The 288,358-nt window shown below is 38.4% G+C and overlaps 3 protein-coding genes and 2 long non-coding RNA genes across 11 annotated transcripts in view; 2 read left to right on the forward strand and 3 right to left on the reverse strand.

Annotated features, from left to right (window-relative positions):
- Positions 1–512: 512 nt before the first annotated feature.
- Positions 513–142,116, reverse strand: LIMS1 (LIM zinc finger domain containing 1). 6 transcript variants are annotated; one of them, XM_032351647.1, is made up of 10 exons: positions 141,921–142,116; positions 24,805–24,964; positions 12,144–12,210; positions 11,257–11,377; positions 10,676–10,825; positions 8,758–8,908; positions 8,183–8,275; positions 7,095–7,143; positions 5,682–5,757; positions 513–3,267 (listed from the first exon to the last, which is right to left on the reverse strand). In XM_032351647.1, the coding sequence occupies exons 1-10, from the start codon at positions 141,950–141,952 to the stop codon at positions 3,153–3,155; spliced, it is 1,014 nt and encodes a 337-aa protein (XP_032207538.1). In that variant the 5' UTR covers positions 141,953–142,116; the 3' UTR covers positions 513–3,152. The 6 variants fall into 6 exon arrangements, with proteins under 6 accessions (XP_032207538.1, XP_032207540.1, XP_032207539.1 ...); XM_032351649.1 differs by lacking the exon at positions 141,921–142,116 and adding an exon at positions 92,636–92,795; XM_032351648.1 differs by lacking the exon at positions 141,921–142,116 and adding an exon at positions 90,344–90,662.
- Positions 34,339–55,801, forward strand: LOC116595389. The gene is made up of 3 exons (XR_004287652.1): positions 34,339–34,464; positions 35,291–35,340; positions 55,427–55,801. It is a non-coding gene; the product is annotated as an uncharacterized LOC116595389 (long non-coding RNA).
- Positions 142,117–174,642: 32,526 nt separating the features above from the next.
- Positions 174,643–231,774, reverse strand: GCC2 (GRIP and coiled-coil domain containing 2). Of its 2 annotated transcripts, none has more exons than XM_032351644.1 (23): positions 231,649–231,774; positions 231,219–231,275; positions 230,107–230,191; positions 228,962–229,029; positions 224,456–224,560; positions 221,240–223,705; positions 220,258–220,327; positions 217,367–217,467; positions 217,174–217,272; positions 209,102–209,221; positions 204,656–204,820; positions 204,002–204,106; positions 203,201–203,363; positions 194,862–194,962; positions 194,697–194,774; positions 193,209–193,346; positions 192,005–192,126; positions 190,484–190,660; positions 187,485–187,702; positions 185,033–185,227; positions 183,918–184,057; positions 182,053–182,264; positions 174,643–177,009 (listed from the first exon to the last, which is right to left on the reverse strand). In XM_032351644.1, the coding sequence occupies exons 1-22, from the start codon at positions 231,652–231,654 to the stop codon at positions 182,055–182,057; spliced, it is 4,989 nt and encodes a 1,662-aa protein (XP_032207535.1). In that variant the 5' UTR covers positions 231,655–231,774; the 3' UTR covers positions 174,643–177,009; positions 182,053–182,054. The 2 variants fall into 2 exon arrangements, with proteins under 2 accessions (XP_032207535.1, XP_032207534.1); XM_032351643.1 differs by having other exon boundaries at positions 182,063–182,264; positions 231,649–231,773.
- On the forward strand, positions 186,792–197,231 carry LOC116595390. The gene is made up of 3 exons (XR_004287653.1): positions 186,792–186,878; positions 189,805–189,920; positions 197,101–197,231. It is a non-coding gene; the product is annotated as an uncharacterized LOC116595390 (long non-coding RNA).
- Positions 231,775–283,571: 51,797 nt separating the features above from the next.
- Positions 283,572–288,358, reverse strand: part of LOC116595391 (sulfotransferase 1C4-like) — an 11,549-nt gene continuing 6,762 nt past the window's right edge. The window contains exons 6-7 of the mRNA XM_032351652.1: positions 285,986–286,166; positions 283,572–285,055 (exon numbers count right to left, since the gene is read on the reverse strand). Of these exons, the coding sequence (XP_032207543.1) occupies positions 284,940–285,055; positions 285,986–286,166 (297 nt within the window). The 3' untranslated portion in view covers positions 283,572–284,939. The remainder of the gene's footprint in view (positions 285,056–285,985; positions 286,167–288,358) is intronic.

Below are 288,358 nucleotides of genomic sequence, written 5' to 3' on the forward strand. Positions count from 1 at the left end.
CCCACTGGGTGCAGAGCCTGATGCAGGGCTTGATCCCATGAGCCATAACATCATGACCTGAGCTAAAATCAAGAGTTCGATGTTTAACCAACTGAGCAACCCAGGTGCCCCTTAAAGACTTTATTTTTTTGGGTGCCTGGGTAGCTCGGATGGTTGAGTGTTTGCCTTTGGCTCAGGTCATGATCTCCAGGTCCTGGGATCTAGCCCCGCATTGGGCTCCCCGCTCAGCAGGGAGTCTGCTTCTCCCTCTCCCTCTGCTTCTCCCCGTTTGTACTCTGTCTCTCTCTCAAATGAATAAATTTTAAAAATCTTTAAAAAAAAAAGATTTTATTTTTAAGAGTAATCTCTACACCCAACATGGGGCTTAAACTCACAACTCTGAGATTAAAGTTGCACACTCCACTGACTGAGCTAGCCAGGCACCCCACCAAAACAGTTTTCTTAAGCATTAGTCCTATCTTCTCATAGTTCCATGTCTCAGAGTTACTCAAATGAAACAATGCACAATAGGATTATTCTTAACAATTATGAACATTTATTAAGCACCAAGAGTATACTGCAATGGTTGCTATGTAAAAACATAATTAACAACATAGTGTCATTGCCATCAAGCTTACAATCTAAAATGAAATACAAGAATGCTACAAGCCTACCTCAAAATTTCCTTAACTTAGAAATGGTTATTTTGGCAAGTAAATGAGGCAAAATGGCCTATCACTTTAGGTATAATGTTAATAAGGCTTTGAACATGATCCAAAGAATGTTTTGCTTGTACCTACCAGACATTTCCTCAATTATATTAGGCTTGGTAAGAAAAAGAACATGTAGAAATTGGGTAAGAACAATAAATTATTTCAAATTGCCTTCTAGGGCTTACACAGAGAAAGGCTTACTAGCCTGAGTTTTTCCACTGCCAGGGAAAACCCCATGAACAATATTATGAACTCAACCAAGCCTGTTTTCTATTCCACTTGCAACTTTTCAACTTCTTCCTTTCCCACAGGTAAAGGCTCCAATGATGGCCCTATTAGGGAAGAAATCTAAACAAAATATCCTAAAGTTGTAGAGGGTTACCAAATCAAACTTTCAGAAAATACGAATTCCTATTTTAAAAGAGGAGTGAGCAGGGACAGCACTGGGACATCTGGCTGCAGAAGAGGCCGGGCTATGAAGGCTGTGTAAAGAAAAGCAGCTGAGCTCAGTTTATGCATCTTTGAAGTGATTTAAGAATATGGGTAAATGGTTGCTTTTCTGTCCCTTACTTCTGGTGTAGGGGGATTTGACAATTTAGGATCAAGATCCCAAATTACAAAGCCTGTATTATTTTGCCTATGTCCATAGGATAATATTTAATAAACACTTCCAAAGTTCTCCTTGCTGGTCATGTATTAGCTGACAAAGGCACTCTGAAGGGATTTTGATTCTTATTGTCAAATGCAAAGACTCTTTTAAATGTCTGAGTACATACAGACTTTAACTACATATTGATTTTTTCAATCACTGATAATTCTTTGAACTCTAAAAGAACACTAAAAAGTAACTGGTTATAAGTTACCTGAAAACTGAAATAGAATTTACTCTGTAAAGTGCATGCACAAACTTTAAAAAAAAATACATGCATACAAATATTTTAATGGCAGAGTGGTAGCATCCTGAGTTTTTTGTTTTGTTTTGTTTTTTAATGGCAAAACAACATTTCAGCAATTTTTTTTTAAAACAATAATTTCCTCCTTAAAAGGACATCTTGGGAACTTTCTTTTAAATGGTAACATAGCAGCAGCAACATTTAAAAAATGTTCACAAAATGTGCTTTGCATGCAAGTTTATCGAGAAAGAATGGTCCAGAAATTTCAGGATAAACTTTCTAAGAAGACTTTCTATAAAGTAGAATAATCCACTACTTTTGACCTACAATTGACATTTAAACACCCTCTTTCCAATTTAAAAGTGTCATTTTTACCTCCTTCTTATAGTAAATAAAATCCAATCACAACATTTGAAATGAAAAACAAACACCTACCAATATCATCCTTTTAGCAAGATGAGAAAAACTAATTTCAACGTGTTTCCCCCAAAAAAGGAGAGAAAAATAGAAAATCATGTATCACCATAGCTGTGGCAGAGGAATTTGGGTTTACAAATCTCAATCAATGCACTTATTTTTGGTATTGCATGAAACAGCTAGAATTCCTGAAGAATGTATTTTCTAAGGCAAGTTTGATTATGTATAAAGCATAAACATTAGCATGGTTATAAAGGCAGTAAGACCAATACATATACATTCACTTGTTTTAAGTCATACATTCCAAGCTACATAAAATTTAATTTCGGGTCCTATTCTAAAACTACATCTTTGACCTTAAGCTTAGAAGCAGAATTGTTGTAATATGTTAAAAAATACTTCATTTTTTCCAATATTGCAAAGTATACTGAATTTTCAAATACCTAGTATAAATTTTTTTGCACAAAATTTAAAAAGGCATACTATTAGCGAGCTAAAACTACTGGGTTAAGTAATTGTACTAAGGAAGAAGTTCACAAGGAGAACAAAATACAAAACTAAGCATAATTATTGCATTTAACAAAAAAATGAAATCAAGTAGTTCTAAATGTACTTGTTTTTTTGTCTTAGTAATATGTATATTTCATTTTATAGCTACTAGCTATTAGTCTGATAAACATACTCAGATTCTTTAAGATTTGTTTTTCTTGGCTGGTTATTTTTCTTCCTTCTATCCTCCCCAACAGCAGTTGGAATTATTTTTCTTTCAAATACAAAGTAAATTTTTATCTGAGTCATGTGAAAGCTGATTCCTCACTTTCATTTTTAAAAGTTAAATTAATTTTTTTGGACCTTAATTAAAATCTAACATCTAAACCTTGTGTGTTTTTTTGCAGTTAAGTACAATCTACATTTTGACAAGTTGATAAGGGTTATTAACAAAAGCAAATCTTGATTTTATGTGTGTTTTAAATTGATTACACAAGCTTTTTTTCTTTTTTAATAAGAAGGAGATGAAGAAAACCATTTGTACAGGCCCTCTTCACTCTCAACAATTTTAAGATACAGCTTTAAATAGTATGGATCAAGTCAAGTAATGTTGGTAATCTCTTTTCTTTGCATAGAAGAGAATACACAAAAATAAAGGAAGTTATTTCCTTCCTAAGGTCTCAGCTAGTTTCTTAAGTCTTTTCTTCAGCTCCAATGGAAATTTCTCATAGCACTTCTTACAGACTGGCTTCATGTCAAACTCCACAAATTTATTCCTAAAGACAGTAACAATAATAAAAGAAATTAGGAGAAATGTATTTGACACAGATATATAAATAATGTGAGGTAATTTTACTGAAGTAAATGAAGACACTATATGATGACATTGAAATTCACAGCAAAAAACTGTTATTTCTAATCTCAACTTCTGTCGTTGTGGTAGATGTAAAAAATTGTCCTTATAAATATATCTTATACATCTATCTGGGTAATACAGAATGTACATTACATTTTAGTCTGTGCTACAAATACAGGAAATCTAATGTCAATGTTATTTAGGTAAGTAAAGTCAATCACACATTAAAGTACCATGAAAACACTTTAAAGAACAGTTATTTAAAGCCCAGAGTTGTATTTCTTTTTTTTTTTTTCCAGAGTTGTATTTCTGATTTGAATGACCTTCTCTTTGTTGAAAGCAAATTAATCTTTATTAATATTTTAAATTAGGTAGTTATGAGGTTTCATCTTTCCTTATATAAAATGGTTTGATTTCTATCTCCAACAATGACAAAAAATCATTTTCAAAGAAAACTTAAGTTGTAATGGGTTATTTTGGTTAGCTGTCTGACAGAAAGGTTGGCAGGGGAGATATGAGAAAGTTTTAAACACCCTTAAGAAACAGAAATAAAACTGGTTGCCTGTGGTTCTATTTTGTGAATGGTCAGCTGTATGGAGAACTCAACTCTTTTTTTCTAAACCTAGAGCAATTCACATTATCAATCTATTTGTGAAACAATTCTGGAGAAGCCAGGTTTTTAGATAGCTTTCTAACTGTCTGTTACGCATTTCCAATTGGTAATTACAAATAGCTTCTTCCTGATGGAATCTAGGGTGTTAAACTGTGAACTGAGGAGATACACAATCTTGTAACTTGTACATTTTCCTAACTTGTTTTCAGGTGGCATTTCTGGAACAAGGCTAGTGGCACATTGTTACCTATGGCAAATGATTAAATCAGATGATACAATTTTAAAGAACAAAGTTAATACCAAAGTTAATTCCTAATCATATAGTTAATAAAATGAAACTTTTATTCTCAAACATTACATGTCAGTTATTCCCTAGCTGTTTTTCACAGAGATCTTAATGCTGACAGAAATTCAAATGATGTTATTTTTCCACTGACAGTTTGATTTAAATGGTACTCCTGAGTTACAATTTTCTCCCAAAAACTGCTAGCATGAAAGCTACTAAAACTGCCATTTTTTGGATGAAGGAAATATTATCACTGCTTCCAGAGATACTGTTAAGCAAACTTCAATGGTTTTAGTTTTGTATTTGAATTTTAATTCCTCTTTATGGAAGGAAACATTGAAAACTGGAATAATAAAAAACTTTTGGAGCTCAGAACACAATGGTAAGCATGAAGAAACAATGGGACAATCATGCCAGTAATTCAAAAGAATTTCAAAGATTGAAATATTTCCCATAAAGATCAGGAATAAAGTAGGGCTTGAAAACATCAAGATAATGAATTCATAAACAGCAGCAATGAGCACTCCATGAAAGTGCATACAGACACCAAAGACAGTAGATCTCTTATTATAGAGTAGAGGGTCTTTGCTTAGATACAAAACATGCAGAAAGGATTTAATACAGAGCTTAGAACACATGACACTCAGAATTCATCAAATAAATCATTTTAGGCAAAGAAACCAAAACCAGGATTTTAGAAGACTGTAGTCAGCAGAGAAAAATACTTAAAAAAATTTTCTCAGTATCTACTAAATAGAGATTGGAATTCCTCCCTTTGTATCCATTTTTGGAAAAAATAAATCTATACCACATTGTGATATGAACAAAGAGATGAGGGATGAGGGAGTCAGCAGATTAAAGGAAATAAGTGAAGTACAAGCTGGTTTTAGGTGAGGATTTTAGTAATGTAAGTTTTAATAATTTTAATAATTAGGCAAAAGAACCGGCTCGACACGGGTCAAGTACTTGTATTTCAAGCTCTGACAGCTACAAATATATGCCAAAAGAAACAAAAAAGTGAAAGACCAAAATAGAATAAAACATATTCTAAAGGACTAACCAAAGAAGAAAGCAGTGAAAATGATGACAGAAGGGACAGAAAAGTTTACAAACAGACTGGCTTTTTCTTTTTCTGCTTGTCCTTATCCTTTGCTTCTCTCTCCCGTTTGGCAAGCCGCCTCTTAAATTCTTCTGGCATTTTTTCATAACAGTGTTTGCAGACTGGTTTTAGATCAATTTCAACAAACTTATCCCTTTGAACAGGACAAAGAAGGAATAGAAGAAAGAACATAAAACAATTAAAGGAAGAACCTTTACTTTTGGAAGGGACACAAAGAATAAGGAATCAATTCTTTTTTAAAACTCCATATTTTATAGAAAGTTACCCCATTGTTTTCAGTCTTAGGATTCACACTGGACTAAACTGTAGACTTACTTCAGTGTTAATTTAGTGTTGCAGGTAGAACAGGCAAAACAGTTCACACACCAGGCCTTATTAAGAGCAGAGACCACTAGAGAAAGAAGAAAGAGATCGGGTCACACACATTGGTATGGAAAGTGGAGCTGACATTTTCAACTCTGACAGAGCTAAGGTGGCTTCCATAACAGTTGAAAGAGGTTCTCAAGAGGTTTTATTGCAAAAGTATCACATGACTAAAAATCTCAGTGCCATTAATGTTTACCAAACCAACCAAATTAATTAATTAATTAAAAGCTATTTTTTCACATTACTAGAAAAACTGAGCCCTTATGTCTTCCAGGACTATAGACTGGTTCACATTAGGGAAGATTAACAGTGGCTTTTTCAATCTTTATTTATAGTTAAAATTTTTCTTCTTTGAGTATCCTGTGAGACATATGAACAGTATGTACCATGTCTTCCCACTAAAGCTTGTCCTCTCACTCCCGTGGATGCTGGGGTGTACATTTAACATGTACTACATCACTCAGATGCGCTTTTCTGGCACAGGGCCTGCCTATGAGCACATTTGCTGCTACCTTTCCGTGCCTACTGCCACTGGCCCAACAAAGAAATAGGGACTAGATAAGTACTTTTTAAAAATCCAGACATTAACTTATTTGCCTATAGAAACTGACAAAAAGCAGCATGCTTCCCTTCCCAGCTTCTCTCACCTGACAAATACCTCACATAGGAGGGAGTTAAGTTTTACTTTCTATTGCGCTGAAGACTGCTCCTCTGAGCTACTCCTTCTGCAAACTGCATCATGGGCAGTGTATTGCAAAGTATTTCCCGAGTTGGGTTCTCTGACGAGAACCACAAAGCATGCTGAAAACAGGAATGTTTAAACTTTGCCAGGAAGTTTCTAGCAGAATTGTGCTAGTGACTATTAGCAAACACAGCTGCTTCCTTTCAGTCCCAGTTAATCAGCCCTGCCTAATTACTGCAATACAAGGCTGGTAAGCCGAGAAATGTCTACAGAAAACTGCCAGGTTTTAGCATCTGCAGGGTTAAATTGACTCTCGCTGACTACCATGGCAGATTGAGTTGTTCCTAATAAATACTGCTCTACAGCTTCCAAGTTACGTAATTCCAGGGGATGGAAATAGAAACAGATCTCAAGGTTGGCTGTGAATGTCCCCGCAATATCTACCACAACAACCCTGTGGCAATGCCCTAAAGTATTATTATAAAGGAGTAACAAATCCATCTCTTAGGATATTAGCATTTCTGCTATGGATTACTTGCAAAATACGCCAAAGGAAAAAAAAAGTAACTGATAATGATCATATTCCAAGCAATATAAGTCATTGAACTCTTTCAATTTTCATATTACCTAAGTGTTCTTGTGTTAAAATGATGGCATATAAAATTCCTACAGATACCTACCATCACCTTCTATAACACGGTTGCAATGGAAACAAACATCACCAAATAGCTGAAAGTGAAAAAAAAAAAAAGTGGTAAAAATTCAAGATGTTAGAACTAAGTTTTAGAACACCAAATATTTAATATAATTTCAGTTCTTTCTACCACTTAAAACAGACAGCTGACTACCTAGATCCAGAATTTACCATTCATTACTAGCAAAAATTAGTAAAGTACATGGACTATTTTTCCTTTTTACAATGAAAATAAATTAATTCACTTTTCATTATTATCAAAAACAAAGAAAGGCTTTAGAAATGTTCCAGATTATGGGGCACCTGGGTGGCTCAGTGATTTAAAGCCTTTGCCTTCGGCTTAGGTCATGATCTCAGGGTCCTGGGATCGAGCCCTGCATCAGGTCTCTGCTCAGCGGGGAGCCTGCTTCCTTCCCTCTCTCTCTGCCTACTTGTGATCTTTGTCTCTCAAATAAATAAATAAAATATTAAAAAAAAAAAAAAAAAAAAAAAAGAAATGTTCCAGATTTAAGGAGGCTAAAGGAAAATGACAACCCTAGATAGGGTCTAATACTGGAGTGGCAAAAAATGATACAAGGATATTACTAGTACAAGTGACAAAATTGGAATACATACACTAAAGTATTAAAGTATTATATCAATACTGATTAACTATGATTATGCAAAAGAACTCCATAATCTTGGGAAATATAAAGTGAAGTACTTAGGGGCAAAGGACCATGATGAACTAATGTATCATCAAATGCTTCAGAAAAAATAGGTGCATATATACAAATACACACATTTGCATATAAAGATATGGAAATTTATTAAGTGTATGCTTTCACAGAAAGAAACACATGTAAATGATGAAAAGGTACATATATTTTTTCAAACCCTTTTTTTAAAATTTCAAAACCTTTTAAAAAAATTTTTACTTCAGAACCTTTCTGTGAGCCTGAAATTATTTCCCAAATAAGTTAAAAAGAGATCTCTATAGTCCAATGTACATTTTCCAAGAGATTTCCTCGTAGCTAAAATGTTAAGCTCAAATTCATCTAAGTATCTGTAGTATCCAATGAGGACAATAAATACCTGGTTATAGTGGGTTTCACAATACGCCAGGCCCTTCCTTTCATAGTGGCGATGTCCAAGAAATGGCTTTTCACACTTGGCACAAACAAAATGCTGAAAAAAATTGCTAGAGGTCATTTTTGAATTGGGATATTTTATTTATTTAATGAAGTAAAACTCCCAAAATTAAACTAGATACATGAAGTTTGAGGTAGCTATTTCATTTGGCCAGGGCTAACCCTGTGACACTTTCCGTCTTACTTAATTCAGGTGTCTTGAGGTTCTGAAAGGTTACCTTATGACACAGCCTATTTAAACAACACAGAATGAGAACAGAGGTCAACATGTGAGTAGCATTTTTAGGGAGGGGCTGCTGCTGCATATGGACCATTACACTTCCAGCTTCAAGAAGGATTTAAGAACAAAAGAGCACATCCTGTATCATTACCAAGAGATCACAAAAGCAGTGTATATTCTATATTCTTAATTTTCTACAGAGTCATTTGTCTTGAAAATGTCTATATTTAATCTTTAGAATCTCCTTCTCCCAGCACATCTGAATGAAAAGTACTGGTTACCCTTCACAACTGACTCACCTCCACATGCCACTGCTTGCCCATGGCATTCACCACGCGCCCTTCGATGGGCCGCCGACAAGCTCCACAGATGGGGACCCCCATCTTATCATGGCATGGCAGGCAGTACAGCTCCCCTTTCAGCTCGCGGGCATCAGCAGTCAGCTCCTTCCTGTCCACAAGAAAGACATGGCACTGAACACTATTGCCGAGAGAGAACAATCAGGCAACCAATGCGGCTAACACACTTTTCAGCAGGTTTTTGGAGATTTCACTGTAACAATCCCTGTAACCCTTTCCCCCCTCTTACTGTTGCTCACAGTATCCTAAATTAATAGGCTTGAAGGAGTTTCAGATTCCTATCAAAACATCAATATCATATCATAATGATAAAATATACAAATAAGTTAGATCACACTGATCATATTTACCATGTCTTTTTCTATTATCACATTACAATCCCTTTGTCTTCCTTAAAAAGCTAGAAGAGATTCATCACAATGCCTAGGACAGTGATGTTATCTTTCCAAAATAACTGAGGTCTAGATTTAAAGACTAGTTCCATTTACTAATTGTCACAAGCTATTAAGAGTTAGAGGCTAATAGAAAATAAACAGATGAAATGCCCAGAACTTTCCTCCCCCAAATGCTTTAGTTCAGTATTATTTCCAGTCTCCTGCATCAATAAATATTTAGCCAGAGGTGGCCCCAATTAGCCAAATGGACTTGTTTACATTTCATCTGTTTTAAGTAAATCTTCAGAAGTGCTAATGACAAATGAACAGAGAAAAATTCCACAAAGTGAAACAGGCAAGAAAATGAGATAAGATACAAACTGATAATCACAAAAAAAGATGAGGTGGCTGTACTTATAGCACAAAGCTGTTTTATTGATCCTTAGCTTCTCTCATCTCTCCCACCCCACAATAATTTAGCATGTACATTCATATTGATTAAAGTACCTTTTTCCATTAAATTTTTTTTAAAGATTTTATTTATTTATTTGAGAGACAGAGATCACAAGTAGGCAGAGAGGCAGGCAGAGAGAGAGGGGGAGGCAGGCTCCCTGCTGAGCAGAGAGCCTGATGCGGGGCTCAATCCCAGGACCCTGGGATCATGACCTGGCCAAAGGCAGAGGCTTTAACCCACTGAGCCACCCAGGCGCCCCATCCATTAAATTTTTATATAGCAAATTTAGAAAACCACAGTCTAATTATCTATCATGAGTTTCTGAAAAAAAAATTCCCTTTAGAAGTAAATAAAGCAAAATTAAATATAGTTCAAGATATTTTAAGATAACACCCTAACTATTACAACTGTAAAAGTTTAATATGTACAAACAGAAGACTTTTTAAAGGTTTTTTTTTCCTTTTTTCTTTTGAACCTGTATTGAAAAATCAGTGATCAGAAACACTTTTGGGGACAACTGAGGACATTTTACTATTGACTGAATATTTAGAGGTATGTGTAAATGTACGTATGTACACACATACACACAAATGGGGTGAATGTGCGCTGTACACACTCAAAAGTGGCAAAATGTCAAGTGATGAAATTCTACGATGGGTATTTTTTTTATTATTTTCTTGACTTCTTACAGGGTTTTTTTTTTTTTTAAAGATTTTATTTATTTATTTGACAAACAGAGATCACAGGTAGGCAGAGAGGCAGGCAGAGAGAGAGAAGGAAGCAGGCTCCCCGCTGAGCAGAGAGCCCGATGCGGGACTCGATCCCAGGACCCTGGGATCATGACCTGAGCCGAAGGCAGAGGCTTTAACCCACTGAGCCACTCAGGCACCCCGACTTCTTACACGTTTTAAATTTTCTAGGTTACATGTTGGAGAATAGCAATCTGGTATGCTGGAGTGACAGAAATACAGAAAAACGTGATCTTTTATTTCCACCATCTGTGCAGTCAAAAGGCAGGGGATGGCAATACCCGCAGTTGGCACAGTTGAAATGGTCTGGATGATACGGGTCATTCTTGAATATCAGCGGCTGCTCATCGATGATGGCATGGCACTTCTGGCAGATGTATTTTCCGAGGCCTCTGGCTTTCTCACGATTATGACAGGGACGACACAGATGTCTAAATAGAGCCGAAAACTTTTTTAGAAACTTCAATTGAAAATCTGAGGTTCTTTCTAATAATTAGAAATATGCTCCTCATATCTCTGAAAAGAAGTTAAAGAAATCATTTTTTAAAAAATCACTCCTGGCTTGCAAGAGCAGAATCAAGCCACTACTTTTTACATGAAAACTAATTTATTCCAACCCAGGGAACCCAACTGATCTTTAAGAAACTCCAGCTGAAGTACTGATTTCCCTTCTTTTGGCCCAGGGCCACATGCAGTCTAAGATCCTCTTCTAACAGATACCAGATGAACCAATACACTGCAGTCTTGAGTCCCCTGTACCTTCAGCTCAGTGCCCTAAAGAACCGCCTCATCAGGGAAAACAGGCATGACCTTATAGCAGTTCCTTCTCCACCCACACCTGACAAGGATGGAACACTCCTACCTCCCAGCATTCTTGACAAAGCCAATATCTGCCAGAACTTCCTCGCAGAGGTCACAGCGGAAGCACTCAGGATGCCAGCTGTTATTCATGGCTTTGATCACTCGGCCAATGATGAATTCACCTATGGCAAAGTAACACACAAAGGATGTCCAGTTTGCATCCTATTGCGGAAAGTAGTAAGGCAAAAGACACCAAGAAAGAAATGTTTAAATCGCTCTCTACGACTAGGGACTTTCTATACATGTGTTGACCACAGTAAGCACTGCATGAGGAAGAAACTCTTGTTTCATCTGAGTCCTTGGTTTTGATTCTGTCATATTTTTAGGTTGTCTTATCACATCTCTGATCGTGGTTTTCCTTTTCCCAATGATATACTGGGCTCTCCTGAAGGCCTTTTGTTTATTTCTGGTCATCGCTGACATAGAAAACCTAAATCCACAGCACATTTTCTTGAAACCTATATTCAATTTCTTCTTTCACTAAACTTTAGAACATTCTACTCAGTTTTTCCAATCTCTGGAGACCTTCCAGTAGAAGCATTAGCAACCAGTGAGGTGGTTAAAATGCAAGCAAAGCACCAATGTCTTCCCTGTCTCTCTCCTGGCAACCCCCAAAGTGAGCAGGTAAAGGATGAATTAACAGGGAACAAGAACATCCAAAAGATCATCCGATAAAAGTCTCAATCGGTCCTCAAATAACTTTACAGTGGATCTCCTTAAAAATCATTTCTCTCTGGGTTTTGATACTCTTCCAGCTTATTATGTTAATAAGGGAAAGGACTAATAAGTTACCTGGATGCTATTTTTATTGAGCACCAAACACCATTTTCACCACTGGCATAATTTTGCGACTCACTTTTTACTTTGCCATTCAGCAGTAAGACTTACCGCACTGATGACAGCAAGGAGCAAAGAGCATCTGAAAGTCATGTTCACAGTACTTCCTTCCTTCAAACTGAAATAGAAAGTACCATCAACTTGTACAGACGAAACAATCACAGGATGAATATAATTATTCCATGGAGACATATAGGAAAGATGTCTTTGAGCTAAGAGCTCTGCCCTAAGAATTAATAATTCTACTGAGATTTTTAAAAGCAGAAGTAGTTTTTTACCCTCCCTAAAGATCCAAACAACTGAGGTGAGACCTGGTACAATGGCTCCAGAGTACAATGCTAAGTCTTCTCTGGCTTGCAGACTCATCTTAAAGAGTCTAATGAGAGCTGCAGATCTCTCTCTCCAGAACACAGGCATATACACACAAACCCTGTCCCACTTTTTTTCAGGGTTAATACCTGAAATGTTGTACTATAAGCTTTAATATTTCCAAAGAGTAGATACTCTAGTATATTTCAGATTGACACATTTCAAAATGAGGCCAAAACTAATTTAAAAAAAAAATTCTATTTTAACAGTTGGAAAAATTTGTATCCTCCACTTTTCTCCTTGAACTATTTCCACTTCATCCCCCAAAGTTTCATTCTGGTGTGGTATTTTTTTTCCTAAACTCTGTACTAAGGTCTTTGACATCACCCTACCATACTTCTCGGCAACTAAAATGTGTATAAGGAAACTTTTAAAATTTGTTTTATTTTCTGAACCTATAAGGCTCTAAAACATTCTTTTTCTTCTGGATTAAATTATCATTACAGTGATTACTAATACATAAATGGTCAAAACATGAGTATGTCAAAATGTTAAATTTTACTTTCCACTATTTGTTTACTTGAAAAGCCTATCTTAATGAGATGAGCAGGGCTCCTCTTCCCCTCACAATTATTGCATGTATCCAAGGATAAATATGATTTACATTGGAAGAGTCAGGGTTCAACACTAATTTCTGTTTTGGGGGCTGCTTTTACCCTCTTCATATAAGTCATGAGAATTATGTCTCCCTTTGAATCTTTGAGCTCCTTGCAAGTTATATATTAAATGTATTACATGCTGTTTGACTATCAAAATCCATTTTTATTTATTTTTAAAGATTTATTTATTTGTCAGGGGTCGGGGGGGGGATAGCACAAGCAGCAGGAGTGGTAGGCAGAGGGAGAAGCAGGATCTGTAAGGAAGTAGCCTGACTCAGGACGGATCCCAGCACCCTGGGATCATGACCTGAGCCAAAGGTAGACGCTTAGTAACTGAGCCACCCAAGCATACCTCAACATCCATTTTTTTTTTTTTAAGATTTTATTTATTTATTTGACAGAGAGAGAGAGATCATAAGAAGGAAGAGAGAGTGGGAAGCAGGCTCCCTGCTGAGCAGAGACCCGGATTGGGGCTTGATCCCAGGACTCGGAGACCATGACCTGAGCGGAAGGCAGAGGCTTAACCCACTGAGCCACCCAGGTGCCCCTCAACATCCATTTTTAATGATATATTAGTAGTCAACTCAATTTGCTCAATCGTAGAAATCAGCTGCAACTTTGCTCAATTTATTGAACATTATCGACTATGCCTTAATTGGCAGACCAGCCAAAGCAGATTTATTCTGTGCCAGAAAAAGGCTTACTTCATTTTGAAATTCAAATGAGTTGTAATATATTTAATGAATCTGTTTTTAAAAGCTGCAGATGATAATATATTGATATGCTACATTAACCCAGTCTTATCATAATGCACTGTACAGCCCCAAGCATTAGTTATTTATGAAGTAGATATGTTCCCTTATTGGATATATACTACGTGTATATATGAAATCTGAGTTTAAATTCTAGCAGTAATTAAAAAAATTAAATATAAACATTCAGAACCAACTCCACTGATTTAGTTGGACATGCTAAATTGTTTACCACCCACCCAAGTCTTAGTCAGTGGTGAAAGACCAGGCTCAGAAATGTGTGTGTCAACTGGTCACTAACATTTAAAAGACTGATTACGGATATCAATGCATCATTAATGAATAGTTGAACACTACATCAAAACTCATGATGTATATATGCCAGCTAACTGAGCATAATAAAAAAACGCATCACAACATCTTCAGAAGGAAAGGATAATGTTTTGTGCATTATTTGTACGTGTGTGTGTGCGTGCGCTTAGTACTTTTTAATGGAAACAACTTGACCAAAAAAAATCTGTCACAGAATTTAGTGATCCATTAAAACACAGTTTAATTAAAAAAGAAAAACTACCCCTGGGAATAAAAATACATTATATGTTTATAAAAAAATAAAAAAATTAAATTAAAAAAAACCCTCTAAACTTTTAGTTTGTATTTAATGAAAGAGAAAGATGTATATTGTTTAAAACAAAAACAAAATGAGTCCAGCCGTTAGCATATATACTGTATTTGCTAGCAGAAGATAGAAAAAATTAGGATTGGTTGTAATTTGAAATTTTTTAAAGATCTATTTACTTACTTAGAGAGAGAGTGCATGCAGGGGAGGGTCCAAGGGAAAGGAAGAGAATTCTAAGCAGACTCCCCACTGAGCATGGAGCCTGAAACAAAACGGGGCTCAAACCCACAACTCTGAGATCACGACCTGAGTGGAAAAAGAGTCGGGTGCTTAACCGACCAAGCCATCCAGGTGCCCCTAGAATAAATTTTTTAAGATATAATTCAAACAGGGGCGCCTGGGTGACTCAGTGAGTTAAGCCTCTGCCTTTGGCTCAGGTCACGGTCTCGGGGTCCTGGGATGGACCCCCACATTGGGCTCTCTGCTCGGCGGGGAACCTACTTCTCCCTCTCTCTGCCTGCCTCTCTGTCTACTTGTGACCTCTCTCTCTGTCAAATAAATAAATAAAATATTTTAAAAAAAGATATACTTCAAAAAGGTAGCATAACACTGACTGTGGATCCAAAAGGCCTGAAGTGTAAATTCTGGCTGAACCACTGACTGCCTGTATGACTTTGGTCAAGCTGTTTAACGTCTCAGTCCCTCGTGAGAGTCACAAGCCTCTTCTCTTCTGGCTGCTGTGTTCTGGCTCTTTAACACATACTCATCATGTTCCCAATTTCTTAGCACTGCTCTCTTTACTTTGCTCTCACAGGACTCTCCCTTTGAAAGGATGAGTCCTGTGGTATAAATACACAGTGGAATACCATTCAGCTATAAAAAAGAAGGAAATCCTGCTATTTGCAACAACATGGACAGACCTGCACGGTACTGTGCAAAAGAAATAAGTTAGGCAGAGAAAGACAGATACTGTGTGACCTCGTTTATGTGTGGAATCTAAAAACCCTAAACTCACAGAAATAGAGAGTAGTTACTGGGGCCTGGAGGGATGGGGGGAAATGGGGAGATGTTAGTCAAGGGGTACAAACTTCCAGTTATAAAATGAATAACTGGGGATCTAATATATAGTTATAGTTAAAAATACTGTACGGTAGACTTAAGAGTAGATCTTAAATGTTCTCACCACACACACATTCAAAAGATAATTACATGAGGTGCTGATGTGTTGACTGACCTTACTATGGTCATCATTTCATAATATACACATGTATTAAATCATCATGTTGTACACCTTAAACTTACACAATGTTGTCTGTTGATCATGTTTCAACAAAACTGGAGGGAAAGGATGAGTCCTTTTGAAATCAGGGATGAAAAGGGCAAAGTCTTAAAAGGAAGCTGTTATGATTACATTTCCAAATCTGCCACAAATCTCAATATAGAACATCCAACACAGTTCCCTACTATGTGGACCCAAAACTGGTTTAAAATACCATCAGCCTGTAGGAAGTATTAATGCTTCAGACAGTGTTAAAACAGAATGTCTAAGAATCCCAGTTGTTGCCACCTGCAAGGAACAGGGATTGTTCAGTATGAGGGAGGATGAACTCTAACCAAAAATAGCTCTGTTTTGAACTGTTCTAAGTTTTGAGTTCTGTGAAGATTCTCTTTGCGTGGGGGGTAAGAGGAAGTAGGAAGAAATTCTGCTTCTTTAAAGAGAGCTCAGAATTAGAAACTGGGCTGACAGTCTCATTTCAAGGCAAGTGCAAATGTTAATGATCTTCACTTGGTGATTTGCACTGGTTCATCATAAATTGCTTTGAAGTGAATGGGTCAGCAGATAAACACCTCCTCTAGTTGGACAGTTTCCTTCCAAACAGACCTCCCTTCTCAGAGTTCAGCCTTCCTGAGTAATCATGATTCTGTATAAAAGGAAATGAGTGAAGAAATCTCTTTGTAAACTCTCTTTCCACTAAATCACTCATCATAAATTGGTCTTTCCTGTTATGCATTCTGTGATAGGGAGAAAAGGACACATTCAGAAATTTCAAACTAAAGAGAAAGAAAGAAACCTGAAATATTAACAAAGAACCTATCCCCTAAACGTGTACTATGCCAAAATGCACACCATGTTCATAGCCTTGGTTCAATGTGACTCGTCATGTTTCTGGAATTATAGCTCTCTTTAACTGTTAGTTCTATTTTACTTTCAAAAGTATCTTCTTAGGGGAATATTAAGATCATCCTTTTACTGAAGATTTCCCAAGATATCACAAACTTAGATTTAGGAACCATTACAGTGGCTATATATAGTTGGTAATGTTTGGGCTTCTGGTTTGAATAGGTATCCCCCCCAGCCCCAAATGATATTTAAACAGCCTTCTCATGCCGCCAATGACTTGGTCACTTTACAACTATTTCTTCATATGTACTGGAAGATGACAGGAGATCCTAGTAACTCATGAAAACCAGCACTGATGGAAGCAGCTTTCCCTTCGAAGCTAACTACAATACCAAATTCAAAGATCACTAATCATATATTCATACATTTATCTAACCTCTCTAAATTTTCCTGATCTGAAAATGAAGGAAAGTACCATGGAAGCCATCTCCAAATTCTACCCAAATCACTGTAAAAACTATATTCACTCCTAGGACTAGGGCACAGTGTGGCCTACACAGTCTGCCACACATTGCATCTGTAAGCTTTCCATAAATATTTCCTGAATGACTGAAAAAGCAGTGATGGCCATATACAAGAGAGCATTATCTCTCCGAATGATAAAACATTAGTCCTAGGAATCCATTTCAGTTTTGGTGAGACTCAGGGCATCCTTGTGCAGACGAGCAGGTGTGAGATAAAATCCTGATCTGACCACATCCCCACTAGTTAACTGTGGGCAAGGCCTCTGAGCCTCATCATGGCGACATGTAAGTTAGGAATGAAAATACCTAATTTGTAGGGCTCATGTGAGAATCAAAGGTATGAAAAACAACAAGAACAATTTGTAAAACATCTAGTACAGTGCCTGGCTCATAACAGAGGTTTAGTTATTTCGGAAATAAAAATACTAATGTAACTCAAAATTAGCAATTACAGGGCATTCACACATGAAGTACCACATTCCAGGCAAAGTGAAGGACTGTGAAGAAGTAAGACGAACTAGGTGACCTTACCCTCGAGAGACTCACGTGAAACCAGAAACAGCACCTCAACGTTTGGTGGTGCCGGTGGTGGAGAGCAACACCACCATGACTGTTTTAATGTGTTCCCTTTTATTAATACCCTGATCACTACCTTCTAAGACAGACAAAATTAAAAGATAAATCATTGTTAGAATCATTCATATTTAAAAAGTGTTTTTTAAGGGGCGCCTGGGTGGCTCAGTGGGTTAGGCCGCTGCCTTCGGCTCGGGTCATGATCTCAGGGTCCTGGGATCAAGTCCCGCATCGGGCTCTCTGCTCAGCAGGGAGCCTGCTTCCTTCTCTCTCTCTCTGCCTGCCTCTCAGTGTACTTGTAATTTCTCTCTGTCAAATAAATAAATAAATCTTTAAAAAAAAAAAAAAAGTGTTTTTTAAAATTAAAATGCAGAAGTAGGATATCAGTTCTAAGTAGGAAGCAGTTCTAATCACCATACAGATAGGGCCATCTTGCCTTTTGCTAAACGAGGATGACACTTTCATTATGAATGATGACTACCCAAGAATGGTATACTTATATTTCCTTATGCCAACTTAAGCCAGAAAACAGAGGCTTTCTTAAGGGCCTTTTTAAAGTTAAATCTGTCTGGAAATACTTTCTAATTAAATTCATCATCTAAGAATTAACTCTAAGTGCAGTCAAATTCTTAGAGACAGAAAAAGGGTTTTGTTTTATGAGGGTATCGCCTACACAACTTGGGGAACATGCCCACTTGGAATGGACTTGCTATTATCATAGTGAAGCTCATGACCTATTCAAAGGGATGCCCTCATTCAGTGTAGTGGTTCTCAATAGAGGGTGATTTATGTTGAAAGATTTTCTTTATTTGTCTGAGAGAGAGAGAGCATTGTGCACAAGCAGGGGGAGGAGCAGGCAGAGGGAGAAGCGGGATCCCCACTAAGGAGCCCAATGTGGGACACTATCCCAGGACCCTGGGATCATGACCTGAGCCAAAGGCAGATCCTTAACCTATGGGTCATCCAGGCATCCCTCAACTGGGGTGATCTAGCTCCCCAAGGGATATTTGGCAATGTATGGAGATACTTTTGGTTGTCACAAATGGGGATCTAGAGGGGCAGAGTGGCAGAAATATTACTGAACAGCCTACAATACACAGGGGAGCCCCCAAAACAAAGAATTACTGAGTTCAAAATGTCAACAGTGCTGGGGCGCCTGGGTGGCTCAGTGGGTTAAAGCCTCTGCCTTCAGCTCATGGTCCCATGGTCCTGGGATCAAGCCCCGCATCCAGCTCTCTGATCATCGAGGAGCCTGCTTCCACGTCTCTCTCTGCCTGCCTCTCTGCCTCCTTGTGATCTCTGCCTGTCAAATAAATAAATAAATCTTAAAAAAAAAAAAGTCAACAGTGCTGAGAATAAGGAACCCTGGTTTAGTGTGTGCAAACATTACCTATCTGAGCAGTATCCACTGGAAAGTGGTACTAGAGAGTGTACTAATTTACTTAGTACTGTACATGCTACCTTGGTTCAAACTGCCTATAAGACATGTGTGATCATCCCTTGTTAGAGAAAACTGAAATTCAAAAATATTAAATAACTCACACCGAAGTCAGTAGAACTGGGATTCAATCCAAGGCTGTCAGACTCTAAAATCTGTGCTGCTGCTGCTTCTGTATCTACCACCTCTCTTTGGCAGACTAACAGAGAATATAACCTAGAATTCTTTAATTATCTTGTGGGTTTCTTTAAGAACTTAAAAATCATGTTTGAAAGATTGCCTGGCTTCTCTGCCAACATACAATCTAACCTCACTTGAGAATTGGGCATCTGAACACAGATGGAGGTAATTCTACTGAATGTGGAACAATGACATTAAAGCCTTGAACTACTGGGTTCCCTTTTGACCATGTACCAATAAAGTGAATCCACCCTCTGTTTCCACTGTACAAATCTGAGAAAAATACTGAGGTCCTGAAACATCCTAATTATGGATACATGTTTCCTAATAAAGAATGAATAAACAACACTACTGGAAAATCTCAAGGAAGCCGGACCAAGTGAGGCTCTTTGGTCACCTCCAATCTTACATGACCCTGACATCTTTGAAGGGTACCAGTCAGCTGTTTTGAAGAGTGCTCCTCAATATGGGTTTGTCTCATGATTAGACTGAGGTCATAGATTTGGGGGAAGAACACTACAGAGGTAATAAGGTGCTCTATTTCTTGCATCATACTGGGAAGTACATGATCTCAACACAATTTCTTATCACTCAAGTTAACCTTGATCACTTGGTTAAGATGGTGGTACCTGTCAGGTTTTGCTGCTGCAAAGTTACTACTTTACCCATTTCTATATCCTTGTTAGAAGTGAGTCATTAAGTCCAGCCCACATCAAAGTAGAGAATTGTGCTCTTTTTTTTCCTTTTAACCTATGCTCTTGGAGAGCATAGGTCATTTGAATCATTTAAAGTCATTTGAATCATTTAAACAAACTGGGGGGAGGGCAGCTTTTAACTCAATAAGTAGTACTCCAAGTACCAGAAGTGATTATATTAAAAACCACCTAGATACAAGTCACCCAAAATGAGAACATTTTGTAAGGCCAGTATCCCTAAAATCATCTCTTAACTAAAACCCTTCCACTGTACTTCCCCTGTGTGTGTGTGGGGGGGGGATTAAAAGTAACTTCATTTAGTGTTATATGTCTGCAAATTACTTCCAAATAATTTGGCAGAAGATGGGTGTGGTGGGCATATGTGTGAGATGCATAAGGGTACATGATATTCATTGTACTATTCTTTCAACTTTTCTGTAGGTTTTAAATCAAAAGTAAGTTTATTCAGTGACACCACATTGACCTGAACTAACATCTCAAGTCAGCAGTCCACATATGGTACTGAAAATACATCATGGCTCTTAGTCATGGCACTTAGTCAGGGTCTACCCAAAACTGAAATCTCCTCTGTTTCTACTTAAGAATACATTTCTTGGGGCGCCTGATGGCTCAGTGGGTTAAAGCCTCTGCCTTCAGCTCAGGTCATGATCCCAGGGATGTGGGATCAAGCCCCGCGGGGAGCCTGCTTCCCTTTCTTTCTCTCTGCTTGCCTCTCTGCCTACTTGTGATTTCTGTCAAATAAATAAATAAATAAAATCTTAAAAAAAAAATACATTTCCTTCATCCACCACTCTCAAAATAAAGCTGGGACAATGTTCGTGAGATGAACAATAAGTAAATGAGTAAAGCGTACCAAGATTTTGAAGTATAGCCTGGAAATGTTTACATTAGAAAATGTTTTCCCTGGTTCCTAGTGGGTATATTAGCATTTTATCTTGCCATCTATACTATCCAAGTACTGTATACACATCATTGTATCTATTAAGCGCCTTGTAGTCATCAAATATTGTGTAACAAATGATAGATAGAGATACCGATTAATGAGGAAAGTCCTTACACCAAGGTATTTAAAGTTAGAGGGGAAGAAGATAAGCATATAAATAAACATGTGAAATGCTCTCCATACTAAAGGTATAAATAGGGCACCCAGGTGGTTCAGTGGGTTAAAGCCTCTGCCTTCGGCTCAGGTCATGATCTCAGGGTCCTGGGATCGAGTCCCGCATTGGGCTCTCTGCTCAGCAGGAAGCCTGCTTCCTCCTCTCTTTCTGCCTGCATCTTTGCCTACTTGTGATCTTTCTCTATCAAATAAATAAATAAAATCTTTAAAAAAATTAAAAAAAAGTAAAGGTATAAAAAAAGTGCTGTGGTACTAGAGAAGGTAACTGAAATGAGACAGATGGGAGTGGCCTGAAAACATGAGTCACGTGGCCCTGTAATAAAAACACCCTGAGTAAAGCAGTCATTGATGACAGAAGCTATGGAGCCCAAGATTCACGGAGCCCAATCTTTTATTCTTCACGGGGTGATGTATTACAGTCTAATGGCAAACTGTTAAGTTCACTAGCTGAACCACATGATCTGGTAGGACTGAAGTTCACCTTGAGTAAGGAGCCAAAGCAGGTAATAATCCTGGCTGCAGCTAACTCACTTTAAGAGGAGATGCAGATGAGCCAGAAATAGCAGAGCTCAATCAGCTTACCTCCAGACAAACATCCTCGAGTGGACAGGAAACAGCAGTGTAATGCTAAATTTGCCTCTGGGGCCAAAGGAAGGAGGAACATCCTGGCCATCTCATCCAAAATATCAGAAGTTCCACAGTAAAAATGAATCCCATTTGCAAGGGGAAGTGAGTGCAGAGAACCCACCTATAAGTCTTCAGAACTAATTCTATGGAGAAAGAGTAGAGGCTGTGCAAATAAGGGAAGAATGATGTTTTAATCAAGACAAAAGCAGTATCAAAGCTGTAGAGTGCAAAGGACACAGATGCTTTTTTTTTTTTTTTTTTAAAGATTTTATTTATTTGAGAGAGCGAGCGAGTGTGGGGAGGAGCAAAGGGAGGGACAAGCAGACTCCATGTTGGATGTGGAGCTGGACACAAGCCTGATCTCATGACGCTGAGATCATGACATAGGCCGAAATCAAGAGTCAGTCATTTAACCAACTGAGCCACCCAGGCACCCCACATCTGCTATTACTACATACAGCGAGACTGAAGTACATACATTGTGTCTCAATGGAAAGCAAGCCGAAGTAAATTTTTGGGCTTCCTTTTCAATAACTGAGAGTAGATTATTTCTTGGAAGCCTTGGACAGCTTCATCTCTAATATCATTCAACCAAAAGGAAAAGCCAGATTTTCCACATGCAGGTTTACAAATCCCGGCCTTGAGAAAGGGGTTTTAATTATCAGTGTAGCTAAAATAGCAATCTTCCTCAGGACCCAACAGACCTGAAGCTGGGTAACAGCCCATTAATAGACCAGTTCTGGGTATTTGTAACATTCTGGAATAATATCAGACAGACCCAGGGAGCATATTTATAGTCCAGAAGTAAAAGGGAGTGTGAGGTGGGCAGGGGGACAAGTGTGAGTCATGCCTTATTCTGTCCTACTGGAAGCTCTCACAGAGCCTTCTCTCTGACTAAAGCACAAGTGGCCTGGCAGCTGACAGTTTACAGATGCAGAACAAGCCCCTCAGGAGGTGACTGTGCTTGACAACATAATTAATTCCAAAGTGCCAGGCACACAGACCATATAATATGGAACTAATGTTTGGAAAAACTGACCCTGCCTTTCTCTTCTGGGTCCTTCTCTTGCTCCTTTGGACCCTCTCTTAAGGATTCTGCCATAACTACCCATTTCGATAAAAATGTCTTAGATTTGAAAAGAACATGCAAGGGAAAGAATACCATATTGGGCATTAGGAGACCAAATGAGGTTCTAATCCCATTCATGTCACAGATCTGCTGTGTTATAGGGACATTTCAATTTCTTTGGGCCATGATGCAGGAAAAAGGCAGGGGTAAGAATGGGACGACAGAATCTGAAGGCTCATGTTTCTTCAGGAGGCAGACTCCTGACTCTCTTAAGTGACCTCCTTCCTTGCCCTCCTGGCATGCCTCCACTGTGCTGACCTGAGAACCTGAATGTTTCATCCAGACCACAGAAGCAGGTCCTCATCCTTTTACTCCAATTGAGCCCCCATTTTGCCCCCACTCCCTTTCTCTCCTTGCTGCCCAGACCCCTAGCGATTTCCTTTTCTTCTTCAGGAATCTAGCTGCCACCCTCCTCATTACCACTGGCAGCTTCTCCCACAGCCTCCGGGAGGATCTGTTACCATGATGCCAAGCAGCACAGCTCCTACTCCACCCTGACTTCCCTCCTACTATGACTCTCCTATCGCTTGCTAGTCCTAGCCCAAAGCCATTACCTCTGACAGAAAAAGATTCCCACTGCCCAAGGAAAGAGTTAGGAAGAAATGAAAGAAAAGAGAACAATAGTTCCTGTACCTATTGCTAGGGTTTTTATTGTGAGGAATGCGGTTTCTAGGATATAGCAGGAGCTCAAAAATGTATTCTGGTGAATAAAACAGTGATCCCTAATCAAATCTCTTAAAGCTATTCCCAGAGTTACATTACTATATACAGGGCAGCTCTGTATGTCATGTGCATATGATGGACTAAATAGCTTTTCTACAGGCTGGCCTGGAAACCTCCCCTTACAGGAGGCATTGTTTCTATGGGAAACTGCAGTCTGAGTGGCAAACAATTGACTTACTAATGACCATTAGAAACTACCTTCCTTCCTTTTAAAATGGCTTTTAAAACCGGGAAATTAAAAAATGTGGTAGGCAAAAAGAAATCAAAGAGCACCCATGCACAATTCTATGTGCATACATTATCACAGAGAGACACACGTATGAGTAACACACATATAGATATGTAAGGAGTAAGTTGGTAAAAGTACACGATATAATTGGACACACACACACATCCCACTCTTACCTTCATTAACAGCATGGGTTCAGCCTCCACGGACTAGTCCCAAAAGCATACATACTCTGTGAGAAGGGGGTTTCAGTGATCATAAGAAATACAAAGGATATGTAGACACCACAGGGTAACACAAAAGAATCAAGAACAAGAATTTGGGGGATACCTGGCTGGCTCAGTTGGTGGAACACGTGACTCTTGATTTTGAGGCTATGAGTCTGAGCCCTACATTAGATATGGAGATTACTCAACAAAAATAAAATAAATTAAAAAAAAAAAGAGAGCAAGAATTTGAAAAAGAAGATACATATAAGAGCTTAATATGGACAGGATATCCCTCCAAAGCATCTGAACAAGATCCCCCTTAGGCAATAAATACATGGACATTCCCACTCACTGCATGAAAGGTCAGTAACAGATGCCCTGCTTTAGAGAGGGTATTTCATGGTGCTCTGAGTCAGGGAAAGAGAGAGAGGCAGGAATCAGTAAGGCATGTGTAGGCGGCAAGCAACTGGGGACCTGAGTGGAAAAGCCAGAGAGCCTGTGGCTGACATTTATGAAAGGGCTCTGTCTGCTGAGCTGAAGTGCACAAGTCTGATAGGTCAAGTCACAAGGTACCAAGGGTTCTGAAACAGGGAGGTGAGATGAACAATACAAGTGGCAAGGTGGGGTATGGGGGGCAGTGTCTGACAGGGCATTCTGCACAGAAGTCATCACTGACCTGATGGGTACCAAATACCAGGCATGTCAATATAATCTTCATACTGAAATTCAAAACAAAGAAGGATGCCTCAAAATGGCATCCCTGTGCTTCTGTCCGGGCTGACTCACCTCATAGAAGAGTCCCTCCGGGAACTGCTGGAAGCACTGAGCACACACGAAGCACTGCTCGTGGTACAGCTCCCCGTTACTGTTCACAATCTTCTCGGCAGGTGCAAACCCCCCCTTGCAGCGCTCACAGGTGGCGTTGGCCAGGGCATTGGCCATGTTGCTGTAACACACAAAGGACAGGAAGTCTTTAAGTCTTAGACTCTCAAGTCCTTAGACTTGAGACCAAATGACACGAAGAACTGCGAAGAAAGTTCTGTCTGATCACAAAACCATCCTGTAGCCCTAAAGCCCAATTTCTTGTGTCTTAAGAACTCAAATCGCTCCCATCTCTTTGCCCCTCCATCTAGGTGCTGAAAGGGCCTCCTGATTGGAATTTGTTTTTCTTTAACATTTCTGACATTCCTCTTGCTAAATATAAGTGAGTGCCTACTACCTGTCAGGAACAAGGGATAGAGACAGAAGTCAAGAGCTGCCCTCAAGGAGATTGAGGTTACAGCTTAATAAGTAGCCTAATTAAAATACCCACAGGTCACCATCTCAAAGCCAATTTCTCTTCCGTCTGAGAACAGAATCTCTAACCTGCATGTCAACTGAACACCATGTCCTGACACAGGTTATACCTTTGGTTAGACCCTGCTGAAAGCAACTGCTGCAAGTAGCTCTTAAAACCACCAGAATGCCTTAGTCTTGTAATCTCATTGGTAAGAACAAGTATTGAGCACTAACATTATAAGCTGTATCTTAGTCACAGTTGTACACTGTGAAAATCACTTTATAGACATGACACGGGGAGGTTCAGGGAATTGGAGTAATAACCCCAATGTCACAAAGCTCAGTAGTTAAAGGAAGACACGGGACCAGAATCCAGAGTCTCTGTTCATAAAATCACAACCAGATTATAGTATCCATTTCAAACACCTGAGAGGATCGATAAGGACACCATCACACTTTGCACATTGGGCAGTTAAATGACCCCGATGAACCCAGTGACCTGGTCTCTTCCTTGCAGTCTTTCCACTATTATCTTGAAACATAAAGGAGACAGTAAATGGACCGATACCCTAATTAACCACTGTGTAGTTTGGAAGAAGAAAAGCATGTACTCAGATAATTTCACATAAAGAACTGCTTTGTTCTAAAAGGCCTTGAAGTGGGGAAGGTCCTCTACCCATAGCAGTCATTGGCCAAGCTGTCCTTCACAAATTGGCAAGTTTATTTTCAGACGCGCACTCAGAGCACAAGCTCTACCTGTGTGTCTAGTTGCCTGGTGCGGTCTGTAACCACCCAGATACTGAGTCAATCCACCTCCTAAAGTTACTGCCAATATTCTCTAGAATCAACCACTCTGTGAGGCAGGTGAGGAGTCTTCATTTTACAGCCAGATTAACTGCCTTGTCCCCAGCCAGTTTCTAAGTTTCCCTGTTTCCTTAGCAAAAAGGGCTCACACATACCTTGTCTCAACTCCATCCCGCCCCAATGGAAGAATTTTGCCTTCTTGCCCTAAATGTTTCAAAGAACAGTATTCCTATTTTGTAGCCTTACCATAACTAACCTCATGTAGACATACCACGTTCATACCACATACCATAACTCTACTTACCAGGTTTAAATACGGAATTAAAACATCACAAAAAAAGGGGGGGAGGTAGGAAGAGAAGCAGCCTCACTGCTTGGCAAAACTGGCCTAAGTCTCATTAAATTTTCTACTTTGTCATTTCAAAATTACTGTGGGTTATGGAGAAAAATGCATCACATTCCCTTCTTCATTTGGGTTTGCCATAAGCCAAATGAACTGTAGCAGTTTTAGCAAAGCTCTTGGAAAGGTTTGGAAAGGTCTTTCTCCTGACCAAAATCCACAGATGTCTCTAGATAAAGTATAGTAAACCTGCCCCAGTAATTCCTAATATTGTTTTGAAGATAAAATAAGTATATAACTTTGGAAACCAGAAGATGCTACTCAAATATAAAGCATTATTATTAATTTTGAACCCTCTCAAAAGATTCAGCAGAACCTTATAATTTTAACAGAACTCCCAAAGAACAGGAAGAGAAGAATATTCTGGAATGTCTTGATCCATTATATAGATCAGTGGGTTCTCCAAGTATAAAGGCCACCATAACTCTTTTAGGGGTTCAAAAGGTCTTTCCTTTCATCTTTGTAGAGGCATATTTTCATTATACACATTATCTAAAGCAACATATTACATTAGGATAAATGCAAAAGCAGAAATGAGAAACTGTCTTATTTAGACAGACATAAATGAGATTTGCAAAAATGTAATTCAATGCCACTTTACCCACCAAGCTTTTGTCATTTTGGAAATAGTTATTTTTCATAAAAATCCATTAATATTAATACTTATTAACATGTAATAAGTTTATTGTTATTTTAAATTAATACACATTTAATTTTGCTCTCAGTTTTTGTTTTCTAAAACAGTAAATACTGATAATCAAAAGCTCTTTGAGGACCTCAGTAATTTTTAAGAGTGTAAAGTGGTCCTAAAATCAGAGCATTTATCACCTGTTTCCTACTCCTTATACTAAACACTGGTTATATTCAAATCTAAATATTCAAATAGTTAGAAAATAGTTAGACACATTATAAAAACAAACATGTAGTTTCCCACAAATAGGAAAAATAAACCAGCTTTAGAAATAATGCATTATGTATTTTTGAAGAAGTATTCCTTTTAATAACAAGCAGGATAAGAAAAGAAATTACATTAGGGAAAAGTTTCAGGAAAGAGCCCCTAATAATCTCACCAACCTACTGAGCTGTTTACATTTCCTTTTCCTCTCTTGTCTTTGACCCTCTGGCACTGTGAATTTTTTCAATGGACTATTTTTTAGAGTAGGTTCAGGTTCACAGTGAAACAGAGGAAGGCGCAGAGTTCCCCTTCACCCCTACATGCCAGTCTCCCCCTCCACCCCCGCTACCATCATCCTCCACCAGAGAGGTACTTGGTTACGACTTAAGAACCTACTGTGACCTGCGTTTTTTTTTTCAGTTGTTTTTTATATTTAACACTACCTATGATAGAAATTACATTTTAAAAGTCATATATGATAGTTATAACTGTCACCCAGCTAGTTAAAATTAGTTGGCTAATTTTTCAAAAAAGGATTTTTGCTAAGAAGTGGTGTTGATGACAAAGCATACATATGTTGGGAAATATGTATGTAAAAGCCTTTAGTACAGCATCTTCACATTTGGCTAGTTATAACTAATTTACCTGATCCTCTTCCACAAATCAACTGCACACAGAAAACTTGGTATCACTGAGCTTTTTGTTTTTCAAGTGCTTCATTGGTCAAAGTCTGTGAAACAAACTTTTTGGCATGAAATGAAAACATGTGTAAATCCAAAAAGCATCTTGAGAGTCCACAAAGCACTCTGGTTACAATATAATTTTAATTACCCAATTACACATAAACAGAACTTTTTATAAGTTGTGAAAACAAATGACATCTGTTATAATACCACACAGAGTGGATTAATGGAAATAGAGAATCAGGTCAGTTATATTCTCCTTAACTCTTAACTGACAAACTGAGCTCTAGAAAGCACTCCCCAAAGCAGTGACACAGTCTTTGCAGAAGCAACCTTCCCAGTAGACTGTCTGTAATAATTCCAAGCTTATAACTTTGCAGGAGGTCAACAATCTTACATGAGTTGGTCTAAACACTGCTCTGCACTACTTTTTTTAGTTGTTTGCTAAAACCCATTTAATAACATGAATTAGACATTTTAGAGTTAGTGGCATATATATGTATATATAAATACATGTATATTTGCTAGTTACACAGCATTCTTATTTCTTATTTATTCATTCAGTCCCCTCAAGACAGTATTAAGGAACCCAGTCAGCCTACGTCAAACTGCTGACTGTTAAACCTAACAGAAATGTTTATCTTTATCAACAGTCTGTAATTCAGTTTTTACTGCTCCTTCAACTGACCCCTCATCTGTGGGAAGTTTAGAGCATACAACTTTTCTATTATAAATCCTCACAGCAAAAACTCTAAACCTCCCTTTTGGACTATGTAATGAAAATATACTATTATCAAGAACTTACTGACACAAAGACATTACTACTATTACTTTAAAGGTAGCATTTTCTTTCACTTCTGCATTTCATCTTATATATTCCTGCCTGCTGGAATATGTCTCCCCACCCCAATCACCCTGGAATGCCCCTCCTTAAAGTTGAGAAAATAAAACCATCAATGGGCAATGAACTCAAAGCCCAAGAAGCCTAGATCTGGAAAACAGGAGCGCCTCTTCCAGAAGAGGAGACACTTACAATTTCGCATAAAAGTCACAAAACTCCTTGTAGACCTTTACGTCACTGTGCCTGCGCTGCAGTTTGGACACAGCCCTCTCGTCTTCATTGCCATTAGCCTGGTGGACACTGTTAAGGGCTGCCTGAGGGATTTCTTCATTTTCTGGGATAACATGGGGGCGCGCCCTACCCGGGAACGCCATCCGCGGGTACTTGATAGCTCTGAGCCCAGGGCAGAGAGTAGCAGGACAGGGGACGGAGAAACAATATCCAGGCCTCCCCCGCTTCCCTGCCAGGGTCACTCCCACTATTCCCACACACGTCAGCCCTGCGTTTGCCAGGGTGGCTCCTGGCCCTTCATGTTAAGAGCTCTAGCAGCAAAGCAGTCACTTCGTGTGCCAGTCCTGATTTATGGAGGCATTTCTGGGAGCTCTAGAAAACACTCCCCAAAGCAGTGACACAGTCTTTGCAGAAGCAACCTTCTCAGTCGACTGTCTGTAAACATTGCCACAGGACTAGGGGTCTGCTTGGCAGAGTCCAAGAGAAACAAACATCCACATGCCCTGGGGAATCTGTCACCAAGCATCATCCACAAGAGCCCTGTGCTTCTTGTAAAGCACCCCCAGATATTCTGTTTCTAACAAGCTCCCTGCTGAGGCCAATGCAGCCGGCACACTCTGGGGGATATCCTAATGCCCAGGGCATGCTTGCCAGCTATGCCCATAGCTGCCTTCCCCCAAGGGTCTGGGAGTCCCTGAGATCTGGAGCTACTTTTGACTTTTATTGATCCTAGCAGCTGGCACATAGCAAGAATTGGATGATGTGTTCAACAAATGGATACAAGAGGAAATAGGAAAGAGTTGGAGTCTAGTTAGAAACCCCCAGCTAATGGTGGTCTTTATTATGGCTAAGGATGCCACTGGCATTCCTGCTGTGGTCAGTCCACACTGTTGTCATCTTGTAGCAGTGCCACAGATGAAGACGGTAATGATGATGAAGGCCACAGGCAATACAGGTGCTGAGAATCTTTCTCCAAAAACAAGTCAGAGGGATATAAGGTGTAGCACAGGGAACACAGGCAATGGTATTATAATAGCATGGTATGGTGACAAATGGTAGCCATGTTTGTAGTGAGCATATAGCATAGATCATAGAGTTGTCAAATCACTACGTTGTATACCTGAAACTAATGTAACAGTGTCAACTACACTTTAATCAAACACACACACACACGAAACAAACCCGAAACACTTAAGAAGCAAACACTGTAGAACTTTGTGGATAAAATATAAGAGAGTAGTTTGAAGATTTATTCATTTTAAAGAGAGCAAGCGAGAGATTGGGCATGGATGTGCGCCTGGGGGTAGGGGCTGACGGGCAACCCACAGATTGCAACCTGTAATCATTTTTGATCTATGGAATTGTAATTTAGAGAATGTTACTGCTATGGACCGAATGTCTATGTCCCTCCAAAATTGCCATGTCTGAAAGCCTAATCCCAAATGTGATGGTATTAGGAGGTGGGACTTTGGGGAAGTAATTAAGGTTGGATTAGATCATGAGAGTGGGATTATAATCCCCTCACTATGGGATTAACATCCTTATAAGAAGAGGAAGACACACAGATCATTCTGTCAGTCAGTCATGTGAGGATATAGCCAAAGGGAGCTGTCTGCAAGTCAAAATGTGGATCCTTACCAGACACTTGATCTTGAACTGCCTAGCCTCCAGAGCCTTTAGAAATAACTATTTGTTGGGGCGCCTGGGTGGCTCAGTGGGTTAAGCCGCTGCCTTTGGCTTGGGTCATGATCTCAGGGTCCTGGGATCAAGTCCCGCATCTGGCTCTCTGCTCAGCAGGGAGCCTGCTTCCTCCTCTCTCTCTCTCTTGCCTGCCTCTCTGCCTACTTGTGATCTCTCTCTGTCAAATATATAAATAAAATCTTTAAAAATAAAAAAAAAAGGAAGAAATAACTATTTGTTTAAGCCATAGAGTCTATGGTATTTTTGTCACAGCAGTCCAAACTGACTAAGCCAGCTACATGGAATCTTATAGCATGTGATCTTTTTTTATTTTATTTATTTTTTATTACTTGGACAGAGAGTGAGTGAGGCAGAGAGCACAAGCGGAGGGAAAGGGACAAGCTTGCTCTGTACTGAGCAGGGAGCTTGATGTGGGGCTTAATCCTAGGCCCCTGGGATCATGACCTGAGCTGAAGGCAGACGCTTATACATCTGAGCCACCCAGGCACCCCATATGTGATCTTCTAAAGGCTGGCTTTTGGTATGCAGCATAATGCCCTCAAAATCCATCCAAATTGTTAATATATATCAACAGTGTATTCCTTTTTTATTGCTGAGTAATATTCCATGGTACGGACATACCATGGTTTGTTTGACCATTTACCCACTGAAAGTCATTTAAGTAGTTTCTAGTTTGGGGCCCTTGTGAATAAAGCTGTGTATCAGTTCCTATGTAAATGTAAGTTTTCTTATCTCTGAGATAAATGTCCAAGAGTGAAATATCTGAGTTATATGATAAATACATGTGTAGTTTATTTAAGAAACTGCCAAACGATATTCTTAGAGTGGTTATAGCATTTTACATTGCCACCAGCAATGTATGAGAGATAGTTTCTTCACATCTTCACCAGCATTTGGTGCTACCATTATCTTTAATTTTAGCTGTTCCAATAGGTGTGTAGTCACATCTTTTGTATATGTATATACATATTGTATGTATATGTATTAAATTTATGTTTATGTATATGTATTAAGCTTATGTATATGCAGATAAATACAAAAAATAAGTCAGAAACTTCAGTCTACCAGATAACTGTATTGACTAGAAGAGAAAAGGTAATACATGTATTTGGGAAAGAATTCAAACACTACAGAAAGATATATAAAATGAAAAATAAAGTCTCTTAATAATTTATCTGCACCTTCAACTAAGTCATTTCCATGGTATTCTTCTGCTAGATCAGATTAGTGCTGGAAATTTAGTAAAAATTCCCTTATCTCTTCAAATACGCTATTAAAAAAAATGCTGTGTTAAGGTGAAGCAGGGAGGAGACCTTCCATTTTTTCTGGTTTCCTCTACTTCCAGTTGGGACTATTTTAATGTGTGCTTGGCACACAGTAAGGCCAAATAGAATTCTTCAGTAGAAATCACATCAGTAGGAGTTAGTTTTATGATCGCAGTTACCATATATGATGCTAATATTTTTAAACTATTTAATCAATCAGCATGACTATATGGATGTTGAGACAGATTCATGGCTCTGTCTCTTTGTTTAGAGTTTTGCCAGATCTCATTCTTTTTTTCTTTCTCTTTTATAACCAAGGAACGTCATAATTGGCAGCTGAGAAGGAGAAGGGAGGCTAAGGTTCTAAAGAAAGAAAAGATGGGTGGGATAGAGCCCAAACTTCTATCCCACATCTCCTTCCTATGAGGTCCCCCCATTCCTCCCAGGAGCAATAGACCCTGGCCAGTTGACTCTTGCAGAGAAATTTCCTGAACCTTACATGCTCTGAACCCTATGCTGAATCAACAAAGGAACTCACACAGTGAGAGTTAGGGCCAACTAGGAAGGCTTAGCCCTTGCAATTGTGAATGAACACTGGTACTTAGGAGCTAGTAGCAACGGACTGCCTTTCCTTGAACAGCTTTTCCATTAAGGTCTGTAGCTTCTTCTTCTTCTTTTTTTTTTTTTTAAGATTTTATTTATTTGACACAGAGTGATTACAAGTAGAGAGAGAGAGAGGAAGGAGCAGGCTCCCTGCCTAGCAAAGAGCTCGATGCGGGACTCAATCCCAGGACCCCGAGATCATGACCTAAGCTGAAGGCAGAGGCTTAACCCACTGAGCCACCCAGGCAGCCCAGGTCTGTAGCTTCTTAAAAAGTAACTGCTCCCATTAGGGGCACGTGGGTGGCTCAGCAGGTTGTGTCTGACTCTGATCTCAGCTCAGGTCTTGATCTCAGCATTGTGAGTTCAAGCCCCACATTGGGCTCCACGCTGGGTATGGAGCCTGCTTGCTTGCTTGCTTGCTTGCTTTCTTTCTTAATGTGTCTTTCTCTGTAAGGTTTATTAGGATCATGCCCTCGAGGTCCATCCATGTTTTTTTAAAATTTTTATTTATTAATTCCTTTTCAGTGTTCCAGAATTCATTGTTTATGCACCATACCCAGTGCTCCATGCAGCAAGTGTCCTCCATAATACCACCAGGCTCACCCAACCTCCCACCCCTGCCCCTCCAAACCTGTCAGATTGTTTTTCAGAGTCCACAGTCTCTCATGGTTCACCTCCCCTTCCAATTTCCCCCAACTCCCTTCTCCTCTCCATCTCCCCATGTCTTCCATGTTATTTCTTATGCTCCATAAATAAGCGAAACCATATGGTAATTAACTTTCTCTGTTTGACTTATTTCACTCAGCATAACCTCTTCCAGTCCCATCCATTTTGATATAAAAGATGGGTATTCATCCTCTCTGATGGAGGCATAATACTCCATAGTGTATATGGACCACATCTTCCTTATCCATTCGTCCATTGAAGGGCATCTTGGTTCTTTCCACAGTTTGGCGACTGTGGCCATTGCTGCTATGAACACTGGGGTACAGATGGCCCTTCTTTTCACTACATCTGTATCTTCGGGGTAAATACCCAGTAGTGCAATTGCAATTCTTTTTTTTTTTTTTTAAAGATTTTATTTATTTGACAGATCGCAAGTAGGCAGAGAGGCAGGCAGAGAGAGAGAGAGAGAGAGAGAGAGAAGCAGGCCCCCTGCCAAGCAGAGAGCCTGATGTGGAACTCGATCCCAGGACCCTGGGATCATGACCTGAGCCACAGGCAGAGGCTTTTAACCCACTGAGCCACCCAGGCACCCCATATTTTTACATTCTTAAGGAATCTCCACACTGTTTTCCAAAGTGGCTGCACCAACTTGCACTTCCATCAACAGTGTAAGAGGGTTCCCCTTTCTCCATATCCCCTCCAACACATGTTGTTTACTGTCTTGTTAATTTTGGCCATTCTAACAGGTGTAAGGTGCTATCTCAATGTGGCTTTGATTGGAATCTCCCTGATGGGAGCCTACTTTTAAAAAAAGGAAAAAAGTTAACTACTCACATTATTCCTCTGTTTGCTTATTTGCATTATTTTACATCATTTCTGAACATATGGAACTTTTATTATGAGATCACAATGCAACAGGCCTAAGGGATACCTGAGAAGTGCTTGCGGAATGACTAAACAATACAAGTCACAGCCTGTTCTATGAGAATACAAGGGTCTTAGGGAAATAATATATGGATATATATGTTTTCTTCCATCATTCAAGCAAATAAGGATGAAGATTTCTACTTCAGTGCCAGGTACTGAGTGAAAAGGGCTGTCTGTGTGTGTCCTAGTACCTGAGTAAGAGCAGTAACCATGTGGCCATTGCAAGGTTAGGTGGCACTATTTACCCAAAAGGACTGCGTAAGGGAGTCGGTTGGTCAATCACTTCTTACCCAGGTTACCAAGAAGAGAGCTAAAATAAATGTGTGGTTATTTTTCCAAGAGACCATGGGGGGGGGGGTCATTTCAGTCCAAATCAACACTACTGCTTAAATTTAATATCCAAGCATTTTGCTACTTTCAAACCATTTTTGACACTTAATAATGTTGCTCTAAGAAATATAAACAATCCTTTTAGACTGTGACTGCAGCCATGAGAAAAATATTTATCTGAGCACCTCTGATGGAAATTACTACCACCACTATAGTGGCATCAAAATAGTCCTTGAAGTAGGGTAGGAAGCTGTTTTTAAAAAAATATTCCAAAAGCCAGTTTTGTCTGAATAGTGAGCCTGTTAAGTGGCTTTTGCTGAAGAACTAGGGTTTCCCAAGGCCCATGCATGGCTCCTTAAGGATTCTTCCCAAGAGGTTCTATAATCTAATCAGCCCTACTCATCATGGTTGATTAAAGTCTTTGAGAGGCTCCATAGAACAGGTCTGAATCCCAATCCACAGAAGACAGACTTATATTTCATAAACTCAACATTTTTTGAGTTTCAACATTTATATTTCATCTACTGTGGGCCAAACTCTACCACTCATTGAGCGACATGCTGTGCTGTGTCTTTGTCCATTTGGGCTGCTACAACACAATACCACAGACCATATGGCTTACAAACAGCAGAAATTTATTTCTTACAGTTACAGAGGCTCAAAGTCCAAGATTGAGGTGCCAACATGCTTGGGTTCTGGTAAGTGCCCCTCTCCCCTCTTCCTGGCTCATTCCCTCTCATTGTGTCCTCATGTGGTAGCCAGTGCTAGGAAGCTCTGAGTGACCTCTTTTCCAAGGGCACTAATCTCATTCATGAAAGCTCCACCCTCATGACCAAAGAACCTCCCAAAGGCCCCACCTCCCAATACCATCACCTTTGGGGGCTAAGATTTTGGTATATGAATTCTGGGAGGACACAAACATTCAGACAACAGCAGGCAGGACCTGGGATACTGGTGGACTGCATCTAATAGTCTGTTAGATCTAAACCACACACAGCAGATCTGATGTTAAGATGACCATTCCAGTTTCCTGTAAAGAATGCTGAAGGCCTTTAGATTCCACCCATCCAGCGAACGCCATTTCAGGCAAAAGAAATCCCACCCAACATACTACCTAGCCAAAGATAAATAACTTACTTAGAGATATCACACAAAAATATTGTAGCTATTTCCAGGAGCTCAAATAACTTAAAAAGCCCAGATATAATCATATGCATGGTTACCAAAATTAATACTCAACTTTTTAATAACTGGTATTTTAAATTCTCTCAAATAACAACAACTTAACTAGTGGTTTTTAAAATCCAAGCTGAACATATTGACCAACTGCTTCTAAAACACAGGACTCTAATACAGAAAAAAAGGTAGTACTATTACATATTTTATACCATTCCACAGACAGCTGTGCTTATGTGGATGGCTAGGCCAAGCACTTGTCAATAACAACTACTAGAATGTAGTTTCTCCAACTTCAATCAAAGGCTTCCATGAACACTGGGATATTCAAACTGTTGAGACAGCCTGGGTAAATTAACATATGGAAAAATGAATTATTTTCACTACGAGTCCCTATTCTACTCAAATGGAAAATTTAATCTGATTTTCCCTCTACTATACCAAAAACACAAGAATCATGACATGCAAGTAAAGATAATGGAGCTGGAAAGTTCTTTCTCATTTCCCAGTGACCAGGACAAATGCACTGTTTTCTTTCAACAGACAGTGAGGAAAGAGCCAAAGGTCAGCTGGTCAGAGAGGATAGAGTTGCAATTAACATGCCATTTTGCCTTGTCTGTTAAAATTGTTTCCTAATTCTGGATTGCACAAGCAAAAAAAAAAGTATTTATTACAACAGAGGCAAGAGAGTGAGAAAGAAATAAGATGCACATCTTAAACCAACTTCAAAGAAAGACACATTTGTTACCTGCCTGCATGGGTGCTGCTTATGGATCATGATCAAAGCAGGGAAGAACCACTTGATCTAACTTTGTTTCTGTACCTTGGAAATAACTGAGGAGAATAAGTAGAAAACATTATTGCCTAATAAGGAGGAAAGAACAGACTTAAAGGACCTCCCTATATACTAATTACTGCCTTCCCAGGGCCTCCCACTCATCCCAAACACTCAGATCAGCACAGCAGTGACCCAGAGGCTGGGACTCCAGAAGGTTATTTTTATCTGATTCTAGCACCTTCTTAAATGAAACTCACCTAAAAGTTAGAGAATCTTTGGTGTTGAAGATTTATAGCATCCCAAATTTTGTGCTGTTTTAAGAAGTATGTTCATATCTTTCATAAGGAAAATGAGTGAAACACAACTCAATCTCAAGTTGATAATTTTCAAGAAGTAAACTTCAGGCATGTTTTCCATACTAAAATCAACAATAAAAATATAATGTTTCTAGTGAAAGCCGGTGACATAAAAATTCCTCATCTGGTGTCTGGAACTGTCCTGGTTTTATTCTTGATGCCCACAGTAAGACAGTCCCTACTCAGGTGCCATTAGGTGAGAGCTGCCACATGCTCCCCTCAGTGCCCTGAGGGTTCTGTGACACAAGACAGGTCCTGAGGTAATCTGTAGCTCAGGAATACTCTGCCCACAACAGGCACAAATTATTGCAAATTTTAGTTCAGTTTTTCAATCTTAAATTAACAAGCACTGACAATCTACTTAGCTGCCTACTTCTTGGGAAGTACCTCTTTCTGGACAATCTCTGGAAGTTTTCCAACATTACCCAACCAACAAATGCCCATCCACTTTAGCACATAGAAGATACAGAGCCTAGGGAAGACTGAAACAAGGAACAGGACTGAAATAAAGCTCCTTACAGTGCTTTCCCCCTCCTCCGTGACACTCTGACACTGACAGGTCTACTTTATTAAGAGACATTCTGAGCCATGCGCAGAGAGAAACCAACAGAGTTCAATACTTGTGGTATCCTTCCCTGGCACAGGCACAAGAGCACTGACTTGCTGCCTACAACTAGCCACCCTATCTCTGCAATAATGATGACTTTCTCATCCCACAAGGCAACCCATTACAGAAAGAAAGATATACAAAATCAAGACTGGGAAAGTAGCAGAATGTGTGGCAACAAGGCAAAAATCAGTAATAACAGAAAACTAACAATTGACATAACAATGGAGCAGCCTTAGTTTTTGGAAGCCCCACATCTAGAGGAGCATGAGTACTCTGCGACAGGATCACTGGGTTGCACTGTGTTGTTTGGCAAGTTGAATTTCTTCACCCCCATCAGCTCCAAAGCAACACAGCTTGTTAAGGAGCATTTATAAAAGGCAGAGAAGATTCACTCATATTCTTGTCATCTAGAGATAAGCACTTCAACATGTTGATCTCTGTTCCTTATAAAATACATAACACACACATGACTGTAAATAAAGGCAAGACTGTTGCATGGTGATTGTTCAGAATTATCTTTATTCCTAGTACTGATCATGAAAGGACATAAAGTTCTTTAGATGAATACCACTGACCCCCTTTTCCCTGAACTCTCTATCTGAAACTTGTCCCATCCTCAAATTTCTATTCAAGGTCTTTTCTAAAAAGCCTCCTTTGAGCATTCTAGCCTGTACTAATCTGTTTAGCATCTACAGAGCTCACTGAGTATCCTGTTCAGTGAGTGGGTGAGATTTTAGTCGATTCCACATTGTGTTCTGCATTGCAGAGGTACTCCTCTCAAGAATACCATGAGCCCTTTGGTGTGAAAACTTCTAGAGTCTTTACATCAAACACTCTTAGTAGGCAATTAATCATACTGGCCCTTTTGTGAAAAGGTGCTGCACAACAGAGCTGGGGAGGTGCTGGTAAGCTACCACCGTCCCCAGAAATTCAAGACAACTCAGAGTAGCTTCAGTATGTACTTAAGCATGACATTCTCTTGTCAGTAAAGATAACTCTCTTAACATCACAGCAGTCTGAAATCTATATGCTTTCTAACAAACTCTCACTAGATCCCCATAGTTGCTCAAATAAGTAGAGTGTTTGGTCAACTAAAAAAACATTCTTAGAATTCATAACCTGGGCATTTTTTCTCTGATTTTTCAAACATCCTCACTGGAAAATATCTCTGTAGCAGATATTCCATTATCCAAATCATTTCTTCCTGTTATTCATACTGTGACCCACTAACATATATTCTCACCCCTAAACATCTTTTTAAAAAGATACCTTGTGTCCTAACCAAAACAGATGAATTTGAGAAAGCCCTGTATTTTAAATATAGAACAGTATTTTTAGCTAAGAATGTTGACTTACGAGAATGCCCGGCTTACCAGGGAAACCCTTCAGTGAATCCACAGGCTCCTTATATGGCAGGGGTAGCCATCAGCACTAAACTTTCTGGCTCTAAATGACATTCTTATTTTAGTTCTGACTCAGCCAAGGATATCTCCCTGACCACTGACCTTCAGCTAAGTTGGGAGAGGAAGTCAATGGGAGTTTTTATTTTGTGAATAAGCTTAACATGAGGTCTACTTTCCTCAATGGTAAGGTAAAACAAAACTGTAAGTTTCAGTACAGAGAGACAGAAAAAAACTTGTACTCAAGTCAAGTGAATACAACCCCTTCAAATTTCAATCTATGTATCTTTCATCTTCAGTTGTTTTATTCTTAACATAGAACATATTTTTCATGTATTTTATTGCATTCAACATTTGAAAATATTGGATAGGATTAAGTAGAAGAACTGAAAAAAATTTTTTTGCAAACTTTATAAAGGCTTCTTCTCTTTCACTAACTTCAAATTTTGTGAAGTGCGTATAGAAAGACAAGAAACTGTCTTAACTACTATGAGTGAGAGTTATCATTAATGTGAATAAAAGATGTGGAAATTATATAAGGTCATAGGAGGCCTGAGCACCTAGTGATGTCATTATAAGGCTATCTAGCACAAAGCTAGAGCTTCAGTTTCTCCCAGGTGTCTTTTGCATATTCCTCCCTTTCTTCTGGATCCTGTCTCCAGCTCTTCTCTCTCCCTATATAGCTCACTATTCTCTGTGACAGAATGAAGTCTGGGTTTTTGAAAGTAGTTTACAGGGTTAGGTATGAAGCTCTTTTTTCAGATCCTTTAGCTCTTTTCAAAGAGACATATTCTATGAATCCAGAAATAATATATAAGAGTATGATTATTATGACTACAAACAGACACTTCATTTCCTGATGGAAGATTACTGGCCTATCTTTGGTGTGCTGATGATGGAAGTGGTCTTTTTCCTCTACCAGCTGGCCCAGGGGCCTTTCAGCAGAGGGCGCTGGAGAGACCGACCAGAGGAAAGGGTTTTGCATACTAGTCCTTGCAGGCTCTCCTGGCAAGCTCCTGTGGGCAGAGCTTTCTTCGGTTTAGCCTCCAGCAGCACACACAGCTTCTTCAGCGTCCAGCTCGAGTGGGCATGGCAGCCAAAAGCAGCCAGTTGGCAAGCAGCTTGCCTGGTGGTTCTGCAGCAGGAGGCCTCTGGCTCCTGCAGTGAGTGGCAGCCCACAGCACACTGACCAGGCTGCCTGCCTCTCCAACCACCACACTGCCCACCTTCCCCACTCCCAGCAGTTCTGGAATGAAGCCCCTTGTTGCCACCTGTAGGGAGGTTTTCCTACAAGTTCAGACTTCTAGCATGTTTCACTGGTGCAGGACCATAGCAACTCCTCTGCTATCCCCAAGAGCAGTAAGTCCTGGCTGGGGAGGAGGGCTCCCCCTTGCTAGAATTTTTCAGCCCTGGAGTGGTAGCTACTGAATATAGCAGCTGTTCAATACTCTTTGCATTCTCTCTACTTCTTACTAGCCAATCCCTTACTACTGCAAACCCCTGCTGGAGTTAATAACTTAAAAAAAAAAAATCTTTTATTAAACATTCCTCCTTCAAATTACTGTGTGGTTTTTCTCTCCTGATTGGATCACAACTGAACCTCTGTCAATATGAGAGGCCAAAATTAGGATTCTTAATTGACTGTTCTTAGACCTCATTGGGTCCTTTATCCAGTATGAGGCATCTGTCTCACTTAAAACAACCAAATGTGCATTTGAAACTAGAAAGGGGGGCGCTTGGGTGGCTCAGTGGGTTAAAGCCTCTGCCTTCAGCTCAGGTCATGGTCTCAAGGTCCTGGGATTGGGCCCCACATTGGGCTCTCTGCTCAGCGGGGAGCCTGCTTCCCCTTCTCTCTCTGCCTACTTGTGATCTCTCTCTGTCAAAATAAATTAAAAAAAAAAAAAAAAGAAACTAGAAAGGGATGGGAGGAGTAGATTATAACATTAAAAAGTCTAGCATAATAGAATGGCCAGTTAGAGGGGAGCTCAAGTCAGCTGACCTCACTCTTTCTCCAAGAACAAACTTAACGTTCAATTTGGGGCAAGAGGATAAGGCAGCGCCCACTCTTCCTCACCTCCCAGTACAGAGCAGGCATCCCTTCCAATGAGCAATCTCTGCCTCAAGGGCCATGTTTGGGGACCAACCAGTCAATCTGAGTTCTGATAATATTTTCATACTAGGTATTGACCCAGGAAAGAGGCAAACAAGGGGACACACCTCCATTTCAGTGCTCAAGAAACAAAAGAAGAGAATAAAGGAACCTATGTTAATCTTCAGTAAGCTCTCTCTCATCTTCAAGGCTATAAGGAGGCTGGTGATAAGAACTGTAAGCTTCCTGATCATGTACTATGCACCCACTCACTTGGCTCTGGGGTATTCTGTGCTACTTGGTGTGAGTGCTGTATAGCTTTCCTTGGTCACAGCTATTCCTGTTTCCCTCCCTGTCCTAAGAGTCTTGCTGTGGAATACCTAAGCAGAAGCCTGTTTCCTAAATGGTCCCTCAATTTCAGTATATTGTGGTGAAAAGGACCATATGCACTGCTTAGCACTGACTCACATGTCATCTCTGCAGGGGATGGTCACACAAAGAGCCCATCTGTGGCTACAGCCAAGCACAGTTTCAGGAGGGCCTGAAAGCCAGACCTGAGAGGGCTTCAAGGCCTGTCCCATGTTTCTGAGTTTCCACATTTTCTGAGGGGATCAGGCAAAATCTAAAATGTAATACAATAATATCTCAAACAATTTCTGTCATAAAATGTGCTTTTGAGATGTTACATTACCTTATTTTTATCATCTCTTCTGTCTCATCATCTACCTTGCTTTCATTCCCCATATACATGAAAGTTGAACCTAATGGTGGGCCCCAAGAAGGAACGGGAGTCACTGTACTGCAAGTGCTCTGTGAAACATGGCAGCAGCCGCAACAGAGAGCAGACCAGCCCTGAGGTCCTTCTTTCCCTTCCCTTTACAGACATCTCGGTAGCTCCATCTGTAATCCTAAACAGGCTAGTGTTGGACCAACTTCACAAGAGCTGTCTGTGTTCAGCCTGCTTTCTTCCTCTCCATTCTTCCAGGACTTCTATAGGACACTGCTCCCTCCTCCTCCTCTATCTGCCACAAAGAGGCTAGAGACATAATCCAGTTTCCACCCAACCACAAACCTTCCAGAAATACTATCTCTAAAGAACAATGTACAAGAGAAAAATTGAGAAAAAGTCTTGGAGAGAGAAACAATACCATGGAGCTCACGAAGACTATTTCAGTTGTTTTCATAATTGGGGTTTACAAATGTGCACATGCACACACGTGTGTGTGTTGTCTTTTAATATTTAATTAGTTAAATCATATTAAATGAAACTTAAACCTTCTTGACCGAAGGGCATGAAGACTCCTGCTCTAATCGTTTTCCAAACAGAACTGATGCCAAGGGTTTCAGTTTAGGACAGCAAATGTGTATTTGGATGACACTGTCTATCTGAGCATAACGACACAAAACAATCTCTTTTCAAGGCATGTAAGGAAGCAAAATGTCATCAAAACTAACTTGGCATCAGGTCAAATTCTAAGCTGGCAAAATAAGGCAAAATAATTGAGTTCTCAAACAGCCTGGAATCTAGGTAGAAAAGCAAATCAAAAGATGAAATGCTGAGAATGGTTTGCATAAACTATTAAAACCATATGGCCTGAGTGAAAGAGCTGTCTAGTCCTCAAATGACTGAATCTATAACAGTTGTATCAAAAGTCAATGATCTTTCTAATGTAAGAAATACAAAGCAAAAATAAACAAAAACAAAAAAGTCAATGATCTGCCTTTATTAAAAGTGGTAGTAGCTTCTATTCTTCCACAGATAGCAATATTCCAAACTAGTAGAGACAAATGACCACGTGACTATTTTAAGCAAGTTTTATCCTTTCAGATAAAACTGCTCTGAAATAAAGGAAATAGTTCTGTGTTAAAAGGATAAATGAAAAACAATCACCATATTAATTACTAAGAGTTAAGATGTTGGCAAAAGTGAAGGTACAGAACAATTAGCATTTTAAAAGGGCAAAACTCGGGGCACCTGTGTGGCTCAGTGGGTTAAGGCCTCTGCCTTCGGCTCAGGTCATGATCCCAGGGTCCTGGGATCGAGCCCCGCATCGGGCACTCTGCTCAGCAGGGAGCCTGCTTCTTCCTCTCTCTCTGCCTACTTATGATTCTGTCTGTCAAATAAATAAATAAAATATTTAAAAAAAAAAAAAAATAAAAGGGCAAAACTCAAATTTTAACACAGCTGTCATGATAAACACTTAAGTCATAAGGGATGCACGAATGCTTTCAGGGACAGAGGGGGAAGGGATGAGGGGGAAATCTCATGGTACAGTTTATTACCCTGAGCACAAATGTAATCAGTGCTCAATATTATAATGGCTCATAAAGTAATGTCACTGTTTTCTCATCCAGATATCTATCTGTATCCTTGCTACACATGTACAGATTGCCTCCATGCAAACTGCTTAAATACATATGAACAAGCCAGTTTACCTTCCCTTTTATTTAATGTTTCCATGTAAATATAGACAGTCTGAGTCATTACAGAGCCCAGAGGCCATAATCCCTAGCTGTGTAGAAGCCGGTTCAGACAGACCATGATTAACATTTTGGTTCTTTAGTAACATTTGCATTCCCTCTTACATTTTTCAAGACTGAAGAGGCAGAGAAAGAAGCTGGAGGCTTTCCTGCAGCTCATTTACCATTCATTCCACTATAAACATCAATTTCTGCCACAAGGTCTGGCACTGGCTGGCAAGAAACAAATTGTCCCAAATTATGAGAATTATGAGTACATGCTTCCTTGGGTATTCTTTCTTGATTTCATCATACTTTGAGAATCTTGTACTTTTTTTTTTTTTAAAGATTTATTTATTTATTTGAGAGACAGAAAGGAAGGACAGAGGGAGAGGGAGAATCTCAAGGAGACTCCACTCTGAGCACAGGATCCCAGGACCCTGAGATCGCGACTTGAGGTGAAATCAAGAGTCAGATGCCCAAGTGACTAAGCCACCCAGGCACCCTGAGAATCTTGGACATGTTGAGTGGCTCCAGCACTTAACTTTTAACAAGGTGTCTTTCAAGAGAGAAAAGGTAGCTGAATTCCAACAGATTACTAACAGGTACTAACAGGTACTCAAGAAGCAAAGCATAACATCAAGAGAAACTAACATTCTGCTTTGCAAATAAATGTATCTTTCCAAGTATTAAAATGGATTTGATAGCCAAAATGAAATATAATAAATCCTCCTTGAATAACTCTAAATCTGTTAATATTATTCAGCTGGTAAATGGAGAAATTCAAGCTCCTAAAAATAAGTGACTTGTAATAGTCAATTACTAAGTGGTGATACCAAATATTGGACCTAGTCTCTGCTAACCTAGACTCGAAAAGCTATCTTAATGGCCCACATTCCACTGGCCAAGCTCTTATTCTCAAAATAAACATAAACTGTCCTACAAAATGAATGTCTTACAAATGAAACAAATCTATCTCTGCCAGGGAGATAAGAGCAGTAAATGAGAAGTTCAGTCCAATCTCTTTTGATACAAATTGTAAAAGGCTTAATAATTACCATAAGGGGTGTCTGGGTGGCTCAGTTGGTTAAGCAACTGCCTTTGGCTCATATCACGACCCTGGAGTCTCCAGATCAAGTCCCACAATGGGCTCCCTGCTCAACGGAGAGTCTGCTTCTCCCTCTGACCAATCCCATCATGCTCCCTCTCTCTCAAACAAATAAATAAATATCTTAAAAAAATAATAATAATTACCATAAGTAGACATCCTAGTTAAGGTAAGGAGCTTCTATCTCTTTCCATCCACCTCCTCCCATCAACCTCCAAATTACACATGCCAGAGCCACAGATGCTGAAATCTTGGTTGGGTTTATAGATTACTGACAGGCAAGTAGCTGACAGACTACTGTTATGAATGTTGATTAGGCACAACCACTGATAAGCCAAGTGATAAATTCTAATGTGATAGTTACATATGAGGAGGTTAAAGTTAAAATTGTATCATTTGGGGTGTCTGGGTGGCTCAGTCAACTAATCTTCTGCCTTTAGCTCAGGTCATGATGCCAGGGTTCTGGGACGGAGCCCCACATCGGGCTCCCTGCTTGGCAAGGGAATCAGCTTTTTCCTCTCTCTCTACCCCACCCCTATGCCTGCTCGTTCTCTCTCCCTCAAATAAATAGACAAAATCTTTTAAAATATGCTTAAAAAATAAAACTGTGCCACTTCTCATGATACATATGAAACAATTATATACTCTAATTACTGAAGCCTTGAAGCACATATTGAAATAGTACGAACAGTAAAATGAATCCCATCAAACCCAACTCAATGAAAAAAGTTATCAAACCATGACCAATTTATCTATTTTTCAACCATAAAATATTCTCAAGCAAATTCCATACATCACTTGATCCATAAATTCTACAGCATGTAACCATAATATATATTTAAGCTCTTAATTTCTTCCTACAGGAATGTAATAGCACAGTAAATTTTAAAGAAGGCTCAGTACAGAGATGCTTGACTTCTACTATTTCAAAATTACAGACTCTTAAGTGTGAGCAGGCTGTCCTCCACTAGTTTTCACTGAGATGCCTCAGCAGCTGCCACAGCACTGGGGGAAGGTTCAGGAAAAGAATCCGGTCCAGTCATTCCACCCCTTTCCTTCTCATCACTTCCACAGAGCATCACTGCTTTTGTTCTGTACACCACAGTGCCCAGGGAAATCCTGTCTGGAAAAGATTCTTTTGAAAGCTTCTGGCTGGACCTTCCATTCTTTTTCTGAGATTTTTCAGATTCCTATTTATTCTTTTGTTTCTTTTGTTGTTGTTGTTTGGTCTGTTCCTGTAAAAACCAGAAGCTCTAAAAACGTGGACTGGTTTTCTGAGATGGTCTGATACTTTTCCACTTCTATTATGATTGACAGTTAACTCACTGGTATACACCAGTTTTAACTGGTAATTGAGTTGATCAATCTCAGTTGCTCTTTCTCTCTATATATAGCTGAGAAGATCACCCTACACTCATTCACAGAGAAGCATCTTGCCAGGAAACAATCCTGTAAGTTCTTCTTCCCCACCTCAAACATGGCTGAAACATTAAAAATGAGTAGCCCACACGTAAGCTGCAGCCCATTTCTAGTTCCATGCATATTCATGCTCCTTCCCCAAATATTATCATTTTTTCATTCCCATTACACCTCTAAGCAATCAGGATTTTGACAATGAAACATACTATTTCATCATAGTACCGTTTAACAATACCTTCTCTTTAAGTCGTTGTAATAGCAGATGGAAATATAAAAATGTACAAAGGTGACAAACATCAGGGAAATCAAAATCACAATGTGGTATCACTTTACACCAATCTGAATGGCTGTTATCAAAAAGACAAGAAATAACAATTGTTTGTAAGGATGTGGAGAAAAGAGAACCCTCTGCACTGTTAGTGGGAGTGTAAACTGGTGCAGTCATTTTTGGCAACAGTATGGAGGTTCCTCAAAAAAAACCAAACAAACCCCTACAAATAGAAATACTATATGACCAGTAATTCCACTTCTGGGTATCTACCCAAAGAAAACAAAAACACTAGCTTAAAACACATATGAGGGGTGCTTGGGTGGCTCCTCATTAAGTGTCTGCCTTCCATCAGGTCATGATCCCAGGGTTCTGGGATTGAGCTCCATGTCAGAGACCCTGCTCAGCAGGGAGCCTGCTTCCCCCTCTCCCACTCCTCACCCCCATCAAATAAATAAATAAAAATCTTTAAAAAAAAATGAATGGATAAAGAAGATGTGTTATGTATATTTTATAATGGAATATTACGCAGCCATAAAAAGAATGAAATTTTGCTATTTGTGACAACACAGACAAACCTACAAGGTATTATGCCAAGTGAAGTTAAGCCAGACAGAAACAGACACACTATATAATTTCACTTATATGTGGAATCTAAAAAAAATAAATGAACAAATAAAAAACAAAGACAGACTACATAAATACAGAGAACAAAATAATGACTCCTGGGGGGTATGGGGATGGGCAAAAAAGAATGAAAGGGATTAAGATGTACAAATTTAACAGAGGTAAAAGAAATCATAGGGATGAAAAGTATAGCCTGGGGGATATAATCAGTAATACTGTAATAATATCCCCCATAACCTGTGATGTTTCTTCTCAGTAATTCTCTTTCTACTAACCCCTACTCAGTTCTCTACAAATCCTACCTTCCTTTGCTGTATTTGTAAATGAGCCCCAGCTCTCTCCCCCAGTGGTCCCTATACTTAATTTTGATCCTGAACAGTCTGCCTTACTGCTGAATATTGATTTTCTTTAGCAGTGTTAACACCTTTGTGGAATCTCCTCATCTGCAGTGTATTACGCTGGACTTACTGATTTGCTTCCAGCAAAGACTAATTATTGCAAAAGTGGTTAAGTTATTTCTGAGATTTGGATATAAAAAGACTGTGGCTCCATCTTAAACTCTCTCCCTCTCCTGGATTGCCCCCTCCCTTTGAGCCTTCTCCCTTTGAGAAGACTATAGTCCTTACTGAAAGCTCAAAAGGAGGATCACAAAAGACCCTAAGCCAAAGTCCTTGAATTAGATATACCTCGATTCCTCACTCACAGAAACTGTGAGATAACAAACGCTCATTGTTTTAAGCCTGCAATCAGTAAATCAGTACCCATAGACCAAATGTGGCTCACTGTCTGCTTCTGTAAATAGTTTTATTGGAACACACACAGCTATGTTCATTCACTTAATGCATTTTCTATGGCTGTGTTCATACTACAACAGCAGAGTTAAGTAGTTGTGACTCAGAATGTGTGGTGTGCAAAACCTAAAATATTTATTATCTGGCCCTTTACAAAAAAGTGTGCTACCTCCAGTTGCCCCTAAGTTTGGGGGTAATCTGTTATTCATTAATAGGTAACTAATGCACTCTGATCTGTGATCAGCATCACAGCTATTCCTCTAGATACACAATATCTTTTAATTACCTCCTTATGTCTATTTTTTCATCATACAAAAGGTTCCATATTAGTAGATAAAGAATATTTTAATTAAGTTCATAACCCCATTTCCCCAGCACACAGTAGTACCTTAATAAATGTACATACAGAACCAAGAATGCTTAGACAAATATATTTTACATATTAAGGTGCGAAACTCACAATTTAGCAATACATCCTTTAAATAAAGTACATCATATTGAGAAAAGCCAAAATTACAAATGATGCTGAATAGCTACTATTTCCAGTTGAAGCCATTTTAAAGGTATTTGTTGACTGCCACAGAAACTATACTTCTAGATCCAGTAAAACTGTTATCTTTTAAACTGGCTATAATTTTACTTTTTATTTATTTAAAGATTTTATTTGAGAGAGTGAGAGATAGAGAGAGAGAGAGAGAGAGAACATGAATTGGGGGGAAAGGCAGAGAAGAAGCAGACTCCCCGGAATAATGTGAGCCAGACACTTAACTGACTGAGCCACCCAGGCAATCCTAAACTAGCTATACTTTGATAAAACCTCATTGTTTAAAATACCTATGCATCAGTTTATATCAGATACTTCCAAGATTATTACCATTAGTTTTAACCATGAAACAAAAAATATATTTTCCAGCACCTGGAAAAATGTTACTGAAATTTTCCAAAACACTGCAGAATTTCAGTTTTGTTCCAACAAATTCTGCATGCCAGAATTAAAAACTAAAGTTGGCAGCAGCAACTGTCAAACATAAGTCAACATCCTACATGCAATGATTCATTTGCGGCTTTCTATCTCAGTCTGGTTCCCTTCACATTCTCTTTGCTAGGGGCAGGAGGACAATATTGTTGGGAAAGATACAAACTTGGATATTCTTGTAATGTTCAATTTTAAGGAATATATGCATTATGACATATAAATATAATATTCTTAGTTTTTTAAACCGGGATATTTTCTCTGGCAAATGTCTACGAAGAAGAGGGAGAAAAATTCCATTTTTGTTTCAATCTTATTACCTATAGGCAAGCACAGGAGGTTAACCTTTACTTTTATATTCAATGATAAATTTTTAACTTTTAAGAGATGATCAAGTATATTAAAAACTTCCACCTAAGAAAACTTATTCTAAAACCTATATGAAGCCCAAGTTTTGTGGTTAAGAGCTCACACTACGAACATAAGACACAAATGAGTATGGCCCTGGGTTAAAATCCCAACAGCCCAACTTACCAAGCATGAGTCTCTAACAATACTTTCCTGTCTCTGTGAAAAGGGAGAAATACATGGCACCTTCCAGGATTCCTGTGAGCATTCACTGAGCCTGTGAAGTACTTACCACATAGCCAGAAAAGCACTAAATGGTATGAAAGGCCAAGATGATTTTAAAAAATAATTAATGAGATTATATTTATATGAGTCATATGTTTTAATAATCTTATTGACTGTGGGTTTGGGAAAGGTTTTATTTTATTTTATTTCAAAGATTTTTTATTTATTTGACAGACAGAGATCACAAGTAGGCAGAGAGGCAGGCAGAGAGAGGAGGAAACAGGCTCCCTGCTGAGCAGAGAGTCATATGCGGGCTCGATCCCAGGACCCTGAGATCATGACCTGAGCTGAAGGCAGGGGCTTTACCCCATTGAGCCACCCAGGCGCCCTGAAAGGTTTTAAATAGGACACAAAAAGCACAAACTTTATAAACAGAAAAAAAAAAATCAACAGTATCAAAATAAATAAAAACTTTGCTTTTCAAAAGATACTGATAAAAATGAGAAGATAAGCCACAGACTGGGAAGAGACATTTGCAAAATATATATCTGATAAAAGACTTATATGTAGAATACAGCAAACACTGTTAAAACTTAATACTATTAAGGAACATCCCAATAAAAGGCAAAAGATGGGTTGCAAATAAGCAACTGATACTCAACTACATGAGTCATTAGGAAAACGCAAATTATAACCACAATGAGATACTACTACCCACCCTCAAAATGGCTAAAATTGAAAAAAAATTTACCAAAGCATTGGTGAGAATGTGGAGAAATGGATCCCTCAAAAACTGCTTGTGGGACTATAAATGGTACAATCTCTTTGTAACTCAGTTTAGACATTTTTTTTTTAAGATTTTATTTATTTATTTGACAGAAAGAGACACAGCAAGAAAGAGAATACAAGCAGTGGGAGTGGGAGACGCAGACTTCCTGCTGAGGAGGAAGCCCAGTGTGGGGCTCGATCCCAGGACTCTGGGATCATGACCTGAGCTGAAGGCAGACATTTAGTGACTGAGCCACCCAGGCACCCCTCTTTTTTCTTTTTTAACACTTAAAAAAAAAAATTATTTATTTATTTGGGAGAGAGAGAGTGCGTGCATGCGTGGAGGGATGGGAGGCTGGTTTGAGAATCCTGAGACAGGCTTCCTGCTGAGCATACAGCCAGAGGACCCTGAGATCATGACCTCAACTGAAATCAAAAGTCCATCATTTAACCTACTGAGCCATCCAGGTGCTTCTAGACATTTTTCAAAAAATTTAATACACACAAGCTACCTAACAACTAGTCATTCCAACTGAGAGAAATGAAAGCACATGTTCCCGCAAGGACTTATACAAGAATGTTCACAGCAGCTTTATTTTTAATAGCCAAAAACTGGAACGAACTCAAATGTCAACCAACAAGTGACTGGCTTAACAGATAATAATTATCTGTTATAATGGAACATCACTCAAGGATACAATCAAATGGACTGTTGATATAAGCAACGACATGGATGGATCTCAAAATAAGTATGCTGAGTTAAAAAGCCAGTTAAAGCAAAGAAAACATTATTGTATGATTCTATTTATATGAAAGTCTAAAAAATACAAAATAACCTGGAGTGACAAAAAGCAGATCAAAGTCCCTAGGGATGCAGGGAAGGACTATAAATGGGCCTGAGGAAACTTCCAGGATGATGAGCATGCTCATTATCTTGACTGTGGTGAGGGTATCACTGTGTTAACTTGTCGAAATTCATCAAACTGCCCGTTAAAATTATGCATTTCACTGAGATTCATTAGTTCAACCTCAATAAAGCTGTTTAAAATACTGCACACTGGAATGATTTTTAATCTTCATATACTACTGTATGAACAGATCACTGCTATGGGTTGGATTCTCTGCCCTAAAAAGGTATGTTGATGTCTTAACTCCTGGTACCTGTGAATAGGGTCTTATTTGGAAATAGAATCTTTGCAGATATAATTAAGATAAAGTTAAGATGACTGGTGTCCTATTACAAAGAGAGGAAGAGAGGAGACACAGAGATAAGATGCATCCATGGGGGGAGAATATTGTGTGAAGACAGGACACATTCGGAGAAGAGAGCCACGTCATAAAAAAGAGGCAGAGGCTGGAAAGATATACCTAAGAGACAAACAGTAAACAAGCATTGCCAGCAAAGGCCAGAGGCTAGAAGAGGCAAGGAAGGATTCTCTCCTTCAAGTTTCAGAGGCAGTATGGCCCGGCTGACACAATGATTTCTCACTTCTAGTTTTCAAACCTGAGACCGTAAATGTGCTGTGTGAAGCAACCCAGTTTGCGGTACTTTGTTTCAGTAGCTCTATGAAACTAACGTAACCATTAAAAAAGACTTAAGGAGTTGGGGCAGCACATGGCTGGCTCAGTCAGTAGAGCATGTGACTTCTGATCTCGGGGTTCTAAGTTCTAGCCCCATATTGGGTGTACAGATCACTTAAAAATAAAATCTTAAAAAAACCCGAGGGGCACAGGGGTTGCGCTGTTGGTTGAGTGTCTGACTCTTGGTTTCAGCTCAGGTCATAACCTCAAGGTAGTGGGACTGAGCCTTAACAGGCTTAGTGTGGAGTTGGCTGGAGATTATTTCCCTCTCCCTCGGCTCCTCCCCACGCTTGTTCCTTCTCTCTCTAATGAATAAACAAAATCTTAAAAAAAAAAACTTAAGAAGTTTATATTTATGTGAAAACATATTTAATATTTATTTCTAAAAGCAGATATTCCACAGGAGAATACTTGTATCCAAAGGTGGTTTTAATCACAGAATGGTCACTGGGTCTCACAGATACACAACAAACGGCTGTGTCTCCAAAATATGTATTTTTAAACATTAAACATATAAAAAATAAATAAGTTTCATTTTAATAGCATCTATCCAAATTATATAGGTAAAGTGCTAAGTTTTAGTCAACTGCTATATTTTTTAAATAAGTGATTTGTAACTGATACTTTACCTTTTTTATGTGTTTTAAACTAATAGGAAAGCAATTATAATGATTAAAATCTTGGTATTTAATTGTCATGGTAAATCATTTAGAAAATTTTATGTGTATTGACAACAAATTTACAAATTGATTCTGCTGAAGTTAAGGTTCGTTCCAAAATTCCAGTCTCTTAGCTATACGGAAAAATAGAAAAGGGATCCTTACCTAAAGACTCTTTCACTCCTCTTAACTATTCTTTTCATACACCTCATTTTAAAAAACTTTTTTTTTTTTTAAAGATTTTATTTATTTATTTGACAGAGAGAGATATCACAAGTAGGCGGAGAGGCAGGCAGAGAGAGAGAGAGAGATGGAAGCAGGCTTTCCACGGAGCAGAGAGCCCGATGTGGGGCTCGATCCCAGGACCCTGGGATCATGACCTGAGCCGAAGGCAGAGGCTTTAACCCACTGAGCCACCCAGGTGCCCTTAAAAAACTTTTAAAAAAGATTTTATTTATTCATTTAAAAGAGAGAGAAAGCACAAGCAAGGGAAATGGTAGGCAGAGGAAGAGTGGGAAGCAGGCTTGCCTGATGTGGGACTTGATCCCAAGACCCTGGGATCATGACCTGAGCTGATACTTAACAATCTCAGCCACCCAGTGCCCTTCACACACCTAAGTTTTAAGGATTAACATTGCTATTTTTAATTTCAACATATACTTTCTAATCTATAAAGAAATATTTTAGGTGACAAAGAAAACACATTACCCTTTAGAAAATACGTTTCTCAAAACTATTGAAAAAATAACCATGATCTTTTGACACGATACTTTGGTAGATATGAAAGAGGTACGGCTAAACCACTTTTGTTTCGCATAACTTCACTCATTCAATGAAGAATAGATACGGACAGTAATTACCAGGTTACTATGGTAGATGCTAGAGATATAAAAGAAGTAAGGCAAGGCCTCTCTGGGCTTAGAGAATCCTCTCTAGTAATGGGGAGGGGCATAGGAGAGGGACAGGTAAGTGAGAAGGTAAGAAGAGGTAGGCCTATAAAACCAATGATTACAATATAAATACTTGTGGATTTTACTCTTAAAAACATCTGTGTAGGGGCGCCCGGGTGGCTCAGTTGGTTAAGCGGCTGCCTTCGGCTCGGGTCATGATTCCAGGGTCCTGGGATCGAGCCCCGCATCAGGCTCTCAGCAGAGAGCCTGCTTCTCTCTCTCCCCATCTCCCTGCCACTCTGCTTACTTGTGCTCTCTCTCTAGCTGTCAAATAAACAAATAAAATATTTAAAAAACAACAACAACAACAAACATCTGTGTAATTGAAATACAACTGACACTGTGTAATTTGAGGTACCAACGCAACCTCTTGATTTGATACATTTATATATTGGGATATCATTGCTACGGTAACTTTAGCAAATATCTTTACCATGTCACATAATTACAACTTCCTTTTTGTGTTAAGAAGAGTTAAGATCTTCCAGGTGGTGGGTATTATAGAGGGCACGGATTGCATGGAGCACGGGGTGTGGTGCAAAAATAATGAATACTGTTATGCTGGAAATAAAAAAAATAATAATAAAATAAAAAAATTTAAAAAATAAATAAATAAATAAATAACTTAAAAAAAACAAAACAAAAACAAAACAAAAAAAAAACAACAAAAAAAAAAAGAAGAGTTAAGATCTAGTCTCTTAACAACTTTCAAGTGTTTAATACAGTAGTGTTGACTATAATCACTATGTTAGGCATTAGATCTCCAGAAGTTATTTATCTACTAGTTGCCAGTCTGTACCCTTAAAACAAGATCTCTTCAATTTACCTACCCCTTTTTTTTTTTTTTTTTTTAAAGATTTTATTTATTTATTTGACAGAGAGAAATTACAAGTACACTGAGAGGCAGGCAGAGAGAGAGAGAGAAGGAAGCAGGCTCCCTGCTGAGCAGAGAGCCCGACGTGGGACTCGATCCCAGGACGCTGAGATCATGACCTGAGCCGAAGGCAGCGGCTTAACCCACTGAGCCACCCAGGTGCCCCCAATTTACCTACCCCTTAAGTCCTGGTAACAGCCTACTCTGTTTTCGTAAAATGGGTTTTTTTAGAATCCACATATAAGAGAGAGCATACATTATTTGCCTTTCTCTGACTTATCTCATCATAATGCCTTCAAGGTCTACCCATGTTGTCACAACTGGGAGGATTTCCTCCTTTTTTCACAGGAGTGTGTTTATTCTAGTGAGTGTGTTTGTATTACACTCTTAAACACGTATAAGAAAGCACTACTTACTGCATTTTAAAAAGCAGCTCTGTCAAACTGATACCTCTGTGTACCACAGAGAAAAAAAAATTTGTTATTAACTGTGTGATGGAGGGAACCTGGGTGGCTCAGTTGGTTAAGCCTCTGCCTTCGGCTCAGGCCATGATCCCAGGGTCCCAGGATCGAGTCCCACATCAGGCACCCTGCTCGGCAGGAAGTCTGCTGCTGCTTCTGCCTGCTGTTCCCCCTTCTTGTGCACGCTCTCTCTCTCTCTCTCTCTGTCAAATAAATAGAATCTTAAACAAAACAAAACAAAACAAAAAAACACCCCAAACCTGTGTGATGTATTCATTGTTAGGAAGATTAAATGTGCTCTCAACTGAACCATTAAATAGTAAGAATAGACAAAAATGGCGAATCTGTAATTTTATCCCCCTGGCCGTCCACTATAGCTCTGAAACTAAAATATGAACCTAGTTTTTCATCCAAAAGACAAAGAAATGATAAAGCAAACTATAAAACAGGGATGCGAGGAAATGTACATCCTAAGTTGACCTACTCCAACCTCAACTGAACTCAGAGCACTAACTTATTTGAATCAAGGACAGGAACTGGTTAATAAGAATGATCAACTTTTCTAACTTTAGATTCTTCTTCCTCCTTATTGAATTGTGAATTAATAAACAAATAAAAACCACCAAAAACATGAGAATTCTTAATAGAGTGCCTGACCCATAACAAGGCTCAATCGATGGTAGCGTATTATTTAGGAACACATGGTTTCAATTTTCTGCTCTGAAACCAAGTCAAGGACATTCCCACTACTTAAAAATGATTACATCCTATATCTAGAAAGATATGAACTCAGACTGTTTACTTAATAACCAGAAAGTAAAGGTTACTTTTCTTTGCACTTCCTCCTATTCCTGGTTGTCCAGCTCCATCAGGAAAAGGGCAGGAAAGGATAGCACAAAGATGTTCCAACAAGTAACTTCTCACCGCTGCATCCAGTCAACTTCACGTAAAGATACAAACTTCAAAGTATTTTTTCTTTTCTTCACACTCATTTCAAGATTGACACAGCCCTGACTTTACCCAGGTATGATAAATCTAACTGGGATGTGGAAGAGTGGGGGAGGGTAGATGCACAACAACGATCAACGATGGAGTGCCACTGTAGCAAGAAACTACCAGAGGCAACAACACAGGCAAATAAGCCTGGCTGTGTTCCAATAATCTTCATTTATGGATGGTGAAATACAAATTTCATGTAATTTTTATTATGTCATGAAATATGCCTCTTTTAATTTTTTTCCAACCGCCAGAAAAATGTAAAATCCATCCTAAGCTCATGAGCCATACAAAAACAGGCAGTGGGCCAGAGCTGGCCAATGTTTCTATGTAAACTATGTTTTGGACCTAGCCAGCAAAGACTTGAATTTTGAGATATCCCCAATCAGGTATTTAGAGATCCTTTATATCTATGGCAGAACAAAAGTGACTGAGAATTTTAAAGGGTGTGTGTGTGTGTGTGTATTGTTTAGGTGTGTTTTTCATTCACATTTCCTAAAAAAAAAAAACAAAAAACAAAAAACAGGGTGCAACATAGTTTGAGAAATGGAATAAATAGCTAAGGATTAGGTATATATATATAAGGGTATATCTTCAATGAGATTTTTGGGCATCAAAAATTCCAAGGGAAAAAGGGTGAATGCTCTGTAGAGGTATAAGGCTCAGAACCTGTTCTGAGCCCACTTAGATAAAAGTGTAAGCTAAGGAGTCCACTGTTTAAATGTGAAAGTTAAACCAGTTCTAGCCAGGCCACGAGGGACGGCCCTAAAGACAATCTATACGGGTATTCACAGCCTTTATATAGAGTCTTTGGGTATAAATGAATATCCGTGCTTCATCCAAATCATAAGAGAAAATAATTTCCAATTATTTCTTAGTCATGTTAGAATCTAGCCAAAATTAAGGACATGTTATAGAACTGAAGACTAAGGCCCACAGGACACTTTTTCTACTAGTAGTGACAGCTACTATTTAAATAACATAAATTGCCGCAGCACAATCCTCAAATGTAGAGATTAATGTTCTATTGTACAAAGTATGCAAGTGTATAGTAAGTTTTGGATTCTACTTTGTACTTTAAAATAAAAATCTGTTAAAAAAAAAAATCAGTGTTTTTCATGCTTCCCAAGTTTGAAGCCAGGGCTGTTTTCATGTCTTTCACTGTGCTCCTTAAACATTGTGTTTTGTTTCAGAGCACAATCTTCTATTTTAACTTACAACAAAAATTTTTTTTTGGCAATGAGCATAGCTCTTTTTGTCTCTAATAATTCTGTTAGAGTCCATAAACATACCAAGAAAGTGAACATGAGCGTGAGAAGGAATGCAAGCAGGAATGGGTCTTGTGCAATAAGGAGACAGTGTGAGAGATGTTTGATATTACTTGCATTCAAAGTCAAACAACTGCTTGCATGAAGAGCACCTGCTGGTCTGGGTTCATGTGCCAAAACCTTGCTGTGCCTTGAGGGGAAGAAGTGTGTCTAATTCATCACTTGCATCTCTATTTAGCAGAGTAGGCACCCAATAAAAATTAACTGACTAATACACAAAAAAGCCATTAGCCCTACAGCATTACACACAAAATGATAATGCCCCTGCCTCAAAGGTCGGGGGTGAGGATTGTGAGAAAGTAAATGATGCTAAATAATGGCAATTATTTTTATCCTCATTTTAAGGAGGAACAAACTGAGGTTCAACAAGATTACATAACTTGTCCAAAAGAGTGGTGCTGAAATGGGTGTGCCTACCTTCTCTGATTCCTATTAGTTAAGAAACCTGATTTAATACTAAACATAGGCTTCCTATAAAATTAAAAAAACAAACAACCCAACTCATGAATTAACAAAAAGTCCACAGAAAAACAGATAATTGCCTACTTTTACTAGTGAAGCAGTGCACTCCTAAAATTAAGAATAACGGTCGTTCTCTCTGCATGAGAGACCAGAGAAATGGTGGAAACATGAGTCCCTTATTGTCACCAGGGAACTACATGACCAGAATGGGTGGCAAAATTTTCCCCCTTAACTCAGTGGAACAAGTAATACATTTTTTTTTTTAAGATTTTATTTATTTATTTGACAGAGAGATCACAAGTAGGCAGAGAGAGAGGGGGAAGCAGGCCCCTGCTGAGCAGAGGGCTCGATCCCAGGACCCTGAGATCATGACCTGAGCTGAAAGCAGAGGCTTTAACCCACTGAGCCACCTAGGCGCCCCAACAAGCAATACTTCTCAAGAATTATTCTTCCTCCTTTGATTTAAAGTCAAGACAAAAGGAAAGTATCCAGCTGTTTTGAAGGTCATTATAATTATATAAATAACTACGTCCTTGGGCATATAAGCAATTTTATTCATGGGTACTTTACTACTGTCTGAAAACAGTTAAAATATGGTTGGTTTCAAATATTAATTTTTTAAAAAAGGAAATTCCTTAGGACCCCAAATCTGAAATCAAAACTGCTTCTGGTGGGGTACTTGGGTGGCTCAGTGGGTTAAGCATCTGCCCTTGGCTCAGGTCATGATCTCAGGATCCTGGAATCAAGCCCAACTTGGGCTCTCTGCTCAGCGGGGAGCCTGCTTCCCCATCCCTCTGTCTGCCTCTCTGCGTACTTGTGATCTCTCTCTCTCTGTCAAATAAATAAATGAAACCTGGAAAAACAAACAAACAAAAATTTAAAAACTCCTTCTTGTAACTTTCACTCTTGGATCAAGAGTAGATTGGAGTCTATAAGCAAATGTTGACTTCAGAGGACCCTACCCATGGCCTACCTGGTTAACAAGTGAGAAATTAGTATTTTCACTAAACCTCATAAAATGTGTAACAATTCAAACTCTGAAGGCTTTAAACTCTATCTAATCCAATCAATTCAAAGTTAATACATCAAAAGTACCTAAGAGACACCTGATACAGTATGAAGTAAATTCTAATAATGTTAATATCACAGTCCTTTAATGCTATTATTCTCTTCAAAATGTAATGAAAAAGTTGATAGTTTTCAAGTAAATGCTTCCCTCCCAAACTACAGCTCTCGCAGTATATATGGTAGCTAAAAGACAAATACAAACTAACATAAGTTTTAAAAAGCTTCCTTGACACTTTCTTCCCTGTCAAATTTAAATACAGAATTAAAAAAAAACTCTAAAAAATGAAGTTATAGAAAGAAAAGAAATATTACACAGCAAATACTTAAATCAAGAGTCCATAAACAAATTTAAGTACTACACAGTAAATGTAATAAAAAGAAAAGGAAGTCTCTCTTTACTGCAGCCTCCTGTTAGCAGTAAAACAGGAACACTTATCTCAGAAACAGAAAATCTAAACCCTTCAGTTAGCATAGTATTTTAAATATGGGTTAATGGTTGCAGGGACTTTTTAAAACGTAAAAATCCCAAACCAATTTTCAACAGCTGTAACAAAAACTAAAATTGTGTTGTTAGAGGCAAATTAACTTTGGAAACAAACAAGACCCCCCCCCCAACCTTTTAGTTAAAATGTTTCCAGATTTTTGATGTCCTTCCTTCCTAGGTTACATTCAATAGCTTCTGCATTCCTTTGCTGAATACATTTCAATAACAAAGAATCCTCTATGAACACCCCCATCCCCCACCCAAAACACCACAAACTAATCTCACCACCAAAATCCAAAGAAAAATTCCACACAGAAACTATGTTCTAATAGGTCAAAGCAACCTATCTTTAAGGGGGAAAAGAAAATCAATTGTTTCCAATTTTAAATACTGCTTTGATGATTATATAATTTTTAAAGACATAATACTGCAGGGTTGGGGAACAGCTAAAACAACTTACAGGATTTGTGAAGAAATGGAAAAATGAGTTCTAGTTTGCACAGTTCCAATCCAGCAAAATCTTGGGATTGTGTTCAATCTTTAATTACAGACTGAGAGATTCCAGTGGAACCTCTTCAACGTGTATTCCCCACTGCTGCATCCACTTGGACATGAATCTCGCCGCAATCACTAGGTGCCTTGACCTCCAGCCAACCATGACTTTGCACTCACCTTAGCTCTTCCTCCCGTAACCCATTTAGTCTCACACTATCGGGACGATCTCGTCTTCTCCGGTAGAGACCTGAGTGTGACAGCTCTTTAAGCTGTAATGCAGTCATATTTCTCTCTACACATTAGTTAACTGACAATCTGAAGCACTTATACTGAGCAGCGTGGCTGCCAGGGTCCAGAGAGAGCGTCTCTTGCCGGGACCTCAGCACACCTGACCAGAGTTGGAAACCTCCAGGCAAGCCCGGCTAAGCACAGCTTCCTGTTTCTCTGTTGGTACACACCCTCTTCAGAAAGGCCTGGCCCGCCTTATCTCTGGGCCTTGCACCTTGGGGAGGAGGGGGAGAGGGAGAGTCAGTTGCTCACATGTTTAATAACAAGCAAAGTTTAATTGTTATGAATAATCACACCAATTCCTTTATAAATCTTTCCAGCATCATTCTGAATTAAAATTGGGCTAAAAAGCTCCAGTAAGGTAATGACTAAAGAAGGGTCCTGCCCTATTTTATTTGCCAGGAAATCCACTAATACTGCACAAGCAGCTGTCAGTTTAAAGAAGTGCCTGGTCATCATGAGCTCTTTGGGATACTTTCCTTATAAAGAAAAAAAAAGAAAAAAAAAAAAAGGCAGAATTGTGAGGGAAGCAGTGCAATTCCTCTCTCCCTACTCTACTTTAAATCCTCTGTAGAAAGGAAGGAAGTGTCTTTGCTTTTCCCCTAAATTATTATTCAAAAATTCCTAACTGAAAGGAACTGAAAGTGGTTTCTTCTATCAGTCTCCACTCAATGATTTTCTAAATGTAACTACCTATTCTAAAAATTCCCTATCAAATGTGCACCTCAATGTAATCAGCACTGTCTGCCTAAAGGTGTTTTCGGTGCCTAATGCTGCCCTCGTAGTTGGTGGCATATTTGATCCTAGATGGTAAAGTTAGAAAGGGGTCTTATTTTGGTGCGTATGGGGTGTAGGCTGATTGTCTGCAAGAGGAGTCTGCAGATAATGGAGTACAAATAACTGTAAAGCAAATCCTTTATTGTTACTGTTACAAACGATGTGTACAGCAACACACAAGATTCTAGCCTCCACTTCTGATTCAATCCCACTCAATACACATCACCATCTCACAGACGCAGGTTAGATCCTTGGCAAGTTCTTAGCTAATAATCTGACTTCATTGTTCTAATAATTTCTCTTTGAGTAATCTGTATTAACCTCTTTCCCTTCTAGAATCCCCTCAATAAGAGCACAGAGAGATGTCTCTGAAACTTCTTTTTGCACCAAGGGTTTTAGAATTAACATATTCCATGAGAGTGTCTATATTATAAATACACAGATTAAGGTAGCCACAAAGAAAGGGGAGCCTATATCTTACTCCTTCACTCAAGACATGCAGGTGCTAGCTTCCCTCAGGGCTACAATTCCACCATCATGGAAAACAGCTTCTTACTGGTTCCATCTCCTCAGTGAAAAACAGCTTCTTACTGCTGCCATCAAAATATGACATATGTTTTTGAAGATGCAAGAAGTTACGGATTTTGTTATAAGACTAGATTTTCTTCTTATTTTATTTAGTTGACAGAGACACAGCAAGAGAGGGAATATAAGCAGGGGGAATGGGAGACGGAGAAGCAGGCTCCCTGAAGAGCAGGGAGCCCTTTGCAGGGCTGGATCCCAGGATGCTGGGATCATGACTTGAGCCCCCCAGCAACCCCCATTATAACACTAGACTTAAATAGTCACGAAACACATAAAAAAATCAAGTGACAAATGTATCTGTTTCTCTTTCTAGAAGGAAACAAACATATAAAAGGGGTAATACTGCGGGCCTCTGGGGAACTTGGTGACAGGAGCAGAAGAAAACTTTTCTGTTACAAAGTTCTGCTCTGAACTTTGAATATTCTGCCTATTCAAAGATGAATTAAAAAATTTAGAAATTTATATGTCTTTTGTACAAAGCCCTAGTATCCTACTGAGACTTAAAATACAGAAAAACTTAAAGTTTACAGTAACAGAAACATATATAATTAGAATTCCTAAAGTGTCTAATTCTCACATTTTTCTCAAGATAGGTGTGAAAAATAAATGAAGAGAAACAACCACCAATGTTCAGTTTCTTTTTTACTCAAGGCATCTGGACAGAATAGATGCCTGCTGAATAAAACACAAATTAATTTGAATTTACTATAAACACAGAGACCTCAACATTATTTTTTTTCCTGTTTCAATTATTTATTTAAATTTCAGTTAACATACAGTGTAGTATTAGTTTCAAGAAACCTCAACATTAGATAATATTTGTTTCTACAAAAGATATAAATAAGAGCTTGATTTTTAAAAGAGCTTTAAAAGAAGTAATGCAGCATGCTGACAAGGAAAAAGTGCTTGGCAACTACTAAAGGTTAACGAGACAGGAAACATCTCTCTGTGTAGGACGAATCCTGTATTTGATGAGTCTAAGGTTAAAAGGATGTGACTAGAAAAAAAAAAAAAAAGTTCCAAGCTATATAACAAACAAACTGAAACAATTCTTGCCCTCTGACTTTTAAAATGGTCGTAATGACAAATGGGAATTTCAGTAAATCAATGCTTATGGTCTAAGGAAATCGTCACAACTGAGTAAAACTAAATTCGGGGGCTTAGGGCAAAGTGCTTCTCATAGTATCTTTTCACTGAGAGGCTTCCTCTGTCCCTAGCAATCCTTCTGATGTGCTCTGAGATTTTACTGAGCTGTAAGATGAACCAGGTGGAAGATACACTGGCACGGCTGGGCACGTGCAGAATTTCTGAAAGGGAAATTCACAAATGCCACAAAACACACAACTGACTGACCACTTCATGAAGCAGCCAGATTACCAAGTCCTCTCCTCTCCTCACAACAGTGTTCCTGAACTTCAGCACCAAGGGAGGGAGAGCACACCCCTGGAGCACGCAACAAGGCAGTAACTGCCAAAGGTGGTCTCATATATATATATATATTTTTAACTTACACGCTTTTCCAGAGAAACAGAGCTATCAATGGTGCCTTCTGCTGACAGTACAGAGGGAGACCTATGCAGGTGCACTTTGCTGTGGTCTCTATACAGGGAAACATTTCATTTTAGTCCTCTAAACATCTCTGAAGGCCAGTCTAGCCTCCCATTCATTGAAGAATTCTCTACTCTCTTTCTGCACATGGCCTCACTCCTACACAGTATCCTTTGCCTGAGGTTCTGGCTCTCCTTAGCGGCTTTCAGGGCTGAGGTGCTCACTACTACCCAGAACTCCTGGGGCTTTCCCTAACCCCCATGCCCAATGGTTGTTAAGGAACAACAGCTCACAAAAGTTACTAAGGTGTGTATCTTCTATCCCACTTCCACTATAGTGCAGCTGGTCTATGAACCTAATTACAACTTTTTGTTCACTTCTTCCAAACTGTTGGGTTCTCTTTGAACCTGCACTTTGACATAATTAGATACCTGGCAATTATAATTAGATACCTGTTCTAGCTTAACCTCATCAGAAGAGCTGATAATTTCTCTTTTAAGTTTAAGACCCTGGTGGAATGACTAATTACAAAGTTCTTTGGAGTATCAGACAGGTCCTATTTTGCCAGGCTCATATCTAACCCAGTTGTCTTTCGCCTTTCAGAGGGCCGGGGACATTTTATGAATCTGATGAAAGTAAGTAACTCCCAGAAAATGCATGTAAGCATAAAGTTTAATAATCATTTCAGGGAATTAATGGTTTCTTCAGAAGCTAACAGATGGACTTTACCTTGGATCTTCCAATGTGCACTGCTTTCCCCTCTTCTCTAAAAACCTGTAGCGCTTCAGAGTGCTATAGGTTTGGTTCTCATTTGTTCATTAATATGTATTTACTCAGTGCTGTACAGTGGGCCAGATAGTTTCAGTAGAGTTCCTTTGCTTCCCCTTCACTTCTCCTAACCAATCTTTCTGCCCCTGAGCTTACCCTCTTCCAATCTATCCTCCAAATTTCAAAGTGCTCTTTTAAAATAAACTGATCATGTATTGATGCTGCTAAAAAACTCTTCAGTGGCTCACTGCCATGAGTCACCAACAGAACCCTGCTGAGCCTGCACCCTCCTCACATCAGCACTTAAGTCTAGGTAGTTCCCACGACAGACTTCACTTCCTCTCCCCTCCTGCATGGCCTTTCCACACACAGCTTCATAGGACTAAAAGATGGACCAGGTCCTAACCATCCCACCGGGACTCATCTCTTACAAGAAGCATTTCTAGACACTAAGTACCCACAGTTCCCTTTCTGTTGCTCCCAGAATACCTTCCCCCCACAGCTATGCGTGCTTCCTTCTGTCATCATAATCATATCGCCTTGTGAGAGGTTCTCTACCTACCTATCCCCTTAGGATAACAGGTCTGCAAGGGCAGCAACATATCTAATTTACAACCATGTCTACAAGGCCACATACATACACGGTAGACATTAGTTAAGTAAGTTCCTTGGTTTAGTGGTTCAACCAACTGACTTTGAGAACCTGATCACTTTACAACACTACTTGTGAGATTCAAGCTCCACATTTCTGAAACTTTTTTTTTGTTTTTTTTGCATTTAACACTCAATAATAGCTAAATGAGATTTAAAAAAACCAACAACAACAAACCATTTTATTTATTTATTGGAGAGAGAGAGAGAGATTGAGAGTGCATGAGCAGTGTGGACAGGCAGAGGGAGAGGGAGAAGCTGGCTCCCAGCTGAGCAGTGAGCCCGAAACAAGGACCCCAGGATCACGACCTGAGCTGAAGGCAGGTGCTCAAACAACTGAGCCACCCAGTCATCCCCTAAATGAGACTGTTAAAAGGCACATCTATTCCATGGTTTTGCAAAAATTTACTTTTGTTGGTAAGACTGTAGAATCTCAGAAGTTTTTCATATTTGTAGAGTTGAATAGTACCTCCCACTGTATAAATACTTTGTTTGGGATAAAAATTTTAAAAAATTAGCCTAGATTTTTACATATACCTGACACAGTCCAGTTTTTTTTAAGTTGAAGTATAATTAGTTTTGAGTGTACAATATAATGACTCCACAATTCTATACATGACTCAGTGTTCATGATAAGTGTATGCTTATGACATAGTCCAGTTTTTAGTGAACTTGGTCCAAGTATTCCTTCAGGCATGAGAGGGCAAAGAAATCTAGTTAAACATCAAACCTCTAGGGGTGCCTGGGTGGCTCAGTGGGTTAAAGCCTGTCTTTGGCTTAGGTCATGTCCTCAGGGTCTGGGGATCGAGTTATGCATAGGGTTCTCTGCTCAGTGGGGAGCCTGCTTCCCCCTCTCTCCGCCTGCCTCTCTGCCTACTTATGTTCTGTCAAATAAATAAATAAAATCTTAAAAAAAAAAAATCAAACCTCTAAAATTGATCATTAGTGTTACTGAACTGTCAATCTTCCTCCAACAAAGAAATAAGACCATGGCAAACTGGCTTCTGTGGCAGAGTTAGAGTTAGTTGGGCCTCATTAGCAGTACCTTTTGTACTAGCTACTAAGAGAGCCTGTAAACTGGTTAAACAGCTGTACATTTCCAGGCCATTTACTTCCTTGTGTGACATACTATAGAAGAAGAATTTTATATTTTGCAATAACTTTGAACTTAATGGAAACGAATCCTTTTTTAGTTTTAATTTTATCTTATGAATAGTCATTTACAGGGGAAAGCAAACTTTCTCAAGTCAAGCAAGAATATCATCCTTTCTCACTATGTCTAACACCTTCCTCTCCCAAACAGTTGCTTATCAGCCATGTTATCTCCCTAAATGAGACCTTCCGAGAGTGTTCTGGGCTATCAACAGGAAGGACGGACCCAGGGTTGAAAACAAATCTGAGGCAGAAGAGTTCAAACTCTTATATGCCGAGTTCAGATTAACCAGAGCAAAGAATATGAGAAGGCAGAATCAACTTTTGCAAAAAAACCATCCCAGAATCTGAAAAAAAAAAAAAAATCACCCCAAAACGCGATCCCATTCATAAGTAGGTGCAACTGTCTACAAGTCCCTCTGAATTTTTTCTTTAATCAGCTTTTCTGTAACTCACTCAAGATGAACACACCAAGTGGACAGGCTAACCTAACACGAGAAGCTCGTGGGAAGCTCACTGAATCATTCTGAGTCAGAGACAGATTGAAGTTTCTCTCACAACTAGCAGCCTGAGGTCATCTGCAGTACTTTGTTAGACAATTAAAGAATGTTTTCAGTGCAGTGACGCAGTGTGTCTGCAGCATCTCCACAGCTGTGGAGGCCGAAGAGAAGGTAGAATTCCTTTAGGAGTTCCCTGGACATCATAAGATGATCCTGGGTATACTACATCAACAGGGGGAGCAGGACCAGTTTACCACATCATTATGATGGTCAATGGACACGATTTTAAGGCCCATCAGTCTGTTTGTGCTGCTTGGGTAATTTTTTGATTCAACTGTTCAACTGGATGCAGCAAAAAAAGGAGGCAATTAAGAGTCATCTGGGGGCGCCTGTATGGCTCCGCCGGTTAAGCAACTGCCTTTGGCTCAGGTCATGATCCTGAGGTCCAAGGACTGAGTCCCGGGATGGAGTCCCAGGATTAAGTCCTGCATAGAGCTCCCTGTTCAGCAGGGAGTCTGCTTCTTCCTCTGACCCTTCTCACTCGCATGCTCTCTCTCTCAAATAAATAAATTAAATCTGTAAAAAAATCATTTTTAGATGCTGCCGTCAAAATATGGCAAGTTTTCCTAGCAGATTTCAAAGGAATTTGGAATAAAATTTCAAGTAACCTATCCCAACCACATTTTTAAAGGACTAAGTACAGGGGAAGCTGGTATAAGAATACAAGAAGGAAACCAGAAGACATTCCACATTTGGTAGCTTGCTTGCTTTGGTTGGCATATAAGTACAGGAAGTCATTTAACTATCAAAGCCCTCAATTTTTCCATTTAGAGACAGAATCAACCGAATAGATATCAGTGATCTTTTCCCTAAATTAACATGACTTGATTTTAAGAGAGGACCCCAGTAACATGACGTGCCAATCTTGATGAAGCTCTGGCAACACACTTTACCCCTAAATCACTGTGTTAGTGAGAAATCCCATTCCTGAGTAAATCAGGAACACAAGACCAGGGTTTATATATCAGCTTTTCAACAAACATTGCCTGGAGCCTAACACATGCCAGGTCCTCAGAGTGTAGAGGCAGGAACAGAGAAGAAAGATACTAAGCATCTCTTAACTTCTCTTGATTGTTGCTCTCCTCTTCACTTTCTCTTTGGGTCAAAAGAGCTGCTCCAAAGATAAGATCTAACAAGGATATAAATACCACGTGTTTTAAAAAGAAATTCTACTGGTAATATTTCAATAAAAGAGAGCTTTCCTGATTATCCAGATTTTTACATAATTCAACTTACATGTATCTTGATATAAGTTTTTATAACATTGCTATTTTTTTCCTACTCTTTCTACCTGTCTACCTCATAGGGCATTGATATCTGTGGAGCACATCTCTAAACTAAACCCTCATTTGGAAAAACACAATAGGTGAAGCAATTGTGTGTAAGAGGACGAAAGAAACAGTCATTTCCACATTCTAAGGCAGGCAAAGTCACAAGCCAGCAACTGTGGTCTTCTGAAGATCCGGAAGAACAAACATGGTTCTGCTCCCTGCCCTGGAATTTCAGAGGTGTGTCTTAAAAACTAAACCACAATACCTGCGCTATAGGACTCATTACTACAGGTAGTCCACAGCAAAACTATTTTCACCAAGTTCTCAAAATATTTCCAGGTTCTGTATGAGGCCTCACCTTAAAAGCAACAACATAAAAAAAAAAAATTTTGTTAACTCATTTCTAATGTCAGCATCATCCCTTCACTTACTGTTATTTTTCTCTCCCTAACTCAGAAAACAGGATTTTTAAGAAAGCTCTAAAGATATAATTATTTTAATAAGGACAATATTTCCTGTATAGTTTTATATTCTAGAGTGATTGGTGGCAATTATTTGGCACAAAAAGGTATTCATGATATAGTGCTGTGTGAAACAAAGGTTACAGGACACTGTACACTGTTTCCATTTTATATGAAAAGATCATATATGTATACACCATGTATGTGTGCACATCCACACATCCACAAATACCACATCTGGAAGAGTATACACCAAAATATCTCTGGTGGGTAGGATTTAAGAAGATTCAAAATTATTTTTTCTTATGGATTATCTGTTATTTTCTAAGTTTTTCAAAATAGACAAATATAGTTCTGTAGTAAGGAATCAAAATTTAAAATGCTTAAAATAAGAAAACAAAAAATTAAATGAAGAATACTATTCCATATTCCAAGGGATTTGTAATCAAATCAGGAAAAAATGACACCTCATCAATGTCAGTATATGTAATCAAATACTGATGCATCCCCTAAAGCAGGCTGGATTTGAGTGGGCACTGTACAGGAAAGGATCTGGGGAGAGGGAAGTGGAGGGCACTCCAGGTGGAGGAAACATCCTCCCATGTGACTGACAGATATGTCAAAGGGACAATGAGATTGGCAGAGCAGTGGACCTTCTATGGCAGGACCACAGTTTTCAAGATGGTATGAGGAAAATGGAAAGTCGTGCAGAGGGTCTCCTTGCCCAAGTATGAGGGGCCAGATGAGGTTCTCAAGAGAAAGGGAAGGGGGACAGACAACATTACATAGGCCTGACAGGGTACAGAAGAGTGTGCTGTGACCTCCCCATGCCAATCATTACATTCATACGCGTTCAGCGAGCACCTAACATGTGGCAAGTTCTGCTCTAAGCACTAGGGACCCAGTGTCCTTGAGGAGCTTGCAGTCTACCGGTGGTACTAGTACTAACCATGTAATCACACAAATATATTTAAAAACATGTCAAATGATAGAACAGGCAGCCATGAGAATGCCTACAACAAGGAGCAGAGAAGGGATGGCAAGGAAAGTTTCCTGAAACAGAAACATTAGATCTGATACCCCAAAAACCCAAAAGATGAGAAGTCACTAAAGGCTAAAGGGTGCAAGGAGCATTTGTGGAAGCAGGGCCAGTTGGTACAAAGACCCAGGGGGCAGGAGGAAAGGAAATCCGACTGTGTGGCTAAAGGGAAGCACTGGCAGGTGAGATGAGAGACAGGCAGTGGCACGTTTCAAAGAGCCTCACATTTTTTAACCTTAGAACAACGGGAAACCACTGTACTGTTAAACAAGAGACTGACACGATCAAATTTGTTCCACAAAGATTCTTCTCACAGTGGCATCTGGGGAGGGTGGATTTTAAAGGGCAAGTGGGTATGAGCATGGAGGCAGTCCAGGAAACAAATAACAGCCAGAGCTACAGTGGTATGAGAGGAATTTTGGAGGTAATAGAGATGCAGGGGCTATAGACTAGCCACAGGAGAGGCAGTAAGCACTGAAGCTGTTAACATTTCCCCACATTCTGTTAGTGACGTAGCAACCACACCGACCTGGTGAAATACAGCATAAGCTGTACTTCATGTTCCTTCAAACTTGTCCACTGGCAGGCATTTTAAACCTACTCTGAATCTAATAAAATAGTTTTTAAAGAGTGTTTACAAAAGAAAAAGCTGGGACACAAAAATGTTCACCTCCCTGACTATAAAGTTCAAAGTCTCCTGACTCTCTAATACAGCTGGTCACTATTAACAACAGCAGGGTTCTGAGTGCCTACCAAGCATACTATGCATGCCATCTAATTCAATTTTTTTCTCCATCCTATGAGGTGTGTATCATTATTTTTCCCGTTTTGCAGGTGAAGTAACTAAGTGCTAAAACAGTTAAATGTCTTGACCAAACAGCATAAGCAGTAAGGGAGATAGTATGGATTCCAAGTCAGGTCTACCTGATTCAGATGTTCCTGTTTTAGCCATTGACTGCACTGTCTCTGGGACCCCAAACACTCCCCACACAGAAAAACAAAAGGTCTACTCTGAATTAGAACTGCCTCTCAACATTGACAAACCTAACCCAAGAAGCTTCTGGAACAATGACAGGCACAGAAGCCCTGAGGACAAGTCCCAGACTGTAAACACAGAGGAGAGACCGCCAAGCTCACCACAGCAAGCCCACACTTTCCGTCCCTGAAAATGAAAAGTTGTCTAGTTATGCTCTAGATGAATATCGTGAATGTGCAGTCTAAGGGTTTGGAAGGAGACCTGTGGTATACCCCTGTACAAACCCCACTAATACACATTTTCCTCCTTGGCTAATTTTCTCCTACCAGTCTGGAAGCAAAGGCCAATGAAAGAAAGGAGTCTTCTATTTAACTGAATTCTGGGATTTTTTACAGTTCTGCAGTTCAAAGTTACCAATGCTGCTTTATTTCCTTGCAGAGTTTATGTGATGACTCAATGTTTCCAAGAGTTCTGGAAAAAAAGGGCAAAGATTGTAATGAAAACAGGTTTCCTCTATCAGAACAACTCTGCCGAAACCATGCACACTGTTACGCAGCAACGCGGGAGGCTCTGGAAGCAACCGAGACAAAACAGAGATGTTAGGAGGGTGTGGGTGCAGGAAGAGGCACTGAGAATGTGACCAAACCCATTTCAATTCCTCTAAGAGCACTTTACACCACAAACAAATGTTACAGTTTAAGCCACATAAACAGCCACTTAATGAAGGAGGTGATTCTAAAACACAAACTAACCACTATGTGAGACTAATCGAGGGGAAAAAAAGTATGGTTTCATTCCCTGATCATGATCTTAAGAAATCCTTGTCAAGGTAAAAAAATTAACTCCTGAAGCCCATATTTGATTGATCTATACATACTAGAGAAATATGTTTTTTTTTTAAATTTATTTTTTTAAAGATTTTATTTATTCATTTGACACAGAGAGATCACAAGTAGGCAGAGAGGCAGGCAGAGAGGAGGAAGCAGGCTCCCCGCAGAGCAGAGAACCCGATGCGGGACTCGATCCCAGGACCCTGAGATCATGACCTGAGCCGAAGGCAGCGGCTTAAACCACTGAGCCACCCAGGCGCCCTAGAGAAATATGTTTTACTGAATAAAAATTCTTAAGATAGAGGTGAAATACTTAAAACTGAATGAGATCGCTGTCACAGAACCAAAGCAAAGGAACTCATTCTAAGCAAATGGTCCCCCACCCCTTGCCATGGGAGCCAGAGTCTTCGCTGACATTCACTATGATTTAGGAAATACTACTTTTGTCAAGAGCTATGTTTACTGAGTTCTTTCCATGTGCCAGGAACTCTTTGAGTGCTAGGAACTCTTTGAGCACTCTGCATGCATTTATCAAATTTACTTTCTGCAATGGTCAAATAAAGTAATATTATTATTTCCATTTTAAAGATGATGAAACTGACGTAGCAGTACAAGTAATCTAAGATCACACAGTTTTTATGTGATTAAGAATTTGAAACCTTATACTTGGTTTTAATCACGCTTTTAACCATTACAGGGTATTGCCTCCTAGCCAGAAAAGGGCTATTTTTCTCAACAGAAGACACCTTATGATCAGAAATTATTTTAAAATTCAACCAAGGCTAAATGCAATGTAGTATCCTAGTCTGGATGCTATTAAGGTAATGTAAGATGTTAACAAAAGAGGAAACAGGGTGAGGGGAATAGAAGGATGCTCTGAACTATCTTTGCAACTTTCTCATAAATCTAACATTATTCCAAAACAAAAGTTTATTTGAAAGATTCAAAACTATAATTCAACATGACAAGAGAGCTCGTACCTCCAAAAAGTAATTACAGGAGAGACAAATGGGGAAGGAGTTTTCCTCCAAATTGAAAGAGATTTAAGAGATGTAACAATCAAATGTATTATTAAAGTATGGCCTTTGTTTAGATCCTGGTTCATACAGGCCAAGTGCAAAGGAATATTCTTAGGATGGGCAAAAAATTGGGGCACCTGGGTGGCTCAGTGGGTTAAAGCCTCTGCCTTCGGCTCAGGTCATGATCCTGGGGTCCTGGGATCGAGCCCCGCATCGGGCTCTCTGCTCCGTGGGGAGCCTGCTTCCACTCCTCTCTCTCTCTCTCTGTCTCTGCCTGTCTCTCTGCCTACTTGTGATTTCTCTCTCTCTGTCAAATATATAAAATCTTTATTTTAAAAAAAAAAAGGCGAAAATTTTTATCAGGGACTGGGTATTGGATGATGCCAAGGAATTATCACTCATTTGGTTAGATGTGATAATAATGTGTTTATATAAGAAAATGTCCACATTATCAGAGAATAATTCTTAAGTACAATGGGATGAAATGACCTAATGTCTGGGATTTGCTTTTATATACTTCAGTAAATTAAGAGGGGAAAAAAAGGTCCCAATAGCCAAAACAATCTTGAGAAAGAATAAAGCTGATTTCAAACTATATTACAAAGCTACAGTAATCAAAATAGTATGGTATTGGCATAAAACACACACATAGTTCAATGGAACAGAAAAGAAAGCCTGGAAGTAAACCCGTGAATTTATGGTTAATTAATTAACTTTTTAAAAGATTTTATTTATTTATATGAGAGACAGCAAGACAGAGAGCATGAGTAGATAAAGGGGCAGAGAGGAAGGGAGAAGCTGACTCCCCGCTGAGCAGGAAGCCCAATGTGGGACTCAATCCCAAGATGCTGGGATCATGACCTGAGCTGAAGGCAGACGCTTAACTGACTGAGCCACCCAGGTGCCCCTATGGTCAGTTAATTTTTAACAAAGGAGCCAAGAACATACAATAGAGAAAGGAGAGTCTCCTTTAAAAATGGTGCTGGGAAAACTGAACAGTTACATGCAAAGAATGGCACTCGAACACTCTCTTAAACCATACACAAGCACTAACTAAGATGGATTAAAGACTTAGGGATGTCTGGGTGGCTCAATCATTAAGCATCTGCCTTCAGCTCAGGTCATGATCCCAGGGTCCTGGGATAGAGCCCCGCACTGGGCTCCCTGCTCAGCGGGAAGCCTGCTTCTCCCTCTCTTAGTCCCCCTTCTTGTATTCCCTCTCTCGCTGTGTCTGTCAAATAAATAAAAATCTTAAAAAAAAAAAAAAAAGACTTAAACATAGACCCAAGACCACGAAACTCTTAGAAGTATACATAGGCAGTAAGCTCTCTCACATCATCTTCACAATGAGGTTTTTTTTTTTTAATTTGAAACCAAAGGCAAAGGCATGGGAAGCAAAAATAAACACGTGGGACTACATCAAACTAAAAAGCTTCTGTACAGCAAAGAAAACCATCAACAAAATGAAAGGGCAACCTACCAAATGGGAGAAAATATTTGGAAACCATATATATGATGAAGTTAATATTCAAAATATACAAAGAACTCATACAACTAAATAGCAAACAAACAAACAAAAAACACAACCGATTAAAAAACAGGTGGAGGACCTAGACATTTTTGCAAAGAAGACATATGGTTGGTCCAAGAGTGCTTAATATCACTCATCATAAGGGAAATGAAAATCAAAACCACAGTGAAATATTACATCACACGACTTAGAATGGCTATTAACAAGACAAGCAGTAACAAGTGCTAGCGAGGATGCCGAGAAAAGGGAACCCTTGTGCGCTGTTGGTGGGGACGTAAGCTGGTGCACAGTCACTGTGGAAAAAAAATATGGAAATTCCTCAAAAAATTAAAGACAAATACCATATGATCTAGCATTTCCACTTCTGGGTACTTATCTGAAAGAAATACAAACACTAACTTGAGAATATATTGCACCCCTACGTTCACTGCACCATTATTTACAATAAGTGTTCACTGATGAAAGAATGGATAAAGAAAATGTGACATATAGGGTTGCCTAGGTGGCTCAGTCAGTTAAGCATCTGCCTTCAGCTTGGGTCGTGATTCCAGGGTCTTGAGATCGAGCCCCGCATCAGGCTCCCTGCTCAACAGCGAGTCTGCCTCTCTCTCTCCCTCTGCCCCTTCCTCTGCTCTCTCTCCCTCTCAAATCAATAGAAAAACTTTTTAAAAAATGTGATATATATGTATGTGTATATATAAACACACACACATACATGTACGTATGCATGCATCCACAAATGGAATATTACACAGTGGACTATTACTCAGGCACGAAAACGAATGAAATTTTGCCATTTGCAGCAACATGGAAGGACCTTGAGGGCATTATGCTAAGTGAAGTAAGTCAGAGAAAGACAACCACTGTGTGGTTATTATATCTCACTTTTATGTGGAGTCTAAAAAAAAAAAAAGACTCGGAGAGACAGAGAACAGATTGTGAGCTGTCAGAGGTAGGAGTTAGAGGGGTAGGCAATGTTAATGAAGGTGGTAAAAATGTAAACTTCCTGTCATAAGACAAGTCATGGAGATACACAGTGCAGTGACTATGGTTCAAAATACTGTACTGTGTATCTGAAAGTTGCTAAAAGTAAATCTTAAATGTCCTCATTACTAAAAAAAAATTTTGTAACTATCATAACAGATGTTTAGACTTACTGTGATAATCATTTCACAATACAGAAATATCAAATCAGGGCGCCTGGGTGGCTCAGTGGGTTAAGCCGCTGCCTTCGGCTCAGGTCATGATCTCAGGGTCCTGGGATCGAGTCCCACATAGGGCTCTCTGCTCAGCAGGGAGCCTGCTTCCCTCTCTCTCTCTCTGCCTGCCTCTCTGTCTGCTTGTGATCTCTCTCTGTCAAATAAATAAATAAAATCTTAAAAAAAAAAAAGAAATATCAAATCATTATGTTGTATACCTGTATGTCAATTATATCTCAATTTAAAGAGAGAGACAACAAGAATATAGGAAGCAAATATGGTAATACAGTAAGTAAATCAGGATAATGAGTATATGGAGAGTCATTTCCTCCAATTTTATATTAGAAAATTTTCATAATAGAATTAATCTAACTTAAAACAAAATTCAACCAATGAGAATGAAAGCAAGCATGACTACCTTGATGTCAGAACACAGTACCCTGACAGCAGTATGCAGTCCCCAAATGCAATGACTGGACAATAGAAAGTCTGGGGCAGGCTTCCTGGGTTTACTGGGTGCTTTCTGTAATGAGGCATCTGACGATTTTACATCTGAGGGATGTTTAAATAACTTCATCACACAAAATACAGTAAAGGACATGTTAAATTTCAAAAGAAGCACACAGGAAGAGAGGAAAAGATAATATTCTAGGTAGAGAAAAAAGAACTAGAACAAAGGCACAGAAAAATGGAGAGCTGACTCAGAGAAAAGTAGGTAACCTCATTCTGTGGAAACACAGAGGAGCAGAAGGATGTGGGAGATAAGGCATCAAGGCAGTCAGAGCCATATTTTAAAGATCTGTCAATGCCAGGCCAGGAAATTTATGTGAAATGTGATAAAAGGGAATAAATGGTTTGGATCCAGGGTGGAGAGGGTTACAGGCCTGGAGACATCCAGCTGTGGAATACAATCTAGGTAGCAAGATGTGCCACGGAAGGAGGGAAAGAGAAACTCCAGAGTGGTGGCTGAGCTTTCGGGATTTGTCAGGTGAAAAGTTGCTGAGAAAAAACAAAACAAACAAGAAAAGCATATACACCTAAACAGGAAATTCTTTTGCAAGCACAGCCAGATCATGGCCCAACAAGGCCACTTCAAACCCTCAGCACTCTCAAATCATCCACCCTCCCTCTTTTCCCATCACTCTTGTGGATAACCTCACTTACTTTAGAGAAAGCAGAAGTCATCTGACAGAAGCCACCTCAACCGTCTACAAGTCCACATTTTCACTATTCTCCCTCTTCTTTCAGATGACTTCCAGTTTCAACAGAATTTAATAAATGGCACAAAATAATGCTCGTTCTACATTACTGTTATCTTATTGTAGTGGTGATAATAATAATACTTGTGGTGTTAATGCTCTATATACTATTTCATTTAATGGTTACAACACCCTGTGAAACAAGTGCTACCCCTATTTTGCAGAAGTAGAAACCAAGCTCTGTACTTAATAAATGACAGCAATGGGATCCGAAAGGGTATACTAGGTCCCCAGCTCCCCAGTCTATAATCACTCTACTCCTACTGTCTCTCTAAATGTCTATCCTTAAGAAAAAAAGATGTAAAAAATTGTGATCTCTTCAATGGAACACTAGAAAAGAAGAAAAGTCATTCACTCACTAGAACTACATAAATCTACATGAATAAATCTAAAAAATGTTAAGTGAAAACCCAGAGTTTCATAGTAACACAAACAGTATACACTATATAAAATCTAAAATAAAAGAAACAATCTCATGACTGTTAAGAATACATAAATGTGTAATGAAAATAGAAAGATATATAGAGAAGTAATACAAATTTAGGAAAAGAGTTTCCTAACAGAGGGAAAGTAGATGTAGGGGATAACTGGAACAGGAAAGTGTACCAAGAAATTTTAACTCTATTTGTAATGTTTTCTTAAGATACGTGACAGATATTTGACTAAATTCTATACTTTCTTCTTTTTGTCCTTTTTTTTTTTTTTTAATAAAAAAGAAGGATAAAGACACAGAGCAGACACTCAGAGCATGTCTGTTAAGTCCACAAGTTTCAAAACACTGTTTCTGCCATCATGTGGCTCCTAAAGATATTACATGCTCACACTTTTCAGAAAATGAAAGGAGGTTTAAAAGGGGCATTGTTAATTCTCAGGTACAGTATCAAATGAATGTCATCCATATGTGAAAGCCTGAATAGCCACCACTTACTATATGATCACTAATATAATGATATTATATTACTAATATACTAATATAATAATATAATGATAACTTACCACTTCAAAGTAATATTTAATAAAACAGAAGACATAAAACATTATGCTGGTACAAAAGAGTAACACTGGACCCCTATCTTACACCACTTACTTGAAATGGATTAAGGACTTACATGTAAGACCTGAAACTATAAAACTCCTGGAGGAAAAGTAACTTGACATCAGTCTTCATAGTGATTTTTTGGATAACACAGCAATAGCACAAGTGACAAAAGCCAAAAATCAGTAAGCGGGACTACATCAAACTAAAACGCTTCTGCACAGTATAAGAAGCAATCAACAAAATGAAAAGGCAGGGTGCCTGGGTGGCTCAGTGGGTTAAGCCGCTGCCTTCGGCTCAGGTCATCATCTCAGGGTCCTGGGATCAAGTCCCACATAGGGCTCTCTGCTCAGCAGGGAGCCTGCTTCCCTCTCTCTCTCTCTGCCTCCCTCTCTGTCTACTTGTGATCTCTGTCAAATAAATAAATAAAATATTTTTAAAAAGAAAAAATGAAAAGGCAACCTAACACTGGAAAAAAATATTTTCAAACCATGTATCCAACAGGGATTAATATCTAAAATATATGAGGAATTCATACACCTCAATAGCCAAAACACAAACAACCTGACTAAAAAATGGGCAGAGGCCACGAAGAGATTGCCTAAAGACATATAAATGGCCAACAAGTTCATGAAAAAGTGCTCAGCATCACCAAGCATTATGGAAATGCAAATCAAAACCACAAGGAAATATCACCTCATACCTGCTGGAACAGTTATTATCAAAAAGGTAAGAGTTAAGTGTCAGCAAGAATGTGGAGAGAAAAGGAAACCCCCGTGCACTGTTGGTGGGAATGTAAACTGGTGCAGCCACTGTGCAAAACACTATGGAAATTCCTCAAAAAATTGAAAATAGAACTAGAGGCATTTATATCTCAATAAAGGTAGAAAAATAAAAATTAAAAAAAAAATTTGTGGGGTACCTGGATGGCTCAGTTGTTAAGTAGCTGCGCTTGGCTCAAGTCACGGGATTGAGCCTGGCATCTGTGCTCCCTGCTCAGAGGGAAGCCTGCTTCTTCCTCTCCCACTCCCCCTGCTTGTATTCCCTCTCTCACTATCTCCCCCTCTGTCAAATAAATAAATAAAATTTTTTTAAAAGTACTTTGCTAGGAAGCACGCTCAAAAAGAAGATGATAATGAGAGTTATTGGATATAAACTGTTTAAGAGAAAAGGATCAACATAAGACACATTAGAGACAGTAAGGTTAAATAGTCAAGACTAGCAAAAACAGATACAAAGGGCTAGCTTTCAGATGCAATTCCCTGAAGAGGTAAATGAAGACCTAGACACATACTTCAAAACCTAGAAGTAAATTAGCAAAAAAGAACACAGTAAAAAGAACTAGCCCTAGTATTAAGTTTCACTTAATTTTGTACTTTGGAATTTAGTACCTTTAGTAGCAAATTTTATGAGAAATGAAGGTCTGTCTTTTTTCTGAATATTTAGGTTAAGAGAAAGAAACCTAAAATTTCTATCACAGGGAATCTTAATTAGATAGAAACATGTCATTGCATAAAAATAATTGCATACATGCACTACTGATACGGTAAATTAGACAAATGGCACGATTTCATTATGTTCTATTTATCACCTGTGGGGGAGTAGGGAAACTGAATCTAGTACAGCAGCGCCCACTACGTCCTTTATCTTGATCAAAGGCATTCTTGGTCATCTGGCTGCCAAGCTAAAAATCTCAAAGTCTTTCTCAGCAACTTCCTTCTCACCAACAAAGTCACTAAAACCAGTACACTTAATATATGAAATGTCATCTCCATTCTTCTCTTCATTGACTTTTCTGAGCCCAACACCCTCCCCATACCATACTGCATACCCAACTGATGTTCCCCATCCTCACGCTTCCTTCTATAAGAGGCTGGGTTCAGAGTCAGCCAGCCTTGAATTCAGATCCCAGCTTTGGTTCTTACTAGCTTTTTTTTTTTTTCTTTCTAATAAGGGATGGTTATAACCATACCCTATACAGCTCCTATGAAAAGCAGATGGGTTAATGGAAGGAGTAAGGGAAACCTCACTGGAAATGGAGTTGGGAAGACCTGAAGGGGGAGCTCTCACCAACGTACCACTTGCAACTGTCTGCATAACTTGCTGCAAGAAGGAAAGTAGTGTTTTTTTTGTTGTTGTTTTGGTGGTTTTTGTTGTTGTTGTTGTTTTTTGACAGAAATCACAAGTAAGCAGAGCGGCAGGCAGAGAGAAAGGGGGAAGCAGGCTCCCCACCAAGCAGAGAGCCCAACTCGTGTCTTGATCCCAGGACTCTGGGATCACAACCCAAGCTGAAGGCAGAGGCTTTAAGCCACTGAGCCACCCACGCCCCCGCAGGAAGGTTAATTCTTATCTTGACCAAAAAAAGGGCACCTTTCTCACAGGAATCTTCTCTCTCTGGCTTTTAAGAAAAAGAGGGACAATCTCTCCCCACTCCAGAAACCTCCGGCCACAAACTCTTGTTCTTTTCCAGTGAACTTCTGTTCATAACAATCTTCCCCAATTTCCCCCAGCACCTAATAAAAGCAAACTTCCTTTGTCCCTTTGGACTTACCTGTGGTTTGCCATAATTTGCTTGTCCCAAATTGCAATTCCTCTGCTATTCCTGAATAAACTCATTTTGCTAGGAAAATAACTGCCTATTTTATTTTTAAGGTTGACAAGTGACACATAATAAATGTTAAATACAAAATACATATCACCATTATCATCAATATTTCTCCTTTCTCTCAATGCAAAGATTTTTTTTAAAATGCAACTCTGATCATACTATGGATCAGTTTAAAATATTTCTAGAGATGTCTATTTTATATGGGATACAGTTCAAAGACCTTGGCATAACACACGAGACATCTGTAGGAGTGCTGACAATACTGACCCCATCTTTGGCCCTCTATCATGTTCATGTTCAATCAATGACCTCTTTGGGGGCTGTGTTCCAGGTCCCTTGGGGATTAACATACATACCTCAGAAATGCCTGCCAAGGCCAGGATGGGGGGAGGCTTGTTTTGGCCTGTGTCAGAGATAACATTCCTAATGCACAGGTGGTGCTGTAAGATTTAATCAAAAGTTAGCTGTTGATTAGGTGCATGAAAGCCCTCTGGAGTGTGTACAGACCCTCTGATTTCACTATAGTGCCCTTCTGCATGTCCCGTTGCTCTATAAAATCTGTGGACTAAGGTCTGGACTTTATGGAAAATAACTGTGCAGCAGCCACCGGTCATCTTCTTATCTTCTGCAAGATTCCCCTCACCACTGCTGCCCCTGCCACCACCCCCACTGCCGGCAGCAAATTACCCTGAATAAAACTCTGTAAACTATGGAGTCACCTGCTTCCTCTTCAGGTCTCAAAAAAATGCCTTCTCAGTTTGGAAGACACTTCACTGTCCCTCCCTCACCTTCTAACAACATAACCCTTTACAATGTACTTACCTGCCTGTCTGGCCTCATTTCTAGCCATTTTCCCCCTTCCAACTATTAATCTCCTTCCCATCATAAATCCCTTTCCCCAACCACTGTTCCCCCAACTCAGCGCACTCTTTTGTGTGCCCATAAGGACAGGCAGGGAGAGTCAAAGAAGGCAGTGGGTTACACTAGATGGCTCCCATAAGGCCTCCACCACTATAAGGAGTGATCACATCCCCGCCCTGCCACCGTGGTGCCTAACTGTCCCACAGAAAGGCTGTCAGGCTCCTGAGGCCTCCCTCTGACTTTTCTGTCATTCTAGCTATTATATGGCCACCCACAAGTTTTCTGCAAAGTCTTTACTTTCTTTGCTTATAAATCAAAGCATATGCTTGTTTACCTCACAATCTTTCTGTATGAATTAAATAGGGTATTAATTAGAAACAAACTGGGAAAGGTAATAAAGTACTATAGCAACACTGGTCACTGAAAAGGCGTGACTTAGTATACTACTACTGGGTCACAGGGAAGTCAAAGAGTGATTAGCTCTTAATGTGTCTGCAGCAGAGAGCGATCCCCTACACGATTCTTTAAGCATGTTTTAAGGCATTATTACAAGCACATGCCAGGAAGTCATTTTTTGTTCCTAATCTTTGCTCCAAGGGAGCTATTCCAGCATTTGTCTCCTACCATCCGTAGGTGCCTAAGGCCATTTCCAAGCCTCCAGGCCTTATCTGACATTTCTACAGGCAGAAACTTTTGCCTTGAATTAAATCACTGGGTAAAAATATCACTCTTGCTTTACAGAATTAAAAAATGAGGTTTTAATCCTTATCAAAATCTCAATAAGGTTTTTGCAGAAATAGAAAAATCTATCCTTAAATTCATATGAAATTCTAAGACCCCAAAAAAGCCAAATCAATCTTGAAAGAAACCAAGTTGGAGGTCTCACAATTCTGATTTCAAAACTTACCACAAAATTCCAGTATCAAAACAGTGTGGTACTGCCATAAAGACAGAAACACTGACCAAGGGCACAGAACTGAGAGCCTAGAAATAAACCCTCACAAATACGGTTAAATGATTTTGGACAAGGGTGTCAAGCCAATTCAATGGGAAAAGGATTCTTTTCAACAAACGGGAAAATTTAATTTTTTATTTTCTTTTTTTAACAGCTTTTATTTATCTGAGAGAGAGAGAAAAAGAGACTGCGAGTCAGGGGAGGAGCAGTTGGGAGAGGGAAAGGTAAAGATTCTCAAGCCATGTGCAATCCTCAGGCCTTGATATCATGACTTAACAAGAGTCAGATGCTCAACAGACTGAGCCACCCACACCCCAAATGGGAAATATATCCACACACAAAAGAATGGAGCTTAACTCTTATCTCATACCATATACAGAAATTAACTCCAAATGGATCAAATAAAACTCCTAGAAGAAAACATATTGGAAAAGCTTCATGACATTGAATTTGGCAATGATTTCTTGGATAGGATACCAAAGGAAGAGGCAACAAAAGTCAAAATAGAGAATTGGGACTACCTCAACATTTAAAACTTCTGTGCATCAAAGAACATAATCAAAAGAGTTAAAAAAACAACTCATGGAATGGGAGAAAATATTTGCAATGATGTATTTTATAAGGAGTAAATACCCAGAATCTATAAAGAACTCATACAATTCAGCCACAACAAAAACCCAACCAGATTTTTTTTTTTAAATGGGCAAAAGACTTGAACAGACTTTTCTCCAAAGAAGGAACAGAAATGGCCAATAAGTACGTGAAAAGATGTTCAATATCATTAGTGATTAGAGAAATGCAAATCAAAATCAAAATGAGATACTACCTCACACAAGTTAGGATGGCTACTACTTAAAAACCAAAAAAGGGGGAAATAACAGATGTTGGGGATATGGAACAATTGGAAACCTTCTGCACTGTTGATGGGAATATAAAATGGTGCACTATGAAAAACAGTATAGCCATGCTCAAAAAATAAAAATCAGAGTTACCATGAGACCCACAATTCTATTTCTCAGTGTATCTAAAATAATTCAAAACAGGGGACTCCAAGAGATACCTGTACACCCATGTTCACAGCAGCATTGTTCACGATAGCCCAAAGGTAGAAGCAACACAAATGTCTATTGACAAATGAATAAGCAAAATGTGATAAATGTGATACATACACACAATAGAGTATTATTCAGTCTTAAAAGACTTCTGAGGCCTCCAACATGAATAAGCCTTAAGGACATTACACTAAGTGAAGAAAGCAAGTCACAGACCCAAATACTGTATGATTAAACTTCATATGAGGTATCTGAAATCTCCAAATCCATAGGGACAGAAAGGAAAATGGTGGGTGCCTGGGGCTTGGGGCGGAGGGAAATGTGAAGTTAAGAGGTTCAGTTTTACAAGACAAATAGAGTTCTGGAGATGGTAGCACAACAATGTTAATGTAAAAATGAGGCTCCAAGCTGCAAAGTGAGGGAACCTGAATGACTGCAAAGGATTTGAATTCATCCTTTTCATTTTTCGGGTGTAGGAATGGAATTAAAGTCCCACAGGTAACAGACCAGAGAGCAGGACCCTAGTACACAGCTTACTACCGAAACAAGACAAGAAAAAAAGAAAAAGTATAGTGAGTGCAAGTATAGTGAGAATAGACTGAAAGAAGTGACAGAAGTTAAGTGGAACATAGACATCAAAGTAGGTGGCACAATCACAGGAAGAGGATGAAGGGGAAATTCCAAGAACATTTTAAAATAATTCCTGTTTTGCTGCAATAGAAGTCTGCAACTATCATTTATCTTGCTCTGGGTAGAGCTGAAGGCTGTGAAAATTCCCATATAAGGTAGTTTGTTCATGGTTATTTCCTCAAGCAGACATTATAGCTCCCATCTTAAAAAAGCATTAGGCATGTGGAAGAACTGATTCTTTTGTCAACACCATGCATATATACATTAAAAGCTGTGGTTCCATTCTTAATGGTTAGTAGATTTGCCAAGACATGTCATTCCCCTGACTAAATATGGTTCAGTATCTAGCACCTAACGCCACAGTTTTCCTGTGGTTGTTACTAGTGATGGTGATAAAAACTGGTATGACTTTACCACTCTCCAAAAATGGCCCTTCAGTCAGTAATATGCCTTACATGATACGGTAATGACTTTCTTTCTTCTTCTTTTTTTTTAAGATATTATTTTTATGTAATCTCTATATCCATTGTAGGTCCTGAACTTACAACCCAGAGATCAAGAGTCACATGTTCCACTGACCGGTACCCTACATCTTTACTTTCTTAATTTTAATTTTTAATTTTTAAATTTTTTGATAAGACTTTGTTTATTTGAGAGAGAGAGCGAGCACAAGCAGGGGGAGTTGCAGAGGGCAAAGGAGAAGCAGACCCCAGGTTGAGCAGGGAGCCTGATGTGGAACTCGATCTCAGGACCCCAAGATGACCAGAGCCAAAGGCAGATGCTTAACTGACTGAGCCACCCAGGGGCCCCCTTTACTCTCTTAATTTTAAATTTTTATTTAAGTATAGTTGACATGCAATGTTTACATTAGTTTCAGGTATACAACAGAGTGACTCGACAACTCTGAACGTTCTGCTCTGTTTTTATTTGCTTTTAAAGAGCAGTCCTTCTTTTCGTGTATGGTACCTTTCTTCTATAGTTTTCCTAAGAGAAGCTGCTCTCTTGCCCCATCTTATTTCCTCCCAATGACTTCAAGGCAGAGCCTCTACCCTCAATTTTTTAGGATGAGTCCCAATACCTTTCTTGGACCCATGCTTATTTGATGCCACTATCTACACGCAGCAACTTGAAATGTGGCTAGCCCAAATCAAGATGTGCTATAAGTGTAAAATGGACTTGGATTTCAAAGATTTAGCTCACAAAATGTAAAATACCTCAATAGTTTCAATATGTTATATGATATGTACATAGTTTGGACATGAAACTGTTTGGTGTATGGAGATAAATATATTATGAAATTTAATTTTTCAGCTGGATGCCTGGGCGGCTCAGTCAGTTAATCATCTTCTGCCTTTCGCTCAGGTTATGATCCCAGGGTCCTGCTTTTCCCTCTCCCTCTGCCCCTCTCCCCTGCTCATTCATATTCTCTCTTTCAAATAAATAAGATCTTTTAAAAAAATTAATTTCACCTGTTTATTTTTGAACATGGCTACTAGAAAATTTTAAACTGTACATGTGATATGGCTCATGTTATGTGTTTACTGGATGGCACCAATCTAGATAATACAGTAAGCCTCGTTATGGAATAAAGAAATGTAGCCCAGAAAAAAAGGGGCAGTGGCAGCCTGGACTTTGTCTCCTATTAGCCAGGATAAATTTCTTCACCTGCAGGACAGATTCTTCATCTACAAATGTGGGCATAATAAAACCCCCTCACGGGCTGAAGAACTAACAGAAGGAAAGCCTTTAGCATTTACCAGCACAAAGTGTATTTCTCAGTAAATATTACTTTCCTTTTCTTTGAAGGTCTTAGAAAGCCCATGGACATGGTGAGTTGCTAATACAGTCATCTTGGGGTTCATGGAAAGTCTGGATCACAATTCTTTTTCCTTCCTTTCCACTCTAATTACTGTCATAGAATCACCCTTGCCAGGCAAGGCTGAGGGGTGTCTTCTAGGCAAAATCTATCCCCTTCCCCACACCTGCACTATTTATTCCCATTGTCCATTTACCTGCCATATTCTACCCTCCACCTCTCTACTGGTCCATGTGTTAATAAATCATTAAAATTAGGGTTAAAATTCTGGCTGTGGCTCATTTTCTTCTAAGGACCATTATCAATAGCTCATTGCTACTGACTAAATTTAAATGTAGCTTATTTCTAATTTTAGCTACTTCATGTGTGTACACTCCATTCTCCTAAGATGCATGGATACATCCTTTACTTCCCACTAGTGTCTCATCAGATACACAATGAATGAAGGACCCTATGATCGTCTGAGATATAAGCAAAATCAAGCTAAACACTGACTTTCAATGACTAACCAGGCCAATCAGGATTACAGGGAATGAAGAGCAGTTTCTTTGACTAAGAAATCACATCTGATTTGGCAGTCTGGGTTTATTTCTGGCTGATTCATCTGTGAAAAATTCTCTTATGGTTTCCTTCAAGCTTTTGCTAATAGTGTGCTGAGCTGGCAACCCTGAAAATATTCCTCTCTTGGATGATGCTATTTTCTTATTTTCTACCCAACTTTTCCCAAATACTTCCCATTATTTATTATAAATACCAATCCATCTGAAAGTCTGGCTTAAAGAAGTTTATTATGTATATGCATCAGTATGATCTAGCCTCTTGATCTTATCCCACCTGTAACAACTCCAGGTCCCAGTGAGGCTGGGGGATGGAGAAGAGGGACCAGCTCCTGACAGATTTCCTCCCTTTAGAAAAGATGGGGGGTGGTGACAGAATCAGAGGGGGAAAGGGAAACAACTGGTGAGGGAAAGAAAACATAAGAGAAGGGAACAAACTTTTGTAGCAACATGGACGGCACTGGAAGAGATTATGCTGAGTGAAATAAGTGAAGCAGAGAGAGTCAATTATCATATGGTTTCACTTATTTGTGGAGCACAGCAAATAGCATGGAGGACAAGGGGAGTTAGATAGGAGAAGAGAGTTGAGGGAAATTGGAAGGGGAGGTGAACCATGAGAGACTATGGACTCTGAAAAACAATCTGAGGGGTTTGAAGGGGCAGGGGGGTGGGAGGTTGAGGGAACCAGGTGGTGGTATTAGAGAGGGCACGGATTGCATGGAGCACTGGGTGTGGTGCAAAAACAATGAATACTGTTACGCTGAAAATAAATTTAAAAAATTAAAAAAAAAAAAGAAGGGTGACAGATTTAAGAAAGAAAAGAACAAAAGAGAGAGGAGAAAATCTCTGCAATCAATGGTATTCAGGCAATGGGAGAGTTTAAAGAGGTTCACACTTGATTAGAAAGAGAAAAATCATGAAGATCATCAAATACTCAACAAAATTTGGTTTCTTTCAACCTTGAGCTCTAGTAATTCTGGATCTTAAAGGAGACATGTCTGAATGATGCAGAGTCAAATAAAAAACAAAGGGAGGAAACAGTTTGGTGGTCCCTCAAAAAGTTAGACATAGGATTACCATATGGCTCAGCAATTCCAATTCTGGGCATATACCCCAAAGAACTGAAAATTGGGATTCAAACATATACGTGTACTCTTCTGTTCATAACAGCATAATTAATAATAAGAACAACCCAAATGTCCTTTCACAGATGAATGGATAAACAAAATGTGATATACCTATAGAATGCCATAATATTCATCTATAAAAAGGAAAGAAGTTCTGACACATGCTACAATATGGATGAACCTCAAAAACATTATACTAAGTGAAAGAAGCCAGACGCAGAAGGTCTTATGTTATATAAAACCACATATAAATATACAGGAGGCAAATTCATGAAAACAGAAAGTGTATTAAAAGTTATCATGGTCGAGGAAGAAAGAAGGGGAATTAATGCTTAATGGAATAGAGAGTATGTATTTGGGATGATTAAAAGTTTTTAAAACAGATCGTGGCGATAGTTGCACAGCATCATGAATGTAATTAACGTCACTGATTTTTATACTTAAAAAGGTTAAAATGGCATATTCTGTGGTATATGTATTTTATTACAATGAAAAAACAAGAGAGGAAGGAATGTTTCTTGACCACCTAAATCCCACCAAATATCTAGCCAGGATCCTTGTACATGTCAATTAATCATCACTAACTACTGATTAGGAATTATTGCCATTTACAGATGAGGAATCTTGTGACTGAGATATTTTATAATTTATTAAGAATCACACAAGTGGGGATCCCTGGGTGGTTGGATTGGTTAAGTGTCTGCCTTGGGCTCAGCTCATGATCCTGGAGTCCTGGGATCAAGTCTGCATGGGGAAAAATTCCTGCTCAGCGGGGAGTCTGCTTTTCCCTCTCTTTCTCCTCCCTGCTCCCCCAGCTTGTGCCCTCTCTGTCAAATAAATAAGTAAAATCTTAAAAAAAAAAAAAGAAGTCATACAGGGGTGCCTGGGTGGCTCAGTGGGTTAGGCCTCTGCCTTCAGTTCAGGTCATGATCTCAGGATCCTGGGATGGAGCCCCACGTCGGGCTCTCTGCCGGCAGGGAGTATGTCTCCCTACCCGCCGCACCTCCCACCCCCCGCTTACTTCTGATCTCTGTCAGATAAATAAATAAAATCTTTTTAAAAAAAATCTACGAGTGGTAGAAGGAAGATTTGAACCCACATCTGGTAGCTCTAAGACCCAGTCTTTCAACTATACCAAAGTGTTTGAAGGATAAACATACTCAGTGAATAAATACATGAATGAGAAAGGCAGCTTCTCCTTATAGGTCTGAAACTGTCAAATTAGTGACAAGAGAGATCATGAATGGTTGAATACAAAGAACTAGGTATCCAAATAGTTCCTTGGGCTGCAAAACTTCCTTCTGCATAGTTTTTAAGCCCCATAAATATATTGCTAAAAGAAGGGGCGCCTGGGTGGCTCAGTGGGTTAGGCCGCTGCCTTCGGCTCAGGTCATGATCTCAGGGTGCTGGGATCGAGTCCCGCATCGGGCTCTCTGCTCAGCGGGGAGCCTGCTTCCCTCTGTCTCTCTCTGCCTGCCTCTCCATCTACTTGTGATTTCTCTCTGTCAACTAAATAAATAAATAAAATCTTTAAAAAAATACATTGCTAAAAGAATATCTGCCTCTTCTCTCCCCTCCACCCAGAATATTTGGTAAAATTCATTATTCAATTTTTCAATTTTTCCATGTTCTATATATCCTATCCCAAACTCTCATCTGGGGTGGGAGAGTACCCATCCTCACCATCAACAATACCACCATATACCTGAAGCAATGTTTGGTATATAGTACTTTCCTATACATCACCTCATTTAATTCAATTAGCCACTCGGTAGGATATCATCTCCATTCTGTAGACTGGCAAACTATGCCCCCAAAGTGAAGCACTTACCTGGAGCTAAAATCTGACCGAGTATAGACACTGGGTAGAGGCTGTTAAAGAGGTGCTCTTAATATAATGCATCTTTCTTCTGAGAATGAATGGACCAATCAATGTGTTGGTAAGAACTTTAAGGTAAGATGTAATTAAAAATCATGGTAAGGTCTCTGCATTAAAAATATATACATAAGACTAAAAACACTTTTTGAAGTTCCCTTAACAGTTTCATTCTTTTCTCTGGGAACTCCTAGAGCTGCTGACATCAAGAAACAATCAAGGAGACGTAATATTCCTTGCTACCCACAGTAAAGCCCTGATTCAAGTGCCCATCACATCACTTGTTTCAGACCTCTAATGCAGGATGTTCACATATCTGTTCCTACCAACTGGAACTATTTCCCAGTCATCTTAGTATCCCCAGAACTGAACACAGTGCTTAGCATGGAGCAAATGAGTCAAATGTCAACTGTGTGAAGGAATTGCTGATACATTCCATTCAGTTTTAGCAATCTCCACTCTCTGATTCTCCAAGTCCATCCTCTACACTGCAATGTTACCATATCCCTTCCCTGCAAAATCACCCCAAAACTTTATATTGCATTCAGTACTCCAGGTGCACTCCCTATCACTTTTTAGAAAAACTTTTAATAGATTTTATTTATTTGAGAGAAAGAGAGAGTGAGAGAGAGAGCATGAGAGGGGAGTGGGTCAGAGGGAGAAGAAGAGTCCGCAGGGAGCCTGATCTGGCACTCAATCCCAGGACTCCAGGATCATGAGCTGAGCCGAAGGCAGTTGCTTAACCAACTGAGCCACCCAGGCGTCCCTCCCTGTACTTTTATCCCACAAACAACTCTTACATCCTAGCACATTAGGTGTCTTTGAATTTCTTGGATTCATTCTACACTCATTTACGAGCACTCTCATAGTCACTGGGGATACAAGAGAGAACATGAAAGACAAAGCCCCTGCTTCATGGATCTTATAGTCTAGTGGGAAAGGGCGAAAAAGACATGGTATCTGAAAGAAAGAGGAACCAAGGGCAGGGCACACATCAAGTATGCCCTTGCAAACCAGAATAAGGACTCCAGGTTCCATTCTAGATGAGGTGGAAAGGCACTGGAAGATTCTGAACGGAGAAGTAAACTGACCTGCAAACCTTTGCTCAAGATTTCACCAGCTGAGGGGGAGAAAAAAAAAAAAGATTTCTCCAGCTGTGGCTAGAAGAACACTCTTTTCCATCATTTTTAAATGTTGAAATTATTCATTCTTCGAGGCCCAATTTAATAATCAGCTGAATGGTGCTGTCCCTGAGAATTACAGGTCACTTCTTTTGGTTATCCCCCGAAACCTGACAGTACTCATGTTGGTCTGATTATTCCTGGTTAGTTGTATGTAATTTTTTTTTTTTTTACACAACTGTGCATATGTTTACCCAAAGTATCTTATTCATTTTTTTTTATTTTATAAGCCATGCACAGTGCCTTGTTGTTGCAAACTTAAGTATGTATCTTTTCTATTAATTTGCAAGATCAAAGCAAAGTGATCATCCTCTTTTTAACTTTTTCTTTGTCCTTGAAAAAAAATAATTGTTTTCCTAATGTTATAACTATTCCATATTTTACAACTATGTGTTTCCATATAAAAAACATATATCTAGGGCGCCTGGGTGGCTCAGTGGGTTAAGCCGCTGCCTTCGGCTCAGGTCATGATCTCAGGGTCCTGGGATCGAGTCCCGCATCGGGCTCTCTGCTCAGCAGGGAGCCTGCTTCCTCCTCTCTCTCTTTCTCTGCCTGCCTCTCTGCCTACTTGTGATCTCTCTCTGTCAAATAAATAAATAAAATCTTTAAAAAAAAAAAAAACCATATATCTACAAATATATAACCTATATAAAATAAGAAAGTCCCTTATACATCACCCCATTCTATATCACAGCTATCTTCCCCTCAAGATTACAATACTCCTGGAGATTGACTGAGAAATAAATGTTTTCATAAATACCTTTAAATCTCTAAGGAAGTTCATTGTGTAAGGCAGATCATGTGTAAGGCACAAGATCCTTTTAAGGGGTAATAATCACTTCTCAATAAATGTCTTACAAATGTAGATTTGGTGCATTAAGGTTGCTTTTTTTACACAGACTTATACAGGTTCATGAATAAGTCTCAAACAGTTATAGTTGCTCTTCCCACATCACGGCAAGACACATATTCACTAACCATAGTGTTAAACAGTATAGGATTGTTTATTTTAAGATCCTACACAGAATTTGGGTTAAAAGTATTTAATGTAATAAAATGACAAGAAGCATTACTATAAAAATACTCCATGTCTCTGCAGGGCCATAAAGTATATGGCACTAAACACTATCAAGGTTGTTAATGTTTTCTCTGCAAATATAAGGGTATAGCCTCCCTTCCTCACCCTCTTTGAAACCAATAAAACATAAAGTCGCTTTTACATATACTCAGTAATTAAATATGCACCCGCAGGAAGTTAAGAACCACAACCATTACACTTTGTAGCAGTGAAAAGAAAAATTTAATTAGTATGGCTAAAAGCTACTATAACTTACCCAAGATTGTTCCTGTTATTGGATATGCAAGTTTATACAAATATCTTTTCGATGAATATCTTCTCTCAAACTTCTACTCCCCTGCTTTAATAACTTTGTACACACAGCCCCAACTCTGCAAAAGCAAGTCGATATTCCAAGCACTTTAACTGATGTGCCTCCAGACTCTCTTACTCTCACCTCAAGAATAAAGCAACTCCTTTCTGATACTTCTGCTCTTGTTTTCACTCATTTATCAGGGCTTGGGCAACCAGTTCCAGATCAGTGAATTATCTTTAAAAGCTCCTGTTTCCTATACTGTATAGTACTTCCTCATCTTAACCTTGTGTCTGTTGCCTTGAGCTATATTTAAGCCAATGAAACTAAGTTGAGGGCTTTTTTTCCTGCATTCAGACAAATCATGTGACATGGTGTGTTACACGATAACCCCAAAGTTCTGAAGCAATAAGGCAACACCCCTAAATGTCATAAGTCATATCCTGTTAAGCTGTTTTATGTACCTTACTAAGTTAAGAAATTCATCCATAAACTTGTTGAAAGCATTTGTACTGTGCACAAAATATTTAGGAAAAAAACAACAACAACAACAATAACTGATCAGCACAGAAAGAGCCTCTACCCTTTTGGATCTTAAAAGTATCTACATGTTTGAATTATTAGAGCTTTTTCTTCTTCTCTAATGTTTTACCACTTCAGTGTTGAGTGGCTGGCTTTATTTTCTCTTCCTGGTGGCTCAGTCCAAGTTTAGAGACAGGCAGGCCAACTCCAGCAGACTGAGCCGGGGAAACAGCTCCTTCAGTCCCAGATATCCTTGACAAACAGTACAGGGAAGGAGTAGAGCCAATGCTAATGAGGCCTCACACACCCGACTGAGTCACCTCCCAGGACTCCTGGGTGCCAAGTTTCCACTGAGGAATAATAAAGGAATCTCTGGCTGAGAACGAGGAACTCAGGAACACTAATTACAGCCTTCCGCTTCCATAAATGATGACTTCCTTGCCCTGACTCACTGAGAATACTAAAAGGAAGTTCCTTAAGCAATTTCTTTATTATAAGGCAGTCAATTTTAGAATGATAACAGCATTTCTCAGTTATAGGTGAATCTTTAAAATCAAGAAGACAACGCCTCACCTTTGCTTGTTAAGCCAATACTAGAGACTGGGTACTGGCAGCATTGTGAGATGGTGACAGCAGAAGGGCAGAAGTGAAAGGCATCCTGAAAAGCCATCTACCCCACAGGGAAGCAGTTTGCTGTCTGGAGAGGTGAAAGAGCTCACCTAAGGCAACAGGCAGAGTGAACTCTAAACTTCAGGGTTCTGCACAGCACTCCCAGAGGGCATCTCACAGGCTCTACTTTCATGGCTCACTCTAATGCCCCACCATCAGAACTAGGTTTGGACTTCAAACACAATACTCAACACTGTACAGTTCCAGCCAGAGGACTCTTCTGGTCCTGATTTACTTACTTTCTTTTGGGGGTATGTGAGTGGGATGTAGAAGGAAGCTGGAAATACAAAAGTTGTTTGTGGGTAAGAAGCAGCCACCCCCAATTCCCACCGGAGACAGGACTATACCAGATAGAAACCCTGGAAAGCAGCCACCATCACTCTTGGGAGAAGGAAAATAGAACGGAAGTCTTCTGAGCAAGATTCCCAGCATATGGAATTCTCTTCAAGAAAGTAACTTATGTTACTGCAATTAAAATCTAAAAGAGGCAAACATCTGCCATTTCTTTGTGTCCCAGCTCTACTGATCACCATGCACCATGAAGGAAATAGGGCGGTGTGATGTACAAAGGGGCACACATGCTTAGATCAGCAGAAGTCTATCTTAAGTCCTTCTAGCTACCATCTCATCCCCTCCTCCTCTCTTTGGACAAATTTTTCTAGGCAAGAGCAAACCCAGAAAACATTTTTCAATCTTTATCTTACTTTTGACATTTATAAACAAGGCTTTCCTGTAAATTTTCAAATCAGTACCCTTGGGAGCGCCTGGGTGGCTCAGTCGTTAAGCATTTGTCTTCAACTGAGGTCATGATCCCAGGTCCTGAGATTGAGCCCCATGCCGGCAGGCTCCCTGCTCAGCAGGAAGCCTCTCACACTCCCCTTGCTTGTGTTCCCTCTCTTGCTGTGTCTCTGTCAAATAAATAAATAAAATCTAAAAAAAAAAAAAAAAAAAAAAAAAAGAAGCAAACAAACCCTACATTCCCTGGCCTGCCAGTCCTCGTCTCTGGATACTCCCTGCCACTCACTTTATACAACCCAGCAGTGATACCTGCCATGCAGGCCTCACCTCGATGCTGCTGCTTATGCTGGCTCCTCAGCCTGGAAGATCCTTCCATCTTCCCCTTGCTGATTCTAATATCCTTGTACGACAGAAGTGAAGCATCACATCTTCAAAAAACCCTGTTCCAATCCTTCTCTAGTCCCGTTCTCCGGTCTGCATCAGGGGCTCCTCGTCAGGGCTCCCATGAGGCTCTCTCACTTATAACAGCTTCTTTTTCTAACCCATGTAAGGGCAAGAACTGGACTCCTACTTATCTTATACCCTTCGAGGCTATGCCTTCCAAACACACAAGGAACTTAATGAAAGCTTAAACTGAGCATCCAAGAGAGGCAGTAGTTCTTATCTTACAGATAAGGAAAATGATGCTCAGAGAGGGTACATCTTAAAAGCCATCCATGGAGAAGACTAAGAAGGGAACTTAGAATGCAAAAATATACTAGCTAAATTGAAATCTTTTTCTTAAAAGCAGAAAGCCTCTCAAAGCTAAGCATGGTGAGAGCAGAGAATGTGTCTACATTTTTACTATTGTTACCCTAAAACCTGACAAGGTGTTATTTCACACACAGGGAATATTTAATAAATACTGGGTGGCTCGCTAAGACTGTACACAGACGGTCACTGTCACTTATATAATGTGCAGGAGTGGGTCTGCTTCTTTCCAGCAGATGGAGCTATAGTCCCATATGATCACCAGCTATAGTTTGGGTGACTGGTAAAAGAATCAGCCTCTTTCATGGATCCTTTTCCATGCTTCCTTTTTCCTTTATAAGTCTCACACAGATAAAAAGAAATCAGCAGGGGTGCCTGGGTGGCTCAGTGGGTTAAGCCACTGCCTTTGGCTCAGATCATGGTCTCAGGGTCCTGGGATCGAGCCCCATGTTGGGCTCTCCACTCGGCAGAGAGCCTGCTTCCCCCTGCCTACCTGTGATCTCTCTCTGTCAAATAAATAAATAAAATCTTTAATTTAAAAAAAAAAAAAAGAAATCAGCAGACATATATTCCATAGAATATTCTCTGAATGGACACAGATCCATTTTGTAACTTTTTCAATGCCTTTGCATATCTTTTTCTCTCTGGCCTTTTAAAAAATCTGGGATAATCTCACCCAATCTGATTCATCCAAACTATCAAGTACTACTGAATGTCTACACCTTTCTACATGTCTCTTAGGTCCTTCTTTATGAAACACATTTATAACCCAGCAAGTTCATCATGTTCATCCCTAGACACATGCCTTCCCTGGTATCTCTGACCTATTTCACTTAAGAAAACATTAGTTTACCAATCAACTCTCACTTAAAAACATAATACAAAACAAAAACCTTTTCAATATATATTTTTGTAAGATTTATTTTAGAGAGAGACACAGCGGAGAGGAAGTGGAAGGGAGCAAAAGTCTTAAGCAGACTGCACTGAACCCCTATGCAGGGCTCAATCTCATGATCCTGAGATCACAACCTGAGCCAAAACCAAGAGTCAGATGCTTAACTCTCCCATCCAGGCACCCCTCAATATATCCTAATTGCTATCTTAAAGGCTTTGAGTTTCTAAACAGGATAAAAAAGAAATTAATACTACCTATGAGAGTACAGCTTACAGTAAAATCCTGAGCAAACTTCATTTTTTACTCAACTTAAAAATTTCATGGCATTCCTGAAAAACTTAGTGTTGACTGAAACTGTGCAAAGGTACTCCATGATTATATCTAAAATAGAACTGGGGGGGGGGGGGGGCGCTTGCCTGGCTCAATTGGTTAAGTGTCTGTCTTCAGCTCAGGTCATGATCTCCAGGTCCTGGGATGGAGCCCTGAATCAAGCTCCCTGTTCAGCAGGGAGTCTGCTTCTCTCTCTCTAGCTCTGTCCCTCCCCACCACTTATTCACTCCCAAATAAATAAATGAAACCTTTTGAAAAAACAGAATTAGGTGCTTTGCTCAGATAATTATAAAAGATTTTCTTTTTCCTTTTTAACCTGCACCAAAGTCCTGTGGATGCAAAGCTGATGACATATAGCATCCCTGGCCCTAGCCAACTCAATGTCTATGTGCCCCGTGCCCAAACCTTCAAGGTAACAAAAAAATACCCCACAAGTTCCCAGTTGCTCCTTAGGAAACAGTTCTAGCCCTACTGAGAACTAATGACCCACAGGATTTCTGAGGCCAAAAGTGTTAATTGAAGTATCTGAAGGGGGGTGCCTGGGTGGCTCAGTGGGTTAAAGCCTCTGCCTTTGGCTCAGGTCATGATCCCAAGGTCCTGAGATCAAGCCCCAAATCAGTCTCTCTGCTCAGCAGGGAGCCTGCTTCCCCCTCTCTATCTGCCTGTCTCTCTACCTACTTGTGATCTCTGTCAAATAAATAAATAAATAAAATCTTAAAAAAAAAAAAAAGTATCTGAAGGAACCACCTGTCAGGATGTGACATGAACCATGACTGATTTAATACTGAATACTATTAAAACACTGTAACTAAAAAACTTCCAATTACAATTTAAACTTTTTAATCAAGTAAGCCCCCAATTTTCAAATATTTTCAAACTCAGATGAAATTATGTCCAAAAAATAGTGTCATAGAAAAGGCTTGTCTAATCAAAATAATATCTAAGAAAGATCCTAAACAGCAATACTTGGTCCTAAATGTTCCTAGCTCTGGGAGTCTTTTTGAGATTGAGCAAGGTACAATCCCCTATATCACTCAGACCTGAAAGTGTCCAAAGTATAAGAGCATGAGAGAGGGATGCAGCTTATAAATTTCCATGGCAATATTGTGGGAAGACTCTAGCTGTCCAAGGACATGACAGGAAAGGGATAATCCTAGGATCTGTCCCTATATCAGACTGAGAGGACCCTGATGGCGGAACTGGAATCCCAGAAATAACCAAGTGTGCTTAAGTTAAACATGGTCCTGCTTAGGTATGTCAACTGAACAAACACTTCAAAACTGAATGAAAGCCCTGTTCCCTGCCTGAAACGAACTCTTCTCCACACAAAGCACCACCATTTAGTCACTCATCCTCAGGACTATCCTCAACTCCTCAAACATCCCCACAAACCTCCCAATGTCCAACTGCAAAGTCCTTTCTCTTCTGCCTTTTGATTATCTTGGGTCTATTCACATCTTTATCTCCCTGTGGACAATATCTGCTTCTGGCACCATCAGTTCGCCCTTAGATTATTATAATATCATCTAACAGGTCTCTGGATTTCCACTCTTCCCTGATCACAGTATGCACCCCCTTTACATACAGTTGCAACACTGCCTCTGAGGCAGTGCACCTCCCTTCCTCTACTCTCTGTTTCAGATCTAGCGCTCCTGATCACGGAACAGGCAACTGACTAGACAGTGTTTCTTCTTATCCCTGGCCATGGGGACTGGTTCTGGTTTGGGCACTGGATCTGAACTAAGCTAATCAGATTCTATTTTTCAATAATTAGAAATCTGAGTAGAGACTAATTCTCAGAAGGCAGAATAAGTCAACTAATGGTATCACTCTAGAGAGAAGACCCGCAGGTTGTCTGCAGAGATGCCAAGAGTTGCTCTAGCCGTTTATCCTCTCAGAGACCTCAATGTTTAGCTCTTTCTACAGTCCCCTGAGACTCTTTCCAATAAATGCCTTTTAGCTCATGTTCGCCAGAGTCAATTCCTGTTATCCATAACCAGGGAACTTAAGTAACGATAAAAGCAGTCTCAACCTCACACAAGACCCTTCCTGATCTAAGATGTCTCTGCTCCCACTTCCATTGCCAAGGTCCACTTCCCACTTTACACACTCTGAACCAACTATGGGGATCTGCCGCAGCTCAGCATCATTTGTTCTCGTCCCTTCTGTTCTTCCTGCCTAGAATGGCATCTCTGGATGAATCTCATCATCAGGTGGGATGCAGCCCAGATGTCACTTCCTCTGGGAAAATTTCACTTAAGCCCCTCAGACTACTCATGCTCTCACAGGGCCTGGTACTAATACTCCTGAAAAAAAGCTTAAGGCCCCACAATTTGTTGCCCGATTCCTTATTAGTCTAAACCCAAATGGAAGTTTATTACAAGTGGTGATTCTTACACACAAATGTATCCCCACGCCTATGTGCACGCCTGCCAGAGAGCAGATTCTCAGCCTCGAAGAAATGAACAAATTAAGAAATTAGAAGTTTAAAAATAAATATTTTCGGGGCACCTGGGTGGTGTCCAAATCTCGGTTTCAACTCAGGTCATGATCTCGGGGTTGTGAGATCAAGCCCTACATCAGGTTCCACACTGAGCATAGAGTCTGCTTGAGGTTCTCTCTCCCTCTGCCCCTCCTACTCATGTTCTCCCTCTCCTCTCTAAAATAAAAAAATAAATCTTTAAAAATTAATGAATTAATTTCTTTAGAATCAAGAGGTCCTGCACATTCCATGTTAAATTCATTTTAATATTAATTCACATTCAAAATAATTTAATTATGTGTTCGCTTTGTGAAAATTCATCAACCTGTGTGCTTAAGATTTGTGTACTCTTTTGTATGTATATAAAACATTAACAAAAATTTTAAATGCATTTAACATACCTGAAAACCACAGCTTCAGACTAGGTAAAAAGTTCAATATGCATGGAAACACCAAATAATGGTGGAAGGTGCCCTGATTACAAGTAAAAGTCCCTGGGTTACAGTTTCTTAACTGCACCACTTATTAGCTGTGACATCTTGGTTCAGGCAAAATATCTGACATTCATGGGGCGCCTAGGTGGCTCAGTGGGTTAAAGCCTCTGCCTTCGGCTCAGGTCATGATCCCAGAGTCCTGGGATCATGCCCCAAACAAGGCTCTCTGCTCAGCAGGGAGCCTGCTTCCTCCTCTCTCTCTGCCTGCCTCTCTGCCTACTTGTGATCTCTGTCTGTCAAATAAATAAACAAAATCATTAAAAAAAAAAATTAAAAAATTTTGATATTCAGCTTTAGCAACTACAATAATAACCATTCTGTTTAAATCTCAGGCTACACAAAGATAAAATGAGATCATAAACATAAAAAGCCAAATAAGCTTTTTTTTTGGTCACAAAATTCTTTATAATTTCAAAGAGAGTTTTAGCTGAAAAATAAAAATCAGTTCTATAAAAATACTACATTTTGGCATGAAATTGCCTGCAAAATCCCATGAATGCATACCAAAAAAGGAGATATAGGATAATGAATCCAGGGTGCTAACCTGAAATTCAAGATTGAATTTATTCTTGAGGAATAAAGAAAGGACACCTCTACAGCATCATGTTTTTTGGGCACCGGATTAAAAAACTATTTATATTTCATGAACTAAAACAAACATTTCTCATACTTATGACAGCTGAGATGCTTTTGAGAGTTCAGCCAAAGCATTAAGCCTTCTGGTTAAAGGAACCTCTGTGAATGGGGGGCAGGAAAGCAGAGATATTTCATACTCCACATGGTAAAGATCTTATCATACCACCAAGTTATACTTTTAACTTTAATACTGCAAAACTATTTCAGAATAAAAGTGCTTCTATTTAAAGAGAGTATATAACAAAATAGGATTGAGTATATGGTTAGAAATACATGAAAAGTTTTACAAACTCAAGTGCAAAGGATGTGTTCTGTTAAAAACTGAAGATGGAAGATGAACTGAGTCATAATTAGAAATTATTGGTGACTAACTGGCAATTTATTATATACTTCCCTACAGTGTCAAAACATGTACAAGCTCATAAGTGCAATTCAACAGTCACTTGGTAAGAAAGAAAAATAGATATATTTTATTTCCCAGGAAAAAAGAGCTTTTCTTTAAGATTTTATTTATTTGACAGAGAGCGAGATCACAAGTATGCAGAGAGGCAGGCAGAGAGAGACGGGGAAGCAGGCTCTCTGCTGAGCAGAGAGCCCGATGCGGGGCTCAATTCCAGGACCCTGAGATCACGACCTGAGCCAAAGGCAGAGGCGTAACCCACTGAGCCACCCAGGTGGCCCAGCTTTTCATTTTTTAAGAGTTGCATTTTAAGTTCCCCAAAATGCTAAACAGTAGTTTAAAAACACATGAAGCACCATTTTCCTCGTACTTAAAAAGTGAAGCATTATAATACAGAGAAATTGTTATTTGTTTAGAATGTGAATGGGTAGGGGCACCTAGGTGTCTTGGTTGGTTAAGTGTCTGCGTTTGGCTCAGGTCATGATCCTGGGGTCCTCGGATAGAGTCCCATGTTGGGCTCCCTGCTCGGTGGGGAGCCTTGCTTCTCTGTCTCTCCACTCATTCTCTCTCTCTCTCTCAAAAATCTTTTTAAAAAAAATATAAATGGGTAAAAACAGTAAAAATTAACTTCTGAGCCAATGCAAGTGTTAACTTATTATTACTCACTTCGTACCACTAAAACAGAGGGGTGAGTGGTAAACAAATACCTGTAAATTGAAAACTTCCCTTCATTTCCATTTCAACAAATGTGTAGCCAGTGATTACCACGAAACTTACTGTTGAGGGCACAGAGCACTAAGGATGAGTAAGACAAAGCTCCTGGCCCAGAGTAACTTCCCAGACTATGAGATACATACAACACACATCACAGTATTCTAAGAAACAGCTGAGGTAGTGTTGGCAAGGAGCTGTAGCATAGAGCAGCAGAAAGAGATGCTTTAGAGAGTAACTGACTGAAATGAGTCTATGTTGGTTGTTCCCACAACGCAAAGGGAGGGAAAGAAAAATTCTCAGGGAAAGGAATAACAAAAAAGCACCACCTGCTAGTACCTGCTAGTATAGTGTGCTAAGACCCAGGATACAAAAAGGAGACAGTTTCACTGCTTTTAACGAGCTTACAGTTTAAGGGAGACAAGGAATGGTCACCGATTATATAACAATATGCTCGGTGTACTGACAGTTCTGAGAAATCATACTGTATTCTGAGAAGTTCAAAACCATTTTCAAGAAAATCTGGACATATGAGTCAAGATCAAACCACAGGGTCAGGAAGTGTGAGGCAGTAACAGAAATGAGTATCCTTACTCGGGGTGGTCAAAAAACTCCTGTTAGGAAGCACTTTTCTCCCTAAGCAAAGGAACGCTCCCTGTCCTTTGAGTACTGATCTCTCTCTCTCTCTGACATTTACCATATGCTGCCATGTATCAAAATAAATCCAGACACATGTTAACTAGATTTACTGCAGTGATCACTTTGCAATATATACAAATATTTAAATATTATGTTACACACCTGAAACTAATATAGTATGTCCATTATAACTCAATATAAATAATTAAATGAAGGGAGAAAGGGAAGGAGAGAGAGAGCAAGGAGGGAAGGAAAGAAAACAAAAAAGAACAAAAGAAGAGAGGAAAAGAGAAGAGAAAGCAAGTGAACCAGTTTATTTTACTTCTCCCTACTAGATTATAATCTAGACTAGGAGGTTTGTTCCTTACCTTAAATTGAATAATTGGGACTGACTTGCTATTGAAAGTTCTAATCCAATCTCCTCACAGGACAAATAAAACCTAGTACCCAGTAGAGCTCTTGTTCTCCTGCATAAATCCTAAAACCTTATTAAAAAACAGAGCTAGGTGTGCCTGGGTGACACAGCTGGTAGGTGTCCAACATGTGTTTCAGTTCAGGCCATGATCTTGAGCACAGAGTCTGCTAAATAGTCTCTCTGTGTCCCCCTCTGCCCCTCCTGCTCCTGCTCTCTCTCTCTCTCTCAAATAAATCTTAAAATAATAAAAAAAAAAGCTAAAATGATTAGGGAAAACCAATAATGGATAATTACCCTCTGTTACTGCTATAATTCTAACATTAACATCAAGACCAGGCCTCTCCCCCACATCCCATCCCTTATCTAGAATCCTGGCCTCAGCTGCCCTTGGTTCCTAATGCAGGTGTAGAGCATGTGTGCCTATTTGCATTGTCTTGTTTTTTTTCTGCACTGTTAGCAGTCTCTTTTGAGTTGGTTTTGGCTATAGAATCAAAACTGCTATATCCTATGCTTATCCAAATATCCAAAAGGAATACCACCGCACTGACACACACATGCACACAAAACGACAGACTAAATAACCCCGATGACTCAAGACTGACTTCTGGAATAGTCATTACAAATCAAACCATGAAATTCTTTAAAGAAAAAAATAATGCCTAAGGGAAGATGGAGAAAAGGAGAGCTGTAGCTAAAGCTAGACCTGTGAAAGTCAGTGTTCAGTCCAGTCCAGCAGCCTGATGACAACAAAACATTATCAAATGTAGGAATAAGAAGTCAGGGAAGAGACGGTATGGAGAACTGCATCAGACCAAAATGGCCCCCAGGAGATTTCAAGGAGAAATGTTTTCTGATGAAAAAGAAAGGAAAGAACCAAAAACATGTGGATGGCTAACATAGCTTTAAACAAAGAAGTAACTGTCAGTGCCTGCTATGTGTGGGTTCTCTGTGATCCTTAAGGGCAAGTAAAACAATTCAGTATTTTAAGCTAACTTTGGGAGGACTCAGGTTTTCCTGTCATCAAGGCCAAGCTTGTTGCCCTCTGTTTTTATTGTCTGAAGAATGGTTAGTTCACTAAAAGTATATGACTATGTTTGGGGGTGTGGAAATACACACACACACACACACACACACACACACACACACACTACTCCAGGTTTAAAAATCCCACCTCCATTCTCACAACCTTGGATGTGAGATGTTATAAACAATAAAGCAAGCTAACAGAGAAAAATGACAGGAGAAATTATTTCACATGATCAATAACTCCAAAGGTGTTAGGCTTATCACCAAGGGACTGTACAAGAGATATATATTCTAAGAAAGTAAGAGTATTCCTCACCAAATGTGGATGTACACTTACAAATTATTAAATTTTGCTATAAAAATCAGCAAGACATGGGAGGTGGGGAGAGCAGGATGAACAGGCAGAGCACAGAGGATATTTAGGGCAGTGAAAATAATCTGTGTAATACCATAATGATGGATACATGTCATTATAATATTTGTCACAACCCATAAGACATGAATGACAACATACCACTCCTCCTCCCCAACACAATCTGGGGTTGATAGAGGAAGTGACAAGGCAGAAAGGAGTCCAAGGTTCAGCAGCTATGACTGTAAGTAAGGTGCAAGGTGTACAAGAGCACCTGGTATGGGGCTGGGCGGGCGGGCGGGGGGGGGGGGGGTTCCCAAACAGACCAGGCTCGGCCACTCACTGCTGACAAAATTCAAAGGCAGAGAGAGGAGTGGTGTTGAAACAAGAAAGGAATTTATTTCAGTGAGGTCAACACCAGGAATACAGCTGATTAATGTCTTAAAGATTGTCTCCAAAGTGCTTAAAATATGTACAGGTCTGTGTAAGGAAAATGTGCGACAAAAGTTGGTGGGTACATGCAGGTGGGAAGTAAAGGTCAGTTTGATCACTGTTGTCGGTCAGTCTTAAGGATCTTGCTGGCTCAGGGCAATCCTTATTGCTTGAGGGGTAGTTTCAGTTCCCCACATAGGATTCTTTGCTTGCAGGATCTTTGGCCTGAGTTAAGAGGTAAGCTGGAAAGAACTCAGTCAATTGGGAAGTACAGACTGAGATCAGCAAGGAGGTAGCTGAAGTCTTTCAGAATCAAAGATAAAGAGTCTGGAGCAGAGCTGTTGGCAAGTGTAGAAGGGAAGCTGTGGGCACGAGAGAGCAACCAGATAAAAGAATCCCGACAAAGGCTCCTGTCAATGCCAAGGACAGCTGTCTGTTAAGCATCAGGTCATTCATAGTAAGGAAGGACTTACACAATGCTTAACTTCACAGTGCTTAAACAAAAGGAATGCCTTCTTTCCAAAGCTTTAATCATCTGTTCCCCTTTGAAAATTCTTTCCCTGATTTTGTCTGGCTTTCTATGCCCCTTAGAGAAATTTCATCCACTTAAAAAGGAAACTCAACTCTACAAAACTCATCTATTTTGTGCACTTAGGAATAAGATACTCAAAGCCTTGGAAAATATCCAGATCTAATCAAAAGCAAGATTCACATAGAGAGCAGACTTTCAGGCTAACTCCCTATTACATATAAATTACACTCCCACTCCCAAATGGATTTCCACTTTATCTGAACAAACCCAGGCATCTTTAAACCAGGAGCATGGATAGTGAATAAAAACTATAAAGCATAATGGAAAAGGCCAAATGTGAGTTTAAACCCAGATGAGCCATTTACTAGATGGGAGAAAGGTCTTCATGTCAGTGAGCATCTCAAAAAATTCCAGGACCTTTACTACTGCTATTAGCTCTGAGTGGTTCTCTCTCCATCAGTCCCTTCAGATCTCTGCACAAATGTCCTGGCAGTAAAGACTTCTCCAACCACCCTACTTAAAAGTGCAATCCCCACTTCCCATCCCTTATACTTTTCTTTAGTTTATTTCTCTCGACATCATTTATCACCAGCTAATAGGTTTCATTTGTTTGTTTATGATGTCTCCCCCCCAACAAAGATGTGAGCTCCATGGGACTCCTGTTGCCTCTCCAGAGCTCAGGACAAACCTGACCCATAGCAAGGATTCAGAAACATTTAACTGAATATGTAAATATAAATGAGTTAATTCAACCCTCCACTGGGCTGATATCACCTACACTTCAGGGTTATTTTTAAAAATAAAAAATAAAAATGTTTTGCCAAGACTGAATTATGAAGAAATAGGCAGTCTGAACAGACCAATTACTAATAAGAAGATGTAATCAGTCATCAAAAACCTCACAGCAAACAAAAGTCCCGGACAAATGGCTTCACTGGTAAAGTCTACATTTAAAGAAGAATTAATATCAACTCTTCTCAAACTCTTCCAAGAAACAGAAGAGGAAGGAACACTTCCAAAATGTAAGAGGCCACCATTACACTGACACCAAGATCAGACAATGTCACAAGAAAAGAAAACTACAGGCAATATCCCTGATGAGCACAGATGCAAAAACCCCCTAAATATTAGCAAACTGAGTTCAACAGTACATTAAAAGGACTATACAGTGTGACCAAAGCTGGATTTGTTCCAGTGATGCAAGGATGGGTCAATATCTACAATCAAGGTGATATACCACATTACCAATATGAAGAATAAAAATCTTATGAATCTCTCAATACAGAAAAAGCATTTGATAAAATTCAATATCCATTCAAGATAAAACAAACAAACAAAAACACCTCAACAAAGTGCGTAAAGAGGGAGTGTGTGCCAACACAGTAAACGCTAAAGATGACAAGCCCACAACTAACCTCATAAAAAAACGCTTTACACGTTGGCTGTCATATACTGAGTACTCAATAACTGTTAGTTTTCTTTCATTTCTTACGTCAAAGTAATTGCCAAAAGTTTCAGAACATTCCAAGTGGGCAACTCCAAAAGCATGCCTGCGAGATCTCTGTACCCAGTGAAACACACAGGGAAAAGCAGGGCTCCCTATCACGGGGTCACTCAGTGTAGCCTACGATCATGAGATTTTGCCCTCAATCTGCACTGAAATCAGTGCAGAAATTAAGAATAAGTACTTAGAAACTTAAAATCTGACGGAGAAATTTTATATCTGCTGAATCTAAAGAAAAAAAACAAGACTTGTATTTATAGGACTTTTAAAAAAAAGATTTTATTTCTTTATTTGACATAGAGAGGGCAAACAAGCACAGGGGGCAACAGGCAGAGGGAGAGGGAGAAGCAGGCCTCCTGCTGAGCAGAATGCCAGATGTGGATGTGGGGATCCATCCCAGGACCCTGGGATTATGGCCTGAGCTGAAGGCAGAGGCTTTAACCCACTGAGCCACCCAGGCGCCCCTCCTTTTTTTTTTTTAATGAAAACCTCACTATAGTTTGGAAAGTACTGGCCAGCAATGCTTGATGTGGCCCAGGAATGTGAAAAGCACCAACAAAGTAACTTGTACTACATGTTCAGAACTGTAATTTTATGCAGGGTTCCAGGCCAAGAGAGGCACAGATGAGCAGCAGGTGGAGAAACAGGTTCAAAGGCCAAGAGTTACCTCAGGGATCCAGGCCAGTTCTAAAATTTAAGAGAATTCTCTAAGACAGTGTTTCTCAGAACTTTTTCCTATATATACACTCCAAATGGCAAAAGAGTCCCAGAGACCCAGAGAGAAGAGATGGACAAAGGAGCATGATGCAAGCTGAGGATGATACTTTCTTGATTGCAGTGATGATGTCATTGAGTCAAAACTTACAGACTTAACTGCCCGGCTGGCTTAGTTGGTGGAGTATGAATAGACTCTTGATCTTGGGACTGTGAGTCTGAGTCCCAAGTTGGGTGTAGAGATTACCTCAAAATAAAATATTAAAAAAAGCTTACAGTGTTAAAGTCAAATATGAATGGCTTATTGCATGCTAATTATACCTCAATAAAGGGAAATTCATGGAAGGCAAAGAAGAACAATAAGATATGAAGGATGTGGGTATACAGTCAGAGTTAAGATATTAGGTCCCATGATAAAAAAAAAAGTTACTCAAATCCTCCTTCAGAGTAATTTTTCTAGTGTCTTTTAATAGGCCTTCCATAATGCAGTCAGTATTTAGACATAAGCTCAACATGCATTGTGCATATATGTTTTATTACGGTTTTGCATTGTGTATATATGGCTTATTATGGTTTTGCAACTGATGAACTAAACTGACATTTTTTGGTAGAACTTTACCCTTTACCCACCTGTTTTAAAATTTAAGGGTCAGTGGTGCTTAGCCTGGAGGCAGAATATTAATCAAATCTGGCTGAACTTTAGAAGAACAGATGATGTTGAATGAGATATTCTTCCTCAGCAAATTTCAAGAGTCTCTGTTGCCATCCACACATTGAACAGTTCACCTATGTCTTCTAGTCCACGGCTCTATAGCTACATTTTTTTTTTTTTTTTTTACCATATAGGATTATGTGCTAAATGCTCAAAAACTAAAAAGAGTCTTCAAAGAAAAGATTAAATGTTTAAGATTCACACTCTTTGTATAATATTACATTATATTACATGAGACTACTGTGTTCCTCTGTTCACCAGGAAATGCTATTCCAATGTAAGGTATTACATTTTTGTAACAGTATCTATTGTCCCACTTTAGTCAAAAGATGTGGATAACAAGTAATTATATACTTTCGTGTTTATTTTCAGAGGTATTTACACTGTGAATAGCTCAAAGAGAATATCTAGTACAGTGGGACAGCAGTAGAATCAAACATTCCACAATTACTATGTATACTAATATGACCTACAGAATCACTGTTTTGAAGTCTCTTGTCATTTCCATAAGATGTAATGTGCTCAAGGACCCAGACCTATAAACTTTACATAATATTCAGCTCAGTTTCTCCATCCTTAAAAAGATCTTTCTCTTCCTTTAGATAACTCAAAACGTTATCTACAATAACAGTCTTTTGTCCTATTACCATTATTACTGTTATTTATAAACGTTTTGTCTTCTCTATTGCATTGTAACTCTAATGGAAGGATGCGTAATATTAACATAGCTTACAATAAGTAATATATACAGATACGTAATACTTACTGAAAAAGGAAGGGAAAAAAAGATCCAAATAAGGTTTCTATAACCCTATTTATATATAATAAGCCCAGAGATTTTAACAAGAGAATCAGATATTTGAAATGTTTCAGCAACTCTGAGAAATGTTATCACATTAGTCAAAAAGCTATATATACACATATATTTCCTCCCCCAGTTAGTTATTCAGAGTTCCTATGGACCGAATTTTTCTGGAGAGCCCACTTTTTTTAGATAGTTGAAGGCTTACACTTCAGGTGAAGGGGGAACGGCTATGTGCTCCCCCCTTTCCCCTTCACCACCAGGCCACAGAGCTAGATGCCTTCAGTCTGGTCCCTCTTCCTCAAGGTCTGCCACTTATGGCAGTGCTGCAGACTTCCATGCCCCTCCCTTCTGGCTCTTCCATGCTAACTTTCCTTATTCGTCTCCATTGCCTCTGGGGATGGCCCCCCATTCCTTCTGAAATGTTGCTGCCCTCACTGTGAATCACGCCATCAGAGTATATAGAGTACAGCCTCTTTGAGTCCTTGGCTCTTTTTCTCCCCCATGTCTGTTTGCTTTTGGGAACTCAGGGCCTCATTAGTTTGCCATTAAAAAGGTTTCCTCCTCCACCACCAACCTGCCAGTAACTTCTCAATTCCAGACACCCTGTATTTCTGCAAAGCTGGCTCTTCAGAGCCAAAGAGAATATTGTATTACTGTAATGCCTTGATTTTCTTTTCTCTGCATGAATAAATAAAATACTCAACTCTGTCTAAATCAAGGAAAACAAATTATCCATAATTCTTGTAAACATATCATACAAAGATTTACAGATAACCTTATCCATCTATGCAACAGTAAACAAACAAACAAAAAAATCAGCATTATTTCTGCCCCAAATAATTACCTGTCCCTTGTGTTATCACTCTCTCCTCTCTCCTTAAACCAACTGCATGGTGGGAAAGAAGTCTTTTCAACAACTGATGCTGGGAAAATTCCATACTCATATGCGAAAGGATGAAACTGGGTCCTTAATTAAACTACACACAAATATAACTCAAAGTGGATTTCACACCTAAATGTTTAAGATCCCAAACTATAAACCTCCTTGAAGAAAACCTAAGGAAAAATCTGCATAACCTTGGACTGGGCAATGTTTTCATATATATGACACCCAAAGCACAAAACAAAACCAAAAATAGATAAATGGGGCTACATTAAAACTCAAAACTTTTGTGCATCAAAAGATATGATCAGAGAAGAATAAATGAAACAAGATGGGATTGGGAGGGAGACAAATGATAAGTGACTTTTTTTTTTTTTAAATTTTTATTTATTTGACAGAGAGAGAGATGACAAGCAGGCAGAGAGGCAGGCAGAGAGAGAGGAGGAAGCAGGCTCCTTGCTGAGCAGAGAGCCCGATGTGGGGCTCGATCCCAGGACCCTGAGATCATGACCCGAGCCGAAGGCAGCGGCTTAACCCACTGAGCCACCCAGGTGCCCCGATAAGTGACTCTTAATCTCACAAAACAAACTGGGGGCAGGGGGATTGGGAGAGGGAGGTGGGGTTATGGACACTGGGGAGGGTATGTGCTATGGTGAGTGCTGTGAAGTGTGTAAACCTGGCGATTCACAGACCTGTACCCCGAGGGATAAAAATATATGTTTATTAAAAAAAAACAACAACAACCTTTTTCACCATAAAAAAGTATGATCAGGGCGCCTAGGTGGCTTAGTGGGTTAAGACTCTGCCCTAAGCTCAGGTCATGATCTCAGGGTCCTGGGATCAAGGCCTGCATCAGGCTCTCTGCTCAGTGGGGACCTGCTTCCCCCACCCCACCCCCTGCCTGCCTCTCTGCCTACTTGTGATCTCTGTCAAATAAATAAAATCTTAAAAAAAAAAAAAAAGATATGATCAATAGGGTAAAAAAATCAACCTGCAGAATGGAAGAAAATATTTGCAAATCATACAGGTAAGAGGGGGTTAATATATAAAAAACTATAACTCTGAAACAAAAAATCAACCTGACTAAAAATGGCAAAGGACTTGGAACAGACATTTTCCCTAAGATGATATACCAGTGACCAACAAGCATATGAAAAGATAATCAACATGACTAACCATCAGAGAAATGTAAATCAAAACCATAATAAGGTATCACCTAAAAGCCATTACAATGATTATCATGAAATAAACAAAAAACCTAAAAAACTAGAAAATAGAAGAACAAGTGTTGGTGGAGATACGGAGAAGGTGGAACCTTGTACATTATTGGTGGGATTGAAAATGGTGCAACTGCTATTAAAAAAAAGTATGGCAGTTCCTCAAAAAATTAAAAATAGAACTATCATATAAAACAGCAATCCCACTTCTGGGTATATATCTGAGAAAATTGAAAACAAGGTCTCTAAGAGATATTACACACCCATGCTCCCATCACTATTTATAGTAGCCAAGAGGTAAAAGCAACCCAAATATCTATCAATGCATAAATAGAGAAATGAAATGTAGTGTATATTTATGAAGTGGAATACTATACAGCCTTAAAAAGATGGAAATTCTGTCACATGCTACAACATGAAGTTGGAGGACATTATGCCAGGTAAGAAATAAGCCAGTTACGACAGAACAAATACTGCATTATTTCACTTACATGAAGTATCTAATGAATTAATGACTAATGAAATTCATCATATAGAAAGAATGATGATTATCAGGGGCTGGGAAGAGCAGCAAATGGGGAGTTGTTTCATGGGTACAGAGTTTCAGTTCTACAGATGAAAGAGTTCTGGAGATCCGCTTCACAATATGTAAACATACTTAACACTACTTAACTACACTATACACTTGAAAATGGTTAAGATGGTAACTTGTATATGTTCCTTTTTTTTACCACAATAAAAACAAAACAAAATATTTGAAAGAGCCTGCGTGTGAGTCTTACAGACCCAAGTTTGAAAGGTGGTCAGCTCTGCCACTTAACTGTGTGGCCGTGGGCAAGTTACCCACTGAGAGTCCCTTTCCTCATCTATATAAATAATGGTATAAATAATACAGAACTTAAAAAGTTGACCTGCAGCTGAGAAGAGAACTGCTGACACAGAAGACACTCACAGTTGGGATTCCTTACTTCTACCCCCAGGGCTAGAATCAACGGATCACTATCATCGAAGCAGCTAAGGCAAATTAAAGGCCTATTGGGTCTTGTATGTCCCCTGATTCCCCAGGAATCCACACCTTAGAGGAAGGAAAGCAGGCAGGATTATAGTCCCCACTTTGCAGATGAACAAAGTGAAGCAGAGAAGTGGCCTGAATTGTGCAGGCTCTAGCATAAGTGATGGTGCCTGGTAAACCCTGAAACACTTCGTTTTATTGTACATAGACATGAGAAAGGGCTAGTAATGCAGAAAATAAAATCGACAGCATAAAAACAGAAGTGAGCACAACATATAAAAGAGGCCACAAAGATAGGATTAAGAAAACTAATTTTACCTTTCCAATTTACATTTCCAAGGATTGGTATAAAAGGTCATCTTACTTTCTCTGCTTATCTTTTCATCAAGTTTCATTCCCTCCCTAAGCATTCATTTTAATATTCAGCTATCTTCCAAGACAGAATTTCAACTCTACATCATGATGCAGGGCAAATCAATTTAGTTCCTACTTTTTTCTCCAGCTAAGACAGGATGGAGCTGGTTAACATCCTCTGATTACTAAATGACTCAATCATGTGCCAGCCATATTTTTTGGAGACCTCCGTTCCTACCAAATTTTAACTATCCACTCTAGCAACTCTGCCAGAAATCGTACCACCTTGGCTAAGCCCTAACCTAACAACATCACTGTGGCAACCTTACATGCATTCCACTTTGACCCTCCCCCACCTTCTGGAATGTAGACAGGGTATCTAGGAGAGGACAAAAGTTACCCCCTGGCTTTTAACAGTACCCAGTAAGCAAGGCTGAGTTGAAAGAATCAAGTATTTCAAAGGTCAACTGGGTTCCGGAGAAATTCTGAGTTTATGCAGAAATGGATTTGGACAATGCTCAGAGATCTCATCCAGCACACATCCTTTCTGAAACTATGTTTCTCTGAAAGAACTGGGGCGGAGTTCTGGCCCTGTCTGATCTCATAACTCTGGGCTACAATGACTACAATACAATATGCCCATTTTGGATAATTGCAACAGACAGTTTCCTTCAGGCTATGCTGTTATCCACACCCTTAATTCTTTCACAGTGTTGTCATCTCTCACATCTTTTAGACAACCTCTATTTCAGCTTCAGCCCTAACTTTAATGACAACATAGCTGTAGCAACCTTATATACATTCTGCTTTCAACCACCCCTCATGGAACTTAACTGTATGCTCAGTCTCAGTATGTGCCAAGCCATAAACCAGCAGGTTTATCTAAGAGGCATAGCATAATGGTGAAAGTAAGACTGATTTGAATTCTGTTAGCAGACAGCCTTTGGACTTGAACTACAACACCGGCTCTTCCCTCAGTCTCCAGACTGCCAGCCTAGCCTGCAGATTTCATAATCATGAATGCCAATTCCTGAAGAACAACCAGTCAATCAATCTCTTTCCATACACACATACTCACACACTATTGGTTTGAACCATAACTCAGATTTATTATTAATTTACCATGTGATCTTCATCAAGCTCCTTAACCTCTTCAAACCTATTTCTCCATCTGTAAAATGGCTAATAACAGTACTTACTTCCTAGTACTTACTTTCTTATCTTTTATGAAGATAAAATAGCTACAATGTGTTAAACTGGGATTCAAAGAGATTAAACAACTTGCAAAAGGTCTAATCAACTCCAAATTTCATGTTCCAGCCACTACCCTGCTCCGTATTTCTAATCAAAAGGATTCCATACATATAAAACCAGCAAATTGACTGTTAAAATTTCTTTCAGCTAAAAATTAGAAAGTATGGAACTCTTACTCCATACGTTTCTATTCCCCCTCAATTGATAAGTACCTCAGAGAATAAAATGCAATGAAACCTCTCCTTAGGGAGATCCCAACCCAAGAGTTGGGAAATGCTTAGAATATTTCAAGCAGGTGAAAAAGATAAGAGGGAAAGGCTGAGAGTACCTCTACAATCTGATACTGCATGAGTCTTTATTTATTTATTTTTAAAAAGATTTTATTTATTTATTTGACAGAGAGATCACAAGCAGGCAGAGAGGCAGATGGGGGTGGGGGAGCAGGCTCCCTGCTGAGCAGAGAGCCCAATGCAGGGCTCGATCCCAGGACCCTGGGATCATGACTTGAGCCGAAGGCAGAGGCTTTAAACCCACTGAGCCATCCAGGCATCCCTGCATGAGTAACTTTAGAGCAAACATTCAGCACATGACCTCAGTCCAGATGTGAGAAACATCCTTCAGTTTGCATCAGTTAAAACAATATCAACAGAGGGAGAGATTCTGATAGAAGGCAAGTGACAAATATCAACACCACAGATAGTAAGATGTGTACTGTGTTGGCAGTCTGCAGTCATAAGACAGATACAGCTGATTTTTCTCTGAGCTGGGAGAAGGCTGGGAATCAACCTTTCTGTTGACCAACTGATTCTGAACCAGAATCAGACCAATTGGCCTGGAGCCACAGTGCTGGCAAAACCAAGTCATTTAGTCAAAGCACACACAGACACACAAAGGCATCCTTGTGGCTCTACTGTAAGTGTATTTCAGGGGTACCTGGGTGGCTTAGTCAGTCAAGTGTCTGTCTTTGGCTCAGGTCATGATCTCAAGGTCCTGGGATTGAGCCCCACATCAGGCCCTCTGCTAATCAGGGAGTCTGCTTCTCCTTCTCCCTCTGTGTTCACTCTCCCTCTCTCTTTCAAATAAAATCTTAAAAAAAAAAAAAAAGGAACTTTAAAAAAAGTTTAAAACTTTAAAATATTTCAGACAGAAACACTGGTTAGAAGTTTTTTTTTTTTAAATTAATTTAACAAATACTGAGTCATTAACAAGTACTCTTACAGATGTTGCAGATACATCAATGAATAAAACTGAAAAATCTTTGCCTTGGTGGTCCTTAATAGTATGGAGAGACAGAGAACAATAACATTAAAATCTATCTATTCATCCAAGGGGTGTATGTGTGTGTTTCAGAGACACAAACTAGGAGAAAAGCAAGGGGAGGGATATCAGGAGCACGAGGGAAAGGAGAGTTTCAATTTTTGATAGGGTAGCTGGGGAACGCCTAAGGAAGCCACATTGGAGAAAAGACCCACAGGAGGTGAGAGAGTGGGCCCTGTGGCCACGTACAGACAGAGCACTTCGGACAGAGAACAGCTGGTGAAAGGTTCGGGATGGGAGTCTGGCTGGTGAGTTTGAGAAACAACAAACAGAGAGCCTGGGTAGCTCAGCTGGTTAAGCGACTGCCTTCGGCTCAGGTCATGATCCTGGAGCTCCAGGACTAAGTCTTGTATGGGCTCCCCCTCTGACCTTCCCTTTCACTCTCTCTCATTCTCTTTCTCTCTCAAATAAATAAAATCTTAATAGATAAATAAATTAATTAAATTAAAAAGAAACAACAAAGAAGCAGGTGTGGCTGAAGGGGAATGAATTAGGGGAAGACTAGAAGGCAGCAGGAGGCCTGGTACTGGGGTCCTTGTAGGTCACTGTAAAGACTGTGGCTTGTCCTTAGGGTATAATGGAGATCCAACACAGACCTCTGAACAAGAGTAACCAGATCTAACTTACCTTTTCTAACAAAATCACGTCGGTTTTTTGTTTTTGGGTTTTTTGTTTGTTTTGTTTGTTTGTTTGTTTTTTAGGATTTTATTTATTTATTTGTCAGAGAGAGAGGGAGTGCAAGTATGCGCAAGCACTGGCATGGAGGTGGTGGGTGAGGCAGAGGGAAAAGAAAGCTCCACACTGAGCCATGAGTCCAATGCGGGACTCAATCCCAGGAGCCTGGGATCACAACCCGAGCCAAAGACAGACAACCAACCGACTGAGAAACCCAGGTGTCCCTGGTTCTGTTTTAAGAACGGCCCGGGGAGGTGGCGGAGAGCAGGTGGTGAGGTTAGGACTAGTTAGGAAGCTAATGCAATACTCCAAATGAGAAAGTGAGAGTGAATTCATTATTACTCATTTACTCACTCAGCAAATGTTCATGGGACATCCACTCAGTGCCAGGCTCTCTGTTGGCCCCAGAAATACAGAGTTGAACAACTCCACTCAGGAAGGGCTTTAGAGAGGCATTCTCTATCCCTCTCCCTCAGGCAGGACATGAAAAGGCCAAAGACTCTCCAAACTGTATACTCCATGGTGGTAAGGGCTAGGAGAGGGCCTCTATCTACTTATTGCTAAATCCCCAGCACCTAGAACAATTCCCAGTGTGTCTGCAGAATAAATGACTAATAAATAATGGTTTTAAGGCTGATTTAATGCTGAAGAGAAAAAACATAGATCCATCTTACAATCTATTTCTAAATATATGATAACAACTCATTTTTTAAGAACCAATTTTTCAGCAATTTGGTGATTCCCTCAAAAAGTTAAACATAGAATTATCATATGATCATATCATATGATTCTGAGGTATATTCTCAAAAGAATGAAAAGCAGAGACTCAAACAGATATCTGTACACCAACGTTCACAGCAGCATTATTCACAATAACTTCAGTGTCAGATTCATCTCCAGATTAATCCCCTCATGGCACAGGATGACTATACCAGTGGAAATAAGGCTTACATTTCCACTACCTGAAAACAGATGATGATGATGAAGATGCTTCCTTATTTTTTTTTTAAGATTTTTATTTATTTATTTGACAGACAGAGATCACAAGTAGGCAGAGAGGCAGACAGAGAGAGAGAGAGGAGGAAGCAGGCTCTCCGCGGAGCAGACAGCCCGATGCGGGGCTCAATCCCAGGACCCTGGGATCATGACCTGAGCCGAAGGCAGAGGCTTTAACCCACTGAGCCACCCAGGCGCCCCGATGCTTCCTTATTTTTGCTCTCCTGCTGGATGTGAGAGAAAATGCTTACCCAAAACAAAGGATCAGTCTTTCCTCATGGATGAGCCAAACTATCCTATGACTATCCCTGGACCACTAACAGTCACGGAGTAAGGAAAACCATGCTCTGACCACCTGAGACAAAGTATAGATTCGCATGGCTATCTATAGCTGAGGTGGAAATAACTGGAAAAAAAAAATCTGCATTTTGTTATCAAGAAAAAAAAGAGGAATGTGTGCTGACAGACAACCAACAATGCCCATTATACTAGTGCATCTTAAACTTTAAAATGCACAAAAAATCCTCTTTAGGATCACACTAAAATAAAATGCAGATGCAGATTCAGTAGGTCAGGGGAGGGGTAGAGCCCAAGATTCTGCATTTCCAACAGCTCGTAGGTAATGCTGACGCTGCTGTTCCCTCTGTATACTCAGGGACTACTCAACACAGTTTCTCTCTTTTTTTTTTTTTTTAAGATTTATTTATCATGGGGGGGCAAAGGGAGAGAATCTTTTTTGCTTGTTTGTTAAAGATTTTATTTATTTATTTGTTAGAGAGAGAGAGAAAGAGAAAGAATGAGCACAAGCAGTGGGCAGAGGGAGAGGCAGGCTCCCCACTAAGCAAGGAGCCCGATATGGGGCTCTATCCCAGGACCCCGGGATTACAACCTGAGCTGAAGGCAGATGCTTAACTGCCTGAGGCATCCCCGGGAGAGAATCTTCAAGCAGACTGCCTGCTGAGTGAGGAGCCCAATGTGGGGCTCCATCTTATGACCCTGAGATCATGACCTGAGTGAAACCAAGAGTCAGATGCTCAACTGACTGAGCCACCCAGGTGTCCCTAGTTTCTGTATCTTACCTAAAGAACTCACTTCCTCTCATCAGGAAAGTACCTGCAGCTTCCTGAAGTCATCATGCCATGTGTTTGGGCAGGCTGGCTGCCAAGTGAGCCTTGGACTTTACAATCCAGCACACTCCTCTCAGCGATAATGGCAGTGGGTGTTGAGTACTGTAGGTGACAAATCATCCTGCAGCCTCCAGAAGCTAAGAAGCTTTTTACACAAAACACTTGGCAAAATAATCAATGGTGATGAATAAACAATGTACTCTACCTCTAATGGTAAGCACATTATGATTTTATCACCCCATCTGCATCATAGTTTCTACCTCTAGAATAAAGGAAGATATATTTCTTGAGAGAAAGGCTGTCCTCAAGTAGCACTCATCAAAGGACTCTATACTAAAAACTGAAGGGAGGGGTGACAGGTCCTTGAGAATCAGGGTATGGATGTCAGACCTTGGTCTGACTCATTCCAAAGCAGTAAAGAGTAGTTGAGTGGCAAGCAAATACACAGAACATGAGCAGCAACATGTCTTAAACATTTTCTGGGCTCTCCATAACCATCTGACCCCATCAGTAGCTGTCATTTATACCACCCTTTCCTTTGTAGCTAGAAAGGTGAAACCCTATAAAATATCCAGCAGTTTCCTTGGTTTCAGAACAAAGAGGTCAAAGTTTTTGTTCCCCACTATTGAATGAACTAACTAGAGCCCATTTAATGTTATAAGAATTGCATGGGATTTGAAATTCCAGGATCCAGGTCCTAATTTTAGCTCTGCCACTTTACTAACAAGCTACTTGACCAGACAAGTATTTTCTGTGTCTCAGTTTGCTCATCTGAAAAAAGAGAAGGATGCTGGGACGCCTCGGTGGCTCAGTTGGTTGAGCAGCTGCCTTCAGCTCAGGTCATGATCCCAGCGTCCTGGGATCGAGTCCCACATCGGGCTCCTTGCTTGGCAGGGAGCCTGCTTCTCCCTCTGCCTCTGCCTGCCACTCCGTCTGCCTGTGCTCACTCTCGCTCCTCTCTCTCTGACAAATAAATAAATAATCTTAAAAAATAAAAAAATAAAAAATAAAAAAAGAGAGAAGGATGCTAATCAAGCCTATCTCCAATGCAGGGATTAAATAAAATGGCGTAAGAGAAAAGTCCTTTGTAAAGCATCAGATGTTATACAAATATCTGCCACTATCATTCAAAGCATTCCATATGGAGAGTGAGCAATCTCAGGTTTGCCCATATGCCAAAGACCTCCATAACTCTGAAGAATTCTGTACATTCAGACTGAAAATGATTTGGTCCCTGACTCATCCACATAAAACAAAAGTCCCCTGGAGTCTACTGTGGCAGTCCTGGTGGCACATGGCCTGAGGCCAGGTCCCCAGAGATTCTGGGACAGCTGGGGTGGGCCTGCACTAGCTTGCAATTTGGAATTTCCTGTTTCTTAGCGGTTTATGAGACTGATCAGTACAGTTTACAAAATGAGAGGTTCTTTCTGCGCAGAAAGAATACCACAAAATTGTAACCTTGATGCAAACTGTCATTATTTCTAACAAAAGAGGACTGCTTAGTTCTCTGAAGTCTCTTCCAGCTCTGCCACTTTGGGGTTCTGTAATCCTAAGTCTTGCCTCAGAGAAAGCTTAGCCCAGATTCAATTGCTATCAAAGCCTCTATTATCATGAATCCCACTTAATCCTGCCAAGTATCAGTCACTGTCCTCAACTGGCCCTCTACACTTATATAATAAGTTAACACTGGCCATTTGTTCAAACATGGAACAATGGTTTTTAAAAGAACTAAAAGTTAAAAGCACTCTTTTAAATGGCAGAGAACTCCAAAGGGATACTCATTCTTTCTCTCAGAGGAATTTACTTGCATCGAGCCAGGCTGAATCTAGGCAGGGAGACAGGAATCATGTCAACCATGTCAACCCATGCTAACCCAGCACCTCATAGAATCAGCAAGCTTGGAAATATTTTTTGTTGTGAGCATCTGTTTCTTAAGATATTATTTATTATATGAATTAGAACATCCTTACTACTCCCTCCCATTTTTTTTCAAGACTAATAGAGTAGTCTCCACCTCCCCTAAAAACTTGAGTCCTATTGTATCTCTACATAGTATCAGATTGCAGAAATTTTCTGTCAGTCTGTGTCTGAATATCCGAATAACATCTTTAAAAAACTACATACGTGGGGGCACCTGGGTGGCTCAGTGAGTTAAAGCCTCTGCCTTCAGCTCCGGTCGTGATCCCAGGGTCCTGGGCATCAGGCTCTCTTGCTCAGCAGGGAGCCTGCTTCCTCCTCTCTCTCTGCCTGCTTCTCAGCCTACTTGTGATCTCTGTCTGTCAAATAAATAAATAAAATCTTAAAAAAAAAAAAAAACCTACATACGGGGGACACCTGGGCGGCTCAGTGATTTAAGCTCTGCCTTTAGCTCAGGTCAAGGTCTCAGGGTCCTAGGATAGAGACCCACAATGGGCTCTCTGCTCAGCAGGGAGTCTGCGTCCCCTTCTCTTTCTGCCTGCCTCTCTGCCTACTTGTGATCTCTCTCTATCAAATAAATAAATAATCTTTAAAAAACAAAACAAAACTACATACGGAAATTCTTTGAAGAAAATCTCTTAGCTGACTTTGCATGCCTGATTGGGCAAAATAAGATTTGAATTACCTTTTTTTTTTTTTAATTTCCTTGTTTGTTTGTTTTAAGATTTATTTGAAAGAGAGAAGATATGAGTGCACAGGCAGGAAAGGCAGAGGGAGAGGGAGAATTTCAAGCAGACACTGCTCAGTGCAGATCCCAACAAGAACTCAATCTTATAACACTGAGATTAGGACCTTAGTCGAAACCAAGAGTCAGATGCTTAACCGACTGCACCGCCCAGGCACACTTTGTTTTTAAAAGGAATGAATCACAAATTAGGTGGTGCCCTTGTGGTGTCTATGTTAATTTCCCCTGATCCATTTCCCTTCTTCTAGTACTAACACCTCTGTTCTCCTTTGGTGAGACTGAGTAAGGAATCCCTGACTTCCGCTGGCCAAGTAGGGGGCGGGGGGGGGGGGGGGGGGCACACACCCAAATCAGGCCAGGCAGACTCTCCAGATATGGGAATCTTGAGCCAAATGATATAAGCATGAAAACCAGTTGGAAAGACTTATCCCAAGAAAGACAGTTTGAAGAGACTGTGACTAATATAATATCCCCGTTCTTTCCAAGACCTGATAATCAGTTTTCCTTTTATCTATTTCATAGCCTTTTAATAACTCCCTTTTTTGACTTCAGTTAGCCAGAATTACTTTCTGTTGTTTGCAAGTAAAAGAGCCCAATGGACAGACAGAGTGATTAAAGAGAATGCTAAACTCATTTCCCTGCACAGCATATGCAGATCAGTTTGTAAAATTATAAGACACCTTTCAGTGTAAACTGACATCGTTCAGTGTTTTACTTAAATGACTAATGTAAGGGAAAAGAGTCTAACCAGCAAATGTACTCTAGGAGCTTTTGAAAACATGGATTGACTCCTTAAAAAAAATTGTTTTTTAAAGATTTTATTTATTTGACACACAGAGAGAGAAATCACAAGTAGGCAAAGAGGCAGGAAGAGGGGTGGGGGAACCAAGCTCTCCGCTAAGCAGAGAGCCCGATGCGGGACTCGATCCAGGACCCTAATATCATGACCTGAGCTAAAGGCAGAGGCAAAACCCACTGAGCCACTCAGGCGCGTGACTCCTTAAAATTTTAAGGCCAGGTCATGATCCCAGGGTCCCAGGATCGAGCCCCACATCAGGCTCTCTGATCAGCGGGGAGCCCGCTTCCCCCTCTCTCTCTGCCTGCCTCTCAGCCTGTTTGTAATTTCTCTCTGTCAAATAAATAAACAAAATCTTAAAAAAAAAATTTATGGCCAAAAAAAGGTGACACTTTAGACAGCAAAGGAATGGATACTTTCAAAAAAAGAACACCCAAATTTTATTTTATTATGGCAAATTTAATTTTGGCAAAACTGAAAGTGTTTATTTACAATGCTGCATCACACACTGCATGTTGTTGTAAATAATCACAGCAAGACTGCCATGAGAGTAAATATGCAATCTGAGTACATTACACACTCTAAAAACAGAATGATCTTGAACTGTGCAAAGGAAAATGATCAGAAAAAGGAGCAAGCCACAGAAAGAGATACTTGAGTTTACCAGAAATTCTAGCCTGTTCCATCTAGAGAGATGCACATGTCTTAAAAACTAACAAGGAGAATGAGCTCGTGGGAGCTGTATCTTGTGAATTTGTGGCACAATCTGTACAAAAGAAAGCTCTTGAACACTTACCGACTCATTCTATGAGGCCAATATTACCCTGACCACCAAAAGCCAGACAAAAATAAGACAACTACAGAATATAATGATCACATAGATTTTTATTTTATTTTATTTATTTATTTATTTATTTATTTTTAAAGATTTTATTTATTTATTTGACAGAGAGAAATTACAAGTACACTGAGAGGCAGGCAGAGAGAGAGAGAGAAGGAAGCAGGCTCCCTGCTGAGCAGAGAGCCCGATGCGGGACTCGATCCCAGGACCCTGAGATCATGACCTGAGCCGAAGGCAGCGGCTTAACCCACTGAGCCACCCAGGTGCCCCTCACATAGATTTCTAAATCCTCAAAAAAAAAAAAAAAAAAAAGGGACTGGGAAACCTAAAACAGAACAGCAAACATCTAAAAAGGATTATACACTATGATCAAATATGATTTATCCCAGGAATGCAAGTATGGTTTAACACCCCAAAATAAAATATACCATATTAAGAGCACAAAAACTAATAACCCTGATTCTTTCAATGAGCATAGGAGTAGCATGTGATAAAATCCAGCACCCTTTTATGATAAAAACACTAAAAAAAAAAGCAATAAAAGAGATGTACTTAATGGTAAAAAACTGAATGCTTTCTCCAAAAGATCAGAAACATGACTAGGAAGCTACTTCTACACAACATTGTACTTGGTGGGTCTAGCCTGGGCACTTAGGCAAGAAGAAATAAAAGCATTTATATTGAAAGGACAAAGAAAAACTATCTCTACTTATAGAAAACATGACTTTGTACATCCTAAGCAATATCTTATAAATCCTAAGGAATCCACATACCCACACAAAAAAAACTACCAGAACTAATGAACGGTTTCAGCAAGGCAGGATACAAGAAAAATATACAAACATTCCATCGTATTTCTATATTCTAACAATGAACAACCCCAAAATATAATTAAGAAAATAACTCTATTCACAAATAAAAAAAATAATTAAAAGCAAATTTACATTGTTGAAAGAAATGAAAGAAGACCTACATAAATGGAAAGACATCCATCCATGTTCATGGACTAGAAGGCTTAAATACAGTTAAGATGGCAATACTCCCCAAACTGCTCTATATACTCACTGTAATCCTTATCAAAATCCATTTTGGAGAAATTGGCAAACTGATCCTAGCTAATATTCATATGGAAAAGCTGGGAACCAGACCAGGATATAAGTCTTGAAAAAGACAGCTGGAGAACTCATACTTCCTGATTTCAAAATTACTACACAGCTACAGGAACTAAGACAGTGGGGTGGTACTGGCATAAAGACAGACATGTAGATCAATAGAGAAGTAACTATATAAGCAGAAGGCAGGCTATGTGTACAGAGAATGGGAAAGGCTGGATGCCGATGCTTCCACTGTAGGAGAATACTGGGTTGATGATTACTGAGTATACTAGCAGGTCTATCCCATTCAACACTTATAGAGTCTATCCTGTGTAAGAGATTATGTTAGGGATTTAAATATGAAAAACATGCAATGTCTCAGGTGGTTCACAGCCTCGAAAGGGACAACAGATGTATATAGACTAAGTAAAACATGATATGATAGTATGAATAAAAGCAGCACAGTAGTACAGAGAAAGGAATTATTAATTTTGCAATTAAAGAAAAGGAACTTTGGACATTATCACCAAGGACTTCTGAGTTGGATCTTAAATACAATAAGGAATTTACAAATGTAAAAGAAACTAGGAGTGGGATCCAGTGGCCTGAGGAGACTTCTGGGGTTTATGAAGGGTTATTCAAGGCAAGGAAGTATTAAGAGCAGCGGAAATGGCATTTGAAGAAAAGGGATACGGAGATTAATAGAAAATTAGCAGGAAAATTAGGTTGAGGCTAAACTGTCAAGGGTTTAAAATGCCTTTACCATGCAGGCAATGGAAAGCCAATAAAGGTATCAGAAAGTGAATCAGTTTCAGGCTTAGATAGAAGGCAGGCGGTGTGGAGGTGGAGAGGAAGAGGCAGAGCTTAGTTTGGTGGAACAGAGAGAAATCCTGCTTATTTGGCCAGCTCTGGAGAATCACCAGAAAGTTTTTTGAGGAATTAACTTAGCAAAAGTGAAGTTCAGAAAATAAACCACAGATAGGATTCAGGAAGAAGACAATAAACCAGGACTAGAGAAAGAGAATGGCAGGAGTATCCAGCCAGGGGGTCTTCAAATAGAGAGAAGTCAAAGAAAAGGCTGATTTCAAGAGTGACCAATAATGTGAAGTAAACAAAAAAGTTAAGAAACAATATTTAATAAAAATACACAGACTAGTTAGAAAAAAGTCACTAACAATCTTAAAGAAGGTCACCTCACTAGTGAAAACAAAGCTTCTGGGGGTAATGTGGAAAAAAGGTGAAAAATGGGGTCAATTCATTCAAGGAAACTAACTGAATAAAAGGCAGAAAGTAAGACCAGAAGGACATCAGTGTTAAGGAAGTATTTGTGGAAAGGAGAAGTATAGAGACAAGCTCCTTTAGGAAGCTGAAAGGAACTGGATCCAGAATGGAAATAGAAGGGCTCTGGATGGAGGGAACTGGCAGCCTACTTCCTAATTTTGCCTTGCTGAAAAAAAACTACTTCCCTTTCCCCAATCCCAATTTAAAGAAACAACATAAAATAATAGCTCTCAATGCCTCCTGAATCACTTCTGTGCAACCGTGCTGGATCAGAACACAGACACCTGCTCAGAAGAAAGCATTAACTAGCTAATAGACAACCTGTTTTTTCTGATTACTTCTAAGCAAATCAACAGTACAGGTCAAGTTAATCCAACAAAATAACAGTGTGCTATAAAAATGAGGCCCGTAACAAGATCCATAGTAATTACATGCTTACTAAAACAGTCTGCCGAACCACTCGGGGTTAAAGCAATTGTTAATGAATTTAGCCTTCTTATCTGGTAACTAGGTTTCTCTATGATGTATTTCTATATAAGTTTTAAACCTCCATTCTTGATTTCTCAGCATAAAAGGAAAATGCCAGGAAATAAGAAACTGAAAAACAGCAATATTTTTAAATCACCAGAAAGGAACTTATCAACTGCATAAACTAGATAATATTGATTTATAATATAATCATTTTAGCATCTACTTAAATTCAAGTCAGTTCCATCCAGAGCCCATTATATCCCTTCCCCATTTGCTAACATATTCTCAAATTACTCTTCTGTTTTGTTACAGTGAGAACTAAAACAGGTTAAGTAAGAGTTTAATGGAAAGATTAAAATGTGAATTTTTTAAAAACACTTTGTACATTAGTCATTAGGGGAATAGAAAATAAAAACACAATGAAAGAGATATTTGTACCCCTATGCTCTCAGCAGCGTTACTCACAAGAGTTAAAACTGCAAGCAACCCAAGTATCCATCAACAGATGAATGAATAATCAAAATATAGTGCATACACCCAGCAGAGTATTATTCAGCCTTCATAAGGAAGGAAATTCTGACATATGTTAGAGTGATGAACCTTGAGGACATTAGAATAAGTGAAATAAGTTAATCACAAAAAGACAAACATAGCATGATCCCACTTACCTGAAGTTCTTAAGAGTAGTCAAAATCGGGGAGCCTGGGTAGCTCAGTGCATTAAAGCCTCTGTCTCCGGCTAAGGTTATGATTCCAGGATCCTGCGATTGAGCCCCGCATCGGGCTCTCTGCTCGGCAAGGAGCCGAGCCTTCTCTCTCTGCCTGTCTCTCTGCCTACTTGTGCTCTCTCTCTCTCTCTCTCTGTCAAATAAATAAAATCTTAAAAAAAAAAATAGTAGTCAAAATCATAGAGAAGAAAGTAGAATGGTGGTTGCCAAGACTTGTGGGAGAGAAGGATGGGGATTTATTGTTTAGTGGGTATAAGGTTTTAGTTTTACAAAATGAAAAAGAGTTCTGGAGATGGATGGTAGTGATGTTTGTACAACATTATGAATGTACTTAATACCACTGAATTGCACATCTAAAAATAATTAAGATTGTAAATTCCATGTATTTTTTACCACAATAAAAATACTGGGGAAAAATAAAACCACTTAACACCTACTATGTTGGCTATAATGCAAATGGCAATACATATCAAGTGCTGGTGAAGATGTCAAACATCTTCATATACTACTGCTGCAAACAGCCACTTAGGCAGTTTCTTCTATAAAACCTGATCGTATGATCCAACAATTACAACCCTAGAGATTTACCCAGGAGAAATAAAAAATGTGTCTGCACAAAGACATGTACATAAATGTTCATAGCAGTATCATTCATTAACAAAAACCAGAAACAATGCAAATGTCAATCAACTGGTGGATGGATACACAAAATGTGGTATATCTGTACAAAAGAATATTACTCAGCAAAGAAAGAAACTACTGACAAATGCTACATTATGAAAGAACCCTGCAAAGTAATAAGAAATATATATATTGGGTTTGCCCTCAGGTTTTGAGACAGGGCTCCCAAAACCTTTGTAAATAAGGGTGCTAGGAGCATCTTCTGTTCTAATATGAAGTCTTTGACCTTGACTTCTGGCACAGAGCTCCTAAAACTCTTGTAGTTTCCTAAATGATAAGAGCACTAGGGACAGCTTTTATTCTAATATTTGGTCTTTGATCCTGGTTCTGGACATATGGTTCCTAAATCCCTTGGAATTTTATGGGTGACAGGAGTGTCTTTTGTTCTATTGACGTGACTCTAGGTAGGCTCCAGGATGGCTTCTGGAGTGGGGGCTAGCCACGGGGAAGACCAAGGCATGATGAGAAGCTTGAAAATTTTACCCCACTCTCCATTCTCTAGAGAAGAGAAAGCGGCTAGAAGTGGAGTAATCGATTATGCCTATGTGAGGCCTCCCTTAAAAATCCCAAAACTACAGGGTTGGGAGAACTTCCAGTTTGGTGAATACATCACTATACCACCAGAGTGACACACCCCAACTCCACAGGGACAGAAGTTCCTGAGCCTGGGTCTCTTCCAGACCTCACCCTATGTATCATCACTTCATCTGGCTGTTCACCTGTACACTTTATCATATCCTTTATTACATAGTAAATTGGTAAATGCAGTATTTCCCCCAAGTTCTGTGAGCTGATCTAGCATATAATCAACTCCCAGTGGAGGAGGTTCTGGGAACTTCTGATGGATAGCCACATTGGACAGAAATTGTGGAGACCTACTACTTGCAACTGGCACCTGAAGTGGGGGAGAGCAGTTTTGTGGGACTGAGCCCTTAACCTGTGCGATCTAACATGCAGCCGGTGTCACAGAGAGTTGCTTAGTGTGGGGAAATCCCACAGTCCTGGCATCAGAAATGCTGGCAATGTAGAAGTGTTGAGAATGAAGGAGACACCGAGGAGGAAAACTCAGCTTCTCCTAATCAAATCTCAAAAAACATCCCAAGAGAAAGAAGCCAAAGTTAAAGACTACAAAATGTATATTTCAATTTAAATTAAGTGTCCAGAAAAGGCAGATTTACAGAGACAAAAAGCAAGTCACTGTTTTCCTAGGCCTGGGGACAAGAGTGAGAGGCATGAATGAGGGATCTCTTGGGGGTGATAAAAATGTTTTCAAACAGTCTTGAGAGGATGGCTGCACAACTTAAAAATACATGAAAACCTCATACACTCACACAATGGGTGAATGTAAACTGTACTTCAATAAAGTTATATTTAAAAAAGGACTTTTTATTTTCTAACCATTTTGTGCTTCATTATGAAGTTGTAATTATACCATGCTGTAATTTCACATACAGCTTTTTTATTAACTAGAAAACATAGTGATATTATGAAACGTCAATAACTATCATTTTATGAGACTGATGCACTACCTACTGCGCTAACGAGCCACCTAACTATCATTTTAAATACCTACATAATTTCACTAAACAGGTTATCATCAGGCATTTTAAATGATCCTCTATCATTATTTATGTATTTCCAAACTTTCCACTAGAATAAATAATACTGCCAAAATCTTTTCACACATCAAATTTTCTCCACTTTTAGAATAGCTTCCTTAGGTGTATTACAAGTTACAAATAATCTCAGACTGGCACTTACTACCAAATTATTTTACTAACAAATTTTATCAATTATACCTCCACACCAGCAACGTATGATAAATATGTTTTTAGCTAGCTCTGCTAATATTGGAGGCAACTGATAATACCTATTTTAATATAGACTTCTTTGGTGAGTCACTAATGTTGAACATTTATTACGTTTTTGTACTTAAGTTATATTTTCTCTTTTCTTTCTATTTTTAAAATATTTTCTCTAGTCATCACCTTTTCCTTACATATGTACTAGAGTTTGTAATACTCTGATCAACAAATACTAATGCTTTCTATATTGTTTTTGTTGCAAATATTTTTCCCAATCTGTTTTTAATTTATAGGAGTTTATTTCTTATTCAAATACATCTTTTTATAATTTGTTCCTAAAATTTCTTTAAACAGTACTTCTCATCCTAGGAATCTGATATACATTTGTTTCTATTTTATTTCAGTGTTTATCTGGCTTGATTTTATAAGTAACTATTAAATATCACCTTCTGGAATTTCTTCCGATGTCATATAAAGCTAATGATCTCACCACTCATGGGAATCATAGAATAATTAATCTGCCTCTTCTCTACTGCAAACCCTTGTTTATCACAATGCTCATATTACAGACTCTATCTCTGACCCACTGACCTACCTAATCTTACCTGAGACACATATTGCACGATTTGTACCAACCATGTGTTTTAACAGCTAACGCAGTTCATGTCCTCTCCCCCTCACCATCTTTTTTCCTTCCAATAACTAGCTTTTCTGCTATCCTTGCCTGTTTATTCCCCTTAAGAAACTTTAGGATATTCCATCAATTTTACCAAAAGAGTTCCATCTAGACTTTAATGAATAACACTAAAGATGTATATTAATATGGAAAAATGAAGAGTTCACAAGAAAAAATGTTACTGTTTGATCTAAAAGATTTCTGGAAACGATCACTAATCCAGTATATAGCATCTTCCCATGTCAAATAACTCTTCCTACACTAAGTCCGAAGGAAGGAAAGCAGTATGTGCACAGTATTATACAAATACTTGTAGAGTTATTACTGCAATTATAAAAAAAAAGCTGAAATAACCCTTCAAGTCTCATTTAGTGCTTCCTGAATGGTATTTTATTAGCATTTACTCACATACTATTTTATGCAATATGTAAATAAACATACTTCACTACACCAGAAAAAGATATATGCCACATAAAATATTTCACATCATTATTCATTCATTTGACAAGTATTTACTATTATGTGCTATGCATTGTTATATGAACTTGGAATACACAGGTATCTCAAAAAGCATAAGGAGCTTTTAATAGGACTATGCTACATTCTTAGAACTTAACCTTTTTATCAAAATATACCTCAAAAACCAACTTCATATTTCAACTTTCATCCCATTTGTTTAGCTAATCCCTAGCAATGCTTCCTCCTGGAAAGCATGAGTAATGCTAACTGAGCATAAGAGAATTTCATCTCTAAAAAGTTCCCAAGCACTGTATCCTTGGAGTTCCCATCACCCTCTTAATCACACTCACTTGCTGTAGGCTTCACATTCCAGAACCCATCACCACAACTTCCTTCATAGAAAGCACTCTAAATGACCAAATGTATTATCAGAAAGAGATGTGGTGTTTATTTTAAAAATCAAAAGGGCTCAAGCTCAGAAAACTCTTCTTTTAAAGTCTGGTCTCACGGTCCTAAAATGACCTTTGTTGAGGGGAAAAAAGACCTCTGAAATTTTGAGGAATCACTGGAACTTTTATCTTTTGTCAAATTCAAGACAGCTACGTTTTAAAATTAAGCACCATTTTTTGTACTTTACCAACATCTTTTGTGATCATTAGTAACACTCCCAAAGGGAAAGCACCTGAAAGTACTAGAAAACCCAGGTCTAAAATATAGTAGCAAAAACAAAGTAGCTTTCATACAACTAATAATGTACTTATGGTTAAAACATTCTATTAGAGACCATTAAGAAATTGCCTTAAACAGACATCTGCAGATCTTTCATACTTTGTACAGATTTGGCAAATGCCCAAGAGACAAAAAATGCTCTCATTTTGAGATGTTATTAGCCAGCATTAAAAAAAAAAAAAAAAGAAAGAAAGAAAGCACATTAGGTTCAGAAATGCCATTAAATTATTTCAGACATTAGCCTTCTACCCACTTCACAGCTACAGCATCATAAATCTGCTTTATCTGGGACGCCTGGGTGGCTCAGTTGGTTAAGCAGCTGCCTTCGGCTCAGGTCATGATCCCAGGGTCCTGGGATCGAGTCCCACATCGGGCTCCTTGCTTGGCAGGGAGCCTGCTTCTCCCTCTGCCTCTGCCTGCCTCTTTGTCTGCCTGTGCTCGCTTGCTCTCTCTCCCTCTGTCTCTTACAAATAAATAAATAAAATCTTTAAAAAAAAAAATCTGCTTTATCTTATAAAACAGATAATCTATGTCCTATACATGTATCTTCAAAACATTTTTAAACAGTGCTTTTTTCCATCACTATCCTTAGTCATGTAAATATATTCAATCACCTGAAATGAGCTAAGTACTAACAGAACTTTCCAGTTATCACTGGGCTAGTCACAAACTCTCACTTTCTTGGACTCATTTTAAAACAGAAAACTAGGGGTGGCCGGGTGGTTCAGTGGGTTAAGCCTCTGCCTTCGGCTCAGGTCATGATCTCAGGGTCCTGGGATCAAGTCCCGCATTGGGCTCTCTGCTCAGCAGGGAGCCTGGTTCTCCCTCTCTCTCTCTGCCTGCCTCTCTGCCTACTTGTGATCTCTCTCTGTGTGTCAAATAAATAAATAAAATCTTAAAAAAAGAAAAAAAACAGAAAACTAGTTTCTAGCCATATTTACAAAGGATTTGTGACTATTACAAAAATATCACTACCCACACTCCTAAAACAAAAGGCTGCTCATTTGATGGATGAATTACTCCATTTTAAAATTCTAAGGAAGACTACATGATATTCTCTAAAACATGCTTCTCTGCGACAAAATCTACATTGTATTCCAAAGAAAGACCTATTTTGACAGCAATTCACTAAAACCCAAGGGAACTGACGGATGTATTTACGTGGGCCATGAACATAAACTGTGATATTTTGGACATCCTTTCCCACACACTCTCTAAATGAGAAAATTTGAAAGTAATGAATGAATACTTATTTTGTTCTAAACTTTCCCACTATAATAAGATACAGAGGCATTCAAGTCAAGCCTGAGGAATCACACTAAATTTTAACCTACATTTATATGCTTTAGCTGGGTAGAAGGCCAAAGTCAAAATGCCAAAGGTCCCTTCTTTAATTATGGACTTAGCACATGTCATTTTTATCTGACTGCTTCTGTTTTTATCTGTTTTATGTGGCTGTTTCTGTCTCTAGGAGCCCAGGACCAATATCTGAACCACTGCCTAAGAGAGTGTCCAGCCACTTAGAGCCAGAGTTGGTAAACTAAACTTTGCTGAAGATTTTTACCACCATGTTCTAAGGGTTTGAAAAGGACAGACATTCTCTAGCTCACCAAATTCTACCTCTCCCAGACACTGTCCTTCAGAGATGACGTGGAGAATGCTGGCAATTCCCAACGAAGTACTGCCTGGTTGTTTATCACCCTAGAATATGAGTGGTTTACTTCCCAGTAACTTCAAGTTCAACCCCACAATCACTAAGTATGGAAGCACACCAGTTGTGTGGGAAGTCAGAGTCTAACTGCCATTTGTAATTCAGAGAGTGAGGAAAAAACCTCTACTCAAAATGTGCGTGTATATATATAAAGATCTTATTTATTTATTTATTTATTTGAGAGAAAGAGAATGTGCATGAGGTTGCGGGGGAAGGCCAGAGGGGGAGGAAAGAATCCCAAGCAGACTTCCTGCTGACCACAGAGCCCCAGGCAGGGCTCCATCTCAGGACCCTGAGATCATCATCTGACCGGAAACCAAGAGTTGATCACTTAACACATGCAACCTTCAAAATGTTATTAAATTTAACTTCAAACACAATTCTACCTGAAGTTCACCATCCTTATCATGTAATGAAATCAGAACTCTAAATCAGTCCTTTAATCTCCTCAATTACATATTAGTCATAATTATAGCCAGAGAAGGCATCTATTGAAAAGAAGAACGTTTTGGGGCACCTGGGTGGCTCAGGTGGTTAAGCAACTGACTCCAGATTTTGGCTCAGGTTATGATCTCAGGGGCATGAGACTGAGCCTGTTCAGGGCTCCATGCTTGGCAGGAAATGTTGTTTTCCATTAAAAAAAAAAAAGTGGACATAATTAGCATTCAAATGATAGGCTCGTCCTTTTAAAAAGTCTCCATAAGCAACTGATTTTGCTCTTTACAGATATTTTTTTTTTTTTTTATCTCTCAGTGGACATTTTAAAACTCTACATGATATTCAACATGGAACTATTTTTACCCCTGCTTTAAAAAAGAGTCATCCAATTAGAGGCAAGTTTGCTAAGTAATTAACAGCTAGGCTTTGCTAGTTCAGCTATAAATGACACAAACATTAACTACATCCTCCAGTGGTATGGCAAATGGCCAATGAACAGTGATCACTAGGTGTGAGCAGGAAGTTATCCACACCCCAATGGGTTTCCAGATGCCACCTTAACCAGAGGGGCTCACACTATAAGAGTGACATACTTAAGAAGTAGAAAGGCAGCCTGAGAATGAGGTAAAAACACTTGCCCAAGAATTTGTGGATCTAACTGGATCCACTGGATCTAAATCTAGTGCTTGTAAAAACAAAAGTGTTACATAGGTACCAGGGACAACGTACTTTTCTGAGCACAGATCTCATGCCTAGTACAGTATAAAAGTGATGTATGGTAAGGTCACATAAGTGATGTATGCTAAGTAGGGGACTGGACTTTATTTACAATAACATTTGCAACCTGTCAAGTTGTGCCTGTGGGTTATCAAATTAGTCAATAGGGAGAAAGCTTCTCTTTTTAAAAGTACTGCAGCCTGGACATGAAATGTCTTAAACAGTATCACCACTTTGCAACCTCTTAATGAATTAATGATTTAGACTGGAAGTATGGCCTGCTGCCTATTTTTTGCATGATCTGTGAGCTAAGAGTTCTTACATTTCCACATATTAAGGAATTCTTCATTTCTCCATTTTTGTCAGCAAAAAATATCAGTCATGGGCGCCTGGGTGGCTCAGTGGGTTAAGCCGCTGCCTTCAGCTCGGGTCATGATCTCAGGGTCCTGGGATCGAGTCCCGCATCGGGCTCTCTGCTCAGCTCGGAGCCTGCTTCCTCCTCTCTCTCTCTCTCTCTGCCTGCCTCTCTGCCTACTTGTGATCTCTCTCTGTCAAATAAATTAAAAAAAAAATTATAAAAAAAAAATGCAGAGTGCCTAATGTTCTAGGCACTGTTCTAAATGTTTTACACATGGTAACTTGTTTAACGATGACAATCACAGGAGATGAGATTGTTACCTTCATTTTACACATGAGGCAGAGAGAAGTCAGGCAATTACCAACAGGTAAGAAGCTGGGATATGAGCACAGTTTAGATCCAGAATCCATGCTCTTACTCTCCATGTGCGCCATTTCCCATTAGTAATGTTTAATTGGTACAGATCAATGAAAACATATGGCTCTCTTCATTTCAGTAAGGTGGAAGGTATACTAATGTCAATGGGCCAGGAACCCCAGGTAGAAAAACCATTATTCTTTAAGTCAGTTACTGGATCCAAGCTCCAGTTCCTATATCAGCCTTGTACTCTGAATACAGATTTTAAATTTCTAAACCTCCAGTTTTTAGTGTGAAAATAAGAATGTTCTTATTTCTCTACCTCATTCATTTACTTACTGGGCACCTAATGTCAGGCACTGTTGCTGGATCTTGGAATACAAAGGTGAATGGAGAAAAATCATTTCCCTGAATGAAATCAGAGTCTAAAGTGGAGATACAGGAAAACAGCCCCTTACGTACTATGTGACAGGTTTAATACTACAGGGGTTACCGTCCGTCAAGAATAATAAACGTAGTGAAGAGAAATGTGTAACATTTCTCTGGGTAAGGAAGAGGGAAATGTATTATCAGGGATAACAATACAGAAAAGATGATTTTTGAAATGAATCTTGAAAGATTAGGAATGCCTCGAAGGACACAAAATATTGGGTTAACAGGGTATGTAAAAACAAGAAGAAACAAAAGAAAAAGGGAAGTCCTAAATTCAAACGGCTCTGAAAGTGCAGAACACACATCTGCAGGGAAGTTGGGGGTAGGGGTGGATGAATCCTAAGTGGAGCTAGAAAGGTAAGGTTGGGGAACAAGACTAAATATTTAATTAATTCCAAAGCACCACAAAACTAGGCAACGGTTCTTAACATATTCTTTACTAAGCACCCAAGTCATGACTGACAGTCTGACGTCTTCTCAGTTGAAGCAATGCCACAATGTACAGCTCTAGATAATCTGGAAGCCTTTCAAACACATCAGAAGCAATGAAAAGATTATTCTTGAGTTCTGTTGCAGAATCACCTGAGATGGAATTATACCTTTCCATGCAAAATGTCAAATTTTAAACACTCTAGTTCTCAATTAGATATTCTGCATCTGGAGAAGCCAGCCTGTGTTTATGACAGAAATAGAGAAATCTGAGACCTAAAGTGTTCTTTAAGGAAGACCTTTCAACTATTTCCATTTGAAGACATAAGGGTCCAAAACAGGGAGTCTGGATTACCCAGATAACCACTTCAATTTCCCATATCTCTCTGCTTTTGGTAAGTGATGCAGGAAATGAACAACACAATAATTTAACTCAGGTGTCCTCAAAACATATTTATTTTCCATACTGTAATTGACTCTTCATTTTACTCTTAGGGAATTTCAGTGAAAATTAAGAATAAGCATTGTCTGGGAAATGATAGCAGTATAATAAATCTATATAAGTTTTAGCGGGGAACAAGTGGAAAAATGATAACTGTTGCCCATTTAGGCAAACATTCATTTTTAAAAAATTAAATGTTTTGGGATGCCTGGGTGGCTCAGTCAGTTAAGCATCTGACTTTGGCTCAGGTCATGACCCCAGAGTCCTGGGACTGAGCCCCACATTGGGTTCCCTACTTAGCGGGGAGCCCGATTCTTCCTCTCCTGCTCCCCTCCTTGTGCTGTGTCTCTCTCTGTCAAATAAATCAATAAAATCTTTGAAAAAAATTAAATGTTTTAAGATCACTGTAGATTCACATGCAGTTCTAAGAAATATCTTATGTACACTTTACCCAATTTCTTCAAATGGTAACATCTTACAAAAATGTAGCACACTAAGATCACAACCATAATATTGATATTAGTACAGTGAAGATACGAACATTCTATCACCACAAGGATCCCCCATGTTGCCCTTTCATACCCATACCCTACTTCTGTCCAACCTCTGTTCCCATCCCCATCTCCTCTTAACCCTGGGCCACCACTAATGTTTTCCATCCCTATAATTTTGTCATTTAAAAAATGTTATATAAATTGAACCACACAGTATGTGCCTCTATTATGACTGGCTTTTTTATTTCATTCAGTTTAATGCCCTCAAGGATCTCAAGATCCATGCAAACTTGCACAAAAATAAATAGCCTATTCTTTTTAATTGCTGAATAGTATTTCATGAGACAGAGGAACTAAACTTCATTTAAGCATTTACCTGCTGAAGGATATCTGAGCTGTTTCTAGTATTTGGGCACTAAGAATAGAGTTGTTTCCTGGATGTTAAACCAATCTTGCATACCTGGGATAAACCCCATTTGGTCATGATGTGTAATTCTTTATATTTTTTTTAAGATTTTATTTATTTATTTGACAGGGAGGGACACAGTGAGAGAGGGAATACAAGCAGGGGGAGTGGGAGAAGGAGAAGCAGGCCCCCTGCTGAGCAGGGAGCCCAATGTGGGTCTCAACTCCAGGACCCCGGGATGATGACCTGAGTCGAAGGCAGACACCTAATGACTGAGCCACCAAGGCACCCTGGCCATGATGTGTAATTTTTAAAATACTTTTTTGGATTGAATTTGCTAATATTTTGTTGAGAATTTTTACATCTATGTTCATAAAAGATACTGGTCTGAAGTTTCCTTTCCTTGTAATGTCTTTGTTTGACTTTGGTGTTAGGATAATGCTAGCTTCACAGAAAGTGTTGGGAGGAATTCCTTCTAGTTTTATCCTCTGAAAGACTGTAGAAAAATGGTATACATCTTCCTAAACTATTCGGTAGAATTCGCCAGCGAGCCCATAGGGGCCTGGAGTTGTTGTGGAAGATTACTATTGATTAAGTTGTTGGTTTTTTTTATTTGATAGACAGAGATCACAAGTAGGCAGAGAGGCAGGCAGAGAGAGAGGAAGGGAAGCAGGCTCCCCACTGAGCAGAGAGCCCGATGTGGGGCTCCATCCCAGGACCCTGGGATCATGACCTCAGCTGAAGGCAGAGGCTTTAACCCACTGAGCCACACAGGCGCCCTAGAAGTTTATTATTTATTGATTCAATTTCTTTCAATAGATAGACGCCTATTTACATCACCTATTTTTTTCTTGTGTGATTTTCAGCAGACTGTGTCTTTCAAGGAATTGGTCCACTTCTAGTAAAATATCAAATGTGTGGGCATTGAGTTGTTCATCCTATTCCTTTATCATCCTTTTCATTTCCACAGGATCTGTAGTGATATCTCTTCTTTCATTTCTGCTATTAGTAATTTGTGTGTGTGGGGGTTTTTTTTCTTAGCCTGGATATAGCCTTATCACTTGTTAAACTTTTCCAAGAACCAGCTTTTGGTTTTATTGATTTTCTCTACTTATTTCCCATTTTCAATTTCACTGATTTCTGCTCTAATTATTTTTCTTTTTAAAGACTTGTTTATTTATTTCAGAGAGACAGAATGAGAATGAGCAGGGGGAAAGGGAAGAGGGGAAGAGAGAATCCACAAGGGGACTCCCTGCTGAGCTTGGAGCCCAATGAAGGGCTCCATCCCACCACCCTGAGATCATGACCCTGGGCTGAAACCAAGAGTTGGGTATTTCCTATAAAGGCAAAAATGTATTTTTTTCCTCTAGCTACATTCAAGGTTTTTTTTTTTAATGTCTTTAGTTTTCAGAAGTTTAATCATGATGTGTCTTGGCTGGAATTTCTTTGGGTTTATCCTGTTTGTGGTTTATACAGCTTCTTGAGTTGGTACATTTAGGTTTCAGGCCAGTTTGGGGAACTTTTCAGCCATTATTTCCTCTGGTATTTTTCTACCCTTATCCTCTTTCCTTTTCCTTACAGGATTCAAATTTTGTCTTATTAGACTTTCTCTCTCCTGATCCTTGGCTAGAGAGAGCAGTCCTTTGTTGTGGCTTTTTGGTCTGTATCTGTTGGCATTTCCAGACTGCCAGATTCTTCAGCTCTAAGATTGGAATATATAAGGTAAAAAGAAAACCCAGAGAACTGACCATGCTACTGGGACCCGATGAAAAACAGAGACTAACAGATTTATCAGTCTGTCAAACATGTAAACCTTACTTAGATCCCAATTCAGGAAAACTATAAAATAAAATAGATGCTTGAGATAAATGTAAAGTTGAATACTAACTGGGTAGTTGATATCAAGGAACTGTTAGTAATCTTTTTCAGGTGTGAAATGATATAGTTATATTTAGAAAATTTTTTTAAGGAGCCTTTATTTATTAAGATGATTTTCTGGCCCAAAAGAACAGCATGAGCAAAGACACAGAAATGCTATTTTCAGAAAATGGCAAGTAGGTGAGAGTTAAGTGAAGACTAAGCCAACAGTGTGTGACAAAGCTATCAAGACAGGCTGGGGCCAGACCAAAAAGAGCCTTAAACTTCAGGCTCTAGAGTTTGGACTTTATGTGATAGGCAATAAGTCTTCTCAATATTTCGAAAGGTAGAGTAATATGACCAAAGTGATGCTTTAGGAAAATTGGGAGCCAATATGAATGATAGAATAGTTAAACTTTAATACTCTAGAGATGGGACCCTGTCTTATCTGCCTTTTTGGTCTCTATGGCTGCACCTGCACTGTGCCTTGCATATTAAAAAAATCTGTGGAATTTACTGCATTGAGAAGGAGGAACAACAAGCTATGGCAGAAGCAGCAATTGCCCACCCTCTCTTACAGACTGTATAGGAAAGCAGATTCCATATGGGATAGCAATGTGCCCAGCTTTAAAATAAAGCTTTTTTGTTTGTTTTTTTGTTTGTTTACACAAAAACAAAACCAACAACTACATTTGCCAATGAGAAATAATTTACAATCTGTTTAAGCAGTTGGTGTATTTGTCACTTAACTGATGCATGAATAAAGAAGTCTGTAATAGGAAAGAATCTCTCAGACTGTAGTATGTGAGGGCAATGCACATGGGTGGGTGAGAAGACCCAAGACTCTGGGAATGAAGAAATACAATCACCATCACATATGCCTATGAATCCCATGTCTCCAACAATGTATTTCACAAAAGGAATCCACTTGAAAGAGAGTGACACTCAGGACCTTTGCAATAGAACAATTATAAGGTAACCTTTAATAATTCATTCAGACATTTCTAGAACCACTAAGTTAATGGGGTTCAGAAACATCAAAGTCTCAGCCTTCAAGGCATTTACAATATAGATGGGAAGATAAAATGTATATGTAACAAACTATAACAATGCAATTTGAATGAAGTAACAGAACTAGTATAGTACAGCAGAGACGACTCCACACTTCCTTCAAAATCTGGGCTCTAGTATTAACTCCACTATTAACTCACTTTGTGGCCTTGAATAGAGGTAAATAAAATTACCTCTTTATGCAACTCCTGACCTACAAAATAAAGGAACAGTTTAGTGGACTATTGCAATAATCCGGAAGTACTGAATGCATTAGTTTAGTGGATTCTAACTTTTGCACATATGAAGCCATTTTTTTTAATGTTAGGCAAATTTCTTAATCTTCAAGTTACTATAATTATCTTTTCAGTATATGCTAACAGAGAGCAAAGACTACAAATATGCTACCACAAATCCTATAATACCTTTAAAAGAATCTGTATTTAATCAACATTTAAATGACAAACAGGAATGCATACAGAACTATGTTCCACCTCAAATGTTTCATATGCATGTGTATTTTATTTTGCATTCTCTCAAGTCCTTCCCAGCCTTAATACTGTTATCTTACATTCACTTAAAAGATAATCAGGGCAGGAGTGAAGAAAAAGTAAGAGGATTGAGAAAGCGAAGTATGGATTCAAAGAAAATTCTACAGTAGGATCTCAGCAAGAAGTATAGAGAGTGAAAGATTTCTTGGTAGAAATCCCAAGTGACTGTATCAGTGCCATTAACAGTGAAGTCAGAAGTTGTAAGCTTGGAAAAAAACCATGATAGGAAAAATCAACGTAACATCTATAGTTACCACTAACTGAGCATCTACTATGTTCCTGGCATGATGTCAGATTCTTTAAAAAAATTTTACATGCACATGGTTAAAAAAATCAATACAAAAAGGTATATAGTCAAAATATTTCCCTCTCATTCTAGATTCTTAAATTCCTTAGATTCCTAGAAACCCTATCTAGTGGCAATAATTATTAACAGTTTCATTTGTATCTTTCAGAAATGTTTATACTGGCCTTCATATTTAATTCTCACAACTCTCTGAGATAGGTGGTATTACTTTCTAAATTACGAAAATAAGCCTTAAAGAGGTTAACTGGATAAGGCCATAGAGCCATGAAGGGACAGAATTGGGAATATAACATGGGCCCAAACACCCATGCACACACTCACTCAGGGATCTCCTACAGAAACACTGGCACAGATGTTCAATGGACTTGAAATAACCAAAAACTGAAACCAAAATGTCCATCAAGGGCTGGTTATATAAGTCATACCACATGTATACTGTGAACTACTATACAGCCATTAAATCTAAAGTTAAAAACTTATGGTAGATCTAGATATGCTACACAGGAAAACCTTTAATGAAAAAATAAAAAGTTAATATAGAGAAAATGCTTCCTCCTCTTCCCCAGTGAACTCCAGAGTGGAACTGTCTGACGAAATCAAATAAAAGAGAAGAGATGATGTCGATATGAGGGGAGATAAAACCACTGTGGGGTAGAATTCACAGTGTGCGGCAGCAGGTAGAACAGTCCTTGCTTCTCAAGTATCTTAAAATTGAAGTTTTTGGAAGACAACATGGCAACACTCCAGCAAGTAATGTAGATGACATTCCTGTGGGTGGGAACCCACAGCTTAAAGCATAATTACAAGAAATGTAAAATCGACAAATGGCCTGAGATGTCTTGTCTTCTATTTAAATGCAACCCTAAGAACATGACCTACACTGGGGTTTATTTAAATGATTATCTGAAGAACAAACACAACACTATTAAAAATAGAGACTCTCAGAGCAATCTCCCATTATAGATCTGCTTTAGCCGCTGCTTTCTGACCCAGCGGAGGGGAAGAAAGGCCCTCTCTAGGAAGAAAGGAAAGCTCAAGTGCTGTACCCACATTTGCCAAGAGAAAGAGCTGTCCAGAAGATGGTTCAGGGGTCACCACAGAGGAAAGGGATGGGAATGATAATATGTGGAATCCAAAAACAAAAAATGAACAAACAAAACAGAAACAGACTCATAAATACAGAGAACAAACTGGTGTTTGGTTGGGGGGGAGGGGTCAGGGTGGAGGACCAGGAACAAGGGTGAACCGGGTGAAGGGGATTTAGAGGTACAAACTTCCAGTTCTAAAGTAAGTCAAGGGGATGAAAAGCTCAACAGAGGAAATATAATCAATAATACTGTAATAACATTGAATGGTGACAGATGATAATTGGATTTACTATCATGGTGAGTATTTTGCAATGTATGGAACTGTCTAATCACTATGTTCTATATCTGAAACTAATATAATACTGTATATCAATGATAAAACTTTTTTTAAAAAAATTCAAGACAGCAGTCCTAATCGATTGTTTTCTCTAAGCTTGTAGGCCATGGAACAACCAGAACTGAAGGTTGTCTTTCCACCACTTAATTTCCATTGGTTTTCTTAAAAATGAAGAGCCCAAATTCATTTTGTATGGGTGAGGACCCATACAAAAAGACATAGAGCACTAAAGGTTTAGGTAGACACTCACTGCTATGACATTTTACCTTTTCATAACAACACTGGCTACCTTGTCAGGAAAATCCTCAAGGGCAGAAACTGTTTGTTTGTTTGTTTGTTTAAATAGTGGTTTTTCAAGTGTTAATAAGTCCCACTAAAACCCCCTAAACTAGAAAGCACACAGAATAACAAGCCTTTAATACAAATTTTAAGAAAAATCTTTCTATATAGTCTTTTAAAAATACACCAAATATACACTTCCCTCATCATTTAGGATTATGTCATTAACAGCGTTTTTCCAAATGTGGTCTCAAAACCCTGGAGGAGGTACGGGTGATGGAGGTATCTATCTTCCAGACTTTTACAAGAGGTCTGGGAGATCAAAATTCTTTTCATAGTACTACTAAGAAGTTCCAAAAAAAACCCTGCTGTGGCCTTTTGCACTGTAGTGGCACTTTCACTGATAACGCAAAAGCAAAGGTGGGTAAAAGAGCTGGCCAGTAAGTGGTGCAAATGAATTCTTCACCTCCGGGGACTTGCAGGAAAAGAATGCCAACTTCCCTTTTTAATATCCTTGATGAAAATGGTACAGCCACATTGGAACAGTCCAGCAGTTTCTTAGAAAGTGAAACATGAAATTACCATACAACTCAGAAATTGTACTCTTGATCATTTTTATCCCAGAGAAAGGAAAATTTGCATCTACATAAAAACCTATCCACAAATGTTCATGGTAGCTTTATTATTAATAGCCCAAACCTGGAAACAGCCTAAATGTCCTTCAGCTGGTGAACAGACTGTTCCATACTCACAGCACAGAGTACTACTCAGCCGTGATGAGGAACTTGTATAACTTGGAGGAATGTCCAGGGAATTAAGCTGAATTTTAAAAAAGGCAATCCCAAAAGGTTATATATGTATGAGTCTACTTATATTAATTTTGAAATGACAACATTTTAGAAATGTTGAACAGATGTGTTGTTTCCAGGCTTTAAGAAGGAGGAAGAAAACATGGAGTTGGGTGTGGGTATAATATGGCAACATGAGGGATCCTTGTGAGGCTGGAACTCAGTGTTCTATATTTTGGCTGTGGTGACAGACACATGCACCAACACTTGTGATAAAATTACACAGAACTAAATACACATACACACTAAATACACATACACATACATACAACTGGGAAGTACGAATGAGACTTACAGACTGTATTACTACCAATATCGTGACTGTGATACTACACTACAACTTTGCAAAATATTATTGGGGGAAACTGGGTAAAGGATACACTGGATCTCTCTGAATTATTTTTTTTCCCTGAATTATTTCTTATAACTTCATGTGAGCCTATAAAAATTTCAATTAAAGAATGCATACCTATGTTCACAGCAGCATTATTCACAAGAGCTAAAACAAAGAAGCAACTCAAGTAACCATCAAAGGATGAATAGATAAGCAAAACAAATGAATGGTATATACATACAATGGGATATTACTCAATTCTAAAAAGTAAGGAAATTCTGATATACTACAACATGGATAAACCCTGAACACATTTATGTTAAATGAATGAAATAAGCCAATCACAGAGAGACAAATACTATGTGATTGATTCCATTTATATAAGTCACCTGGAATAGTCAAAATCAGAGACAGAAAACAGAATAGGAGTTATACCAGGGGCAGGCAGGGACGGAGGAACAGAAAGTTGTTTAATGGGCACAGAGTTTCAGTTTTGCAAGGGGAAAAGAACTCTGGAGATAGGTGGATGGTGGATTTAATGGTCATCCAACAATATGAATTATGAATGTATTTAATGCAAAAGAGGAAGGGAAAAAAAAAAGGATTGCTAACAGCAAATTCAGGATGGGAACGTGATGAGATCTAGCAGGGACACCAGATCAATTCAAGGGTCTTAAAAGGAAATAGTTTATATTCTTTATTTAGATGTAACATTATTCTTTATATCTTGTATCTTAAATTGTGTATCAACTTAATATTTAGTAAAATTTTCAAGAACAAAAAAAAGTCCTTGATGAAATAGTACAAATTACTAATGTTATTATATCTTGACCCTTGACTTTCTGGTTACTTGTGATGAAAAGGGAAGCATGCATAAAGCAGTTCAGCTGCATACCAAAGTAAGATGGTTGCCTCCAGGAAAAGCACATGTGTCATTGACTGAGGAGTTGAATCAAATGCTTTCTTCACAGTATATCATTTTTACTGGAAATAGTAAGTGATAAATTGTGGTTTTTGGACTCGTATTTGGCAGACATTTCTTGAAACTCAAAAAAGTGAGCCTGTTGCTTTGAGGAAAACAACTGACAGTAGTTTCCTGCCAATAACAAAAATCAAACTTTCAAGTGAAATTCAGAATGGTAGGAAACTTGCTCCCCCCGCCTCGAGCTTAACAGGTTCTCAGTACTTAACTTTTCTAATAAAATCAGTGTTGATATTAACAAATATTATCAGTGGTATTGTCTAATGAAATGTGTCAGCATTTGGAAGATCTGCCTAACTCTATGAACCAATATTTTCCAAACGACAAGCATATAATGTTACAATGGGTAACAAGTCCATTCACACTGCAAGACAGACCAATGAATTTTAATTGTAACAGAGTGTGAAAAATTCACTGGTAAGGCTTCAGAGTCCACAACCAAACTAATCTTTAAGAAACTACCATTTATGTAGTTTGGGTGGAAGAGCAAAGAAGATCCACAAGTATCTGCAAAAGCTATTAAATACTCCTCCCTTTCCAACTGGGTAGGTATTTGTCTAAGACCAGATTTTCTTCAGTCCGTCAAAACGCCCATCACAACAGACTGAATGCAAAGCATTTAGGAAACTCTTAGCTATGCTTCTACTGTGCCAGACATTGAAGAGATTTGCAAAATGTAAAAACACCACTCGTCGCACTGAATTTTTGTTCAGAAAATACTATTTTCATAAACACGTGTTATGTCTGTTAACATATCATGGATTTACTGTTTCTTTAATGAATTAAATATTTTAAAAGTCTCAGTTTTCACCAATATTTTCCAAACAGTAAATATCCATAGGCATAACCATCACGAGCAAAAAGTGCTTTTACTTTTTAAGATGGGTGCCAAGGCCAAAACGTTTGAGAGCCGCTGGTCTGCATACGTGTTCCAACCGGCAGAAGAGGAATTATTCACTCAACAAACATCTGTTGTGGGGTGCTGCGCTAAGCCCTCGGAGTGCTTAGGCGATTCTCGACACGTCACCAGTAACCAGCGGACCTCTCACAGCGGCCGCCAGCCCGGGTCGGAGAGCGCCACGGGGGTAGCGCGGAAGCGTGGCTGCGGACCGCCCGGCCTCGGGGACGCGGCCCCGCTCTGCGCCGGGCTCCACGGCCGCCGACCGGCTCGGGCGGAGGCCGGAGCGCGCGGAGAGAGGCCGCCCGCCCACGACCGGCACCCGGGCCCGCAGGAAGGCCGGGAAATTGGTTCGCCGCCGACGTGGCGGGAGTCTAGCGCAGCCCAGTCGCGGTGGCGCGCCGCCCTTACCTGTTGGTCATTCCTGCCGCCACGCCCAGCATCTCTCCGCAGTCGGCTGTCCTCCCTCTGCACGTCGGCCGCTGTCCCCGCTGCGACCGCCGTCTCCTCCCTCGCGCTGCGGCCGGCTACAGGCGGGCGGGCCGCGAGCAGGAAGGGGAGGCCAGCAAGGGGTGGAGAGGCCGCCGCCGCCTCCCGCCCTCAGCCGGCAAATCGCTAGGCGCGCCGCGCGGGGGCGCGCGCGGGACAGGGGCGAGGCAAGGTGGGCGCGGGGGAGGAGCTGCCGGCGGGGAAAACCCTGCCTTGGCCCCGCCCTGGCCCCGCCCCTCCTCCTACGTGCCCTCTGCTCCGCCCCTCCCTAGCCTCAGCACAGTCACTGGCGCAGATAGGCAACCCCCCATTCATTGCCCATCCCCGTCTGGCCCCGCCCCTACCCCGCCCCCGCGTCTCTGCCCCGCCCAGTCCCCCTACCAGCCCCGCCCAGCCCCCCTAATAGGGCCTCGGCCCCGCCCCCTCGTGGTTTCGCCCCTTCCCCCAGCACCCCCCCCAACTCCGGCACGCTTCAGAGACCATACCCTGGGGCGGGGACAAAGGCTCCACTGCGAGGCGGAGGTTCCCCCGGAACCCGGGGCTTGGCTTGCGGCGGTTATACCGCGACTGGCCTTTGCCGCTCCTTTTGGGTGACTGCGTCGCAAGCCGCGAGCGGAGGGAGCAGCCAGTTTTTTCCTTTTCCGAGACACCTCTGATTCGGCAAGGCTGATGGTCCGCATGGCTCTGCCAGAAGACTCTGGGCCCAAGGTGTTGGGATTCCACCCTATCTGGATGAGGGGTCCCGAGGAGACTTCTTCAGACGGTGGAGTCAGCTCCTGGGACTCTGGGAGGGAGCCTTGGCTGCTCTGGCCGGGATTGAATCCCTGTACACAAAGCCCGGCACGTTCGGGGGATCTCCATAGGATACCGCTTAAGATTGTGAATTTGGAAAAGTGAACCTTTTTTTGAGACACTTTGATCTTGTCTCCTCATTGTTTCTTTCCTTACCCATTACCTCTAACAAAACCTGAAATCTGCCAGGGATGAAATATAGGTTATTTATACTGAGCATAAATATAAATGATCTCTTCAAGATACCAGAATTTGTAACTAAATGTACTTTATAATTATAGAATGAAAACTGTGTCCCACCGTCTATATCTGCGCGGGGTGGACACTGGGTGCCTTTGATATCCTTATACCAAAATTAATTCTAAACTGAGCAAATGTTTACATGTAAAAAAAAAAAAGGCATATACAAATATTAGAAGAAAACACGGAAGAAAAAAATTAAGATTGCTATGGAAAGATACTTTCCAAATAGGATATAAACTCTAGAAATCGTAAAATTAAAGATTAATAAATGTAACCAAATAGGAAAATTAAAATTTTGCATAGCAAACAAATATGGCAAATAACTAAAAAAGGTCTAATTACTTCATTACAAGAGGAGTCAGAAAAAGTTCAGCCACTCAGAGAAACATACAAGGTACATACACAGGCTTCCACAGAAAAAGAAAAATAGGAATGAGTTTTAAAGTACAAGGTGCCAATATCATAAATAAATTTTTTAAATACTTTTCACATAAAGGCAAAGATTAGTTTGACATGTTATTTTGATGAGAATATAGGGAACACAGGTACTTTGATATACTGTTGATGGGAGAGTAAATCTACACAATTTTTACTGAGGACAAGTGAAGACTAGCTATCATAATGTAAAATTCAGCTCAGTTGACTCAGAAAAATCCACATTTTGGAGTTTATCTTTACAGATGTATTACATGTACATAAAAAAGATGTACAAGTTTTAAAGATACCTGGGAAACTAATTATAAACTAAGTGATGTAATGACTGAGATTCCCTTTAAAATAAAATGTGGGGATGGGAGATCTAGGTGGGAGTGTCAGTGAAACAAAATTGGCCAGAAACTGATGACTGTTTCGGTGGCTCATTGGTACATGGAATTCTTCATATTAGTTTGCCTACTTTAGTGTATATTTGAAATTCCATAATGAAAAGGTTTTTTATTTAATTTAATTTTATTTTTTCAGTGTTCCAAGATTCATTGTTTATGCACCACACCCAGCACTCCAGGCAATAGATTCCCTCCTTAATACCCATCACCAGGCTCACCTAAACCCCCACCCTACGCCCCTCCAAAACCCTCAGTTTGTTTCTCAGAGTCCACAGTTTCCCATGGTTTGTTTCCCCCTCTGATTTCCCCCAATCCACTTTTCCATGAAAAGGTTTTTTAAATGGAAACCGGAAAATTGTAAAATGAGAGCCATTGCAGTTTTGTTTTTAGGAGCAAGTGAGACAGTTCATTTAATCAGGATATTAAATAAATTATAGTTTCCATATATAATGCTATGCAGCTGCTAAAAAAAATGAGAATGGCTAACAAGTATATGAAAAGATTGTTAACATCATTAATCATTAAGGAAATGCACATCAAAACCACAATGAAATAACACTTCACCCGCATTAGGATGACTACTATTAACAAGTGTTGGTGGGGTTATGGAGAAGTTAGAAACCTATGCACTGTTGCAAGGAATGTAAATGGTGTAGCCACTGCAGAAAACTGTAGGGTGGTTCATCAAAAAATTAAAAATAGAATTATCCCACAATCCAGCAATACCACTTCTGGGTATACATATCCAGGAGAATTTAAAGCAGGATCTCAAAGAGATATCTGTACACCTGTGTTCACAGCATTATTCACAATAGTCAAAAGGTGGATACAACCCAAGTGTCCATTGCAGGATAAGTGCATAAACAAAATGGGTACATACACACAATGAAGTATTCGTTACAAAAAGAAAGAAAATTCTGACACATGATACAACATGAATGACCCTTGAGGACATTAAGCTTAGAGAAATAAACAGACACAAAAAGACAAATACTGTATGAGTCCACTTATGCGGGGTACCTAGAGTGGTCAAAGTTATGGAAACAGAATAGAATGGTGGACGTCAGGGGTTGAAAGAGGAGAATGGGGAGTTATCAACTAATAGTACAGCCTTTCAGTTTTGTGAGATGAAAAATTCTGGAGGTTGGTTGCACAACCATGTGAATCTACTTAACACTACTGAACTGCACACTTCAAACTGATTAAGCTGGTAAATTTTATGTCATTTGTCTTTTACCACAATTAACAAAATAAAGATAAGGCTGATGATATGCAGTAATAAAGAATGATCTCCATGACATAATTTAAGCAAGGGAATAAAGCAAGGGAGAAAAATTTGTTTACTATGCTATCATAACACACGCCCACTTACTTTATCTATAGAAATATCTGGAATGATAAGATATACAAGAAACATAACAGGAATTGAATGTGTAGAAGGACTAGGGATTAGGAGCAAGAGGAGAAGACGCACACAATCTATTATTTCCTTAACAGAGTATTATATATCCATCAAAAATTTGTTATAAGACTGTAGCAATATGAGAAAATATGCACTATGATTAATCGTATGGGATAAGTTAAAAATTTTTTATATACTGTGTGACTTATAAGTTGGTTAGAATGCTTAGAAGTTGTATTTTGTTTGAAAAACAATCTGTGATGTTTTTCTACATTTCTGTTTTTCAGAAAATTAAGTCTATTGATTTTTGGAGGGAAAAAGAAACATCAAAAAATTTAGAGGCTTTATTTTGTCTTGATAGCTCATCTCCTGACAACTTTTATCTCTCACCTCTTTTTGAACAATTTTTAGATGTGTATGATCCAATAATTAATCTTTTACTTCGTCTTTCTTGGAAATTTGATTTGTGATGTAGACAGTATTTTTTTGAAGATTTTATTTATTTATTTGACACAGAGAGAGAGACAGTGAGAGAGGGAATAGAAGCAGGGGAGGGGGGAGAGGGAGAAGCAGGCTTCCTGCGGAGTGGGAAACCTGACGCAGGGCTGGGAGCCAGATGTGGGGCTGGGAGCCAGAAGTGGGGCTGGGAGCCAGAAGCGGGCCTTGATCCCAGGACGCTGGGATCATGACCTGAGCCTAAGGCAGACAGATGCCCAACAACTGAGCCACCCAAGCTCCCTCTTTAACTTCATCTTTTTTTTTTTTTTTAAGGTTTTATTTATTTATTTGACAGAGAAAGCAAGAGAGCACAAGCAGGCAGTGCAGCAGAGGCAGAGGGAGAAGCAGGCTCCCCACCGAGCAGCGATCTCAACGTGGGGCTCCATCACAGGACCTTGAGATCATGACCTGAGCCGAAGGCAGACGCTTAACGACTGAGCCACCCAGACACCCCTCTTTTACTTCATCTTTAAAAAGAAATCAATTGCCTTGTTTAATTGTTGTTATGCTTGTATTTCATAAAGCAGATTCCTTTATACAGTACCTTGCTTCCAGCATGCTGTAGTTTGTGATCTTGCTATCATGCCAAGATACTTGGCTAAAATGTATGGCTTCTTCTTGGTTTCTAGTTGGTAGTTTTAAAGCAGTAGTTCATTTTTGTCATAGTTATCCTGTCTGTGGATTGTACTGTATGGGGGAGACTGCTTTCACAGTTGACCAGTGTCTGTCATGAAGATATGGAAAAAATATTGTCTGTAGGTCTTGAATAGTAAATTAATTTTTTTATTGCTCATTTCTTCAGTTTCCCAGGATGAAAATACAGATGTCCCCATGAATGCTTCATTAAATTTTGTTTTTTCCTTACCCAGCCTTCAAAATGAAATTTGGTATTTTTAAGTTTGTGTATTATATGTAGGTGTATATATATCCACACACACACACACAAATCACATTTTTTGCAAGTATTTTGAAGGTTGTGTTTACAGTAAACACTTATTTAATATGGTTTTTCTTTTTTTCCACCTTCATTAATTTTCAACAGATAACTATATAATAAGAGGACAGGGAAAAGCATTTATTTGTTCCAAAATAGTGGATTATCAACCACCATACTGCTTTCTGCGTCTGTGAATTTGGTCATTCTAGGTACTTCATATAAGTAGAATCATACAGTTTCCTCCCTTCCTCCCTCCCTCCCACACTTCCTTCCTTCCTTCCTTCCTTCCATGTAAGCTCTATGTCCAATGTGGGGCTTGAACTCACAGCTCCAAGATCAAGAGTTGAATGCTTGGGGTGTCTGGGTGGCTCAGGCATTAAGCATCTGCCTTCAGCTCAGGTTATGATCCCAGAGTCCTGGCATTGATCCCCGCATCAGGCTCACTGCTCAGCGGGACGCCTGCTTCTCCCTCTTCCACTTCCCCTGCTTGTGTTCCCTCTCTCAAAGTTGTGTATGTCTCTCTCTCTGTCAAATAAATAAATGAAAATCTTTTAAAAAGAAAAAAAAAAAGAGTTGAATGTTCTACTGACTAAGCCAGCCAGGTGCCCCCAGTATGTGTCCTTTTGTGACTGGCTTATTTCACTTGGCTTAATAACATCCTTAAGGTCCATCCATGCTGTGGCATGTGTTAGAACTTTCTTCCTTGTTAAGGCTGAATAATATTCTATTGTATAGCATATATCACAGTTTTAGAGCTGGTATTTCTACACACTGTGAAATACCAAAGTTACATATACAAGTGGGGCTCTTTATATTCTGAGCTCATTATCCTAGTCTATTATTCAATTGGTCTATCTTTGTGACCTCTCTTAACTCTTTGGTGTTGTGTAATTGTTGATATTTGTTAGGGAAAGTCCCTGGTTCTTGATTTTCTTTTCAGAATCTCCCTGCCTATTGCCCTTTCCTGTCCTATGTACATTTTACAATCATTTTATCAAGTGCCAAAAAAAATCCTATTGCATTTTGGTTGACATTGTTTTGAATCTATAGATTAATCTGGAAAGAACTGACATCTTTATGATACTGCCTTTCTCTACTCACAAGTCTGGGTCTTTCTATTTACTTAAGTTTTTAAACTATTTTTTAGTAAGCTTTGTGACTTTCTTTCTAAGGATGTTGCGTTTGTTACATTTTTTCCTAGTACTTGCTATTCTCTGATTCACAATGGTGTCTTCCAGTTTGTTCATAGTACAATGAAATATATTAATCTTGTAATCAGCCTACTTGCCAGGTCCTTCTATTTTTTTGAATACTTGATCCATAGTTTGTGTGTTTTAAATGTTAGCCATCATATCAGCTGCAAATAATAAATTTTATTTTTTCTTTTACAGATCTTATGCCTATAATTTCTCTTATTTTCTTGTACTATACAGGGCTTTCAACACCACATGAAATCGAAGTCATTAAAGGGAGCATCGTGATATCTGTTCTGATTTTAAAAAGAATGATTCTATCAGTACCCAATTAGGATGACTTTTTCCCCTCATTTTTCATACACAGTTTTTCTTTGTATAAGAATTTTTTTCTTCTATTTTTAATTTACTAAATTTATATTAATATATGTTGAATTTGGTCAAATGCCTTTTTTTCTTTTTCTCCATTAATGTCATAAATTATATTTATGGATTTTCTAATATTAAACTATCTTGCATACAAGACCCAACTTAATGGTATATCATCTTCTTTTATATATAGTTGGAATGAATTTGTTAATTGAGTTTTTTTTCAGAATTTTTAGAACTACAGTTGACCCTTGAACAATGCGGGTATTAGGGGCTCAGACCTCCCACACAGGTGAAAATCTGCAGATAACTTCCCAAAATGTAACTACTAATAGCCTATTGTTGAATAGAAACCTTACTGATAAGGTTTTAGAGCTTTTGCCTTTAAGTTTAAAATTTTTGTTTACATAGACATTTAAAATTTTTATTTCATAAATTTTTAATCTTTCTTTTCTGGATCTCTTCCCCTTTTGCTTTTATGAGTAGAAAGTTATTACCTATCCATTGATTATGTAAATTGTCATTAACACTAAAATGAGGTATTTTTAATTTTTCTTATTGCAGTATGATTAACAGTGTTGTATTAGTTTCAGTGGACAATGTAATGGTTCAAGGATTCTACCCATTACTCAGTGCTCACTGACAAGTGTACTCACCATCTATCACCAAACAACATTATTACAATCTTGCTGATTGTAATATGTAATCAGCAAGATTGTAATAATGCTGCAGCTTTCTTCTCTGTGACTTATTTATTTTGTAACTAGAAATCTGTACTTCTTATTCCCCTTTATCTCTCTCACCACTCATATACCTCCCCTCTGGCACCCTCCTGTTTATTCTCTGACTTTAAGAGTCTGTTTTTTCTTTGTGACTTTTTTATTTACTTTGTTTCATAATACCGCATATGAGTGAAATTATATGGTATACCCTTTGGGTCCATCCAGGTTGTCGTACATGGCAATATCCCATTCTTTTTTATGGCTAAGTAATATTCCATTTGTGTGTGTGTGTGTGTGTGTGTGTGTGTGTGTATACACACATACAATTCCACTGTGCCATATATACCATATATTCTTTATTTATCCATTCATCTCTTGATGACTACTTGGGTTGCTTTCATATCTTGGTTATTATACATCATGCTGCAGTAAACATAGGGGTATACATATCTTTTCAGATTAGTGTTTTCATTTCCTTTGGGTAAACACTCAACAGGAGAATTACTACATCATATGGTAGTTCCCTTTTTAATTTTTTGATGAACCTCCATCCTCTTTTCCACAGTGGCTGCACCAGTTTGCACCAATTTGCATTCCCACCAATAGTACAAGAGTGTTCCTGTTTCTCAACATCCTTGCCAACACTTGTTATTTTAAATAAAATTCTCATATTTAGTGTTAAAAATTTCTACCCCAACAAAATTTCTTATTGCTAATTATTTAAACCCACTGTTATGAACTTATTGAAGAAATGACCTTCCCCCATTCTTTCAAACACAGGATTTCTGGTAAGGTGTAGTGTACAACTGAAGTGTAGTGTGCGACTAGGTTAATGTACTTATTCTCTTAGGGGAGTAGTAAGAAGCTCTTTGAACTTCCTGCTATTCATCTAATGCTTCAAGAATTACAAAGGACAACACATCCAGAGCATGCCTTTCTCTGTATTAACCTAAATTAAACTTTTTTCAATTTGGGTTTGACAAAAATGTAACTCCTTGGCCTCCAATGCAAGCCATTAGACTGGCTTATTATTATTTTATGTATATCATATGTGTGTTGCTTATTTTGTAAGATTGTGAAAATTACCAAAGTAACTAAAAGTCTACCAAGTCAAGTTATCAGTAGCATCATTTATCATGAAAAGTAGATTTTTTAAAAAAGATTTTATTTATTTATTTGACAGACAGAGATCGCAAGTAGGCAGAGAGGCAGGCAGAGAGAGAGAGGGGAAAGCAGGCTCCCTGCTGAGCAGACAGCCCGATGCGGGGCTCGATCCCAGAACCCTGGGATCATGACCTGAGCCGAAAGCAGAGGCTTGGGGCGCCTGGGTGGCTCAGCGAGTTAAAGCCTCTGCCTTCGGCCCAGGTCATGATCCCAGGATCCTGGGATCAAGGCCCGCATCGGGCTCTCTGCTCAGTGCAGAGCCTGCTTCTCTCTCTCTCTTTCTCTGCCTGCCTCTCTCCCTACTTGTGTTCTCTGTCAAATAAATAAATAAAATCTTTTTAAAAAAAAAAAAAAAAAGAAAGAAAGAAAGCAGAGGCTTTAACCCACTGAGCCACTCAGGTGCCCCTAGTTTTTTTTTTAACTTTTAAAATGAAATCTCTAGAAGCTGTGGAATTTTTGGACTGATTCAGTTCAACTTAGTACGTACTAAGTTACTCAGTACGTACTAAGTTGAACTGAATCAGTCCAGAAATTCTAATCAGTCCAAAAGTAACTAAGTTACTTAGTACATACTAAGTTGAACTGAATCAGTAGTAGTACTTAGTAAGTACTACTAATGTAGAAAATGGAATTTCCAGAATTAATGACAGTGGGGTTACTTTTTGTAAGAGTGTTTTAGGAAATTTTTAAAAATTATGTGATTATTTGGAATAAAATTGGTGTTTCTGTGGGAAAGAGGATCAGATCGTGTTGTCATTGTTTTTTTTTTTTTTTAAGATTTTATTTATTTATTTGACAGAGAGAAATCACAAGTAGATGGAGAGGCAGGCAGAGAGAGAGAGAGAGGGAAGCAGGCTCCCTGCTGAGCAGAGAGCCTGATGCGGGACTCGATCCCAGGACCCTGAGATCATGACCTAAGCTGAAGGCAGCGGCTCAACCCACTGAGCCACCCAGGCACCCCTCGTGTTGTCATTCTTTCTTATATATTAGCAATTTCCCCTTTCAGAAGCAAAAGTCCATAACTTTTAACTTGCCATCTTCATATCATAACTTTTGTATAGATTCACAAAAAGTGATTTTTTTATTGTGCTGTTCACAGAGTACTTAAAGACAGAATTTTTTTCTGTTTTATTTTTTAAAATAATTATCACCAAAATATATATGCACAACAAAAGTTAAAAAAAACAAACAAACAAATCTGAAAATAGGCAAAAAAAATCTTAGGGATATCTCTTGCTACAGCAAAGATGAGTGAAGTAGCCACAAGTCTGGGTGAGGCAGAAGTTTGGTGGGACTTGGGCAAAATACTGCAAAACAAAGAGAAGGAACATGGTCCTAAACACTTATAAAATTATGCTCTGTAACTATATAATCTCATTTCCAGAAACTGGGAGAAATTTTCAGGAAACTTTTGGTGTCTTCAAAAGAGTGTAAGAAAATACGCTACTTGTGAAGCAGAAACAGAAAGCCATAAAGAGAGAACAGGCTAAGGTGAGCATGGTGACACTTATAGAAACTGAAGTACGCAGAAGCAAAAATGCACAGCAGACACTTCAGAAGATAGAATCAGTGTCACACACACACAAAAAGCAGCTCTCAGAATGCAGAGCACCTACAGATAGTACCAACAAGAGAGTGGACAGTCGAAGGTAAAACAAAGGTTGGCACTTTACCATGGAGTGTTTGATGTTTCTGAAAGAGAACAGAACAGGCAGAGCAGAAGCATTGTTCAAAGATAGAATGAATAAAGATTTGGGGGGACCAAAGAAAGATCTGCATGTAGAGATTGAAAGAACTCATCATGTTCCAGAAAAATCACTGAGAAAAGCATTCTATAATTAGACACATCCTGTAATTTAGACACAAATTATAATTTAAAGTATTAAATTATGAGGATAAAGGCAAGAACAAACAAAAGCCAGTAACCTGTAAGAGAAGAAAAACCAAGCCAGCCTTGTGCCGTGCCAGGTGTTGATAGGAAACTACCCCATCGCATTTTAGAGAAGGAAGTTTTTAATCCAAGAATTTATACCTCATGAAGATGCCTTTATAGGTGAAGACAGTGAAAGAAAGACATTTTCAGATATGCAAGTGTTAAGAAATTATACCATTTATTGAGAAAAGAAGGTACTTAGATGATTCCAACCCGTTTAGACACGAAAGAAAGTTGGGATTATTAAATCCACCTCATACCAAAAGACTGTAGTGGAACTGAAAGCATTTAAACATAAATAAATTTAAATAATTGTTGTAAATCTCTTTATTAAATGGGGTGAAATGTTAAATTCTTCAAAAGGATGAACACTGGGAACCACAATAATTTAGTGGTATTTGGGTGAATTGTATTAACTGATGTTAAAAACCGAGAAATAATGGGGCCCTGAGATTGAGGTACAGATGGAGGAGTTGGTAAGTAAAGTCTAGGATAATTTTTTTTTACGATTTTATTTATTTATGAGAGTGAAAGCACAGAGGAAGAAGGAGAAGCAGACCCCTGCTGAGCAGGGAGCCCAGAGTGCAGGGCTTGATCCCAGGACCCTGGGATCATGACCTGAGCCGAAGACGGACACACGGACACTTAACCAACTAAGCCACCCAGGCGTCGCCAGGAGAATTGTTTTAACATTTCAAGGCGGAAATACTTAAAGCCATGTAAGCTGTCCCAGGGTGTAGAAAAAGTATCCTAATTCATTTTATACAGTTAGCATGACCCTAGGACCAAAAATTGTCAAAGAAAGTAAGAAAGAATTAAGTAGATTAAAAAATCTTAAAGAATTATGACTAAATCAATAACACATGTATATCACAGGAACATTAATCCATGATCAAGGAAGCTAGCATGCAGTCTAGAAATACAAGCTTGGCCTTCTGGTAAGAAATATATATTTTATTCTACTTGCAAAGGAAGAAAGCTGTATAATCATCTTAATAAATGTCTAAAAATATTATAATTCAACTTACAACCCTGATAAAACTTATTACAGTATGCTTAAAGGAATATGAAATCAATAATAAGTTTACTATGATGCACTATCTATGTGTTTAAAGTGAGGAATAAAATTAAGGAGTCCACTGAGGAAGTGTAACTTTGGGAAAGGAGAAAAAAATATAACCACTTGTAGATGATGTAATTAATTGGAAAACTAGCATTCTTTCAAAACTTCAGCATGATACTCAATTGTAAAATAAACATATAAAAAGCAAAGCTTTTACATATCCCCACAATAACGAGAGATTATTTTATTACAATAATAATAAACTTAATAGTTTATAAAATAAATTTAATAAACCTTTCTAAAATACGTTGCCTATGGTAACTCCCAAACTGTTGTCTGTCTCTATGAGCTTGGTTTGTTTCATTTTATTTTTAATTCCACATGTAAGTGAGATCATCCTCCTTCTGTCTGTCTTATTTCACTTAGCATCGTGCCCTTGGTTCTGTCCATGTCACAAAAGACAAGATTTCACTCTTTTCTATGGCTGGATAATATTCCAGTGTGTGTGTGCGTGTGTGTGTGTGTGAGAGAGAGACAGGTTTTTTTTTTTTTTTTTTTTTTAATTAATCTATTCATTCTTTGGTGGGCACTTAAGTTGGTTCCATATCTTGGCTACTGTAAATGGCAGCGGTGAATGTGATGGTGCACATACCATTGGGTGTTTTCATTTTTTTGGCTGAATACTCAGAAGTGGAATTGCTGAATCATATGGGAGTTCTATTTTTAATTTTTTGAGGAACTTCCCATACTGTTTTTTACAGTGGCTGCACCAATTTGCATTCCCACCAACAGTGCACCAGGGCTCCCTTTTCTACATAACCTCCCTAACACTTGTTTTCTTGTTTGTTTGGAAATCGCAATTCCAGGTGGTGAGAGGTGATAGGTCCTTGTGGATTTGATTTGCCTTTCTCTGATGATTAGTGATGTGGTATATCTTTTCCTGTACCTGTTGTCCATCTCTATGTCTTCAGAAAAATGCCTATTTAGATCTTTGGCCCATTTTTTTTTTTTAAGATTTGGTGGTTTTTTTTTTTTTTTTAATTTATTTATTTGACAGCGAGGGAGAACATAAGTAGGCAGAGAGGCAGGCAGAGAAAGAGGGGAAGCAGGCTCCCTGTTGAGCAGAGAGCCTGATGTGGGGCTTGATCCCAGGACCCTGAGATCATGACCTGAGCCAGAGACAGAGGCTTAACCCACTGAGCCACCCAGGGACCCCTCTTTGGTCCATTTTAAAATTGTTTTCTTGTTTATTTGCTATTGAGTAGTATAAGGTCTTTATATATTTTGGATTTTAGCCCTTTATCAGAAACATGATTTGCAAATACTTTTTCTCATTTTGTAGTTTGCCTTTTCGTTCTGTTGATGGTTTTTCCTTGCTGTGAAGAAGACTGAATTTGATATAGTCCCACCTGATTATTTTTGCTTTTGCTGTCTTTACTTTTCGTGTCAGATTAAAAAAAAAAAATCATCACTAAGACTGATATCAAAGAGCTTACTGCCTGTATTTTCTTCTGGGAATCTAATGTGTTTTAATCTATGAGCATGGAATTTCTTTTGTGTTTCTTTATGTCTTCTCCAATTTCTTTCATCAATGTCTCATAGTTTTAAGTGTGCAAGTCTTTCGCTTCTTTGGTTAAATGTATTCCTAGGTATTTTTTTCTTTATGATGTAATTCTAAATAGGATTTTCCCCTTAATTTCTCTTTCTGATAGTTTGCTATTTGTGAATAAAAACAAAACAGATTTTTGTATATTGGTTTTGTATCCTGAAATTTCACTGAATTTGTACATTAGTTTTAAATAGCTTCTAGGTAGTCTTTAGGGTTTTCTATATAATAATATCGTGTTGTTTGCAAATGCTGAGTTTTACTTCTTTCTTTCCAATTTGGATGTGTTCTATTTTTATTTATTACCTAATTGTTGTGGCTAGGACTTTCAGTACTATGTTGAATAAAACTGGTAAGAGCAGTCAAATTTTTTTTTTTTAGACTTTATTTTATTATTTATTTGACAGAGAGAGAGAGAAAGCACAGGGAGTGGCAAAGGGAGAGCAGGCTTCCCCCAGAGCAGGGAGCCTGATGCAGGGCTTGATCCCAGGACCACGAGACCATCACCTGAGCCAAAGGCAGACAGACGCTTAATGACTGAACCACTGTACCACCCAGGTATTCCAAGAGTTGTCATTCTTTTTTTTTTTTTTTTTTAAAGGTTTTATTTATTTATTTGACAGAGAGAGATCACAAGTAGGCAGAGAGGCAGGCAGAGAGAAAGGGACGCAGGCCCCCCCACTGAGCAGACAGCCCTATGTAGGGCTTGATCCCAGAACACCAGGATCATTACCTGAGCTGAAGGCAGAGGCTTTAACAAACTGAGCCACTCAGGTGCCTCAAGAGTTGCCATTCTTGTCTTGTTCCTGATCTCAGAGGAAAAGCTTTTAGCTTTTCACCATTGAGTATGATGTTAGCTGAGGGCTTGTCCTATATGGTCTTTATCATGTTGAAGTTTGTACCTTGTATACCTATTTTCTTTAGTGTTTTTATCATAAATGGGTGTTGAACTTTGTCAACTTTGTCAGTTTGTCAATTTTGTCTTTGCTGCATGAATTAAGATTACCATATGATTTTTTAAAAAAGGAGTAATCTCTACACACAGGGGTGCCTGGGTGGCTTAGTTGGTAAAGTGTCCGATTCCTGTTTTTGGCTCACATCATGATCCTGTGGTCGTGAGATCACGTCCCATGTCAGGCTTTGTGCTCAACATGGAGTCTGCCTCAGATTTTCTCTTCCTCTCTCGGCTGCTTTCTCTCTCCCATTCAAATAAATATATAAATTAAAAAATTAATCTCTACATCCAATGTGATGTTGGAACTTACAGCGGTGAGATCAAGTCCCATGCTCTACTCACTGAGCCAGTCAGGTGCCCCAAGATTACCATCTCATTTTTAAAAAAATATTTTATTTATTTATTTGATAGAGAGAGAGATCACAAACAGGCAGAGAGGCAGGCAGAGGGAGAGGGAGAAGCAGGATCCCTGCTGAGCAGAGAGCCCGACGCGGGGCTCGATCCCAGGACCCTGGGATCATGACCCGAGCCGAAGGCAGAGGCTTAACCCACTGAGCCACCCAGGCACCCCTTACCATCTGATTTTTATCCTTTGTGTTATTAATGTGGTATATCACATTCATTGATTTGCCTATGATGAACCATCTTTGAATCCCTGGAATACCACTTGTTCATGGCGTGTTATTTTTTAATGTATTGTTGAATTCAATTTACTGATGTTCTATTGAGGATTTTTGTATCTATGTTTATCAGAGATTTGACCTGTAATTTTCTTTTCTTGTGGTATCTTTGTCTGATTTTGATATCAGGGTAATGCTGGTTGTGTAAAATGAGTTTGAAAGAGTTCTCTCCTCTTTTATTTTTGCAAGAGTTTGAGAAGATTGGTTATTCTTTTTTTTTTAAATATCTGGTGGAATTCATCAGTGAAACTCTCTGGTTCTGAGCTATGGGTTGTTGGGAATTTTATTACTACTGATTCAATTTCCTTATGAGTAATTGGTCTATTCAGATTTTCCTTTTCCTTATCATTCATCTTAATAAGTCGTGTGTTTCTAGGAATTTATCTATTTTTCCTGGGTTGTTTAATTTGTCTTATTCTTTATTTCTAATCTGAGTAATAGAGATCTAGCTTTGAATAATGTTTATTCTTTAAAATTTGTTGTTTTTTTTATTGACATGATAAATTTTTGTAAATATTCCAAAATTATGTCCTCTATTTCTTGAGAAAAAAGGTATATTCTAATTATTTGATGCAACCCTCCATATATGTCCCTTAGATCAAATTTATTAATTCAGATATTCTATATCCTCAGTTAAGTTTTTGTCTGAGAAGAATGCCCCATAGTTCCCGAGTGTACAAGATGAATGTAGAAAGTGAGCTGGGAGAGCTGTTGGAGGCAATTACAGAAATCCAAGTGAGGTCTGCTGATACATGGGAGTAGGGGTGACACTGGGGAAAGTGGTTGGCAAGATATTGATGGGATGGAATGAACATGAGTATGGAGTCCAGTGGAAGAGTAGAAGAATGTTGAATGAATTCTGGGCTCCTGACTAGTCCAAACTAGTGCATGGTGTAGACATAATGTAAAGGAGAGCAATCGAGAAGGTGGAGAGGAAGTAGCAGGCAGATGATACACTCAGTTTCATATTTGCCACATTTGAGGAGTTTGTGGGGGCATCCAGGATGCAGTAAGGTAGATGGATGTAAATACAAGAAAAGTGAAAGTTTATGAGTCAAAGATCTAATAATTGGGACACTTGTCTGACTCGGTCAATAGAGCATGCAACTTTTGATCTCAGGGGTTGAGTTCAAGCCTCATATTGGGTATATAGCTTAGTTTAAAAACAAACAAATAAATGTTTATGTATAAATGCTTTTTAGAAAGATCTAATAATCCAAATGGAGAGAGAGATAAGTAAGACAGAGTAATACATAAAGAAATTACTTGAGGGTTTAAAATGTTTGGAAAAGTCAGAAAAGTTGAGGCGGGATCAAAAACAAATGAAATAAGGTTAGGTGGTTTTCAGGGCTGGCTTCCTGGAAGTCCAGGATTTGGTTTAAAAGTTGAACAGGCAGAATCTTAAAAGCACTGAAACTGTTTGATTCCACTCACATGAGGTCCCTAAAGTAGGTCAAATTCATAGAGATAGAAAATAGAGTGGTGGTTACCAGGGGCTGCATGGATGGAGGGTGAGGAGAAAGTTTTTACAGGGACAGTTTCCATTTTGTAAGATGAAAGAATTCTGGAAGTGAACAGTGGTGATGGTTGCAGTGCATGAATATACCTAATTTCACTGAACTTCACTCCTAACTTCACTACTATCCTAACACTAGTTAGGATAGTAAATTTTATTTTATGTGTATTTTACCACAATTAAAAAAAATTGAACAGGTAGAAAGACAGTGGCATATTCCGGATATAAACAACTAAAGGAAAAGGTATGAAATTAAATGAGCCAGGTTGAGTCCTGAATATCAGAGAATGCTGAATTTTCTATGGAAAAAAAGAAAAAAAAAACACCCAACCCTGCAGTTATAAATGTATAATGTAGATATGGATGATTTTAAATAGAGGAAAAAGTCGAAGGCAATATTTATATGTATATGGTTTGAGAGTAGGAAATCTAGGGTCAAGGAGAAAAGGTAGAATTCTGTTTTAGTAATTTAGCAAGTGATATTAACAGGAATGGAAGAAGAGAGTAGAGGGAACATCTTGGGTGGCATCTACCTAACTCTTGCTGGTTTGTTTATTTTTCAAGTAATTTACTTTAAACTTTTCACCCCTAAATTACTCAGAATGTATATTTTTGAAAAAGAAAATTATTTTACCACATAATCACAATGCAATTCTCACACCTCACAAAACTGACAGTTGTTTCTTGATGTTACCTAAAAGTTGGACGACTTTCATATTTTCTCTATTGACCCCAGAATGCCTTTTACAGCTGGTTTGTTTAAACTGGGGTCTAATTAAGGAGAATGATTTGCACTTCATTGTTTTGTTTCTAAACATTTTAAAAATCAAGCATAGTACTTGCTCCCATTTTCTTTCAAAGATTTTATTTATTTATTTGACACAAAGAGAGATCACAAGTAGGCAGAGCAGCAGGCAGAGAGAGAGGGGGGGGAAGCAGGCTCCCTGCTAAGCAGAGAGCCCTATGGGGGGCTCGATTCCAGGACCCTGGGATCATGACCTGAGCTAAAGGCAGAGGCTTAACCCACTGAGCCACCCAGGCGCCCCCTAGCTCCCATTTTCTGTCTTGATCTTGAACTTGTTGGAGATAGTCAACCAGTTGTCTAAGACGAATTTTTTCAATTTCTGTGTTTTTTGGATTGCTTCCTGATGGTGTTCTTTCTTTAGCTGTTCTCTCGTTTATTTCCAGCAAACTGGAATTTTAATCTGAAGATTTGCATATACTTATATCAAACATTTTGGGCAAGGATTCTTCACAGATCATACTATTTTTTCCAGGCACGTAATGTCTAGAACCCCACTGGTAGAGGGGTTCAGATCACAGAATAAAGGTATCCCTCCATTAGAAGGTTATATTTATCTTTTTGCAACCAGGACATATTCTTTTTCCTTTTAAAAGATTTATTATTTATTTATGTTTAAAGATTTTATTTATCCATTTATTTGAGAGAGAGAGAGAGAAAGAGAGAGAGTGAATGGGAGGAGGAGGAGAAGGAGAGGGATAGCAGACTCCACCTGAGTGTCCAGCCTAATGTGGGGCTTGGTCCCTGCAACCCAGGGACCTCGACCTGAGCCAGAATCAAGAGTCAGACCAAGAGTCAGATACTTAAAAGATTGAGCCACGCAGGCACTTTGAAGATTTTTTTATTTGAGAGAGAGAGAGACAGACAGAGCGAGCAGGCACATGAGGGAAGAGGGACAGATGGGGATGGAGAGAGAATCTCAAGCAGGTTCACATCAGCTGCGGAGTGGGGCTTGATTTCACAACTCTGAGGTCATGACCCCACCCCAGCCAAAACCAAGAGGCCAACGCCTAATGGGCTGTGCCACCCAGGGACCCCCACAACTAGGACATATTCTAAAAGATTTGTCAGTTTTTACCTTGGTCAGATTCCACCAGCCTTTCCTCCAGTCTCCTGTCTAATTCAGATTCAGTTCACGATCTTGGCCATCGTTATTCTGTGACTTGTCCCTCTGTTTGGGTTGGATGTTTTCTCGTGGTTAAATAGTTCATGGATTCTGGGGGAAGGATACCACAAGGCTGCAGGGCCCTTCCCAGAGCACCCAATCAGGGGTACCCAGCACCGGATTGATACCAGCCTTGGCTCCCTGGTTATGGTGGTTTGTGAAAGGTTTCTCCAATGCAGAGTCACTATCATTCCTTGCAGCCAACAAATATTCTTGGGAGAGACATTTTCAGCTATGCAATATCCTGCCCCGTCTTGAACTTTGGACACTAATTTTCATATTCCTCATTTGATTTTGCTTACAGCAATTACTAGCTTTGGTGTTCTGACAGTGATTCTTATTTCCCGCACTCCTAACAAATAGGTTAACTGTATGGAACATACAGTCTTCTATATGGAAGAGTCGCTTCTTCTCTCCCAGTTTTAAGTTCATGCATGGAACTCATGGGTATCTATTTTATTCTTTAGATTATAATCCAATATTACTGTTATTTATTTAGTTGCTCAAATTGTTCCAGTTTTGGCCACTGGGAGCTCTTTCAGACTGGTTCCTGTGTCCCTTTGATATGTGTCCATACTTTTGGTTTTTTTTTTTTAGCACTTCCTTACTTTCTTAGCACTACAAGGTGCTCCAGGCTCAGTTTATGTTTTCCCTACCCAGCCCTGGCATCAACCATTTCATCATGGAGTCCCGGTTCTTTTTATTGGAAGATAATATTTTAAGTTTTAAAACCAAGAGCTGGGCACTAAGTATGTTCTTCTATGCCCTCCTAGCCAACAGAGCTAAAAAAATATGTACATGTATACCAACTCATGTATATACACTTATCTATATTTTTACCTGTGTGTGTGTGTAGCAAAACAAACAAACATGATTTATACTGACATTTCTGATTCCAGCCCAGCACCATGAGATTCATTCTAGCCGCCTCCTTTTGCTCATTTGTAATTTCTTTCTGACAGCAAGAAACCTGGCTTTCAATATTTTATGCAGTTCTCAAAGTCAGTTTTAAGTTTTGTTTTGTAAAAATGCAGTAATTTTATACCCTGCACTTATTTCAAGGCTTATGAATGTTTAGCCTCTTTAAGGGGTTAACAGAACTTTCACACATGTTCAACTCTTTAAGAGGAGAGATTTTAATTTAGTTTGTAATTCACGAATATTATGACAAAAAGTTCCATAGTTCCCTGAAGGTTCATTTATCTTTGCCAGGTTTTAGGAGCAAGCTAATTATCTGACTTTATAACTGATACTAAGATGGGAATGACCTAGGTCTAATCTTCGTCAATCCACATTTTTTTTTTAAAGATTTATTTATTTATTTGACAGACAGAGGTCACAAGTAGGCAGAGAGGCAGGCAGAGAGAGAGGAGGAAGCAGGCTCTCTGCTGAGCAGAGAGCCCGATGCGGGGCTCGATCCCAGGACCCCGGGATCATGACCTGAGCCAAAGGCAGAGGCTTTAACCCACTGAGCCACCCAGGCGCCCCGTCAATTCACATTTTGAAAAAGGAGCTTAATAGCCCCCAAGTAATATGTAACTGGAGGTGAAGAGTGAGTATTTTTGAAGAGAGAAGGCGTATTTATCATGCTTGCTGACTTTTAGGAATTGAAGTTCAGAGAAGCTTCTTACTTGGCACTTTGTTCCTGAAGGCATTTAGAGTTAATTTTAGGACTTAACAGAATGTCTCTTTAGAGTTGCTCTGTATAATAAAAATGTAATATAAGCCACAAATAAGATCCTTCCAAATAATTAAAAAATTTTCTAGTAGGCACATTATAGAAAGTAAATAGAAATAGGTGAGATTAGGGACACCTGGGTGGCTCAGTCAGCTAAATGTCTGTCTTTGGCTCAGCTCATGATCCCAGGGTCCTGAAATCAAGTCCTGAATCAGGTTCCTTGCTCAGCAGGGAGCCTGCTTCTCCCTCTGCCTGACACTCACCCTGATTGTGCTTGCTGTCTTGTCTCCCTCTGACAAATAAATCAACAAAATCCTTAAAAAAGAAAAAGAAATAGGTGAAATTAATTTTAAGAATATATTTTATCGGTGTGCCTGGGTGGCTCAGTCGTTAAGCATCTGCCTTTGGCTCAGGTCATGAACCTGGGGTCCGGGGATCGATCCCCACATAGGGTTCCCTGCTCAGCAGGAAGCCTGCTTTTCCCTCTGCCACATGCCCTGCTTGTGTTCCCTCTCTCGCTATCAAATTAATAAATAAAATCTTTAAAAAATATGAAAGAACATATGAATATATTTTATCAACAATATATTTTACTTAAGCTAGAATATTCACAATTTTGAAATTTCAGCATGTAATCATTATAAAAAGTTTTAAGGAGATGTGTTATTGTATTTTTTTTCATATGTCTTTGAAATCTGGTATGTATTTTATATGCCATAGTGTATCTGAATTTAAAATAACCACATTTCAGGGTGCCTGGGTGACTCAGTGGGTAAAAGCCTCTGCCTTCGGCTCAGGTCATTATCCCAGGATCCTGGGATCAAGCCCCGGATAGAGCCCTGGATCGAGCCCTGCATTGGGCTCTCTGCTCAGCAGGGAGTCTGCTTCCCCCCGCCCCTCTCTGCCTGCCTCTTGCCTACTTGTGATCTCTGTCAAATAAATAAATAAGTAATCTTAAAAATAAAATAAAATAACCGCATTTCATCTTTCAAAGACCCACATATGACTAGTGGCTACTGTATTAGAGCAGTTTCAGAACAAAAGAGTTCCTTTAAAAATATTTCAGTCATTGTCTATAAGGCAGTTTGAAAGCTGATCTGAATGATTTCCCCTTTTCTAGGAAAGGAAGCAGAAATAATGTAGTCATGAAATTAAGTCAGCTGCATAGTTTATGGGTCCCAGAAGAAATAGGCAAGGCCAGAGAGAATGATCTCAGTCAGAAACTCAGAATGAATCATATGAATTAAACACTGGACAATGTCCAATATTCAACATGAATTTTTAGTTTACAATAAGATTACATTATACCACCATATGTAGAGACGTTCTGATTATGCTTACTGCGGGAGGTATGTTGTTATTGTTTTATAGACTACCTCAGATCCAAACTTTGTGAAAAATTATATTCCATTTTTCGGGAACTGTATCATATTGTAATCTTAAACTACACTAAAATAAATATAAACTATTAAACTTTTCAGAGCAGCTCTGAATCTGGCATCCACTTTGGTTGTAAGAGAAGAAGTGAGGCACCTGGGTGGCCCTGTTGGTTAAGTCTCCAACTCTTGGTTTTGGCTCTTAGGGTCGTGAGATTGAGCCCCATACCAGCTCTGTGCTGGGCATGGAATCTGCTTAAGACTCTCTCTTCCCCTCCCTCTGCTTCTCCCCGCTCCTCACCCCCACTCATACACATGCATGTTCTCTCTCTCTCTCTAAAAAAATAGGAGAGAGAGAGAAGTAGTAAGTCATGCTTTTGTCTACAAACAAGACACTGAAAACCATTGGTGGTGATTAGCAAGCAGTGCTCTTACAAAAGGAAGATTCTTTCTAGAACCCGGTATATCATTTGTTATCAGTATGGCCATAAGGTCGGCTCATTCATTGTTTCCCATGTTTATAAGTTTATAAGCAGCTAAAAAGAATCTTCACTGAGAGACCCTATGTGGTGGGACTTGCAGTTAACCTCAATCTTTTCTCCACTAGACTTATATGACCACCCAGCTGTGCAATGGGTAACGTCGCACCTACACGCACACAAAGTAACTGGAACAATACATCACTGAGTGCTTCAGCTATACACTGAATAATACATATCCTGATGTCAGGCAGCTCAGCCTTAATGAACAGATCCTTTTCCTTGGGGAAGTTAATGACGGTCAAGACTGAAAGGGAAACGGAAGGGTCTCTCAAGGGAGTGTGACCTGGTAATCCACTGGGGTGAGAAAAAGAGCCAAGAAGGGATAGCCAGTTCTCAAAAGAGGCCCGCAAACAGCACTGCTGGCTTGACAGGCCAACAACAGCACTGCTGAGAAATAGTGAGCATAATGTTTAGCAAAGTTGATCAAAATACAAACGAAAAACCAAACACCTATTTTTGCCCAACTTACCAAGAAGGATTCAAGCAACAAAACTAACAGAAATTTCAATATTCTGGATAAACTGCATTTTAAATTGCTTTCACTAATTAAGAAAGCAGCAACAGGAATGATCTAGATACTATTGTTTTAGCTCTAAAATATTAATTTTATATTTAGAATTTAGTATATCCCTCAGAAATGATTTGTAGCCACAATTATTTGACTGGGTGACATTGGTGTTAATCTTCTTAAGGAGAGGGAACTAGTTTATAATTACACATTTGGAGTGGAAAATATATCTAATATTTGTCATATATAACCTATGTACCAGACACTGCGGAGTCAGTCTCTTACCTATATCATTTGATTTAAACTTATGAGGTTACTATTTTTACTTGAAAACATGGAGTGAGTCAGTACATGTAACAGACATTATACTAATGAGGGCTTCTTTCTCTCATGTAACAAAAAATCTGGATAAATCAGGGATAGTTTATTAACAAGAACTAACCCATTTCCTTCTGTTTTTAAATCTACCATTCTTTGCATAACTGTTGCCTCAGGGTAACAATATGGTTGCCACAGTTCCAGGCAACACATGTACTTTCCAGTCAGGAAAAAGGAGGAAAGTGGTCCAAGAAGGTTCTCTTTTCTTTTTCATAAAATTCATAAGCCTTCTCAGGTGGCCTCTAGCAGCCTTCTTTGTCTTATTCTTCATTCACCAGGAAGAAGAATAAGACTGACCATAGCCTGGTCACGCCTAGCTTTGAGGAAGATTGGCAAGGTGTCTGTCCTTCAAACATCTGGAATGGGAGGAGCAGGAGAGAAGAAGGTGGAATGGCTGATGGGTTAGCCAACTTACGGTGTTCCCACACCATTTAATAGATGTGGGCACTGATGTGCAATAGGGATAACTAACTTACCCAGAGTGATGTAGTTAGTAAGCCGTGGAGGAACTCCTGAAACCCGGCACTTTGCCTCCAAGCCCTGTGCTCCTATTCACCACCTTGCCTTCTCAGACAGGATGAAGTTAACTGCAGAAATCATGAGATTTTTGCATAGAACATTTTGCTTATAGAATTTACTACCTTGAAATAAAAGATTAGTAGTATATCATTTTTTCTAAGATGTATTTCTAACTAATATATTTATTTCCAACCAATGAAATTAGGTTAATGTTAGTAAATAAAAATCTGGATTAAGTGTGTGCATTAAGAATTTATTTCTAATATAGAATGCTGTGAAATCATCATACCACACAACATAAATAGTAAGGCACGTTGGAAGAGAAAAATCAAGTTACAGCGCTTAGTGGGTTGCTTTCAGTTTATCCAGGCTTACCCCATGAAATATAGGATGTGGAAGTATTTAGGTGTCTTGATTAGAACTGTTAAGTTCACAAGTTATTTTTACATATAGTAATTATGAACGTTAATTTTATGTTATCTAGAGCTTATACCACTGGCTTTCCTGATCCTTTGGTTTGCAGAAAGCAGATCATGGGAGTTCTTAGTTCTGTTTCTCTGGGGAACCCCAACTAATATAGTATTGTATAATGAAATAGAAGGAAAAATAGTCACAAAAATCCTTTCACTTATGGTAGTGAGAAATGAGTCTTACTAATCTATCAATTATTGATGTTTTCTATTGATATTTGTTATTCAAGATCAGTAGATTTAGTAAACACAACAAAAAATGGACAATAATTATAGATCTTAAAAATATAACTTTAACATAGTATTGTGTTGACATGTGTATTAGTCAGCTCTGGCTGTCATAACAAAACACCACCACCTGAGTGGCCTTAACAACAGAAATAGATTTTCTCACAGTTCTGGAGGCCAGAAGTTCAAGCTCAAGGTTCTGACTGATTTGGTTTCTGATGAGGGCATTCCTTCTGGCTTGCAGACAGCCACATTGTCACTATGTCCTCACCTGGTCTTTCCTTGGTGCATGCATGTAGAGAGAAGGATAACGAGCTTGGTCTCTTCCTCTTGTTCTAAGGACACCAATCCTCCTGGGTTAGGGTTCTACCTTTATGATCTCTTTTAACCTTACTTCCTTATAGGCCTCATCTCCAAATACAGTCATGTTGTGAGAGAAGGCTTTCAATATGAATTTGGGTGGCATGATTCAGTCTTTAACTACATGTATTAGAGCAATATCTCTGGTATCTTTGGATTCCTATTCATTATGTAAATGTACCACTTATTTGCTTTAGTTTTAAAGTATTATAAAAGAAAAACACAAATCCCTTGCTTTACTTTTCTGACCCTAGGTCTTTTCTCCAAAGGCAATGACTTTAAACACTTTAATTTTTTTCTTCTGGCATTTACCTTCATATTTCTAAATAATATGCTGACTTGTCAAATCCATTTATTAAAAAATGATAAATTTAGTGTGTATTTCTTTTTTTTAGGGAGCATATATTGTATTATTTGTTCCAGGAGCTCAGGCCTGTCATCAGTCTTACACAATTCACAGCACTCACCATAGCACATACCCACCCAGTATCCTTCACCCAGCCGCCCTATCCCCCCTTCCCCACCCAGCAACCCTCATTTGTTTCTTGAGATTAACAGTCTCTTATGGGGACGCCTGGGTGGCTCAGTTGGTTAAGCAGCTGCCTTCGGCTCAGGTCATGATCCCAGCGTCCTGGGGTCGAGTCCCACATCGGGCTCCTTGCTCGGCAGGGAGCCTGCTTCTCCCTCTGCCTCTGCCTGCCATTCTGTCTGCCTGTGCTCGCTCTCTCCCTCTCTCTCTCTGACAAATAAATAATAAAAACAAAACAAAACAAAAAACAGTCTCTTATGGTTTGTCTCCCTATCCGGTTTCATCTTGTTTCCTTTTTCCTTCCCTTCCCCTATGATCCTCTGTCTTGTTTCTCAAATTCCTCGTATTGGAGAGCTCATATGATAATTGTTTTTTCTCTGATTGACTTATTTCACTTAGCACAATACCCTCTATTTCCATTCACATCATTGCAAATGGCAAGATTTCACTTTTTGATGGCTGCATAATATTCCATATATATATATCTCTATCTCACATCTTTATTTATTCATCTGCCGATGGACAACTAACTCTTTACACAGTTTGGCTATTGTGGACATTGCTGCTATAAATATTGGGGTGCACATGCCCCTTCAAATCACTACATTTGTATCTTTGGGATAAATATCCCTTGCTTTCAAATCCATTTTTAAAAAGAGATTTTATTTCTTTATTTGAGAGAGAGAGAACATATGAGCTGGGGGTGGGGAGGGACAGAGGGAGAGGGAGTAAAGCAGGTTCTCCACTGAACAGGGAGTCTGATGCGGGGCTGAATCCCAGGATCCTGAGATCATGACCTGAGCTAAAGACAGACACCTAACCTAGGCAACCCTATTAAATCCACTTTTTATCTTTTTGATTTACTTTTATATTAGGTGAGAATTTAGGGGCTTTGTGTATCCTCACTTCACCCATACCCATTCTCCCAATATGATGTTTTAATATTTTGCAAATAGTCTTTTGACTTTATATTGTTATCCAGTGAACCACAAGTGTATTATGACTATCTTCTTTGTCATTCACCTTGTAGTTCTCCTAAAGTTAACATCGACTCTCCCCACCCATCTTCATAGTCTCCTATTTACATTTCACTAATTCTCTAACAACTTTCTATTCTTTATTTATTTTAAAAATTAGGTAAAACAATTGTAGTATCATTAACATAAGTGTATATTTGTTCCAGGTATACTTATAATGAATTCCATAATCCTATGCATTACTCAGTGTTCATTGTGATAATCCCCTTCACCCATACCTCACCCACCTCCCATCTGGTAACCACCAGTTTTTTCTCTGCATCCCTATGATTATTGCAGCATTGTTTATGCTGGTCAAGATATGAAAACAGCCCAAGTGTCTATCCATGTATGAATGGATAAAGGAGATGTGATACACACACACACACACACACACACACACACACACACGATGGAATATTACTCAGTCATAAAAAAGAAAGAGATCTTGCTATTTGTAACAACGTGGATGGAGCTAGAGGGTATAATGCCAAGTGAAATAAGTCAATCAGAGAAAAACAAATACCATATGATTTCACTCATACGTGGAACTTAAGAAACAAAACAAATGAACAAAGAAAAAAGGAGACAAAAAACCAGACTTCAATTTTTAGTAAATTTTTATTATGGAAAATTTCAAACATATATCAAATGGTGAGAATAGTATTTTAGTATATGTGCTGCCGAAGCGAGCACATGGTGAGAATAGTATTATAAATACTCCAGCCCTCATTATTTAGCTCCAAATATCAATTTTTGTCAAGGAATGCAAGGTTATTTTAATATCCAAAAGCCAATCAATGTAAGAATATGCCATATTAACATGATAAAAGACAAACCCTCATAATTATCTCAAAAGAGATTTAAAAAATTTTTGACAAAATTCAACACTTTCATGATAAAAACACTCAACAAACTAAAAGTAGAAATAAATTTTCTCAACTTGATAAAGGGCATCTATGAAAATCTCAGAGCTGACATCCTACTTAATGGTGAACAGCTGCATGTTCTCCCCTAATAGCAGATGTTAGCTGGGGATGCACCTTCTCTTCAAAATTGTGCTAGAGTTTCCAGCCAGGCAAACAGGCAAGGAAAGTAATTAAAAAGCATCAAAAAAAGGAAAGGAACGGGTAAAACTATATTCGTGTATGATATGACATGAGCTATGGAATATAGTTGCATATATTCCTATGGAATCCACATATAAATAGCTACTGGAACTGATAAAGACTTAAGTGTGGGTGTAGGATATACAATTAGCATCGAGAAAAATAAATTATATTTCTATACATAAGCAATGAGCAATCCAAAAATGAAATTAAGAAAACAATTCAATTTACAATAGCATCAAAAATAATGAGATATTTAGGTATACATTTAACTATTAAATAAAAGACTTGTACACTGGAAGCTACAAAAGATTGTCAAAAGGTATTAAACAGACCCCCAAAAATGGAAAGACACCCTATGTTTATGGATACACTGTTAAGGAGGCAATAATTTCTAAAGTGATCTACAGACAACATGAAGTCCTATCAAAATTTCAACTTGTGTTTTCACAGACTGACAATCTGATCCTAAAGTTCATATAGAAATGCAAAGGACCCAGAAGAGTCCACAGTCAACACAGTCTTGAAAAGGAAAAACAATGTTAGAGGAAACATCCTTTTTCATTTCAAATCTTACTAAAGGGCTGTGGTAATCAAGACTGTGTGGGATGGACATAGGGACAGATATATAGATCAAGGGACTAGAATTGAGAGCCCAGATATAAACCCTTACATTTATGGTCAAATGATTCTCAACAAAGGTGCCAAGACAATTCAGTAGGGAAAGGATCGTGTTTTCAATAGTCCTGGATGACAATGTGCAAAAGAATGAAGTGGGACTCCTTTCTGTATCATATTAAAAAGATTAGCTCAAAGCAAATCAGACACCTAAATATAAGAGCTAAAACTATAAAACTCTTCAAAGAAAACATAGGAATAACTCTTTGTAATTGTTGGCTCTAGCAATAAAGCTTGGATCTGACCTCAAAAGCACAGGTGACAAGCAGAAGTGTAAATTGAGACTTCATCAAAATGAGAAACACTTGTGCTGCAAATGATATCACTGAGAAAGCTTAAAAAGACAAACCACATAATGGTAGGAAACACGTGCAGATCATATATCTGATAAGGGACTTGTATCTAAAATTGTGTATCATGTAAAATGGTATATAAAGAACACCTATAACTAAATAATAAAAAGACAAATAATCCAATTTTTTAAATGGGCAAATAATTTAAACATACATGTCTCCAAAGAAGATATACAAAACACACGAAGTACACTTTTAATATCACTAGCGATTAGGGAAGTGCAAATCAAGCCTACAGTGAAATACCACTTCATATCCACTAGGATGGCTATCATCAAAAAGGCAGACAATAAGTTTTGATGAGGATGTGGAGAAAATGAACCTCATACCTTATTGATGAAATTGTAAAGTGGAGCAGTCACTCTAGAAAAGTTGGGCTGTTCCACAAATAGTTAACCATGTGATTACCATAGGATGCTAAATTCCATTCCCAGGAGAACTGAAAAACATATATCCACACAAAAATTTGCATGCAAATTTTCATAGCAGCAATTTTTTTCCTTTTTAAAAGATTTTATTTTGTTTAGAGGACTGAGGGGGAGAGAGAGAGTCTCAAGCAGACTCCCCATGGAGCTGGATGTAGGCCTCCATCTCACGATTCTGGGTCATGACCTGAACCAAAATCAAGAGTTGGAGCTTAACCGACTGAGCCATCTAGGTGTCCCATAGCAATTTTCTTTTTATTAATATATAATGTATTATTTGTTTCAGGGGTACAGGTCTGTGAATCATCAGTCTTACACAATTCACAGCATTCACCATAGCACATACCCTCCCCAGTGTCCATCATCTCACCACCCTCTCCCAACCCCTTTCCCCCCAGCAACCCTCAGTTTGTCTCCTGAGATGAACAGTCTCTAATGGTTTATCTCCTTCCCCGGTCCCATCGTGTTTCAATTTTCTCTCCCTTCCCCCAGCCCCCCGGCCCTGCCTCTCAAATTCCTCGTGTCAGTGAAATCATATGATAATTGTTTTTCTCTGATTGACTTATCTCACTTAACGTAATACCTTCTAGTTCCATCCACGTTGCAAATGGCAAGATTTCGGTCTTTTTGATGGCTGCATAATATTCCACTGTGTGTGTGTGTGTGTGTGTGTGTGTGTGTGTGTGTGTGTGTGTGTACATACACACAACCTCCACATCTTCTTTATCCATTCGTCTGGACTCTTTCCATTCTTTGGCTATTGTGGACATTGTGCAGCAATTTTCTTAATAGCTAAAAGTTGGAAACACCAAAATATCCACCAACGGATGAATATGTAAAACATGGCATTTCATACAAAGGATGATTATTCAGCAGTAAAAGAGAAGGAGTATGGCTGCATGCTACAATGCAAATGACCTTGAAAACATTATGGCAATGAAGGAAGTCAGTCACAGATTTATGATTCTACTGGTATGAAAAGTATAGAATAATAGGCAGCTCAAAGACAGAGAATTAGTGGCTACCCAGGGTTGAGGCGGGCTAATGGGGGAATGGCTGCCAATGGGTAGGCAGTTTTTTGGGGGGAGGTAATAAAAATTTCTAAACTCAGATTGTAGGGATGGGCTCACAACTCTGTACAAAAATCATTGAATTGTACATGTTCAACGAGGGAGCTTTATGGCATATAAATAATATGTCAACAAATATGTAAAACACAAAACAATGTATACATGACGTCAGAAGAAAAGATTTATGCTTGTAGTGTAGATGGGAAAGAACACAGAATGAAGATGTTTGAGTAGATAAGAAAGCAACCCTCAACTCCTTGTCAATCTTCTTTCACTCACACTCCCACCCACAATGACCCTCCCATATTAATTTGGATCAAATATGATCTTAACTATAAATGTTTTAGCATGTTTTAAAAATAACTTTTTAATCATAGACACATTATCAAACAAAACAAATTAAACATATTTCCTTATTATAAAATATTTTGTCAGTGTTCACATTTCTACTTCCAACATCTTTTAATAAAATTTTACACTTCAGCTATATCAAGTAACCCACGAGTCCCAATTTTTTTTTTTTTTTCTTTCCTTCCTGAAGAATCCCCCTTTGGACTCTTAGTTCCTGGTTCTTCCTCTTCAAGCACAGCAGGTATCCTGGGATCACCCTTCAGCACTCTCCTGTGTTCAGTCTCGTTTCCTGGCTGCTCCTTTTTACTTCTGTTTTCTCTCAGCCTTCTGGAGCATATTCTCTCAACAGGAAAGGCTGCATGGGAAGTCATTTTTTCCCAGTTCTTAGGGATCTGAAAAAGTCTGTTTTCTCCCACTTAATTGGAAGTTTGTTGTTTGTAGAATTTCAGGTTGCAAGTCATTTTGACTCAGAATTTTGAAGGAATTTCTCTGAGGTCTTCTGGTGTGCTGTGCTGCTGTTTGAGAGGTTTGAAGCAATCTTCCTTCCCTTCCTGTGTCTGAAACTTGCTTTTGTCTCTGGAAAATTTCTTCTTTTGTCAATTTTATTTTAACATTTAGCAATTATTACACTAAGTAACACAATTTTCTCTCCATGTATACCATTTAACTGCATCCAAAAAGATTCTTTCTCTTTTTTAAATTTCTGGGTTTGAACTGCATAGGTCTTCTTACAAGTGGACTTTTTTTTAATGCAGTGCAATACTGTAAATGTATTTTCTCTTATTTTTTAAAATTGTGGTTGACATGCAGTGTTAGTTTCAGGTATACAACATAGCTATTCAACATTTCTACAAATTATGCAAAGCTTACCATGAGAAGTATAGTTACCATCTGTCACTGGAATCCTTTAATTTTTAAAATTAAAAATTTTTTTTATAAACATATAATGTATTATTAGCCCCAGGGGTACAGGTCTGTGAATCGCCAGGTTTACACACTTCACAGCACTCACCATAGCACATACCCTCCCCATCCTCTCCATACCCCCCCTCCCTCCAGCCCCCCTCAGTTTGTTGTGACATTAAGAGTCTCTTAAGGTTTGTCTCCCTCCCGATCCCATCTTGTTTCATTTTGGAATCTTTAAAAAAAAATTATTTATGTATTTGGGGGCGGGGAGGGACAGAGAAAGAAACTTAAGCAGAGTTTGATGTGGGGCTTAATCCCGTGACTCTGAGATGACAATCTGAGCCAAAACCCAAGAGTCAGGACTCTCACCCTGTCCTGGCATCCCTGTCATTGGAAAACTTTTTAGGAGCACTTTCTATTCTAAAAGTTGTATCACTATGCCTTTATTATACTGGATCTCTGATAAGCCTTTTATTTTAGACTCTTGCCTTTAATTTTGTAAACTTGTATTATTTCTTTGAAAATTTCTTCCTATTTTATTTTCAGAGACCAGAGACTCCTATTAAATCCTGAGCATCCTAGATTAGAATCTCCTTTCCTCCTTTTAATAGTTGATTTTGTTTACTTCCTTATAATTTTTTGAACTTTAGTTTCAAGAGATCATTGTACATTTTTAATTGCTCATTTTCATTAATGAGCTGATCATGTTTCATGAAATCTGGATTCTTTTTAAATTTTATTTTATCTTATTTATTTATTTGACAGAGAGAGAGAGAGAGATCACAAGCAGGCAGAGAGGCAGGCAGAGAGAGAGGAGGGAGCAGGCTCCCTGCTGAGCAGAGAGCCTGATGTGGGGCTCGATCCCAGGGTCCTGGATCATGACCTGAGCCGAAGGCAGAGGCTTAACCCACTGAGCCATCCAGGCACCCCTGAAGTCTGGATTCTAATCCTAGCTTGGGGCAGAATGTAAAGTTTTAAAAGACAAGAGGTGATTATCAGAGGCAAGTGCAGTTAAATGTTATATTCACTTGATTACTAAAATCACTTACTCATTAAGCACACTTATTTAGTGCTATGTGCTGGGCACTGAAGGACAATAAAGGGGACAAAAAGAAAAGCGAATTGGTAAACCTTGCTGCAGGCTGTGGAAGTAGGAAGGTAAGACTGAAAAGGGGGACAGCAATGGAGTGCCCACTATGCTGGGGTGATGATGTCCATGTCTTGCAGAGAGAGAGATGGGGGCTCAAACAGTCAAGAGCACAGCCCGAGACCATCAGTAGTGAAGCAGACATCCTCTTCATGTCTGAGTGTAGAGTTTCTCCTCTCACCACCGCACCGTGTTCCAGACACCTGTCAGTCACTCTCGAAGCACATGTAGAAGTTTACTGAGGATGCAAGGGACAGAGTCTGGAGCCCACTGTACCTGTCTCAGGTGTTAGAAGCAGAATTGAAGCTGCCCCTTCCCCCTCACCCCATATTTGTTAACCTCCTCACGTCAGCTTAGCCTCCTTCATGTTTTCTGGGTGGGCTTTTCTCTGCTCCTTCTGGGCATTCCAGAGTTCCTGTCATTACATACCACAATTCCAGTTACACAGAGATGTGAGCCTGACTCTGGTCCCAAATCCATGTTCCTGTATCTAATCTATTTGGCTTGGGTTAGGGCTCTGTGCCTGGTTCAGTTGATTCTGTTGGCCTCTTGGTATGGTGGTGGGGGAAAAGTTACCAGAAAAAGGGGTGGAGAGGATTGTTGTCATCTTCAATTCTAGGCAGATATCTGGAGAGGTAGCTACTATGTGGGCTCCGAGTGAGCCCACTCTGAAGGAAACCTGGGGTGGTCACCTGCATATTTGAAATTGAAACTGAAAACATATTTCTTCACCATACTCAATGTTCTATTTTTTTTTTTAAGATTTTATTTATTTATTTGACAGAGAGAGAGAGATCACAAGCAGGCAGAGAGGCAGGCAGAGAGAGAGGGAAGCAGGCTCCCTGCTGAGTAGAGAGCCCAATGCGGGGCTCTATCCCAGGACCCTGAGATCATGACCCGAGCCGAAGGCAGAGGATTAACCCACTGAGCCACCCAGGCACCCTCAATGTTCTATTAACATGCACCTTTCTATCTTTTTTAAAGCAACAATTTGAAGGTCACAACTTGATTTTCTCTCCATGTAGTCACATGATGAATGCAGGGGGAAAAGATTTTTCTTCTGTATATAACTTATATGTAAATAATGAAATGCTTTTTAACACTCATGGGTAAAAATGAGCTTAAAGTCACCTGCAATTTTATATCAGATTGTTTACCTTAGTGTGCATTTATTTTGAAACAGTAGTAGATTTTCAGATACCAAGTCAAAGCAGAACAGTCTTACACCAAGTTGTGACCACTACATTCCAACTTAATCATACAGTATGAGTAATTTTTTGTTTGCATCATGCTATTTGCCCAATACCAAATTATATCTTTATTGGAAACTGTACACTCAATACTATAGGTTTCCAGTGACATCACCAGCTAACATGGGGTTTACAAAGAACACAAAACACTGCTTGCCTTTAGCAAGCCTTTGCTTTGCTAGTAAGCAGTTCAGTGACACTTCTCCCAAAGTCTGTTTAAAGGAATGCAATGCTCAAAGTTTGTTTAAAGGAATATAATTCTTGATCATATGCTCTTTGGGGCGTAAGCAAAGCTCACTGTACACATCACAGAGGAGGCTGGAACTTGCGAGGCGCCCAAAGAAAGGCTAAGTGTGGCTCCCACTTCCAGGTGGAAGGTAGATGTCAGACATGGAAGGTATCATGATCCACACAACACCTAACAAAAGGTCAATCTATGTTCTCTCAAGTACCTGATACTCTAGGTCCCAACTGTCTAGAGACAGTAGTAAGGGAATGTGTAATGCCAATTCATAGACTAACTCAAAAACTCCAAAGAGACAGTGTCTAACAGAAAAAAAGTAGGCATAAAAATATGATATGCAGTTAAACATATTTAATAGAAATACTAAAATAATCAGTACATTTCCTCTTGCTGAAATCATGAAAGAATATCACTTTGTAATCAAAGTTAACGTTTTTATCATGCAAAATGGTATTTTTGCTATTACATTCATAAGTAGAGACTGTATTTCAAAATAAGTTTATACAGACTTCAAAAAGGTCTACACTTACAGTGAGATTTATTTAAATACTATTACAGTTACATTGTATGCTGCTGGTATATGCATATTCACAGTTTACAAAGTAAAAAAACTAAACTTAAAGTCAGCTCTGAAACGGATGCATTTTCATTATTACATTCACTAGTTAGGTCTGTTCTAAAACTGGAGGAAAGAGATATAGGAGATATTTTGTAAAGAACAAACTCAGCACGTCAGCAGCAAATTTCAGTTAAATTAAACTGGAATCAAAATGAATGTTCTGAGTAAACCAAGTCAGTTCACCAGCTGAGAATGAAAATCAAAGTATAAATTGGAAGGCTTAAGGGAACTTTTACAGAGCATACTGTGTGGTGATTTTTTTAACAAATAAATATTAAAAATAGAATTCTCAAATTTATGATTTAAGAACACAATTCTGATCTTGTCAATAAAATATATTTAGAGGCATCAAAGGCAGGTAACACCACAAGACTGTGAAAATGTGACACTGACCTCGAAGATGTGTTCCTGAAGTTCCTTGGGATGGAGAGCATACAGAACGGCATGTCTGCTGAACCACGGGAAGCACCACTCTCCTATTAGATACAATGCTGCATGACGCAGTCGATGTTCTGATAAGTTTTTAATGGGGGAGATGGAAAGAATTCTTAAAACAGATTTATGGCTTAAAAGTAGATGAACCCTCTCAAGAGCCTGGAGAGACACCACAAAATCACCCCAAGGTAATGAGCTGGTCCCGTGTTCATGTTCTGTGTTACACCAGCCAACACGAGGGCTTCTGACAACATAATGAGTTTTGAGATAATGTATTGTAGAGAAAAAAAAAACAAAAACAGAACAGTTCATTTTAAAGTTACTAAGTAAAATGTTAGTCTCATAATTAACTGTACATATTTGCTTTATAATCCCTTAATAAACATGTCAACGTTATGCACAAAGCATTTTCCTTCATATTCTAATTACATTTCAAAAATTTATAATAATAATCTATCTGCAAGTTTGCTCTTGCAATAAATAGTCTTGTAACATTATTTTCAAAACCTAAATTCCAGTTGGTACTGTACCAAAATTTAACTTCGAAATTCACAGTACTGCCCAGAAACAGGCGGGTCCTGAGGTTCCACAGAAGGAGGGAGTGGTGGTGTTTCTTGGTGTTTTCATCTGGCAGCACTCTTGGGAGGTCACAGAGTCAGAGGGCTGTGGACTGGTATCAACCCTTCAGGCTGCTGTACTTTAACTTCATACTTTTACTTCAAGCAGAGACTTTTTAAATACATCTGACAGACGTATATACAAATATATGTAGATGTGAACATATACACACACATTTTGGACAAAAGAATGACAGCAATATATGTGAAACTTTCTTTTTTGCCACATGGATTCTATTTGGTTAATAAATAACGTTTTCCCATCAATCTACCGAAGTCCAGACCAACTATGCAGATAGGATGCCCATCCGGATGAACGGGAAGCATTTTCTTCCTCACCTTTGGGGAGTCCAAAAAGAAAAAAAATGCATTAATCTTCTCAGAACATACTTTGACATTACAAATCTGTTCTTGACCTTTCAGTATTTGCATTTCTCCATTAGACAATTCCAAAATAAAGACCCCAGCACAACTAGAAGTATTGACAATAAGGGGAATTTGTACATTCTTTTAATATGGAAGCCTTTACATAACTTAGAACCTAAATAGTTGTGTGGTAAACCTCAAAACTAAACCAAGAGAAACAAAAACAAATGGTTTTAATCACTCTGAAATCAGGTATATATTGAGGTATAATTTGCTTACAGTACTTCATCCTCTTGAGGTGCAGCACCACCATGCCCACCATTTTCCTTTTCCAGAAAGTAATATAAATTGGGCCACGTCATGTATCTTTTGAGTGTGGTTCCTTTTGCTTAGCAGGAGGCATCTGAGAACTGTCCATGTTCCTGTGGGTATCGGTGACTCATTCCTTTTTATAGCTGAGCAGGACTCTACTGTGTGGCTGCACCAGTTTGTTTTACTCATTTACCAGTGAAGGATATTTCCGTTGTTTCTAGTTTTTCCCAATTTAAAATAAAGCTGCTCTAAACATTTATGTATGGGTTTTTAATTTTAAAAAATTTATTGAGAAATAATCGACATGAGATTCTCCCTTTTAGTGGTTAGGTTTGTGGCCTCTTTAATAATGTCAGCTTGTAAGTGGAGAAGATAGAGTCTGCTAATGAGATAGAAGTCACAATTAACCTAATCATGGAAGTGGCACCCTGTCACCTTTGCTATATTCTACTAGTTAGAAACAAATCACGAGGCCAGTCTAATGGCCACTCAAGGGGAGAGGATTACATAAAGGCATGAATGTCTAGAGGGCATTGTAGTGACAGAAGACTTTTTAGAAGTCAATCTTTCCACAGAAAGCTGGAGGAAGTGACATTAAGGGATGGAAAACTGGGCACGGACTCTGCTTTCTCCCATTAGAAGAGGCAGTGGCCTTGCTCCCAAAAATGACAGCCAGGGGGCTGCATTTCCTAAATGAAATGCAGAAACTGCTGTATGTTCATCTGGAATGAATGGTGCTCTCTGAGTATAAGACTTGTGACACAACAAAAATTCAGCCATGTCCCAGATCTGGCAGGACAATGTTCCTGGCAGCTGTTCATGTCCTTAGGTATATGAGGACCACAGAAAGGCTGAGATTGGATGCATCTGCACCTGCCCTGAGTAACTATTCTTTTCTGATAAGGTTCTGAGTCCTCTGCAAACCAAATTAGACACTTACAGTGAGTATGAGTGTGTTCTCTTCCTGGAGATGACCAAAAAATGCTTGGTAAGTCTGCCTTTTTTCCTCTCTCTTTTTTTGTACATAATTGAGGTAAAATTGGCATATAACCTTGTATTAACTTCAGGTCTATTTCCTCTTTATTTGCTTCTACAGAGTATTAGACTTTAGTAATTTTGTACACTAAGTAACAACACACAGCTCTGTAAATTATAACCTAGTTAGGGAGCAAAAATGTAAAGAAGCAACTTTCAGCTCCTACTTGAGTAGCAAAATTGAGATTCCAGTCTTATGAAGAGAAGCACTGTATGACTGACTTACTTAGGGAGCGAACTCTGCTCACCTCAAGTTGTGTCTCAAGAAGAAAAGAAAAATGCAGTCTGTGAACAGTGGTGGGATCTAACATGCAGGAAGCAGGGGGAATTGACATGTGAACTACACACACAGCAACAACTGACTTTTGCCAGCGGTGTCTTCTTCACATTACTTGTTTTGAGACTAATGCAGTGCTCTGTGTTTTTTTGCCTTACGTAGCAATGCCACAGGCAGCTCTGAGCAGCTCCTGACACTTGCCTGCGGTGTGAGCTGGGTCCTTAAAGGGTGTTTATTACAGGAAGTTTGACATCACTTGTCAGAGTTGGATAATCTAGTTTATCCCCTAAGCTGATGTTTCTCAAATATTTGTGACCCAGACCCATAGAAAGACAAACATTTTATATCAGGAGTTGATACAGACAGATACCAACATCCACCCATATACCCAGAGAGTTTCATGAAACACTTCTTATCCCTATGAGATTCAATGTATTCTGATGTCTGTCTCATTCTCTCCATTAAAAAAAAAATATTCTGGATATGATTCACCAAATTAATTTCAACATCCAGTAGTGGTTAGCAACCTGAATGAAAAATACTGGTATAAACTCTATACAAAATCAGAAAATGTAAATACTGCTTCAAAGGAGATGAAGGAGGCAAGAGGTACTTGTGTTTTTTGCTCTTATGCTTCCATTCTTTTCAGTGCCAGGAAGAGTAGCCCTCTTTTTAGCCTCGTTTCTGCACCCCAGACATGTATGACGTGGTCTGTTGTCCTGAAGGCCTTGGTAAAGAAATATCCTTGGTCTGGCTGGTGAGGCTCAGGACTCTTATCTGCAGCATGGTGACAAGTCTCCTGTACATGACATTCCTTCTTGCACCTCAGACCTTTCACTTAGGTTTTCCTTTTACATGGAGTATGTTGCTGAGATTTCCAATGGAGGCAAATTCTTAAAGTTTCTATCAGAAAAGATCTCGAAAAACATTTCTTGAAGGCTGACAGTTATTTCTTAAGGCATGCTAAAGATAGTACTTCACCAATGCTGCTGAGAAGTCCACTGTGAGCCTACCACTCCTTTAGAGGTAAAGAGGCAATGTGTCTTCTTTTGAGACTTTTCTCTGTCCTTTTTGGGGGGCAGTTTCACTTTTATGCGAAGAGGTAGACTTCCTTTTATTTATTCTACTTGAAATTGTATTGAGATTTTTCAAATGTGTGGATGGATGTCCTTTAGCGGCTCTGAGAAATTTTCATTCTCTTCAAATCCTGTCTCTACCTCATTATTTCCTCTCCTCTTCTTCTAGAACTTCAATTATTAAATATGTATTCTTCAGTATACCCTCTATGTCTATTACCCACTCTTTCGTTTTTTCTTCCATTGTTTTGTTTCTTTTTCTGATGATTCCTTCTGATCTTTCAGTTCAATAATTCTTGCTTAAGCCATATCTCTATCTGCTGCCAGACCACAGCACTTTTAATTCAAATTTTTATAAGTTTTCTTTTGTTTTCTCATGTAATTAAGAGATAAGAAGTGAATAATCTTTCAAAGGTACACTAGCTTAATAATGGCCAGAGCATCAGTATCACCTGGGAACTTGTTAAAAATGCAAACTCTTGGGTTCCACACTAAATTTACTGAATCAGAAACTTGGGAGTGTGCGGCCAGCAATTTGAGTTTTAATCATCTCACCAGATGATTCTGACACCTGCTCTATCTTGAGGATCACTCTCTAGCATTACTAGAGTAGCCAGGATTTTTAGGGAATAAAGGAATGTGCTGAAAAACACAAACATGGGGTGCTTGGGTGGCTCAGTTGGTTAAGTGTCTGACTTCAGTGCAGGTCATGATTTCAGGGTCCTGGGATTGACTCCTGTTGTCCAGCTCTGTGCTCAGCAGGGAGTCTGCTTGTCTCTTTCCCTCTGCTCCTCCTAATGCTTGTGCATTCTCTCTCTCTCTCTCAAGTAAATAAAATCTTAAAAAAACAACAACCCCAAAACACCAACATGATGAGATAAACCAGTCAAAAGTGGGATAACCAGACATTCTGGGCCTACTAATGTGATGTCTCAGAAAGTACACAGTACTTTCAATACACCTATGAGGGATTTTTATCTCCCACCCTCTCCAGTTGCACCTGTGTCTAAGCAGAGACCTGACTTCCTATTTACAGGCAACAATGGAACAACTTACATGCTATCTCAAAGTGCCAAATCCAGAACTGAGCTTCTAGTGGATAAATGACCAGTTTCTTCAACTAATAATTGACATATTATAAAAAGAACATGGAACTGCTATAGATAACAAAAACAAAACAGAGCTTAAGGGACATCAACCAAATGCAATGTGTGAGCCCTATTAGGATGCTGCACAAAGACATCTGCAATAATCGGAACACCGCGCATAAACTGGGTATAGATGGCAGAGAAGTCTGATACACAGTGAAGTGTTTGCTGGGAAAATCATATGATGTGTGGGATCTGCTTTAAAATCTCTAGCCCTGGGGCACCTGGGTGGCTTAGTCAGTTAAGCATTGGCCTTCAGCTCAGGTCATGATCCCAGAGTCCTGGGATTGAGCCCCGCATCGGGCTCCCTGCTCTGCAGGATGCCTGCTTCTCCCTCTCCTGCTGCCTGCTGCTCCTCCTGCTTGTGCTTTCTCTCTGTCAAATAAGTAAATAAAATCTTAAAAAAAAAAAAAATCTCTAGCTCTGCTCTTCCCCTTTCAAAAGAAGTCTGATTATGAAAATTGTTAAAGATGATAGCTACAAAGGACATGACAGCATTCTGCCTGTATGCTTGAAAAGGTCACAAATAAAAACATTTTATATTAACAAAAATGAAACCATGATCTTTAAGGAGTAGTCTGAAATCAGGTAACTACAGCAGTTATATGAGAATCATTTTAAAGGAGTTTATAAAATCACAGTGTTAAATCTATTTGCCACAAAAATCTAAGCACCAAATACAGGACAGCTTTAAAACAGAGTCTGCCTTGAGAAATGGGACTGTCATGTACGATATGGACCAACTGTTGGGTCATATGACTCTGCTGCCTCTAGACTATTTGGCAGGGGAAGGAGTAAGAGTGAGGTGGTGGTGGGGGGCAGTGAGTAGGAAAGAATAAGCTAATGCATGTTAATGATGATATAAAATAAAACCACTTTGATAGAATTCAAGGCTAGAATTACATGTCTAACTTTCAAAGATCTAACTAAACACTATTGTACTTGTTGCATCTTAAAATTATATTATGTACTATAATTGCCCTGAAGTATTAAAACGCTGGCTTTTCAAATCTAGTCACAGGTTACATATATGATAGAATTCACTCAAATGAACCAAATATTAAATGTTTTAAGTCACAATGTCACAAGCAAGATTGTAAGCACACAGAATTTCAACCATAAGTCCAACATTTAGTGTAAGTTATCCAACAAGAGTTTTAATACTTTCCTTCACCAACCTTGAGCAACTGCAGCCAGTTTTCCCTTTTCTTCAGGGCTGAGCTGCAACATTGTGTCTATAACAGGAAGGAGTCTCTCTTTCTCACTACCTGGTTTCAGGAAAATGAACTGCAGCAAGACATTCTTCAAGTACTCCAGGTTAGCTACAGACTTTTCTCGTTCCTGATTTCTTTCCAATCTTCTTATTTCACTTTTGAGGAGCTGATGTTGGAGAAATGAGTTAAAAATGAGTTTTAGGAGCTTCAGGTTAAACATGGCAGGCTGAACATATGCACTCTTCTTCTCTTCCTCCCGAAATGCCCCAAAAAATGACTATAAAGGAGTGATTAGGAGAGAAGGAAAAAAAATAGATGAGAAATATCAAGAAATTCCTACAAGATGGGAAGGAGATAAAGTGGAAGAGACTCAGCCCAGTGGCACACTAAGTATCACTGACAAGAAGACAGAATGGATCCCGCAGAAATACCAAGAAGCTCCTGCCTCAAAGTATAGAGGAGCACAGGAAATGGAGTTGAAGACTGAGGACTGATGTCAAGTCTACCATAGTCAGCCTATCATGGTACCAACTACCATGATGCTCCCTTCACCTCCTATTCTCTACAGAAAGTAAACCAGTGGGCTCAGCGCTGTGGGATAAGACACACTGCAGAGGGCAAGCAGAGCTTGAAACCAGGGACTAAAGTAAACATCTACATCCACCACTAACCCCTTTCCTGCCCTGCTCACAGACTGCAGGTAGTTACGGTGTCCAGCGGGAAGTTATATTTACCTGATGCACCACAGCTGTTTTGTTTACCAAAACTAAAGCCAAGTCTATGATAGAGTGAAAATTCAGGAATATAAGACAATCTAAAATACTACCAGAAAAATGGGGCAACAGGATATGCAAAAGACAGCAGAATGCTAAAGTGTTTGAGGAATGGAAATTTGTGGAAATACCACATTTGAATAGTCACTTAGTTCACTGGGCTAGTTAGCAATTTGTTAGATGTGGTAATGTTTTGACTATGTAGGAAAATGTTATTTTATATAGATGCATACTAAAATATTTAGAGGTGGAATGTCACAATATACATAATTTACTATGAACAGCTAAGTAATTCAGCATTAAAAAAATTAATTTAAGAAGGAAAGCTGAGGCCCTGCACAGAGGGAGGATAGTCGATTTGGAGAAGGATGCAGAGGGCAGAACCATGTGCTTTCCAGACAGACATGAGCTGGAATGTTGCTCCACCATTTATCAGCTTCAGGCATTCTCTCACCAGTGAGAATGAGGATTAGACAGATGATATATGTAAAGCCCAGGGCCTGGCTCACAAGAACTGCTCAGTTAAGTAGCAGGACTATGTTTGGAGAAGTGACTTAGCTATGAGCCACGGCGGATTGTGTAACCCTCAACTACTCTACTATCTACATATGGCCACATGTTTCTAGTGTCACATTTAAGTAGGAAAGTTTCCTATGCTACTTTACTATCTCCACCCACAATTTGTGATAAGTTTAGTGCCATAAACATCAGCTGAATGATCTGAATGAGAAGTGTCCCTAGTTTATCTTTAGAGCATAAGGGCTCATACCCACTTAAGTTTTCCATAAGCATATGTGGAACAATGACTTATGAACCTATTCTAATCCATTTCTAAATCTATCATAGTTTCTAAGAAAAGATAGTAATTTAGTTAGTCTTTATATAATATATATCCAAAGCAATTTATATTTCTCAGTTTCAGGAATGTGACATTGTAAAGAATGAAGATGTGATGGATGTGTCTCATCTGGAGAGTGGGGGGGGGGGGGGTCAAGAAAACCAACCTGTTGCAGAGAGAATTTTCTGGGTGGCAGTATTGATCTTACCTTAATTTGCTCCATAAGGATTGCATTGGTTGCTTCTGTTTCCCGAAGCAGGCCATTTAAGTGATCGGCACTTTTTGTGGTGGAGCTGAGCTTTTGAACCAATTCTTCTTTGGTAAATTCAGCATGCCATAGAGGAGGCTCTGCAAGATGTTGTTCCAGTCATTAAGTGTCAAAATCTGAGATTACAGATGTTGATTCTAAGTAAGAAATATATCTAATCACAGATCTCTTACTCTACAGTATTACTCAGGCCCACTCTCTGTCATTCTTCTGTTCAACATATCTCAGTTGAAAGGTTATACTTCGAACGTGACACAAATAAGGCAGAATCTCTGTTGTAAAGTATATAATCTAATTGAATTCAAGCTCTACGAGCCCCAATTCTAGAATTTGTTTGCCCTGTGTTTCTAGACTATTCTCGCACTCCTCTATATCCCAAGAGTTTATGTTGTTTTACTTATAAACGAGGGGAATAATAACATTTACCATTTATATCATGGATGCTCATAAGAATATTATAGGAGGTGGGTAAGTATCATTATTCAAATTGTGTAGATGAGGGAAAAGGCTCAGAGTTAATAAGTTATCTGGCAAAAATCACAAAGCCAGATGTAATTCTGGAGTCTGCTGTCACTCTCTTGTGATCATTACTAACCTTGCCTGGTGGGACTGCAGTTTCCATCCACACCAAGATTAGTGACCAAAGACATAAACAGTCTTTACTCTAGATCCTGAAGCTTCAGGAGAGAAGAGAATTCACCCCGAATTGTGAATATTCATGACAGGTAAAACTAACATACACTGAAGCTTTAGTATGTCTAATAAATTTAACAGAGGAATAAATAAAAGCTGTCAAACTCTTAGAAGGATTAGAGAATAGTTCATCTTACTTTCTGATACCACTATAGGACTTCCAACCATCTATTTCTGGCTCAAGCTTGGGGCAGAACTAGCATTTTATTTTAAAACACTCAACTGTTTCATTCTGCAGGAGAGTTTTCCATTTGGAGTAGAACACCGAAAGAAATTTTCTTAGAGTAGCTCAAAAAAGCACATAAAACTTAAGAGTTAGGATTTATTAGACAAGACAGTAGAGCTAAAGAGGAAAAACATACCCAGTTTAGTTTCAGGAGAATTAAGCAGCTGCTCTAAAGACTGTGGGTGAGTGCCAGAGGAAGATACAGACTCTGTGTCGGTGGTCTCCATTCCTTCTCCCTCCTCCCGGGTAATGGCATACATGTCCAGAAGGGGGAGATCTGTGCTTCTCCTTTCTCGAAGGTTCTTCAAAGGTTGGTGAGATGAAGCTGGGCCTGTTGAATTTTTTTTAAAAAAGTAAGTGTGAGATTGTTCAAAATCATGGATTCTGCATTCACAGAGATACACAATGAAATAAAAATGATCATAGGAATGTTAAGTGGTATGACAGCGAATTTCAGTAACTAGAAGACCAATAAATGGTGCATAAAGAATTTCTAAGACTAATAAATGAAACAAGATGGGATTGGGAGGGAGACAAACCATAAGTGACTCTTAATCTCACAAAACAAACTGAGGGTTGCTGGGGGGAGGGGGTTTGGGAGAAGGGGGTGGGATTATGGACATTGGGGAGGGTATGTGCTTTGGTGAGTGCTGTGAAGTGTGTAAACCTGGTGATTCACAGACCTGTACCCCTGGGGATAAAAACATATGTTTATAAAAAATAAAAAATTAAAAAAAAAAAAAAAAAAGAATTTCTAAGACTGCCCTAAAACCAGTTATTAACTTTTAATCGTTTAAGTAATTTCAATAGAAACTATAAATTATTTGCTACCACCTAGATAAGCTCTATTATTAGATATCATAACAGGGAGGGCTATACAGTTGCAGAATACTGGCAGAAATTCTCAACTAGACTGTTTTTGAGGATTAGGTATTTCAGATAGCTGCGTACTTTCTGAACACAATACACTTGCTGAACTCTGCTGAGCAGATGTACTTGTTCATCACTACCTTACACCTCCATCTTTGCTGGGTCCTTCCATCGCCCCCTCACATCTTCAGTGTTCAACCAAGAAATGCCTAGCACCCAGGGCAGGGAACTAATCTATTTTTTTTTTTTTAAAGATTTTATTTATTTATCTGACAGACAGAGATGAGAAGCAGGCAGAGAGAGAGGAGGAAGCAGACTTCCCGCTGAGCAGAGAGCCCAATGCAGGGCTCGATCCCAGGACCCTGGGATTGTGACCTGAGCCGAAGGCAGAGGCCCTAACCCAGAGCCACCCAGTTGCCCCAGAGAACTAATCTGTTTTACTCCCTCAGCCAGGCTTTCTTGTTTGCTGATAGTGAACACTTGGATAGAACTGTAAGAATTATAAGGCACTTTCAAACACATTACTTGATTAATCCCAAGAAACACAAAAGTCAGGGAAATTAAATGACTTTGCCCAAGGCATCTTAGCAGGGTTAGGAAGCAAATTCTGTGCCATATCTTTTAACTTCCAATTTCATTTATTTTCCATTCCATGATGTTGCCTCATTTTTCTCAAACATTAGCCTCCAGCTGCCTTTGCTGAATCACTTTCCAGGATTTCTGATATTGTGCCAACTGCTTATTCCACTGCTGATTCCTAGATCACAATCTCTCATGTGACTGTGTTTCCCTGACTGATTACTTCCTTTGATGACTCTTGGCATAGGCTGAATTTTTTTTTTTTTAAAGGTTTTATTTATTTATTTGACAGAGATAGAAACAGCAAGAGCAGGAACATGAGCAGGGGGAGTGGGGAGAGGGAAAGCAGGCTTCCCACTGAGCAGGGAGCCCAATGTGGGGCTTGTTACCAGGACCCTGGTATTATGACCTGAGCTGAAGCCAGAGGCATAACTACTGAGCCACCCAGGCAGCCTAGGCTGAATTTCTTGAAGCTGGATTCGCAGCCTGATGAGTAACCCATTGCTGCCAGTGTCCTGGTGACATTTTCCAAGGTAAATGGTATTAAGTATAAAGTTGATACCTTAAAGATGATGTAGCCTCATCTCGGCTGGCACATTTCCATCTCTTCCAGGGAGGAGAATGGAAGATACTAGCTGTAGCTGAACTAAATCTCCAACTAAGGAGAAATTTTAAAGGGAAGAAGCTATACTAACCAATCAATCCTATAAGTTCAGTGGGGCTTGGGTATTTCTAAGCCTCTCATTCTAATATTCCTAATTACAAAATAGATAGATTTGATGACTAACGATGGAGAACACCAAACGGATTCAGTGAATACTGGAATTTGGACACACATCACGAGACTGCAGAGTACGTCTGAGTCAGAGAACAGGAAATGGCATTACATGGAGGGGAACAGATACAGGAAAATTAGTACTGGAAGAGGATACAGGCTGCTATAAGTATAACCAGGAAGGGGTCAAATGGTTCAAATATCTTCTCAGTAAGCAAAACCAAAATTCTTTAATCACAGAATTGGCACTGGTTGTCACCTAGTAAATTTTCTTTTTTCTTAGGGATTTGTGATGAATGTATTTAAGTGACATAACTATGTGAGCAAAGGTGAATGACGGATGCTCTCATGCACACACACATACTTCTTGTGGTTGGTTCACTCTTAAGCTGGAAAAGCTGAGCTTCCACCTTGGACAGTTGCTGCTGTAAAGTTTCCATGGTCTTTCTATGCTCTTCCTGCAAATGGCGCACTTGATCACGGAAGCTGCTGCGAAGGACCTCGTTTTGGGATGTGAGTTGACTCACAGTCTGTGTGTGTTCCGATTTCAGCATCATGTTCTCTGACTGTATTGAACACAACCTGAAGGGTGAGAGGAACTTAATTTCGTAGCAGATCTTTCAACTTGACATGTTGACTCAGCTTTTCTCAACTGGGTTCTACTTGATAATTAGCCCCGAGATATCTATTAAATGTATGAATTAACTGCTCAGCGTCTATAATGGTATTCGCTGTGTTAACCATCTGGGGACTCATCTCGTTCAAATCATCTTTGTGTTCTGTAACAAGAAACTTTGTTTGAGTAACTATGTTACAATGGTTCAGATGAGGAACTTCCTTCATCACTTATCAGAAAATAGGACTAAATTTAGAGCATAATACATACTTTATATCAGTCCCCCTTTCAGGTTATCTTATGTGGATGCTCATATAAGCATAGGGTATCTTTTTTTTATTACCTTGAAAACAGGAAAAAGAATATGTTCTTTCGACTCATAAATAAAGTCTTAAGGAAAGCCTGAAAGGAAGTTTCCTGAATCATTTTTGAGCCAATTAATGTAACACTCTGAAACACAAAGGCTTGGTTTACTATGGCTGTTTTTGAATCTCACTGCACATTAGAATCATTGGGTCCCTTGTTAAAAATACATTTAGTTCTCATTCTAGAGCCACAGAATCAGAATTTCCAAAGGTGGTCCTAGAAATCGCCTACTTTTAACAGTTTTCCGTGTGATTTTTATTTAATCAGCTTGGTACTAGTCAGTGGAACTATCATTTGGGAACCACTGTTTTCCGTGGTTCTATTTTAGTCTTGATTTTTAACGTTTGGCTTTGGTTAAAAAAAAAAAAAAGTAAAAAGTAGAAAAAAAAGAAAAAAAAGTTTTCTTTTTATGCCAGAGAGCCACAAGTACCACAAGTACTCTCATAAAATTTCAAATAATATGGAACCAATTATAGAAAAAAGTGAGAGCTCTCTCTTATTCACTCCCATCCCTTGCAGTATAAAATCCCAGCTCCAGGGGTAAACATTGTTAATGGTTTAGCACATAGCATTCCAAGATTTTTTATCTATGTGCTACACATATGCACACTATATTAAGGTTTTAAGACAAGATTTAGTGGCTAAAAGTGACATACAATAAAAATATCGTATGTTTCAGAAAAGGTTTCTTAAGCGTCAAGTCCACACCGATCAATGAGTTCAGAAAATGCTACTGTATATGTTACTCCTCAAATCTGCATTTTTCTGTGAGCATTATGTTCAAACACTAGTACAAAAGTAAAGGAAAAACCATCAGCAGACACAACAACAATTTCCTAAGGAAGATAATCGCTACATTTTAGAGCTAGGTTGGAAGTAAGGTTGGTAGTTTGCAGGTGGTCTCAGTGGTACATCTGACTCTACCTACCTAAGAGCTAAAAGCCTGAACCCCAACCTGGACCCAGAATGAGTATGCTGATGGAAATTTACTATGTCTCAGCTGTAACTGGGGTGTTTATATAGCTGGATCCTCGGCAATATAAGTATTAGTTGGTCAGTCTAGTTATTTTTATAATCTCATTTTTATGATCTCATATGGGGAAAGTATGAGTATTAAGATGCTTAAAAAGAAGAGAATTTATAAAGAAAAGGCTATTTCTTCACACTGGGGGACAGACAGTAACAACATTATTCTTAATATTTCTAAGAAGGGGAATAAGACCTCTACAGATACCTGAAAATGATGTGAATTTCTAGTACTTAAGAGAGATTGGCACATAGTAGAGGCCCCGCCAAAAATAGTCATTAAACTTTAGAGGCATCACTTGCAATTTATTTGTCTTAGCAATATAATTTGCAGTAACTTTTCTAGAGTAAAGAATCAATATGGGAAATTTCTGATATAAATAGCAAGTATCACTGTGTTTCAGCAAATCTCCCAGTAAACCCTAGTGATAGGTAGCTAGAAAACTGGTAGATCTTCCCTGAAACTTTTGATTTACATGGTTAACATATATAAATTACACTATTAAAAGATTAAAAAGCCAAGAAGATGAAGCTTTCAAGATTACCATCAATTAGGTAAGTATTAAAAGCATACCTGAAATATATAAAGTATTCCAACACACTTGATGCTCAATGAAGAACTCTTTTCCTTAGTCTAAGGTACAACAGATATTACCACCCAATTTCTTCATTACAGGAATTCAAATATCCTTGTTCACATCAATCTGTTCCTTCTGCCAATACCCCTGATGCCTATCTAAAATACTGATTAACGAAAGGTAACACTGTGACAAGTTGAAAACAGCTGCAAAGGTAAGTGCCATATTCTTTTTGAGTCAGCAGCTGTGTGAATGTTTTCCACTAGAGAGAAAGAAAAATGCTTGTAATTTGACACCTGAGTTGGAAAGTGGGTTTTTTTCTTTCTCTCTCTTTTTTTTTTTAAAGAAAATTCTGGCCATGAAGGCCAAAGGAGAAACAGATTACTGGATGAACAGATAAAATTAACTGTTCTTAAAAGAGTGAAGTATAAAAACAATCAAAATGGGATAGAAAAACAAAGTTACTAAGCCTCTAGAAATATCTTTTTCTTTTTCTTCTTCTTTTTTTTTTTTTAAGATTATTATTTATTTTTTAGAGAGAGGAAAAAGAGGCAGAGGAAAAAGATCCCAGGAGTTCCATTTCACAACCCTGAGATCATGACATGAGCAGAAATCAAGACTCAGACACTTAACCAACTGAGTCACCCAGATGCCCCCAGAAATATCTATTTCTTATTTTCAATTTGTATTTATCCCAAGGAACAACACATTAGGAATTTCACAAAGAAACATTTTGCTGCCCAGCGCAAACACTGTTAGTACTGCCAGCAACCTTACTTTTCCCGGAGTTCTGCTTCTTTGGACACAGTTTCCTGAAGCATCTTGTTATGCCGTTCTAGGAGAGTATCATGTTCAGACTGTAGTGTTTGAAGTTCAGAAACATTAATCTGTAAGTTATTTTGGGTGTCCTGTAATTTGATTTTTAGTTGATCAATCAGCATTTCCAGGTGTTCTCTGAAACAGACAGTTTTATAAAAAGTTTTAGAAGAGGTAAACCTGATTTTGTGGTTTCAAATAAATTTTATTACTTTAATCGTTTCATCTTTAATGTCATACACTTGCTATTATTATGGACGATTCTAAAGGAAATTGAATAATTGGGAGAATTCGGAGACTAGGATTAAATATATGTTATAGTCAGATTTTCAAAAACATCTCTGAACTTATAAATTTCATACTCAGATGGAGAAGAAACTATTAGATAGCATCAAAATGGCCTACTGTGTTATAGCACTATGCTTTTAGTTAAAAAAAATTACATAGTTGTAAGCCAACCATTAGGGGAAGAATGCTATAAAAAACAAATAGTGAAAGCCCCTCATTCTGTCTCAACTGATACAATTCACTGAGTTTACTTTTTTTAGAAAAAACCATCTTATGCATAAGAAAATAGAAGGAATGTAAAAAACATTTACATTAAAATAATATGAATCCAAAATTCCAGCATAATCAAAAAGGCTCTTGCAAATGCTGACATTTTCATATTAAAGGTGTCAATATTCAATTTCACTTTGAAATTTGAGGATGAGCTATTAACAGAGAAAACACCTCATTTTTCAGTCTACAGTTCCCATACTTAATAGAATGAAAAGTATCATACAAACATTGCAGATATTTAGTCCTACTTAGAACAACAGTAAGAAGCAGATGTAAAATTACTTTGAATACTGAACCTCTACCTAAAAACAAAGCACACATGCTATAGATTATCCTATTTCATCTTCCTAGTATATTTTTGAATAATTTAAAAATTATCTGTATGTTAGTTTTAAAGATGCAATAAACAAGATACCACTGAAACATAATTGAGACAGCCATAAATTTAAGAAGAAAAATGTAATTCTAGGCTAGAATTTAGTACAGAATTTAAAACTTTTTGAAATAAATAAAATGTTTTTAAGCAATTCTGTTTAGCCTAATTAATGGTGGGTATGTCAAGGAAGCAATTTTATTCTTCTATTTCTCCATTTTCAAAATTGGAAAAACTAATCATAATGTAATTTTAATGTCTGTATTTCTGCTCTGACCGGTTCCTGCTACAACAAGATAACACTATTTAGCCTATTTTCTGGTTTTGCTGCTTACATATTAGTTTTATGAGTCTGTAACAGTGCCCTTCATAGAGATGTTTCCCTGTTACTGCCTAGAGAAACAGTGAAGCCAAGAAACTCTGCTCTCATTACATGTAAAATTCCTCAGTCAAATGAAATCAAAGCAGGATTCTCAGCCTACTTGGTAGAGAATCTGTTTTGGAGGAAAGGGGGGAACCCTGGATGTTTCTTTTAATTTAGACCTTACCTTTCTTGTTTAGCTCCTTCAGTTTCAGTCTGAGACACAGATTTATTTTTCTGTTGTTTTAGAACATTGTGAACTCGGACTTTGTAGCTCTCAAATTCAGAGGTTATAGCAGCTTGTTCTGCCTATAACATTTAAAAGAAAGAATGATTTTTCTATTGCAGATTCATTGTAACATAATCCTATTTTCTTTCAGAGTAATGATTTAAGATGAAAATGTTTTAGAAAATGAGTAAAATGTCCAACACTCCTTACTCCTTGATTAACTTCCTTTAAGAAGTGTGCATCTGTTGGCCTTAAAACTTTTTTTTTTTAAAGATTATTTGTTTTTTTGAGAGAGAGTGAGAGAGAGAGAGAGAACAAAAGCAGGGGGAGGGGCAGAGGGAGAGCGGACTCCCGGCTCAGCAGGAAGCCAGACACAGAGAGATCCCAGGTCCCTAGGATAAGGATCTGATCCAAAGCCAGACACTTAACCAACTGAGCCACAAGGTGCCCAAGTCTTATAACCTTTTAAAAGCATTTGAATGATAGAATTTTGTTTGACAAAAGATGTTTCTACCATGTTTTCCTCCTGGTAGTGTCAGTACCCATAAATTTCATAATGGCACTATTTATTTCTTTGAAACCTTAGAAAGATTTTCACTTATGGAGAGGAATTCCTCTTTTCATAAATATAAGAAAAATAAATTCAAAGAAATTAAGCCACTCGAACTTCAAAGAGAGCAGGAAAAATGAAATTCTAGGTCTTCTACTTTCCCAACGTGATCTCCTGGGACCCTTCTGCCAAACTGGCTTATATCAGAGCTGCACCTCTCACAAAGCTACTGTACTGGGTCTGCTTTGCATGCTGAAGAAAGTAGGCCCTCACAACCATTCTATTGGAATATTAGTTTATAATCATTTGGCCCTCAGAAAGCACTATATAAAGCATAAAATTAAAAGAAAATAACTCTTACACACAGAAATTGCAAAATAAGTTTAAAATGGAAACAACGTGTACCCATGTCTTCCCTTTTAACAAAAAAAGGTTATGCAAGTGACAGGATTGGATGGGGTTGGGGTTCAGGTCAGATGAGCTGCAACAGGTACTTACTTTTAATAAGTGCTCTTAAACAACAGCAAATCCTAAAAGGCAAGACCACAGCCCTCATGAGAACTGCATGCTAGGTGGTAACATCTGTCTGCTGGGTCTGTGTGAGGAACGTACCTTGGCAATGCGGCACTCTTCCTGAAGGGCTGTCACTTTCTGCTGGTATGCGCTCAGTGTGCGCTGGTGCTGGTCCGCAGAGGTCTTCAGGTGTTCATGAACTTTGTGCTTCTCGGAGGTTATTTCAGCCAGCTGAATCTGGGGCAAAACCTTTCAATTAAGCTCTAGTAAACTGGCTAAGGAGACTTTCCTTAAAAACATACTTGAGTTTTTTTTTTTTTTTTTAAAGATTTTATTTATTTATTTGACAGAGAGAGAGATCACAAGTAGGCAGAGAGAGAGAGATGAGGAGAAGCAGGCTCCCTGCTGAGCAGAGAACCCGATGCGGGACTCGATCCCAGGCCGCTGGGATCATGACCTGAGCCGAAGGCAGAGGCCCAACTCACTGAGCCACCCAGGCGCCCCGAGTTTTTTTTTTTAAGATTCTATTTCTTTGACAGAGAGAGAGAGATCACAAGTAGGCAGAAAGAGAGGAGGAAGCAGGCTCCCTGCTGAGTAGAGAGCCCTATGTGGGGCTCGATCCCAGGACCCTGAGATCATGACCTGAGCCAAAGGCAGAGGCTTTAACCCACTGAGCCACCCTAAAAACACACTTGAGTTTTGGCGCCCCTAAAAATATACTTGAGTTTTGAATCATGAGTATATATAAGCGATAAAAAACTACTATTACTGAAAGAGTACTGGGAATATACTGTAAGAGTATTGAGAACATTTTCTCAATAAATTATTTGTTTTCCTTAAATTAAAACCCTGATTAAAAAAAAATTCCAGACAATTTGTTACAGTTCGTTTATTGAATGCATATAAAAATATATATAAATAGTATAAGTAGATATAAAGATATATAAAAATATATAGGTATCTAGATAAAAATATAAAAATAGGTATAAAAATACATATTAATAGATAAAACTATATGTAAATAGATATGATATAAATAAGCATATATAAAATAGATGTAAAATATATATTATATATAAATTATAGATACAGAAATATAGATATATAAAAATATATATTATTAATAGATATGCTATAAATATATATACTATAAGTAAATATAAATATATATTATAGATAAAATCTATAGTTAGATATAAAAATATAATAATATAAATATACATATAACATGTATACAACATACAAATATAAAACCATTTTTATTCCTGTGACTTTCAGAAACTCAGATCATTTAAAAAGCTCAGATGCAGGTCTGGGGCCATGTTTATTTTATATTTTATGTTGTATCTATTTTTAGTGCCTCAAAGATTTCCAAAATCCCCTTTAGCTTAAGCTAAATCTTAAGGGGATACTCCAGTTATATCCCATACTTACTGCTTCTACTTTTTCAAATGAAGGATATGTAGGGGGAAAAAATGTGTGTGTATAAAAATATGTACATAAAGATATTTAGAAAATTCCCTACATAGTAGCTTACTTCTATGTGGAAATTTTTTTATAAATCCTAAAAAGTAAAAAGAATCTTACTTTATAGACTTCTACTTGTTGCTGGCTTGCCTCCAGTTCACCCTTCAAAGTTGCTTGAAGTATTAAGTGATCAGTTTCCTACAGAATAAGAATTTTGATTAAATTTAAAAAAGAAGTGATTGATAAATACATAAAATGAAATATGGAATTGGGAAATTAACATACTGCTTGTTTCGAATCTGCCAGTTCTTTTTTGGTTTTCACAAGCAGCTGCTTGATTTTGGTGTTTTTTTCCTCATATTGTTGCACTGAAGACTGTAGTGAAGCTAACAAAGGAAATAATTTCAGAACAGATTAAACAGTTTTTTTTAATAAGGTATCCAGCTTTTACTTTTTTTTAAAAGATTTTATTTTATTTATTTGAGAGAGAGAGAGATCACAAGTAGGCAGAGAGGCAGGAAGAGAGAGAGGTGGGGAAGCAGGCTCCCTGCTGAGCACAGAGTCTGATGCGGGGCTTGATCCTAGGACCCTGACGTCATGACCTGAGCAGAAGGCAGAGGTTTAACCCACTGAGCCATCCAGGCACCCCTGAACAATTTTTTTAAGATTTATTTACTTACTTTACAGAGAGAGAAAGAGCAGAGGAGGGGGAGGGGCAGAAGGAGAGAGAGAATCTCAACCAGACTCGGTGCTGAGCGCAGAGTCCAATGTGGGGCTTGATCTCATGACCCTGACCTGACATCATGACCTGAGATGAAACCAGAGAGTCAACCATTCAAATGACTATGCCACCTACGTGCCCTTAAATAATTTTTATGAATGAATTTAAATAAATGGATAAGTCTTTTTTTCTTGGTATTAACCTATCTTCAAAAGAAACTTGTTTAAAAAAGTAAAAATAAAAGAAACTTGTTTTAGTTTTTTATTCTGAAATATTTCAAAATACAGGACAGCCGTGACAACAGTAAAACAGACTCACTATACCTATCATTCAGCTTTAAAAATTACCAATACATGGCCAATCTTACTACCCAGAACAGGACTGTGGCCCATAGGCTAAAATCTGGCTGCTGCCTGTTTTGTGAAGAGTTTTATTAGAACACAGTCAAACTTATTTATTTACATACTGTTCATAGCTGTTTTAGCGCAATGATTATAGAGACTACAAGATGGCCTGCAAAGCCTAAAATATTTACTGTCTGGCCCTTGATAGAAAAAGTTTGCCAACTCCTAACCTACACCTTCACCTAATCCTTGTGCCCTCCTGGTTTAGTTTTGTTTGTTTGTTTTTGGTTCTTCACAAGAAATCCTTTGTAAATATTTCAGTATGTACCTTTAAAATGAAGTTACATACTTAGAGTATATCGAGAAGATAAACACTTTAGTTTTAAGAAGTTCCTCAAAAGTGGTACCATGTATTTCTAATTACATCACTGCAGAGGCACATACCTGGTTGTTTTTGTGATACTAATTGTTTCACAGGATGGGACTGTGACAGTTCACTAAGGAAAAATTGAACCATGATAAAAACAAAAAACTTTAACGCTAACAAAGGTAAAACAAACAAACCAACAAACAAACAACAACCAACAAATATCATATAAGAGTGAGTAGCTTTATGGTCTAGATCATAAGTACCCAAAAATCTGGCCACAGCCTGTTGTGAAAGAAATAAAGAGTATATGATGGAGACTATGGGGCCTGTGAAGCCATGAAGAAAGATTTTCTGGTCCTTCAAGAAAAAGTGTGCTTGACACCTGGTCTAGGCCAGTTATATCGGCACTATGTAATTGTGCTACTAAAATATCTTATAAGCAATGATTAACTTTATGTAGTTAAACCCATGTATACAGACCTTATTACTTGGTAAACATGAACAGGTATACTGTAAGAATATTATCTTAGCTATGCCTTTTTATGATAAGTCTAATTTAGTTATTTCCGGGCAACTATTTGCTCAATTCTGAAAAACATTTTATAAAGCACAAACTATACACAAAACCTTTGTTAAGTGCTCCAGGAATTGTGATTAGATATAGTTAGTTCCTGAGCTCAAAGGATAAAAATGAAATTAGGGGATAATATTTCACATAACAACATAAAACAAAACATAAATGTTACAAAAGAAATACAAAAGGCTACTGGGTGGGGTGTCTACAGGGGCTAAAGGTTATACAAAGTTTGCAAAGGACAAGGAAAATTTCATAGAACAGGAAACACTTAAGATTAGGAAGGATTCTAAAGGGTGGGCATGAAGTAGGAGGGGGAGGGCATGAAAGATTTCCTTTAGAGAAGAGATACACAGTTACAGAAAAACACAACAAATCATGTCTCAGGAAAAATAAGCAGTCCTCTATCTGTGAGAGAGTAATGAGAATTAAGGTGGAAAGTCAGATGTTGGAGGGGTTTCAGATTAAATGTGTGTTGCTCATTTATTAGGCAACATTTTTTTCTTTTTTCACAGAACATTGTCCACAATGATTCCTATCTTTTTCCTACTCCACTGCAACTCCTTAACTCAGGCTTCCAAGACCTTTGCTCCCATGAGCCTGGTGGCTTTTGACAGATTCTATACCATTCCAATAAATCTGATATGCTGGCAGACCAATCTTTCTCCATTGTCTTCAGAAAGGACCCAAATATATTCTGGTTGATTTCAGGTACTTCACAAATTGGATCAAAAATGTCTTCCTCGGGACACGTGGGTGGCTCAGTGGGTTAAAGCCTCTGCCTTCAGCTCAGGTCATGATCCCAGGGTCCTGGGATCGAGCCCCACATCGGGCTCTCTGCTAGGCAGGGAGCTGCTTCCCTTCCTCTCTCTCTGCCTACTTGTGATATCTCTCTCTCTCTCTCTCTCTGTCAAATAAATAAATAAAATCTTAAAAAAAAAATGTCTTCCTCATTATACTTCACTTTTCCCTAACAGGTCAAGTCTTTCACTCCAAGGGGTCAAGACTTCTAAAATTATACTATGTTTCATTTTGCTCATTCATTTTGCTGTATTTCATGGCTGCAGAAAGGAATACCCTTTTTCAGTCTGCTTTTGCTCTCCAAACCTTACCTTTAAGATCTACTTTGAGCCCCAACTTCTGATTGTTTCAGTCTATAGAATCTTTTCCCCCTCTGAACTCTTTTTTTTTTTTTTTTTAAGATTTTATTTACTTATTTGACAGAAGGAGATCACAACTAGGTGGAGAGGTGGGGGAAGCAGGCTCCCTGCTAAGCAGAGAGCCTGATGTGGGGCTCGATCCCAGGACCCTGGGATCATGACCTGAGCTGAAGGTAGAGGCTTTAACCCACTGAGCCACCCAGGCAACACCCCCCTCCCCCGAACTCTTAAAGAGCACTCACTGCTTGTACCACTCATTTCTGTACTTAGTTATCAATGAGACATGGATGGCCTTCTTGAAAAAGCTTGCCTTTTTAGTTTTTCTAGGGTATCAATAGCTTTTCTTTCAGCTCAGTTAATGATCAAAAAATATACACATTCACTAAATATAACCTAGAGCTCTACTATTCAATTTGCATCAAGAAAATAGTTGGAAGATATGATATATGCATAATGAAAGCTATATGCATAATGAATTGTCTGGAAACTCTACAATCCATTCAATTACTTGAGTATTCTAAATTTTTCCCCTGGATGCATGCAGATCATCAGAATTCTGCATATGGGGCTTCAATGCTTTGTTTATTCATGGAATCACCTTTACTGATTTGGCTACAGGCTGAACGAAATACTACAAAGTAGTCAAGCAAGATGTGCTACTTTATTTATTGCGGAAATGCCACTGAGAATACAAATCCAGATTATCAGTGGTTTCTATTAAAATTAAATATAAAATGGATACAGGGTTTGAAAATTGCCTGAGCAGACAAAACCATTTAAGTCACGCAAGTGAAACTTAATTTAGCTCATTCTGCAAAGTAAGTGGATTTGTCATCTGGAAAACCCCCACTGTAATAAGGAATCATTGTAAAGGTTAAATTTGCTTGTTTCACTTTATTTATTTTGAAGATTTTATTTGTGTGTGTGAGACAGAGAGAGAATGAGCACCCAAGTAGGAGGAGCAGCATGCAGAGGAAGAAGCAGGATCCCCACTGAGCAGGGAGCCCAATGCGGCACTTGGTCCCAGGACCTGAGCCTTAGGCAGACCCTTAACCAACACCAACTGAGTCACCCAGGGGTCCCTCGTCTCACTTTATAAACCATTCTAGGCTATCAGTCTTTGAATTTGAAAATTCCCAGTTCATGGTCTGTTTTTATATGTAAAATAGATTCTTACATTGGTGATATGGTGGCTTTAATTTTGCTTTTTCTGGGTGTTTGATATTCCTAAGGTAGCATTAACTTCAAAAATCACATATAAGACTTTTGAAAACACAGATTTCAAGGCCCCACCTTTTTAAGATTCTGATTCTTCACAATTGTGCCTGGGCTTTCCAAAAAGCTCTGTGGATACACGGTGATATTTAAGTTAGGTCTGGGAGCACTGTTGCATATGACACAGTGGTCCTTTTATTAATAATGTCTTTTAAAAAACTTCTCTCACACATCTAAGTACCAGGAAAAGCTGTGTTGCTGACGAGCATCACATTTGCATGGCTTCTGGGAAGCTCAAAGCCAATTTATGGAGACCTTAGTGATAGCAAAAGTACACAAAACATATACTTTATGTTTTCATCTTATATCTGACTTCACAATAGTGTCCTACAATAGCGTCCTACATCTCAATGTTTCCTTTTATCCCATTTCCTCATCATTTATGTATCTAAAATCTTGTACAGTAATATCTTTGCAGCCAATGAAAATCATTTTATGGAACTTCAGCTTCTCATCAGGAGGGAGTAACAAGAGGTAGACATACCTTCTGCTGTAAACAATTAGAAAACTGAACAAACTAGATTAAAATTCCTGAAATCTAGCTGTGATCTCTGAGAAGGTAAATAAGGCGAGCCCTGTTATAGTTCTAGCTTTCTGTCTGGAGGCAACTTCTGGACTGTGGAACAGGAGGAGAATCCCAAATAGAGCAGTAGTCTTCCTGAGATGCAAAGAACAATGGCTGGGGAAAAAACAGTGAATACGGAGCTACAACTGGAACAATTCCCAGGGCTCACAGAAGGCTATAAATCCTTCCCACCGGCCAAAGTAAAGAGATTTCGTTTAATATACGGGCACTCAGTACACATCAGAAGATTCTCCACCTAGTTGAGGGACTGAACTAAATCTATAGGAAGTGTATGCCACACTTGTTTTAAAAAAGATGAAAAACAAGCCATTAAAGAATAAAAGTGATCCACAAATGACCTGACAAAGTTTAACTCTGTAAATGAATCCAAAAAATCTAGCATTCAACAATGTAAAATTCACACCAATTTAAAAAATTATTTCCCATGCAAAGAAGCAGGAAAATATTACTTATAACAGGAAAAAATACAATCAGTAGAATTAGAACGAGAAATTATAGAATATTCTTTAGGATTTGAAGGAAAACATGAACATAATGAAAAGACAAATGAAAAAGAAAAAACAAGAACAAGAAAATACAAATGGAATTTCCAGAGATGAAAAATACAGTATCTAAAGTGAAAATATCACTAGATGGTAATAACATATTAGACCCTGAAGATGAGAGAATTTAAAGGCTATTTAATAATAAGAAATGACTAGAATCGAAACTATATTCTATTTAATAAAAGTAAAAAAAGGAGGGAAGTGAAGAAAAAAATAAACAGCATCACTAACCTATGAAAGTATATCAAGTGGTCTAATGTGTGTAATGGGGAGTCTTGGGGGGAAAAAAAAAGGAAGAGGATTTAGACCAAAAAATAGTAAAGTAAATAATGGTGAAAAATATATTTGAAGATAACTAGAAAAACTACATACAACAAAGAAACTCTACAAAACACAAGCAGGATATAAACAGTGAAAAAAGAACCACCAAGGCACATCATAAAATTCCATACTCAGCAAAATTATCTTTTTTTTAAAAAGATTTATTCATTTTAGAAAAAGAGAGACTGCATGTACAGGGAGGGTCAGTGGGGAGAAAGAATCTGAAGCCAACTCCACACTGAGCACAGAGCCCAACACAAGGCTCAATACTCACAACTGTGAGATCATTACCTGAGATAAACAAAGAACTGGGTGCTTAACTGCCTGAGCCACCCAGATGCTTCCCAGCAAAACTATCTTTCAAAAATGAAGACCTTTTTTCTCAGGCAAACAAAACATTACAGAATTCAATGCCTATAGCCTACATTATAAGATATGTTAGGGGCACTTGAGTGGCTCAGTTGGTTAAGTGTCTGCCTTCAGCTCAGGTCATGATCCCATCGAGTTCCACAACAGGCTTCTTGCTCAGCGGGGAACCTGCTTCTCCTGCTGCCTGTCACTCCCCCTGCTTGTGTTTTCTGACAAATAAATTAAAAAAAATCTTAAAAAAAAAAGATATATTAAAAGAAGTTCTTCAAGCAAAAGGAAAGTCTTATTTGATGAAATTTGCCTATAGATGAATGAAGAGCACCAGAAATGGTAAATATGTGGGCAAATATAAAAAAAAAAAATTCTCTGGTTTTTCATTTCTTTAAAACAGGGATTGGAGGGCGCCTAGGGGGCTCAGTTGGTTAAGCCACTGCCTTCAGCTCAGGTCATGATCCCGGAGTCCTGGGATCGAGTCCTGGGATCGAGTCCCGCATCGGGGTCCCAGCTCCAATGAGAGTCTGCTTCTCCCTCTGACATTCTCTCTTCTCATACTCTCTCTCACTCAAATAAATAAATAAATCTTTAAAAAAACCAACAGGGGTTGGAAAACATTTTAAATGGTGAGATAATAAATATGATAGGCTTGTAAGTGATAGAGTCTCTGTTACAACTACTCAACCGTTCTGAGTAGCATGAAAGTAGCCAAAGACAATGCAAATGGACAAAGCTGTGTTTCAATAAAACCTTCATATGACACACAGCTATTGTGGGTCTTGGTCTGTTGATCTCTCTTTAAAAGATAACTCTCTTCCAACAAAAATAACACAATTATTATGTCTATGACACATGTAGAAGTAAAATGTATGATAAAATAGCATAAAGGACAAAAGAGGGGGAATAAGTAGTATTACTAAGAATCTTAGTCTACATATGAAGTGGTATAATCTACTTAGAAGTAATCTGTAATAAGTTCATGACATAACGCCTAAAGCATCCACTAAAACTAACAAAAGGTATAGCTAATAAGCTAATAATGGAATCATATAAATTACTCAATTGAAAAGAAGGCAGAAAAAGAGGAAAAAGGAAATAAATTATAAGACAAATAGAAACAGTCAGCAAGGTAGGAGGTTTAGACCTAATCACATAAATAATTATGTTAAAAATAAATGACTTACACATTCCACTTAAATAGCAAAGGCTGTAGGCTTGGAGGGAAAAGGAAGACTCAACTATATGCTATCTTAAAGAAACAATACAGACTTAGGTTGAAAGTTAAAGGATGGGAAAAAATATGCCATGTAAACAAGAAACAAAAGAAAGCTGGAGTGGTTATATTAATATCAAGTGGACTTTAGAAAAAGAAATATTAACTGTAATAAAAAACACACCTCACAGTAATAGAGAAATTAAATTACCAAGAGCAAGTAATGATTCTAAATGTATATGTAGCTAACTGCAGAGTTCCTAAATACATGAAGTCAAAACTGACAAAAGTGAAAAGAGAAAGAAACCCACAGTTATGTTCAGGAAATTCAATGTATCTCTCTCAGTACTTGGTAGAGCAGTAGTCAGAAAATCATTAAAAATATAGAAAACCTGAACTGTCAGCTGACTTGATTTAACTGACATTAGTTAAAACACTATCCAACAACTAATACTGAACATGTTTTCAAGTGCCTAAGGAGCATTCACCAAAAGAAATCTTATTTTGGGCCATAAAACAAAACTCAATAAACTTAAAAGGACTGAAATCATACACAGTATGTTCTCTAATCACAAAAGAATTCAGACAGAAATCATTAACAGAAAGACAAGTGAAATTCCTTTAAATGAATTAAACAACACACTTCTGAATAACCCATGGGTCAAAGAAGAAATCCAAAGGGAATTTTAAAATATTTTGAGCTGAATTAAAATCAAAGGTACAACATACCAATTTATGAGATGTGGCTGAAGGGTGCCTAAAGGGATATATAATTTTAGATGCTTGAAGTTAGAAATTATCTTATGGAGAGAATGGAATATAATCACCTCAAAAAAAGATTTCACTGCTATTTAAATGATCCCACTCTGCTGACAACCAGCAAATCGTGGACAAGACCATTTAAAAAAAATCTTTGTATCACTCATGCAGCAAAGAAATGTTTACATAAATGACTGCATTATGCACCAACACAGACTGTACACATCTCAACAAAAAATGGTTTTACAACCCTCTTGGTCCTTAAGAATATTTAGCATTGTGTGAAAGATCTGCTGGCAGTCAAAGACTGGTGAAATGCACAACTAATACTGCTCACCTGTATTCTATTATAATGAAATTATGGTAAGGTAAATTAAATTTTGTTTTACTCACTCATTTCTTCTTGCAGGGTTTCTTGTTTCTGTTTCTGAATTTTAATTTCTTGCTCCAGATCTTCTATCTTGCTGTTTTTATTAGCTAACTTTTGATTCAGTTCTTTCATCAAACGCTCATAATCAGCTATTTCCATATTCATCAATGTGGTTTGCTGGGCATCCTGCACGTATGAGAAATAAAAGATCCACATAATAGTAGGTCAGTTAATCTTATTTATAATATTGCAAATTGCATACCTGTAAATTATGCCAAAGGAATAAACACTTTCTATTAATGCTTTTCTGTAACACAGTAAGTTTACACATATATGAAGAAGCTACAGTTGGTACCTTCTATTTTTGTACTTTTACAAAGTATTTTCATCAAATTTCATCAGAATTTTCATTAACCACAATTGACAGCTCTACTCATGGAGTTCTCATTTATAAAACATTAACATTCAAGCAACCCTTAAAACACCCTGCTTTTTAGCCTCATCTTTGAATAGAGCAGAGAAAAATTAGTCAAAGGTTTAAGTATAATATGAATTTCAACTTTTGACATTAATTAAATCTTCATGTGTCCTATAACAATCCTGGACAAAAAAAATGAAGTATCAAACCATCTGTGAGCCTAGATTCTTCTGAGAAGATAGGACTGAGAGAAATCTTAAACTTTGATTCTTTCGAGGCTAACAATTTATACATGATTATGTTAGTTCCTCAAAAACCTCATTTTTGAAATATTTCCTTTCTAAACTATCAGAATTGTTTAACACTGAATATTGACCTCCATTTTGAATCTGGTGTTTTATTTTACCTTTCTAACCAGCTCTAATTCTTGCATGGTTTTCTGAAGCTGTTTCTTTTCCTTCCGAAGCTGCAGTTGAAGTTCTTGAAGTTCATTTATGGAACTGGCATGTTCCTGCAATTAAAAATAAAAATATCACCACTCCACCCCCCAAACAAACCAACATTAAAAATGTATTGCAAGGGTCTATAGAATAAATCTGACATACTGTAATATAAAAAACTCGAAAATATTTTATTATTTTTTTATTTTTTAAAGATTTTATTTATTTGACAGACAGAGATCACAAGTAGGCAGAGAAGCAGGCAGAGAAAGAGGGGGAAGCAGGCTCCCTGCGGAGCAGAGAGCCTGATGCAGTGCAGGGCTTGATGCGGGGCTCCATCCCAGGACCCTGGGATTACAACCCGAGCCGAAGGCAGAGGCTTTAACGCACTGAGCCACCCAAGTGCCCCCCCTCGAAAATCTTTTAATATTTAAAAAACACACATCCCAAAATCATAGCTTGGGATTCTCAACTTCATAGCTGACATACATTATATATTAAGGAATTAATGAACTCTTGTATTCACAAATGCTACTCATTACAAAGTCTTTCCTTCACTTAAATAATATGATGAAAGTATCACTATATAACATGAACTAATCCCACAGGACTGTTTTTACCTTTATCTTCTGCTCTTTCTGAAGTTTTTCGGCTTCCAGCTCTTTGTCTGCCACTGCTTTGGCTTTTTGGACTTCTAAAATCTCTACTTCTAATAACTTTGCATTAGACTGCAGTGTCTCAATACGAGCTAAGAGATCTTCATTATCAGAACTTAATTTTTCGCACTAGAATGACAAATGATTCACTACTGTAAACATGTAGAAAATATGTATAGGGGAGGGAGAATAAAATGATACATTATAAGATTACTGGCAGGGTATGAAAAATAAAGATTTCAAAAACAATTCCACATAATGTAAAATCAAGAATAAGTTTAAAACGTTATTACTTTTAAAATAAATTTGGCAAACATTACAAGAGACCAGGTGCACTGGCAGAGGAAAAGGCAAAAAAGAAACAAAAAGCAAACCAAAACACCCAGCGAGTGGAGATTAGAGCAATAGATAAGACAGGAGAGTTGCCAGTTTTTTATCATATTCTTATCCCAACAATGGGAAGAACAAAATGAAATTGTTTCTATTAATTTTAATGGATTTAATTTTAATTTTTATGCAAAATTTTGAAATCGAAATACACTTATTACATTTTTTCACATCTGCATTTACTCAATTTAAAATTACCTGAAAAGTCCTCTCAACAAAGTGAGTGTAGAGGAATGTACCTCAACATAATAAAGGCCATATATGATGCAACCACAGCTACACCATACTCAGTGATGAAAATCTTCTCCTCTAAAATCAGGAACAAGAGAAGATTCCCATTCTTATTTAACATAGTGTTAGACATCCTAGCCACAGCAATAAGTAAGAAAAAGAAAAGGGATCTAAATTAGAAAGGAAGAAATAAAACTCTACTTGCAGATGACAGGATAGTATGTATAGAAAACTCTAAAGACTCCACAAAAAATACGAGAGGTAATAAATGAATTCAGTAGAGCTGCAGAATATAAGATCAATGTACAGAAATCTGTTGTGTTTCTATACACTAATAACAAACTATAAGGAAGAGAAATTAAGAATAAATAATCCCACATAACTGCATCTAAAAGGAAAAAAAAATACCTAATAACAAATTCAACCAAAGAGGTGAAAGATTTGTATGTTTAAAACTATAAGACACTGATGAAATGAACTGAAGATGACATAAATAAATGGAAGCTATTCTATGTTCATAGTTTGGAAGAATCAATATTTTCTGAAAGTACAAATATTGTTATACTGACCAAAGCAATCTATAGATTCAGAGCAATCCCTATCAAAATCCAATGGTATTTTTCACAGAACTAGAACAAAAATTCTAAAACTTGTACAGAACCACCAAAGAGCCCAAACTGCTAAAGCAATCTTGAAAAAGAACAACAAAACTGGAGGTATCATGCTCCCTGATTTCAGAATGTATTATAAAACTATAGCACTCAAAATAGTATGGTAGTGGCATAATAAGACACACAGATCAATGAAACAGAAAAAAAGAGCCCCCAAATAAACCCAAGTATATATGGTCAATTCATTTATGACAAAGGAGCCAAGAATATACAATGAGAAAAGGATAGTCTCTTCAATAAATGGTGTTGGGCAAGTTGGAAGGACAGATGCAGAAGAATGAAACTGGACCACTATCTTACATCTTACACAAAAATTAACTCAAAATGGCACAAAATTTAAATGTAGGACCTGAAACCATAAGACTCCTAGAGATTGGCAGTTAAGTTCCTTGACATTAGTCTTGTCAATGATTTTTTGAACCTGACACCAAAAGCAAAGGCAACAAAAACAAAAATCAACACATGAGACTGCATCAAGCTCAAAGGCTTCTTTACAGCAAAGGAAACCATCAAGAGAATGAAAAGGCAACCTACTGAAAAGAAGAAATTACTTGTAAATCTTGTAACTGATAATGGCTTAATATCCTAAATAAAGAACTCCTACAACTCAAGAGCAAAAGACCAAAGAATTCGATTTAAAAACGGGCAAAATATCTAAACAGACATTTTCCCAAAGACATACAGATGGCCAATAGGTACCTGAAAAGATGTTCAACATCATGGATCATTAGAGAAAGCAAATCAAAACCATCATGAAATATCATCTCATACCTGTTAGAATGACTATTATTAAAAAAATATACCAACCAAAAACAAGTGTTGCCAAGGATGTTGAGAAAAGGGAACACTTGTGTACCGTTGGTAAGAATGTAAATTGGTGCAGCCACTGTGGAAAATAGTATGGGAAGTTCTTCAAAAAATTAAAAACAGAACTACTGTATGATCCAATAGTTCCACTTCTGTGTATTTGATCAAAGAAAACAAAAACACCAACTCAAAAAGATACATGTACAGCCATGTTCATTGCAGCATGACTAACAACAGTCAGGATAAGGACACAACCTCAGTGATCACTGATGAATGAATGGATAAGGAAAATGTGGTGTATCATACAACAGAATATTATTAAGCCATACAGAGTATGAAATCTTGCTATCTGTGACAACATGAATGCACCTTGAGGACATTACATTAAGTGAAATAAGTCAGAAAGAGAAAGACAAATACTGTATGATTTCACTTATATGTGGAATTAAAAAAAAACAAACTAAACTCATAGAGAGAGAGGGAGAATATGTGGTTGCCAGAGGCACAGGGTGGGGTGTGAGTGAAATCACTGAAGGGAGTCACGGGGTACAAAGTTACAGTTGTAAAATAAATAAATAATGAAATGTAATGTACAGCATGGTGCTATAGTTAATGTTCATAGCAGCAATGTCCACAATAGCTAAACTGTGGAAACAGCCAAGATGCCCTTCAACAGACAGAGGAATAAAGAAGATGTGGTCCATATACACAGTGGAATATTACTCAGCCATCAGAAAGGATGAATACCCAACTTTTGTATCAACATGGATGGGACTGGAGGAGACTGTTAAGTGAGTAAGTCAGAGAGAGTCAATTATCATATGGTTTCACTTATTTGTGGAACACAAGGAATAGCATGGAGGACATTAAGAGAACTGAAAAATGAAGGGGGAGAAATTGGAGTGGAAGATGAACCATGAGAGACTATGGACTCTAGGAAACAAACTGAGGGTTTTAGAAGGGAGCGGGGTGAGAGGATGGGTGAGCTGGTAATGGGTATTAAGGAGGGTATGGATTGCATGGAGCACTGGGTGTCATACCCAAACAATGAGTCGTGGAACAGCACATCAAAAACTAATGATGTACTGTATGGGGACTAACATAACACAATAAAAAAAATTATTTTTTAAATTTCTTTTCAGTGTTCCAGAATTCATTGTTTATGTACCACATCCAGGGCTCCATGCAAGTAAGTGCCCTCCATAATAGCCACCACCATGCTCACCCAACCTCCCAACTCCCTCCCTTCCAAAACTCAGTTCTTCAGAGTCCACAGTCTCTCATAGTTCATCTCCCCCTCTAATTTCCCCCAACTTTTCTCCTCTCCATCTCCCCAAGTCCTCTGTGTTATTCTTTATGCTCCACAAATAAGCAAAACCATAAGATAATTGACTCTCTCTGCTTCACTTATTTCACTTAGCATAATCTCTTCCAGTCCCATCCATGTTGCTACAAAAGTTGGGTATTCATCCTTTCTGATGGAGGCATAATACTCCCTAGTGTATATGGACCACATCTTCCTTATCCATTTATCCACTGAAGGGCATCTTGGTTCTTTCCACAGTTTGGTGACTGTGGACATTGATGCTATGAACACTGGGGTACAGATGGCCCTTCTTCTCACTACATCTGTATCTTTGGGGTAAATACCCAGTAGTGCAATTGCGGGGTCAAGGGAAGCTCTATTTTTACTTTCTTAAGGAATCTCCACACTGTTTTCCAAAGTGGCTGCACCAACTTGCATTCCCACCAACAGTTTAAGAGGATTCCCCTTTCCTCACATCCTCTCCAACACGTGTTGTTTACTGTCTTGTTAATTTTGGCCATTCTAACTGGTGTAAGGTGGTATCTCAATGTGGTTTTGATTTGAATCTCTCTGATGGCTAGTGATGATGAATATTCTTTCATGTGTCTGTTAGCAATTTGCATGTCTTCATTGGAGTAGTGTCTGTCCATGTCTTTTGCCCATTTTTTTGACGTGATTATCTGTTTTGTGTGTGTTGAGTTTGAGGAGTTCTTTATAGATTTTAGATATCAGTCCTTTGTCTATACTGTCATTTGTGAACTTCTTCTCCCATTCTGTGGGTTGCCTCTTTGTTTTGTTGACTGCTTCCTTTGCTATGCAGAAGCTTTTGATCTTGATGAAGTAATAAAAAATTTTTTTACTTAAGAAAGTAAAATCTTAAAATTCTAATTGCAAGAAAAAATTAACTATGTATGGTGACAGGTATTAACTATATACATATCATGATGTTGTATGCCTGAAACTAAAGTAACATAATGTTATATGTCAATTATATCTCAAAAATTTTACCTGAAAAGTTGAATTCCTTAATTGTATTGTAAGGTCTTCTATGTGATGCTCAAAAGTATTAGCACGTTCTTTTTCCACATCCAACTGCTCTGACTGCTTATCATATTCTAATAAAAGATTCTTCAAAAAAAGACAAAAGGATTTAACTTCAGGCAATTATTATACATTCAACCAGTCAGACTATGTTATCAAGCCATCTTGAAAGAACATTTATGAGTCTACCGAGTTCACGAGTCCATGAGAACATTTATGAATAAAGCTTAAAATATTTAAATTCAACATTTGGTTGAGTAGCTAACTGGCATTATATAATTAGTATAATTCAGATGACTTTTAGTATGGGGGAACTATTAAAGGGCAAAAGGATTTTACATTTATACAATATAATATCTGCAAGTTAAATATTCTAGTCATCAACAAAAATAAACTTCTGAAACATGAGCAACATTTAGAGAAGGAGGAGAGAAAGTTTAACCTGGTTGCCTTCTACCTAAAGAATTCTGATGAGGGAAATGTTTCAGGCCCAGCCTAATAAAAGGCAGAAGTGCTAATGGAAGAACACGGGAAGATATTTTATAAAAACAGTCTCTTAAACTCTGTGACAAAATGTTTAACATTTTCTGAACTCTAAAACCAACAGAATTTTCTTTAATATTTCTGGTTTGCCCCTACTCAAGAACAAAGTGCCCAGTCTGGCCTTTTCATGACATACTAGCAAATCAGGTTATCCTCCAAAATACGTACATGAGATTCACTGTTTCCAGACTGTAAGTGGGATTTTTTTTTCCTTCCTCTCTTTTCTCCCTTACAAATCCCGTTTTCACTTTTGTTCCTGAAGAACTACTGACTTGTTCTTCACATAAATGAATTTGTGTGCAGAGTAACAAAATCTTTCTGAGTTTTCTTTGAAAGTTTATTTTGGGAAGCCTAAAAAGTGGCCTTCATCCAAACCAGGACCTCTTGAGTCCTTTGCTCCCCCTTCCAGTCTCCTCTGAGGTCTCGTGTGGACAATTATATGCTCTTTCTGGTTCCTGCTTGCCAAATCTGATTCTTTTTTTTTTTTTTAAGATTTTATTTATTTATTTGACAGACAGAGATCAAAAGTAGGCAGAGAGGCAGGCAGGGAGAGGAGGAAGCAGGCTCTCTGCGGCAGAAAGCCTGATGTGGGGCTCAATCCCAGAACCCTGGGATCATAACCTGAGCCGAAGGCAGAGGCTTTAACCCACTGAGCCACCCAGGCGCCCCGCCAAATCTGATTCTTGGACAAATCTAATTTTGTTTCTAATTCTGATTTATATATAATCAACTGTTCTCCACACTGGTAGCTGAGTGTTAGAATCTGGGTTTCAACTTTATGGTCTACTCATCTTGTGACAAAGGCAGGAATTGGGAATCTAGCATCTGGCTTAAAAATTTGTTTGTCCATGTTTATTTGTCTGAGGATTCTGTTACATCCTGGCATACTGAGAAATCATTTGTGTTCTTTTCCACAGAGAGAAGATTCCATGCTTGTTTTGTATTTGTGCAGATTCCTTTAACTCTATAGATCAGAGCTCTTTATGCTCTTACATTCTAGCTGGTCGTCTTTGTTTTTACTTGCTATGGTTCTAACAGTTGTCAAGGGCTGCAAAAATTGAATACCAAAGCAGTCTCTAGTAAATAATGGCTCTCTACAGGAAATTCTGACTATAATCAGCAAAAAGTAATTACGAATTATCATCCCTTCAGAACTGTTGCATGTTAGATCTTTAAAAAAACTAATAAAGATGATTATTGTAAGTGGTATGAACACTGAAAAAAGAAATTGGCCAAATTTGTAAGTAATCCACAAATTTACTCAGCATCCTAATATTGATGCTCCCTAAGGAGCCTAACGGAGCTCAGTTACAAGTCTGTTTTTAATAAAAAGTGATTATCATTCTTTTTTAAAAATTTCATTTTTTTTTTACATATTACTTTTTAAAATTTTTTATTTTTTATAAACATATATTTTTATCCCCAGGGGTACAGGTCTATGAATTGCCAGGTTTACACACTTCACAGCACTCACCAAAGCACATACCCTCCCCAATGTCCATAACCCTACCCCCCTTCTCCCAACCCCCCTCCCCCCAGCAACCCTCTGTTTTGTGAGATTAAGAGTCACTTATGGTTTGTCTCCCTCCCAATCCCAACTTGTTTCATTGATTCTTCTCCTACCCACTTAAGCCCCCATGTTGCATCACCACTTCCTTATATCAGGGAGATCATATGATAGTTGTCTTTCTCTGCTTGACTTATTTCGCTAAGCATGATACGCTCTAGTTCCATCCATGTTGTCGCAAATGGCAAGATTTCATTTCTTTTGATGGCTGCATAGTATTCCATTGTGTATATATACCACATCTTCTTGATCCATTCATCTGTTGATGGACATCTAGGTTCTTTCCATAGTTTGGCTATTGTGGACATTGCTGCTATAAACATTCGGGTGCATGTGCCCCTTTGGATCACCACGTTTGTATCTTTAGGGTAAATACCCAGTAGTGCAAAAATTTCATTTTTTATTTAAATACTAGTTAATACATATGGTAAAATCAGTTTCAGGTGTAGAATTTGGTGATTCATTACTTATATATAATACATAGTGCTCATCACAACTGCCTTCCTTAATACTAATCATTCATTTAGCCTGTCCCCCACCCACCCTCAGTTTTTTCTCTACATTTAAGAGTCTCTTATGGTTTGCATTCCTGTCTTTTCCCTTTCCCCTCTGTTCATCTGTTTTGTTTCTTAAATTTGACATATGAGTGACATCATAAGGTATTTGCGTTTTTCTGAATTATGGTGCTTAGCACAATAAACTAGCTCCACCCACATCGTTGCAAATGGCAAGACTTCATTCTTTCTGATGGGTGAGTAACATTCTATCGTATATATACGCCACATCGTTTTTATCCATTCATCTGTCAATGGACATCTGGGCTCTTTCATAGTTTGGCTATTGTTGATAATGCTGCTATAAATATCAGGGTGCATGCACCTCTTTGAATCACTAATTTTGTAGTCTTTGGGTTAATACCTAGTAGTGCAATTGCTGGGTATTCTGGTAGTTCTATTTTTAACTTTTCGAGGAACCTCCATACTGTTTTCCAGAGTAGCTGCATCAGTTTGCATTCCACCAACAGTGTAAGAGGTTGCCCTTTCTCCACATCCTCACCAACATCTGTTGATTTGTTAATTTTAGCTATTCTGACAAGAGTGAGGTGGCATCTCATTGTGGTTTTGATTTGTATTTCCCTGAGGATGACTGATATTAAGCAACTTTTTAGAACATATCTGCTAGGAATGCCTGGGTGGCTCACTCTGCCTTCGGCTCAGGTCATGATCCTAGGGTCCTGCTCAGTGGGGAGCCTGCTGCTCCCCCTGCTTGTGCTCTTGGGCACTCTCTCTGACAAATAAATAAAGATCTTTAAAAAAAAAAAGTATCTGCTAGTCATCTGGGTGTCTTCTTTGGAAAAATGTTTGTTCAGGTCTTCTGCCCATTTCTTAACTGGATTATTTATTTATTTTTTTAAATTTGATTAGATCTTTACAGATTTTGGATACTAACCCTTTACCAGGTATGCCATTTGCAAATACCTTCTCCCATTCCATAGGCTGCCTTTTAGTTTTGTTGCTTCCTTTTCTGCATAGAAGCTTTTTGTCTTGATGAAATCCCAATAGTTCATTCTTGCTTTTGTTTCCCTTGCTCCCAACAAGATGTCTAGTAAGAAGCTGAGATGGCTGAGGTCAAAGAGGTTGCTGCCTTTGTTCTCCTCTAGGATTTTGATGGTTTCCTGTCTCACATTTAAGTTTTCCATTCATTTTGAACTTATTTTTGTGTATAGTGTAAGAAAGTGGTCCAGTTTTATTCTTTTGTAAGTTGTTGTCCAGGTTTCCCAAAATCATTTGTTGAAGAGACTTTTTCCATTGAGTATTCATTTCGGCTTTCTCAAAGATTAGTTGACCAGCTAGTTGTGGGTCTGTTTCTGGGTTTTCTATTCTTCTCCATTGATCCATGTGTCTGTTTTTGTGCCAGTAGCACGCTGTCTCGATGACTATAGTTTGTTATATAGCTTGAAGTCCAGATGTGATGTTTCCAGCTTTGTTTTGCTTTTAATGATCATCATCCTTAAACATATCAGCATTGCTGATTTAATCTTAAATCTTGATGTTTCATCACAAATGGAACTCATTTTTACTCAATTTACACAAAGACTGAGAAAATTTAGAGTTTTAGCTTCACACCAAAATTAGGAGGAAAGTATAGAGATTTCCCATTACCCCTCCACCCCAAATGCAGAGCCTCTGACATTATCAATAAGCCTCACCATGGTGGTCTATTTATTGTAACCGGTGACCTTTCAAGGACATGTCATCCTCCAATATCCAGAGTTCACATTAGGGTTCACTTTTGGTGTTATACATTCTCTAGGTTTGGACAAATTTAAAAAATGACATACATCCACCATTACAGATTATCATAGAGACAGTGCCATAAGCTAAAAATTCATAGAGGATTTTTCCACCTATTTCCATTTCTCCTTTTTCCATTCCCCGCCCCCTACCTATTTATCCATTTCTCCCACATACCCCTGGGTACCACTGATTTTTTTTTCAACCGTCTTTTGCCTTTTCCAGAATGTCATATATTTGGTTATCATACATTATATAGACTCTTCAGATTGGCTTCTTTTGCTTAGTAGTGGTATACATGTAAGTTTCCTCCACACCTTTTCATGGCTTGATAGCTTATTTCTTTTTAGTGCTGAATAATACTCCATTGTTTGAATGTACCACAGCTTATCTAGTCACCTACTGAAGACTACTTTGGTTTTCCCCAAATTTTGGCAATTATAAATATAACTGCTATAAACACCTATGTATAGATTTTTGTGTGGATATAAGTTTTCAACTGCATTGGGTAAATATCAATGGTTACTACTAGATTGTATGGTAAGAAGAGTAGGTTTAGTTTTGTAAAATACTGCAAAACTCCCCAAATGGCTGTACTTACTCCTTTGCATCACCACCAGAGTTCCCAAATGAGAGTTCCTATTGCTCCAAGTCCTTGTCAGCATTTGATGGTGTTGATGTTTAAGATTTTGGTCATTCTAATAGGTCTGATATGAGATTATAGGTTATCTCATTGTTTTCATTTGTATTTCATTTGTATTCATATGCTCATTTGCCATCTCTTTATCATCTTTAGTGTGGTATCCGTGAAGTTTTTGGTCCATTTAAAAAATCAAGTTTCTGTTTTCTTACTGTTGAGTTTCAGTGGTTCTTTGTGTATTTTGGGGTAACAGTCCTTCACCATATATATGTCCTTTGCAAGTATTTTCTCCCAGTCTATGCCTTCTCATTCTATTATCTTTCACAGAACAGAAATTTGTAATTTAAATGAAGTATATATAGCTTATCAATTCTTTCATGGATCATGCCTTTGGTGTTCTATCTAAAAAGTCACTGCCATACCCACATTTCTAGGTTTCATTTTTCTATCTTCTAGGCATATCACAGTTTTATGTTTTTACATTTAGGTTTGTGATTCACTTTGAGTTAATTTTTGTGAAGGATATAAGGTCTGTATCTAGATTCCATTTGTTCTGAATGTGCATGTCCAGTTGTTCCAGCACCATTTGTTGAAAAGATTATCTTTGCTCCACTGTCAAAGAACAGTTGACTATATTTATGTGGGTCTATTTCTGGGTTCTCTATTCTGTTCCACTGATCTATTTATTTATTCTTTCACCAAAGCCAGTGTCTTGATCACTGTAGTGTTATTCTAAGTCTTGAGGTCAGATTAATCCTCCTGTTTTGTTCTTCTTCAATATTGTGTTGCCTTTTCTGAGTCTGACCTGTATCATTTTCCAAAGAACTTTTTACGTTTGTTGAAAGGCATGTCTTTCTTCTCCTATGAGTATTCTCATAATGCAGTTACACTTTCAGTTCTTGTCTCACAGTTCTTTGATAGTCTGTTCTTTTTTCAGTCTTTTGAAATATATATTTTAAACAAAAAATTTGGCCTATCTGGTCTACCCATGCAGGAAATTAATAAAATACGTTATGGGATTCCTAAAATTGAAAGAAGCAAGCTACTAATGGCTCATAAAAGACAAATAAGCCTATATTTAAACTTCAAATAAGTGTTTTAAAAAATGAATTTGTGGGGCGCCTGGGTGGCTCAGTGGGTTAAGCTGCTGCCTTCGGCTCAGGTCATGATCTCAGGGTCCTGGGATCGAGTCCCACATCAGGCTCTCTGCTCAGCAGGGGGCCTGCTTCCCTTCCTCTCTCTGTGATCTCTTCCCTTCCTCTCTCCTACTGTGATCTCTCTCTGTCAAATAAATAAATAAAATCTTAAAAAAAAAAAAAAAAAAGACTAATGAAAATAATTAAAAAAAAAATGAATTTGTTAAATACCTTTATATATTAAGGATATTAATCTCTTGTCATATTTTCATGTTAATTTTATATTTTATTATAGTGCAGTCTATCTTTTTCTTTGTAACGTCTTTAATTGCTTTAAGTTTTTAAGAAAGAAAATGTATTTCATATCCAGCACTCAAATGATTTAAGTGTCTTATACTAGGTTTTTAAAAATCCCTTCCACATTTCACAAAATTCTTTAAATCCATCTAGGATTTATTCTGGTGTGTGGGAGTGAAGTAAAAATCTGACTCAATTATTCTGAAGTAGTTATTTAATTCCTTCTTTGTTGGCTTCTATGTTTTCAAATTTTACTGGAATAGTATGTAGCAAAGTTTAGTATACCAACTAAGTTTGGTATTAGAACAGATCTGGAACCACACCGCCTGAATCCAATCCTGCCTTTACTATGTTACTTGCTCTGTGATTTGAGTCTCTTAATCTCTTTCTGCCTTGGATTTCTCACTTGTAACCTGGCAACGTTAGTAACATATTTCTTGGGGTTCTTTCCAGAATTAAGTGTGATAAAGAAAAGTAAAGTGCTTAGAAGGGAGCCTGGCCTAGAAGCATTTGTTGTCAGATAGAAGTCTCTGTATCTTCTGTTAATGTCCTATTTTTATATCAGACCTGTATCACTTTGTTATGGGTTCCTAATAAAATTTTAGCATCTGCTAAATCAAGATGTCCATTTCCCTTTTTCATTTTAAAAAGTATTAACTACTCTTATAAGCGTATTTTCCATTTGAAACTTAGAATTATCAAGATTGCCCGATCAAAAAAAATCCTAGATTTTTAGTGAAATTGTTTTGGAGCATATAAACCAACCTGAAAACTAGTATTTCAAATAATAATAGTTGCCATATATGTGTTTTGCAGTTTTCTTCATGAAGGCCAAGTTTTCTCATTAACGTTCTTCCAAAATTTTATTTTTTGGCTACTATGGAATTTTCTTCGTTCAATTAGTCCCACTTATCCTTTTATCCCTACCACCCTCTTTTATTGTTCTACACAGTAAGTTTCTTAAATTTTGGTCTAGTTGTCTATTATTGCCACTGAAATTTAAGTCCTAAGAGGGAGGGAAATTAGTGTATTTGGTTGGCTGCATCTCCCTAGAACTCAGTATTTGGCCTGACTGTACAAATATTTGCTGAATAGATACATAAAAGAACGTAACGGTTTTTATTTTACATTTAATGATGTCATTACAGTCTCATTTTATATTTTTATAATAGATTCTCATGTTAGGTTGACAAGCATTATTACCTCCAAATAATTCATTCATTTTCCTTTTAAACCTGTTATTTGAGCTTTCAATTTATTCACTTGGCCAGAATATAAAATAATAACAGTAATAATAGCCATCTTTTTTGTTACTTATTTTATTAGGAAATCCCAAAACAGAATTTTAGTTTTAAAAAATAATAGCCTGAAAGAACTTTAAAGCTTAGACACTTAAAATCTTGATACTAGGATGCTACCACATTACACAAAAACAACAGAAAAAAAGGATTCACTGAAAAGTACAAGGTGACTGTGTTATGGACAAGAGTTTTACATTTCTAATAATATTCCTTAATTTAGAAGTTACAAACATAACTTGCTATTAAAATAACTACTTTTACCTTATAGCTTTCTGCTCCTTGAATGAGATCTCTCATGGAAGTAGACAACTGATCCTTTTCTGATCGAACAGATTCTAGCTCTTCCCGTAGAGTCTGAGCCTATTTTAAATATATGGTAAGTTTTTTACGGAGAGAAAAATTAAATTTTCTAACATGTAAGATTCTTGAATCTTGCATTTTTAAGTCCCCTTACCTCTTTTTTGCTAGAATCTAGTTCTTTCTTTGCCTTCACAGCAACCAGTTTTATCTTATTTATTTTTTCCTCCTTCTCTTTGGATTCTTTTTCCAGATATCCTAAAAACACAAAATGAAAGAATTATACATGAACTCTAACGGGAAAAAAATCCAAATTATTTACTTACTTTGGCCTTAGAAATTAACCTTTAATCAGGAACATAAAATCTGTAACCTGGAATTAAAAGTACTGAAATACGTAGCAAAAGTATTAATATTTTTAACGTGAAAGCTTATTCATTACCTAAGCAAGGCAAACAATGTAAAAAATGTTCATTTCCTGTAATCCATCAAAATGGCCTACTTTTTAGAAAATCATTTCATAAGCAGCTAGAAACTGGAGAGGCTGTTAGGACTCTTTTAACATTAGAAGATTTCCTAGAGGGCACCTGGGTGACTCAATTGGTTAAGGGTCTGCCTTTGGCTCAGATCATTATCTCAGGGTCCTGGGATCAAGCCCCTTTTGGACTCCCTGCTCAGCAAGGAGTTAGTTTCTTCCTCTCCCTTTGCTCTTCCCCACCCCTACTTGTGCACTCTCCCTTTCAAATAAATAAAGTATTAAAAAAAAAAAAAAAAAAAAAAAAAGAAAAGATATCCTAGAAACTCAAGTACTGTAGGACTTTTGGTGGCAATGTGTAAATCACGGTGATGTAGGGGAAATACCAGACACAGTTCAATACTTAGGCTCTGTAGGCACACTCCTCTTTGTTGGCAGGTGTGATTTTTACAACTAAACCCATAATGTGTTTTATGTATCCAATCCTGATCTCTCCCTTAATGTCTTTAGCAATGTCCTCTATTTCAACTCCTGTGTTCCAGATCTTACTTCTTGCTATTTCTGCTTAAGTTACAATCCGAATCTCTCCTTGTTCTTAATCTAGATGTACCTGTGTTCACAGCCTCTGCCTTCCTTCCTTGTCTCTGTGTGTCCAGCCAGCACCTGCCAGCAATTCCACTTCTGCATTTTATTTTGTACCTTCTCACTGACTCAGGCATCAGTGCAGCAATGCACCCTCCTTCTTGTGCAGCAAATCCCCTTAATGTATTTTTTCCAACATGCAATAAGGAAAATATCAAGAGCTTTAAAGCTAAGAGCAAACAGTGGAAGCACCAAACAGGATGGGAAGAGGTTATAAAGGACTGGTGAAACATCACACACACACAAAAAGACAAATCACCACACTTCCCATCTGGATTTTGTCTCATCTCTTTCTTGTACAGCAAAACTCTGTGTTAAGAGTTGTTACACATGCTCTGAAGTTTCTCTTCTCCCATTTTTTTCCTTGAATTCATTTCAATCAGGCTCTGGACTTAGCATATCACAGAACAGGTTATCAGGTTACCAGTAACCTCTATGTTGCTTAATCTAATGATTAGTACATTGTACCAATGTTACCTGACCTATAGCAGCATTTGCCACGATTAAATATTTGTTTCCTCTTGAAACACTTCCATCACTTGTGCTTCATTGGTCTTAATTTCTAAGATATTTTATGCTCTGGGTTTTCCCAATTCACTGGTTACACCTTCTTAATCTCCTTTGCTGTTCCTATCTTTCAAATTTTTAAATGACAAATAATGTCTCTGATCTTTTTTTTTCTATATTCCTTTCCTTGGTGATCTCCATATCATGGCTTTTAATGCAATTATTATGTTAACTGCAACTTTTTATTTCTGGTCTAGCTACCTCCCTCTAGCTACCTCCTGCATATTTAGCAATCTACATGACATCTCCATTTGGGGTGTTATTTAAACATGTCTCAAACTGAGTTCCTAATCTCATCTAACTCTACTTGCTCCAATCATCCACCACAAGAAAAATAGGATTCATCATAAAATCTTCAACTTCCTCCTCTCCCTCTCCCCCACCAGACTAACTGGGCACTAAACTGAAGCATTATGGTCACATTACTTAACACTTAAAAGTATTTGTTTCTTCATTTCTAAAGGGGAATAAAATAGCTACCCCATAATGTTAGTTTGATGAAGATGCGTTAGGAGAAAGTTCCAACTGCTCTGCACACGTTCTACTGCTTTTGTGATGGGACTCCTCTCCCTTCAGGAATTTCTTGGTATGCTCCCTGATGTTATATATGTTAACATACATGCGCCTGTTCCCTCTTGCCTCTTCTCTTGTCAAATATCTCATTCTTCAAGACACAACGGAAGTTGTGATGTTTTGTGATGTTTTTCCTAACTCAAGACAGACAGTTAATCCTGCCTTCCTGTAGTGCCAGCACTGTATCTTGTCCACACCTCAAACTACTGCAATGACAGCCCCTTCTGGCATTGAACTCTCTAAAGACATGGTCTGCATCTTAGTCACTCTGCTATTACCATAGCCTGGCCTTCAAACAAAATTTGCTAAATCAATGAAAAGTCCCAAGACAATCATAGAACCATTTATAAAGGGAATCACATCAGTCCTTTGGATTACATAGGAAATTACATAGGATTACATAGGAAATGATTTTGGAAGGGAAGACAAGCAGATGGCAAAGAAGCAAGAATGGGGACATTAGAAAGAGACAGCTAGGGGCGCCTGGGTGGCTCAGTGGGTTAAGCCTCTGCCTTCGGCTCAGGTCGTGATCTCAGGGTCCTGGGATCAAGCCCTGTATCGGGCTCTCTGCTCAGTGGGGAGCCTGTTCCCCCTCTCTCTCTGCCTGCCTCTCTGCCCACTTGTGATCTCTCTCTCAAATAAATAAAATCTTAAAAAAAAAAAAAAGAAAGAGACAGCTAGTTATTAAGATTTAACAACTCATTAACTGGTTACCACATTTCTCAATAGACTCTTAACACTAGAAGAATGTGTGTAATTCACTGCAACGTCATAGGCAAAACCACACTTACCTATTTTCTCTTCCAGCTCTTTTACTAAAGAAGATTGATTATTTTCCACAGGTGATTTCTCTAAGGTATCCTAGATTTTATAGGAAAAACAAGAAAAAAAATCACTTCATTCCCCATGATGAACTATCATGTCATGCATGAAAATATTCTCATTAAAGAAAATTCACATAAAAAGCAATTTGATGAAGTCTTTTTCTTACCTTGATAGACCAGGTAATACTGACTTTATCATGCATACAGTATTTGCTATAAAAAAAAAAACCAGTAGTATCCAAGGCCAAGATGAACAACCTGACACATATAAAACACATAATGCAATAAGGAAAAGATTAAATGATTATAGTTCGTCATACTTTCATAAATTTTTGGAGAAAAATTTAAAATTTTGGCTGAAGTTAAACACTGCAATAGCCCAGTTTCCTGCTCAACAGTGCTCTTTAAGAATTAAAGTATTATGTAGGGCGCCTGGGTGGCTCAGTGGGTTGAGCCTCTGCCTTTGGCTTGGCTCATGATCTTGGGGTTCTGGCATCAAGTCCCGCATTGGGCTCTCTGTTCAGCAGGGAGCCTGCTTGCCACGCCTCCACCCTCCGTCTGCTTCTCTACCTACTTGTGATCTATCAAATAAATAAATAAAATCTTTAAAAAAAAAAGTATTATGTATGTCACACAAGAATGAAATTCTTTTCATGTTCTAGTTTTTGATGGTGACTGGATGGATGACTTTGACCAAGACATTTAACCCCTTAATCATTTAATCTTATGCAAGATCAAGATTCTAAAGTGATCAAAATAAAAAGTGACCAATGTGGACAAAGGATATACAACATGAAAATATGTAATGTACTTTCAGAAAATTGTCACTTGAGCTTAACTGATGAAAATTTACTTCTAACTTCAAATAAAAATTCAATGTACATATTTTGTAGAATCTAGGACTAGAATTAAGAATTTATTTAAATTAATAAAATTGAAATAATAGTACCTTTAATGACAGCAACTCTGCTTTCACCTCCTCTAATTCAGCTTCTTTTTGTTCTAGTGACAGCCTCAGATTTTCAAGTTCCTTTACAAAACATTGTTCTTTTACACCATGGGTTTCATCTTTGCTACATAATTTTTGAGAGGCTTCTTCAACTTGACTTAAAAGATTCTGATTTTCAAGTCTTGTTTTTTCATTAGCATTCTTCATTTCTAGAAGATTAGACTGCAAGACCTCCTTACGTGACAGTGTTTCTTCTAACTCTTTCCTTAAGAGAACTTTCTCTTGTTCATGGTCTCTTAGTAAAGACCGAAGTTCTTCATACTGAACCACGTTTTCTTCTTGAAGGCACTCAATCTTTTTTTCTAACTCTGCTACTCTTTTATCATATTGAAAAATCAAGCTGTGTTTTTCCTCATTTATTTTAGTTAAGGATTCACCTATAGCTTGCAGAACATTCGCGACATCTTGCTCTTTGTTTTCTTCTGAAATTTTGGACTCCATCTGCTTAAGAAAACCATACAACTGAGTTTTGACAGATAACTTCTGAACATGCTCATTTTCAAGCAGTGTACTTAAATTATCTCGTTCTGTAACAACTAACTGAAGTTTCTTTTCTAACTCAGAAAGGTGTTCCTTAAGCATAAAATCTTTTTGGGACAGGAAAGCCTCTAAATCCCTATTTAACTGATTCTTTTCTGAACTTAATCTTTCATTTTTCTCATAAAGAGACTTCACTTCAGATGACAGTGCTTCTTTGTCTTCAGAAATAGTTTTTAATTGAATCTTAAGCTTCTCTAGGTTTTGGCTATTTTGATCCTTTTCTTTTAAAGTTTCTTCTAGTTCTCCTGTTAATTCATTTACCTTTTGTTCTAGTTCACTGTTGTACTGGCTAGTTTGCTCCACTTTTTCCCTAAGTTCTTTAATCAATTTTTCTTCCTCTTCATATTTTTTATGGAGATTATCCATCTCTTCATGAGAAGATTTTATTTTACTTACAAAAATATTTTTTTCCTCAGTAAGAGAACTTATCTTTGCTTCAAATTCTTGTAACATGGTATCTTTCTGACTGAGACTAACTAAACATACTTCATTCTTTTCTTGAAGACTTTTTATGGTACTTTCAAGTTCTGGTACTAATTCTTGTTGGGATAACTTTTCATTTTCTCTCTGGAGACGATTCACAGTTTCAAGAAGAGCATCTTTTTCATTAAAAGCAGTTCTGAGCTTCTGCTGAAGTTCATTAACATCAGATGCTTGTTGTTGCTTCATTGATTCAAACTCTTGACTTATTTTCCCGGCGGATTCCCCCAGTTCTGTTTGTAAGATTTCCATAATCTCTCGCAAACTCTCATAATTTAAAATTGCTTCTTGCTTTTCCTGCTGTAGGTTTTCACACTGCTCCTTAAGACCCTGTATTTCAAACATTAATGTTAATTTTTCTTTTTCTAAGCCTGACAAAAATGTCTCATTTAGTTCTGATATTTCTTTTTGATGCTGTTCCTTAAGACTCTGTACTTCTTTGTTATGTTGTTCTATAGTACAGCAAAATTGTTTATTTGAATCTTCTAGCTCAGACTTTAATTTTTCAATTACACAGCTCTGTTCTTCTTTAGCTAGCAACAATTCATTAATTTTAAATTCCAAGTCTTCCCGTTCATGAAAAAACTCATCCTTTATATGTTGTGCATCAATTTCAAGTTTTAATTTGAGATTATTCATATAAGTTACCTCATCTTTTAAGATACTATGTTGAGACTCCAGTTCCTTTAAAGTATTTTCTAAATGTTTGACTTTTTCGTTTACTACTTGTTCTACAAAAGCATCCTCTTGTAAGACCAAAGGACACATCTGATCTTCATGGTTTGCACTTGGCGCATTCTCTAAGTTTTCTAATTCACATTCATATTTCTCTTGAATGTCCTTCTCAGTTGCCTCACATTGTCTGACTAAATTCTCCTTTAACTGGTTTAAATTATTTACTTCCGCTTCATGTTCTTTAGCAGATGCTTCAATTTGGCACATCAATTCTTTAACCTGCTCTTGATGTGTAACTTTCAGTTGCAAAAGCTCTTCTTGCAAACTATTAATATCTTTTTGGTAAAGCTGCGAATTAGCCTCAATGACTTCTTGGAGATGAGTAATTTCTTTTTCCTTTTCATTTGTGGCAGCTCTTAATTGTTTTTGCAGACATAAAATTTGCTCCTCAAAGGCTGGCCTAATATTCTGAATCTCCTCTTGTAGTTTTTTAACATTATCTTCAGAGTCACCCTGAAATTTAAGTTGTTCATAAAGTTCTAACTGTTTTTTGGTTGCTTCTTCCAGTTCCTTTTGCAAGCTAGCTTTATCTTCACTATGCTTGGAATGTACTGCCACTAATTCATTTTTCAGATTTTCAATTTCTTTCACATAGTTTCTTTGCGATTCTTCAAACTCCTTATGTACATCTTCCATCTTAGTTATAGAATCCTATTATAAACACAAGCACACAACAATTATTTAAGACAAAAGAACACCTGCTTTCAGGAAAAATATTAGCCACAGGCCAATTAAAAAAGGAAGTGAGCAAAAATGTACATAGAGAAATATGATACTGAGATTCCAAGAAGTCTGTGCAGGCTGTGACTACCTTAAGTATGACAATATACTGCATATCAACAGTACTGAATATGCTATTCAAAGTAATGACTAAAAAAACAAATAACACAAAGTAGTAACTAAGAAATAAGAAATCGGAGTTTAATTTCCTTTTAAAAAGTGATAATTATGTAAGTTGCATTAAGTCAAGACTTTAATTAGTATCTCCTGAATAAAATAATAAGGAACTTCTGGAGAAAGTGAGCCCTGACCCAGTATCTTAGAACTGAATAGATAATGATATTTAGAGTATGTGTGAGAATCAATTTACTTAAGTACTTTTTTACTTAAGTACTTGTTACTTAAGTACTTGAAACAAATACTTAAGTATTTGTTTCACAAAATAAGTAATCTTTATTAATTTTTAATAAAGAATGACATTATAGCAATAAGGAAGATTAAGCAATGCAACAATGTTGGGTCCACTTCTAGGTAGCCAGGTGATCTTATTTTTTTTAGCTATCAATTTGTTTCCTTATAAATTATTGTCATCAGATCAGATGCTTGTTAAGGTCTTAGCTCTAAAATTCATGAGTATGTTAGTTAACAAATTAAAAAACTAACCTCAAATGGTCACCTTACCTCAACTTCTTGCTTCATTTTAATATTTTCCTTCTTCAGACAAAGACACTGTTGCTCAGTCTCTGCTTTTTCCAGAAGAAGGGCATCCAGACGTTCAGTCAATGCCTGTTTTGGAACAGGATGATTTGTTTGCCTGAGGTTAAATATGGTGGATTGACCACATGCATAATTTTCTCCTCACTTTTTCCAAACCACACTAAAGTAAGGATAAAAGACTTAAAAAGGTCTACACAAAAGAACAAAGAGAAAAGGAGAAAAGAGGTGAGGATATGGAAAATTTCACCGTATTTTTTGAAAACTGAAAAGTGAAGGATGAACTGAATTAGAAAGAGGAAAAGTATAACTTATAGTACCTTTACAAGGAAACATATATAAGAAGCTGGCAAATATTCTAGAAAACTAAATGCTCGGAAACTGGAGGCCCCAGATACTGTTAAGGTAAGTATAATGTATGGGATTAAAAAATTGGGGATAGGTTGAAAATCTCAACAGGAAGTGGTTAGAATAATAGGCAAGAAATCACCCGTGTCCTGTCTTCCTCAGAGACAGGTTTGTTCTCTGCAGAAATTAAACAGGATCAGAAGTTAATGAAACAGAAACTAAATCAAGAGTCAGTTCTTTGAAAAAAAAATGCTAATGAAACAACTAATAAGACTGACCAAGAGAAGACAGAAGTCACAATCATAAAAATAAAAATAAAACATATCTACATATAAATCAGAGATACAATAGTTAGAATATTATGAACAATTATTTGGCAACAATAATAAAAAGTGAAGTGAAAGGAATAAAAGTTGGTGGAAAAATACAGCTTCATTAACTCAAGGAAAAAATTAAAAAGCGCAATTAATACTACAACTACTTAAAAATCAAACTATTGGTTTAAAAGTTGTCTACCAAACAGAAGGAAGTTTTACAGGTGGATTCCATCAAATTTTCAAAGAACAGATTATCCAATTACATATGAACTTGTTCAGACAAAATAAGAAGGGATTTCCAAGTTATTCTATAAAATTTGCATAACTTGATACAAATATCCAAGGACTTTACAAACAGGAAAATCATAAGTCTAATTCACCATGAATCCAGATAAAGTTAATTCTAAAGGTTAAAATCTAGATAAATGTTAAAATATGAAGTGTTAGTCCACTATCACCCTAGATCTGCTTGCCTCTGAACTTACATGAAATAAAGAAAAACTTTAATAAAAAAAAAACACGCAGAAAATTTAGAGTTTTCTATCAAGTTATAGCCATTATTCAGACAAGGGCAGATTAAAGCTATTTTAAAATATGGGCTGACAACATTTTCCATCCCTTCTTAGGATGCGATAGAAGGACATGCTCTACAAAGATGAGGTTAACCAAGAAAGTCAATGACATATCACCTAGCAAATAGGGGCCAATACAGGAAAGCAGTGTAGAAATTCACAGGCTCACGGCACAAGGCCAGTTCCAGGAACACTGCGGCAGACACAGAGAATGACAAGAACAAATTAGGGCAGGACAGAAGGCTCTAGAAGGAGGTGGTCCAGGAAAAAAATGGGAAAGATTATCTGATCGCTTTGACCATTCTAAAGTAGGAGCTGCTATGAAAGATAGCTAAATTTTCATCTGCTTTAATGGCAAATTAAAAACTAAATGGCTAAAGCGAATAAATCAAGGAACAACCATATTATTTAGAAACAGAAATAATACCCACAAGTTACTTAGTATCATAATAAGCTCTTTAGTTATTAGCATTACTTGTAAATACATGCGTATATTACTTTGGTTAAAACAATTTTAGTTTTAAAATTAGTTTTTCACACTACATAATGCGTTGCAATATAAACTTCTGATTGCTAAATATCAGGGGAAGCCTAAATACATTTATTAAATTTAGGAGATACAGAGAGGCCATTAACTGAGAACAGCCAACATAGATTTGATTCCAGCAAAGAGATAGTAACAAAGATGACTGTACTAGAAATTCCATTCTCTTAACATGCAGTTTTCACCTTCCCCTTGCCTTTGGAAGCAGTATGTAAGTTCACTTCAAATTTTGACATGGAAAATATGGATTATTATTCCTATTTTTAAAATAAACGTCAAACATTCAGCTTTGAATAAAAATTTAGATGTATCCCAATGCACTAGAAGATCACTACCAGAAATAAGATGATTTCCAGAAATTTTAATTATAATTAAAACTTTTTTAAAAGACACAAATTTTTAAGATTATATGAAAAACAGAAAGTTCTGTATGCAGAGCCACATTTTTTCAGGGTACTTTTCCCAGTGAAGAGATAAAACTTGGCAAGAAGTTTTCCAGAGGTGTAGAGAATACATTACATCACAGTATAGGATTTTTCTAAAACAGAAAAATTACAGATAGCAATGGAATAACTGATATATATCTCTTTCAATCACTCCCCGAAGTACTTCTCTCATTAGAATTACAAGCCAAAGGTTTTGTTCCCATGAATTTTAACTAAGTTACTTTCTGAAACTTGAGTGGTGAGGGTAACATGCTTTAATATGAAATTAACCTGAAAAGTAAAGCTCGTTAATTTAGGCAAATTTTCTAATCTCCTCTTCAGTAGTTTTGACAGAAAGGGAGAATACACCAATTGGGGATAAGAAGAAAATACAGGGCAGATATTTAGATATTCTGGAATGCAAGTGTATAACAAGTATTTCAAGGGCTAAGAGTTAACGGATACTAAATTAGAAAGAAGCCTCCGTGGTTCTCTATTCAAATACAAAACCCCCCTTTTGGTGTGTATGTGTTAAATACACCAACAAACAAAATATGCCAGTAACATAATTACAATAAGTTATTTTTTAAAAGGATTTATTTATGTGAGAGAGAGAGATAGAGATAGCAGGTACAAAGTGGGGGGAGCGCAAACAGGGGAAGCACAGAGAGTTCTTGGAGAAGCTGGCTACCCACTGAGCAGGGAGCCCAATGCAGGACTTGATCCCAGGACCCTATGATCATGACCTGAGTCAAAGGTAGATGCTTAACGAACTGAGCCACCCAGGTGTCCCTATAATTAATTATTGAGAACTTATGTGACAGATGCAATTTTAAGTGCTAAGCATGTATTAACGCAAAATGCAACACCTCTATGAAAAGTAGGTATTATTATTTTCTCTAGTCTACAGGTGAAGGAGCTAAAAGGGAAGAAACTTAGCTATGGCCATATAGGCAGTACATGGCAGAGCAGAGACCCAAAGATCTGAATCAGGTTGTCTGGTTCTAGAGTCAACACTCTTAGGTAAATATCAAGTAGTTTTACTTTAGCTACCACTGATTAAGAAAATACAAAATGACCAAATAAGCAAAGAAAACTACTATGAATTCAGTAATACTTAAGTAAATCAGTACACTGTGAATCCAAATGGTATTTGTGCACACTGTGCAAGCTTTATATACTGTCTTAGCTAAATAAAGAACAAAGCAAGTGCATAATATGCATCGGGATTTAAAGCTTTCTTACAGTAACTCTCTGGGAGTCCTTCAATTGTACACTGCTCACAGGCCCTTAGTAAAAGAATATGATTATTTATAAATGTATAATCAAAGAACAGGTATCAACACTCAAATTATAAATACAAAAAAGGAAGATAATTACTGCAGAGCTTTGAGAAGTAAAAGAAACTGTAAAGAAGGTTAGGCCAAAATGGGGGTGAGGAGGCTGTCAGTCAGGATTAAGGGCATATAAATAAGGATAACCTTCTTTGACAGGGAGTACCAAAATAAAAATAGTACCCTATGATCTGGTAAGAGCACGCAAAACTTAACAGAGAAAAGAGAGCCTGGTTAAGGAGGTATCAAAAAAAGTCAAGTATGACATGAGGCATTTAGCATACAGCCATAGAAATGGAAAAAACATACTGATAAATTGCAGCACTATCCTGAAAGAACGAGAAGTCACTGGTGGCTGACACATGTAGAGGATAAAGGAAACAGGAAAACTGAAGAGTCTCTAAAGTTAAAAGTCCTGAAGAACAGTGCTGCCACTGGTTGTCCAGGCAAGGGGATTTGGTCTGAATATGAATATGAAGATAAGAAAAATGGGTGAATATTTCTTTCCCCAAACAGCTATAAATGTCAGTAGTCACATCCGGGGATATAGGTCTATTATATGTAATAGATTATATGTATTTATCAACCTAAAAATCATCATCAAATTCCTGAGCATGGGTCTTCTGAGGTGGGGGAGGGAAGAGCAGGGCTGTGATTAAGGCAACCCCCTAATTACAGAGTATGTGGGATGAAGACGAGAGGAACACACACTCATTTTAGAACAGAAAGGGACGAAGGGGTCATTTAACTCTTTTGACAGGCAACCAGAGGTAAAAAACTTAACCAAGGGCAGGGAGGGAGTAAAAAAACAGGGACAGAAAGCCAGACGGCTCTGGCAGACTGACAGCTTTAAAGGAAATCTGGTTTGTCATTAGACATTTCCTCTAACTAAATACATAAAGACTAAAGCGATATTTGCAACCGTTGCATTACCTTAATAATATCATCAGTTCCTCCAGCAACAGGCTTTGATTTCAATTCTTCAATTTCTTTCTCCAGTTCTAAATAGTTATTTAAAAAAAACCAGTTCAGAAATGAAGAAATTATTATCTGAAGTGGTAAGTACATTCTTAAAAAATACTGTAAATCAGAATACATTTAAATGGCAGATATTTTGAGAAAGTATTAACTTTACCTAGTATGACATTTTACTTTCCTTTTTCTTACGAAAAACTCATGATTAATACGCCCAACACCTTAATTCAGCAATTATTACATGGATTCTTATTTCATCCCGACCTATATTTACTTCTCCCTTTTCCTTTTTTCTTACCTATCCTGATACTTCTGAAGCAAATCCCAGACATATTATTTTGTAAATAACTTCTTACTGTATAATCTTAAAGCAACAACTAACCTCATGTTAAGCATAAATGCTAACCTATTTCATTAACTCATGTCTAGGTCTGGAGCCTAGAACACTTTTCTAAATCCATTACTCTCTTTAACACAAGCTGATCCAACCTCCCTAAACACAATTTGACCTTTTCCAGTAGAAAATAAATCTTGGCTTTAAGGCTGGGCAGTTAACATTTGTTAATCATTGGAAATTCATGGCCTCACCACACATATTAAAAAGGATACGACTATCTACATCCTTTTGGAATATAAGGGTGAATAGCAATCAATCAACTTCAGCAAATAAATATACTTCAACATTTCAGGAATGGAAATCTTTTATTACTTTACTTGAGGACTCTTTTTGCCTCTTTGGGCTCACAACCTTATGTCTCTAACATTTCAACTGATTGCTCTAGGGAAAAAAATGCTTTTTCAGATCAATATACAATCCAAATGAAGTAAAAAAAAAATGTGCTTAATTTTAACAATTTTTTTCAAGATCCTCTTCCCTGATTTTATTTTAATAATTCAAAGATAACTACAGTTTAGAGACGTGAAATGGGAAAAAAAAAATCACAGGCAAATGGTTAAAATGTTAAATAATATAGATTCATTATAATTATGATTTTATTGGATATACCGGTAAACAAAATAAGCTAATATACTATTAAAAACCTACTATTTTTAACCGTGTTTCAATGAGATTGTGGTGAAGATGAATATTTTCAACTCAATACCTGTACATCTGGATTTAGCTTTCTGTATTAGCATCATCTGTTTCTTGGCAAACTTGATAAGATCTTCCTTGGGCAATGTTTCCAGCTGAAAGGTGTAATGATGTTACCAGTTTGTTATAACTCATGTTTCTATTATACCACATACACACACAAAATAAACATAATGCCCTCCTAAAAACATCCTACTGAATAAATCTTTGTCAGTTAAACCATATTTTGAAGCAGCAGCAAATGCAACTTCAACTAAACAATTACTAGTTAAGCAATTACTATGAAATGTAAAAAACCAACACATACCCTCTTCTGTACATATATTCTTGTTTACGTTAAGACACGTTCTGGGTTTTGATTTAATTGTAAAATTAGGGGACTGGGACTAATTCTACTTATAGTTCCTTGGAGCTGTAAAAATTATCTTATCCAAGGCTGAAATCAGTCTTTGGCTACATTAAAACACATAAGCATAATTAGAGTAACAAGAAGAATTAGGGTGTAGTAAGTCTTTTTAAGAAATCAGGGAATTACTTAACCCCTGGGCTCAGTTTTCTCATCTGTAAAATCTGGATAAATAAGTACCTGACTGACCATTTAAGCTTACCATGGAGCTTAAATGAAGTAACTAAGTGTTCAGGTAAGTGCCAAAGACTTAGTATGCAAGCAATAAACCATTAGTGGTTAATACTCATTGAGTTAATATTAAATGTATGGGACCATAAAAATGACCTAATTCAGTTTTTTTTTTTTTTTTTTTACATTGGAGAAGCCTACAGAATAGAGTCCCTTGAATCCTACTTACGTCACTGCTCTTTCCACTACACTATATAAATGCTCATAAATTAGATTGCTTTAATGGTTGAAAAACTGCAGAATCTCTCAGCAGTGCTAACCAGGAGCAGGAAGTAAACAAAAAGTCAGCTCTTTCCATAGCAGGGAACTTCAAAAACAAACAAAACGAAAAAACAACAGATTGGTTACTGTGTGAATTAAAATTGAGATCCCTTGGAGAAGGACTTCTTATAAATAGGCCACCCCCCTACCCATGCCAAAGTTCTCCATTCATCACCCCTCCACCCTTCGGTGAGCCAGCTATTAAAGTACTGTATTCTTTTCACCTTAGACTTCCCGGTCCCAGGGGTGGCTGGTGAAGCCACCCCATCTTGAACAGGATCCTGCAAAACAAAATCAAACCCAGATGTCAGAACTCTTCTCCTAATCCCAGACGGAACGCTGGAATCTTTATAGGTAAAAGCCTTTCCGTGGAATCAAGCATAGGAAACTCCTACGTGAGAAAGAACTAGAAAAGAGGGGGTCTGTCGTGTGGGAAATCGTATACAAGCTGGCTGTAAAAGAGCCAGATAATCGCGAGGGGCTGAGTCTGGGGCAAGAGGGAGAGACGAGGGCAGAGCCGGGCTGCGGGGCGCGGAGGGGAGGCTGCCAAGCCCTCACACTGCGCCCACCCCCGAGTCCCGAACCGCTGCGCGGGAAGGCCCGGCAGGGAGGTGGTGGGCCCCCGTCCCACTCTAGCCGCCCCGGCACCGTTACCTCCATGGCAGCCGGCCCGTAGTGGCCACGCAGCCCTGCCGCCCGGCGGCCCGGCAGCCCGGCAGCTCCACTGCCCCGCAGCCCGGCAGCCCGGCAGCCCCGCCGCCGCCTCCGCACTTCCGTCTGCGGCCGCCTCTGACGTACCCTCGGCCGCAGGTTAAAGGTCGCGCTTCTTCAGGGAGGCCCCACCCCTCGCGTCTCCATAGCTACAGCCCGCTGACGCTTCCGCTTCCGTTTCTGCTCGGAGAGGAGGGTCCCCGCGTGCTGTCACCCGCTGCTGAACTCTCCGCTTTCCCTGGCGCCTACCGGCGGCTGACTAACCGACGCAGAAGAAAGTTTCCGCGGGGTCACCGGGCGGGTCAGACTCTGGTATTGAGTGACACAATCCCTGATGGGTTTGAATCCTGCCACTTCCATTTATTGGCTATGAGAATTGGGGAAATTACCCCTCAGGGCCTTGTTTTCCTCATCTTAAAATCCAGTAAAGATGGGAGTACAGGGGGTAGGCACCCCCGAAAGGCCAGATACCTTGCTGTTGAGGGGAAGCCTCAGAGTGCCTGTCAGACAGACCGCTGATTTCGAGGCGTTTCTTAAGGCCGATGTTGTCCGGCAGGGTTTCGTGTGAGCTTCCTAGGACGCTGAGGAAGCCAAGGATGGAGCTTCTCCTGAAGCAGGCATTTCTTGGCTCTTGAGAGGAGGTCCCCCGGGGAGCTCTGCCTTAGAGGGCTCAGAACCCATGCTGGTGTGGTAGGAAGCAAAAGAGAGGGCCTCTCTCAGGGAGTTGGGACAGAGATGGGGAAACACCAAACAGGAGAAGGGAGCAAGAATCCTTACTTCTGAGGGCACAACCATTACATTTGCTGTTTGAGTGGCCCGAGCTGCTGTTGTGTCCTGACTGGCCCTCCTGTTTGGTGAAATGGTTTACCGTCATCCCTACTTTCCAATAATGTTTACAACAAAGCTCCTTAAATGAGGTAATTGGAATATACAACTTAGTTCCCTGGAGTTTGATCTGGCTGTAAGGATATGAAGAGGCAGCCTACAGTATGTATGAAATAAATGGTGGCTAATCATTACTAAGTAAAGAGAGAGATTTATAATAGAGAAAAAAAATTATTGCAGACAACATAATGTCCTCCCCAACATCTGTTTTTCTTTGGTAGTGTGTAGTACCTAGTCTTTGGCTGAGATTGATTCAAAGATAGTACATGATGTCAGGTATACAGTCAGTGACATTTGGGACTTCTGTTTGATATTTTGGTTTAATGATAGTGTTTTCTTTTTCTTTGAATATGATTGAAGAAACATATAGCCCTGATTGCTTTTGATAGACATTTGCCTCTTATGATGGAAGGCAGCCTGAGGACAAAATGGATTATCAGGAGAAAAGCAGAACGAAGACAGTCACAGAAGAATAAAGCTGAAGTGCTGATCGATCTATGATGAATGAGTCTATAACTGATCTTTATTAAGTGAGCCAGTTAGCATTGGGATTTACTGTTCCTTGTAACAGCATTATACATATCTTGGGAGGAAAAGTTTGCCAGCTTGAGAAAAACACAAACTATCTCTTTAAGATGAGCTGACTTGAGAATGTATCCGTAAATCTGGACGTTGTACAATGTTATAAAATGTATGACTTTCGTGGGGACTAGAAAAATAATCTCAGACAACTTTTTTAAAAACTAGCAAGTAACTCTTAAAAGCCATAAAACATTTTAATGTTTCTATGGCAGCAAACTATTGAAGAGGAGTGAGTAGATACTTTTGCAGGTAGAATTAGAAGAGTTCGAGATTTGGGGCAGCCTTTGGAGGAAAAGAGGATTTTCTGTTGCTCTGTATATAAATGCACATTATGAATACTTAATTGAATCTATTAATTGATATAGGAAAGGGTTAGCAGAATGGAACTTAAGTTCACTAATCAATTTTTTCTAGGTCTTGAGTATGCTTAGACCTGCAACTACAGTGATATATATTTTTTATTAATATAAAGCGTTCTAGCTATATTTTTCCCCTTCCAGTATGAGATCTACCTAGGATCATATTGCATTTAATTGTCGTATCTCTTTAGTCATCTTTAATCTGGAACATTTCCACAGACATTTCTTGGTCTTTTTTAAAAATTGACATTTTGGTTAATTATTTTATATCTTTGACATATTATCAGCCTCACCCCCCAAACAACCAAGCTCATAGATACAGAGAACAGACTGGTAGTTGCCAGAGACAGGAAGTGGGGAGTGGGTAAAATGGGTAAAAGTGGTCAAAGGTACAAACTTCCAGTTATAAGATATCATGGGAAGATAATGTACAGCCTGTTGTCTATATTTAATAATACCGTGTTGCATATTTGAAAGTTTCTAAAAGAGTGTTCTTAAAAGTTCTTATCACAAGAAAGAACTGTTTTTGTTAATGTTGACAGATGTTAATGAGACTTATTATGGTGATCATCTCACAATATATACAAATAGTGAGTCATTATATTATACGCCTGAAACTAATATATATGATGAGAGTTCTATCTCAGTTTAAAAAAAGAATTTAAAAAATTGAGATTTTTTTTGATGACTATAGTCTTCCCCACTTTTTATTTTATTTTTTTTCAATTAACATTCAGTAAAATTGACTTTTTTTTGGGTACACAGTTCTACGAATTTTAATATGTGTACAGACTTATGAATCCCTGGGATAGTCAAGCTAGAGAACAGTTTTGCTATTCCTCCAAATTCCTTCATTCTACTCCACTTTAGCCACACACTCCTCCCATCCCTAATCACTGGCACCCTCCATGTTGATTCTTCATCACTGTAGTTTTGTTGTTTCATGAATGGCATGTTAGTGGAAACATGCAGAATGAAACCTTTGAGAATGCTTTTTTTTTTTCTCAGTGAAATGCCTTTGAGATTCACCCAAATTGTTTCATTTAGCAATAATTTGTTCTCTTTTCTTGATAAATACTTATTTGTTATATGGATATAACAATTTTTATCATTCACCAACTGCAGGACATTTGGGTTTCTAGTTTTAGGTGATTGTGTATAGGCTTACTATAAACTTTCATATACAGGTTTTGTGAAAACACAAGTTTTTATTTCTCTAGGGTACATACCTACAAGTTATATTTGCTGAGCTCTATGATAAGCATATGCTTAACTCTTTAAGAAACTGCCAAGCTTTCATCCTGATCTTTACCTAGGATGTGGAAGATAAGAAATGATCTTTTTTCCAGGGACAGCCACATTTTAGTGACCATCTGCCTTAGTAAGGTATGCAGACCAGGATACCAAGGAAGTGGTTAAAAACCTTTTCAAGTCGATGTTTATGAAGGCTGTTTCATTGCTTAAGAATTCCAAATGCTGGGCGCCTGGGTGGCTCAGTGGGTTAAGCCTCTGCCTTCAGCTCAGGTCATGATCTCAGGGTCCTGGGATCGAGTCCCGCATCAGGCTCTCTGCTCAGCAGGGAGCCTGCTTCCTCCTCTCTCTCTCTCTGCCTGCCTCTCTGCCTACTTGTAATATCTGCCAAATAAATAAATAAAATCTTAAAAAAAAAAAAAGAATACCAAATGCCTGTAGATGGCAGGGAGTACAGAAGATCCACTGAATACCTCGTCAGCCCATTGTGAATAAGTTTTTTTTTTAAATAAATGGTGTACTATGGTCAAGTTGCAAATTGTCCACAAAACCAAACATGTGACACATAGTGGTCTCGGGGGTCACAACAGAGTGATTGTGGTTGGCTGATTGGGCTGAAACAACAGCACCATAACCTGATAAAGTGTCATCTGTGATGAGGCATCATCAAGAAATAACTTGTACTACACTCAAATGATATGAGGTATGGGAGGGGGTGGGGCAGGGATGTTGAATGTCTGTTGGCCCAGAGACAGCCAGGCCAACTTTAGACAGGAGTCACAGGTCTGGAATGCAGAGGGAGCCTCCACAGAAACAGAGCCCTTCCCTCAGTGCTTTTTTTGTGATGGTGGATATGTTATGATGGCTCCAGGCAGCATGATAATAGCAGCAAGAGCAGTGCAGGCCCAGTTAGTAGTTGATTCTGAGTAGTCCCATCAGAGAATGGGACCTTTCTGTGGGCACCTACATGAGGGCCCCAGAAAGTTTAGTCAGCAGCTATAATTTGTTTCCACAGTTCATAGCCTCAAAAGAGGTGTCTTTAATTTATCAATCTGTAGTTTTCGAAGTGGCAGATCTTCGAAAAGGTCTAGACCTAGATATCTAGGCCGCTGGCAAAAGCCCAAGAATCAGTAAACACAAAGCAAGGTTCATCAGGCAGTATTAGCCAGAGCCCTGAGAAGGACCTTGAGTTCAGTCCTTTGGGTGGAAGTGCCATGTTCCTTTTTGGAGTTGCAGTGCTAACACTGAGGTTGGACAGTGGCTGCAGTCAGTGGAAACTACTGAGTTTTAGCAGAGCCAAACCAGGCTCAGAATTTAGGGGAGTCTGTGAATTGAGGGTCCAATGAGTCAGTAAAATAGCTCACATGACTGAGTGGATGGCAAAATTTCCCTCAGAGAGATAGCTGCCTCTTTTTTTTTCTGTGAAGCCTGGCTGTCTGTGGGGCCTGACTGGCTGTTCTTGAACATATCTTTTACATTTGATGATGTATCAAGGTTTTGTGAGCCTTGTTCACATTTTCAGTCATAGAGTTTGAGTTGAGTCATCCAAAAATGAGATATTGGGCCAGAGACTTACAAGGCTTACATGGGCCATTCATTCAGTTTTGACCACAGCTCTGTAGCAAGCTAATAGCTGCTTTTCAGAAGGGATGCATCTGGTAACCCTGATGGGGGGCACTGAGTCCAAAACCCCAGAGGCTCTTCCTCATGGAGGCTGCCTCCCTTTCCCAGAAGCTTTTGTCAACAAAATCGTCAGTCACAGAGACTTTTGGTCCAAAGTGGTTATTAGAGATATGGAACCCCAAGGTAGTGAGAGTGCCAAAGCCTGCCATAGAGCTTCCTTGAAGTCTGTTGTTCTGTACTACACTCAAATGATATCAGTTTATGGGACAGCTATAGAAAGGGCCAAGTAGAATGCCCAAATGAAGCATGTACTATCCCCTGCTTCCAAAGAGCCGAATAAGGCTTCCATTTTGGGGGAGGGAAGCAGAGAGACAACAGTTTTTCCTTGACTTTCAGAAGGATCGAGCTCTGTGAATAGGAATCATTTGATTCATAGTTCCAAGAAACTTTACTTGTAATCAACCCCCTGACTTTTACTGGGATTTACCAGCCTTCTCTGTTAGAAGGCATGTGTTACTCCCCATCAGGGCCATTGAAATTGAGGCTTCTAACTTGCCAACCACCCAAATGCACATCATCTTTATGGTGAATGCCTTTGGACATGAGAGAAGAGAGGGATTTGCATTAAATCCTAACCCACCCACTGGTAGCAAATGGTAGAAGAATTTCTCCCACTAACCCATTTTTATGTGAGGCTCTTTTTTATTGGGAAGATGCCCTCTGGCACTTATGGGTTGGGGAGCCACCAGCACACAACCCATAAGTTCCTACCTAAAATTCAGATATAGAAACCGTAGCAGTTGAATCAACTAAGAGGGCCCCTCCCATAAGTTCACTTTAGCTTCCTTCCTGCATTATGAACCTTGTTCAGACTCCATCAATTGATGGAGCCCTTACAAGGGTCCAGGTAGGATGGTCATAAAAATTTGAGGTTCTCATTCTTGAGGTTCCCTAGCATATTCAGGTGGGCACATACAGACTTATATATTCAACTTGCAGAGAGGAAGATCTTTGATTAAACCCTAGTCTTTTTATTTTTATTTTTTTAAAGAGATTTTATTTATTTATTTGAGAGAGAGAGAGAGAGAGAAAGAGCCTGAGAGTGGGGAGGGTCAGAGGGAGCAGACTCCCTGCTGAGCAGGGAGCCTGATGTGGGACTCGATCCCAGGACTCCAGGATCATGACCTGAGCTGCAATAGCTCAACCAACTGAGCCACCCAGGCACCCAACCCTAGTCTTTTTAAAAAAAAAAAAAAAAAAAAAAAAAGCATCTGGGTAGAAAGAATGGATGGGAAGAGAGGGATCAGGATTGAGAAGGAAAGGGCAGCTACTTGCCAGTAAACAAGACTTTATATTACATTTTGTTCTGAGTAGAGTGGTGGCTGCTTGGAGCTGAACCAAATGCATCTAATGTTTTTGATTCTCTAAAAGCTCTAGATCCCCATTGCTGACACCATTTATTTCAGCTGCACAAGATCTTTGAAAAAACAGTCTAGTTCAAAAACTGTGAGGGCCTCTGCCTGAAAGATGCATAGAATAATGAGAAATCCAAGCAGAATTGCCTCTCTTTTTCTTTTCTTTCTTCTCCCCCAAAAGCAGTCTCATGCTCCTCTGACTGAGCCAGTGAGGCACCCCAGAATTGCCTCTCAACATCTTATATCTTATAAGCTTTCTAATGCACTTACTAGTTTGAGAAGGTTTTTCATAGATATTTTCCCCCTAGATTTTTTTTTATATAGACAATCATGTCATCTTAAGAATGGGGACAAATTTATTTCTTCCTTTTCAGAAGTATGCCTTTTATTTACTTTTTCTTATAGCACAGGCTAAGACTTCTCATACTGTACACTCTTGCCTCCATCCAACCTAGGGGGAGAGGCATTCAGTCTTTGAACATTAAATATGATGTTAGCTATAGGTTTTTTTTTTTTAATGGCCTTTTTATTTTTATTTTTTATTTTTTTTAATTTATTTTTTTATTTATTTTCAGCTTAACAGTATTCATTATTTTTTCACCACACCCAGTGCTCCATGCAATCCGTGCCCTCTATAATATAATATAGATGGTACCCCAATCTCCCACCCCCCTGCCACTTCAAACCCCTCAGATTGTTTTTCCGAGTCCATAGTCTCTCTTGGTTCACCTCCCCTTCCAATTTCCCCTAACTCCCTTCTCCTTTCTAACTCCCCATGTCCTCCATGCTATTTGTTATGCTCCACAAATAAGTGAAACCATATGATAATTGACTCTCTTTAGCTATAGGTTTTATATAGATGCCCTTTATCAACTCTCTGTATGTGTAATAAAAACAACAACAACAATAATAATAAAACCCTCTGTTTTTAAAACACTGCTATGCCTTTATTGTAAAAATGTAACAAGTCTGGTGAAATTAAAAATATGATTTTCCTTAGACCCCTATACTTCCCTTTTCTAAATTTTAGATGACTATTTACTTATTTATTTGAGGGGAAGAGAGGGAGAGAGAATGCACAAGCAGGGGAGGAGCAGAATGGAGGGAGAAAGAGAGTAGACTCCCCACTGAGCTCAGAGCCTGATGTGGAGCTCTATCTCACAACACTGAGATAACTTGAGCCAAAACCAGGAGTCAGGTGCTCAACGGACTGAGTCACCCGTGTGCTTCAGAACCCTACACTTCTGAAAGTGCCTCTGTTCTTGTTATGTCCCTTTTATCTCTCTCTTTCTATTCTGTGTACTCTTTGATGATATTCTAGTAGCATTTAAGTCTTTTAAGTGGGGCCCAAGAAGTTATGGTTTTGTTCATTTGGGACATTTGTTCCATTGTGGTAGCATGGCCTGGAAGATTGCCACATCCTTTTATCTCTTTCTCTTTCTCTCTCAAGCATATGCTTACCCCCTCATGTATATAAATCACCCATCTTCAATAATTGACAATGCATAATCTTATTTCACTTTTACTTACATTTACTACCTCCCTAATTATCCTACATTATTTTGAAACAAATCACAGAGAGCATATAATGAATTTATAATATTTATGAATGTATCTGTAAAAGACAAACATTTTAAGGTAAGTAAAACCATACTATTATCATATAAAAATATTACTGTGGAAAGTGAGGTGGGCCATGCCTCTTTGATTCTCCCACACAGCACAGCCTATGGGTGGTACTTCATTTTATTTGCTTAAGCTGTACTTTTTATTAGTATCAAGATTAATAAAACTCGAGGCAGTTTCTGAAAAAAAATTATTAATACCATAGCATATCCCATTAATGTTCACATTTGCTAGATTTCTTTTTTTATTTTTAAATTTTTTATTTTATTTTTGAAAAGATTTTGTTGATTTATTTGACAGAGAGAGAGAGAGAGAGAGATCACAAGTAGGCAGAGAGGCAGAAGAAGGGAGGCAGGCTCCCTGCTGAGAGAGCCAGAGGCGGGGCTCCATCCAAGGACCCTGAGATGATGACCTGAGCTTTAACCCACTGAGCCACCCAGGTGCCCCTGCTAGATTTCTTTCTTTCTTTCTTTCTTTTTTAAAGATTTATTTGTTTTAGAGAGAGAGAAAGAGTGAGAGAGCATGAGTGGGAGGGGCAGAAGGTGAGGGAAAGAGAATTTCAAGCAGACTCTGCACTGAGAGCAGAGACTGATGTAGGGTTCAATTTTACAACCTTAAGATCACAACCCAACCTAAAACCAAGAATGGGTGCTTAACTGACTGCACTACCCACATGCCCCATGTTCATATTTGTTAAATTTCTTAACAAAATATTCTTTTTTTTAAAAAAAGATTTTATTTATTTATCTGATAGAGATTACAAGTAGAGAGGCAGGCAGAGAGAGAGAGAGAGGAGGAAGCAGGTTCCCTGCTGAGCAGGAGCCTGATGTCGGGCTCAGTCCCAGGACCCTGAGACTATGACCTGAGTCGAAGGCAGAGGCTTTAACCCACTGAGCCACCCAGGCAGCAAACAAAATATTCCTTTTAGAGTTTGATTTTCTTGGAATGTTAGGAGCCATACATTGCAATTGGATTTATATGTCTTTCAAGTCTCTTTTAATCTATAGGCCACCCCATCTCTTCCCTTTTCCTTTCAGTTATTAAAGAAAAGGAGTAGTTTATCCTAAGCATTTTCTTATAGTTGGATTTTTTAAAAAATTAAAAAATTTTTTAAATACATATAATGTATTAGCCCCAGGGGTACAGGTCTGTGAATCGCCAGGTTTACCCACTTCACAGCACTCACCATAGCACATACCCTCCCCAATGTCCATAACCCAACCATCCTCTCCCTACCCCTTTCTCCCCAGCAACCCTCAATATGTTTTGTGAGATTAAGAGTCTCTTATGGTTTGTCTCCCTCCCGATCCCTTCTTGTTTCATTCGTTCCTTTCCTACCCCCAACCCCCCCATGCTGCCTCTCAACTTCCTCATATCAGAGAGATCATATGATAATTGTCTTTCTCTGATTGACTTATTTTGCTTAGCATAATACCTCTAGTTCCATCCATGTCGTCACAAATGGAAAGATTTCATTTGTTTTGATGGCTGCATAGTATTCCATTGTATAGATATACCACATCTTCTTTATCCATTCATCTGTTGATGGACATCTAGGTTCTTCCCATAGTTTGGCTATTGTGGACATTGCTGCTATAAGCATTTGGGTGCACATGCCCCTTCAAATCACTACTTTTTTATCTTTAGTGTAAATACCCAGTAGTGCAATTGCTGGGTTGTAGGGTAGCTCTATTTTCAACTTTTTGAGGAACCTCCCTGCCCTTTTCCAGGGTGGCTGCACCAGCTTGCATTCCCACCATTGCAGTTGGATTTTTTGTATTGCGTATTTTGTATTGTGTCCCATTTACTATATTTCTTTTCCTCAGTTTCCTATAAAGTACTAGTTAAATTTAGAGGCTTGATCAGACTTAGTTTGTGTGTGTGTGCATGTGTATGTGAAGAGTATTTGATAAGGGATGTTATGTACTTCCATCAGGAGATATATAAAATCTGTTGTCTTGTGATGTGAGCAGTCATTGATGATCACTGCCTAGATCATTAGGAGTTGCAAAATGATGATGTTCAGATCCTATCATTCTTCAATGTATTAGCTGAAATGATTCCTCAAGGAAGAAGTTCCTATCATTAACTGTTTTGTTATCTTGAGGGTAAGCGTTTGATTCTCACTTTACTTAACTAGTTATCAAAGCAATGGATTTCTAAATAATCATCCCAAATTGACAAATTAGTTTTTTTTTCCCTCTTGTAACCATTCAACATTCTTGGATTTAAAAACAGTTGATGGAAGCATCTGGGTGGTGCAGTTGGTTAAGCATCTGACTCTTGGTTTTGGCTCAGGTTGTGATCTCGGGGTTGTGGGATTGAGGCCCAGGTTGAGCTCCATGTTCAGCATGGAGTGTGCTTAAGACTTTCTTTCTCTCTTTCTGCCCCTTCCACCCACTCTCTCTCTTTAAAATAAACAAATAAATAAATCTTTAAAAGAACAGGTACATGAATTTCAATCTATTGCAGCTGTTCTTTGTTCTGATGTTCAAATTGTGTCATTTTTGATTTATGAGAACCCCTTCAAGCTGGCTCTGTAGTTGGCCATGTTCTTTTAACACAGGCCTTTGGTGCTTAGCTCTCCAGGTTGGATGGTACCTTAGAGGTCAGCTGGTTTAATCTCCATTTCTGTTCCACTAATGCTCATTTCCGCTTGCCATTCATGGAAACTTCCTGAGATGCTCTAACTATGTACTTACAGCTAATGGATCCTTCTTGTGCTAAATCATTCCATCCTTTTTCAACTCTTCTAATCTAACCCCCTCTTCAGATTTCATTCCTCATGACTGAAGGTAAGCAGCATCATCTCTATAGGTAAATTACTTGCAGTAAAACAGCAGGTTCACAAGACACTGTGCTACTCCAGTCCTGTAGAGGTCGTTCAGAGAAACACAGCAAGAAATAGTTACATTCCAGGAATGCAGCTATGTGAATAGCTGCAGAAGAATTGGTGTTGTTACAGTACAGTTCTGTTTTTCTCACATCTGACACCAAAAAAAAAGACTTCTTTTATTCCTTTCAATCCTGCATTCCTCATCCTGTCCCCTCTCTTGGCATTGGGTTGAGTAACACTGTCTATAAATTGTAGGTTAGGTAGAGCAGCATGGAGTCCTCAGCGGGACAAGGGTCAGTGCATCCTTAACAATGTCCCCAGGCCACCTCGCAACTAAATACCTCACTCACTTCCAGTTCACTGCCACCCGTCTTTCTGGATATCATTTGTGCAAGAATTTTATTCTCTGAGATGACAGAGATGGACATAATGTCCTTGACCATTTGATAACTTCTGCTCTTGTTCCTCGGAAGGAAAAAAATTTCTTTAATTTCTTATCTCACTAGTTACAGTGAGCACTGAAATCCCCCAAATATATTTATCTTTCATATGTTCTTAAGTGAATTAAAGATATTTATAAATTGATTGTGCACCCTTTGAGATCTCCTGATATTCTTAAGTCCATAGTAAATACATATTTAGATTAAAAAAAAAAGATTTTGTTTATTTATTTGACAGACAGAGATCACAAGTAGGCAGAGAGGCAGGCAGAGAGAGAGGAGGAAGCAGGCTCCCTGCTGAGCAGAGAGCCCAATTCAGGGCTCGATTCCAGGACCCTAGGATCATGACCTGAGCCGAAGGCAGAGGCTTTAACCCCCTGAGCCACCCAGGCGCCCCCATATTTAGATTTTAGAAAAACTATCTTTTATATTTCACATTCTTTGGACTGATGAGTTCATGTTTTTAAGACACATAGTAGCATAATGAGACTCTGACCAGTTTAATGATGTGTTTCTTTCCAGTTGTACAGGTAATATAGGTTCATTATTGAACATCTGGAAAATACAGGAAAATCTCAAAAAGAAAATAAAAATCACCTTGAATGTGTCATAGAAATATAAAGTAGGGACATTTGTCTTCATATTTGTCAATAATATGTGCTATGTTACTGGGCACATTGAATGCTAGAAGGAGACTGCTTTGTGTCAACCAGCACTATTCAAATAATATAATTTGAGGATATTAAAAGGCCCTGTTTAAGTAAATATAACTTCTTCATGAGTTGACATGGTACTATCATTTCCTCATATGATTTAGATGACAAAGGTGGGGCATTATTTCCAGAAGGGCCTCATTACAATACACCTGTTACTTAGGGTTCTGAGTGACATCTGATCTTTTCTTTTGTTAGTACATTAGCAAGTTTTAGTTCAAGAAATTAGTTTTTGCCCCATTAGATCCTCAGCTATATTTGTTAAAGTCAGTATGAATCTTTCCCATTTATTTATAAATGGGCATAAGAAACTAAGGCCAGAGTTTAAGATATTGGTCAGAGGCCATAAAATGGCTAGTGAGAATATTGGAACCAGACCTGAGGATTCTTTTTTTTTCAATTAGAAAAAATTTTTTATTTATTTTTAAAATTCCGTATAATAAATGTGCAGTGTTGTATTAGTTTCAAGTGTACAATATAGTGATTCAACAATTCTATACATTATTCAGTGCTCATAATAATATGTGTACTCCTAATTCCCAGCCTCCATTTCACCCATTCCCCTACCTCCCTTCTGGTAACCATTTGTTCTCTATAGCTTAGAGTCTATTTTTTTGTACGTCTCTTTTTCTTTGATCATTTGTTTTGTTTCTTAAATTCCACATATGAATCAAATCACATGATATTAGTCTTTCTCTGACTTGCTTATTTCATTTCACATTATACTCTCTAGATCCATCCAAGTTATTGCAAATGGCAAGATTTCATTCCTTTTTTATGGCTGAGTAATATTCCATTATATATATGCCTCATCTTTATCCATCTGTGGATGGACACTTGGGCTACTTCCATACTTTGGCTATTAAAAATAATGCTATGAATTAGCATTTTCATATTCTTTGGATAAATAAATATCTAATAGTGGAATTACTGGATCACATGGTAATTTTGTTTTTAATTTTTTGACGAACCTGCATACTCTCTTCCATAGTGGCTGAACCAGTTTACATTCTCAGCAACAGTGCACAAGTGTTCCTTTTTTCTACATTCTCACCAACACGTCTTGTTTCTTGTGTTTTTGATTTTAGCCATTTTTACAGGTGTGAGGTGATATCTCATTGTAGTTTTGATTTGCACCTCCCAGATAATGAGTGATATTGAGCATCTTTTCATGTGTCTGGTCATTTGTATGTCTTTGGAGAAGTGTTTATTCATATCTTCTGCTCATTTTTAATTGGGTTATTTGTTTTTGGGGTGTTGAGTTTTATAAATTCTTTTTATATTTTGGATACTAACCCTTTATCAGTTATGTCATTTGCAAATATCTTCTCCCATTCTGTAGGTTGACTTTTAATTTTGTTGACTGTTTCCTTTGCTGTGCAGAAGACTTTTATCTTGAAGAAGTCCCAGTAGTTCATTTTTGCTTTTGTTTCCCTTGCCACTGGAGACATATCTAGAAAAATGTTGCTATGTCTGGTGTCACAGAAATTACTATCTGTGCTTTCTTCTAGGATTTTTATGGTTTCAGGTCTCACATTTAGGTCTTTGATCCATTTTGAGTATATTTTGTGTAAGCAAGTGGTCCAGTTTCATTCTTTGGCAGGTAGGTGTCCAGTTTTCCCAGCACCATTTGTTGAAGAGACTAATTTTCCCATTGCATATTCTTTACTGCTTTGTCACAGATTAACTGACCATATAATTGTGGGTTTATTTCTCAGTTTTATATTCTGTTTCATTGATCTATGTCTGTTTTGGTGACAGTACCATATTGTTTTGATTGTTATACATTGTAGTATACTTTGAAATCTATTATTGTGATATCTCCAGTTTTGTTCTTCTTTTTAAGATTGCCTTGGCTATTTAGAGTCTCTTGTGCTTCTGTACAAATTTTTAGGATTGTTTGTTCTAGTAGTATGAAAAATGCTGTTTGTATTTTGATTGAGAATGTTTTAAATTTTAAATTTGTAGATTGCTTTGAGTAGTATCAATATTTTAATAATATTTTTCTCCTAATCCATGAACATGGAATATCTTTCCATTTACTTCAGAATTTAGGATTCTTGACCTTTAGTGTAATACCTTCCTCTCCATGATACAAAAATATTATAGAGTCACATGAATGTACTCTAGCCAGTCAGCATTATATTTTAATTTTTTAATTAACGTATAATATATTATTTGCTTCAGGGGTACAGGTCTGTGAATCATCAGTCACACACGATTCACTGCACTCAACATAGCATATACCCCTCCAGATGTCCATCACCCAGTCACCCTATCCCTACCCCCCAACGCTCCAGTAACCCTCAGTTTGTTTCCTGAGAATAAGAGTCTCTAATGATTTGTCTCCCCCAGTCATTTCTTGTTTCATTTTTCCTTCCCTTCCCCCATGACCCCCTGCCCCGCCTCTCAAATTCCTCATATCAGAGAGACCATATGATAATTATCTTTCTCTAATTGACTTATTTCACTTAGCATAATACCCTCTAGTTCGATCCATATTGTTGCAAATTGCAAGATTTCATTTTTTATGGCTGCATAGTATTCCGTTGGTTGTGTGTGTGTGTGTGTGTGTGTGTGTGTGTGTGTGTGTATACACCACATCTTTATCCATTCATCTGTTGATGGACATCTAGGTTCTTTCCATAGTTTGACTGTTGTGGGCATTGGTGCTAAAAACATTCAGGTGCACTTTCCACCTTCAGATAACTACATTTGTATTGTTAGGATAAATACCTAGTAGTGTGATTACTGGGTTGTAGGGTAACTCTATTTTCAACTTTTTGAGGAAACTCCATACTGTGTTCCAGAGTGGCTGCACCAGCTTGTATTCCCACCAACAGTGTAAGAGGGTTTCCCTTTCCCCATATCCTTCCCTACACCTGTTGTTTCCTGACTTGTTAATTATAGCCATCCTGACTGGTGTGAGGTGGTATCTCATTGTGGTTTTGATTTGTATTTCCCTGATTCCGAGTGATGTGGAGCACTTTTTCGTGTGTCTGTTGGCCATCTGCATGTCTTCTTTGCAGAAATGTCTGTTCATGTCTTCTGCTCATTTCTTGATTGGATTTGTTCTTTGGGTGCTGAGTTTGATAAGTTCTTTCTAGCTTTTGGATATTAGCCCTTTATCTGGTATCTTGTTTGCAAATATCTTCTCTTATTTTGTCAGTTATTTTTTGGTTTTGTTGACTGCTTCCTTTGCTGTGCAAAAGCTTTCGATCTTGAGGAAGTCCCAATAATTCATTTTTGCCATTGCTTCCCTTGTCTTTGGCAATGTTTCTAGGAAGAAGCTTCTGTGGCTGAGGTCAAAGAGGTTTCTGCCTGTGTTCTCCTCAAGGATTTTGATGGGGGGTGGGAATTTTATATTTATATATATATATATATATACATACACACACATACACATACATACACATACATATGAATGGTGAATAAAACAGAACCAACCCCTCGATTTTTGAGTATACTCTGGTTTCTTAGAAGAAACTACCTCCCAAAATTTCAAAGAAAGAAAAGTATATGGTTGGTAAAAGAAAAAAAAGAGGAGAGAATGTGATCAGGCTGGAGGTAGATTTAGGGTACATTTTGATCTATTAGAAGAAATTATATCCCAGAATTTTAAAGAAAAAAAACCTAGATGTATACAAAAAATAAGGTTAAATACAATGAAGGAATAAAATATGACTATAATAATGAAAATTTAAAACTGTTTTAAAAAAGATATTGATAAGATAAAATAATCAAAAAAACATTGAGAGGAAAGAGGAAAAGTTAAAAAATAGAATAAGAATAAAATAAAATTAAAAAATTAAAAAAATTTAACTTTGCAAGACTAAAGGATCACAGGAAAAAGGCCATGAAATCTATGTGTTGCTTACCCCCAGCTCTGGAGTTCCACAGTTCTCGTTGATCAGTGAACTTGGTCTTGGCTGGATGTTCTTGCTAATCTTCTGGGGGAGGGGTCTGTTGTAGTGATTCTCAAATCACTTTGCTGGAGGAGGAATTACACCACCCTTGCCAGGAGCCAGGCTAAGTAGTCTGCTCAGGTTTACTCTCCATAGCTTTTGTTCCCTGAATGCTTTCTTTACAGCTTTGGAGGACAGGAATGAAAATGGTGGCCTCCCAATCTCTGGCCTGGAGGAGCTGATAGCTTGGGGCCCCACTCCTCAGTGCTCCCTGAGAAAAGCAGTCAATTGCTCTTGTCTCCCTGGTCTCTGGATGCACTCCATGCTCACCTGACCTGTGACCAAGTGTTTCCATCTCTGGTGCACGGCCCCGTTTGGAGTCTCCAAACCCAGCAGATTCCTGCCATGCACTCCCACACCAATCCTCCCAGAGGAGGAAAGTGAGTTTCCCTGGATCTGCCACTAGTCAGGTCCTTGCCTGAAGAGCAGTGGCCTCACTGTGCCTCAGATCACAGTTTGAGGTAACCCTGACCCGAGAGCCCACTGCTCATCTCCATCTCTATAGTTGGCTTCCCCGCTCTGATACCTGGGAGCTCTGCTGCACTCAGACACCCCTGGTCTTTCTGTGACCTCATGGGTCCTCAGACCACACTGTCCCCATGAGGGCTCCATCCTTGCTTAGCCTCTAGAGCAATGTCCCTCAGTGATGCAGACTTCTTAAAAGTTCTGATTTTGTGCTCCGCTGCTCCACTGCTTGCTGGGAACCCGCCCCTCCCCCTGCGGTCTATCTTTCCATGTTTCGGATTCACTTCTCCTCAAGTCCTTCCTCCTGAAAGTGGTCGATTTTCTGTTCCTAGAATTGCTGCTCTTCTTCTCTTCTATCTCCTTTTGAGTTTGTAGGTGTTCAGAATGTTTTGATAACTACCTAGCTGAACTCCTGGGACCTAATGCTATTTCAGTCTCCTACTTCTCCGCCATCTTGCTTCCCCTCCACTCATTACTTTTATGGCAAGTTTCTAATTCCATTGTTCTTCCTACATTTTTTTTTAGGCATTCTACTAATGTAGGAACTTTTCCTTCACCTCTATTTATTTACTATTTAATTTGATTTATTTCTAACACTGTGGATTCATTTTTTAAAATTCTGTGGATTATAATTCAATATTAATTTTATTTTTTTGATGTGTGAATTGTACTAGATTTCATTAATAGGAAACTTTTTAAGCCAACTCCTCTGTTCTTTAGACATGTCCATATCATTGTTAGAGCCCTTTCTTACTTTCTGTTGCAAAAAGATATTCTAGACCTTATACTTTCCCTGATCTAGTCCTGGAATCAATCATTTCTTCGAGGCGCTCTAGTTCCTTTTAATGGAGTGTGGTGTTTAGCAGCCAGAATCTGGGGAAACAGTGTGCTTATTGCTACTGGGTGTTATTGCTCCTAGACCCTCTCAGCTGTAAGAACTAGGGAATACATGTATGTGTGTGTGTGTGTGTGTGTGTATGTATGTATGTGTATATATATATATATATGTATATATATATATATATATACAGGTACATATATGTATAAAGACATTGTGGTATACAGAGTAATGGTTCCCCAAAGTTGTCTACATCCTAACCCTGGAACCTATGAATATATTACTTTTCATTCAGAAGACACCTTACAGATGAGATTCAAGATTTTGAGATAGTAGAATTACTCTGGGTGATCTGAGTGGGTCTGGTGTAATCACCAGGTCTTTGTAAGAGGAAAGTAAGAAGTCAGGGAGAAGAAAAGACCTTGTGCTGCCCCCTTTGAAGATGGATGAAGAAGACTGTTGTCCAAGGAGTATAGGTGGCCTTTGAAACCTGGAAAAGGTAAGGAAACAGATTCTCCCCTGAGGTGTCTAGAAGGTGCTTGCCAACACCTTGATTTTGGATTTCTGACCTACAGAACTTTAAGATAATAGATTTATATTGTTTCAAATAACTAATTTGTGATAAGTTGTTACAGCAGCAATAGAAAACTAATACAGTGGGGTTATGGACATTGGGGAGGGTATGTGCTTTGGTGAGTGCTGTGAAATGTGTAAACCTGGCGATTCACAGACCTGTACCCCTGGGGATAAAAATATATTATATGTTTATAAAAAAAGAAAACTAATACAGAACTAGGGAAGATACATATGTGTCTATATATGTATATATCTATAAGTACATATATTTATGCATACATATGTTGATATGTATTTCTTTGTCTATTTAGTGAAAATTGAATTCATATGAATACAACTAGTTACATTCCAAGACACAGGAGTCATTCTGGATTCCTCCTTTCCACTTTCGTTAACTCTCTCATAGCGAATAACCTGACCTCATTATCTACCATATATTTAGTTTCTTGCTCATTAATTGAATTAAGAGAAAATGGTTTCAGAATTTCTAGCCCATACTACTGTGAGAAATAAACCCACTATGTAGATTTCAAAATTTTCCACTTTACATAGACAAAATACTATGTTCAAAATTTACTTGGGTCACTTTTTTTGTTAATGTGGTTTCATTACTCATTTGAGATATGGTTAGAGTAATTTGTTTCTGTTTATATTACATTTTTATTTTCCCACCCATGTGAAACATTAATATAGTTTTGAAAGTTAGGGCTCTCAAAAAAAGGTATACTCAGTGCAATAGTTATTTTATGTGTCAACTTTGATTAGATCATGTGATGACCAGATATTTGGCTAAAAGTTATTTCTGACTGTCTGGGAGGATGTTTCCAGATGAACTCACCATTTGAATTTGTCGAATCAGTAAAGTACTTTGCCCTTCCTAATGTGGGTAGACATCTTCCAACCTGTTGAGGGCTTGAATAGAATAAAAATGTAGAGAAAAGAAGATTTCAGCCCTTCCTGCCTGACTGTTTGAGTGGGGCACTGATCTCCTGGACCAGTGCTCCTTATTCCCAGGCCTTCAGACCCAGACTGGAATCTCTAACATCATCTATCCTATTAATATCTGGCATTAGTAGGGTTTCTTACCATTGATGAACTGATACTGATACATTATTATTAACTACAGTCCATGGTTTATATTAAGGTTAACTCTTTGTTTTGTACATTTTATGCATTTTGACAGGTGAATGATGAAATTTATCCACCATTACAGTGTTAGAATAGTTTTACTGCCTCAAAAATCCCCTGTGCTCCATCTGTTTCTTTGTCTTCCCTAGAATATGTGACTCTTGATCTTATGAAGGCAAGTTCTTGCCCCATGTTGGGTATAGAGATTATTTAAAAATAAAATCTTTAAATTTTTTTCTTTTAAAGCTTTTATTTATTTATTTGGGAGCAAGAGAGTATAATTGGGGGAACAGCGGAGGGAGAGGGAGAAGCAGCCTCCCCACTGAGCAGGGAGCCTGATTCAGAGCTTGATCCCAGGACCCTGACCCAGGACCCTGGGATTATGACCTGAGCCAGAAGCTTAACTGACTGCTGGCACCCTGGCACCCCAGCACCCAAGCACCCCGAAAATAAAATCTTTTTTAAAAAGAATGTACTCTAGCGACTGAGCCAGCCAGAAGCCCCAGTTATGGCTTTAAATGGGGAAAGGAATCAGCCATCTCTACAGAAATGAAATTACCTACCCTGTGGAGACTGAGAAACTGAGGGCCTCTGGCAATATTGTAATATTGTTTGCTCCTAGAGTGTTGCTACTTTCAGTTACACAGAGATTGGCCATAATTTGTGACCTTCAGAGTTAACTGACTATTTTAGGAACACACTAATCTGTGCAAACTGACCTGCCTTCTATGCTTCATGTGTTTTCCTTAGGGTTTTCTCCTTTTTAAACTTTGAGATTTTTTTCCTTAACACTTTGTAGTCTTTTTAGAACAAGGCTTGTCTCAGCTATAATCAGGAGAAGCAAAGGAGGAATTTTTGGCCAGCAGTTGACCAGACTATGAAGAGAAGGGGCAAGTCCCTGCAGTGTTGTAGTTGTGGCAGTGGGAAGCAGAGTGAGAGATCCTCATGGGAGAAGGGGCACCCAGGGTAGAGAGTCAGAGCTCTTGGTCAGATTCTTTCTTTCTTTCTTTTTTTTTTTTTTCTTCGGTTTTTGATGTTTGGTGAATCTCATTTCCAGGGCTAAAGGCATGGAAATTTTGTGTTTTATTAAGTGAAGCCACATTCATTTGTATCTTTGCTTCTATGTGACTTACTTTTCTGGACCTTTATCTTTCAGGCCCTATGTAATTTTATGGGTTGTCAATTTCTCTTTTAAAAGGGTGCCAGACAGGCATCCCAATAGTGAACAGTTTTTAAAAGATAGAGATAGTGTCTCTTACTGAAGAAGATGTCAGGCATGTTTACTGACCATTAAAGAATTGAGGCTTTTTAAGCTCAGGTCCTCATTTGTAATATAGCCCACTGCTAAGAATTTGTCTCTGCGCTGCCCTATGAGAGCTGGGGGTTTAGAGAAACACTGCTACTCTGGCTATTGCTGTTGTTGTAAATTTAAAAAGTCCTTGGATTCTGACCTAGGAGTCTGGTATCTTCTGTCAGGATCTGTAAAACTGTGGCAGGCTTACTTAGTGAGCTTATGAGTAGGGTAAAATCACAAACCCTCAGTTCTTGACATACAGCATTCAAATCCTTTCTGCCTCAGTCTAATTTCTGTCATGATGCAGACATTGATATCATGCAGGCTTCAACCACCTCTGCACAGGTATAGGTTGATGGCATGTTGCCAGGCCTGTGCTCTTGTACGTCTCACTTCATGCCCTAGGGGTTCTCCACAATCCCTTTGTAGTGAGAACCTGCTCAGCACATGGGCAGGCAGAGGTGAGTGGTGCAGAAAAGCAAACACCCATGCAACCAGGACAATAAATTTTCCTACCCTTAAATAAAGACAAGCTGTGATGAAGCAGAAAGATAATATTTTAAAAGTTTGAATCCCTTGCTCCTAACAGAAGTTCCAAAGTAATAGAAGTTGAAATGGTTGCTTTTTTCCTTTATTTTGAGGCAGTGCACATGAATGTACTTAATCTTAGCAGATGGATGGGTCTTCATCCATCTGCTATCCATCCATCCATCCATCCATCCATCCATCCATCAGAAGGATGGTTCCATACAGAAGGATGATATTTTCAATTACTGAACTGGCAAAGACTGTGGGAAGAGTAGGATTGGAGAAGATCAGGAATTTTGTTAATTACTTAACTAATTATGTGTTGTATACAATTGGATGATCCAAAGATAAATAAATACAGTCTCTTCTCTCAAGGAAAAGTAGGGAAATAAAAAGCATTCAGGAACATCAGTAATTGTGTAGGATATTGGTAGGTGCCATTGAAATCCAAAGGGAGAGGTCACAAAGGCAGTTGGATGTGTAAGTCTCAAGTACAGGGGGGATATCCTGACCCCTACTGGAAAATAGGTTGTGGGCGTTTGTAGTTTGATTTCGATAAAGTGGGAGGCAAGGTCTTTGGCTTCCAGTAGGTTTGAGACTTGAAAAGAGTGGAAAATGTTTGAAACAGCTGCTGAAAAAAGTTTGACAGGAGTTCATAAGCAAAGACTGAAAGGAATGCAAAGAGGCAATGAGTTTTCAACTGAAATTAGGTAGAAGAACGTTATGAGTCTCACAATAACTTTTATATGAAACAAGATGGGATTGGGAGGGAGACAAACCATAAGTGACTTTTAATCTCACAAAACAAACTGAGGGTTGCTGGGGGGAGGGGGTTTGGGAAGGGGGTGGGATTATGGACATTGGGGAGGGTATGTGCTTTGGTGAGTGCTGTGAAGTGTGTAAACCTGGTGATTCACAGACCTGTAAAAAAAAAAAAAAACTTTTATAATTTCTTTTTAAATTAACATATAATGTATTATTAGCCCCCAGGGGTACAGGTCTATGAATCACCTAATTTTTATAATTTCTATCTAGCAAGTCTTACTAGCTCAAAAATAGGAGGGGGAAATGGAAAGTGGAGTCGAGGGAAAAGAGAACTGTACAACTTTATAGTTTCAAAAACTGGACCTGACAAACAGTAAAGGGGGGATTCCAGCATGGTGATTAAAGCACCTTTGGAAGGCCAAACCGTAGAGCCCAAGTTAGGTAATGAAACCAAATGGAGATGAAGATAGGGAAAGAAAGAGGGACTCATATAATTGAGATGCAAAGAAAGCAAAGAGAGGGTTTCTTAAGAGTGTGGAAATAATAAATGTTGAAAAGAACACACTCTGATCTCAGAAAAGAAGTCTCAAAATTCGGGATGTTGGTGTAGGGTAGAAGTGGAAACAAATTTAGAGGTTATATAGCTTGCTTAAGTCACAAAAATTATAAACCGAAGAGTTAGGATTAAACCTAGTTTAACTCTAGAACATGTATTAAGTGTTTTATATATATATATATATATATATATATATATATATATATATATATATTTTTTTTTTTTTTTTTTTAAAGATTTTATTTATTTATTTGAGAGAGAGGCACTGAGAGGGAGCATGAGCGAGGAGAAGGTCAGAGGGAGAAGCAGAATCCCCCTGGAGCTGGAAGCCTGATGCGGAACTCGATCCCGGGACTCCGGGATCATGACCTGAGCCAAAAGCAGTCATCCAACCAACTGAGCTACCCAGGCATCCCAAGTGTTATATATATTTATTTTAACTTTTATTATGGAAACTTTTAAACATGTGTTTTAAACATGTTAAATAGGCATGAATGGTCATGTACCCCTATCACCCAGCTTCAACAATTATCAACACATGACTGGTTTTGTTTAACCTGTTTTTCTCCATTTTCCTACATGTACCCCTTTTTTGGGTAATATTTTATTTTATTTTATTTTATTTTTTTAAAGATTTTATTTATTTACTTGAGAGAGAGACAGTGAGAGAGAGCATGAGCGAGGAGAAGGTCAGAGAGCGAAGCAGACTCCCCATGGAGCTGGGAGCCCGATGCGGGACTCGATCCCGGGACTCCAGGATCATGACCTGAGCCGAAGGCAGTTGTCCAACCAACTGAGCCACCCAGGCGTCCCTTGGGTAATATTTTAGAGCAAATTATAGATATGATCATTTCTGTCCTAAATACTTCAGTGTTTCAAGGCCCATACTCTTCATTGAGGTTATTGGTCCTATTTCAAAGAGGAGGACACAGGGTAAGAGACAAGTAAGTTGCCCAAAGCCATGGTGTAATAAAGTGGTTCAGAGGCAAAGTTCGTTTAGTCACTCTCTGAATCATCACCCCCTTTCCTTGATAGCTCTTCCCCAAGTTGATGTGGCTTAGGAAAGCAAAAGTTCCATATCCAGTGTTTTAGGGATCTTTAAGCTAAGATTAAGTACACTCATGTGCACTGCCTCAAAATAAAGGAAAAAAGCAAGCATTTCAACTTTTATTACTTTGGAACTTCCGTTAGGAGCAAGGGATTCAAACTTTTAAAATCTTATCTTTCTGCTTTATCACAGCTTGTCTTTATTTAAGGGTAAGAAAATTTATTGTACTCATTCTACATGTATAACTTTAGTATAAAACAAACTGCATCCTTATTAGGTCCTATATACTTTTAAAATATTGGTTTCGTTTGTAATTACAATGATTCCTAATAAGATCAAGAACCTCCCCACTTGCAGCCATGAAGGAAGGGACCATGTCGGACTTGTTTAATGTTTCTTCACACCTGGGATGGCCTCACACTATGTAATGCACATAGTAGGTTCTCAATAAATATTTGTCCTTTAAGTGTACTTTATGTAGTCCTAAGAAGAGACATTGGTAATTATTGCAATACCTTCCTATCTAAAATTGTGTGTGGTATTTAGAGATGGTGTATGACTTTAAAATTTGGGCAAAAAGAGAAAAACATTTCTGAAGAACTGGACTAATGGTTAAAAAGAAAATGGTATAAACAATGCAAGCTGTTTTTGGGGGAAGACGAATGGAATGGTTGGAATTTTAAGAAGGGATAGTGTCCTTTTATGTGAACAACTGTCTTCTAGATGGTTGCAAGCTAGTTTACTTCCTTCATTGCCTTCAGAACATTTGGGGAGTCTCTTGTTTGAGAACATGTATGTATACATTTCAGTCCAACACTGTGAAAGATGCATCAAATGTAGTATCTAATGTGTTATAAAAGACAGTGGGTCCCTTGCCTTACCTCATTCTGTACTTCATTTCTTCAATTTATGTTATTGTGTTGGCACAGGCTGAATATAGGCTACTAAATTCAGTAATTAATACAGTTCTAGAACCAATGATGATTCCAGTCTACTGGTGAAAACTCTGCCTGCTAACAACATAGAATTCATGCACAGAATTAATACAGAGACTTTTTGATCATCAGTTTCCAAATTCAGTCTCAGAAGCTTCGGGATGCTTATCCAAGTACCCAAACCGTGTTGTCATCCTTTGGTCCAGGATTTTGCCTTAAACTAAAATCTATACTAAACTATTCTTTTCTCAATCCCTGGACACTTGACTCCCACAAGAACCTGTTATTCAGGTTTTTTTGTTCTACACAAGACACCGCATTCTTTGCATAATGATGCTATTGTTTATTTAAGTAAATCACAGGTACATATTGATGGTGCTTGACCTACTTATACATAGTACAGGTCTGTTCGATCAAAAGAAAAGAAATGCAAGTCATTTTTGTTCTGCTTCTGATTATAAATTTTATTATAAAATAAACACCATTTACTCACCTGGACAAGATACATGCTGAAAGACAGTTGGTTTGTTTGTCCAGTAAGTTTAGAACAATTCAGTTTAATTTTTGTCTCTCCTCAGTTGGTCTCTTCTGACTAGCTGAATTTCTCTTGTTGGGAGTTGGTTTTTAAATTGAATTGACTTGTTTAGATAGCATTGTATTACTTACAAATGTTGTTGGTTTTGTGCTCTTATAGAGGAAAATTTAGATTATTTTCTAGAACAGAGTTCTCTATATCTGTTATCATTGGCCTAGTCATGGAGATGATCCACTGTCTGGACAGGCAAGAAATGAATTTATTGGCCTTGCTTTTCTTTAATTATTTTATTCTTAGGGTGTGGCAGCAAAATTGCTGCAACAGGTTCAAACCTCAACTCCTACACATGAAGTTTCCAAAGGAAGTGAGAGGATACATTTTTTTTTTAAGATTTTATTTATTTATTTGACAGAGATCACAAGTAGGCAGAGAGACAGGCAGAGAGAGAGGAAGGGAAGTGGACTCCGTGCTGAGCAGAGAGCCCAATGCGGGGCTTGATCCCAGGACTCCGGGATCATGACCTGAGCTGAAGGCAGAGGCTTTATCCCACTGAGCCACCCAGGTGTCCCTGAGAAGATAAATTCTTTTTTTTTTTTTTTTTTAGATTTTATTTATTTATTTGACAGAGATCACAAGTAGACAGAGAAGCAGGCAGAGAGAGAGAGGGAAGCAGGCTCCCCGCTGAGCAGAGAGCCCGACACGGGACTCGATCCCAGGACCCCGAGATCATGACCTGAGCCGAAGGTAGCGGCTTAACCCACTGAGCCACCCAGGCGCCCGAGAAGATAAATTTTTGAAGCATCTGAGACAAATGAGAAATTTCCTGCAAATCAAAATTCTCTGCAAACCTCTGCATGGCCACAATATATTCTATGCTAATTCCTAAACTAATCACTGCTGAGGGGAATGGGATTATATTTAACTAATCAGACTAGCTACTGGAGCAAGGGGTGAGATCAATTTCCCTTGAGGCACAAGCAGTGCATGGCAAAGGGGTGGAATTGGCATAGTGGCTGGGTATGGAACCAGCAATGTCAGCAATGTTCATTGGGGATGGAAGAAAGCAGGAGGATTTAAGAAATATCAAGGTGGCAATGTGTTAGTGATGTTATGGGGAATGAAGGAAGAGGTTTAGGATGAAATGTGGGTGTCTGGCCTTGGAAGTTGGGAGTGTGGTGAGCTATTTGATGAAATAAGAAACCAGAAAAAAATAGATTTAGTGGAGGAAGGTCATGGGCTTAGTTTTGTGTAAGTTGAACTTGAGGTGCCAATGGGATATCCAATGGTAGACTGATGTGCTCAAGAATAAGATTTCACCTGAATATACATATCCAAGTGCCACTGGAGAGAATGAGGGTCAGATAATCCAGGGAGTTGTGAAAAAAGAGGAGAGAGTTTAGAATCACTGAAGAAGAGGATGAGAACAGATGAGAAAGTACTCTAAGAAAGGTGGGAGGATAGGACGCCTGGGTGGCTCAGTGGGTTAGCCTCTGCCTTTGGCTCAGGTCATGATCCTGGGATAGAGCCTCACATCAGGCTCTCTGCCTGGCAGGGAGCCTGCTTCCTCCTCTCTGCCTGCCTCTCTGCCTACTTGTGATCTCTGTCTGTCAAATAAATAAGTAATATCTAAAAAAAAAAAAAGAAAAGAAAAGAAAGGTGGGAGGAGAAATCTGGAATGTTTGTTATTAGAGAAGCTGAAAGATGAGAGCATTTCAAGAAGGTGATGATGGTTACACTGTCAAATGCTTCAGAGAAATCAGGCATTAAAAGTATCCATTGGATTTAATGGCAAGAGGTCCCTGGGTGACCTTGGCAGTAACACTTTTGGTGGACTTCTGGGGACAGAAGCCTGACTGCATTTGTCATGAGAAGGGAAGGGAAGAGAGTTAAGAAGGTGCAGGCAAATTGCACTCCTGGGTATTTACCCCAAAGACACAGATGCAGTGAAAAGAAGGGCCATATGGACCCCAGCAATGGCCATGGTCGCCAAATTGTGGAAAGAACTAAGATGCCCTTCAGTGGACGAATGGATAAGGAAGATGTGGTCCATATACACTATGGAGTCTTAGGCCTCCATCAGAAAGGATGAGTACCCAATTTATGTAGCAACATGGACGGGACTTGAAGAGATTATGCTGAGTAAAATCAGACAAGCAGAGAGAGTCAATTATCATATGGTTTCACTTATTTGTGGAGCATAACAAATAGCATGGAGGACAAGGGGAGTTAGGAGAATGGAGTTGGGGGAAATTGGAAGGGGAGGTGAACCATGGGAGACTATGGACTCTGAAAAACAATCTGAGGGGTTTGAAGTGGTGAGGGGTGGGAGGTTGGGGTACCAGGTGGTGGGTATTATAGAGGGTACGGATTGCATGGAGCACTGGGTGTGGTGCAAAAATAATGAATACTGTTATGCTGGAAATAAAAAAAAAAATTGAAAAAAAAAAGTCAAATCTAAGTGTTTTTTAAACAAAAGGGACTTTAGTGTGTTTAAATGCTGAACACCTACCTGATTCAAGATGGCTAACTGACTCAGTTCACCTCTCTACTCCTTTCCAGATCTTGCCTTGATTAACAGTAGGGAAACCAAGCACATTCTATTGGTAAAAAGAGAAACAAGGAGGGATGTCTGGAAGATATAAAGGAATGGATTGGAGTTTTGGCAAAAGCAAAGATATTAAAAACAATATAGTGGGGGAGGACTATTGAAAAAAGTTGATTTTCTTAAAAGAACCTTGGGAGGATGGGACTCCTGGATGGCTCAGTGGGTTAAGCCTCTGCCTTCGGCTCAGGTCATGATCCCAGGGTTCTGGGATCAAGCCCCACATTGTGCCTTCTGCTTGGCAGGGAGCCTGCTTCCCCTGCCTCCGCCCCCCGCCTGCCTTTATGTCCACTTGTGATCTCTCTCTCTGTCAAATAAATAAATAAAATCTTAAAAAAAAAAAAAGAACCTTGGAAAGAGGAGAAAGGAGTTGGTAAGAATAGGCTGAGGGCAGTTGGTGGATCATTAAGATTGCTGGAGCTGAGGCAGGCCCAGAGAGTTTCCCCCTCAAAGCTATAGCTGAAGATAGCCTTGTTTTTCATAAATGGCAGGGTTTGGTGTGGGGTGGGTGCATCTTCCTTGGAGGGTGGGATATCTGAGCCTTGGAGCCAGAGACAATTTAGTTTCTAGTCACCAAAATGGACACAAGAGATTTGCTTTAGAAAGGCAAGTTCCCCCAAAAGCACAAGAGGCAGTATTCTGGCTTCACTTTTCTGTCCATTTATTATGGCCAGGGCTCTGCTCTAAAGATAAGGATGCAGTGACATTAGTGCACTAGCTAGAGATGCTATGCATTTGTAAACTTGAGTAGATAACTAAAAATTATCAGATTTTTGTTAATTGCATGAAGAACAACTAAATGAGTAAACAATTATTGGGTGCTTGAGGCTGAAGAGAGAAAGAGAGGCCAGACGGTAGATGTATTCAAGAAAATCATAGCGGAGAACTTCCCTGATCTGGGGAAGAAAATAGGCAATGATGTCCAAGAGACATGCCCCAAACTCTGCAGCCTCCTGTGATAACCTCAGTGCCATTTCCCCCAGGGGAAGGTGGAGGGTTGTGGCATTTCTGCCCTTTGCAGGGCCCCCGCATGGAGAGTGGTTGCCCAGTCCTGCTGTGGTTTGTGGTTTATGGCAAACCAAGCTGAGATCCCCCTCCTGGACTCGCTGACCATAGCCAGTTTCCCTGCTCCAGTGCTTGGGGATTCTACCAGTTCAAGCATTCCATTCTTTCTGAGAACCCAGGGATCCTGAGACCACACTGTCTCACCTAGGATTCTGCTCTGCTTCACTACCTGAGCACCTTTCAGGCAGGGATGCCTTACTAGAGCAGATTTCAAAAAGTTCTGATTTTGAACTCGAGGGCTATATCACTTTATGGTTGTAGCTTTTAGATGCTCCCACCCCCTGCCATTTGACTTCTGATATATACCCTCAGATTCACTTCTCTGCACCTCATTCCTTGCAAAGAGTGGTGGTTTTTTTATTTGTAGAATTCCAGCAATTCTTTTCTTATATCTCAGGTTGAAGTTGTAGGTGTTTATAGAGTGGTTTGATAGTTACCTAGCTAAATTCAAGGGACCAGATGAAATGAGTTCCCTTACTCTTCAGCCATTTTGCCTTTCCCTCCAGAATAATACTTTTAAAGTGGAAGTCACTTGTCATTTTCCTGCTCCAAATTTTCTGATGGCTTTTTAGCATGTTTAAAATAAAATTCAAACTCTTTCCCATTGTCCTATCCATAACTTCAGCCTTATTTTTTTTCTTTTTCTTTTTTTAAAAATTTCTTTTCAGAGTAACAGTATTCATTGATTTTTGCGCCACACCCAGTGCTCCATGCAATATGTGCCCTCCTTAATACCTATCACCTGGCTCCCCCAACCTCCCACCCCCCACCCCTTCAAAACCCTCAGGTTGTTTTTCAGAATCCATAGTCTCTCATGGTTTGCCTCCCCTTCCAATTTCCCTCAACTCCCTTCTCCTCTCCATCTCCCCTTGTCCTCCATGTTATTTTTTATGCTCCACAAATAAGTGAAACCATATGATATTTGACTCTCTCTGCTTGACTGATTTCACTCAGCTAATCTCTTTCAGTCCCGTCCATGTTGCTACATAAGTTGGGTATTCATCCTTTCTGATGGAGGCATAATACTCCATAGTGTATATGGACCACGTCTTCCTTATCCATTCGTCCATTGAAGGGCATCTTGGTTCTTTCCACAGTTTGGCGACCATGGCCATTGCTGCTATAAACATTGGGGTCCAGATGGCCCTTCTTTTTACAACATCTGTATCTTTGGGGTAAATACCCAGTAGTCTTCAGCCTTATTTTTAATGCTTTCCACCCTTATTTGCACTTAATTTCTCGTCATTCTCTTTGGAGATCCCTTCTGTAACCATTTTCACTAAAATGATATTTGCCCTGTATCCTGCTTTATTTTCTTCATGACACTTACCACTTCTTGAAATTGTATTTATTGGTTTATTTGTTTAATGTCTACTACCTGAATGGAGGAGTCCCTAAGATAGAGACGTATTCTTGTTCATCACTCTGTTTCCTGTGCCTGGGGAATAGTGTAGGAATGTTAATGCTTATTTGTTGAAAGAATGAATGCATTATTTAATTTATGAAACTTATGTTGAAACATACTGAGTATTTCTTGTGATCAAATAAAAACTTAACAGTGAGGTAGATAAGTGGATACTATTTAGTGACAAAACTTGTTAACAACCACCTGGCTTTTCTGATTTTAATACTGAGGGTCCATGAAAGAAGTAGATATGGAAGAAGTGATGGATAGATGTGCGGGCCAGAGAATACCGATTGCCTTGTATCAAATCCTATTTTTTTTCATGTATATAGACTGTTTTCAGTCCTGGCCACTGCATGTGTCACCTGCCACTTGGTAGGATGGATGTCACAGGACCTCTGTGAACCTGGTAAAGATAGCAGATTGATTTATATAGTCAGAATTTGCGTCTTTCCATGCTTCTAAGTGACTACAAAAACAACTAGCAGAGGGCTCCAAAATATCTGAGCTACTAATTAATCTTGCATTTTAGATGAAGACCTTATTTGGTAGCCAAAAGATGGCCTAAAAATATGGACTAAAATTGATTCCACACACCATATCACCCCCAAGTGGCTGGTATTTTATGAGCAGTTCAGAGCGTAGACCTTTCAGTAGGACTTTGGGGCTTATTGAGTAAATATTATTGGGCATAGTATAGGAGCTAATCATTGTGTCTTATGATCAGTGAGATTAACCGTGTCAGTCGCTCTGTGTAGCAATTATTAAAGATTTTATGGGGGAGCAGATTAAGAACATTGGCTTATTCAGATGTAAGGTAAATTCAGAATCTGATCCTAGGAACACAAACAGAGGTGGGGAATTGGGCTTTTAGTTCATGGAGGGGAAAGAGGGTGTCTGGGCGTGAAACTCCTTCAAGGCTTCTTTGAAGTTTCAGGATCCATAACTGAAGTTACTTGCCTCCAGGTCCCCTCTTGGGTATGATATCTTGGAAATACTTGCAGACAGATGTTTCTTTTTTCTTTTCCCATCTCAAAGATTAAAAATAGTGACTTTTAATTCTTTTCTTTTTTAAAAAAAATATTTTTTATTTATTTTCAGCATAACAGTATTCATTATTTTTGCACCACACCCAGTGCTCCATGCAATCCCTACCCTCTATAATACCCACCACCTGATACCCCGACCTCCCACCCCCCACCCCTTCAAAATCCTCAGATTGTTTTTCAGAGTCCATAGTCTCTCATGGTTCACCTTCCCTTCCAATTTACCCCAACTCCCCTTTCCTCTCTAACTCCCCATGTCCTCCATGCTATTTGTTATGCTCCACAAATAAATGAAACCATATGATAATTGACTCTCTCTGCTTGTCTGATTTCACTCAGCATAATCTCTTCAAGTCCCGTCCATGTTGCTACATAAGTTGGGTATTCATCCTTTCTGATGGAGGCCTAATACTCCATAGTGTATATGGACCACATTTTCCTTATCCATTTGTCCTTTGAAGGGCATCTTGGTTCTTTCCACAGTTTGGTGACCGTGGCATTGCTGTTATAATCATTGGGGTACAGATGGCCCTTCTTTTCACTACATCTGTATCTTTGGGGTAAATACCCAGTAGTGCAATGGCAGGATCATAGGGAAGGTCTATTTTTAATTTCTTGAGGAATCTCCACACTGTTCTCCGAAGAGGCACCAACGTGCATTCCCACCAACAGTGTAAGAGTGTTCCCCTTTCTCCACATCCCCTCCAACACATGTTGTTTCCTGTCTTGCTAATTTTGGCCATTCTAACTGGTGTAAGGTGATATCTCAATGTAGTTTTCATTTGAATCTCCCTGAGGGCTAGTGATGATGAACATTTTTTCATGTGTCTGATAGCCATTTGTATGTCTTCATTGGAGAAGTGTCTGTCCATATCTTCTGCCCATTTTTTGATATGATTGTCTGTTTTGTGTGTGTTGAGTTTGAGAAGTTCTTTATAGATCCTGGATATCAACCTTTTGTCTGTACTGTCATTTGCAAATATCTTCTCCCATTCCGTGGGTTGCCTCTTTGTTTTCTTGACTGTTTCCTTTGCTGTGCAGAAGCTTTTGATTTTGAGGAAGTCCCAAAAGTTTATTTTCGCTTTTGTTTCCTTAGCCTTTGGAGACATATCTTGGAAGAAGTTACTGTGGCTGATGTTGAAGAGATTACTGCCTATGTTCTCCTCTAGGATTCTGATGGATTCCTGTCTCACATTGAGGTCTTTTATCCACTTTGAGTTTATCTTTGCATACGGTGTAAGAGAATGGTCGAGTTTCATTCTTCTACATATAGATGTCCAATTTTCCCAGCACCATTTATTGAAGAGACTATCTTTTTTCCACTGTATATTTTTTCCTGTTTTGTCGAAGATTATTTGCCCGTAGAGTTGTGGGTCCATATCTGGGCTCTCTACTCTGTTCCACTGGTCTATGTGTCTGTTTTTATGCCAGTACCATGCTGTCTTGGTGATCACAGTTTTGTAGTAAAACTTGAAATCAGGTAACGTGATGCCCCCATTTTATTTTTGTTTTTCAACATTTCCTTAGTGATTCGGGGTCTCTTCTGATTCCATACAAATTTTTGGATTATTTGCTCCAGCTCTTTGAAGAATACCAGTGGAATTTTAGATTAGAGCTGAGATCAATGAGGTAGAAACCAGAGATACAGTAGAATGTATCAATGAAACTAGAAGCTGGTTTTTTGAAAGAATCAATAAGATCAATAAACCATTGGCCACACTAATCCAAAAGAAAAGAGAGAAAGCCCAAATTCATAAAATTATGAATGAAAAGGGAGAGATCACAACTAACACCAAGGAAGTAGAAACAATCATCAGAAGTTATTATCAACAGTTATATGCCAATAAGCTAAGCAACCTAGATGAAATCGATGCATTCCTGGAAAACTATAAGCTCCCAAAATTGAACCAGAATAGACTGGTTCAAAAATTGAACCGGAATAGACTGATATCTAGTAATGAGATTGAAGCAGTGATCAAAAGCCTCCCAAAAATCAAGAGCCCAAAACCTGACAGATTACCTGGGGAATTCTACCAAACTTTCAAAGAAGAAATAACACCTATACTCCTGAAGCTATTTCAAACAATTGAAGCAGAAGGAAAACTTCCAGACTCTTTCTATGAAGCCAGCATTACCCTGATCCCCAAACCAGGCAAAGACCCTACCAAAAAGGAGAATTTCAGACCAATATCACTGATGAATATGGATGCTAAGATTCTCAACAAGATCCTAGCAAACAGGATCCAACAGCACATTAAAAAGATTATCCACCATGACCAGGTGGGATTCATCCCTGGGTTACAAGGATGGTTCAACATTTGCAAATCAATCAATGTGATAGAACAAATTAATATGAGAAGAGAGAAGAACCACATGGTCCTCTCAATCTATGCAGAAAAAGCATTTGACAAAATCCAGCATCCGTTCCTGATTAAAATGCTTCCAAGTATAGGGGTAGAGGGAATATTCCTGAACTTCATAAAATCAATCTATGAAAGACCCACAGCAAATATCATCCTCAATGGGAAAAAGCTTGCAGCCTTCCCGTTGAGAACAGGAACATGACAATGATGCCCACTCTCACCACTCTTGTTCAACATAGTATTAGAAGTCCTAGCAACAGCAATCAGACAACAAAGAGAAATAAAAGGTATCCAAATTGGCAATGAAGAAGTCAAACTCTCTCTCTTTGCTGATGACATGATTCTTTATATGGAAAACCCAAAAGACTCCACCCCCAAACTACTGGAACTCATACAGCAATTCAGCAACATGGCAGGATACAAAGTCAATGTACAGAAATCAGTGGCTTTCTTATACACTAACAATGAAAATACAGAAAGGGAAATTAGGGAATCGATTCCATTTACTATAGCACCAAGAACCATAGGATACCTGGGAATAAACCTAACCAAAGAGGTAAAGGATCTGTATTCGAGGAACTACAGTACACTCATGAAAGAAATTGAAGAAGACACAAAAAGATGGAAGACCATTCCATGCTCTTGGATCGGAAGAATAAACATTATTAAAATGTCTATACTGCCTAGAGCAATCTATACTTTTAATGCCATTCCGATCAAAATTCCACCCGTAATTTTAATTCTTTTCTATTTCAGAAAGCATACTATAAAGATCCAGATAAAGGTCCAAAATAGGCTTTTGGGGTCATAGGGTCTCTGTCACAATTACTATACTGTTGTATAGTTGTAGAGACAACACATAAAGAAATGAGCATGGCTGTGTTCCAATAAAACTTTATTTACCAGAAGAAGTGGTGGAGTGGATTTTGGCATATGGGCTATAGATTGCTGCTCTTATTTAGGCTGTCACGTAAGCATGACTCTGATAATTCTCTCTCTCTTCTCCTGGTATCCCTACAATGAGAATACCATGATGATGTTCTCTTACTATATTCTCATTTATTATTATTATTATTTTTCTTTTTGTTGTTCAGCTTGGTTGCTTTCCATTATTCTGTTTTCCAGATTGCTGGTCCATTCCTCTGCATTTTATAATTTGCTGCTGATTCCCTCTAATGTGTTTTTATTTCTATTTTTGAATTCTTCATCTTTGACTAGTCCCTTTGTACATTTTCTATCTCTTTGTTGAAGGTTTCACTGAGATCCTCCATTCTTTTCCCAAATCCAGTGAGTATCTTTATAACTATCACTTTGAATTCTTTATCAGGCATATTGCTTATCTCTGTTTCATTCCACTCTTTTGCTATGATTTTGTCCTGTTCTTTCATCTGAGACCTATTCCTATCTCCTCATTTTTTTCTAACTCTGTGTTTGTTTTTATATAATAGGTTCAGCTATGTCTCCTGGTATAGGAAGGAGTGGTCTTGTGTAGAAGAGGTCTTTGGTGTCCTGTAGCACAATGTCCTCTAGTCACCAGAACCTAGCACTCCAGGAGCATTTCCTCTGTAGATGACATGAGCCTTAATGTTATGACTAAGCCATCTTTGCCTTTAGTCCACTTGGCTCCAGTGACCTGCAGGGCGCACTGGGCAGGTTTGGGCCCCTGCACTGTTGGGGTGCCTATCTGAGGTGGCCTTTGGCTTACAGGTATGTGGTGTCAGCAGTCAGGCTAGCTGTCTGCCACAGCTTCAATTTCACTACTGACAGGGCTCTCCCTATGTGGCCTCTTGAGGGGTTTTTGTTGGTGAGCAGAACTGGCCATCAGATTAGATGTCTGCACTCAGTTCCTTTGCCACAGCCTCCTGGGCACTAATCTGCTCAACCAGGTAAGAGGCTTACCTGTTGGAACTACAGGTGTCCTGGTGTGTGGGGTTATTTCTCCCTCTCTCTGGGACAAGAGTCACTTTGAAGTGACACTAGTCACTGCTGGGGCTGCTTGCCAGGTGTGGCAAGGGCAGGGGCTGCTTTGGAGGGCCTCTTGTGGAGGCTGTCAGGTTGTATGGGACAGGATGGCTGGGGAACCTGGGGAGGGAGCACACAGTGTATCAAGATAGGTGGAGTGTTCATGCTGGTTCCTGCAAATGTCTGATTATCTAGGTTGTGGGAGGGGAAGAGAAATTGTATCCACCAACAGTTTTGTACTTGATCCTGAAGATCCCTGTTCCTCCAGTGTGCATTCTGAGATTAGTAAATGAATTTCTTTCACATATACATTGCCCCAGTCAGTGTTCAAACTGCCACTTCTATGTTGTGTTTCTGAAGGATTAGTTATTATGTTGGCTCTTTAAGGGCAAGGATTATTTCCTATTACCTGCCAACTCTCTTATGGTAGAACTGCTGATTTTTAACGTACTTGGAGTTAAGCCCCACTGTTTTTAAAAATTTGTGAAGTTAAGCCTTATCAATTTTCTTTTGTTTAATAGTCCTTTAAGAAAATTTTAAAAAAGATTTTATTTACTTATCAGAGATAGATTGAGAGAGAGAGGAAGAGAGAGACAGAGCACAAGCAGGGGAAAAGGCAGAGACAGAGGGAGAAGCAGCCTCCCCATAGAGCAGGGATCCTGACACGGGACTCCATCCAAGGACCCTGGGATCATGACCTGAACCAAAGGCAGATGCTTAACTGACTGAGCCACCCAGTGGTCCCAAGGTCTATGAATTTTCAAAGCTAAATGTTATGGTGACTCAGCTCCCTGTGGGTCCACAGTACCTGGAGTACCTGGTGTGGGGTCTGATCTTCTCCCTTCTCAACTGTGGTTAGTCTCATTTGGAGTTTGATTCCCAACTGGATCTCTGCTCCACCTACTCTTTTCAGTGGGGCCTCTTTTCTACAATTAACTGTTGAAGGTCTAGTCTGTCAGTCTCTGGGTCATTTTCAGAATGAGTTGCCCAGACCTTGGAGTGTCTGTGGGAGGAGGTGAGCTCAGCATCCTCCTATCTCCATCTTCCTCTGAATTTTATGTTGGTACTTTTCAAAGTGCTGTTTTTTATCATTGGCTTTCATGGCCAGTGAGTCTGCATGCGAACCTTTTGAAAGCGGACACTCCATTTCCTCTAGCACATTGGTACCTTGGACATCAGTCCCATAGGTTACCTAATCCAGACATTTTGGGGGCTTATACCTTTGGTGCAGGTGCCAGGGGTTGGGGTATACCAACTTCTTGCTCTTCTGGGACAAGTTCTGAACTAGTGAGATGCCTCCCTATTGTGTGTTACTTCACTGGAAGTGAGGTTTATGGCCAGACCATGTCTTTCCCGCTTCTACCAATCTCAGTGTGGTCTTTTTATCCTTTGTTATGGAGAAGCAGTTCATCTATTTTGCAAATTTATTTTTCAGAGAGAATTGATGCATATGCTGCTATAGGTTTGGTATGTCTGAGGAGAGTTCAGGATCTTCCTACCCTGCTGTCTGGTAGAAATCTCTAGTTTTTAAATGGAATCTATCAGTGACATTTTAAGTGTCTGTAAATGGCTGAAGTAGATAGTGCACCTGTATTTCAGGTGGCAATGGGTCACATGGAATTGAGCACAGCTATATTTTCTCTTTCTTTTCACTATTTTTGTGATTGGTATAATAATGCCAAATAAGTTGTGTGCTGAACCTCGCTGATCTACCGACATGCTCAAAATCAACAAATTACTGCTACGGTTCAGTTCTTCTTTTGCACATAGACCCACATGATATCATAAATATCATTTATGTTTGTTCACCTAAAAGTTTCTAAGTCTTTATCTGATGCTTCAAAGACATTCAAATATCTGAATGCTTTAATTAACTAATATTTGTGCCTTATGAACATAAAAAACGAATTGCCTTTTATGATGCATATATTTGGATCTAATTTATAACAACGATGTGTCTTTTTATAATTCCTCAAATAAATGTATTTCTAGATGAAGAGTTTGGTGGTACTGTTCTTCCTAAAAGATAACATATTATGGGACTAAGTATAAGATGAAAATATGAACTGAGTAGCTTATATAGTCTCTTACAGTTGTAACCAGTCTATGATTCTAAACATAGGTACATTTTATGAATAATTTTAAAATATCATGTATTTGTTAAGAGTTATAAAAAGGTCTTACTTATTTTGCAAAATAATTGGTCATTATTTAATTTATATTGTATGTGCTTTCATAGTTTGGTAGGAATATGCCAGTCAAATGAGCTAAGTAATTGTTAAGATACACTAGTTTTTTAAGGTGCCATAAATAAGAAAAGTGAGAAGGCTTTTCTAAATTTTATATATTCTGAATTTTATAAGCCTTAAAATCTTATTTAATACAGCTTACAAATTATTGCTGATATAAAATCGGTGTTTGATGAGCACAACTATAATACAGAGGTAGATGGTATATTTGTGATAACCCTTTCCCACTTCTGGTTCAGTGTGATCCCTTTGAAATATCTCTTTTATCAGTTACTAATTCTGGGACTCTTCTATTTGGGCTTTGGTCAGTCTGACTGAAGGACCCTTTTTTCTGAGTTGTTATTGGATTTAGGGCCAAAAACAAAACAAAACAAAACAAAATAACCAGTTATCACATCACAACTATGCTGAGAATTCAATTGAGTCACTCTAAGAGATTACAATGCTGTTTTGTAAATGGGCTGAAGGACAGAGTAAAAATGTTCTTAAAGAATTTTCCATTTTCATCACTTTCAGAATCCTTAAATTTTTCCCCCCACAGTCAATCCTTTTATAGAATGATTCTTTCATGTCCACAGATGTCACTGACAAGGATTAGGGATTATGGAAGACAGTACAAAAACGCATTTTTTTTTAAAAGATTTTATTTATTTATCAGAGAGAGAGAGAGGGAGAGCGAGCGAGCACAGGTAGACAGAGTGGCAGGCAGAGGCAGAGGGAGAAGCAGGCTCCCTGCCGAGCAAGGAGCCCCATGTGGTACTCGATCCCAGGACGCTGGGATCATGACATGAGCCCAAGGCAGCTGCTTAACCAACTGAGCCACCTAGGTGTCCCAAGAAGGCATTTCTAAGGGGGAAGAATTAAGTCTAATGGAGGAACTCTGTGCAATGTGAGAGCAGAGAGATCTCCTGATACCTGCCCTGTAGGATTTCACCAACTACTGTATCAATGATTGCTCTGCAATTCTTATTCTTTTCTCTTTACAAATAGAAGTGCCCTGTGCCTTCTATGTAACTATAAATTGTATGGATAGGCTGTCAAAAATGTTATCATTTGGTTCGGAAGTTGGACCATATTCAAACCTGTTGGTGATGACTACATTTCATCCAGATATTCTCAGCTTAGAGTTGGAAGCTGTAACTCGATGGGATTTTGGGGCTCTTACCTGTGGGGAGAGAGGCTGTGTTCTATGAGTGGGGAGAAAGATAAAAATGGGCATTTGGTAACAAGAAGGGTGAATTTGAATGAGACTGTTAACTAATCACCACACTCATTTCTTTTTCCTGGGTCCACAGTGAGACAACATTTCTTAACCTCACTTATAGTTAGATTTTTCAATCCAAAGGAATATGAGTCACTCATATTGGTTTGAATTCATATTTAATGGTTTACCCTGTTAAAACATTTTCAAAAAATCCTTTATTCTCTCTTCCACCATCTTCTGGCTGGATGTCACTGGGGCAAACACGAGAACCACAGGAAAAAGAGCAATCAACAGGTAGAAAATAGTGGTGTCAGGATTCAAAATCAAATTTCAGTGATTCCAAAGTTGGTAGGTGGTCTTAAGCCAATTGCCAAATTAGCACATCTTCTTGGGTATCTAATAGACAATGCAAATCTTCCCAAATATGTATGAAACAAAACTGTAAATCTCCTATCTGATTTTTAGTCTGTTTTCCCCTGAATCTTCTGTCATCTTGGTTAACAGTCTCATTATTCACAGTTACTCTGACCAAAAATCTAAGTGTCTTCCTTGATTCTTCTTTCCTGCATGCCCCACATAAATTTATCAAAAATTACAAGTTGTTCCTTGAAGTTGGTACTATCTTCAAATTTTATCCTAAATCTAACTACTTCTCATCACCTTCTCTATAATTACCTTCATCCAGAGCACTATTATTTCTCACCTGAATCACTATTAGACCACCTAATTGTTCCTTTTGCTCCCACTTTCCCCACATGCATTCCCAATAGCATTTTATTTTTTAAAAAGATTTTATTTGTTTATTTGAGAGACAGAGAGCAGAGTGAGAAAGAGAGCAGAAGCTGGGGTGAGGGGCAGAGGGAGAGGGACAAGCAGACTACCCACTGAGCAGGGATCCCAATGTAGGGCTTGATCCCAGGACCCTGAGATCATGAACTGAGCCAAAGGCAGGCGCCCAACCTACTGATCCACCCAGGGATCCCCCCCAGTAACCATTTTAAATAAAAAGTCTAGATGGATATTTTGTGTCCTTTGGTTAAAACCATCCAGTATCTTTCTATTTCAAAAAAATATATACCATAGTCCAAACTTAACACAACCCTCAAAGCCATCATGATCTGGCCCCATCCTCTCTAACTGCATTTCTTATCTCCTCACCAGGCACTTCATCTTACTCTTTCTCAAAGACACCAAGCTCATGGGCACTTGTATTAGCCAGGATCCCAACCTGGGGAATATTTATAAATATGTGGGCAGAAAAACCAATAGGTTCTTTAGGCTAGGAATAGCTAGAAGATAGGCCTAAAATGGAGGGAAAGAGCTACAGGTGTTAAAAAAACAAAACAAAACACTAGAGTCCAATATCCCTGATGAATATACATGCAAAAATTTTCAACAAAATACTAGCAAACTAAATTCAACAGCACATAAAAAGATAATACACCATGATCAAGTGGGACTCATCCCTGAGATTCAACATATGCCAATTGATAAATTGTAATAAATCACATTAATAAAATGAAAAATAAAAATTTCATGATCATCTCAATAGATGCAAAAAAAAAAAGCATTTGCATCTTCCATGATAAAAATTCAACATACTGGATATAGAGGGAACATACCTCAACATAATAAGGGCCATATATTACAAGCCTACATCTAATATACTCAGTGGTGAAAAGCTAAAGTCTTTTCTTCTAGGATCAGGACCAAGACAAGGGTGTTAACTCTCATCACTATTATTTCACATATTACTGAAAGCTCTAGCCAGAGTAGTCAGGAAAGAAGAAGAAATAAAAACCATCCAAATAGGAAAGGAAGAAGCAAAACCATCTGTTAGCAGATGACATAATCTTTTATAAAGAAAACCCTAAAGACCCTACCAAAAAACCTGTTAAACTATAATAAATTCAATAAAATTTCAGGAGGCAAAACCTACACACAAAAATCAGTTGTATTTATGAACACTAACAGTGAGCTATCTGAAAAATAAACCAACCCCATGTATAATAGCATCAAAAACAATGAAATACAAATAAACTTAACCAAAGAAGTGAAATTTCTGTATAGCAAAAGCACTGATGAAAGGAATTGAAGACAAAGTAAATTGAAACATATCCCATGTTCATGGATTGGAAGAGTTCATACTGTTAAAATGTTCATTTATTGAAAGTGATGTATAGAATCAGTATGATCTCTATCAAAATTTTGATGGAATTTTTCACAGAAGTAGGAAAAGCAATCCTAAAATTTGTGTGGAACCACAAAAGACTACAAAAAACCAAAGCAATCCTAAGAAAGAACATTTCCTGATTTCAAACTCTTACAAAGCTATAGTAATTAAAACAGTATTGTATTGGCATAAAAACAGATTCATAGATGAATGGAACAGACTAGAGAGCCTGGAAATAAACTCATGTAGATATGGTTAACTAACATTTGACAATGAAGCCAAGAACTCAATAAGGAATGTATATTCTTTCCAATAAATGGCTTAGGGAAAACTTGATATCCACATGCAAAAGAATGAGATTGGACCCCTATCTTATACCACTCACAAAAATTACCTTGAAATGGATTAAGGGCTTATACCTCAGATCTGAAACCATAAAATTCCTATAAAAAATAGAGAAAAAACTCCTTGACATTGGTCTTGGCAATGCTATTTAGGATACGACACCTAAAGCATAAGCAACAAAAGCCCAAATCAATAAATGGGGCTATATTAAATTAAAAAGCTTCTGCACAGCAAAAGAAACAATTAACAAAATACAAAGGCAACCTATGGAATGGGAGAAAATATTTGCAAAATGTATATCTGTTAACGGGTTACTATCCAAAATATATAAGGAACTTATAGAACTCAACAAGAACAACACTAAACAAAACCAAACAAAGAAAAAAACCCAAGTAATTCACAACTGAATACTGGCAAGAGGACTCGAATAGATGTTTTTCTAAAGAAGATATAGAAATGGCCAACAAGTACTGAAAAGGAGCTAAACTTCACCAATCATTAGGGAAATGCAAATCAAAACCACAACGACCACTTTGTGTCTGTTAAAATACCTATTATCAGAAATACATATAATGAATGCTGGTGAGGATGTTTATAGCCATTATGAAAAACAGTATCGAGGTCTTTCAAAAAATTAAAAATAGAACTATCATGGAGTCTTCTCATTTAAATAACAAGACAAATAAAAAAAAGTTCTGCTATCACTGGGAAAACAAAAAGAACTACCATATGATCCAGCAATCCTACTTTTGGGCATTTATCCAAAGGAAATGAAATTATCTGAAACAGATATCTGGTTCCCATTCTCATTGCAACATAATTTATAGAAGTCAAGGCATGAACACAGTCTAATTGTCCATCAATGGATAAGTGTGATATATAGGTCATATGAAAATTATATATATATATATATTTTTTTTTCCCCACCACCCTCTCCCTACCCCGCTCCCCCATCAACCCTCAGTTTGTTCTGTGAGATTAAGTCTCTTATGGTTTGTCTCCCTCCTGATCCCATCTTGTTTCATTTATTCTTTTCCTACCGTCCAAACCCCCCACATTGCATCTCTACTTCCTCATATCAGAGAGATCATATGATAGTTGTCTTTCTCTGATTGACTTATTTTGCTAAGCTTAATACCCTCTAGTTCCATCCATGTCATTGCAAATGGCAAGATTTCATTTCTTTTGATGGCTGCATAGTATTCCATTGTATATATATACCACCTACTCTTTATCCATTCATCTTTTTTTTTTTAAAAAAATTCTTTTCAGCGTAACCTTATTCATTATTTTTGCACCACACCCAGTGCTCCATGCAATACATGCCCTCCCCAATACCCAACACCTGGTTCCCCCAACCCCCCACCCCCGCCCCTTCAAAACCTTCAGGTTGTTTTTCAATGTCCATAGTCTTTCAGGGTTCACCTCCCCTTCCAATTTCCCTCACTCCCTTCTCCTCTCCATCTCCCCTTGTCCTCCATGTTATTTGTTATGCTTCACAAATAAGTGAAACCATATGATAATTGGCTCTCTCTGCTTGGCTTATTTCACCCAACATAATCTCTTCCAGTCCCGTCCATGTTGCTACATAAGTTGGGTACTCATCCTTTCTGATGGAGGCCTAATACTCCATAGTGTATATGGACCACATCTTCCTTATCCATTTGTCCGTTGAAGGGCATCTTGGTTCTTTCCACAGTTTGGTGACCATGGCCATTGCTGCGATAATCATTGGGGTACAGATGGCCCTTCTTTTCACTACATTTGTATCTTTGGGGTAAATACCCAGTAGTGCAATTGCAGGGTCATAGGGAAGCTCTATTTTTAATTTCTTGAGGAATCTCCACACTGTTCTCCAAAGTGGCTGCACCAACTTGCATTCCCACCAACAGTATAAGAGGGTTCCCCTTTCTCCACATCCTCTCCAACACATGTTGTTTCCTGTCTTGATAATTTTGGCCATTCTACCTGTAAGAATGCTATCCTATTCTACCTGTAAGGTGCTATCCCAATGTGGTTTTAATTTGAATCTCCCTGATGGCTAGTGATGATGAACATTTTTTCATGTGTCTGATAGCCATTTGTATGTCTTCATTGGAGAAGTGTCTGTTCATATCTTCTGCCCATTTTTTGATATGATTGTCTGTTTTGTGTGTGTTGAGTTTGAGAAGTTCTTTATAGATCCTGGATATCAACCTTTAGTCTGTACTGTCATTTGCAAATATCTTCTCCCATTCCGTGGGTTGCCTCTTTGTTTTCTTGACTGTTTCCTTTGCTGTGCAGAAGCTTTTGATTTTGATGAAGTCCCAAGGGTTCATTTTCACTTTTGTTTCCTTTGCCTTTGGAGACATATCTTGAAAGAAGTTGTGGCTGATATCAAAGAGGCTACTGCCTATGTTCTCCTCTAGGATTCTGATGGATTCCTGTCTCACACTGAGGTCTTTTATCCATTTTGAGTTTATCTTTGTGTACGGTGTAGGAAAATGGTCGAGTTTCATTCTTCTACATATAGATGTCCAATTTTCCAAGCACCATTTATTTAAGAGACTATCTTTTTTCCACTGTATATTTTTTCCCGTTTTGTCAAAGATTATTTGACCATAGAGTTGAGGGTCCACCTTTTGGCTTTCTACTCTGTTCCACTGGTCTATGTGTCTGTTTTTATGCCATGCTGTCTTGGTGATCACAGCTTTGTAGTAAAGCTTGAAATCAGGTAATGTGATGCCGCCAGTTTTATTTTTGTTTTTCAACATTTCCTTAGCGATTCAGGGTCTCTTCTGATTCCATACAAATTTTAGGATTATTTGCTCCAGGTCTTTGAAAAATACTGGTCGAATTTTGATTGGAATGGCATTAAAAGTATAGATTGCTCTAGGCGGTATAGACATTTTAACAATGTTTATTCTTCCGATCCAAGAGCATATCCATTCATCTTTTGATGGACCTCTAGGTTCTTTCCATAGTTTGGCTATTGTGGAGATTGTTGCTATAAACATTTGGGTGCACATGCCCCTTAAGATCACTTCATTTGTTTCTTTAAGGGTAAATACCCAGTAGTGCAATTGCTGGGTCGTAGGGTAGCTCTATTTTCAACTTTTTGAGGAACCTCCATGCTGTTGTCCAGAATGGTTGCACCAGCTTGCATTCCCACCAACAGTGTAGGAGGGTTCCCTTTTTCCGCATCCTTGCCAGCATCTGTCATTTCCTGTCTTGTTAATTTTAGCCATCCTGATTGGTGTGAGGTGGTATCTCATTGTGGTTTTGATTTGTCTTTCCCTGATGCTGAGTGATGTGGAGTACTTTTTCATGTGTCTGTTGGCCATCTGGATGTCTTCTTTGCAGAAATGTCTGTTCATGTCCTCTGCCCATTTCTTGATTGGATTTTTTTGTTCTTTGGGTGTTGAGTTTGGTAAGTTCTTTCAAGATTTTGGATACTAGCCCTTTAGCTGATATGTCGTTTGTGAATATCTTCTCCCATTCTGTCAGTTGTCTTTTGGTTTTGCTAACTGTTTCCTTTGCCGTGCAAAATCTTTTGATCTTCATCAAGTCCCAGTAGTTCTCTTTTGCTCTTGCTTCCCTTCATTTGGCGATGTTCCTAGGAAGAAATTGCTGCGGCTGAGGTCGAAGAGGTTGCTCCCTGTGTTCTCCTCAAGGATTTTGATGGATTCCTGTCTCACATTGAGGTCCTCCATCCATTTTGAGTCTATTTTCATGTGTAGTGTAAGGAAATGGTCCAGTTTCATTTTTCTGCATGTGACTGTCCAATTTTCCCAACACCGTTTGTTGAAGAGACTGTCTCTTTTCCATTGGACATTCTTTCCTGCTTTGTTGAAGATCATTTGAGCATAGAGTTGAGGCTCTATTTCTGGGCTTTCTCTTCTGTTTCCTTGATCTATGTGTCTGTTTTTGTGCCAGTGCCATACTGTCTTGATGATGACAGCGTTGTAATAGAGCTTGAAGTCTGGAATTGTGATGCCACCAACTTTGGCTTTTTTTTTTCAATATGCCTCTAGCTATTTGAGATCTTTTCTGGCTCCATATAAATTTTAGGATTATTTGTTCCATTTCCTTGAAAAAAAAAGGATGGTATTTGATAGGGATTGGATTAAATATTTAGGTTGCTTTAGATGGCATAGACATTATCACAATATTTGTTCTTCCAATCCATGAGCATGGAACATTTTTCCATTTCTTTGTGTCTTCCTCAATTTCTTTCATGAGTACTTTATGGTTTTCTGAGTACAGATTCTTTGCCTCTTTGGTTAGGTTTATTCCTAGGTCTCTTATGGTTTTGGGTGCAATTGTAAATGGGATTGACTCATTAATTTCTCTTTCTTCTGTCTTGTTGTTGGTGTAAAGAAATGCAACTGATTTCTGTGCATTGATTTTATATCCTGACACTTTACCAAATTCCTGTACAAGTTCCAGCAGATTTGGAGTGGAGTCTTTTAGGTTTTCCACATAAAGTATCATGGCATCCACAAGGAGTGATAGTTTGACTTCTTCTTTGCTGATTAGGATACCTTTAATTTCTTTCTGTTGTCTGATTGCTGAGGCTAGGACTTCTAGTACTATGTTGAATAGCAGTGGTGATAATGGACATCCCTGCTGTGTTCCTGACCTTAGCATAAAAGCTCTCAGTTTTTCTCCATTGAGAATGATATTTGCTGTAGGTTTTTCATAGATGGTTTTGATGATATTGAGGTATGTGCCCTCTATCCCTACACTTTGAAGAGTTTTGATCAGGAAAGGATGCTGTACTTTGTCAAATGCTTTTTCAGCATCTATTGAGAGTTTCATATGTTTCTTGTTCTTTTATTAATGTATTGTATCACATTGATTGATTTGTGGAAGTTGAACCAAACTTGCAACCCTGGAATAAATCCCACTTGGTCGTGGTGAATAATCCTTTTAATGTACTGTTGGATCCTATTGGGTAGTATTTTGGTGAGAATTTTGTGTGTTCATCAAAGATATTGATCTGTAACTCTCTTTTTTGGTAGGATCCTTGTCTGGTTTTGGGATCAAAATGCACATAAAACGAGTTTGGGATCAAAATGCCTCATAAAACGAGTTTGGAAGTTTTCCTTCCATTTCTATTTTTTGGAACAGTTTCAGGAGAATAGGTATTAATTCTTCTTTAAATGTTTGGTAGAATTCCCCTGGGAATCCATCTGGCCCTGGGATCTTTTTGTTGGGAGATTTTTGATGACTGCGTCAATCTCCTCACTGGTTATGGGTCTGTTCAGGCATTCTGTTTCTTCCTGGCTCAGTAGTGGTAGTTTATATGTCTCTAGGAGTGCATCCATTTCTTTCAGATTGTCAAATTTTCTGGCATATTGGCTCATGATATGTTCTTATAATTGTTTGTATGTCTTTGGTATTTGTTGTGAGCTTTCCTCTTTTATTCATGATTTTATTAATTTGGGTCCTTTCTCTTTTAGTTTTGATAAGTCTGGCAAGGAGTTTATCAATCTTACTAATTCTTTCAACAAACCAGCTCCTAGTTTCATTGACTTGTTCTATTGTTTTTTTGGTTTCTATTTCATTGGTTTCTGCTCTGATCTTTATGATTTCTCTTCTCCTTCTGGGTTTAGGCTTTCTTTGTTGTTCTTTCTCCAGCTCCTTTAGGTGTACGCTTAGGTTGTGTATTTGAGACCTTTCTTGTTTCTTGAGAAAGGCTTGTATCACTATATATTTTCCTCTCAGGACTGCCTTTGCTGTTTCCCATAGATTTTGAACCATTGTGTTTTCATTATCATTTGTTTCCATGAACTTTTTCAATTCTTTTAAAATTTCTTGGTTGACCCATTCATTCTTTAGAAGGATGCTGTTTAGTCTCCATGTATTTGGGTTCCTTACAAATTTCCTTTTGTGATTGAGTTCTAACTTCAGAGCATTGTGGTCTGAAAATATGCAGGGAATGATCCCAATCTTTTGATACCAATTGAGACCTGATTTATGACCCAGGATATGATATACTTTGGAGAATGTTCCATGTGCACTAGAGAAGAATGTCTATTCTGTTGCTTTGGGTTGGAATGTTCTGAAGATACCTGTGATGTCCATCTGGTCCAGTGTGTCCTTTAAGGCCTTTATTTCCTTGATGATTTTTTGCTTGGATGATCTGTACAGTTGAGTAAGGGGGTGTTAAAGTCCCCTACTATTATTGTATTATTGTTTATGTGTTTCTTTGATTTTGTTATTAATCGGTTTATATAGTTGGCTGCTCCCATGTTAGGGGCATAGATATTTAAAATTGTTAGATCTTCTTGTTGGAGAGAATCTTTGGGTATGATAAAGTGTCCTTCCTCATGTCTCATTATAGTCTTTGGCTTAAAATTCAATTTTTCTATTAGTATGGTAAATTTTTTTCCACCCCCTGACTTTAAATCTGGAAGTGTCCTTGGGTCTAAAATGAGTTTCTTGCAGACAGTGCATTGATTTTTTTTTTAAAAATCCATTCTGATACCCTGTGTCTGTTGATTCGGGCATTTAGCCCATTTACATTCAGGGTAACTATTGAGAGATATGAATTTCTTGCCATTGTATTGCCTGTAAGGTGACTATTGGTGTATATTGTCTCTATTCCTTTCTGGTCTACTACTTTTAGGTTCTCTCTTTGTTTAGAGGGCCCCTTTCAATATTTCCTATATGACTGGTTTGGTGTTTACAAACTCTTTTAGGTTTTTGTTTGTCCTGGAAGCTTTTTATCTCCCTTCTGTTTTGAAAGATAGCCTAGCTGGATATAGTATTCTTGGCTGCATATTTTTCTCATTTATTGCTCTGAATATATCATGCCAGTTCTTTCTGGCCTGTCAGGTCTCTGTGGATAAGTCTTCTGTCAATCTAATATTTTTACCATTGTATGCTACAGGCTTCTTGTCCTTAGCTCCTTTCAGTATTTTCTCCTGGTCACTAAGACTTTTAAATTTTACTATTAGATTATGGGGTGAGGCCCTATTTTTATTGATTTTGAGGGGAGTTCTCTGTGCCTCATGGATTTTGATGCTTGTTCCTTTTGCCATATTTGGGAAATTCTCTACTATAATTCTCTCCAATATACCTTCTGCTCCCCTCTCTCTTTCTTCTTCTTCTGGATTTCCAATTCTAATGTTGTTTCATCTTATGATATCACTTATCTCTTGAATTCTGTCCTCGTGGTCCAGTAGTAGTTTGTCTCTCTTTTGTTCAGCTTCTTTATTCTCTGTCATTTGGTCTTCTATATCACTAATTCTCTCTTCTGCCTCAATTATCCTAGCAGTAAGAGCCTCCATTTTTTATTGCACCTCATTAATAGCTTTTTTAAAATTTCAGCTTGATTAGATTTTAGTTCTTTTATTTCTCCAGAAAGGGCTTTTATTTCTGCAGGCAGGATTTATCTAATATCTTCCATGCCATTTTTGAGTTCAGCTAGCACCTTGAGAATCATCATTCTGAACTCTAGATCTGACATATTACCAATGTCTGTATTGTTCAGGTTCTTAGCTTTCAGTATTGTCTCTTGTTCTTTTTTTTTTTTTTTTTTTTGTGGTGAGTTTTTTCGCCTTGTTATTTTATCCAGATAAGAATATATGAAGAAGTGAATAAAATGCTAAAAGGGTGGCAAAAACCCCAGAAAAATGTACACTAACCAAATCAGAAGGGACACAAATTTTGAGAAGGGGGAAGAAGAAAGGTGTTAAAAAGAAGTTTAAAAAAATTAAAAAAGTAAAACATATATATATTTTAGACTGGTGAATAAAACAGAGTCACCCACTTGATTTTGGATATATTTTGGTCTCTTAGAAGAAACTACCTCCAACAATTTTAAAGAAATAAAAAAAAAATATATATATATATATATATATATATATATATATATATACACAAAAATAAGGGCAAACATGATGAAGGGATGGAATATGAGTGTAATGATGAAAGTTTTAAAAAATTCTAAGAAAGAAATTGATACAATAAGCTGGTTGGAAAAAGGAAAAAAAAAAAAAAAAAGAATGTGGAGAGAATTTGCTGAGGCTGGAGACTAGAAGAAAGCCCTGTGCTAGATTTAGGGTATATTTTGATCTATTAGAAGAAATCACATCTCAAAATTTTTTTTTAGAAGAAAAAACCCTATGTGTATACAAAAAATAAAGTTAGATACAATGAAGGATAAAATATGACTCTAATAATGAAGGTTTAAAAAGATTTTTTTAGAAAGGTATTATTAAGATAAACTAATTAAAAATGTTAAAAAAGGAAAGAGAAAAAGTTAAAAAAATAGAATAAGAATAAAATAAAATTAAAAAAAATCAATTAACTTTGCAGGACTAAAGAATCATGGGGAGAAAGCCATGAATTCCATGCTTTGCTTTCTCGTCCTCTGGAATTCTGCTGTTCTCCTTGATCAGTGAGCTTGGTCTTGGCTAGATGTTCTTGCTGATCTTCTGGAGGAGGGTCCTGTTTTAGTGATTCTCAAATGTCTTTTCCTGAGGCAGAATTGCAGTGCCTTTGCCAGGGGCTGGGCTAAGTAATCTGCTCAGATTCATTTTTGGGACTTCCCTGAATGCTTTCCATAGAGCTCTGGAGGCTGGGAATGAAAATGGTGGCTTCCCAATCTCCAGCCTGGAGGAGCTGAGAGCTTGGGACCCCAAATGTGCCCTTGGAGAAAATGGGTCAATCACTCCCATCTCCCTGGTTTCTGGCTGTGCTCTGGGCTCATCTGGCCTGTGACTGAGCATTTCTATATCTGATGCACAGCCTTGCCTGGAGTCTCGAAACCCAGCAGATTCCTGCTTCCATAAGAGGAAGGTGAGTCTCCCTGAATCTGCCACTTGTGGGGTCCTGCTCAAAGAGCAGTGGTCCAACTGTGTTGCATATCATAGTTTATGGTAACCCTGAGCTGAGACCTCACTCCTTGGCTCTGTCTCTGTAATCGGCTTCCACACTCTGGTACCTGGGAGCTCTCCCACACTCAGACACCCCCGATCTTTCATGACCCCATGGGACCTGAGACCACAGTGTCCTTGGGGGCTCCACCCCCACTTGGCCTCTGGAGTGATGTCCCTCTGACTTCTTAAAGTTTGGATTTTGTGCTCTCTTGCTCCACCACTTGCCAGGAGCCAGGCCCTTCCCCACAGTCTATCTTCTGATCACCTCAGATTCATTTCTCTGCACATTCTACTTTTCAGAAAATGGTTGATTTTCTGTTCCTAGAATTGCTGCTCTTCTTCTCTTTGATCTCCTGTTGAGTTTGTAGGTGTTCAGAATGGTTTGATAGCTATCTGGTTGAACTCCTGTGACCTGATGTCATTTCAGTCTGCTACTTCTCCACCATCTTGCCTTTCTCCTTTAATATTTTTTTTATTCAAACCTAAACTTCCTCCACAGTAGTTAAAGGTTATTGCTCACATGTGCTAAAACAGAATGTGTGGGGTGGCTGGGTGGATCCACTGGCTAAGTGTCCAGCTCTTGATTTTGGCTCAGGTCATGATCTCAGGGTTGTGAGCTCAAACCTCACACTGGATGTGGAGTCTGCTTAAGATTCTTTCTCTCCCTGTGTCCTTCTCCCACACTCTCTCCCCCACAAACAAAACAAAACGTAACAAAAGAACATAGAATGTGCATTCCATTGGTAGATTCTATATATCAGAAGGATTACAAAGCCTAAGTACTGTATTGTAATTTTCTGCTGAAATGGAAATAATGATGACTAGATCTGGAATATAATATGCTAATCACTAGTTTTGAAAGACAAAAGGGGAGAAGCCAAGTTAAGGTGAGTTTGAGTTGGTTTGTTTGGGGATATGGCTAAGTAACCAAAATATATAGATTGGGTTTGCTGGTCAAGATTACATAGGTAGTTTGAAGGCAAGTAAGAGGTAGAAATTTGAGTCCAAGGTGAAATGTCTAAGAGCAATGGGCTGAGCACAAGCACGCTTCCCCTGAGTTGTCTGTTAGGCAGCAGGGCAGGGCGTGGATTTTGGTGTCTTGGAGGATTGGTGGTATGTGAGGGAGAGCTTAACACAGCCACAGAAAGCACTGCATTCAGATAAGGGCCTACAAAAATTTTACTCCATTTCAGGGGGAACCTTAGAGATATAAAGGCATAAAAGGACAGATTTCAGACTGGACACATGAAGTGGATACCAAGTGGGAGGCTATTGTTGGCTTAGGGCTCTGTCTACTTCAGAGCATGTAGACAGTGGGAAAGCTATTCAGTAGACTATTGTTAAGCTTCACTTGATCATGATGGGGAATGGCTGACAGTTTGATGCCAGTCTGGTTGGTTTCTGGATCAGGGTCTGAGTTGGGCAGCCTTTAGTTAGTGGTGATCATGATGAACCTGTGATAAGACTGTCTCAGGAAAGGAAGAGAGAGGCTCTATTTTAAGCAGTTAAAAAGGCAGATTTTGGAACCATGGTGTTCGAAGCTAAATGCCAATATTTCTTATTTGAGTTAACTAATATCTCTGAAATTTATTTATTTATTTATTAGAGAAAGAGCACAGACCAAGGCTATAGCAGGCAGAGGGAGAAGCAGGGCTTCTGCTGAGCAAGGAGCCTGATGTAGAACTTGATCCCAGGACCCTGGGATCATGAGCTGAGCTGAAGGCAGACACTTAACTGACTGAGCCACCCAGGCATCCCATACTTCTGAACTTGAGTTTTAGTTTTCTCTTTGGGATAATAATGCCATATTCAAAGGATGGTTGTAAAAATAAAATGTCTTATCCAATAAAACTTTCTCTGATGATAGAAATGTTGTATAATGCCCAAGTAATAGCTACTAGCCATGTGTGGCTACTGTGCACTTGAAATTTAACTAGTAAAAACCAATAACTGAATTTTATTTAGTTTTAATTAATTTAAATAGCCACATTTAGCTAGTAGCTAGTATATTGGACAATAGCTATAAATGATAGCTATTATAGGGACTACTTAAAATATAAAAAGGTAGCTTTTTAGAATTTCCTTGACTGATATATTCTTTCAGTTACTTATTTTTGTGCTTGTCATATTTTGTTTGGTGTGCAATGAAATATACAACAATGTTTCTATCTTGGAGAAAAAAATAAATGAAAATTTTAATAAACATACAAGAGACCATATACGCATACAAGATATATAATTACTTTAATCTTAATCACAAAATAATTATACCAAGTGTAGAGGACTTCAGAAAAGCACATGTTTGTGTTGTAATGAGCACTAGGTGTTATACACAGCTAATGAATCGTTGAGCACTACATCAAAAACTAATGATATACTATATGCTGGCTAACTGAACACACTAAAAAAAAGAAAAGCAAATGTTCCCTTCAGCTCTCAGTATTTTCAGGATGAATGAACCACTTGCACTGGTCATTGAAGCATATTCCACGTTTTGGACAGGTAGATAGAAAAGAAAGGAAATTTCAGATGAAATTTGGTGAAAAAAAAAAAAAACCTAGTAGAATAGGAACTGGCAAGATGTGATCAAAGCTCAGTGAGTAGGCTTATTTGCTGAAGTATGGAGGTGGTTTAGAAGGTGAAATTAAGCTAGGAAAGTGGTTTGGAAGATGATATCCACCATATCATATCAATATAGTTGCCTTTGAATTGACAGCTAAAAAGTGTGGGATTTATCTTCAGGCAGTAAAAATTAAGAATTACTGATATATTTAGAGCCAAAGAGAAATATAATCAAAATCTTGTTTTAAGAAAGTAACCCTGGTAGATGTGGAAGAAACAGAGATACGAGTTAGAAAGCTTATACTAGTATGGACAAGAGGTAAAAGTTTTCTGAACTAGAAGGGTAGCCATACAAATGACACTTCAAGCAGGTAAAACTGACAGATATTGCTGTGGATGCATTGGAAGGAGGTCAGTCAAGATATGACTCCAAGACTCAATCATAGCATTGGCTGGAGTGAGAAAGAGACTTAAGTATAAAGGGTATGATAAGAGATAGGGATAGATGTATTATAGTAAGAATACTGAGGTGAATTGTAATGTTTCATGGAGAAACAGAGTCACTTGATGGTTACTTGACTACCAAGAAACTTCTAGGGGAAATAGTCACTATATATTTTTATGATGCATTGAAAAATTAGTCTGAACCAACACTTTGAAAATGTTAGGGTTTTTTTTTTTTTTTTTTAAATATCAGTAATGAAGCACTTTTAGTACGTCAACAAACACATGATCTATAGCAAACTCAAATATAATGATAATCAACAATGATGCCATGATTGTAACTAGTAATTCCAGTTACTAGTTTGTAACTCCAGATTGTAACTAGTAACTCCAACTCTCTGCCTTGTCTCCAATCTCTGCTAGCTTTATCCCTAATTTTTTTAGAGTGAACAAAAGCAGACACAATAAACAACTAGTCTGAGAACTTGAATCCAGTATCATGTGGTCTGGGTAATAAGGTTTTATTGATTATTACCAATAAGTTGGTAATAGACTAAAAAAATTTTTGGTTCTTTTCTTTTTTACGAGAATTGGAAGTGGAAAGTTATATTGGTATCAGCCATTTTCTTTTCGTAGTCTTCATTAAATCTCTCATTCTGAGCAACAGTAAAGTGATTCTTCCAGTCTCCCACTGTCCCTGAAATTGTCATGTGGGAGAGAGTCAGTTTACATTTCTCTACTCTCCTGTTTCTGTGTGAATTGTTTTACTCTACCCTTCAAGGAGTGCAATATTGGACAAAACATTTCTGTTGCTAACCTATCAATTTCATTCTGAAGGGAAGAAGAATTTTTTATCTGATTTGTGGGAGAGGGAGAGCCCATTATCTACTGATGGACATTAATGGGGGAAATAAAACTACCACAATTAAAACAGCAAGCCTGTGGGGATTTCTTGTCTTTTTCTCCTGTGCTCTTTGGACATCAAAGTGTGGTAGGTGCTTATGCCTGTAGTTTCCATTTATAGGCCCACTGAGAGGGTCTTGTATGTGGGAGAATTCAAGATAGAGTTTTGAGGAAGAAAACCAAAAAAGTAGACCCCCCAAATTCTCCAATTGCAATCCTTGTTACCTTTCCACAGATTTTTTTCTTCCCCCTAGTGCTTACCATCATCTGTTATCCTGGGTATAATTGTTTATTTTGTTTGTGGCTATAATATAACTATTCACGAGGGAAAAAATTTCTGTTTTTTTTTTTTTTTTTTTTTTGCTGCTCTGAGCATTACCTAGAACAGTGTCTGACACATATTAGCCCCTCAGTAAGTATTTTTGAATGAATAAATCTGATAGCATAGAGCCCTTATAAACCCATTATAAAATGGATTCTTTGCCCCATCTGACTTAATTCAGTGTTTTCACCTTATCAGCCAGATCTCTGGAGAGAAAGGGAGGATAAGGAACTGGATGTACACACCACACCTTACTCTCCAATTGTTTTCATTTCATTCCTGGTTTTCTACTTCTTTTTCCAAAATCATTTACTATAGATCTTATTTTTCTTAGCCACAGAAAACTCCCTCAAATCTGTGAAAGATTGGACAATTCTTTAGGATTATGACAAAAAAAAATACCTTTTCTCATGAATGGAGAAACAGAGTGGTTCATGATTGTAGTAGGAATTGATGAATAGTTTGCCATTGGATTCTGCTTCATAACATCAAATGAAGTGTGAAGGACAATTTTATCTAGGACTTCATCATCTAGGTTTTTCCCAATAAATTCTGCCAACTTCTGAATTTCATGCTTTGGATTCTATGATGAGAGTCAAAAGAAAAGTGAAGATTTGATATAAGAGAATTTGTTTAAAAATATTGAAATGAATTAATAACAGTAATCGGCAACATGTCATGAGTTAAAATTTAAACAAAAATCTTAGGGGTACCTGGGTGACTCAGTCAGTTAAGCAGCCAACTTTTGATTTTGGCTCAGGTCATGGTCTCAGGGTTGTGAGATTGAGTCCCATGTTGAGCTCCATGCTTAGTGTGGAGTCTGTTTGAGATTTTTTCCTTCACCCTCTGCCCATCCCCCTGCTCTCATGCAATCTCTCTCTCTCAAATAAATAAATAAAATCTGAAAAAAAAAATCTCTCACAAGTACTCAATTTAACATGAGGACCCACACTGTTCTCTTTTTTATTAACTGGAATTACTAAGCTTTTCTCTCTCTAACATGTAAACAAAAACTGAGTGGTATTAGTGAAACATTTACTATAAAATAACATGCCATGCATGGAGAATGCTTCACTAAGAGTTATGCCCAAGTGTCCTATGCAAGTCAGTTATGGGAGGAGTCTTGGTCTGTTAGATGTCTTACAGGGAGAGTCCATAGACCGATGATAAGAAGAAAGACATTGTAGAAGCATAGGGTCAGACAATTTAAGGAGGCTCTCTCCTGTTTCTGACATGGATAGAAATATCCCAGACCATCTCAGTCATGGCAATAAGTGGTAGGAAAAGAATGATAGCTGACTATTTTGCACCCATGAGGTAGTCAAGAGGCACCAATGGCTAGTAAGTCTACTACCCAGCATATCCAGGTGTTTACGCTTTCCTGAGAGGAGCTCAATTCCAATGTTTCCTCATCAGAGGGACACACCACCCTGGGAAGCTGTGGCTATGGGAAGTCCCTATCTCTGGAAGGAGTGTTAGGGGAGTGCACATGAAAGGTTTAGGCTGACAACTGTGTCTTCTGCTTTAAAAGCTTGGATGTCAAAAGTAGTACTTAATTTATTTGGCCTCACATAGACTAGGAATCAGCAAGAGTGGTGAGAATATTGTGCTTTGAGTGACTAGGCACATTCTGGGCACATTCCAGAACATGATGACAGAAATACTTAAAAGGGCTCTAGGGACTCTGAGGTTAGAACTACCAGTTCAATAAAATTTCTTCCTGGAATTCATAATACATCAGGATGCACCTTGTTAAAAGACTGTTATTCCTGGTGACATAGCCTTACTTTCACACTGCTATGATACATATGATAGACAAGTATCATCTACATGGAGTTTTCTTATTCTGAGTATAATAGCACCCTTCCTTCTGTGGCTTCCCCAGTTTGTCATATCTACCCATGAAAGGGAAACTCTCCCCTTATAGCATACAACTCCCTGCCATAATATTTCTTAACTGAGTATCTAAATTTAGAATTCTGTGAGTAGATAACTCTCAGCACTAAAATAGGGATATGTCCAACATTTTCTGGTTGAAAAAACCGTAGAGTGGAATCTAAGCAACAACTAAAATCATAGATATGGAGAAGAGATTGACGTTGCCAGAAGTGGGGAGTGGGGGATGGGCAAAATGGGTGAAGGTGGTCAAAAGGTACAAACTTCCAGTTATGAAATAGGTATATCCTTGGGACGTAATGTACAGCATGGTGACTATGGTCAATAATACTGTATTGTATATTTGACAGATGCTAAGAAAATAGATCTTAAAAATTCTCATCACAAGAAAAAAATTTTGTAACTATGTGTTGGTGATAGATGTCAGCTGGACTTGTGGTGCTCATGTCATAATAAATACAGTTACTAAATCATGTTGTACCTGTAATTAATACAATGTTAAATGTATGTTATATCTCAACTAAAAAAATAGAAAAATTATTGTTTTACTCTTTTGATATTCTGTAGAAACAACTCGATGAGGCCCAACAGTGACTGAACTTAGGAGTTGTGTGTCTAAACTAATGTGCCCACAAATCCCCTGGGCATCTTATAAAGTGCACATTCTGACTTAAGAGGCCTGATGTAGTCTCTTAGAGCCCCATGCAGCTAATTTGTGAAGCATCTTTTGAGCACCAAGACTTCCAGTGATAAATTGAAGAACAAGACTGTAATTTTTGTAGATCTCTGTATTTAGTTAAGTCACAGATAGTATTTAGCATATTATCATTTATACCATAATGATAGTATATTAGTATATATACTATATATGCTATATAG

Source organism: Mustela erminea, chromosome 7, assembly GCF_009829155.1.
Source record: "Mustela erminea isolate mMusErm1 chromosome 7, mMusErm1.Pri, whole genome shotgun sequence".
Taxonomy (NCBI): domain Eukaryota; kingdom Metazoa; phylum Chordata; class Mammalia; order Carnivora; family Mustelidae; genus Mustela; species Mustela erminea.

What these genes read in the sequence shown, in the direction of transcription:
- LIMS1 (XM_032351650.1), bottom strand. Translation starts at nt 29,293, where the DNA reads ATGGCGTTCCCGGGTAGGGCGCGCCCCCATGTTATCCCAGAAAATGAA. An exon ending in CGGAGGGACTCTTCTATGAG is followed by an intron (nt 12,211 to 24,804) that starts GTGAGTCAGCCC and finishes TTTCTATTTCAG; the next exon opens with TTTGAAGGAAGGAAGTACTG. An exon ending in GCAAGCAGTGGCATGTGGAG is followed by an intron (nt 8,276 to 8,757) that starts GTGAGTCAGTTG and finishes AATTTTTTTCAG; the next exon opens with CATTTTGTTTGTGCCAAGTG.
- GCC2 (XM_032351643.1), bottom strand. An exon ending in AAATGAAGCAAGAAGTTGAG is followed by an intron (nt 223,706 to 224,455) that starts GTAAGGTGACCA and finishes TGTTTATAATAG; the next exon opens with GATTCTATAACTAAGATGGA. An exon ending in AAGGAGCAGAAAGCTATAAG is followed by an intron (nt 209,222 to 217,173) that starts GTAAAAGTAGTT and finishes CTTTTTTTGAAG; the next exon opens with AATCTTTTATTAGAATATGA.